Source organism: Anas platyrhynchos, chromosome 1 (genome assembly GCF_047663525.1).
Source record: "Anas platyrhynchos isolate ZD024472 breed Pekin duck chromosome 1, IASCAAS_PekinDuck_T2T, whole genome shotgun sequence".
Classification (NCBI taxonomy): Eukaryota; Metazoa; Chordata; class Aves; order Anseriformes; family Anatidae; genus Anas; species Anas platyrhynchos.
In genome coordinates, this window is record NC_092587.1 from 93,522,672 (window position 1) to 93,776,938 (window position 254,267).

At 40.8% G+C, this 254,267-nt stretch overlaps 11 protein-coding genes and 1 non-coding gene across 49 annotated transcripts; 9 read left to right on the forward strand and 3 right to left on the reverse strand.

The window, feature by feature from the left end:
- Positions 1-334: 334 nt before the first annotated feature.
- On the forward strand, positions 335-44,965 carry TMPRSS7 (transmembrane serine protease 7). 13 transcript variants are annotated; one of them, XR_005268252.2, is made up of 19 exons: positions 335-454; positions 14,437-14,519; positions 17,902-18,094; positions 18,851-18,981; positions 22,804-22,871; positions 23,037-23,230; positions 24,110-24,148; positions 26,634-26,862; positions 27,837-27,967; positions 29,385-29,497; positions 31,484-31,590; positions 35,438-35,574; positions 36,484-36,591; positions 37,207-37,317; positions 38,457-38,573; positions 40,124-40,301; positions 40,488-41,629; positions 42,209-42,257; positions 42,720-42,857. XR_005268252.2 is itself a non-coding variant. In XM_038184456.2 (19 exons), the coding sequence occupies exons 2-19, from the start codon at positions 14,469-14,471 to the stop codon at positions 44,892-44,894; spliced, it is 2,484 nt and encodes an 827-aa protein (XP_038040384.1). In that variant the 5' UTR covers positions 335-454; positions 14,437-14,468; the 3' UTR covers positions 44,895-44,965. The 13 variants fall into 13 exon arrangements, 12 of the variants coding, with proteins under 12 accessions (XP_038040384.1, XP_038040414.1, XP_038040430.1 ...); XM_038184456.2 differs by lacking the exon at positions 42,209-42,257 and adding an exon at positions 44,724-44,965 and having other exon boundaries at positions 40,488-40,756; positions 42,720-42,856; XM_038184486.2 differs by lacking the exon at positions 42,209-42,257 and adding an exon at positions 44,724-44,965 and having other exon boundaries at positions 24,113-24,148; positions 40,488-40,756; positions 42,720-42,856.
- Positions 44,966-46,520: 1,555 nt separating this feature from the next.
- Positions 46,521-73,484, forward strand: LOC139998555 (suppressor of tumorigenicity 14 protein-like). The gene is made up of 19 exons (XM_072024663.1): positions 46,521-46,857; positions 47,175-47,343; positions 48,019-48,143; positions 49,074-49,141; positions 50,170-50,351; positions 50,448-50,486; positions 51,241-51,460; positions 52,362-52,501; positions 54,619-54,716; positions 55,423-55,535; positions 56,455-56,588; positions 59,515-59,619; positions 61,582-61,701; positions 62,324-62,507; positions 64,609-64,880; positions 66,473-66,609; positions 68,952-72,192; positions 72,497-72,618; positions 73,469-73,484. Exons 1-17 carry the CDS (start codon positions 46,732-46,734, stop codon positions 69,108-69,110), a joined length of 2,391 nt encoding a protein of 796 aa, XP_071880764.1. The 5' UTR covers positions 46,521-46,731; the 3' UTR covers positions 69,111-72,192; positions 72,497-72,618; positions 73,469-73,484.
- On the forward strand, positions 72,627-82,548 carry C1H3orf52 (chromosome 1 C3orf52 homolog). Its single transcript, XM_038175915.2, has 6 exons — positions 72,627-73,685; positions 76,715-76,838; positions 77,407-77,540; positions 78,471-78,541; positions 80,319-80,518; positions 81,298-82,548. The coding sequence occupies exons 1-5, from the start codon at positions 73,509-73,511 to the stop codon at positions 80,512-80,514; spliced, it is 702 nt and encodes a 233-aa protein (XP_038031843.2). The 5' UTR covers positions 72,627-73,508; the 3' UTR covers positions 80,515-80,518; positions 81,298-82,548.
- Positions 82,549-88,420: 5,872 nt separating this feature from the next.
- On the forward strand, positions 88,421-107,004 carry LOC101798037 (OX-2 membrane glycoprotein). 3 transcript variants are annotated; one of them, XM_072024654.1, is made up of 7 exons: positions 88,424-88,754; positions 92,298-92,375; positions 94,632-94,916; positions 98,516-98,851; positions 102,985-103,296; positions 103,699-103,844; positions 104,458-107,003. In XM_072024654.1, the coding sequence occupies exons 3-7, from the start codon at positions 94,850-94,852 to the stop codon at positions 104,542-104,544; spliced, it is 948 nt and encodes a 315-aa protein (XP_071880755.1). In that variant the 5' UTR covers positions 88,424-88,754; positions 92,298-92,375; positions 94,632-94,849; the 3' UTR covers positions 104,545-107,003. The 3 variants fall into 3 exon arrangements, with proteins under 3 accessions (XP_071880750.1, XP_071880755.1, XP_071880752.1); XM_072024649.1 differs by lacking the exons at positions 92,298-92,375; positions 94,632-94,916 and having other exon boundaries at positions 88,421-88,754; positions 104,458-107,004; XM_072024651.1 differs by lacking the exons at positions 88,424-88,754; positions 92,298-92,375; positions 94,632-94,916 and adding an exon at positions 97,139-97,560 and having other exon boundaries at positions 104,458-107,002.
- A 4,248-nt stretch (positions 107,005-111,252) lies between these two features.
- On the forward strand, positions 111,253-116,327 carry LOC113842374 (nectin-4-like). Its single transcript, XM_072024647.1, has 6 exons — positions 111,253-111,458; positions 112,384-112,722; positions 112,993-113,268; positions 114,246-114,345; positions 114,562-114,682; positions 115,234-116,327. The coding sequence occupies exons 1-6, from the start codon at positions 111,362-111,364 to the stop codon at positions 115,528-115,530; spliced, it is 1,230 nt and encodes a 409-aa protein (XP_071880748.1). The 5' UTR covers positions 111,253-111,361; the 3' UTR covers positions 115,531-116,327.
- Positions 116,328-119,628: 3,301 nt separating this feature from the next.
- On the forward strand, positions 119,629-124,497 carry LOC101800605 (uncharacterized). Its single transcript, XM_038184531.2, has 6 exons — positions 119,629-119,860; positions 120,787-121,125; positions 121,396-121,671; positions 122,415-122,514; positions 122,731-122,851; positions 123,403-124,497. Exons 1-6 carry the CDS (start codon positions 119,629-119,631, stop codon positions 123,697-123,699), a joined length of 1,365 nt encoding a protein of 454 aa, XP_038040459.2. The 3' UTR covers positions 123,700-124,497.
- Positions 124,498-129,933: 5,436 nt separating this feature from the next.
- Positions 129,934-179,889, forward strand: LOC101789532 (OX-2 membrane glycoprotein). Of its 19 annotated transcripts, none has more exons than XM_072024775.1 (10): positions 129,934-130,146; positions 132,013-132,094; positions 132,839-133,165; positions 133,816-134,082; positions 136,009-136,125; positions 162,971-163,056; positions 163,387-163,448; positions 167,267-167,806; positions 169,102-169,241; positions 176,737-179,889. In XM_072024775.1, exons 2-6 carry the CDS (start codon positions 132,022-132,024, stop codon positions 162,994-162,996), a joined length of 810 nt encoding a protein of 269 aa, XP_071880876.1. In that variant the 5' UTR covers positions 129,934-130,146; positions 132,013-132,021; the 3' UTR covers positions 162,997-163,056; positions 163,387-163,448; positions 167,267-167,806; positions 169,102-169,241; positions 176,737-179,889. The 19 variants fall into 19 exon arrangements, with proteins under 19 accessions (XP_071880876.1, XP_021126816.4, XP_021126821.4 ...); XM_021271141.4 differs by lacking the exons at positions 162,971-163,056; positions 163,387-163,448 and adding an exon at positions 169,531-169,587 and having other exon boundaries at positions 176,737-176,851; positions 176,995-179,889; XM_021271146.4 differs by lacking the exons at positions 162,971-163,056; positions 163,387-163,448 and adding an exon at positions 169,531-169,587 and having other exon boundaries at positions 176,737-176,851; positions 178,805-179,889.
- BTLA (B and T lymphocyte associated) lies at positions 173,389-185,967 on the reverse strand. The gene is made up of 6 exons (XM_005017789.6): positions 185,771-185,967; positions 178,984-179,292; positions 177,767-177,802; positions 176,532-176,669; positions 175,593-175,639; positions 173,389-174,488 (listed from the first exon to the last, which is right to left on the reverse strand). Exons 1-6 carry the CDS (start codon positions 185,853-185,855, stop codon positions 174,162-174,164), a joined length of 942 nt encoding a protein of 313 aa, XP_005017846.4. The 5' UTR covers positions 185,856-185,967; the 3' UTR covers positions 173,389-174,161.
- Positions 185,968-186,607: 640 nt separating this feature from the next.
- On the reverse strand, positions 186,608-186,714 carry LOC113842464 (U6 spliceosomal RNA). The gene has a single exon (XR_003494999.1). It is a non-coding gene; the product is annotated as a U6 spliceosomal RNA (small nuclear RNA).
- Positions 186,715-191,661: 4,947 nt separating this feature from the next.
- Positions 191,662-199,181, reverse strand: CGGBP1 (CGG triplet repeat binding protein 1). Of its 4 annotated transcripts, none has more exons than XM_027449423.3 (3): positions 199,063-199,169; positions 198,556-198,656; positions 191,662-196,666 (listed from the first exon to the last, which is right to left on the reverse strand). In XM_027449423.3, exon 3 carries the CDS (start codon positions 196,634-196,636, stop codon positions 196,133-196,135), a length of 504 nt encoding a protein of 167 aa, XP_027305224.1. In that variant the 5' UTR covers positions 196,637-196,666; positions 198,556-198,656; positions 199,063-199,169; the 3' UTR covers positions 191,662-196,132. The 4 variants fall into 4 exon arrangements, with proteins under 4 accessions (XP_027305224.1, XP_027305225.1, XP_027305227.1 ...); XM_027449424.3 differs by having other exon boundaries at positions 199,023-199,157; XM_027449426.3 differs by lacking the exon at positions 198,556-198,656 and having other exon boundaries at positions 199,063-199,181.
- Positions 199,182-199,337: 156 nt separating this feature from the next.
- ZNF654 (zinc finger protein 654) lies at positions 199,338-233,618 on the forward strand. 2 transcript variants are annotated; one of them, XM_038183655.2, is made up of 9 exons: positions 199,338-199,532; positions 210,406-210,551; positions 214,876-214,957; positions 216,990-217,125; positions 221,022-221,224; positions 221,975-222,114; positions 226,532-226,673; positions 228,179-230,480; positions 230,915-233,618. In XM_038183655.2, exons 1-9 carry the CDS (start codon positions 199,413-199,415, stop codon positions 230,920-230,922), a joined length of 3,279 nt encoding a protein of 1,092 aa, XP_038039583.1. In that variant the 5' UTR covers positions 199,338-199,412; the 3' UTR covers positions 230,923-233,618. The 2 variants fall into 2 exon arrangements, with proteins under 2 accessions (XP_038039583.1, XP_038039587.1); XM_038183659.2 differs by lacking the exons at positions 199,338-199,532; positions 214,876-214,957 and having other exon boundaries at positions 210,414-210,551.
- A 1,525-nt stretch (positions 233,619-235,143) lies between these two features.
- On the forward strand, positions 235,144-243,149 carry C1H3orf38 (chromosome 1 C3orf38 homolog). 2 transcript variants are annotated; one of them, XM_072024848.1, is made up of 3 exons: positions 235,144-235,291; positions 237,992-238,212; positions 241,098-243,149. In XM_072024848.1, the coding sequence occupies exons 1-3, from the start codon at positions 235,240-235,242 to the stop codon at positions 241,671-241,673; spliced, it is 849 nt and encodes a 282-aa protein (XP_071880949.1). In that variant the 5' UTR covers positions 235,144-235,239; the 3' UTR covers positions 241,674-243,149. The 2 variants fall into 2 exon arrangements, with proteins under 2 accessions (XP_071880949.1, XP_027305223.1); XM_027449422.3 differs by lacking the exon at positions 235,144-235,291 and adding an exon at positions 236,692-236,833.
- The last annotated feature ends 11,118 nt before the right edge of the window (positions 243,150-254,267 follow it).

The window sequence follows — 254,267 nt, forward strand, 5'->3', positions numbered from 1 at the left end:
ATCCACACAGGTCTGGCATTAAAGTGCTTGGATGCTAGTTCAGCCTCTGTTTTGAGACAAATAGAAAATCAGTATTTCAGGTAGAGCCTTGGAAGGCATAAGAGGGATGTCAAAGGATGCCTGTGTGCTAGGAGTGAGTGTCATTTCCTGATAACCTCTGGAGAGACCTTTTCCCCTGAACTGCCACAACAGAACAGATAAATCAAACAGTATGCTACCATTGTGGTGGTAGTGTTAAATCAAAGCAGCATTTCTTGTATTCCCACCTGCCTCAGATGAGTATTTGGGAAGATTGGATACAGCTGGGCCCCCACATTGGTAGCAGCTGGAGAAGGTTTTGCTGGTGAAAAGTCAGAGTTTAAAAAAATCTGTAGTTCAGTAGAGTTGCTTGCTAGGTCATAAGAAGAAAATGCAGTGAAAGGTTTAGGACTCAGCTTAAGAAAGATAAGATAAGGTAAGGTAAGGGACATTTAGGCTCTTGTGCATCTCCTGAAGTATATTTCTTTTTCCTATAGTGTAAAGACAGTTTTCCTTGCATGGCAGAGCATGAGCAGGAGCTGCTGGGAATGCAGCAAAGCAGCTGTTAATCTTCCTTGACTGTTTGTTATTAAGTGCATTTTATTGCTGGATGTTGATGGAATAGCTATTAACCAGCAGCAGCATGGCTGCTGCTGAAAATGGAGCAAGTAGGAGTGAGGCTGTGTGCAGGCATCTGTCTCCTGAGTTTGCCTGGTCCTTGGGGGAGCTGCTGGTGGGAGAGGACAGCTGGTCTCTGGGCCAAGGCTCTCACCAGGGTGTGCTGACTGCTACTACCAAGGTCAGCTGAGTGATTTTTAAGGAACAGATTTGTGGTTCCTAAGTCACAGGAATTATTTTTCAGGCTCTTATGTGTTCAGTCTAGGTCCCTATCATTTGTTTCAAAGGGATCTATTTTGGGGGATTTTTTAATGTAACTAAGAAGTGTTTTTGCTTGCAACTGAAATCCTAGTGTGTGTTTTGGAAGTGATTTGTGTAGCTCTGGAGGTCTTACTTGAAAGCAAAAGTTATTTTCTGTATAAAACAAAAATTATTTTCTGGCTGTGAAATACATAGTTATTTTCATTGTTCCCCCAGACCTGTTACCATAGTCTGAGCTGTTTTGTGAGGTTCCAAGTACAATGAAAAGAGAGATTTTTTTTTTTTTTATATTAATAAGTCAACTTATTGCTATACTCTTTCTGCAAACAAAGAGAAGTAATATATGAAGGTGACTGTTGGAGTATTTTTCTGTGTCTTCTGGATACCCCCACACGTTACCAGTTGGTTAGAAGTCAGTAGAGGGGGGAAAAAAAAAAAAAAGTAATGCATTTGTAGTAAGTAGCTATTTTTCTTTTTATACTACTCTTTTTTTTTCCTAAAACGACAACACTAATGTTGACAATAAGATTTAGCAGCATCTGTGTACTATAAAATGAAGCCATGAATGATTAAACCATTTCTGTGTTGCTTGGTTTTTATGAAGTGGGAATTGTGAAATAAAAGCAAGCCATAGGACTGTAGTGTCACGGGAGCAGGCTGCACATGTGAACCTCACGTTAGCAGAAAATGTTCTGTATTTAAAATGTCTGCCTCTGTGTAACATGATGAGTCCCTCAAGAACTGCCTTCTGCAGTTGCTCTGTGAATTGCACTCCCACCAGAGTCAAGTACATCCAGCCAAATTGGATTACTACAAGGAGATAAATGGGTCCAGGGAGCACTTAATTGGAGGGATGATGATGTTTGTGTCCTTCAACAGAGTGCAAACACTGTCCTCTAGAAAACTGGGAGGTACGGAGGAAGGAGTTTTCAGTTCTGAATGTTTTCTGCTTTCTTTGACTGGCTGTGATGGGATGAATCACAAACCTTAGGGTTCATCTAGAATCAGTTTTTAGTTTTGAGGACAGTTTTGGCAAATGTTAACTACTTCACAGTAACTTTAAAATAAAAGCAGTGATTTGTTCTTGTATTTTAGGACAACTTCCTTAAAATGATATCGGTAGCTTCATCTGTACTCTAAGATTCACAGTTAAAGCAATCTGAGAACCATTAGCGTGCTTTAAGCTTAAAAACCTTTCCTTGCAGTGCTATTTTTGGAGTCTCAGAATCTGAAAATGGAGGATGGGAACAGCTGGATTTCTTTGCTTGAAGTGACAAAGTGAGCTGTGAGCCCTGAGAGAAACACTGTGGACAGCAGAGCATGGACAGAATTGAACCACAGTGGTTGTGACTCCCATGTATGAGGGGTGATGCATGCAACACCCCTTAATGGGCGAATAAAACCAAGATGTTATTTTGATTGCTAGACTCCTTTTAGATTTGAAAAGGGCAAGGGGGAGAATGGTCTGACAGGAAAGAAAAACCTAGAAGCAAACACTTCATACCTGCTATTGAAATGCCTGTTTTATAAGCATTGAGGCTTTTTTGGGAAGGAAAAAATAAAATAAAAACACCACTCAAAAATATCAAGTTAGAAAGTAAATTAATTAGAAGAACAGATGGATTTAAATTTACCTTTCCAATGAGGAGACTTGAAAGAGACTTTGAAACACAGGGAAAGATGCACAGAGGAAAACATGTTTCAGGGGAAATAAGGCTAGAGTGGAGAGGATTGCTAGGAGGGAGAACCAGATGCCTTTTATGAAAAAGGAGGATCCCCACCTTTGTGAGGAGGATATGAATGACTTCTGCAGATGGAAACATAAAACATTCAGATTTAACGTCATCAATAGCACTCCTTCTGTCATTGCAAATCATCAAGGATCTTGAATTTGATTGCCCCTTTGGCCAACACTTGTATATTTCCAGTTAATATTGTGCATTTAAACCTATGTTTAGCAAGTGAGGGTGAAGGTTTTCTCATCTTGGCTGGCAATGAGGGAGGGCGGATCTTGGTGTGCATTAGTGGGAAGCTGCTCATAGCAGAGTCCGGTAATGTACCTTGGTTGAAGAGAACTGGCACTCGTTTGTTTACTTGGCTGTCTAAAAATAAGACTGAATGCACAGCAAAATGAATGTGCTCTTTCCAGAGCCTCACCTCTGCACAGACAAAGCTGCTCTACTGTATGAGCTGTCCCCATGTCTGGTGGGAGCTACTGATGTGAAGAAACAGTGGACAGCAGCAAAAGCCCATCAGAGCCTCTTCATTCTGAGATTTACTCATGAATGAATATCTATCGATCAAAAGGAAAACAGAACCACCAAAAGAACAGTGTGGGGTTTTGTTTTTTTCTTCCCTGAAACCCTTTTGCTCTTTGAGGTGAGGAAAATGAACTCCGAAAATAGCTCGCCGTAGAATATTACTTATGAGCTGGGTGCTTGTAACTACACTTTGTCCTTTGAGGTAAAGGTTGTGGCTATTGCTTAGTGTTTTACAGAATGAATCATGTTTTCTCCTTTGGGATTCTTTAAAAATGCAAGTCACTTCTAAGATGCACTGTGGTGTCTGGCAGTCATTTAAAATCTTCAGGAGGAGAAAATAAATGCATTATCAAGAATTTTTGAAGGAAAAAAAAAAAAAAACTTTTCCAACCAACCAAAAATGTAGGAATTGCTATACATAGCTTCCCCAACCTCCCCCAAGAAACACAGGGAAACTGGAGTCTAAATCATTTCTTCTTAAAACACATGGATATGGAGCTTTTGTGGATATGAAGGGAAGCCTGAGATGTGATCAGTCTGGGTCAAATTGAGAAATACGGTCTCTTGAACATAAAACCAACAAAACAATCACTACAGCACAAGCGTGTGACTGTAGTGGGGCCCTTACAGCTGCCTCCTGGTGATGGTTCTGCAGGAGGAACACTGACAGCCCTGCATGTTACTTCTTACTGACAAGACTGAGAGACAAGGTGCCCTTAGGCTGTGCCAGGTCCCAAGCTATGCAAGGATGGGTCCAGGCTGTCCATGTAAAAGCATGGGCACTTCTTGCCTCACTTGGGTTGCTATGTGGCCGTGGCAGTAAAAGCTGTTAGGAGGATGGCGCTCTCAGTGTCTCAGATGATCATATTTGTTTTCTCCCTTTCTTTTGACTTCATAAAACACCATGAGGAATCCATCTTGCCTGTTAAAATAAATACCCTACAAATTTGGACAGACAAAAAGTAGGAAGATGACTAGTCAACCTGGGAGTGTGTATAGGATGCTCCCTGTGTCTGGAGGCCAAATCATGGAAGCTCAAATCTGTTTGGTAGCAAGTCAGAAACATCGGAGTCTTGTTGGGTTTGTATATTGTAGTACACAAAGGATTCAGCATGGGGACCTTTGCTTTTCAGACAGCAAAAAACACTGAAATTTTGCTACAGCAGGCAAATGGAGTTTGTGACCAGCTAGGCACTGTGCTCATAGACACATTACTTATGTCTGTTTCGTGTTTAACCTTTTGATCCTGAAGTACTGATCCTTAAATCTCAGGTGGCTCCCTCAATTTGGCGAACTGCTGATTAGACTTGTTTTCCTAATGGTCTTCAGTAGCTTCACTTTACCTTTTGCGATGTATCAGCTCTAATACTGAGAGGGCTGAACCTCAGGCTGTCCATCTGAAAAAAGGTGGAATATGGAGTAAGGATTGCTTCTGGAAAGGAAATATGGTGTTTTAACTTCTGGTAGACCTTCTGTCTACAGAGCTGTCTCAAGCAGTATTGCTGAGATATTGTGTTACACAGCTCCATCAATCAACAGTGCTGGAGGAAGGCACACAGCTATCTTGAGTTTAGGCTGTATGGAGGCCCAAGGCCTTCTCACTTGCAACTTCCACACAGCAGGCACAAAAGATTAAAAACAAAACAAAAAGCCCAGAGCTGTAATTCAAAACATGGTACCAGTTTTTAGTCAGGAATGTGATGGCATCTCAAACAGAGCCCACAGGGCTGTATCTCTCCCCTGTGCAAACAACTCTTCAGTTCTTGCAACTTTGTCATTCAGCCATGAGTACGTAAGGACACTGTCATAGGTAGGTCATGACCAAATCTGATGTTTTGAATCCCTTCTGCTGTAAGCAATGTACCAATGGCCTTTTCTGTAACCTAGAACCTAGAAGCGGACAGAGTAGAAACAAATACAGTTTATAGGGATCACAGTAACAAGTTTGGTATTTACACTTGCATTTTTATTTGTATTAGTCCAGATCCTCTTAATTTCTGCCTGTTATCATGCTGCACTTGGCCAAGCTGGTGAGTTTAAGAGTCCTTAATGAAGATTACTGCTCCTGCAGCTCAAAGCTGTTGCCTACAAGTACCCAAAGATGTCAAGGGTGGGGGGATTGCACTGATTTAGCTAGAATGTCAGGAGCATCTCTGGGGATAAAACAAGCTTGAACCTAGAATGTGTGATTTAGTGAATTGGAGTCAGTGCAATTCTTGGTTAGGTACAAATCAAATGCTAAAACCATCTTTGCTTAAACTTTTCCTAGCCAAATTGATGACCAACTTCGTGGTGTCCCTCCCTGTTAATTGAAGGACTGAAAAACACACTTAACCTCAGTAGGTCTTTTGGATAAGTAACAACAATTACCAAACCTCTGGTGAATGAGGGATGACATCAGCAGTGTCGGTGACCCCAATGTCACTTCTAGGGGGCGGTAAGTTGAGCTGCCCCATAATCCCGGAATGAGGGGGTTGAAACTGAATGAAATGGCTTGTTTAAAACTTGGAAGAAAAAAATCTGTTTAATAGCAGGTTAATTTGCGTTAGTTGCTTTAAAATCAAACAGCTTAAAATAGCAAGTGCTTGCTGTAGGCTGTAATTGTCTGGATAATAAGTGTCACAAGACACTGGGACCAGATAGAGTGGGGAGAAAAGCTGGTGTAGGTAACCTGAATACCATGCTGAAGTCTTTTAGGTGGGGAAAAAATGAGGTCAGAAAAAGTCCTGCCTCTCATCTTGTTCCATCCTTCTATTTGTAATATAATCAGAGAAATAGAAACAAGGTGAAAGGCCAAGACTGAAAGCAAGGGGCTTGGACATATTTCTGAAAGACAGAGGAAGACGAGGAGTTAAACTTCCCATGCTGTGTTTTTCTTCTGGGTCATTGAAGATATTCCCTGCCTAATTGCAAGGAAAACGCAACTTTGGAAAGGCACCACAGCAGGTTATATTGCCATTTAATGGCGAACTTGATTTGTGGTTAATGGGTAACTAGGCTGGCAGAAGCATGGTGGAGGCTTTGGGCCTAGTGCTCACTGGGGGAGATGCTGCAGTCCTAGATATGTAAGCGATGCATCTTTCATTCTCTTACACTAAATGGTGACCTGTTTGCAGCTGGGCATGCATTAAGACAACTGACTGCTACCTATAAAAGTCTGGGAAGAGTGGTACTTACCTTCTGTGTGGCACATAGGTTTTGATGATGGTAGTTTGACTTCACCAGTCAAATTCTCCTCAGTCCTGGCCTATACAAGAATGTGGGATTGAGCACTTGGATGGATAGGAGCTTGCACATCAGCACATACCATGACCTTGAAGCTACAGATGTTGCTTGTGCTTGGCTGAAGTGCTGGCACAACTTGACTTCTGTAGAGGGTGCTATCATTGGCTTCAGTTCTAGGTGAACCAGGTTAACCTCGGTATTGTAGAAATCCTGTGGCTTTATTTTTTATTTATTTTTTTTTTTTTTTAGAGGGGCAACATATCTAGTAGAATGATTTATGTGTTCTGCATCAGTGTTCCTTGTCTTGCTCCCTGCCACACTTAGCTGTCTAATCTCACACAAGAGAAAGAGAAATAGAGAGTAAAATTAGTTGGTGGCCACAGGAAGAGGCGAGTGGTGCAAGACCATTAACTGACAGGATAGCACGGCTTGTCAGTTCTTAAAATGCCACAGACTGATAAATGGATGCTGTGGCTGAAAGATATGCTCACTTAGCCTTTTTGCTTTAATTGAAATTGATGGAGATAGAAATAACTAAGCTGTTCTCAGTCTGCACAGGCGAGGCAAAATAGCTCTATTAGTGCTCAGGGAAGACTATATGCAAGGCAGTCAGCTGCTTCCTTTCCGATTATATGCTCTGTCAATGGCAGTTATGTATTGTGTATGGATCTTTGAAGAGTTCAATTGCCTCTGATTTCAAAGATGATTTTATCTGTTGGAGACTATTTTCGTTACATCAGAGGCCTCTAGTGCATAAGTGCTATGTCTTGTGTTGGTAAAAATTAGAAATTAAGGAAGAGTTCAAGGAGAACAAAAATATCTATGAGCATTATGATTTGAATGTACATGTCTGGATGGCCAAAATGTTACAAGTAAGCAGCATGGTTTTCATTTAGTGAAGGAGGTTCAAAGATGATGCTAAAACATACATGTAAGTTACTAGATGACTATTAATTGCTTAATATCTAGTAAGCGATTGTCATCCACTTCTGTACTTCTGTAAAAGCTTAATTTGCTCACAACTTCCTGGAATATTTGAGAGAGAGCTATTCTGTGTATGTTTCCCCCTCCTCTGAGGGAAGACGTATCCAAAATGTGAATGATTCACCTGTGTGTGTACAGATCTTTGGAGAGTACAAATACCATACTAGTTATTATCAGGACATGTTTATTGAAAGCATAGGTATTAGATATTCTTTAGGTTCAAGCCTAGCTGAATTTGTGATTCAACTTCAGTTATTTAAAAGGACAGTCAAACTGTTTTTTTTTTTTTTTTTCTCTCTTGGAGGTGATCTTGGCTGTAATTTGAAGGAATTATTCAGAGGACAAAATGTGCAATTTTACAGTATTAGTCCATGTCAGCTCTGATGAAAATGGATTCAAGAAGCTTTATGACTGCCTTCTCAAGCGTTACCATAAATCATTTAAACTGTTCTTTAATCTTTACAAATATATTAATACTTGTGTTTTGCATGGGTTTTGATTAAACAAAACTTGTTACAAGTACCTACAAGAGAACTCTTGTAGGTACCAAAACCAAGTTTTAGTAGAACTAATTCTGCTTTGTCTATGGGTTCTTCTTCCTTCTGTGTTTTTTGTGGTGTTTGTTAGTAGGGGAGATCCTGAAATAAGGGCAAATTCTGCCAGTTCTTATGCCTGGTGTCGGGGGGTGGGTATGCCGAGGTTTGTAGCTCTCTAGAACAACCTAATAAGTTAGTGGGCTGATACTTGCAAGTTGCATCTGGGATCCAATCAGTTAAAGAAGGAAGAGAGATTGGTTCTGAACTGATCATGGTCAGAAAGGAAAGATTTCTGTTTATAAAGAGGATTTTGTAGAAGAGTGTTCAAATCTTTTAAAAAAAAAAAAAAAAAAGCCTCTTTTCTATCTGTAGTCAAAGGTGACATTATGATTAATCTTCTGTCTTGAATGCTTTTCTTTCATTTTTGATTATAGTCTAAGTCTGGAAAATAAGGTTGGTTTTATGTGCCTAACTTTTAGGCAGCCTGAAGTAAGTAAGCTGTTTCTATCTCTCATCTAGCTTATCACTAGGTTTGTGCAGTACAACTTTTTTATTTTTTCCAGGAAGCTGAATTGCTGGTATCTTGTCTTTCTCCATGCTATCTTTGTAACAGAGGTAAGCAGCTCAGCTGTGGCTTGAGGCTGTTGTGTACATCTTCTGCAGCCTTTCCATTAATCTGAGACCCAGTGGGTTGGGGTAGGGGGGTAGGAGGGAGGTGTCACAGATAAGGTGATCTGGCTTCCCCTGGCTTTGTGAGGGTCTTGGAGAGAGGGGAAACAAAGTTAGGCTGTCAAACAAATGTTCAGGAGGAAGCCACAGCCCTGAGAGACAATGATGTGAGTAAAACCAAGTGTCACAGTCAGTATGTCAATAAATGGAGAAGTCTGTGATTTGTGACAGTGGTTTTTGTAGTAGTTGGAAGAAGAAGGTGGAGCTGGTCTGAAAGCCATGGCAAGGGCAAGAAAATAGATTGTCCTGAAACTAATTGATGTACATATCATGTTGACTCAGGTCAGAAAGAGGTAACATGCATGTTTTGATACATGTTACTTGCAGGAGATGAAATAAAACTGCTTAAAACCAGTTGATGCACGCACAGTGATGGCTCAGAGCCAATGGCTGCTTCTGGTAGCCATTGTGAAAGCCAATTGTACTTTCACTATGTGAAAGTACACTTCTCCACAGAGCTCAGATATGGAGTAATTGTCTCAACCTTTCACACTGACCTGGAATTTGGGGTGCCCCTCAAGGAAACCTGAAAGTAGACCTATCATTTGTGTTGTGATAAGATGTATTCTTTTTGTTAAAACTTATGAATTTCTTATATAGGGAACATGCATTTAATGGCTAATGAAACTGAAAAAGCATCAATACTGTTTCATAAAACAATTTTATTTCTCATGTGTTTTCTGTCTTGTATTTGCTAACGTCTGTTACTTGGAAATAGAATGCACTTATCTTGGGGGAGGGAACCCTGCTTTTGCTTTTTAAAAAGAGAGAAGGGGAAAGAAAATACCATGCAACACAGCAATGATTTGGGTTAGTCTTGGCTTGCAGGTGGATTACTACCCAGCCACTTGCTCACCCCCCTCCTCATCTGGAAGTGGAGAGAAACGGGAAGAATAGGAAAGAGGAGAAACTTTGTGGGTTGAGATGAAGACAATGAAATCGTTTTCAGGCAAAACAGATTCTACTTGGGGAAGAGTGATTTAAGTTGTTGAGAATTGGAAACACAGCTATGAATTTGGGTAGTGGGAAACAAAAACAAACTTGGAAACACCTTCCCCTCACCCCCTTCCTAGGTTCATCTTCACTCCTGACATACCTACTTGTTACTTCCCCCACAGCCCTGAGTAGTTCAGTGGGGATGGGGGGTTAGTTTACCTCTGCCACTCCTTCCTTTTCCAATGTAGGCTCTGCACAGGCCACAGTCCTTCAGGAAAATCCATCTGCATAGTCACCTCTGTGGGTTTTGTCATGGATATATGCTCCAGCCCCTGGAATATCTCTTTATCCTCTTCTGACTTTGTTTTTCCCTCAATTGTTTCTTGTTCCTTTCATTTCTTTGTCTTCTCTTCATTAGTTGTTTTTGCCCTTTCTTAAATATGTTTTCCAACATATTTACACACCGAGCCACTGGCTTGGCTGATGGGCTTGGTGCCACCAGTTTAGCTGATGGGCTCAGCTGTGTCCCATGTGGTTATGTTGGAGCCAGCTGGCACTGGCTTTATTCAGCATGGTGCAGTGCTTGTGTGTTTTTGTTTGTTTTTTTTTAGAGACCATCCCTGCAGCTCCCTACAGCCAACAACCTGCCTCTTACACCCAATACAAACATTCAGTTAGGTGGGGTTAGGGATAAATTCTATTTTCTGCTTCATTTATTTCATAGAGTTGGCTCAGATACAGCTTAGGTATGTGAAAGGTGTATTATGATGTTATTTACCTCACTGAAGGAAGGGGAGTAACTTTTACCTCAGCTTGTCTTTGTCATCTGGATAAAATAGCATCTAATTTTCTTGCCATATTTAAAGCATACATTTAGCACTACAACTTTTGATCAATTTTTATTGCTAACTTAATAACAACATCACAGTTATTTTTATATTTTTTCAGGGAAAAATATTTGAAGTTACTTCACATGAGGCAAAGTGAAATCTGGAGAGGATATTTGTGCTTCTCCAGAGTGTAAAAACTTACAGAATAATCATGCAGAAGACACTGATGCTGACAAAGGTAGAGGGTTTCCCTGTACAATGCTCTATTAATCTGTGGATCAGTTTCTGAAATAGTTTGTATGGTAGTAACTCCCTGTGCTCAGTTTAGTGGAAGGTTTTCAGCATTAGGAGAACACTCAGACATCACAGTAGCCACCTGTAGTAGTGGCAGTGGTGGCAGCAGCATTTGCTGTATGCTGAGAGGAGTGTGAGGCTTGTGAGGTGTCTGAGGGGGTCTTCTGAGTCCTGATGCCTTGTGTTGGTCTCATGACAGAGATTTCAGGGCCCTGGGGAGAAAACAAAAAGACTCGAGCCCAGATGATGTTCTCCTCAATCCTCTCCATACTGTGGAGAGACAATGACATAGATGAGCTATTCTGTAGGCAACTGGGGAAAATCCTGGCATTGGTTGCCCTTTTCATTATGGGAGACTTCAAATTCCTAGACATAAACTGGGATTATCATACTGCTGTGGCTGGGAAATTCCCAAAGCATGTTGAAGATGACTTCATGTCACAAGTACAGGAGTGAGCCAACAAGGGAAGGAGACCTCCTGGATCTGTTGTTAAAGAACAGCCTTGTGAGAGAGGTGACAGCAAGTGTCTCAGCTACAGTGATCATGAATAAGCTGAGTTCACGACTTTTGGTGTAAGGAAAGAAAAAAGGTCAGCAGAATTGCCACCCTGGCCTTTAAGACAGATTTTAAGCTTCTTGGGGAGCTAGTTAGCAGCACCCCCTGGGATCTGCTCTAGTGTGTTTAGGGGTCCATAAGAGCCAGTTTATTCTCAAGAGCCACCTGTTAAAAGCCCAAGAGCAGGCAACCCTGCTGTGCTGCAAGTTAGGCAAGCAGGGCGGAAGACGAGCCTGATTGAACGGGAACTCTGCCTGAAACTAGGGCTGAACAAGAGTATATATGACCTCTGGAAGCAAGGCCTTGCTTCGTGGGGAGAATACAGAGCTGTAGTCTGCATCTGCCTGGAGAAAAGCCAAAGCCTGACTTGCATTGACGCTGAACGCTGTGGTGTCAGACAATAAAAAAGGCTTTTTCAAGTACGCCAACAGCAAGATGTCAAATGAAAACATTGGGCTGATCAGGGGAGAAGGAAAAGACAGAGGCATTTAATGCCTCTTTTGTTTTTGTATTTAACAGTAATGACAGATCTTGGGCTACCAGGACTTCAGAACTGTAGGACTGCTGGGGAGCAGTGACTTCCTCTGTGTGGTTACTGAAATTGTAAGGGATCACTTCTATCAACTCAACATTTGTAAGTCCGTGGGACCTGATGGAGTTCACCAGCAAGTGCTGAAGGAATTATATCAGATGTTATAGCTGGACCCCTCTCAGCAATTTACTGAATATCATGGTAGTCTGGGGAGGTCCCTGCTGACCAGAATCTAGTCAATGTTATATCTGTCCACAAACAAGGCGTGAGAGGAGACCCAGGAAACTACAGGCCTATTAGTCTAACCTCAGTCCCTGGAAAAGTTGTGGAGAAGATTGTCCTGGAAGATGTTGGAAGGTATTTAAAGAACAAAGCTATTATCAGGCATAGTCAACACAGGCTCATGAAGGGTAACTCCTGCCTTAGTAATTTGTTCTCCTTCTATTATAAGATAGATGAAGAGAAGGCAGTGTGTGTAATATTTCTGGATTTCAGTAGGGATGTTAATACCATCCTTCATAGCATCTTTCTGGATACATTTTTCAGCTGTGAGATAAACAGGTTCACACTATGCTGGGTGATGAACTGGCTTCATGGTGGACCTCAAAGGGTTGCAGTAAATGGGCCTGCATGCAGTTGTCACTAGCAGTGTTCCTCAGGGCTCAGTTTTAGGGCTGGTTATGTTAAATGTTTTTTATCAGTGGTCTGGATGCATGAACGGAGTGCATCCTCAGGAAGTTTGCTGGTGATACTGAACTGGGAGGTGCTGTTCACACCCTTGGGGGGAGGAGAGGACTCGCAGAGAGATCTAGATAGATTGGAGCATTGTACAATCATTAGCAGGGTGAAGTTCAGTGAAGGAAAATACCCGATTCTGTGTTTGGGACAGAATAATGCTGGACATATGGATATACTGGGAGGTGAGTGGCTGGAGAGCAGCTCCGCAGAAAGGCATCTGGGGGTGCTGGTCAGCAGAAGGCTTAACATGAGCCAGCAGTGTACCCTGGCAGCCAAGAGGGCAAACCACACTTTAGGATTCATGAAAAGTAGTCAGATGGCCAAAATAGATGATACACTGTATGTAGTGTGTAGATACACTGTATGTAGGGTGTTGCAGTTGCACCTTGAATGCTGTGTGCTGTTATGGTCTCCAAAATATAAAAGGGATGTTAAGGTCCTTGGATGCCTCCAGAGGGCAACAGAGCTGGTAAGAGGAAGGCATGCCCTGCCAAGAGAGGCTGAGAAGCACTTGGGTTGTCCACCCTGGAGAAGAGAATCCTTCAAGGTGATGCCACTACTCTCTGTAACTACGTTCTGTTCTTCTATTTTAGTTCTGGCAAAAGGGTGTGCTTTTTTTTTCTTGTTGTTGTTGTTTTACTTTTAACTGGGAGATGAATTGTAGTAATGTAGGAGTGAGTACTGGTATTTTTTTCCTCTTTTAAAGTACTAAAGAGTTAAAAAGGCCCAGAGTTCATGGTATCATATGATATGGATAAAACAATTTGCAGTTCTAGCAGAAATAATAAAAAATGACTGAGGGCATAAATGTTGTGCTTCAGGGCATTAGCCAAAGACGGACATGCAGACAAGATGTATCTTAGTTTACAAGTACATTATGTAACTCTGGGATTTCTTTGCCCTATAGTAAAAAAAAAAAAAAAAAAAAAAAATTGCTTGTTTTGCCTATGGAGCGTAGGTCTTGCAGCCAGACCTGTAACAGGTGAGTTCCAAGCATCTTTTCTATTCTATACTTCTGCATTATTATGTTGCTAAATTTCTTAAGGTTTTTAGTCTAGGTTTGATATCTTTGAAGATAAACTCAGAATGTGCACATTTTTAATAATAAAAACTTGGCCTGTTGCCAGTGCCACTTTTGAACTTGTCCCAAGGAAGGAACTGAAATTGTTAATCACTTGAAAGTAAAGACAGCTCTATAGTTAGCATCCATTCAGGAAAGTACTGTTTTACATTGTCTATAAATATTTAATTACCCAAGAAAGTAGGATGGGACTGTTATGGTACAAGTTACTTCCTGCCTTTGGTTGCAGAAAGGAGTCTCAGTTGGACGACTGTTGTATTTTAACAACTCAAAATATGTGGTCTGGAGAAGCTTATTTCTAGGTTGCAATAAGCAAATTTGAGTTCTCAAAAGGCACCTCACAACATCCTGTAAGAGTCAAAATGCTATTTTTGTTTGAAATGGTCATTTGCTACTTGCAGCACTCTTGCTCAAGATGCTTACATTTATTTTCCTTTTTTATGGCTGCATAATTTTGCTCTAATTTCTTTTACTTGCTACTTTTTTCTTGTTCATGGCAACTAATTTGATTAGATTTTAATGATGCATAGATTTTAGCACTGTGATTTGATGTGTTAACAAGCTGGAGTCTATTTCAGCTTAAAAGAAAAGACTATGAAAAGCCTATTCTATTCAGACTGACTTTGATGTCTAAAGTTACTTGATAGCATCTTCTAATATTCACAAATGAGCAACAGGGCAGATGAGATTACAATTGGAAACTCATTAAAGTAAATTGATGCCTCTTTTGGTCCTGGTCTTTGCTGTTAGCTGTCTTCAGCTTCAGAAGCAAGAGCAGTGCCTAGGGGAAAAGTGCAAGGCTTCTAATATTTTTTTTTTACTTTTATTTTTTTTTAGCTGGGACAAGCAATCAAATTAATTCTTCTAGAATGGATGAAAAAAATGATCACCCAGCAGCTAAACCTGAAGATGAACTAAGTGTAAGTAGGCTGGCTTAAGCATTCTTGATTTCATACACTTCTTCACACTATTAGATCTGCTATGATCTAATTATCAAGTATTAACTTTGACATTCTGGTTGGATTTGTTATACCTTTATATTTTACAGCTCAATCTGAAAATGTCAATGCTTGTTAGTGTATCATCAGATTTCTAATAACATGTATTTTCAGGCTGAAATAATGGGATTGCTAGAGTGACAATATGAAAGGCTAATGTTGGTGTCATGGCAGCATGTTTTTCCAAAAAGAAATCGATTTCTAGGCAAGAAAATCAACAGTAGAGTAGGTGAAGTGCTTGTTTATCCCTGAAAAGATACAGAAGATGATTACTGCATGACTGTTAACCCATGACAACAAAGTGATTAAATAATTCAGTATATAGTGATAGTCAAACCGGAATTTTAGCTGGAAACCACTTCTAGAATATAGGAAATAAAAAAAAAAAAAAAATTGTGATTTTTATTCAGTGAAGGGAACAGCATAACTTTGCTATTTTCCTTAATACAAAGTGTTTATTTTACGCTATTTAACTTACGGAAATATTTATAATGTGGAGCACAACATTCAGTATTGCTCTGAATCCCATGTAACAGAAGTCTGCCTTGCAAGCTTTGATACATGAAGTGCATTTTTTAAAAAAGATTACAGTTGGAGTAGATGAAATGAAGACATTAACTGTTCCCAGCATACATTTATATTCCAATGGTGTCAATCCTGAGCAGTCTTTATTGATCCTTGACAGAGATCTATGTACCTAATTTTTAAGAATAAATCTGTCTGGTTAGCTCTACAGACATCAATGAGAATGACATAGAACAACTTAAATATGTTATTCTTGTGTGAGTCTTGATAAAAGCAGCAAGTGTCCCCACTGATCCATAAAGCAGCCCTAAGTTCAGGTGTCAGAGCTGAGAGCTCATCAAGCTGTCTCAAGATGTCCTAATGAACACCTGAGACTATAGAGGAACTTAACAGGACAGATCATAGCTTTAAACAAACAGGCAGTTTGGTTTTGATCTTTACACAGAATTGTACTTGAGGTTAAAAAACAAATACATTTGGAAGACAGGCAAACTTACTCCTTTTTGAGAGCACTTATGGAAAAATAAGTGCTGGTAGTTACTTTGTCTAGTTACCTAGACAGAAGGTATGAGTCAGGAATCTTTCAGTTGTGTATTTTCCCATTTAGCTTGAGGAAATTGTGAAGCATTCTACCGGGTCTCATTACTCATATTCAATTTATTCATTGTTCAACTCACCTTTGTACACTCTAAACACTGAAATGAAAGGTTGCTGTTATTTTTGACTATAGGCCTTGCAGGAGGATCTTTGTAATGATGGAGCTTATGTTCTTTCTCTCTGTGAGGATGTACAGAGCTCTCTTACCAACAGCATTACTAAGGCATAATATTACGGAATCATAGGAAAAGTTAGGCTCGTGGAAGCTTCTGAAGGGGATCTACTGAATGCTTCTGTTCCAAACAGAGCTAACATGAGGTCAGGCCAGATCTTTTGGGGCCTTGTCCCACTGAGTTTTGTGTATATGTAGGGATGCAGATTCCCTGACCTCGCTGGTATAGCCCAGGTGCCTGGCCCTCATGGTGAAATACTTTTATTTTCCATGTGTCCAGAAGGAATTTCCCTTGCTGCCACACGTGACTGTTGTGGCTCTCTTCACTGTGTATCACAGAGAAAATAGTGTTTTTGTGTTTTCTGTTAGCCACAGTAAGCAGGGAAATCTATGACTAGCTTTACTTGCATTGATTTTTGCCTTCTCATCTACAGCTAAATATCCCTGGAGCACTCAGCTTCTCACTGTGCAATACATGCCTTAGCCCCTCACTTCTCAGTGGTTGTTCCCTGGAATCGCTCCAGTTTATCAATGTATCTGTTGTACTGATGGGCTCAAAAGCAGACATAATACTTCACAAGTGGCTCTAATACCACTTGGAAGAAGGAAACAACTTATTTCAGTTGATTTCATGGCAATGCTTTGGCAAATGGCTAGTATTTATGCCTGGCATTTCCTTGGTGTTAAGCTCCAAAGGCATGTGTTTAGTTTTTATAGTCGCTGAATGAATGTAGCATCCCACATCGGTAATTTGGAGTGCAATTCTTAGCTAGGTGCTTCCTGACTTTGATAATGTTCTCCTTCCTCCAGTGAAAAATAGGGATGAAGAATGAGTTTTGTGCTCATATCTTTCATTCTACAGTAGGCCACAGGTTCTTGCTATGTACCTTCTGAGAGACTTTGAAGACAAGATGCTGTCAAACAGCCTGAGAACTTGTTGCAGTCACTCTCCTCAATGTCTACACCTTGTAGCTCTGTAGATGCTAAGGAGGACTACTCAGCTCAAAGAACAGCCAGGTCTGCCCTAGATGAGGCATGTGCTGTCATATGTGCATCTGTTCTCGTGTGGTTGTGAGCTCTTCCATGTGTTTGAGCACTGAAATGGAGGGATGATGGGGCAGGAGTCTGTCCCTCAGTAGAGTGAGTCCACCTGCACCTTGAACAAATAATGCACTGGCGATCACCAGACTGTGTCATAGACTTCTGGTTTGTGTTCATGGGAGATGACGTAGCTCTGAGTAGGTCCCAGCCACAGGTGAGATCCATCTTGAAAATGTCATTGAAATGATTTAAGCTGGCCAGAGAAGGAAGTGGTTTTATTTCTGGAACAGCAGTCATGTTTTGACCATGGGCTGGGAGGACATATGAATAGTGTGCGTACACGTGTTTCCTAGTTACTTAGCATGTAAAGGAAAAGTTAGTGTATATGGAAAAGGATTGATTACTTGAATACTGTAATACCACCTTCCTCCAGCTTCACACAAATGGAGGAATGACTGACTGGACATAAGTCTGCCTGTATGCAAAACTTGCATCAAAACAGCAAATGTTTGGGTAGTGAGAAGGCTTGCTAGGTCGTGTTAGCAAGCCACCAGTGAAAAGCTGCTGTTCTGCAGTACTTGTGTGTGTATATACATCTCAGCTGCAGCCAGTGCAAGGTATTTCAAGGCTACCTGTCCTTTAGACAAAATAGGGCTAATTTATGTTAATGAAAGATGCCCAAGGATATATGTATTTGTTCAGATGGTTAATGTTAGATGGCTGTTGCATGGTGAGCTGTTATCCTAGGGTATGCTGTGTTTTTACTTCTGTATGCCATTGGGTTGGACTGCTTTGTATCTGCAAGTGTCTGGACCTTACTTCTCTGCAGTTTTAAACTGCTACTGCATTAATAATAGTTTTGTATGTGAGTAACAGAAAAATGTGTGTGGGATTCTGTTCTAGCTGTTGGTCGGTCAGCTGCTGTTTGCAATGTTCCACATTAGTTTGTTGTCTTCCACCTTGTTTCAGGTAGCCAACATTTCAGTCCAAGTGGTATCTGCAGAAGACAAGTTGGCAAAGAGGATTCTGGCAAGGAAAAAACATGGCAAATTGAAGAAAAAAGAGAAGTTGCTGTGGAATTTTCAAAACAAAATAATTATTTTTACCCTCATTCTATTTATTTTAGGAGTTGTAACCTGGACTTTACTTTGGCTCTTCATTGGTGAGTTGCTGAAAGCTCACACTGATTTCAAATATCACTATTCCCAGTAGCACTTTTATTTTATATACCAGTTGCTTGTAGGATCTCACTTGTTCTGAAGGCTCCTTCTAAGATAAGCATAAAACCTGGAATACCTTTGTTACACTTCACAGGGTTCAATGAACAAGGAATTATAGCAGTAGGCACAACTGCTGTTTTAGGAAGCATGATTTCCAGCCCCCACACACCCCTCCCACCCCAAGACTTAGGCAAAGCTTTTGTGTATGTGCACTAGTTAATTGTGTAGACAATTCCCCTAACTTGATTCCACAAAGATTCTGACCTCCACTGCACTTGGCCTGCTAGAGGCTGGGTAAGATATCTGTGCCTTAGGCAGAATATATTTTAAAAGGCTAAAAAGGCAGTAAAATATGGAAGGCAAATACTTTATCTGTAATTGTTTTTTTGTTTGTTTGTTTTGTTTTAAAGAAGTGCTGCCTAAGATTCCTTAGGGATATTCTTGAACTTGGATGCTGACGTGACTTCTGCTACAGTTGGTTTGTACTATGGTATCTTAGGTTGTGTGTAGGAAGCAGGTGCTTGATGGACCTTCATATTGTGGTACTCATCTAGAAAAAAATGTCTTTGAATATATAAGGTTGATTTGGTAGTCTTTTCCACTTTAAGGTTGAATAGATTAATTTGGTTTAAAATTTGATCAGAAAAAGTTTCGTTGTTACTTGACAATAATTGGGGTCTGTCCTTTGTTTCTTGCAGTTCAGGCAGAAAGCAAAGATGTGTTGTACTTTGTTGGGCTATTTCGTGTTGCCAACATAGAATTTCTCCCAGAATATAGGCAGAAGGAATCGAAAGAATTTCTCTCTGTGGCGCAGAACGTACAACATGTGGTAAGATGAGTGGGCTGCTTGGTTAACAAAAAGTAGCAAAAAGACCAGAGCTGTGATCAATAATTGCAAATCTCAGGTGCCATCAAGTCTGCTGTGGCATTCTGCAGTTCTTATTTTCCTCCTTATGCCCTTTCAGAAGACAGTGCAGATGTGGCTAGCTGAAGGCAGGAAGGAACTGGGTGCTTTTAGCTTGTTAACCACAAACTAAATTTTGGAAAGGTCTGTTCGACATACACATTGACTAAAATTTTACACATTATTCCCCACAAACCAGTCTATGAATAGAGCTCTACAAAAAACCTTCAAAATTGCCACTTCTGAGACATTGATGAAATCTTTTGCATTCAAAGTGGTATCTGCTGCCAGTCTTCTGCCTTAGAGCATCTATAATTACACTACAGCTCTCATATGCTTTTACACTTAGTTTCCTTCTGATGCCAGTTATTCCAAAGAACATTATTCCTCCCAAACACCTTGCACCAGTCACAGCAGAAACAGCACTCAGTCGTAGGCAGTTACAGCTGCTCTACAGCAGGCAGAGGTGGCTGTCTCAATGCAACCAGAGATTCTTGAACAATTACCAAGTTTTGGTCATCTTATAGCATGAACTCATGCTCCTGCTTGCAAGCTCTTTGATCAGAGGGAAGATTTCTTGATGACCCGTAGTGCTTTCAGGCCAGTGCAGGTATTGTCCCTCCCAATTTACCAGAGAGCAGCTTCAACCTGCTGTGGGCCATTTGTCTTGTTCTTGTCCCAGAGCATCCTGCCATCTTCACACCCTGCAGAGAGAGGTGACAGACAAGAACATGTGAACTGCCAGTGCCACCATCTTCTACTTGGACATAACTTGGAAATGATTTTTTTCTCTAAACTCAACCAATACTCACCAATAGATTTTGCACTGCTAATAATGTACATCTCATTGCATGACAACATGACTATTGGCTAAAAAGGCTAGCAGGAATGTTGGGAATCTGAGTTTGTAAGGTTTTTGTCTTTTTTTTGTTGTTCTAATTGAAACCCTTTTGTTTATGACTTTTGTGTCAGAGGTCTCTAGAACAATGCCTGAAGAATCTCTCAAGTTACACTCATTCCCCTTTTGACAGTAAAAGCAATATATAGATAGAATCCCTCATAGCTTAATCTGGAGACAGATTGAGCTCTGCTCATTTTACTTAGGCCCTTAAACTGATTGTTCCAACTTGGTGTCAAATGATGAAGATTATGGACTAACATCCATATGACTTTGACAGCTGTCAAAGCCAAGGATTCAAAAGAATCCTAGTTACAGTCCTGTGGGCATTAATTAAGTAGCAGGAGGAGAGGCTGAACAGCTTGAGGTACGTGCCACCTGGTGGTGCTAGTGGCGTGCCTCCTTCAACAAGGATAAGGAAGGTTACTGTCGCGTGGTTATCTAAAGAACTGGTGAAAGCAGGAGTATGCTTTCCCAAAGGCTGTCCTGCATCAAGAAAGCGGTAGAGTTTTCCCCTGTTCACATATTTTACATTGTATTGGAAAGAAATATATTAATGCTAAGCTGGTAGTTGGGGAAAAAATAGACACAAATGGAATGAAAAGGCAGGAGGTTGCCCATAAACAATGGAAGGGGGGGGAAAAATAAAATACTTAAAACATAACTAGTCCCCTGTAAAAAAAAAAAAAAAAAAAAAAAAAAAAAACAAAAAAACAGCTCCCCCAAAACAAGTCAAAGAAAAAAAACAACCCACACCCCTTAAAACAAGCCTGAACTGTCTCCTTAAAAAAAGTGTGTACAAAACACACTCTTAAACCACAGACAGCTTCAAAAAAAAAAACAACAAAACAAAACAAAAAAAAACCACAAAAGCAAAAACCAAGCAAACAAAAATCCTCTGCCCCAAAACAAAAGAGAAGCAAGAAATAAACAACCCCCAAAACAAAAACATGGGGAAAAAAAAGGAAGAAAACAAAGCAAACCTCCCCAAAAGCAAGAACAAACAAACAAAAAAAAAAAAACACCAAAACAAAGATAAGCCTCACAAGAAAACAAAACAAAAAAAAAGAAAAAAAAAAAACACCAAAAAATGGAATAATAAAAAACATAAAAAAAAAGAAAAACAAAGTGACAAAAAGAACAAAAAATTCCCCCAAAAAACAGAAGCAATAAAAGCAAAAATAATAATAATAAAAAAATCATAAAACCAACAAATGAAAATCCAACTACAAAAAAGTAAAGAAATAATAATAAAAAGAAAAAGTAAAAACAAAATAAAAACAGAAAAAGGGGGAGAAGAACTGAGGAAAAAATAACCAAAGAACGCAGAAGAAAGAAAAAAAGCCAAAACACCCCTCAAAAGAAAACAAAATGAAAACAAATCCCAAACTATAGTGACAAAAAAACTAACAAAACTACTCATAAAACAATACAAAATGACAATACATAAAATGGAAAAAAAAAAAAAAAGGACAAAAAGCAATTAAAATCCCCTGTTCTCCACAAACAAGAGAAGGCAACAACTAGAACAAGTAAAAAGAAAATATTTAATCTTAAAAACATTTAAAACTCCCTTAGAAAACCAGGACAACCCCCTAAAAATCTCCACCCTATAAAAAGAAAATAACTAAATCAAAGAAAGCAAAAAGCAACAACAACAAAAAAATCCTAACGGTACTCCAACTTAAAATAAAATAAAAACACTGAAAATAAAAAAAAAAAAAGATAAAATACAAAACCCCGTAAAAATAGAACAAGAAAAAATGATCAATTCCACAAGCTAACAAAGAATAATAAAAATACATTAATAGAACTTCAAAAAAAAAACTGAAACAGGAAAAAAAAAGACAAAAGAACCCCTCATAGCCTCCCCAAGAAATAAGAAAATCCTAAAACAAACAAAAAAGAATCCCTCCAAAAGAGGAAAAAAACAAAACAACAACAATAAAACAAACAGAAAAATACTGTCAATTAATGAAAGATGCAAAGGAAAGACCATATAAGAAAGAAAAAGAGAAAAGAAAAACAAAGAAAAGCAGTAATGGGGAGGAAAAAAAAAAAGAGGATAAAAAACAACTCACCAATAAATAAAAAAGCATCCCCCAAAAGTAACACTCTCAAAAAGTTAAAAAACAACAAACACACACACACACAAAAACTACAGAAATACACTTAAAACAGAAATAAAAACAAAACCAAAACAAGAATAAAATTAGCAACAGAAGTAAATAATTTAAAAAAATAAAAAAAAGGCACAGCAAGCCCAACCCCATGTGACCACTTGGATTTGGCCCTCTCTGGGGGCTGTAGCTCTCCCTTGTCCCTGTGAGAGGAGGGGTCAGTGTTTTGCATTTCCAGAGGCCCCTTCCAGCCCCAGCCATACCATGGCTTTGCTGAAGAGCTTGGATGCACCCTTACCTGAACCTTAGTGGCAGTCACTGCATGGCACGTCAGAGGCTTGTTTTCTTTTCCAGATTACTGGCTCAGAAGGTTTGGCAGTGGGAGAGGGTGGGCCCCTGCCTTTGAGATTTTTCTGGAAGAAGAACGTGTACCCTTTCCAAAACTCATTTATTTTGGACCAGCGTTCACTGTATGTGTCAGCTGGCCCCATGCAGAAGGTTTGGTGTTTGCTGGGGGTGCTGGAGCTGGTAGGGGTGCGTGGCAGAGCTGGCCCAATCATGTTTGCTGCTCTGCCCAGCATGTCTGCTGTGTATTAGGACAGGTGGGTTCATGGCTTCCTCCTGGTGCAAGAGAGCATGTTCCTGGGACATCCCAGGCACAGGATATCTCAAGGTATGCCTGTTTTCAACAATGCTTAATCTTCACCGGCTTTATACTTTCTCTTTCAGATGAACTTGGTTTACAGAACCTCCTCTTTCTCCAAGTTTTATAAGCAGGCCACTGTTTCAGAAGTCAGGTAAAAAAACTGGTTAACGTGTCTGTGTTTTTGCTGGATAGCGTAACGAGCCCACAGGAGAAGCCTTTTTTTTTTTTTTTTTTTTTTTTTGTGGTCTTCAGAAAACTTTCAGTGTAATGGTAATCCATGTTTTTTTTATTATTATTATTACTATTATTATTTCAGTAACAACAATAACGGAGGGCTTCTTATCCACTTCTGGATTGTATTTGTGGTACCGCAGCCAAAAGGCCAAGTGCTGTGTGAGGACTGCGTGGCTGCCATTTTAAAGGACTCCATTCAGACAAGCATCCTTAACCGCACCTCAGTGGGAAGTCTTCAGGGTCTCGCAGTTGACATGGACTCCATTGTGCTAAGTGGTTAGTAAAAGCATGTGTCCCTACTGTTGAAGAAATGCTTATTAACAACAAGTATTTATCTCAGAGTAGCAGATTTTAGAAATATACTGAAGTCTTTATCTTGTGCCTCTTATGGTGGGGCTGGTGGGAAAAAAAGAAAAGAACAGACTGGAGGTCATATTAAGGTACAAAATGGTTTTGTCACTGCTGCAAAGCTTATGTTCTAACTCAGGAGCTAAGCCTGACAACTCGTAGCCAGCTCAGACTTGGGTTAGGCTGCAACCTAAAACATATTAAAAGATGAAGTGTTTTATTCTATACAGGGATCAAACTTTAGCATCACCATGGAAAATGGGATTGTTGTTACATTTCTGTTAGATTAAAAAAAATACAAACATAAAGCTGCTTATTCATTAATCAATTTCTATATCCTGTGCTGTTTTTGTCTGTGGAGGAAATTAGCAAGACAGGTCCAAGAACCTGTTTAATCTAACTAGTTACAAAGTAGCATAGGATTTTCAGCTCTACAAATAAAGGATGGAACAAGCTTCATTTGAACAGCTCTGCCCAGCTGAAAGCTGAAAAAGAGTTTGTGGCCAAGGGTGGGGAAGTAACTCCCTGGGTTTTTCTGCCTCAGGCCTTCAATTGAATTGGACTGCTCAAGTGACCAGCAATCCCCTCATCCCTCGGGCACTGAGAATGCCTGGGGACGTGACGGCTGCTTCCAAGGATGGTAGCAGAATTTGTGGAGATGGTGCGGGATTGAGCAGTCTCCCACATCGAGAGCTGTTTTATTCTGTGTGCTTAGTGATAAGATTACGGAAGCATGATTGAATCAAACACTGATTTCTGGATGTTCTGCATATTAGAAGACTCACAAAACCTTTTTTTTCTATGCAGCAGGTCTTCGGTCAGATTATTGGTCAACAACAGGAACAGGTAATTCACCACTTGGCAGTTTTGTGGCAGAAGAGTGGTTGGAGAACAAAGCTCCTCATTAATGTCTTCAGATGCAAAGATATTGCTTAGTGTTAATTTAAAAGGGTTAAATTCAGTCTTGGTATTTATGTCCTGACTTTGCTGTAAGAGGGTCCAAGAGTCCTGCATATGGCAAATACATAAACTATCTGCCTTTATTTTGAGTGGTAAAATTCAGCTGTGCCTGGTGGCAGGATGGGAAATAAATTCTGTCACTCATTTTTTTCTATTCACTCCAGCTTTTTTCTAACTTGGGCAGCACTGAATTTGAATCTATTTTTTGGCTTTCACTCTAAACAATAGTAATGCTTTTATCCACCCTTTATCATCATTTACTCCATTTGCTCCAAGATTAATGTTGTGTTTTTCTTTTGAATGAGATCCCTAGCAGAAGTGAGTCTAAGTAGTTCTACTTTTCCAGGGTAATGGGAGACACTATTCATATACCTCCTTGGTTTTGTGTTCTACATTTCCCAGTGGGGTTCTTTGGTGGTATGCAGAGACTTTACAAGACAACATGTACAGTCTAAAAGTACATCCCAGTTGTGTTCACTACTATGTGGAACAGATCACTGTGTTGTATTTTGAGGGCAATGGAGTAACTTTTTAATGAAGATGTACCTAGTAATTGGTTTAGACTCAGCACTGGGATGGACGTTTTTTAAAGGATGGGTTGGATAAAGGACTTGTGCAGATTCAGCTGGTGCAACTGACTTGCATTGCCACACTATATGGCTGAGCAGGGTCTCTTTGGATAATGATTGTACCTAGCTTCAGTTTCAAACTGGTATGCTTACATTGCTTCTAGATTTAGTGTTAGCTCTGACTTAGATACGCCATGCTTCACAAGCAGCGAGCTAGTCACACTGTTAATTGCATAATAGCAATAATGGCAGTCACTCTGTAATTCTACAGAGTCACTCTGTAATTCTAAATGTAATTCTACAGAGTTTCATATCAAAACTGGCTTTGTTAAGGCTGAGTAAATAAGCAGGGAAAAACAAAACAAAACAAAACTATTATTAAAAGAAAAAAAAATTGCTGGGAAGATACAAAAGAAGAAGGAAGAACAATGGGTCAACCAAAGCTTTAAATAGTTACAACCGTAACTGAACTTGAAGAGCATGTGACTTACAAATTGTTCATAAGCATTTATAACGTCTGTTTCAAGACTATAAATTAGAAGTGGAAGTCAGACAAAGCCTGCTATTTCCTGTCTGGTTGACTCAAAGTAAACGTTGGCCTTTTAACTGCTAGTTAACAATTGATGGCAAAATTCCACAGTGCTGTAACTGATGTTCCACTATGGTAACTATTTAAGATACTTGTTTCTGTAATAGGCAGAGTCATGCAAATATTCACTTTGGGTCTTATTTTCCCTAATTTGCTCTTTTGTTTCTTCTCACCTTTCAGAAGAGCTATGTTAAGAGCTCTAAGTATGACCAAACAAAAAAATCCCTAAGCTTTTGTTGGATGGGAACTGGAACATCAAACTGAAACAAAGATGTTAATATATTTGACTTGAAAGCCACAATTGTATTAGCTTAATTAGAAAATTGGATCGAAGTAGGGTAATTTTCTGGTGACTCTTTTCTAAGTTACGACACGAATGGAATTTTGATTTTGTTTTACTTTTTTTTTTTTTTTTTTTTTTTTTTTTTTTTTTTTTTAGTAAAACTAGGTTGTGTACGCTAGTCTGTACTGCGTATATTTCACAGTACTTCCATTTCTATCAGTGACTTCTAATGCTGCAAAAGCTTTCAGGACCTGACATGAGAAAATCCAGGTTCAAATTCCTTTTGACCTTGCTTTGAGCAGGAAGTTGAACAGCAAAGGTCCTAGCATCCCTTACAAACGGAATTAATAGGTGAATCTGTTGTAGCATGTCCAGCTCATTTCACATAAAACATTGAGTAGCTTGATTTTTGAGCAGTAATCTATAAAACCTAGAGTAGTATGAAAATGTGTGTATATGTATATATATATATATTTTTTTTTTGTCTTTTTTTTTTAAATAAATATCCAAATACTTGTAGGGGTGAGCAGCTGATTTCTATCCTGGCAGTAGATGAACGTTTCCCAGGTAACAACTGTTTCACTTAAGTCATTTATCCTCTGGAGGTTCCACAGAGATTTGTTAACAGCAAATATGTGTTGTACAAAATGGCAGTGCTTTGGCACTAGTACCCCTACACGTTTTTACAGTGCTGTTTGCCAAGCTCTGCAGCTTTATGAATAGACATTTCCTTGACCAGAGACTTGTAACTGAGATGAAAACAGTGAGCAGTATAGGCTACTTTGTTTTTCCTCTTTGGAGGAAAAATGTTTCGTATGTTTCATATGTTGCTTTACTTCATAATTATATATAGGATTTTTTTTTGTACTCCCATGCATAGATTTACCAGTTTCAGAGCATATGTTCAGTGTTGGAAATATGTTTCCACAGGAACAAATTGTATGTATGATCTGCATGCTGATCGTCTCCATGAACACTTTCCTTTGGATATCCATGCTACCTCAGGGGGAACGATCTGCTATCTTAAACTGATTGCGTTAGTGGGTCATCTTATTCGTCTTTCAATAGTATCGCTTCAGATTGGAGCAGATAACTGCATCACTGACTCGCTAACCATTTATGACTCTCTGATGCCAATCAAACATAAGATACTGTACCGGTGAGTATAAATTTTATTGAGAAGTCACTGGCATTCTTTTTTTCCTGAAGATTTGTCATCTGTTTTTTTTTCTTTGTTTAAAGTACTTTGATCTTCATGTTATATACAGAACACCAAAATTACTTCCCCCCAAAAAGTAGAAAAGTAATTAAAGAGAACTTAATATTCTTCAGATGCTTTGTTATTCTTCAGATAGACTGTATCCTCACCTACATATCAAAATATAAGAAGTTCATACGTTACTGGGTGGAATTTTTCTTGTCAGGAAACATGTTAACTAAAACAAATTGTCAAAATTCCATCCTATAAGTGAACTTTTCTTCCCTGTGAAGACTAGTGTTCCGAGGAAGACTGAAGTTGTAAAACTAAGTATCCTGATTCTTTTTATACTTCACTTTTTTCTTTAGTGCCTTTTTAAGCTGCTTTATTTGAGTTATTCAGACTTATTAAAATCTAGAGTTGAAACTGATGTGTCAAGGCATGTGAATTACTACTAATTTTTATCCTTTATGATCTAGAATTTTTGTCTGGAAATTTTTGAGTGAAATTCCTGGTTATTAATTCCATAGGACTCTGTCAGACTGAAAAGTGAGGGGAGCATCTCCATCAAGTGGATGAAGAGCTCAGTGTTCTGACCACTGAAAGCCCTTTCTCTGCCCTGTCAGTGTATATATAAGCCTCAAAAGAGAGCCTTCCAGTCATCTTAAAGATCTGTTCTCCAGTGACCTGGAACATTCACTGACTTCTCTGTAAAGCAGCAGATGATGTTCATTTACTAGTACCTGTAGAGGTTGCAGGTGTTTCTAACTGGCCTTTTAAGAAGTACACTTCCGTGCATAAGAGCATGCTTTTTTATTTTCCCCCCACTAGGCTTTGAAGTACGTGAGTACTGTAGCAGTGGAAAGCAAAGAATGAGAGCAATGCATTGTTGATACAAATGGCTTAGATATGTACTCTCCATTATTCCTCCTCAGAGCGTGCGAGCCAGCTGATTCATTGGTGTCACTTGTGTCCACAAATAATCTCATGCTGGTAATGTTTAAGGCAGCACAGATAAGTGAACGGAAGGAGTTCCATGGCTATTTTGAGATCATTACACAAGAAAGTAGGTTTGTAATGTATTTGGAAATGCATTTGTTGTATTGTTTCTATCTCAGAGCCCCATGTGGCTATGTTATGGATAAATGACTCCTTGCAAATCTGTATCTCTCTTTTTTTTTTTTTCTCCCACATCCCTGTCTCCCTTCTTCATGTCCTCTGCATTATTAAGTGGCTGCCTTCCTCTTGAGTAATTTCAGCTGTTTAGCTGTCTATATGAAATAAAAACATATAGAAGGCTGAAACCAACCCTGACTGAATTCAATTGGTCAGAACTGCAATGTGCCAGTAGATGGAGTTGTTATTCCAGGTGTGGCTGTGGACTTGCTCCTACATTGGGACTTTGTGATGATGTTAAAGGTGGAAATTGCTCATCACTGAAAATTACTTTCAGAGTACAAAGTGTCAGTAGCTCTGTCTGCCTTTTGCTATTGGTCTCTGCCTCATTAACACAAAGGATTCAGTGATGTTTGGTCATCAAGTCTTTTCTGCTTCTTATTGCTTTAAGAAGTGGTTTGGTCATAATCACAAATAGCACAAGGAATGTCACCCAAGCAGCACAAAGACAAAAGTATAACACATTCCAATACGAGGAAATTAGGCTGTAATTAAGCTGCTCAGAAAGGTGCTGCATATTTCCAATGGTGAGAGTAACTAAGCACGGAAATATGAAAGTATGTGATGAATTCTGCATCATAAGTAATTTTAAATTCAGGACTATGTTTTTACTGTTTGTGTTTTGTTTGCTTTAATGAGTTGTCTTAATCCCTTAATCAGTCACAAAAAGACACCTTGGCTTCTGTGAGGCTGATTAGATTAGCACGTTGTCCATTCTTGTTCTAACCAGTTGTATTTTAAGATGTACTCATCTACTACTCATGTACTACTGCGATGTGGATGCCTTGATGTGCAACACTGCTCACTAAGACTTGTTCACAGACCTGCCTTTAGTGAAATACCTGACAGAAAGGTTGACAATGTTTTCTCCTGGTCCTGCAGAGACAAAATAAAAGTCAATAGTCCTGTAAAGGCCTTTATTTAAAAAAAAAAAAAAAAAAAAAAATCACTTTATCGTTCCCAAGCCTTTGAGCTGAAATGAGAGGTTAGGGTAATTTCTGACAGTCTTAGAGCATCTAACAGACAATATGAACTATCTGTTTTGTGAGAGGCACGCTCAACAGAGCATCACAGCAAGCATTCCTAGACTTTTATGAGCCTTATCTGTCTGTAACATTGGATTTACAGTGAATTTATTACAACCTGAACCTAGATAAACATAACTCCATAGCTGTCCTGTTTTACAGTGAAACACTTGTGATAAAATTGAATGCCTAGCCCACTGAATAGCTTTGTTGGAAATAGATTAAGATTTACCAGCTCTTGCCTTCTCTCTCTCTCTTTTTTTTTTTTTTTTCTTCCCCTAGGGTGTGGAAAAGCAATAGCAACAAAAGAAAAGATTGGCTATGAAGGGAGAATCACAAGTCCCTATTACCCAAGCTATTACCCTCCAAAATGTCTTTGTGCATGGAACTTCCAGGTAATACAGATTTCTTTCTCTCTAAGCACTGATACTTTTTTGGGGGCATACAGTGCCTGTGTGCGTAGAAGGAACGATGGAATAGGGAGTAATCTGCATCCTCATAGATGTGGTAGTTTATAGAAATGGCACAGCTCAATAGCTGTTGTGCCCAGTTATTTTGATTTCTTTGTCCTTATTCTTAACAAAGAGAACATAATTCTTAAGCTGTCCTATTTATTACAAAGGTAAAGAGCTGAGATGAAATACATTTTGATGTTTGGCTTACAGAAGCACTTCACTGAAGAGAATTCAAGACTTAAATGTTTTTTCTTTCCCTCTTTCCAACTCCCAAAATTTGGGGGGGAGACCAAAAGTAAACTTTTGTCCTCTAACCTAGTTAGTGCTGTTGCTTCTCTGATAACTCCTATGTTACACATAATAAATCAAATTTTTGTATTCAAAGATGGTCTGACTTTTTTCTTGGTCTCTTTTTTTTTTTTCCAAGTATCCTTTTTCTGTGTCTTTTTCTGAAAACAAATAACCAGAAATTTAAATTCAAGATAATTTTTTCACACCTTGTCTTGATGGTATTAGACTCTTCAAGTTATTCCAGAAAATCTGATAGTAGGTTTTCTGCTATCAGAAATGTAGCACTTGATGATCTTTGATTTATGGTTTCCCCATCACAGTGAAGTTATGTTAGTGCATTACAGTCATCCTGTGATTGACTATGCAAAATCTCTGTCGTTCTTTACTGGTTTAAATTCCCAAGCTCATGATTTATTGTAGTAGCTCTTATTAGTCAGCTTTCAAATGCATAACCTTATGCACTGCCTTAGCTCTCTTTTGTTTTCTGGATGGCCTCAAGAGCTTGTTCTTTCTGTTAAGTGTTGCCATTTGTCCTTGTGTGGTGTCTCAAGTTATGAACAAAATTTATTAGTACATCCTCTTTTATAGCATGATCAGTCTCCAAAACAGCAAATAAAACAAACTGCGAGATGGATATTTTTGGGAACTTTTCTGGTACCTGTTTGGTATCCAAGGGTTTTTAATCTCTAAAGAACAAGGCAATGGATACGATACAGCCTACTCTTTGCCTGTCTTCCTTCTTAAGCTACTGGTTGCCCACGTAGAATTACAACAATATGAATGAAGCCTAGTTAACTAGGACCTACATCCTTTTCTCCCTCTAGAAAACTAAGTCAATGACCCTTTTGCTAAACTTTGTCCTCAATTCAGCCTGGACTTCTGAGGGAAAGGTTGCCCAGTTTAGCCTTGGGAGTTGCCCATGCTACTTCCTAAAACCATTTAATTTCCCCATAGTTCGATGTTGAAATTTCCCTCATTTCCTGTATTGTATATTTCCTGTGAGAAAGAAGAAGAATCTTCACTTCTGGATTCTTGCCCGAATCAGCCCTTGCTTTTGCAAGATGTGGCCATGTTTTTTTTTAGATGGTTCTGTTCCTTTTAATAAAGGAAGCTATAATTAGCTATGAATCTTCATGATACTTCCAGTTAAAAGATTCTATAAAACACTAGCAAGTATTTGGCTGAACACATGCTAGCAAAGACTACAGTATTCTGGTAGAAATAACTCCGTGCATTCCCAAGGCAGTACAGGTATTCGGTACAGTATCTTAGCTAACAATCTGCTGGGGCTGTCTGTCCCTGCACAAATAAATTTGGATATGTCTGAATGCTTTGATCTTGACACAAAAGCTGCCTTCTGTCTACAGCCAGTGGCTTTTTGAAGATGAAAGGGCTTTTGGCCAGAGGGGAAGAGAGCCTGTAGCTGTGGTGGCCTTTTACCAACGTTTCATTTTGCTGAGGACTGAATAGCTGGCAGGTGTCTCAGGTGCTGGCTGTTGAGCTGGGAAAGTCAGCACAGATCCCAGAGCTTGGCACTGCCAAGCACTATAATTGCTGAGATAAGCCTAAAGATTTTAATGTGCTATATCCACAAAAAGAAAAGGAAGCCTGCATGCACTGTCTTTCTTACAACAGACTCCACAGAAGAACCTTGGTATAGCTCTGAAGTTTCATAACTATACCATCAGTGAGAAGAATATTAAAGGCTGTGAACGAGGATGGTGGAAAATTAACGAACACATGTAAGTACTTCTGCATGAGTTATTAAACTAACATTACCAAAACAGACTTTCCCATCACTACTGCAGTTCACTCGGAAAGTTTACACAAAGACAGAGATACTTCATTGTTGCCTCTTATAATTCATGTTTCACTTTGGCTGATAATGTAACTGAATCTTCATAAATAGAATAAAAAAAATTCTAATGAAAAGTACCAAAAAGCTGAAAATAAGGGCCCTTGGTGCTCTATTAAAGGAAAGAAATGAGAAGAGTGGGTGAAAATGGATGTCCAGTAAACCCAACGTAGTTTTGGGCTTTCTGTGACGACTGAATAAGGTCTGTTTAAAAAAAAAAAAAAAAAAAGCAACAACAACAACAAAAAAAACACTTAAGTGTAACTTAATTCTATGATTGCTCATGATGACACTGAACCTAATTAACTTTTCAGTGAAATGGTATTACAGTGAGATTATTGGGAGTAGGAGAGTAACTGCTTCTGTGTTTCAGTCATGGGCTCTTGAAAGGGACGCCGCAGATTGATTGCCAAGACACACTATATTTAAGTGGTTTGTATTTAAATACTGCTGCTACTGCTGCTTTTTCATATACATTTTCTACCCATTTTTTTCTGCAATTTAAAAAATAGTCTTTCAGTCACTGGATGATGAGGTGAGGCTGGGTTTGGGAAGTTGGACTCTATTTTTAATTTTTTTTTTTCAAATGGAAACATCAATAAGATCAGACTTGAAACCGAATTTCTGAATTCACTACTGAAACTAAGCTATACTGTGCTTACATAGAGAGAAAAGTCAGTTTTCGTGATGTTACCAACATTATGTCTTGATAGCAATTGGTGGCTGGACAACATGTGCATGAAAAAAGCCAGTCAAAACAGGCAACACGGAGTGTTTGTGTGTTTCTTTTGGTCTTCTTTTTGTGGCATAGTTGGAAGGATTTGAGATATTAGAGATTGCTGAGAGATGCATCAAATAAAGGCAAAATCTGAAGCAAAAATTGATGATGGGTTCCTACTACAAAGATTCTCTCTGTGAAAGACCAGCTTTTAAATAAGCCTACTAATTAAACATTTCACAGAATCAAATGTTGCAGTATGATCTTATGAAATGCATTTGGGGCTAGTTTTGAAGTACTGCAAAAGAATGCATGCTTCTAATTTCTGTTGCTAGTTGCTGCTGATGTAAGTAGGCCAATATGAATTTTCTTTAGAAAATGTCTTTTTCATGAAAAATAAGGATTTTGAACTCAGTGATCTTCATTTCTGTGCTTACTTTCCATGGAAAATAATGACAAAGTATGAAACATTCTGATATTTGCATTTTTCCCTACAAAATTTAATGGTTAATGAAATTGGAATGTGGAGGGAAGCAAATGGCAAAACACACCGGTTTTTCAGGTCCCTGCAATTGCAACTTAGAGCAAGCACATTCTGCTGCCTCGTGTCAAAATGTTTAGGAAGATTCAGGAAGTTGATTTTTGTAAACTAAGACTGTGACCATGAAAATTCTGAAGATAAGGGTTTTTTTGACCCTCTAGGGTCAGCTTTATCTAACCAGAGGCACTGAACATGACCACTCAGTTTGTTCTTGTCGTTATTGCAGAGGATGTGTGTTTGTTGATCTGCCCAGTTGGAAGAGTTGCAGTTGAATAACTGCTTTAGCTAAAATTCTCATTGGCACAGAGATCAGCTAGTCCCTGTGAGCAGAACATTAGAGATGTACAGGAGCTAAGAAATGTTTTGTTTTGTTTTTAAATGCCTTGGTGCAATGTCCCACTGAACCTGCAACAGGATGTGCACATCTGTTCATCCCCTGAAAAGGCAACCCACTCCCTGCTTCAGTGTATGCGATAGGATCACCTTCATTAGTTTCTTTAGCACTGCTGCAGAGTTACAGATGGTGCTTGGCAAACTCTGTTGGCCCTGGAAAAAGGACTCATTAAGCACTAGTAGAAGGCTCACAAGGATATGCAGCTCTCGTACAAACCCCCAAAGCATATGACATTTCTTACTGTGTACAGGACACAGCTTCCTTTGTCTAGCTGTCTCAGCTCTTCCACAGATGGTCAGGAGCTTCCTCGATTGCTGGTGAGATGAGATTGAATTGACCACTTCTCACCCACATAAAGCAGTCTGTGATTTTTTTTTTTAATGTATTTTTTTGAGATGGTGTCAGGGTTTGTTGGAGGAAGTTGTGTCCTAGTAACTGACAGAAGGAGAAACAGAGAACATCTGTGGGTTAGTTAAGGAGAATCAGATGGCTTGCAAACTTTCTCTTTTACGCTTAGGTGGGGTGTTTTAGGCTGGGGACAGTGATGACATGACAGACACTAAAACGAGCGAGAAGACGACTTTCTATAGTAGGAAGATCTTTACTCTTAGCTTAGATAGATTTTGTTGTTGTTCCTTCGACAGTTAAATGTACTATATTAGAAAGCTGTAAAACATTTCGTGACACTGTTTCCAGGATGTGTGAGAATGGTCTCTTGTTATGTTCATTTATTTTTGACATTGTTGGAGTTACCTCCTAGACCTGTTAAAAGGATGTTTCATTTTCAGAGTGAAACAAAGCACATCAGGAAAATGTATGAGCAAGGGTGGCTGCTCCTGATGGCATGCTTCAGTAGGGTGCACAGGACATCAGAAAACATCCATCCTCATGGAAATCACTGCCCAATTTACCTGCATTCATTGATACAAAGAGCAGCACTGAAGCAATGCAATGGCTTCCCTTCATTATCATCTATCCTTTTGGTGTTGCCAAAATAAATGAGAAAAATATTTACCACAGGTTAATACTGCAGTAATACACTTAACAATAAAATAACTCATTTATTGCTCAAGATCACTTGAACTGCGCTGTGTTCCTTTGTGTTGCTGTCAAGGAAATGTATATGCTAAATGTGCCAAGAATCAATACAGCTGCTTCTGTTCTTATATCTATTTAGTCTAGTAAGTACTTCTCTTGACAGGAGTCTTGAAGCCACATGTCTTTCTTATAAGTGTTGAGTTTTTGTGTTGTTTTGGTGGGAAAGAGGAGACAGGCTTTTATTTCTACTTCTTGTGCAACCTAAACTGTCAGTCTTCAAAATTTTCCTACACTTAAAATGTTCTCTACTTTTCAAACCATCGTACAGCAACCTTACACTTTTAAAGGGGTTGGAGTTTGTTTATTGTTTTTCCTTAGCTAGAGTAGCATATAAATGCCAGTTGCAATGTCTTTGGTATCTCTGATGAAGGTTATCTTAGGTTTCTCCAAGTTAAGTGGCAACCAGGCAGAAGTTCAAGGAAGCTCTTTGCCAAAATGGCTGTTTAACATAGATGCACATTGAAAGAATCTTTTCATCTAGACTAGTTACTTGAAGACATGTCTTTCAAAGGTTAAACTTTGCGATCTTAATGGTATTAAGCTGGGTGGCTACCTAGAAATATTTCTAGTTTCCCCAAATCTTTTTCCCTCTGCCTCCAAAGCAGTCAGATCAGTGCCCTGTGCGCTCTTTTTTAGGAGTATTCCTCAAAATGAGAGCAGCTAAACTATGCTGATGTTTCCCTTCCCACCAAATTGCTTATGCCTTTGCCAAAATGCAAATCTTTGAAGGTAATTATCATCAGTGTTGACAAAAGTATCATGTTTGACAACCTTCTTAACTTTCTGGTGAAACATTCTGCTTGAAAGTGTGTGGGATATTGTACTGAGGAATGGTGGATCACGAGTAATGTTTTTCAGAACTTGGGTACTATTTTAGATGTTGGTTCTTAATTAAAGCATGCTAGCTGACTGTATTGTAACGTTGATGTTAAAATTGCATGTAAGGCAATCCTGATGTAAAGGCTGCTTTTGATTTCTTTTAGGTATTGTGGTTACTATGTTGATCACCAAACAGTCTTTCATATTGCAAGCTCTGCTGTTAATGTTGAGCTTCAGTGCAGTTCAAAGGTGTCAGAGAAGCCACTTCTGGTGGAGTACGGCAGCTATAACATCAGCCAACGTAAGATGGACCTTTATTTTTTTTCAACCCATCTTTGTATTTCAGCCCTGTAAAACTGAACATCTCAGGTTCAGTGGGACTTGACTATCTTTATGCAGGAAACTGTCATGTTGCGTTGTTTATTTGTTGATTTTACTTTTTTAGGTGACTAGCAAAGAGCCTTTTATAGCACATCAAGGCTATGTGGCAAAGGTTTGCGGGCATGTGCAGCATGCTCTGGTTTTCCTGTGCATACACAGTCTTTTCTCTTCTGCATAGCTCTTAAAGCTTCCTGTGTAGCGAGAACATGCATGGGTCTCGTGAACTCCTCAAGCCCCACATTAGCTTCTACCTGTGCCAATAGCTTTGCTAGCTATTTACTTCCTATTTAGTAAAACCTGAAGAAAAAAAAAAGTCATACACTGGAATCTGTCAGATGATGTGTGTCAGTCAACTGAAGTCAGTTAATCCTATTTACAAACAAAACTTTGGCAATGAAAACAATCTTCCTATTACCATGAAAAGCTCCAGGTAATGAACACAGTATTGAGCTGTACTGAATAACCAACTGCTTATTCCAGAACTTTTCCAACCATCAGATTTTTCAAATCCAGAAACAGACAACTATTTACTGAAACCATTTCTTATGTTAGTCTTATAAACATTGATGTTAAAGTAGTAGAGAAAAAATGCTTTTTAGTCACAGCTATGTACCACACCAGAGCTCTTTTTATGCATTGAGTATCTGTGGAGTATGTAAAAAGACACTAACTTCACGACTTTATGTTAAAAGGCTAATATTTCTGTAATTCACAAATCACCTTAATATAGTATACTAATTTAGTGGCTATTGAAAGCGAGAGTATCCTTTAGAAGAAGGCATTCTAAGCTGTGTTTGTTTGTTTGTTTGTTTTTTTGTTAAACCTCCAGCATGTCCACCTGGATATTTCAAGTGCTCCACTGGCTTATGCATCCAGCAGATACAGCGCTGTGATGGGATAAACAATTGCTTTGATGAAAGTGATGAACTCTTTTGTGGTTTGTATTTATTCACTAGAGATCTGGATGCAAACCCCCCTAAATGTATTCTTTAATCTGAGGTCTTAAAAGGTAGCTAAAAGAGGTGAAACTTTGGGGGGGGGGGGGGGGGGAGGAGGAAGAGAAGATGTTTCTAGGTTTCTTTGAGTTTCCACATTCAGGCTATCAGTTGGTATCTTGCATGTTTAATTCATAATTAATCAGCACAGGAAAGTACTAAGAATGAAGAAGGTATGACATGGAAAAGCAAGAGGAAGAGAATTAATGTGCAAGAATAATTGTAAGGGGTTGGAATTCAGGTTTTCCTTCTGTGATAAATGCTATTTTTGAGATAAATTATTTTCATGAGGAAATGACAAATTGCAGATAGAATAGATGAGAGTGATGATAAATGTCAGTGGTTGAAAGAGCATGAGCCACCCACTTGGGCCAATGTGTGAACTGGGATGGGTTACTGAAGTCTTTTTGCACTTCATTTTCTCTATGCATAATGCAACCCTCACCCTCATGCTTGTAAGTGCAATGAGCTATGCAAGTGATACCTGGACATGGTCAGAAGGATAGTGTTAGCATTACAAGTATGCTTCTGAAACTGATTTGACTCATGTTTTCAAGTTGTCCCTGAGTGGAACTGTAACTCCAGCTTTGCGATACAGGATAACTTGCTTGCCTGCAATGGAGTAAGTGATTGTGAGAATGGAAATGATGAGGAGAACTGTACCAACAGTAAGGCTACTCTTGTTGTTGTTGTTGTTTCTTCCTCCCCTTCTATCATTTATTCAATCTTGATTTAAATACTTGATGCAGGATTCAAAGAGTTAAGAGGCACTGTCAAATCTAACACAGGATATATAATTCTGTTCAGTTTTCTGATATGCTTGTAAACAGTTATTGATTTAAACTGTGGGTTTTTTTGTTGTTTGTTTGTTTTTTAATGAGATCATGAACATCTATTTCTGTTGAAATACTAGCACAAATGGGGATCTAGAAACCTGAAGTTTGATTCCGAAATTTTATCTCCCTAAAGCAAAATCTCTGCAAATGATTTCCTGGATCTGTTTTACCATCTGTAAAATAACTATAAAGAGGACTGTTTCTTTGGAACAGTTTTCAGGCTTATAAGGCTGATGTGTTTTAAAACGCAATGTAAGTGTAAGTCTGGCGGTAGGCACAGTAAAGTTTTCAATTTGCTGTTTCTTTAACTTAGAACCAATGGACACCATGACATGTGAGAGGGAGTCCAACTAAGAAATGCTGCATGTTTTTAAAGAAACATTTTAAAAGAAATGTCAATATGTATGAACTTTTTAACTTTGACAGTCTGTGTAAATGGTTACAGGATACTTGTTTATGTTAAGAAGAAAAACAGACTCCTTTTCAGTGGAATCCTTTATTGCAAGCCACAGAGAAATAGGAAAACACCAGGGTTGGGAATGCAGTTTAACTGGCTGTAATTACTAAGATGGCTTTCACTGCCATCTTTTGTTTCATAGGTAATGCTGAGATATAGAGGGTTTCTTTCCAGAGTACTGGATGTTCTTCTCTTTCTTGCCTAGCACTTACTCTATTGGCAAGTTTTTGATAGTATACCTATGCTTACTAGTGCTTTGAGAACAGATGAGGGGAAACGCATGTTCAAAAATACTGCCAGCTTGATACAGGCACTAGTTTAGATGCAGCTCTACTTTTGAATAGCTTGTTCAACTTAAAGGCTGGCTTAAGCCATCTCAGACCAAGTGCTTTCTTGCTACGTTCCCTACTGCCTGTTGATACATCTATGAATTTCATCTATGCAGATGTATAAACATGTAAACCTGGTCCAATATTCTTCCTTTTTTTTTTTTTTTTCCACACAATTATTTCAGGTATTCCTTGTACCAATCACACATTTAAGTGCAGGAATAATATATGCATTAAGAAACAAAATGCAAAATGCGATGGGACTGTGGACTGTACTGATGGAAGTGATGAAAGCAGCTGCAGTAAGTCCCTCCCACTTGTTTGAACTTCAAACCTTTCACGCTTGAAAGCCTTTTTATTTCTTTCTCTTTTGGAGTTTGTATAACTCATGTAGCAGCACATAATGAGTTTTTTATTGTGTCTGCTTAGTGGTAGTAGGATAACAGTCTGATATCAGCTTATGTTAGGTCTGGTTGCAGTGTTTGTGGGAGATTGGGCTTACCACTATGAGGAGTCTTAGTTATGATGTTTATTGCAGCTATGTTAAGGAACAGAGAACTTGGGGTAACTACAGAATTAACTTGGCCAGCTGGAAAGGCAGTGTTCTTAGAGCTTTCAGCAGAGCTGAGTACTTTTATTGGAGTCAGACAGTATTTATACTTCTGGAGTTCTGTATCTGCAGTGAGAAACGCGTTTCATTTCTGTCTCCTGATGGTGAAGATCTCAATATCTCATAGTATCAGTCTAGGTTATAATCTTAAACCTTCTGAAAGTAACCTCTGTACAAGTTCTTTTGGCTTATTTATATATATATATAATGTAATTAATAAAATAACACATTCAGATATTATATAATGCATTACATATAGTATGTAAAATAATATATATTATACAGTGTGTATACATATATATATATATAAAAATACAATTGTTACTGCAGTAGGAATTTAAAAAATGCGTTAGGATTCACTTGCTTAAACTGATAAAATATCCTAGGGTATTTTGTCTGGCCTTCAGCTGTTCCTGCAATGTTACATATATGTCAAACCTGCCACCATCTGCCTTGGATCAAGTATGACATTTTAAAAGATGAATTATATGCCTACTTCTGTTTGGAAGTGTTAATGCTGCTTTTGACTCTTTGTATGGGTGCTGGGAAGTGTTAGCACCTGTCTATGAGAGCATGGGACTAAAAGAAGGATACAAGGTCCTGTAGCACAGTCCTTCTCCCTTCTTCAAAATAGTGTGAAGGTTTTTGTGTTGAGGCATGACTTATTCACTTCTGAGTTAGCAATATACAATGCTTTCAGACTTCCAGTTTCTCCCATTGTAAATTAGTGATAGGATCACCTGGTTTCTGAAGTAATAAATGACCAAACTGTGCATACATAGCTGATGCTGTAAGTATCTTTCTCATACTCATGTTTTGGCTGGAAATAAGTATGCAGATGCTCCTGAACTTCCTTCCCTCCAGAAGCACTCCTTTCAGTTCAGGACTAACTGGACTGGGTAGTAAAAAGAGTTGAAGGATTGTATGTTTTTACATATTCATTGTGATGCTTGTGAAATCAATGGATCCTCTGAAATATCTGACACAAGAAAGATTTAGAGACCAATTTCTCTGGCAGAACTAGAATAGAAAGTTTTATTTCTAAGGCCAGTGCCCTTTTTTATGGTGTCATCTCTTGTTTCAGGAACAGACTAGGTGGATAGACAAGTTTTCCGATCAGGGCAAGGAAATGAACTTGAAAACATTTTAAAGAGCAAAATTCTTTCATACAACATGTGGGAAGCACTCTCATTAAAGGAAAGAACGCAGGACAGAGATAGTAACCTGAAATATCCCTTTCAGGTTGTGGCAGCAGCAAGAGCAGCAATCTCATCTCTCGGATTGTAGGTGGTACAAACACAAAGGAAGGTGAATGGCCATGGCAGGTCAGCCTCCATTTTGTGGGAGCTGCTTACTGTGGGGCATCAGTGATATCAAAAGAATGGCTTGTATCTGCAGCTCACTGCTTTCAAGGGAGCAAGTAAGCAGTCTTTTCCCCCCAAACCCTATCCCAAATATCACTAGTGTTCTGGAACACTTTTAGCTTCCAGAGTTTGAACTGTACTAAGGTGTGATGTGCCCTTCTTTCTTTGGCCCAGTGGTGGGAAAGGTGATGCATTGTGGAGTACTTTTTGAAGAGATGGTGTGTGTTTTTGCTCCCAACCAGGCTGGCTGACCCCAGAGCATGGCGTGCTCACTTGGGGATGCAAACACAAGGCCGTGCAAAGTTCGTATCTGCTGTGAGACGGATCATTGTCCACGAATACTATAATAGCAGGAACTACGACTATGACATTGCATTGCTACAGCTGAGCAAACCGTGGCCAGAAACAATGAGCCACGTCATTCAGCCAATCTGCGTACCTCCATTTTCACACAGAGTCCGCAGTGGTGACAAATGTTGGATAACAGGTTGGGGCCAAAAGCAGGAAGTGGGTGAGTTTAATACCATCAGTTGAGTTAACATTTCTTCCCCAGGTGATCAGCTGCAGGTTTGTGTGCAGGACGCCTGCTGTTCTTGCATGCGTGAAGCATGCAGAAAACTGTAATGTTTTGAATTTAGTCTCCTCTGGAAGTAGGTTCTTGCATGTATGTAACTTTATGCACTTAGGAAAATTAGCAGCCAATCCTGTGGATCTGCAAGTACTCTGTGCTTGTGTTGGGTAAGATTGGCAAGGAGCTGCACTTTTTCTTCAGTCATACAGTATTGTTTCTCCTCTTTGTTACTCTTAGAGTTTCATTAACCTGCCTAAATGGACTCTTCCTTGCCTGCTGCAGGGGAACGAACCTAATTTTCCCTACTCCTGCCTTCAACCTCTTCATGATGAGCTCTGAGGCATGGAGCTGCCTGCAAGGCACCACCACCTGTACCCTCAGGGTGTAGCTGAGAAAATGGACACCATATTGACAAAACGGCTGCCCCTGTAATGGTGGGCTGGCTCCCTCCCACACCTTGTCACATGCTGCCTCTTCTTTTGCACAAATGCTAGTACCTTTGGCCTTGTTGTAGCCATCCAGTAACAGAAAGCAGGGCTTAGGAAAGGACTAGGTAATGGTACGGTGGCTACTAGCACCTGTGTGCTGTTGGATGGACTTTCCCAGGTGAGGAAACACAGGTGTGAACAATTGCCACAGCATCAGTCACATCACCACCACCAAGCCAAACCTCCACTCTACTGGGATGCGCCTGACTTAGGTGGTTTGCCTACACCTCCAGGGCTGCCCTGCCCCAGCTTTGCCTGCCATCTCAGGGTGGCTGTCTCCATGCTGCTCCTCCACACTCAGATGAGAGTGGGAGAAGCAAACATGGTGAGGTGCAGCAGCATGTAGGCAGCCTCTAGTATTTTGACTTGATGCTCTCAGCCAGAATCACCATCTTCCAAATCACGTTTCTTCCAAATTACATACAGGCTCTGCAAGTAGCTGTGAGAAATGTATGGTTGTGAATGAAGTACAGCCATCCTACCAGGTCAAGTGTAGCATGACGTTTCCTTGACCTATTGATTAGTCATTTAGGAAATTTTAAAACATGGTGATTTGAAAGATAAACATGATACCTCAAAAAAGAGAGGGAGAAGTGTTCTTTTCCCTTTGCTCCTCTCTTCATTTCCCTCTTCTTCAATTTCCTCTCTTTCCCTCTTTTTCTTCATCAGTTTACATAATTTGTAAAATTATTCTTTTAAATATGTTATAAGTGTATTTTTTAGTATACACCACCTTTACCTAAACCCAAAACAAACCTGAAACTTGCACACTTGAATATGTTGGTGAAATTTCTTTGGCTATACCCTTTTTTGATAGGACCTCATGATATTATTACAGCTTTTATGCTGAAAGGACAGAACAGTTCAGTTTAATTCTGCTTTACTGAAAATGTATATTTTGCAGAAAAGATGTCTTTTAACAAAACATTTGGATAGAGAGGGCAGAATTTAAGGTAAGTCTGAACTTTTAAGCTGCCAAAAGAGAATTTTTTGATGTGTAACACTGATCTGTGATTTTAGTTCTGGATGTAGCTTCTTGAAAGACACCACCCTAACTGCAGATATGTCTTGTTAAAATCCAAATACTTTTATAAGATTCAATTTTTTCCCAAAATAGAATCTTCACAAATTAGTGAATCTTGAGACATTTTGCAAAAGACATTACAGAAGGCTTTTTGGCCGACCCTAATGATTAGGCCATTGTCTTTGCTGTGGCCAAGGGCCCATGATCATGTTATGCAAATGCCTGGTAGAAGAGGCTTTCTGTGCCTTTGGGATTTAGTTGTTTGCAATCTGGAACAGCTTAGAGTTCAAAAGTGTGTGGGGATATTTTCTGAAGACTTCTTGGTTGTGCCTTCACTAGACAAGTAATATGTTAAGCTCTGTTGAACCATCCCTTTCAATTTGTTTCCCAGGTGAGGAAGGTGCTGCGATTCTTCAGAAAGCAGAAGTAGAAATTATTGACCAATCATTATGTCATTCCACATATGGGATTATCACAGCTAGGATGTTTTGTGCAGGACTAATGTCTGGAAAAAGAGATGGGTGCAAAGTATGTATCTTATTACAACTCACATAGAGTTTATTTTGCCTTTCATTGTTGCATGATGAGATGTTAGAACTTGGTGGCAAACCACCATGTGGTACGTATGGTTTGGTTCTGAAACACAGCTGTGTAAAAGAGTCGTTTAATAGGTAGTCTGTCATTTGGGTATTCTCAGAGGGTTGCTGGTTTGTGTGAATGAATAGCTTCATGAAGGTTGAATTGCAGGCCGAGGTCCAATGGATTTGCATGATGAAGGTAGGCTATATCTGGCAAGAGGGTCTCTAAACTGAAAAAAGAAATTGAGAAGCTAGCTTGTTTCTTTTCAGGATTCCTTCCCCCTAGTGTTGAAATAGAGGGCTGTCTGATGAGGTGCAGACAACTAGACATAAAATTTCAAATGTGTAATATTTCTTCTGATCCGGCAATGCTGTGAAATAATACATGTGAAATTCTGAATTCTCATGGCAAGTAATATCTAAGTGTTTTCGAAGAGTATAATGCATTGGCTGTTTATTAGCAGCTCATGAGACTGACAGCAAGCATCATTTCCATTAACCAGGGAACCTTGTTTCTTCAGTTGTCTTTTTGGGCACTCAAGACAGTCAATGAAAGGCATAATTTGGAGGTTGTTTGGCTGCATTTCATTCAAGGAAAAATATTGTCTGACTATGTCTGGCAGTTATTAGAGCTGATAGATTTGTGGGATTTCTGTTTTGTGAAAAATGCTGCTGTTCCTGTTTCTTTTTGTCCCAGTAATTAAAGAATCAATTGAATGATTAACTCTCTAAATGAAAAATCTTAATTGTCAAGCATGGAAAAAGATCTTCTATGTGAAACCTTTAATAATTTTATGAGAATTCAGGATGATCATGGAGTGTCCTACAATCCTATAAAATTTAAAGCAAAATAGTTCACTGGCTGTAACAGAAACTATGTGTAGAAGGAAAACACTTCCTTTGCAAACATCAAAATTGTACCAGCTCAGACTTCGCTTTTGTAAATACTTTTTTACATTCAATGCTTTGGTAAAGCTCAGTTTACTAACAGCTGTTTCAGAGGAATTGTGTCTGCAACAGAGTCTTACAAGGAAGTAAAAGATTGATCCAAGAGACTTTCCGCAAATGGTGGCAATTTTTTTTTGCTTGAATTTCCGCCGATATTGTCCAGAAGAATTACCCTGTAAAGGAAGGGTACTGCTTGCATTGTTCTGTAGCATTATTATTCTATATAAAACTTGGAAGTCTATTACGAACTTTGTTTCAACTGCCTTAATTCCAAAAGCATTGTGGTACCCCTAAGCATTATCTGCTAGCTAGTGTCTATTATATATATAAAACACTTAGTGTTTTGTTTTGTTTTTTTTTTTTAAATGTTGATGGATCACACTCTATTTCCGTTTGCTTTTAATTTGAAGGAAGTTGTGTTGACTATTAAATATTCTAATTTAAAAAAAATATTAGAACAGTTTTGAATTCTTTATAAAAGCTTGTTTTTTGGAGTCGTCAGGTGTGTAGCCTCTAAATGAACATATGTATTAAGTAGCAGATTTGGGGTTTAACTGTTAGTTTGAGGTTAGGAAGTTATTTGTCAAATTGAAATACAGCTCACAAAAGGTAGTGTATTAATACATTAAAAGAATGACAGCTAGTCCTCTCTCATGTGAAAGAGTAAACTTTGGTACAACTGTGTGATCCCATCTGCTTCAATTAAACAAACAAAATACCATAAAACTGTTGACTCTGGTTTGAAGTCTGTGAGTGGGGAAAATGTAAGCATTGCTTCAATTATTTGTGCAAAATGACTCCCATTGAATTTTGTCCCAGTTTTTATTTTCTAGATTTTAAATTCGTACAACTTAATATATTCTTTTTAGGGTGATTCTGGTGGACCATTGTCATGTCAAAGCAATGGAGATGGAAAATGGTTTTTGACTGGCATTGTTAGCTGGGGTTACGGATGTGGAAGACCAAATTTCCCTGGTGTCTACACAAGAGTGTCAAATTTTGCACCGTGGATTCACAAATATGTGCCTTCAGTCATGTAACTTGAAAACTGTTTTACTGAAATAAAATATGTACTGAATATCTTCATTAAAACATGGTTGGTTAAAAACTATTCAGTGTTGGAATTTCTTTCCATGTCACAAGACACAATACTGCTGACACAATATTTAATTTTGGAGTACACATATAGCAGTAACAAGCACCCTTTGTTCAAACCTGGGTGAAATGAGTATCAGAAGAAGACTGATCTTGTGGTGGTGGTTCTGTACAGGTGTCTGTTGACACAGGAGAAGTGATAATGAATGTATGGCAATTTTCACTCTTACTGTTAGCACAAATTATACACACGTGCAATCGTCTGTCAGGAAATCAAAGAGTCAACTTTCCAGCTCGAGGCAGCTTAAGCCTCATTCACATATCTCTTCTGAGGTGTGCATGGTTCAATACAGTAGTAACAGTGAAATAGCAAATGACCATCAGTACTCCTGCTAATCCTACATTTCCTGCCTCCTAGGGTGACAGCTGACAGAGGAAGAGAAGGATTGGGCAAGTTAGCCCAATCCTCTCAAATCTGCAGGGCACTGGTTTTTGGAGATCAGAAGTTCTGCAGATAAGCGTGGAACACAAAGCATTAGCAGTATATCTTCTCCAGTTTCTGTTTGTAATTGACTGTATGGTTTAGAGCTGCTAACTCACTATTCTCTACCTTAATTTCTCCCTATTGAAGATCATTCATACTTCATCCTCCTCAGAATTTGAATTCTTTATCTGAGGCAACCTTGACAAGATGAATGAATGTGGTGATGTGTGTTATTGCAATGATCTTGCCCTTAACAAAATAAAACCAATGCTTCTACTCTCTGAGAGGTATCTTAACTATCTTAAACATCTATAAAATTGGGTTCTGTGAATATATGTCATTTTAAAAAGAATAAATCCTGATTTCATTTTCCGAGATGATCTGAAAGAGGTTTTATTTACTCTAGGCTTTTCCTGTAGGTCTCTTTTCCCTGAAGGAGAAGGCAAAGTATCAGTCAATCAGCAGGTTGTGTGTGTAGTGGAGACAGGGTATTGAAGAAAGAGGAGGACTTGAACAAAGCCGTCTGTCTACAGCTGTATTTTGCATTCCTTAGCTGTGAGGATTGACTTCCAGTAAATCCTTTCTGTAGTGACCTGTGTTTCCTTTGTTTCCATTTGTTTTCTGGAGCACAGGTTTTTTGGGCCAGTTCTGTGGTACCCCCCCCCCCATGCCTCTGGTTGCGTTCTTTGCTCTATGGACACGTGTGTGTGTGTGTGTGTATGTATATACACATACATAAATTCCCTGAAGTTGTTGGCTTGCTGACTTGATACTGTTATTAATTCCAGACATGTAATATGATCATTAATCGCTCTGCAGTTAATGTTTGTTCTGTGGTACAGGCTTGAGGCTATCACATTTGCAACTGAAAAATTCATGTGGTCTTTAAAATTGTGTGCTTTTTTTTTTCTTATAAATGTTTTTGTAGGTTATATTATGTGTTGTCTAGAAATCACATCATTTGCTTTGATCCGTGATTTTTTACATGTAAAGTATGTATTTTGCATTGTGACATAAATTACCTTACTCCATTATGTATCTAAAAGAAGAAGGGTGCAACCAGTTTGTTCCCAAATTATAGGATCCATGTCGTACCCTAGACAGTTAGGAAAACAAAGAGTTACAGTGATTGTGACTTTTCCTCCCCACCTTCTTTGATTGCAGATCGCCTGGCTCCAGCTTTGAGCAGGATGGCAAAGGTGAAATGAGAGAAGCCTGGTCTGTGTTGAGGGGAGAGCAGTATGCTCTTCTGGGTTACATTTAAGTTTTGGGTTATATTTAATAAATGAGGTTCATTTATGATTTTGTTATTAGGTTTGTTGAAAGGTGTTCGTCAAGGCATCATGATACGGGCTATCAGCTCTGGGCGGGTTTCTGTGTACAGCATACCAACTCCATACCACTCTGAGCAGACTGCTGGGCAGGTAAGAGATATCAGCTATGCTTTATAACAGAAACATGTTCTGTTATATGTTCTTCATATATGTAATTGTTAATAACTGAAGTGATAGTAATTTCCCTCCCCATTTATAATTTGAAATAACAATTGCAAGGTGACCTAGAAATATGTGGGTTTCATGTGTGACATAACTGATAACGTGAAAGGCATGGTCTTAATTTAAATCTCTCTTAAAAACTAAAACAGCAAATACAACAAAAAAAAAGAAAAAAAAAAAAAAGAGAGAGAGATACAGTGGCTCTTCTTGTAGAGCTCTTCTAACTGATGTGTGTCTATCTTTAGGAAAATCCATATATTCCCTACTACCTGTCCTACCAAGAGGGCTTGTGTCAGAAATACCATTTTTTCAAATGGAAGAGGCTGTGTTTCTGGAGAAGATGGTTTCTGGGAATACTGCCTTTGGTTTCTTTAATGGTTACAGTAATTGTGCTAGTCCTGCACTACTCATTCTGTAAGTGTTACTGCCTAGCATAGTGTGAATGGGATGGGTGTTTTGCACTGCGTGAATAGTTAGTGTAAAAAGCTCTGCTCTAAATAGCTAGACATGTAATGTGCGTGTAATTACTGACTTTCCTTTCTCCTTAACATCTTCGCGAAGGGAACAAAATGCACGATAATTAGTGGTTGATAGTTGCACAAGAGTAATGAAGGTATATGTTTTATTCCTAATTGTTTGTCTCTGTTTTTGAATACTATCATGATAATTACTATCATTTCTTCTAAGAACCTGTAGGAATTAACTGTCTAACTTCACTTTTACAAAACAGAATGGATAACTGATTTTTGTATGGTTCTTCCCAAATGTCAATTTATAGACATTAAAATCGTCTCTCTCCAGGAGGATTGCACTGTAAAATATGGAAGTTTAACAATTAGAGTTTTATTAGTAAATACTTATCTGAAAGCTTTGCAGGAGATGCTTTTATTTGGACCTATACCTCATTCCTCTTCTCTCTGTTATTCTACTGGTGGAACTGTCTCAGCACTCTGGTTGTTAGTATTTGCTTCTCTTAAGAACTAATGCCTGTTGATGCTAGGACAAATACATTTTTCCACAAGCTTCTTGTTCTGGAGTCTTTTCCGTAATGTTATTAGATGTGGTAATTTTTGATGCTTTTTTTCTCAGCTCCAGCTTTCTCTTTTATATATATTGGTGGAAGCGTAGAAATTCCTAATCTGACTTACACAAATGATCTCAGTGATCCAAAATCACAGAAATTCCTCCTGCAAGCAGAAGCAATCCAAAATTACGTAAGTTCCTATATAAGTATAGTAATTATTTAAAAATATTTGTTACAGAATCAAATTGAGATTGAGGAGAAGATTCCAGTTTGAGGCACATTTTTTTTCCTTTCAAAGTATATAAATTTAAAATAAACAAGTGGCTTGGAGGTGTACCATGTTAGGAATGCAGATAGACAGATATATCTGTCCCTCGCGTTAAAGAAAAAAAAAAAAAAAAAAAAGGCGTCTGAGAGTTTTAAGGTTATGGATGAATTATTCTTAAACAAGCCTAGGAGTCTGTTTTGTTTTGGTATAGTTGAACGCTTTTCCTTGCTACTTACTTTCTCTTTGATCTGTTATTTATTTATTATAGCTTGAATTTGATTCATGACCTTTTGTTTTGTTTTCCTTTAATCCCACAACAATGCTTGCTTTCTAAGGCTTCTCATGCAGGTTTCTATTTTTTTAGATCAATACTGTTTCTATGATACTTGCAAACAGAAGGCTTAAACACAAAGCAGTTCTCTGTTAACCTGTGTTTTCCAAAAGGGCTAATTGAGTGTCTCAGAGCTGCTTTGTGCATAGCCAATACAAGTTTTTATGTCCAGATTGCATGACAGAAATTTGCCACAAATTTTAGATAACTATGTAAACTCTTAAAAAAAAAAAAAAAAAAAAAAAAAAAGCTGTATTTATAAATGCTTCTTTTCCATGGGTAATTCTCAAGGGTTTTCTCAATGTTCTTGTAAATGTGATGGCTTATTTTTTAATGGAAAATAAATGCACATTTATGATCGTTATTTGACACATTTTGTGAAAATTACGAATGGTATCTGTCATATGTAGGGTGTTTGTTAAGGGAAGAAATAAGATAAATACTTTTTAACATAACAGATTATATTAACAGTAAAACATAACACTTCACATTTTCTTTTATAATTTTTTTTTAATTGTCAGTTTGCAGAATCCTATGAGTATTCCACCTTGGGAAAGTACTACTTGAAATCTGTAGTGGCTACATTCAGGTAGGTAGGTTTACATATGAGATACTTAATTATGTTACTCTAGTCTTTTTGGTTGATTTTAAATCAGTTATTTTGGGATAATATGCAGATCTTTATATCAGGGAATGAAAGACACGTAATAAAGACGTGAACTAAGCTAACAGTGTGATTCATGATCTCTGTAGAACTGGTGAGTGAAATGGAGCCACCCATAAACAATTAACCTACTGTTTTTTGAAATCATAGTTCGGCATGTTGTTTGTTTGTGTTTTTTTTTTTTTTTTTTTGTTTGTTGTTGTTGGTTTTTTTTTCTCTGCTACTTATTTTGGTTTTGTCTATTTAAATGAAGTTCCTTTTTAACCCCTCCAAACAAAATTTAAATGTGCAATTGTGGGCAGAGCACTCTATTTAAGCTCCTGCTGAGAAATGCAAATACATTGAGCAGATGTATTGCTGTCCCAAGTCTCTGAAAAAATCACTAAAAACTTCTGAAAGGTCAGTCTGTAAGCCATTTTGGAAGGAGGTTCATCACAATGAACAGTCTCTTTGAATCACTGGAACATTACTTTGCATTTGTACTTATGCAGATAATTTATTTTAACAAGAATTGTGTGCAGTGTTGTATCAAAGTATGGGCATAAAATTATATTGTTGTATAGTGTGTAGCCTCAGTTAAAATATATAAAGTAAAATGCATCTAGAACAATATGACCTTTAAGATATGACCTTTTAATTATACAGCAGGGACGGAAACATCCAATTCCATATAATTATTTCAAGGATTTTCTGTTAGGTGTAGTTTTCAGTCTCTGTGTTACTGTTTAAGCAGTATATTTTCCAAGTATTTCTAATGTATTTAAAAAAAAAATTTAAAATGTTGAATGAGAGAGCTTTTTGCCACCATGTGAAGCTGCAACCCTTTGCATGGTAGTTACAACTGACTATAAAACTATGTGAGCCAAAAATGCAGACTAGTAAAAAGCATGTCCAAAATACTAATTACAGTGTATTTATGATTTTTTTATTTATTTTTTTTTCCCCACACGCAGTGAAGGAGAGTATGGACTTCGAGCTTACTACTGGAATACATTCTGGGCACCACAAGATATTGTTGATTCTCTTAAAAAGTTAATCCCATTGGAACAAAAAGAAATCAGTAGTAAACATATCCCTCACATGTTCAGTACTTCTGGGGAGAAAGATTTTGATCTTGTTACAATGGAGCTTTTTGGTAACAATGTACTTGTCATTTAATATCTATTCTGCCTATTTTGCTTTCTTCAGTTTGTGTCTTTGGCTTGTGTAGCTGACAGTTATTAAATTTCAGTTTCAGATTCCACAGAATATGATGTGATGCTAAAATCAGGTAATTATTTTTCAGTTCAAAGCAGTATTGCTTTGGGGGAAAACATATATCCTGTAAAAGGAAAAAGACATTTTCCAAATTATTCTTATATGGGTGTAGGGCCTATGAAACAAGCCAGAGTAAGGATCTCCCTGGCCTATTTTTGCACTAAATAAGGGCTGGTTTGAAAATGCCTTACAGCTTTTAATCTGATATTCTAACTAGAGTGGTTGACGTTGAGTAGTCCCCACTGAATTGCAGTGAGCTGTGGCTCCTTGGCATCTTCAAAAAAGCTACTGCATAAAATTATACAGAATTTATTTACCTTATGACTAGATAATTTTGTTTATACATATTTAGTGTTCAGTCAAATACTGGAGAACTTTAGTTAGCTTTGCCTGAATTTTCTGTACCAAACAAGCCTCAAGATTAGCTTCCTATACTTAGTGTTTGCATTGCATGAAGATGGACGAAGAAATGTCAAAGGAAGCAGTAGATTTCCACCAGAGATAATAGCAGTTGCAGCCAGGTCCCCTTCTCCTTGTTGCGTGTGTGATGAACCAGTGGTGGTTGTGAAGCATTGTGCTTCCTTGCTGGGAGCAGGGAAGCAGCCTGGAAGGGAAAGGGGTAGATTTGTGGAAATAAGTGACGAAGAGATTAGAATAGTCAAGAAGTGCAGGTAGGTGATTGTTGCCACCTCTTCTGAAACTTTTGCCAATAACTTATCTTTCAACTTAACAGTTTTTCAGACACTAATCTAGATTCTTTTGTGTAGCGGTATCCTTTGACCTGTATGCCAAGCCAGGTAACAACCGAACTCTAACTCTGATGAATCCCAAGAAGTCTTTTTATCAATGGAGGTTGCGTGTTCCTTCTAACTATGTGGTGAGACTGGTAGTTACCACTTTGCATGGTGTCGCTCCAGAGAACTGTGCATCACACCACTTATCTGCATATGATTTCCTTCTTCCTCTGCAGAACAAGATCATTGCAAGGTATGGTAGTGCAGGACAAAGATGTTTTTTGAGCTGTACAGAAAATCTCTGAAACTGCAGAGTTTTAAATTGATAATTAAACAGGCTTCCAAAATGTAAAACCCTTCAATTAGATCTTAATTAAAAATCTTGAATAAGGTAATGAAAAGATCTTCCATATTATCCACCCCCAGTGATGTATAACTCCATCATTTTTTTTTTTGCATTCTATTTTTTCAGTGTTTGATTTCATACAATTATTGATACAGAGATAAAGGCTTTAATTTTTTATAGTACTGTATTCTGTTACTTAGAAAATATGTCCAGTCACAGGCAAACCTCTGTTGAAAACAGGCTTTTATCTAGAGAGGACTTCCTCCCCAAAGTCCCTTTGTAGTCCACTTGCATAAATGATATCAGATGATCTTGAAACAGCTCTTGGGACTAAATGTGAATAGGCTGAAAAGTTTTGGAGCTTGTTATCTGTTGCACAGGTGCTGCACAACACTTCTACCCTGAGCACTTGTGGCCTTTTCAGCACTACCCACTTCTCAGTACTATTGCTGCTACTGAAGTAACCTAATCCAGCACTGATTTTCTGATTCTTCTTTAGGTCTGAAAAATATAGGGTCCCTGTTAGGCAAGAATATCTGTGATGCTGAGCCTGAGTGACTCATCCTTGATGTGATGAAACTCTAGCATTTCATGTAGTACCAATGAAGTGGAAGAATGAAAGCAAAGTGGTAGGCAGGGGAACACTTCTGAAACACAGATGGCCAAATCAGTGTTGTTTTTGTCCAGCTTCTCAGCAAAGATGACAGGAATGTGAGGTTTGTTTTTTTTTTTTCCTTTCTTTTCTTTCATTTCATTTCATTTCCTTTTTTTTTTTTTTTTTTTTTTTAATGCAATCTTTGTAATCCAGGTGGTGTGGATCTGGGGCCTGGTCACCTCCTGTTATTCGTTTAACTTCATCAAAAAATGTAATGTTGCTTACCTTCTCACTGGACAAAAGAAAAGAAAGGAACATACTAAAAGCTCACTTTCAGGCAATCCCTAAAGTCAGTAAGTGACTAAATATAAACAAATGTCTTACGTAAGCAGATTTATTCCTCATTACCTCAAAAAAAAAAAAAAAAAAAAAAAAACAACAAAAAAACAAACAATATTGCCCGAATGTGTCTTGTATCTGGGGGAATGAATGTTGGTATATAAATCAGGCAATTGTGATTCTGACCCACTGACCCCCATTTATTAAAATAAATGTCTGAGAACTGAACAAGGAATAGAGACTATAATAGAATCACTGAATATCCAAAGCTGGAAGGGACCCACATGGATCATCAAGCCCAAGGCCACACTGGACCACCCAAAAATCAGACCCTGTATCTGAGAGCATTGTGCAAACACTTGTTGAGCTCCAGCAGGCTCGGTGCCCTGACCACAGCCCTGGGGATTCTGTCCCAGTGCCCGACCACCCTCTGGGTGCAGAACCTTTTTCTGACTCCCAGCCTGATCCTCCCCTGTCCCAACTCCATGCCATTCCCTTGGGTCCTGTCTCTGTCCCCAGAGAGCAGAGCTCAGCGCCTGCCCCTCCGTTCCCCTCGTGAGAGAGCTGCAGACTGCCATGAGGCCTCCCCTTAGCCTGCTCTGCTCGGGGCTGAACAAACCAAGGGCCCTCAGCTGCTCCTCATACATCTTGTCCTCTAGATCTTTGACCATCTTTGTAGGCCTCCTTTGGACACTGTCTCATAGTTTTCTGTGCTTCTTATATTGTCGTGCCCCATACTGCACATGGTACTTGAGATGAGTACCCAAACCAGTAAAGAGCAGAGTTGGGTAATCACTTAATCACTTTTCTTGATCAGCTAGCAATGCTGTGCCTGGTGAACCCCAGGATATGGTTGGCCCTTTTGGCTGCCAATGCGTACTGTTAACTTACATTCAACTTGCTGACAACCAGAGTGCCCAGATCTCTTTCCACTGGACTGCTCTCCAGCCTCTAGTCCCCCAGTCTGTACGTGTAGCCAAACGCCCCAGTGGCAGAGTAGCACTACTACCAGTTTTGCTAACTGCTCCCCAGCTCAGGGGAAGTGTGTTGATGAAAAATTGAAAACGAGAGCAAACACTTCTAATATTAATCTTTGATCCTTTTCTGAAAGCACTTTTCAATGTAGTTGACTGTATAAGAAAAGTGGATCCAAGTCCCAAGAAATACATTCCAAACCTTCTGGGTGATTAGTAAAATATTTTGGATGAGCCCTAATGCTTTACGGGAGATAGAAAAGATTCACAAGAGAAAGTTAACCCATGGTTATTTGGTACAGTCCAAATGAAAGTTTTTGACATTTAAGAACTCGGTTTTTTGTTTTTTTGTTTTTTTTGTTTTTTTTTTTTTAATGTGGAACAAATCATAGAGGATAGCATATCTGTAAGCTTCTGAGGAGGTTATCCATTTGAACTTATGCTTCTGTGGGTGTTGTTTAATCAAACACTCTTCCTATGGGCATTGCAAATTAGAAATACTTCGTTCTGAAGATGTGTGCTCAGAATTATGTAACACCCAGTCTGTGCATCAAAATTATGGTACTTTAAAAAATTTCTTCAGTTTCACTAACATACACATTTGCATTCCTTTGTTAGCTAAAGGAAAAGCAAAAACAATAGGGGATGGATATCTAGGAGAATTTATGGTAGAAACTGAAACCTCAGAGATATTGCTAAGAAGTGGTATGCATTTTCAGACTGAGAAATGACACATTCAAACTTCCTGGTTTACATTAAGATAATCAGAGTTTTCACTCATAGAAATTAAAAAGCATTCAATTCAAAAAATGTCCACAGAAAGGTCAGAAGGAAACTAGAAACAGGAGGAGGGATGTTCTATCGTGTACGCATTTGATTCGTTCTTCCATTTCATGTCAAAGAATATTTTCTTAAAAATCCAGTCAGAGGTGTTCTGTACGTATTCTCAATTGAAATTTGATTAAAAAAAAAAAAAGTCAGATGAGGAAGCTGGAAATTACACGATTCTCAGTTAATAGAGGCAAGAACTGAGTTTAATCATGTTACAAATCACTATTCCAACTCTGCATAGAGAAGGATCCTAGCAAGTGATGTGGGCTCACTAGTTTAGCGCATTTGAGCTAACTGTGTTTGTTTTTGATTTATTTCTCTCCCAGTGTGTGGTGGTCATTACATATCCTGGAATGGAACTTTGAGCTCTCCTTATTACCCGAGTTACTACCCTCCAAATATTGACTGCAGCTGGATCATCCGAGTAAGTGCTGGGAGCTTTTCTGAGTTGTGGTGACTTACTTCAAGCGATACAGACATAAAACTGGCTGAAATGTTTTTTGACGTGGGTGAAATGAAGGGAGAGCATGCTAAGACCACTGCACCTGACTTATTCTAGTGCACCCTGTTTTTTCTTTCTTAATGTACGTGTCATCTATGGGAGAGAGAAATTTCCAGCTTCCAAAAGGTTGTGTTACTAGTGACAGATGTTAAAATGGTGGATAGGATGGCAATTCCTAACAGCCAGAGTAAATGGCTAATAGTCTGTGTTTTGCTTCTATATTAGGAAAAGAAATTATGAGACATGATTTACATGACCTTGTAATACACAATACACTATTTCCCTGAATTGTGTAGAAGCAGGACCTTCTTAATTATTTTATTTGACCTACTGGAACCACATGATAATGCAAACATAGCATGAACCTCAAGATATAGTACTTCATGTTGGCTGCAGGAAGGTTTTATCTGGCGCGTTCTGGCCAAAGGTTGGCCTAAAAATATTTCTATATATATGTTTAAATTAGAAAGTATTTGGTTCTTCAAAGGTGCTGAAGTGCATCATAAAGAAGAAAAAAAGGCAATATTTTCTATTTGATAATAAGTAAACAAGACTTACTATCTTAGAAGCTTAGGCTTTTTATGGTTTGTGGTTGTGTATGTTGGGATACTTGTCCTTTTATTTTTAGGCACCATTGCCAGCCTACAAGCTCTCCTTAAAAATCCTTGTAATACAAATTCAAGAGAAGTCGCCAGGGTCCAGCAAATGTGACAAAGATTGGTTAGAAATTGAAGGAGTTAGGTGAGTAAATACACTATTTTCTGACATATTAATGTGTTCTTTAATGTTCTATGCAACATGAAACACCTTAAGGAAAAAACATCAGTGTAGAATGATACATTTCAAGAAATAAAGGCATACTTTCATTGAATTACAGTAGAATAATATTCTTAAACCTGCCCTAGTACTAAGCATTTGTCTTTATATTAATTTAAGCATCCTGCTTTTCCTGCAATGGTAAATATTTACTTAGCTGTGCTGCTTGAGAGCAACCACATGGAAAACTGTGGGATTTTATACAGCTGCAGTGAAACTGTGAATTCCTGGATGTGATACTGGTGTGGGTGAAGAGCTTTTGTTATCTGAAATTTCATTTTCTTTGCAAGTTACTCTTTACAGATTGTAACTGTTTTCAGTAAATAAAGCAAATCGGGAGGGGGAGGGGGGGTGTTGAGGAGGGAGAAGGAGGAATATTCAGAGTGATTTGTCTCTTGGAAGGAATGTACTGAAATGGCAACAGCTTTTGGGTTTGGTTGTATGATATCATTGTTGGATTTGTAACCTCTGGAGTTTGCTAACCTAAATGGGAAAACTGAAGGCAAACATACTAAGAAATGGTTGGTATTTATAAGGTAGATTCTGATGCTGATTATCTTGCTGTCCCAGGAAAGCTGTGGGTATGGTGGGTTGGAATGGAGTGGACAGCATTTGCTTTATAATATTTCTGCTTTATAATATTTCTGTTGTGCTGAAAAGTTTTTAACACTTAAACCACCACCCCCAAAAACAAACCAACAAACAAACAAACAAACAAAAAAACAATGACAACAAAAACTTATCTTTACTACTTTTTGGCATTTGTACCCTTCAACAGTAGAAGTAATTGGGTGGTAATGGTCATTTTGATTAGAAATTCATTGTTCTCTCTTTTGCCTGTCAGATACTGTAAAGATAATTCAGAAGACATCAGAAACAAAGAATATGGCTATTCTGTTGCAATCAACTTCCATTCTGATGAGCTGGTCACCCATAAAGGGTTTTATATTGAATACAAAGCCTTCAGTCACACAGACCGTAAGTGAATAAGCATACACTTGGATTCCTAAGGAGCTTTGACAGACAAACAACACACAAGAACTCCATGTGCCTTTTTTTCCTTAATTTATTTTCCAAGAGGAATGCTTGAAATGTTATTGTGCATTTTATTGAACAACTAGATGTAGAAAGTTGGGTACATTATGCTTTTAGTTTCTAACTATTCACAAAATTTCTGTAAAATGGAAAGTGGAAATACAATTTTTTGACTTTCTGTAGAACTAGTTATTTGGTATTTTACCAACACCTTAAAATAGCCAAGCTGCAAATAGTATGGCAGAGAGACTCTAAGCACAACTATTTTGCCAACATGAGTGTTTTTTTTATTTTTTGAGACATCCAGAGGGTGAAACAAGGATTTAAAGAAGATGGAAACATTTACTTGTGTTTTTAATTAGACAAGACATATATGCAGTATATTCTTTGTAAATGCTTACATTTTAATAATTTCTAGATACGTTCTTTCTCTTTGTATCTAAACAGACCAACTTCTTTTTCCCAGTTAACCTCTAGGGAGCTAAGTTCACTGTGACTTCAAAAGATCTGATTGTGAATCCTCAGATCCTTGGGTTGCTTTTACCAAGTGCACTTCTGTTTGTTGTTGTCTTAGAAGTATTTATGTCTGATATACATTTTTTTCTTGCGTCTCATCAGAAATAAGGGCAGAGTGACTCCTGCTTTGAGCTCATGCTGGCTGAATAGTGTGCATTTTCCTCCTGCCAGCATCATGTGCTAGGCAGTGAACAGGATTAAATGACTCCAGGTTGGAATTGATTATAAATAGATAAATGTGGGACAAATGTATTTTGCCCTTCAAACTGATTTAGCTGTTAATTTGCATTCAGTGCTAGAGGGGAAAACATTTAAGTCTCCTTGACCTGGAGAGAAGCAGGAACTTTTTGTATGCTTATTCTTCTACAGATATTTGTGTATCTGTGTGTAGAAGCCAAATCCTAAGACTTTTTTTTGTGTGTGTGTGTGATAAATCTGAAGTGGAAGAGAACAAACATTTCTGATATATTGCTGAGAAACACCTTTGCCTAGATATTAATAGTTAGTTTAAGTGAAAGTGAAAGAATTTCTAGTTGAAAGACTGTTTCATAATGAAATTTCTAGGCCTGAAAAGTGTTTCATAAAACGTTTACATCAAAAAATTTGGAGTGTAGTGGGACAGAGATGAATTGCTAAAACATTTTTATATTAGGAAACTTGTGATACTAAACCTACTTGTGACTTTTTTCCTTAGATCCTTGTGTGTCAAATGTATTATCTTAAAAAAAAAAAAAAAAAAAAAGGTGAAAAAACACAGATGCTTGCTATCAACTGTAATATGTACCTCTGCTGCATTGCTTTCAACCCTCAAAGTTGATCTTAATTTATGGAAGTTAATGTGAATTTAATTTTCTACATCCATTTAATAAATATTGATCCATTTAATTCAGACAGCTTAATAAAAATCTTTGACAGATTATGCCAAGTGACATAGCACTTAGTTTTTTAGCTTTCAGTTGAGTTTGTAAATGAATTAGCCTTGTTATTTAATAGCCATTTTAACATTTCTTCGTGACATAGTCCTGCCTTAATGAATTTAGTCTGTGACAACATGTTAGTGCCATCAATTTCTTGTTTTTTAGCTTGTCTTTGACAATTTAGATGTACAGATGGAACGTGCACTTCTTCAAGCAATCAGTCTGATGGTTGGAAAGGATGTTCAGATGGTAGTGATTAATTATTGGTAGGGCAATTATTTCTTGTTTGTGTCCTGTAATCAGTTTGTTGTAGGATATTTGGAAAGACTGAAGTCTATAAAGTACTGGCGGCTATCTTTAAGGTGACATGAAGGATATGGGTAAAAATTGAAAGGTCTGGAGGAGAGGCCATGTCATGTATCCCTATAAAGAGTGGGAGAACAGGAAAAAATGTAAATTTTATAACAGTCTTCACAAGTTAAGCTTTAAAAAAAAAAAAAAAAAAAAAAAGGAAACAAAGCAACAAGTAGTTGAACTAAACTACTTGTAAGTATTGAAAAAAATGTATCAACTTGTTAAGAGCAATCATGATGGAGTTTTTGATTTTGTTTTTCATCTATGCCTTGAGAAGGTAAATATAGAAGTTGTACTTTAACAATGTATTATGTCAGAAACTTAGGGGAACCAAGGTGAAAGCAAACTACAGAAAACTGTTTTCAGAGTGTGATTGCCAGTGGTTCATTGCCAAAATGGATATTTTCTTATATTGTTATTTTGACAGTATCCGCTGTCAGCTCATAATCTCTGATAGTGATCTATATGATGGGCAGATGATTACAAAATAAAAAAAGTGCCACACAGTGGGAAGACGGACAGATTTTTAAATATATCTGATGAACTGGAGAATGTGTAGAGAAAATTATATTAAATTCAAAAAATTATATTAAAAATTATATTAAATTCAAAAAAGTATAGGTTTGAAAATAGGTAATTAAATACTTAGGTGGCTCAAAATCTGGCTTGAGACTCACAAAGTCATACAGTTGTTTTTCTTTTTTCTTTTTTTTCTTTAAAACAAACAAAAACCAAAAAGCATCACACTAGGACGTAAGACAGAAGTTTTAAGAGGTCTTCCCAGCTGCCTGTGGGAAGGCCTTAGCTAGAGTACTATATCCAAATTGCACATCAAAGAAGATGGGAAGCAATGAAGAGGTTCCAGAAAGAGTGACTAGAAGGTAATCCAGTGTTAGAGAGCAGAGCACAGCACAAGTTAAATAATGCAGTGAATCTTCCCATCCCTTGAAGCTATCAAGGAGGTAGATTTATGTCTGACAGACATGGCACAGTATCATCAAGCTGACCTGTAGCAGGCAAGGCAGTACAGAGCCACTAGCCAGATATGAGAGAGAAAGAATTTACAGACCTTTCTTCTTCAGGTTGTGAGCCAGAACAGTTGAACTGTGGTGATGAGAACTGTAAGCATCAGTATAAGATCTGTGAAGGTGATGATAGCTGTGGGGAAGACAGCGATGAGAACTGCTGTAAGTATATATTTTTAGTTATTGTTTGAGAGATGGTGCAAGGCAGAAGCAGGGATATGCTCGTTTTCATTTTTTTTCACAGATAAACTGTATCTTTAAGTCTGTGAATCTTCCAGTAGACATGCTGATTAGAAATAGAGTTGAATTCTCTGTGTGTAAGAAACAAAGCCAAGCTTTTTTTTCCTTCTAAGAAGTACTTTTGTAGTAAATGTCCATTAACTTGCTGGAAAAGACTTTAAGCAGCTATTGCTAATTTTGATGGCCAGCCTATACCATCTTATTCCTCCTACAACAGAAAATATATATTTTTTAAAGGGCTCCCCCTTCCTTTTTGTGGGTTCTACTTGTCTGAGTAAGTATACAGTACAGGTTTACGTGAATTCTTCAGATTTTTCTGTCCATAGTTAAGAAAAGTTTGGAGAAGTGCAAGGAAAGCAGACGGCATCTCCAAATGCCTATCAATAATAGAATTAAATACACAAAATTGAGAAGCTATTTTTCTAACCTAATGAAATAATTTACCTTTAGCTACTCTCTGCTGTGGTTTAACTACTAAGTATTCCCTGCTCTGTTTTTGCAGCAGGAATGATTCATGCTGCTGTCACAAGTGGTTGTCACTGTTTAATACAAACGATATGCTCAGCCTCCTGATAAGGACCTATGACTGAAGTAAAAACCTGTTCTATTTTGATATTTCTTCAAATACTGATCCCTGTGCAAATGAAACATAAGGTATAGCCACAGAGATCCACTGGGGTTATAAATGAATACTTAGACATGTCCTCTGACCTACAAACTCAATGACTAAATGTAATAACAGTATTGTTATCTAAGAATCCTGCTCAATACTATCTAATTTGCAAAAGAACTTCAATTCTCTTCTGATGTGATCTTAGTGTTACAGTCATCCTACTTCACACTGCCTATTCATAGAATGTGAATGGAAATGATTCTGCATTATTACTGAATTTAGTAGTTCTGTGTATTTTGTCATAGCACTAAGTGCAAGTTTCATAATAAAGAAAATGTAACATGCAGAGTATAACTAGTTTTGGGGATATTTTAGACAAATTCTTGAAGCTAAATCCAGGATAACAAAGATTTATTTGGATGACCTAACCACAGCTTGATGGTGATCCTGTTAAAATAGCAATTTTTCCCTCAACTACTGCCGGATCAGTAACAAATAATGTAAGGGAGAGAAACATAAATTTGGGGAATTCTGCCCTTTTTTTGCCATGTGCATGTTCTTTATGCCACTGTTAATGATATTGCTGGTACTACTAATGCCTCCCTAAGGACTTGCTGCATTTTGCCTCTAATATTTGCCTTGCTTTGAATCTAAGGTCCTTGAAGTAGCCAGCAGTATGTCCTTGTTTGCTGGAAAAATCCCTGCCACTGTGTAGAGGTCACTATAAACAACTGATAATAAGAATGATAGCAACGGATGCCCACTGCTGAGATCTGTCAGGATTCCTGCAGTGTAAACTATGATAACTCTTAACCTAAATTTTCTTGGAGGAAGATATAAAGCTCTTCTATGATATGTGCTCAGCTTTCTCTTAAAAACAGAACTGACTTCTAGATGATATCTGCTACATAGATGTATAAATTGCAATGCCAGTACTGTTGGTGAAGATAAAACAGCAGATCTGATGAGCCTAGTTCACTCGGTTTAGAGTTAAATAAAATGGGAGTGAGGGCAGTTGAAGGCTCTGCTGTCTTTCCTCACAGATGGTGGAGACTTAAATTAGTGCAGTCGTTAATCTGAGTAGAAGACTCCCACTGTCCTAGTCGATACAGGGACCAGTTTACACCTGCACAGACTATGGCTTCAGGCACGTTGGAATGTGTGGCTTTGAACAACTTTCACAACAGATGAGTAGGTTGAATGTGCATCTTTTTTTAATCACTTGAAATCATGGCTTTAAACATGTGACATTGTCTTCTCTCTCATTTCAGCCTACAAAAGTTGCTTCCCTTATACATACAAATGCCTTAATGGTAAATGCTTGTTGAAACCAAATCCTGAGTGTGATGGGAAAAGAGACTGTGCAGATGGATCTGATGAAATGAACTGTGGTGTGGTAACATTTGTTTGAAGATTAGTTAATGACATGGGAAACTAAGTAAGAAATTGATGCTATGGTCAAGTAAAAGTTGACATCAGACTTGAATTTAAAAAAAAATGCTGGTAACATCTGTATGAAAATGTCTGTCTTGAATTTTGTACTTCCTGTTTTAAACTCACTGATCTGTCTGTGATGACTTTATACAAGTGAATGCACGTTTACAATTTATTAAATTAGTAGGTCTTAGTGTTCATTTGAGCTGAATGAAATAATTAAGGATCTGTGTAAGGAGAGAAGGAATAGAAGATCTTATTCAAGTAATGTTTTGGTAATAACCCAGTTTAGGATTGTCTTTCTGAGTTACTAACCTCCTAAGGGATCTGTAAGGGTGGATAGGCAATGTTTAGTGTATTCCTAATGTACCCATTGAGTGAAAATGGGCAAGTACCCTTACCTTTGTTCCAATTGCACACTAAGAAAATATGTTTTTGTTTTTGATTGGTTGGTTGTTTTTTATTTATTTTATTTTTCAGTGGCTTTGTGGCATGTAGGTAAGTGTTTATGTATTAAGCATGACAAAGTAAAATGACCTTGCATTTTCCTTTACTAATTTATTCTCTTATTTCTATTAGCTTGTGGAAGACACCTGCTTAAGAAAAATAGGATTGTTGGAGGTGAAGATGCAAAACCTGGAAAGTGGCCCTGGCAAGCAAGTTTGCAAATGGGAGCACATGGCCATGTTTGTGGTGCATCTGTTATTTCCAAGAGGTGGCTTGTGTCTGCTGCCCATTGCTTCTTGGATTCTGATTCTGTAAGGTATGGAGTGGTTATGCTGTCATAGAGTTTTGCAATGTGAAGTTTGATAACCTCAAAATGTTGCATTCAAAAGTTTGCAGTAGGTATTCCAGGTGTATATAAATCGAGTCAGCATATAACTCTGTGACGTATTGGTACACAAACCCTTGACATATTATGCTGGCTTTGAAAGTCTCAAATATTGGAAGCAATTATTCTGCTTCCATTGACAGTGAATCCTGCATGACAAAACACACTTTTGTTTTTGATTTAGGGTAAATGTTGTTGGTGTTTCTTTAGTTTTGTTTGGTTATTCCTCCCCTTTTGAGTCTACAGCCTTTCTCTCACAAGAAAAGAACTATTTCTTGATAAGGAGCAAATAAAGCTCACCAGTGTTCAGCTGAGGTAGTGTAAATTGAGAAGGCTTCTAAGTCATTTACGTTTCAAAATGCATAGAAAACCATGCATTTCAATTTCAGTGATTGGATGTATTCTGGACATAAATGGCAATTGCTGAGACTAAGACTGGATTCATGGTAGTACGCTGGACATCATTTACCATAAAGATTTTGTAGCCTTTGTCTAAGACAGTCTTTTACTCTAAATTATACAATATGTTTGCACATACTCAAACAGGATTGAGATCATATTTTTCCTTGTCAAGAACATTACAGTTCTTTTGTTGCAATGTGTACATGTACTATGATTGCACATACGTTTTTCAGTTGATGAAGAAAGCATCATATGCCTGTGTTTTACATTCAAGGTAAAACAAATGCCCTCATGATAATACTTGTTACTAATCCGCTAGCACTAGTGTTGCATACAGTAGGGGAATGTGCATTAGTGCATTAATGGGAGAGGAATTCTGCTGAATAAAGGTTGCTGATACATTGGAGACATAGCAATTCAGAGCATGTTTCCATGAAGTAGTCTAGCTTTTATTCAGCATAAAGGTGGTTGTACACAAAATTTTCCTGAGCTGTAAATGCATCCCATTAGTTAAATGACTAGATGTTCTCTCTTTTCTCCAAAGGACAGAAACATGTATGTGTACAAGGACAAAAAAGCTATTTTTTTCCAGTTCTGTATGTCCTGGTGCAACATGATTTAACTTGAACTCTAGTATCTGAGGCCTAACAGCTTTGCTCTGTTGCAAAGTGGCAGCATGACTGTTAGAGAATTCTCAGAATAACTGACCATTTGTACTTTGAGTAGGGTTTTGATGCTTGTGCTTTGGACCATAAATATTTGAAGACTGCATGACATGCTGAAATAGAATATAGTTATGTTTGAATAGCCACTTTCAAGTTTAATTATCCAATCTGCACAAAGTAATTTTATGATTGAAACAGTCATGTTACTTAGCACAAGTATGACCAAGACCCTGAAGAACCATTGCTAATGTGAAATGGCCATGCGCTTTTGAGGCTTGTGTGTCAGAACAGTTGACTTTGGAGTACTAAGACCAAGGTTTGACTTACGACCACTACTGGTTCTTACTTAAGTTAAATGATACATCAACTCTAGTTGAAAGTTTAAATGCAGTAATGACAGAGTATCAAGAAACCCACTGCTAATTGCTCGATCTGGTTCTGCTTTGGCTAGCACATGTGGGCCAAGGTCAAGAGAGATGATCTACCCATGCATCTGTACCTCTCTGTATTTTTTTTAACCTGACTAAGATTTGACCTTTGTACTCCAACGGGGTTGGATTCTGTGTCAACAGAAAACTATACAGTCGTGTTACAGAGTGAAACTGCATGGTTTACAACAACATAACATGTACCACTCTGTTTTCATTATCCCTGAATGAAAGCCAGCTTTGTAAGTATTGCAGAGTATATGGAATACTTTGCTTATGGTAAAGATGGGTGAAAAATCTGCATTGCAAGGAACTGATCTTATAGCTCCAGGAGGCTGTTATTTTCAAAATAGGATTTTATACTGTTAGTTAATGTTTCAGCAGACACAGACTATAGTATGTCTATCCTCCTAAGTGGTATTTTACTCCAGTCACTGTTTTGATGAATCTCAACAAATACCAAACTGTACATAAAGCAGAGTGAACTGATGCTGCATTACTTTGCAATGGGCTGTTCTAAAAACACTCTCTTTACAGATACTCGGCTCCTTCAGGGTGGAGAGCATATATGGGCTTACACACTATTAATGAAAAAAGCAATCATGTAGCTACGAGATCAATCAAAAGGATTATTGTTCACCCACAGTATGACCAATCTATCTCAGACTATGATATAGCCCTGTTGGAGATGGAGATGCCTGTATTCTTCAGCGAGCTGGTACAGCCCATTTGTTTACCAAGCACCTCTAGAGTATTTCTTTATGGAACTGTCTGCTATATAACTGGCTGGGGAGCCATAAAAGAAAATAGTATGTTCATTTCCTGGATATACTTCTTGCAAGCTTGGCTTAATTTTATACTCTAACAATGAAATATTTATTGTCCTAAGAGAAAAATGCCTGATTATTAACTTAGGTTAATAAGAAGCTTTAAATTGTTCCTGTGGCTAGTCTGTAAATTATGAATATTTGTATATTAGGTAATAACCCATACTCTGTAGGAGGGGGTCAAAGATGGCGTCACAAATTGTTGAAAAGCACATGATCATAGATTAACAAACACAAGCCCCCTTTCATTCTCATGGTTCAATTTATCTGGTGAACAGGTTATAAGCAACCTTCAGGTCAGGAAAACTGCAGAGGAGCAAGACCTTGTTTCTAAGACTGTGGTTGACAATATGGGGCCATGAACAGAAATAACTGCAAAAATAGTTTTGTTTTGTTTTGTTTTTGTCTTAACTAAAGGTAATTTCACATATGCCACATGAAGAGTTCTGCCTGCATAGCTCAGAGCAGAGCAGCATGCTGAAGAGGGGAGGCAGAAAAAAAGCAAGCAGAGTTGGAGGGGGGTAGTAGGGGAGCATGCAAGAACTTGGCCCTATCTCAGCATCAAACTGGAGCCAGCTCTGAGACCTGGGCAGCACCTCCTAGATAGCTCTTCAGCATTGCAATAGTCCCTAGTGTTGCATGGAGACCTAATCCTTCATTAATCCTTCATGTTTGATTAGAAGCCATCTAAATGGTAATACTGGAAGCTGCTAATACTTTCATAACGTGAATTTAAAAAAAAATAATTCTAAGATAACCACATAATAGCCTAATAAAATGCAAAGATTTTTTCAAATGATGCCTTCTTGTACTTTAACAACATAATGCAGGTAATATTTTAATTCAACCTAAAAGTATTGGGGGGGTGGGGGAGGGAACAAATTTTTTCTGATTTGCTTATTTGATTTCTATCCCACTCACAAATGAACAAACGAACCAAAACCCAGTACTTCTGATCATCCAGGTATTAAATAGGTTATTTTCAGTGTTGGGCCAAAACATGACTGAGCATATGTAGTTAACAATGACACCCTATGACAATGCTACAGTACAGAATCAAACTTATAGTATAAATTGTGGCTTACAGGCTCGATTTCCTCACCCCAACCCCTCAGCTTCATTCCTCAGCTCCTTATCTGGATGTGAAAAGATAGAAAAGAAAAAGTAAATTTCATTTACTAGGACTTAGACCATGTTTGGAGCACACCCATAATGCAAATAACAAAGCTTTGAGCATAGTTTGAGATGGCATTCAAAAGATACATTGTGTGGAATCTTGTATTATAATGTACATGGCTTTTTCTTTTTTATTACTTTCCAGCAGAAAAAGTTCATAAAAAAGGCTGAGGAAATGGAAAAGGTACAGAGGTGGTGCATAGGATTGTCCATGTCTAGAGTTGTCTACATAGAAAGCAGTGTTCAAAATCTGAGTGCAGACCACATTTGAAGGGAGAGGAATTAGTTTCCTGCTTCCAGTTGGGTAGATTTTGAATTTAGATCAATTCTCCTTTGTTTAGACAAGTGATCTCTGTGGTAGAGCTGCCATAACCTCTGCAACATTTCCATTTTTCTAGGTCATCTTGCCAGAACACTGCAGGAAGCTAGAGTGAGAATAATTAATCAAAGCATTTGCAACAAATTGTATGATGATCTCATTACGTCACGTATGCTGTGTGCTGGGAATCTTAATGGTGGCATTGATGCATGCCAGGTAACATGGGGCTTGGCAAGAAACTGCAAAGAAAGGTTTGCTTTCATTGGAAAACTATTCAGAATTTAGGGATAGCATTTTGTTGCTTTTTTTTTCTTCCCCTTACTAGTAGAGTGAAATGTCTTGGATGTACAGATAATTTAATACAGTAATTAAAGGCTCTAGAAAATTAGAAAGGAAATTTGGTACAGATAATATCTGAATCTCTTAAGAAAGAGATTTCTTTGCAAAGAAATACAAAACACATAGGTAAGATAAATTTGGTAAATGCAATTGCAAAGCTGCCTCTTAGTTTCATTTGCTCATTCATGTGTATAATGATGAGTTTTGATTACATCATGATCATGAGTTACATGACGTAGTTTATTTGCACGTGCACTCAGAAACTGCTCTTTGGACACACTTGAGCTGTCTTGGCTTTGCCTTCTTTTTTCTTCCTAGTTGTTAAACTAGTTATGCACTTTGTCATGATTTAAATGTTCTAAGATGAATATCCCCTTTCCAAATTACAATCATGGTCATTTTTACCAGATACTGTGTACAGGGAGAAAAATGTTACTGATTATAGACTGTGGTAATTTGATAGAACTTTTGTGTAATATATAAAGTTTAGTGCTTTACCATAATGGGAAAATTTTTGCAAGATCATAGCTCTTAATGGATCAAACTTCTTTATACACAATGGGCTATTTGTAGGATCCTCCTGTAGTCTGTAAATTCTAATTCAATGGAGTATTATTTTTGCTAGTTTTATGTGTGGTTTGTTTATAACCTTAGGCCTTGGAATTGTTCTGCTTAAAACATGTTGCAATATACCTAACACTTGTTGTTCCTCCAAAATACATGTTGCTTAAAAAGTACCGTTAAGTTTTTTTTAGATGGTCATTTTAACCAGTTTTGCTATATGCCATACTGGTCAGTCCAGTTTTCATCAGAACATGTTTGTGCACAAGTATGCTGGCCCTCTGGACCTTTAACTCCTTAGTCTGGGTAGCATGTTTAATTTTATTATTTTTCTGCCTCCAGTATATTTCCTGTGCAATGCTGGAGAATAATCACGTTGGCAGTTTAGGAAATCCTTTTACTACAGATCAAGCCTTGTAGGCACCTTTATTTCTTTCATTTCTTTATAGACATGTAACTTGTGCAGTACATTCCCAGTTTATGTGAATTTTCCAAACAGCTTTCATCTTTAGATGATGTGATACTTCAGTGAGAAATAGTGTGTGTTCTTTTAGACTTAGTCATCTTATCACTCTAGGCTGGGTTTTTGTGGTTCCTCTTTTCAGAATCCTTCCTCTTTCCACTGCATACAGTCCTTCAGTCTTTCAGAACCATCTGTGTAATTGGACAGAATGTTGGCCAGCCTCCTTTCTCAAATCACCTCAGGATCAGCCTCTTGGGATGATCAAAAATACCAGTATGACAGCAGCCTGAGAGAGAGAATAACTGTTCTGGCTTCTTTTTTTATCTCTGTTTTGGTGATAAAAACTCCGGTTATGTTGGATACTGATGGCTTTCTGTTGTTGCTCTTCTGAACACATGGCTTTCTTTTGCCCTCTTCCATGTTTTAGCTCCAACTGGGGGCACCAGACAAACTGCAGACTTGTGTATGGGTTTGCCTTGTATGCATGAAGAGAATCTGCAGAGATGAGCTGCATTTATAAGCTTTTCAAAGTGAACTGATCTGTTCACTGAAGGCATGGACAGTTAAAACACAGGTCACAAATCACTTTTGAGCCCAAATGCATTTTGATCCTGTGAACTGATCTAAATAGGATTTTTTACTTTTCTACATTGCTGTACAGGCCTGCATGTTCCCTTTGAGAAGCCAGTTCTTATTTGCATGTCCCTTCATTTCTTTTTTCTTCTCCTTCTTCTATGAATGTAGCTGCAGTCTTGAATTTGAAGCTGCTAATACCTAAACATGCCTTTCCATGGCATCTTTTTGCTCCCATTTAACCTCACAGAGAATTCTGCCTTCAGTCTGAACGGTTTATGGTCAAATGGTAGCAGCATTCCCCTTTTTCATCCCTGTCTTTACCACTGCCCATTCAATTTGTGATCACTTGTTTTATGAATTCTGTAATGGGACATTAGCAATGAGCAATTTTTCACTTTCTTGTCTTTCTGTTGTATTAATTGGTGTATTACTTCTGTAACTTAAAACAAAATGAGTAAATTTGCTATTTTCTCTGGGTGCACTCTATCCAGAAACTAGATGCCAATATTGAACTGTAATTTGAGAAAGAAGAGAGACAGGTATTTACTGTCCCTATGTAACTAACTTTTGATATAGTGGTCTGTGTTTGGTGCTAATGGCTCAACACCCTTCATTTTAGGGAGACTCTGGAGGTCCCTTGGCCTGCACAGGAAAGGGAAATAGATGGTACCTTGCTGGCATTGTGAGCTGGGGTGAAGGATGTGCTCGGCGCAATCGTCCTGGTGTATACACTAAGGTGACAGCACTTTATGACTGGATTCGTCAGAATACAAACTGATGTGCCAAGGAGAAAATGCAGATGATCTCCATTATGAAAGCTGATTCCTACAGTAGTCTGTCATGGACATGAAAATGCTGTTGGCTGTTTCATTGTGAAAGAATGCACTTTCTTAACACAGAAACTATCATTTGTTATTCATCTAGCAGGAATTGTTTGGATTCAGAGCAACTTCACATTCCTTATGGATTCATCTTCCTTATCCCCAGCAGAACAGCCTTAAAAAAAAAAATAATAATAATAAAATAAAAATAAAAAATGGGGGAGGGGGTAGAAACTGGAGGAGAAAAAAAATTTCGCCCCTCCTTCCATCTCTGAGATGCACATGTATCTCTCCTGCTATCTGTATAGCATAGACCTATGTGGATATATTTGGGATGTGGCCATGAATACTCACATTCGCTTAGTGATGTTACAGGATTCTAAACATGAATAATTATTTCATGTTTCTTCAAAATACAATTAGCATAGTAAGAATAGTAGACAAATCTGAGATCAATTCATTCTGTAGTTATGCTGCATTACTGTTGTTGTAACAGTAACAGGGCTGTAACTTTTTGTCTGTCTCCTGTGCCACTCAAACCACCAAAAGTTTAGCTCACAAACATTAAGATTAAAAAAAAAAAAGCAGTAAGAGCATAATTTATTTTATTGGCATAACATTTAAAGAAGAGGAAAAGAATACTGAATTCTAATGAAACAACAGGAAACTGCATGTCAAAATGCATTGAGAATTATGTTTCAATTAAGTTCCCAAGAAAAAATTCTACAAGACCTCACAAACTACCAGTTCCTTAGCAAAATGTCAGGAATTTAGAATACTGTCTGTTCTTATCACTTTTACAGGCTTTATTTGTATTTGTGCATGTAGCTGATCAAGATAATATTGTATGTTTGAGTTAATCGCCTTCTTTGATATTAGATTGTGGTGAAAGCACCAAAACCAGAATGATTTCCTTTATAAAAGGAGGTGGGAATCCGATCTCAACAGGACTCAGATCTGTACCCTAGAACGTGAGTGTGTATGTATCCAGACTTCAAGATGACTTTTTTTTTCTTCTCCCCCTCCAAACAGCTGAAGACTCAGCCATCTCTCATGTTGTAAGTGGCGCGTAGCAATTGTAGTGGCATTGTGTTATGGTATATTGGTCTTCAAACCAGCATGAGCACAGTGCCTTGGTGATAGAAAGCCAATGTCAGTGGCTTCACTGAGATTCTGGTACCAGAAACTGCACATACACCTGGCTAAAATAAGGGGGTACCTTGCTGCTGCTGTCTGAGGAGAGAAGGTACCACATATGCAGGATTGGGTGAAACACAGCACAGTGGCATTTCTCCTGGGGCACCTGCAAGCAGTCTGCATTAAGATTATTGCTCTGTCAGGAAGGCCTTCATGTTGAAACCAATCTTTTTGTAAACACAAGCAAAATTTTGCAGCTCTGAGACTTTCCTGATGTACCTGGACATCTCGCCCAGCATTTAGCACTTTCTTAAAGTCTCTTTACACTTAGTTTTATATAGCTGTAGGGCCTAATGTTTTCCATGTGTTACAAGGGAATTCCTCATGTCTGGTTGTAGAGTGCTCTCTGAACTTTGGCATGCTTCTTGTGGGTTCACACTGCTTTCCTTGATGTCCTTGGTCTGCAGTGATCAGAGTTTCGAGGTCAGGTTCTCTGTTTTGTCTCTCTTTCTGGCCAGAAGAAAGGGTTGTGCCCGTATGGGCACACTGCACTGAAAGAGACTTAAAAGGAAAATGGTCTTAGGTGGTTGGATGCATCTTTGGTCTCAAAGAAAGCAGAGGAGGAAATTACAGCTACGCTCCTGTCGTAAGGTCAATCCTTTATCCCTAGAAGTAAACCTAGCTTGGAAAATTATAGTCTGTTGATGAGCCCAAGTATAGCTGATTTAAAGTTTCCAAAGCTGTTTATGAGACTTAGGAATTCTGTTATTCAGTTGAATAAAAGGTCTGCCTGTACTTTCTAGATCGTCTTAAAATTGTGCTGACTACTTGAAAGTATTTAGCTTTCATCTTTAAGGTAAAAAAAAGAAAAAGATGAAGCAGGCAGCTTGAGTACCAGTCCTTGCTGTTCACAGCATGCTTTTTTCTACTGCACATAAGTATTTGATTCTTGTTTAGCTTTAGAACTTTGGGGAAAACATAGCAATGAGTTAGTACTGTAATTTTTAAATAGTAGGTTTCTGGTGTCTGACAGGCTTCCATCTCCTTTCTTGCGCTAGTGTTGGGCATTCCCCCCTGCTACCTGCCTGGCAATGTTTCCTACCTAAACTATGCTCAAATGGTATTCTGTAGGAGTTTTAGTATCTTTAAAGACTACTCAGCCATTCACTTCTTCCTTTCAAATAAACACATGATAAAAATGTAAGTGGCTATGTTTCATTTCATTTTCAGTGCCTCTGAAACTTCAAGCCCGTGATGTGATCAGAACTGCAACTGTACCTTGGAGTTCACACTTCTTATAAAACTGAGCCAGACCTGCCTGTTGTACTAAAGCACATGTTTAAGTTCATGTTTCTTTTCCTGATATTGAAACCAAAGATGTCTTCACAACAGAAGAAAGCAGTTTTCCTGCTGTTCAGTTTTAGATAAGAGCCTAGGCCACAAAGTTCAGATCAGTTCTCAATTTCTCTTTTTAAGAGTTCTGCAGCTCCATGAATCAGAAGGGTCAGTTGCTTCACAGGCAAGAAAAGCACCAAGTATGGAAATTAGATCACCCAGACGACAGAAATTCAAGAGTGTGTACAGAGATCATTAAGAAAGGTGAACAAGTGGACTTTGGCTTTTATGGAGTAAGATCCATAATCATTAACTTGTTTGACTTATACATATAAAAGAAAGTTTTGGTTTCAGACAATATATTAGGAAGGTAGGAAGGTAAGGTCTTTTATATGAGTGGAAATTAAATAACTTAATCTCCAGCAGGACTAGTGAGAACAAGCAGGTCAAGACTTTTCTAGTTGAGAAGTCCCACGAAAATCCTTGTGGATCCAGACACCGGTTTTGATCTTGATGACTGCTCAGCTTCATCCTCAGTCCTCCAGTCTTTTAAGGATTCACCAAAAGGTGGGGCATGGAATTTGTTTCTTTATTTGCTGAATGAAAACAAGCTCTGCACTCGGCCTGATGGATTGCGTTTGCTTGGATGACTACCACAGAACATCAACAATCGACCCCCTTGGGAATGCTCTAGGCATCCGTAACCAGAAGAATTGCACAATGAGGAAATCTGGGGGAAGGCATTCGTAGCATTTGGCAGGGAAAAGAAGGAGCAGTGCTGTGAGTGGGTGTTCATACAGCAGAGGAGAGAGTTGGAAAAGGGGCTTTGTTCCCTTCTTAATGCTTCTTTTTCCCTGTCCTCTCTTCTGAGGCAAGAGAATGAGCAGGAGTGCAGTTACTGGCCCAACCCTTTTGATCCAGAGGAGCAAAAGAAGTGCTATGTGAGGAGGAAGGAGAAACCTAAGGATGGAGTTAGAACAAGAGAAATGAGAGGTAGGATGAAGGATACTGGGAGGGAGGGGATCAGTCAGCCCCCGGCTGCAGTAAGCTGTTGTGTGACTGATGTAGCATGGGAGAGTTCATGTGGTAATCTAGTGCAGATCAGGTCTCAATTCACAGGATTGTTTGCTTTATAAAAGTATACCCTGGAGAACATGGGATAAAATTGAAGGTCACCCACCTCTCTCTTCAGATTTATTCTTTTTTACGTGGAAGTGACTGTTCAGATTTTTGCTTGATAGTGTGTGAATAGACATAAATGCTTCTTTAGCACTAGGCATGATTTCAGACTACAGAAGAGCTAGAGAGAGCAAATTGCCAGCACAAAGGTCAGCAGCATTCAGTTCTCAATAGACTCTACTGGGAGACTAAAATTAGAAGCACTGATGGAAATTATAAGTTCCCTTCGGATCCCAACTGAACCACAAGCGATGTGATCCTTTACTTGGTTTATACTGTCGTGAAACACATCTGTTTGTTTATCTGTGCCGATAGCAGCAAAATCATTTTACTGTTTCAGCTGAAAGCAGCAGGAATAGCAATCCAGTTACTCTCAAAACCACCTCAGCAAGTGGCAGCATTGCTGAAGGTTTAGTCACCTGCTTGTGCTTGTCAAAGGCTGGCAGGTAAACCAGATGAACTGGAAAGCCTGGTATTGCACAGCTAAGGGCTGTAGTTCAGGAGACAGGCGAATCAATCCTTCCTCACCCTCCCTTTCCTATGTGGCTTGTTCAGATGATATTTGCCTTTCCAAGGATTTCCCCTTACTTATCGATGTTTTGACATCATTCCTGTGAAAGCTGTCCCAGCTCTCTCACTGTTACCCTCTCCGGCTTCATACCAGAACTGCCGCTGGCTGTAACTGCAGCTGAAACCAGAAGGAAATGAGTTGGCTCCGTGCTTGCTTCATAGACAGAGGTTCTCGCACTGAGACAGAAGCTATGAAAAGGCAAAGCTCTAATCAGGAACATGAAGTTATTGAATTACAAGAACTTAATGGGGAAGAAAGCGAAGTTGATCACAAGAAGCCTCTACATTCTTCAGCAGCTGCGATGAGCAAGGTAGGAATTTCAGTTGCTCATTTGATGCCTGTGGAGCTCTTGGGGAAATACCACACAGTAAGAGAAGTGACACTTTGCAGGAACATCTTGTAGGGATGGATTTGTTTGAGGGAGGGGGAAAGAGCGCTCACGTAAAAGTAAAGGCTGAAAGCATGTGAAGTATATTTATTTTATCTTGTTTAATGAAGAGTTCTGATGCGGGAGTCAGATTTTCAGCACTGTTATTTTTTGGTGCTGGATGTTTGTGAACTTTAAGTTAACAAACAAAAGTTGTACTTGGTATTCTAAGTTTTGCTTTCTCTTTTCATGTGCTGCCAGTGGGATTAGGCTCAAAACTAGAAAGGAGAAAAGTTGAAATGCATATTATAATCAGTCTTTCTTTAAGAACAAATTAATCAGAAAATGGCACTGCCAAATCAAGAATAGGCAGCAAATTTTTTAAAGTGTGCTGGATTGTCCCTCTTTTTATCTTTGAGAAATTTGCAGTTGCTAACACCTAGGAATGTGTATGACTAAAGTGCCCCAAAGCCTCGGTTAAGACCAGCATGTAAATCCTGAGGTAGTCAGTACCTAGCATTTAGCTTAAAGCTATGGAATAGCGTAAAGCTGGCGGAAGAGAAGTATTTACTCATGGGTGGCTGTGGTACAAAGATTTTCATTACACACTAAGAGCAGAGGGAGAATCTGTGGTAGAAAAAGGAATATTCCCGATTTTATGTGGGGGCAGATCTTCCAGGATGGCCAAGCCCACCTGGGAGCCCAGCAGCATTAGTCATGCCATCTCTGCATTCCTCCTCCGGGTCAAACAACAGTGCCTGCTTCCTTGTGTGAGCCCCACTCATCATCTCAGTGAGCTGATCTATCCCATTAAACAGTCAAAAGCCTTATATCCTATACTATACTGGGGGCCAGTTACTTCTCTTCTGTGGTGAGTTGAATCAGCATGCTGCACGGTCAGACAAATTCTAGGGTGGTTCAAAGAGGAACAGGAGAAAGGGTGGAGGAGAGATAGAGGGGAGCTAGATCGACTGAGCTGCCTTTAGAAACTTTACCCTTGAGTTTCAGTTCAGCCTTCCCCTTCCCAGAACTGTGAATTATCATCTAGGCTCTGTTTCTGCTGATTCTGGCATTTGGCTTCTTATCCTACGAGGACTACTGAAAAATTATTATTCTCTGCTTCCTGCTTGGTCAGCAAATTAATCACAGCTGCTGTCCCCATCGGGGAGAGATTTTCTCTGTCGCTCCTTCCTGGTGCTCTCGTGACGTTATATGGGCGATGTCCAGAGGGTGTTGGCCCAACCAGCGATGAATAGTTGCAGAGCTGAACGTTTGCTCAAGATCAACCCAGTTTACTATGCTTGATTAGCCATTACACTTTTATGAAAGTCTGAAAACATGGGCTATTTATAACTGTGTATAATTAATATTTATAACAGATACAACGAAGCAAATTTCCTAATTGTACTCTAGACAGTAGTTACTGTTTCTTTGTTGTTGTTTATTTTTTTTCAGGTACAAAATGATATGCTAGTGTCAGGTATTAAACTGAAGATTCATTCTTCTGATGCATTATATGTGTGTGTGTGTGTGTGTGTGTATATATATGTATATGAAATAACGCCCCTGGTTGATGTGATGTCATGTCATACAAGTGATGACATGAATGCATGGTGTGAGGGCAAATATTTTAACCTTGCTGCCCTTCATTATCCACAAAGGAAGTTCTCCATGCAGGGATATCAGTAGAGGATACTTTCTGTTAGTTTGCCCCCTGCTCCTGGAGAAATGACTCACGTAAACTCTTTCTGTGGGTGTTTTTTCTCATTCCCTGTGCAACTGCTACTCCCCAGGAAGCTTTAAGCCAGCTGATGGATGTCAATTAAACTCAATGAAAAGCTCTCTATTATGCTAGGTTCTTGGAAAGTTCAAAAGGTAAAGGAAAGTAAAGTGGATTATTGCCTCCATCTAGCAGCTGGTTCCTGCCTACCTGCACGTGCATGTCCCAGACTACCCACAGAATGTGATTTTCCTTACCTGCTAGTACCGAAGTCAAAAAGGACATGGACTTTACACCTGGGTTTACAGTAGGTGGGGAGGAGGATGAATCTAAAAAGCAACATGGTCTACTTCCTTATGCATTCTTGTACTTCATTCAGGCTTCTGTCTATGGAAGAAATTACTTGGAGTTGTTCACTTGTTTTATTATGTCACCTAAATATTTTTTTTAAATATTAATAATACTGGGCTAACTAACAACCTCAAATCTTATATCATATTAAGAGTGAAATGAAAGGTGGGTATTTTTTCTCTCCTACATGAACATGCATGCATACACATATTTTTTGAAGATTATTTCCTTGTCATCTAGAACAGGTGAGGTTTGTAGTAAGCTTTGTTAAATTTACTCAATAGCCTTCCAGTATTCAGTCTTCTGAAGAAAAATGTAGTTAGCTGAAAAAGATTTAATTACTCTAGTGGTCTTCAATGCAACAATATCTAATAAATAGTGGCCCATTAGCTTTGGTTGCTGGCATCCAGGAGCTATACAGGCTGATATCATTAACATCACAGAGGTGAATGATTCTGGAAGTTGTTCCAGACACATTTCTGTCTGGGAGAGATGGCAGACTTTAATCAGATAGCTTGTGGTACATGCAAATCAAATTGATCAGGAAAAAAAAAAGGCAAAGAGAGCACCTTTGTAGCACCTCAGCTTTCTAGGCAATTAAAGAATTGTAGACTGTGCAAATGGGAAATGCTACATCTCTCGAATAATAGACTGCCTTTGAATGTCCTTTGCCTTCTGCCTGTTTACCTGCCCACTTGTGGCAGTACTCAAGGGTGGGAACTTTTGGAATAGAGCATTGCTTGTCAATGAGACATTGTCATTTATGTGGTTTTTGTTTGTTTGTTTGTTTTTGTTTTTTTTTTGTGTGTGTGTGTGTTTCTAAATGTGACAGTAGAGGTATTCTTAAATATTTTTCCCACCTTATTTTATTAATCAATATTCCCTTTCCTTTTGTATCTAGGAGAGAGATCAGTGGAAATCATGTAGAAAAGTCATTTTTTGGAAGTGTGAACTATGGATGGTTTTAACTACAATTTTTGTAGTATTGTTCCTGGTCATTCTCATCAGCCTAGTTCTATATTCTAGTAAGTATCTTACTCTTGGTTCATCTTCTAACAAGAATGTACAATATGTGCAATCTAACAAGAACACATATTGAACAGTAGCATCCTTTAAACTCTTTCTGTAAACTGCTGAGAAGACTGGGATGCTGACTGCAGAAGGTGGTGTGTTGAGTAGTGGATATGAAGGCTTTTAGTTTTGCGGGCAACCAGTAACCTGTATCATGATCAGACAACAATTCTTGTAGCTGAATGAGAAAATGTTCCTAGAAAAGGATGAGCGTGCAAATAAATGATGCTTGTAACACTGCAGCAAGTGCATTGGATCACTCACCTCTCCCTGCGTCGTGTCACTGTCTGCCAGGCTCCCAGAGCAGCAGACCCTCACTGAGAGGGTGGGTCACTGACCTCTGTGCGCTGTTGCTTTTCTTCAGGTGACTCCCACTTTTCTGTTGCTCCCAGACAATCCTTACCTAGGAAGTCTGTGAAAAAGCCATCCTGGAGAAAGCCAAAAGGTTATTTTGTTTTGCTTTCCCAATACTTCTGCTAACTGGAACTTTTCCTACTCTTTCCATTTTCTTTTGAATATTAGATGTTTACACAGATGAGGATGACTATTGGGATGCTGATGCACTACTACAGAGTGGAAATTATCACAATTTTTCTGGAAAGTTCAAATTAATGTGTAGTCTTCCACACCTTTTTATCGATGACATTACTAAGAAGGTATGTATTGACACTGTTCTTGGCGGAGTTGATTCATCTTGTTACATAGATTCAGTGTTTTCCTTTAAAGAAGTTTCTGTTGCTGTGTGTAGCAACTCAGTCATTTTCAAGTCCACATAATTCACTAAATTCTGAGATGTATTTTTTGTAGTACAATTTTAAGTCCTGATCCAAGCAAAGAAATCGATGATTTTAAGCACACAGGCAGTTGCATTGATCCAGGGAAGGATCAACAACAGTTTTATTAAAAACAAAAACAAACAAAAAAAAAACCTCTACATTTGAGTAATAACTGGGACATAGCCTTCAACTTTATCACTGAGCCATTGAACAATTTAGTTTAGGAGGGATCTGTGGAGGACTTCTAGCCCAATGCCAATTAAAAGGCTTTTGCTTTGTGTTCTCCTGTAAGTACATGATGTCAGTCCTGGTTTATAGCTGCCATTTCCATTGAGCCATCATTGCTTCTTGTTACAGATGAAGTAAGCTCAGCAGGCATGGCAGTACTGATTTAGACTTACTGTGTAAAGGAAGTCTCAGTAGAGACATCTTTTCCTCTACCAAGTAAGAGTAGAATGGCTTTTTGCCGCTAATAAAAACCCAAGCCAAACAACATAAATTGCACAGGGCAACCTGAGCACATACTTTTAGTTCACCCTGAATGCCTTCCAGTGTGTTAAGGTAATATAGTAATCACTCAAACACACAGATTAACTTGTCTGTCAAGCTTAAAGGAAATGTGTATTTTTTTTCCTGTGCTGATAAGTGACTTTCAGCACCCGTGTTTATGCCCCTTAAAACACCTTTTTAAGAATGATTCATTGTCCTTTCTTTTATGGGGAAGACAGAGAGTGAATGGAAGAAATATATCTTTCTTTCTTTTTTTTTCCTCCTTTTTTTTTTCTTTTTTTTTTTTTTTTTCTCTCCAAGTTAACGGATGTCTACAGTTCATCTCCTGCTCTAGGACGCTACTTTAGGTCAGCTCAAGTGGTTCATTTCAGGTAAGCAATTTCTATCACCAATATTATCAGAAATTTGCAAACTTTTGATAAGGCATACATGTGCCTATGTAAATACGCACAATGAAAAATTTGCACTGTGAAAAATAAAATGCTTAGGGGAGAGTAAAAAATATAGGTAGTGAAAACTGGTTGAAGGATTCTCTGATGTAAAGGACAAGTGCTGCTAATATACAATGACAATAGCATTTTGCTGCTGTTTAGTATCTCCTCTGTTATCTTTGGTCCCAAGTGATGGCCTTAATATGCTTATTCAATAAAATGTTTTAAGAAGAAAATGAGCTACTGGGACCACCTGAGAACAACGTGGGTTAAATAACCTTAAATAAATACAACAGGGCCTATGGAAAGGGAAGAACTTCTTTGTTCCTCCTAAAAGCTAAAGGCAACAAGAGCATCGGTGAGAGCTAAAACAATAATATTACATTCCTGCTTTGTTTGGACCATTTTCCCCCCGCATTTTATTTTGGGCAATGGGAGCAAATCTCAAGGCAGCAGCGTGTTAGAGAGGCTGGTGGAGCAGGAGCAAGAGGCAGAGCAGGCAGCATAACGGAGGTTAGGCTAGTCCCTGCAATGGCTGGGTACACACGAAGGAGAAACTCAGCCACCAAAGGCTGATGGACCCTGGGGAGTAGTGTGGGGGGAAGGAGGAGAAAAGCATCCAGACCTGTCTTGCAGAGGCAGAAAAAAGATTCAAGCTGGAATAGAGGGGAGATCTTACTGTCAGCAGAAACTGGCACTGAAGGAGGGCTAAGGAGTTCACTGTGTTTGAGACACAAATATTTTAAGCTACGGGAATACCACAGTCCTGAAACAGGAGTGACACTGAGAATCAGTAGGAAAAGTGGGCTGGAAAGATCAGCTATAGTGTGGTCCTGTCATGGAGACATAGCAGAGTGAAAATCTGAAAGGGCTTATGAAGCATTTCTGAAAAAGCAATGTTTCAAGTGGATTAAGACAACATGAGAAAAACTTGGGAAGTAGATAAGCAAAAGCCTAAGATCCTAGAGAGAAAGGGTGGAGGAAGAGCCTTCTGGAGCTGGGGCAAGAGACAGACCTGAGGGCACTCTGGGGAAGGAACACCATCGGCCTTGGGCACACTGGCTGCGCTCAAGGAGCGAGTTGCAACTCCTTAGCTTTTCAGGTATAAATCATGATTTAGACCAAGTATAAATCTGTTGCGTATGTACTGACTAGCTGATCTGTGTCTCTCTGCCTTTTTCCCCATCCAACTTATTTTTTGGTGCTTTGAATTCTGTTTGTATAAAATGTATCTGCCTCATTGTACATTGTGGGTTTCGTAGATCACAAATATTGAAATCTCCAGAGATGGACTCCGGTTCAGTGGTTTGGTTAATCCACTCCACAGCTTGGGTTAGGAGCACAGCTGGGTTGTGCCAGGTACTGTTATCAGGAGAGCAAATCTTTCTGCAGGTTCTCAGCTAAGCTATGTGCAAGATGTTGCAGCACCTGTACCCTTATGTACTTGTTAGGCGTGAGTGCTGAAAACCTCACCCTCACATGCCTAATTGCCCTTTGTGCATTTGAAAACATATCTCTGGTAATGTGCCTACTTTCTGTTAATGTCAAGAGCTGAGTTGAGAAGAGAGAGGAAAAATGAAACTAGAATTGTTGATGGCAGCCTCTCCCTCTCCCTTCTTCTCCTTAGAACAAATTAAAAAATAAATAATCCATGCCAACTTTGTGATAAGTCTATCTCAGAAAAAAGGAAAGATTCAGTGGTGACTTTGTTTTTCAGCAATGAAAGCTCCACTGTATTTTACCAGCTAGAGTTCTCTGTACCGCCATCAGCGGAGGGGTTTATGGAAAATTTAATGGACCCAGATTTTATAAGAAACATTCTACGTCAGAATATTTATGATGAAGAAGATACTTTTTATCCTGGGACGTCTGAATGTAACACGTTAAAGCTTGACCCAGATTCTCTCACATAAACATGTAAGTGGTATAAGTTACAGGAACTGTTTCTCTAGGAAAAGGAGGGAGGAAAAAAGGAAAATCTTTCTGGGAAGATGTTGAGATTTATTAGTTCATGTTTTGCACAACTCTATTGAAAAAAAAAAAAAAAGTTAAATATTTAGATTTCAAGAAAGTCTGGTTATACTTAACTTATAACCTGGAATTCTTTATTTGTTACTGTGATGAGTGATTGAGTAGTGATGATAATGCTGAGCTACAGGGTCCAACCAGGCTTTCCAGATCCCCAGATTTAATGCATACAGTTAAAAAGAAAATCTCCTCATGTATGTGTACCACAACAGGGAGCAAAATAACTAAAATTATTTTTCCTCACCAATTTAAATCCAAGTGAAAAGGCTGTGTAATTAGGGAGTGAGTTTCTGATGTTTTCACAGTCAAGGATGAAAAAGCCTCCTAATTTGTATCTTTTCAGAGTTTTTTGAGAAAATTTATTATGCACCAAGATACCTTTTAAATGAACCAAATGTTCACACTTGAATCCTATCCTATCATATCCTATGATCCTAGGCTAACACTTCACAGTACAATGTATATAAGTAAGATTTGTGCTTAATTTGTGTTTTACTTCCTTGGTACCCTTAACAAGGGACAAGAGATGAATGAGTCAAAAGTTCTAAATCTCAGTATTGTTTTGTTCCTTATATATTGGCAGCATTCATAGAAAAATACAAAAAGATCGGGAGAGTATTCTGAAATATTAAGATTTCATTTTAATAATGTACTGTTTTTACTTTCAGAGAAATAATGGACTCCTCATGTTTCTCACCTCCTAGAAGAGATGGGCTTCTACTGTCTGTTAGTAATCCCAGGTTAGGGAGCTATTTGTTAGGTTGAAACACTTTTAAAGATGGTTTTCTTCAAATGAAAATGTGGTGTATTGCTAACAGTATTGTACTCCTAGAACATTGCTACCTCCTTCTTCATTTCTGTCCTGACTTATGAATTACCCATTTCAGTCTTGTGAAAATCATATATCTTGCCTGATAAAGTGCTCTACTGACTTGGAAAACTCTAATTTGTCTTATGATGAAATCTAGATTCCCTGCTTGAGCTTTAAAAACAGTCCAACGTGTCTCCTCTCTTTTGCTCTTGGCTTATGCAAAATTATCTGTACAGCTTCATCCTTAATTTTCATGTTCACCCATGCTCATGTCTTATACTTTTTTTTCCCCACCAACTTCACCTGCCATATCCTCCCCAGTGTTCTTTTCTCTCAAAACAACCTGATAAGTTAAATATCCTTTCTGTTTTATTTAATTATATGAAAAACCTTTGCACTTCCTTCTGAAGTAAGCTGGAACTCTCATCATCCCCTTGTTCATCCTATACTCTTCCTAGAGAAGTTGTCATCAGCACTGTTTTTCCTCTTCTGTAATGTGAAATAAAAATGAAGAAGGAAGAAACATCGTGAAGAAATGTGACTTGTTCACTAATGCATCTGAACGCTGCAGGAATCTTCCAAGGGTCAAATTAGCTGTGTACTTCATTAATTAGCTACTGGTGCTTGTGAAAAGACATGTATTAGACCCACATCTCTAAATTCAAAGGAAAACGGGTCTACACCCTTCTGCCCTTGCCTGACAGTGGGGGGAAAAAAAGAAATGCAGAATTCTTGCCTTAATAAGGCAGCAAACAGCTGTTGACAATAAATCATATGGGACAGACTGATGCCAAGAAAAAGGTGCTGAAGCAGATCATGTAGGCCAGTGTAGCATGAACGTTATAGCCAGTAACTGGTTATAAGATCAAAACTAAAAATTAAGCATTAATTTTTTGAGGAATATGAAAGCTTCACTACCATGTTAGTGAAGTGTAGCTTCTCACTTAGAAACGTTTGTAGCCTGTATAAATGTTCATAATGTTGTATAGGAAAAAATATTTTTAGAAACTTTTTGTACTGTGAGAACTATGATGAATTGTGTTTTTTTTTTCTAATGTTTATTTAAAGAATCTGATGACTATATTGTACATTAAATTATTTATTTTTATTCTTAGAGTGATTGTTTTCATTCTTCAGCAGCTCCTGTCTTTCAGCAGTTTGACTTGAAAAACAACAATGGGAATTCTAAATGCTGAGAGTAGTATGAATTGCCTGTCTGGCAAAGACATACACTCAAAACCACATTTGTTGTTGCCTGAATTTTAAGAGAGCTTTTGAAACAGTCTAAACCAAATTACAGTATCACATGGCTGTCACTTGTGACTAATTCTGACCACATCTTAATTTGTAATATGTAGCAGTGACTATAAAAAACATAATTTCTCTTTTCATGCCTCAGTTCTCATTTGATGAAACACTATGATTATATAGTTAATGCTATTGTTTCTATATATTTATTTTAAGCAGAAAACATTTGACTTTACAGTCCATCTCCACCCATGCTTTGAAATCTAATTGAAGGAAATGTACAAAAAAGACAGTCACATCTGTTTTTATATCTTTGAGGTAAATTGATAATGGAAAAGAAGATAGCCAGATAAAATAATTATGACTTCATCCATTAGGGTCAGAGCAGTGTGAGAACATATTTTATCTGTTTAGGTAATTTGAGAATGCATAATGTTCACTTTAATAGGAGTGTGGATGACATGGAGATGACTGAGGAAACTGAGCTATGGTTCAAAAAGGAAAATAAAGATTTTTCTGGTAATTCAGCTTGTGGATTGTACAGCCAGCCCTTTACAAATCCCATGGTAGGCAGCCTGTGTAGCAAAGCATGAATTCTGGGCAGATTCATCTGCCTGTCACTGCAGCAGTGCCTACACCATGCTTGCAACATCTGTCTTCTGCTGTGTGCAGCCACGTGCTTTGTGGGACCCTCTGGCACAGAAACTGCAGGTGGGATGTGCAAAGGAATCATGCTATAAAGCTAGGACTGCAGCCACAGATCAGATACAAGGGGATATTTAAAATCAGGAAAATCACTCAATGTTTTCTTGCAAACTGTTTTAATATAAAAATACAGAAAAAAAATAATGCTTAGGGAAGCACATGGGCACATAATCATTTCATGAGTTCTGCTGAATAGTTCAATAACCAGCTTCAGTCCTATGGGTACATCCAAAAATTCTGTTTGCAGCAGGTTCACAGGCTGTGGCGAAGTTATATTCTGTCATTGTGGAGAGCCAAACTTGAGACTCCAGCAGAAGTGAGCTGGAAACATTGAGTGGTGAAGGCAAAACCTCCACTGAGAGCCGTGCAGTTACCACCTGTGCAGCACAGGGGTCTTTGTAGGTTTCATGGTCTTCTAAGTGGCAGTCGTTTGCAGTGAGTGGACTTTGTTGTTGTTTTGTATACAGTTTCTTGCCTTTTTTTTTTTTAATTGCATCCAACTTTGTTAAGACTTCACTCTGAGACAAGGAGTGTTATGTTAAGGAGTGGCAGGGGGAAAAATTTGAGAAATGAGTTCTTTGTCCAGATTGTATGCTGCATCGTGGTATATATATTGTTCTATATCAAGCTGGCCAGAAAAACTTTGGAAAAAAAAAAAGTAAGTACACCTAACACAAAGTTTATGCTTTTTATTTACTGGGAAAAAAAAAAAAAAAAAGAAAAGAAAAAAAAAAAAGAGCGGGAGTAATTATTATTATTATTATTGCTTTTTTGAGATTTCCATCATTAGTTCTGCTATAACCCCTTAAAAATACTGTAATTATCCAGAAAGATTGTGCAGTCTCAGTTTCTTCTAGTAAGGAAGCACCTGGTTTTCTGTAGAGGAACCTTCCTTTACAATGGTAGTTACTGCTGATTCCTCTTGTTTTACTTGTTGAGCCCTGTACCCTGTTCCTGTGATCACCTTTTCATGGACAGATTTGTCTCATTGGAACTGACTGGTAGACATGTCCTAAAGCTTTGTAACTTGAGAGATGTTCTCCAGTTTGTTTGAAGAGTTGACAGGTGAAGTGGCTAGGAAGGCTGGCTTAAATATTCAAGTGAATATTTGAGTAGGCCCTCTTGGGAGCAGAAAGAGTCACTCTCTAGTTCATGAGGACATAATCATATGCACTGTGATCTTCGGAGGAGGTGGTATTTCGCTTATTCGTAGGCACATTGACAATTGCATATTCTGTCTGATCATAGTCTGTCTGATTCTTGGTGTCAGTCACAAAGGACTCATGTTTGACGTTGTGGGTGACAGTGGAATACCAAAGCCCGCTGGCATTCATCGAGCCTCTTCTGGTGCAATGTTCCTAGTGGGGGGAGATAGAGAAAACGAGATCGATTAGCTCCAACACTGTTATACTCCCTTGCTGAAGAAGCTTGCAGCATGAACAGACCTGGCAGTCCACATAGCCTGTGTGCTGAGGCAGTGGTGTTAACCCACATAGTATGTGAAGGGTTGGTAAATCCTGCCATTTCCCTGGTTGTGTTGGCTCTAGCTGCATGCTTACACCTGTGCTGTGTGGCTGGAGGGCCAAGGCCTGACTCTTTTCCTGAGGCTGGTACTGCTACTGATAGGTTATGTGACAAAAAGTTCATCACCCCACACAGGTGCGGGGATCCCCAATCAGCCCCGTCCCCATCTGTTCCCAGGGCTGTCCCAGGAAAGCTGCCAGCCCTGTGGGCTGGGGATGGCACCCACACGGTGTGTCAAAGGGAGCGTCTCCAGCTTTCCTGGCTGGGTAGATTGCAGGGGGAGCTACTGCCTGAAGGAATTGGTGCACGAGGGGGAGAGCTTCTGGCGACCTGTGCTAGGCTTGTCATGGTGTATTCAGGGGAGGAACCAGATGGGGAGAGCAGGGGGATTTGTGGAGGAAAAAGCATGGGAATATGGGTGGATAGGGGGATAAATGGGGCCACTCACATGTAAACAGGTCAGTACCCTTGTCTGGCCTTACATGGCATCTGAATAACATGTTCTGCCCTGCCTTCTCCTTAAATTCAATCTCTAACCCTCTTTCTTGGGTGAGGGGCTCACTCTTCTGTGTACGCACAACGGCCTCTCCTCCATTTAGCTGCAGGATTTGGCAGCTCCCTACCACGTAAAGGAGACTTTTAACTCCTTTAGCCTGGATGATTTCTAGCTCCAGCATTTCTGTTCTTGACTTCTGAATTTAAATAGACATCAAAGCATCTGTTTTACCTCCCCTTGAGCCACTGTGCTGTGTCACCATGCGCAGAAGAGGAGGCAAGCTGTGCGTCGGAGCTGGCTGCATTTGAAGGCTATTCAAGCAGTGCTGTGGGCTGAGAGAGATGCGGACAGAGACAGCGAGCTTCCCCTTGGGAACTTGCCCTCTCCATCATCTCACGCTTCTAGACACCTTGTCATACATATGCAGATTGACTTACTGAAACCTAACACGTGTGAGGCCTTCATCCATCCCCCTGTCAGCCTGCCCTGGAGGGGATGGAAACCATGGCTCATACAGCCAGGAACCCGCTGAGCAGGAGGCAGGGCTCCTGGAAGGGGGCCCAGCGACATCAGAAATGCAGAGGTGGCTGCCCAAGCCCTGGTGGCCCTCATCTAACAAGCTCCTTGAAAACAGAAGGAGGAGAAGAAAGAACTGTTCATTAACAAAGAAGAAGGTAAGATTGCATGAGTAAATGCCTTCCCAGCTCTGTTTAGACTTGTCCCTCCTTTTGCCTCCTGATTTTGTTCACTAATGTGTTTTGTGTGACTGTGCACTTAAATAGGTGGTAGGATGGCTCATTAAGTCTAAAGGGATGATGTGAACTGGGGTATGTATTTGGGGTCAGAAGTTAAAATGTTTCTCGCTCTGATGCTCTTGATTTGAACTCGCTAATAAAGACAGTGAGTAAACACTGCCTTTATAGTGGCACCCGCTATAGTCTGGAGTAATAGCGGTACTTTTAAGTGGGGGTTGCTGAGTTCATGTTGACATTTGCGGCCACCTTTCGTGTTCTCTAAGTGGAACAGAGGTCTCCGCTCCATGGGCTAATAAACCCAAGGGTTATCTTTTGTCTTTCAAACATAGAAGTGAGAAATTGTTATTAGGACATCATTTCTGTGGAATTTCAGATTTTCTCAGCTTGTATGAATCATGTTGTCTATTTGTATTCAGTTTGGTGTGAAAGATTTCCTTCAGGACCTTCAGGAAACAGCATTTTGAAAATAATTCCTGAGTTTATTGTTGAGGCTTTATAGAATTCTTGAAATTCAGAAATTACAGATGTTTTAAAGAGTGGAGGAATCAGGAAAGACTTGCTTAAGAAAAGGCCCTATCTTCCCTATCTACCTGCAGAAGCCAGGCTCTCCCTTCTCCTAGCCATTATTACAAAGAACTGGGAGGGCAGCAGGCATTTCTCTTCATGTGCCTGCAAAATGAGAACAGGTAGGCTCTCTATTTTCATGACTAACTGGCTCCAAATCCACCAAGTGAAGGCTCGGGTGCCGCTTGTACTTTCCAACATACTGGGCTACCTAAGCCTTACTTGTAGCTACACTTTCCAGAGTGCTTCCAGCCTACACATTTTGACAGGCTGTTGTCATCCACCTCTTCTCAGTGGGGACTGAAGTGCAGAGGTGGGGTGATTTGTCCCACACGCTGACAGTGCAGGAGGAGTGAGCATGAAGACTCCTGGAATTTTGTTTGAGTCTTTCACTATCCACACACTGAGTTTAAAACAGGGAAGAAATGACTTTCATATTGTTCTGAAGACCCTACCGAGACTGTCTCCAAACCTTGCTCTGTGGCTTTCACTTGGGGCTGGAGTCTCAAAATGAGACAGCTCCTTGGAAGGTTCCCCATTAAAGTTCCACCCCTCCTCGTCTCTGCCCCCACAGCTCACCCCACACCCCGCACAAATGATGAGCTCATTTAATCACACTCTTTTCTGTCATCGTTCCCAACCACCTTCTTAAAATTTTCTGTTAAACACCCACATATCTTCAGGGCAACAACTTTTGCTTTACCGCTGTCATTTTTATTTTTATTTTTATTCTTATTTTTATTTTAATGTATGAAAATAGGGTGGGCTGCTAAATGGCAGCGCTTTGCTCTGCAGTACACAGGGCTTTTGGTGATTGGTCATGACTGGTGATTTAAGGCACAACATCAGTTACCTGCTGCTAAGATTGTTTTCTTAGCAGAGGTAGCAGACCATAGGTTCTCAAGTGCTGTGCTCAGAGCCTGGCATGTGAACCCCAAACCATGAGTGCATGAGACAGTCAAGTGCCTCAGCTGACAGGAGGCTGCTCTTCTGCCTTTCGCCTCCAGAAAGATGAATTTGGAGAGATGAGTAGGCATGCACCAAAGGATGGTTGCCTCTCAAACTACCTCAGGGTGCCTTACCACAACTCCTGAATCTGACCCAAGAATGGAGAAGCAGGATGGACTGAGCCATGTGGCATCATGCCAGTCCTCCTGCAGTGCAGCCATTTAATCCCTTCTGGTTTATAAGAAACTGAAACTGAACGGTCAGCTTAACAGTGCGTGCTTTGAGGCTTTTTTCCTAGAGGCAGGGAGATGTTGGCAAGAGGAACCTTATTCTGTTCCAGCAGTGATTTAGCCATTCATCACTGTTTTTTACAGTGGAAAGATTAACCAAAGCCTTTTAACTTTTCTAAGTATTAAATCTCCTTTAGTCTTTCAACCAAAGACTTCTTTTGTTACTAAATTGCGTTGGCAATAGTCCAGATAAACAGCTTTTTATTAAAAGATGTCATGCTGAAACCGAAACTATTTTTTTTTTTCTTCTGGAAAACATGCCAATTTTGGTGCAGCTGCAGGCAAGAGAGGTCACTCTGGCTAGCAGGCAGCCGAGGGGAGAAGGTCATGAGGGAGAGGTAGGAGGAATACCCCCCGGCCATGCATTGCCTCGTGGCTGGGGTGACTCACCGAGGGCAGAATGAGGAGGCACAAGCCCCCGAGCTGTGGGACTGGGGCCAGGCAGCATTATGCTCTCCAAAAGGGGCCCTAGAGTGGGGCTGAATCCCGCCCTTTCAGCATACATGTATTGGTTTACTTGGAGCAAAGACTTGAGCTGTTTTTCTGCCTCCCAGGGGAATGTCCCAATGGTGGGGTTACATCTCTAATGAGGGAAGGTGGTGGACACCTTGTTTTTCAGACAGGGGCATGTCTCGAGCCCAGCCCCCAGGAAGAGCAGCGAAAGCATCCACTTTGAGTCATTACCTGGGCAGGGCTCGGCGCGCAGCTGTCGGTCTGAGCTGGGGAGAGAGGAAGCAAACAGGTGACTGTGGGTCCTCGGCACAGCTGCAGGATGCCAGGCAAGGTGAGCAGTGAGGTGTGGGTGGCCAACATGCCCTGTGGGGGGATGGAGCGTGGTTTTCTGCAGCACGGGGCTTGCTCAGGCTTGGCTGCAGGCTGTGCAACATCATAAGCTTGTGGGACATGGGTTGTGGAAAGGGATCAACCTCCAAGGGCTAGAGACATCTGATGGCTGGTAAAGATTTATCTTTCCTCTGGTTTCACACATGCTTACAGTGCTGTACTACTCATCGACCATAATGAAACCTAGGTGAATAACCTCATTCATTCAGCAGCCTGGGTTTGTCGGGAAATTGGTCTCTCTGTCCTGTGGGCATCTAAGTGGCAAGGGGTTATTTGCATCACCCTTTTTCACAGCTTTATTTTTAGCTGCTTATCAGGTTCTTGCAAGGAAATTGGTTGAGCTACTGTTTGCTCCTACAAAGTTTCAGAGCTGAGCTTTCAATTCTGCCTAAGGTAGCAGGACTTAAAGTGTTCTTGCTTTGCAGTCTGGCTGGAGGGAAGGCATCAGCTTCTGAATGTCACATTAAACCTACCAAGTACAGATCTGGCAGTGGTGCCAAATAGCATCGTGCTGCCTTGATGCAGCCACAAGATCATTAATGTGTATGATTAACAAATGAGCAAGCACTCCGCTCCTGAAAGCAGCTGAGCATGTTAAACTACAGTGGTCAAATTATTACTGATCACTACATGGTCACATTACCCCTGACAGAAAGGGTAACAGTCCAAGACAAAACCAAGATGCTGTGGTTCATGTGAATGCGTGTGATTCCAGCCACTACATGAGTCTTCCCTATTCACGTTTAATAGGCCAAAGCTATTTTATTAGCAGAACACCTGGTTTCTACAGTCCCCAGCTTTCCTGTTTGTTTTTAATCTTTCAGCCGTAGTGAAGTGCAAGGAGGTGCAATTCTAGGTAGATGTTTTAGATATTAAACCTGGAGAAACTTGCTGCTCAAACTGAAGCACATATCTCTGCCCTGTGTTTCTGGGAGCAGCCCTAAGAGGGGCAGCACACTCGTGGTAGCACCCCATGGCTGGGGCTGCAGTGCTGCTGTGTGGCTGAGGGCACCTCACATCCCCTCCCTCTCCCTGCCACCTTCGGGGTGCTGGAGGAGCATCTTTACTTACTTTCCTTGTTGGAGTACCTCTTCCTCCTCCCAGGGATGCTCATCTCCCACCTGGAATGGGGACACGAGGGCAGGGGGTTAGGCCTGGTGCTGGCTGAACCTCACTCTCCACTGCAACCCCCCAGGTGCCCTTTGTATGGCATCTTAGACGTGCAGGGACCTGCTAGGGGAGCAGGGGTGGCTCATGGGAGGAGTGGCATGAATCACAGACCTGTGGCTGTGCAGCAGCACTGACAAACTAGGAGATGCGTGTCCCGGTACAAACCGAAAGGAACAAGAAGGCAGCAATTGTGCAACACAGGCTGCAGGCACAGCAAGGGCAGCAGCAGGCCAGTCCGTGAGAGACTGATCTGTGGCAGCTGAAGTAAGCTTTGCTGTTTTAATCAGATGGTTGAACTTGCATAAGTGTGGTCATTCATTTGAATTGTAAGTCACTCCCTAATTGAATATTTGTACTGTATTTTTCTTTCCTGATTTTTCTTTTTTTTTTTTTCCTGATTTTTCTTTTTCCTATTTTTCTTTACCTGAGGTAAAAAGGCAATGCCACCGTTCTCTGCTGCTGCTAATAGTTTTCCTTAATAAACATAGGTCCTAGGTCTAACTTATTAACTATGCTTCCTAAGCTCAGCAGCTAGCGTGACATAATTTCTTCCTGCACATAGAAGTGGTGTTCTTATCAGGGCAGCAGGAAGTTTCACAAATATTAGTGAGCATAACTTCCCACCTTCCCGTTCAGGGGGGAAATTTAGTTCTCATAATGCAGCTGGGAATAAAGATAAAGCTGATCTTATTTCATTTCTGATGGCCTACCTGTTTTCTTTGAATTTCATACAGCCTGCACTGAGCATGAACTTCTCTAATTTAGCAGTAGACATCAGCATGAAGGCTTCATGCAGTTTGGTCCTAGAAGTCCTACAAGGCACATTTTAAATAAAAATGTATGTGTATGTGTTAGGTATGTTTACAGTACACAAAATTCATAGCAGGAATATATTGTAACTGTGATTTGATATAAATTTGATGCAAGTGGCTGAGGGAGCTGGGCTTGTTCAGCCTGGAGAAAAGGAGGCTCGGGGCGACATTATTGCTCTCTACAGATACCTTAAAGGAGGCTGTAGAGAGGTGGGGGTTGGCCTGTTCTCCCACGTGCCTGGTGACAGGACGAGGGGGAATGGGCTTAAGTTGCACCAGGGGAGTTTTAGGTTGGATGTTAGGAAGAACTTCTTTACCGAAAGGATTGTTAGACACTGGAACAGGCTGCCCAGGGAAGTGGTGGAGTCACCATCCCTGGAAGTCTTTAAAAGACGTTTAGATGTAGAGCTTAGGGATATGGTTTAGTGGGGACTGTTAGCGTTAGGTCAGAGGTTGGACTCGATGATCTTGAGGTCTCTTCCAACCTAGAAATTCTGTGATTCTGTGATCTGTTTCTTGTTTATATTCAATTTGCTTCTGATTCTTCAGTTTCTTGCTCAGAGGAAGTGATACTGGCCACCAGGCTTGGATAGCTCTTGTCCTGGATGGTCAAACAATAAATACCATGTTTCTTTAGAGAATTAGACTTGCGAACTGCTGCACAACCCTTACATAAAGTGATCTTATTTAGTCAATAATGTAGAATACTGTGGGAAAATAAGTCAGTTGTGTAGTCTGAGAATTTAAAATGTTTTTCATCAGCCATGCTCATAATAGAGACGTGCTGTCTCCTTAGAGGGAGGTGCTGAGTTAGAGAACGAGACCCTGACTTGTCTGTTGTGGTTGGAGGGACTTGGGGCATTGCTTATTTTTTTTTTTTTATTTTTTAATTTGTTTGGTTTTGTAGGCAATTATAAATATTGCTTTATCAGTGAAAATGCTGAGAAATAGTCCTGGCCAGCAGTCTCAAAACAGAAGAAATGTGATTCAGTTATTGAAATAAAAACAGAATTAATTTTGGTTTTGTAGTTTTGCTTTGCACTGTGCAGAGAAGCTGTCTGAGCTCTTGTACAGGCTCCAGGGTCTGTCACACAGGGGAAGTGGTCAAGACAAATATAGAAGTGCCACTAAAAAGCAAGCTCTCTGAATAGATGGGATGAAGTGTCAGGCTTCGATATACATATGCTGCTGCTAAGGTTGCACACATATTTGAAAGGGGTGATGCCAGCCTCTTTTGCTGTCAGAAATATGATGTTCCTCTGGTCCTATGATGTGGTAGGGCATTACAGCATGAGCCTTCAGGAGAGAGAACTTCAGTGGAGAGCCACTGCAGCCCTTCTCTCCATTCAGCTTGCTCTCCCTCAACAAGAGGTAATGGTCCAGAAATAGTTTTCTTCCTACCTGGTTCCTTAAGCCACATCTGACATAAAACTGACAGATCCCCAAAAGCTAAACACTATCTGCTGATACCCCTCTGCTTTTTTTTTTTTTTTTCTTTCCAGACCTGTTTAAAGCTACTCAGCAGAGGTGCGGACAGCTGGGTGGCATGACTGCTTGCTCCTGGCTCCTTAGGAATTCAGGTTCGTGACAATAAAAGCTGTGAATGTGGAACAAAAGGCTTTGTGGAGGACTTTTTGAGGCCTAGCTCCCACCACAGGAGAGAACTTAGTGCTGTGCTATGGGTTCAGCCCTTCAGCAGTGCCACACGCTGCCAGAGAGGCAGGATTGGGGTGGCGTGGATGGGCAGACTGCCAGGAGGTGTGCACCAGCTCTGATAGGGCTGGGGTCGGGGGGCAGCCAGGGCTGGACCTGCACAGTGCAGCAGAGCTGTACCAGGATGCTGAGTCACCGCACGGGAAGGAGAGTTTTCTGAACAACGCGTAAAAATAACTACCCCTCTGAACTTCTGTGATTTTTCAGAAGGAGATAGATTTATCAGCAACCAGGCAGCTGTGACTGAGGGGTGAACTGCTAGGAGAAGCTGAGGGGAAGCGGGTGCCACTAACAAACTTTGCCTGATGCTCCCTGTCCCAGGAGGGCAACCTGTTAACACTTTGCCACCTACCTCTTCTGGCAGCAATTTGCCACAGAGGAGTTTCTGAAGGTGAGGTGCCACCCTTTGCTGTGGGGACCATCCTCTTGTCTCCTTCTGTGGGGGAAATGGACTTCGGAGCCCCACCGCCACCTAGTAGGAAAGATCTGCCTTAGGAACAGCTTGTTCAATGTGTCCTGGTTCCTGCTTCTGAAAAGAGTTGGGAATGTTTTCAAAAGCAGCAGGAGTCCTATCCACCTAAGTGATACAGGCACTTAAAACCCAGGGATTCAGCAAGTCTGGGAGACAGGAGCACGGGGCCGAGACTCTGCAGGCACAGGTTAGGACCCACCAGCTTCATGCGAGCTTAGTCATTCTCGACTCAAACTGCCGCTGACAGCAGGACTTCAAGGTTTGGGGACTTTATTTGTTTCCCCTCAAGACCAGTTAAAGCATTCATTCATTGGCCTCTGGCCACAGGGAAGTGAGAGATACCCTTGCTTTGGAAAAGAGCAGAAAGTTTAATTATGGCAACCTGAGTGCCTCATCTGAGCTCCTTAAGAATCATAGAATGGCCTGGGTTGAAAAGGACCTTAAAGGTCATCTAGTTTCAACCCCCTTAAGACTGAGCAAGCTCTCAGGGTACACTACTTAGAGACTGCACGATTTCTTCTTTAACCCATTCAGACCACAGTGGGACCGAGAGGGGATTTTCCTCTTCATGAGCCTTCAAGGAAATCGTCTGTCCACACAGTGGTTTTTTGGTTGTTCTTCCTGAGAGCCATGTTACCGGAGAGCCCTGGTGACTGTTCCTTGGAAGTGCAGTTCTCACAGGCTGAGAACTAAGGGAGTTTTTAGCAGCAGCAAGGCTGACACACGAATACCCGGCAAGGCAGTGGCGAGAGGGGCTGGACATCTGGGTTGAAGGGTCTTCCAAGCAGGGTTGCCTTTTCAGGCATCTTTGCCTATGCATGTGGGGATGGGCATCCTTGGAAATCCCACATTGCTCTAAGACAGCACATGAGCCACCACTTTCCCAGAGCAAATCTGCTGCTTGTGTTAGGCTGACAAAGGCTATCAGCTGCTTCCTGGGGGGTTTGAAGCAGCTGGTTTTATGGGGGTGGGTCCTCCTCTGTCTTCACAGCTCATTAGGAGACAATCTGGTCATACACACTGCTGCACGTAAATTCTGTGTATTTATGTACATTATACAAATAATTTATTTATATGCAGTGTATGTAAAAGGCTGTCTTTATGAGATGCAGTGCAATGGATGAAACTAAGGTGAGTTTCTAAATAGGATTTTCCAGCCAGGAAGGCCAGAGAAGATGACAAGGACTCTGCTCCTTGTGCTCCCCGCTTGTAATGTCCTTCCCTGCCTCAGCGGACTCCGTGCTGAGACCTATGGATGGGTTCACCTCTGTAAAGAAGAGCCCAAGGCAGTGCTCTTCGACATACTAAGAATTATGTCATTCGTTTTAACTTGCTTGCTAAATTACTTTTGTTTAATCAAGGGACTCTTTGTGGTACCTTCCCTGGTTCCTTAAGGTTGTTTCATCACAGGTATCTCCTAATTTCTCTCATTTTGAAATCACTCTCTTAGCCTTATTCTTTAGCAATTAAACACAAAATGGCATTGAACCTACCTTGTTTTTGGCTGGCAGTTTCCCATCCTCCCACTGGATCTCTGCACCCTTGGTAACCAGCTTTTGGCGTGGTTTCTCTGCTGTCTGAATTTTCTGTACTGGATATGTTACCAAAAGAGACTCAATGGCTGTACAGGCTCCTTATCTCTCCCACCCAGATACTGTACACGAAAAAAAAAAAAAAAGCCTCCACCACAGACAACCACTTGACGTGTGGAGGTGGGGAAAGGAGAAGGGGAGGATGAATGACTGACGTGGTTTCCTGAGAAGCCAAGGCCAGCTAGAGCATGCTGCTGCTGGTGGCTCCCACGAGGAGGCTGATGGGCTGCAGCATGGACTCCCTCTATGATCCCTGGACTGAAAGAGCAATGTGGGGATGTGGAGTGCTGTCAAGAAGAAATCAGAGTGCTTGGCCACTGAGAAAAGTCACGATGAAACAAAAGGTAAAAAACAAGCCCTTTGGACCCCCCAAAATCATAACATTTGCTGCTAGATTTTTCCAGTGTAAGCTAGCTTTACTTTCTCCTCTGTTTCTTTTTTTATTTAATCTTTTTTTCTTCCTCCAGAGCTACAAGGAGAAGTATAATTAAAGAACCAAAATGCAATTTGGAGGGCCGATGGTTCAGTAATCTTATAATTCACAACGCTTGACTGCCCCTTCCCCCTCCCCCCCCCCCCAAAAAAAAAAAAAAAATATCTCTAAAAAGGCATCAGGTGTCTGCAGCAATGTTGCCCAAAGCACAGAGGTACACAGCAGTGGGTGGTTAGCCAGACATTTTCATGTGTGCTGTCCCCCAGCAAGGTGCCGTTTTGCAGCGAGGCATACTTTGCCATGGGTCAGGTCTCAGCTAAGCAGCCCCTCTCTGGTGTTTCAGTACTGCATGGTCCCACACTGTCTCACATCTGCATTATTCATGGTGGTGGTAAGAAGCACCAGGCACATTCGATCTGGCAAGCTGTTTCCCATTAGTAGCAGCAGGTGCTGCTGCTCATACAGCTGTGCTACTTGTGGTGTACTGACCTCCAAAGTCACTAAAATTAATCAGTGAGCGAAGCCATGTCTCTCTGTTTTGCTCTATTTATAGGCAGCATCTTGAGAAGCTGCACTGAACCTGCTGACGAGGTAGATGACCTGGTTAATAACCTGTTTTTTACTGGTTATAAATAAAACAGCCATGGTTTGGTCTGATTGTGAGAGCTGAATCTCCAGTCATGTGTGAATGCCTGGCCAGCAGCGTTTTCCAGAAGTTCAGACTTGTGATTTATCAATGGCATTAGTCACTGGGGCTGTGTGGAAATGCTGTCACTGAGTGACTGCAATTAATTCCTGTATACCCTTTTTTTATTTACTTGGAACTGGAGAAACCATCCTAGTGCAGCAGGAAGGAAGGGAAGAACATGAATCAGTGTTTTTCAAGATGTGATTGCAGAACCATCTTCTGCCTGATCATTTCCAAATTCTCATTGTGTTTTGGAGAACGCTTTAAGCCCAGGAATTGGGTGCTGTTCTGAGAAATGCAGCTGCTGTGCAGCTGAAGCAGGAGAACATGGGGTTTGACTGGCAAACAGCTAAGTTTGGGAAATGTCTGAATAAGTGCACTTAAAAATATAAACTGATATCGGTGGTGGGGTTAAGGAGCGGGACCTGACGTTCCTGTTCCTGTGTGTTTAAAGTTGTGAGTCAGGTTCTGTTCCTATGAAGAGAAAGATGTGTAAACTGGGCTCGTGTTTGTCTTAATGCAAAGTGCAATTCCTTTTGTGATCGCTAAGTGGTGAGCGTTAGCTGGGTGTCTGCAGGCTTCTGGAAGTTCTTCTGTCCATGCTTTGTTTCAAAATCGTAATACATGTAGAGCTAGCTATACGCGAGTGTGCCACCAAATCCTGGAGGGGATCTTCGCATCACTGCTCAGATCACTCTCGCCCTGTCAGGAGGCTTTGGACATAGTTCCAGCAGATCCTCAGAGCTTTTCAGTTCTGAGGGTGAGTACCAGAAGTTAAACGTTTGCTTGGGAATCTGAGGTCTCCATTTCAAGGCTGGCAGTTTTCTGCTCTGCCTTATCTGGTAGAGCTCTTGGTTGTATAATAGCTGCAAAATGGTCTGGAAAACCTCACAGGAAGAATTTTTTGTAGATTTTGCATCCTTGCTTTTTGCCTGTTTTTGTATTTATTTATTTATTTTCCAGGTAATTAATTAACACTTGAAAGCTGATAGTAGGAACTGTGTGTGAGCATGCCTGATGATTTTTTGTCATGTTATGGCTTGAGCTTCCCCCAAATATTTACGCGATCCAAGGCTAGTACATACAGCGATTCAAAGAAACTAAAACATTTTTAATGCACTCTCAGTTTGGTGTCATCATCATTTACAAAAACACAAGACACCCAGCTAGGAAACAGAAACAGGAGGCTCGGCATGACAGTAAAAGTTTGATTAGTAAATGAGGTCCTGCTGGCTGCTTGCCCCACTGAAGGGTACATGAGAGACCCAGGGACAGAGACTTGTGGTGGTTTCGACAGCGTGATCCAGCTGGCAGAAAAAGAGAAATGCAGAGGCAGAGATGATGAAGCAAAAAAGGCACAAACACAGTGACTCAGGGGATCTGGGTCCAGCTGCCCCCATGCTCCCTGCCTGGCAGAGGTGCTGAGCTGATGGCAGTGGCAGTTCCTGGCCCTCAGCAGCACCTGCAGCCCTGATCCTCCTGCCCTGCGCCTGGTCCTGGCACCACCCGGCCCTCACCCAGGCACTTTTATTTCAGGTGTTTTAGTACAAACACCTCACAAGAAAAGTGCTTCCGAAAAACCCAGCCTTGTAAAGCCAGTGGCACAACTGGGAAATGTTCAGTTTCTGTCTGTGACACTCGTCCCCCCAAATTTTTGTTGTTCAGCTGGGTGCACGTGAGATGAGTTTATGAGGCACCTCTTACCGTACGAGCACATAGGGAATGTCCGTAAAGTAAAAGCGAGGCGTATAAAAAAGAGGAAGCCACATTGTGATGGATCAGTCGGTCGCTCGCTGGTCTCGGGGACGCACAGCTGAAACGATGGCCATCTGCCTGCTCCTCTGCAGCCTCTGGAGCCTCGCCTCAGGTAACCTCCCGGTCTCTATTTCCTTCTCCTTCAGCGCTGTGATGGATTGGCATACCTCAGGGCACAAAGACAGCATCCACTCCTTTATTTAACGTTGGTGAATTTGTAAGTTGCAGACCAGTGTTTGGCTCTGTTTACATTCTGCACATCATAAATCATCCTGACTCACAGGGCTGAAATTGACTTTCATCTTCTGACTTGGCTGAGATTTGTGCCAGAGCATGGCACTGATTTTCTGTCGCTATGATGGAATTATTTGTAATGATGGACAGGGTGCTTCTAGGTTCCGACCACTGGAAGCGTGAGCATGTTGCATTTGTTTTCATAATTAACAATCATGTAGAAAAGCCTGAGTTTGTTCCAAAATAGCTTCTATGGCAATAGCTTGAATTCTGCCTGTGGTGCACCTGAGGACTGAACAGCAAAATGCCTGGCTGGCTTCCGCATGTCCTGAACATGTCCTGGGTGGACAAGTGCACCTCTGGGCACTGCAGATAACCCCACTCCTCTTTAGAAACAATAATTTGCTTTCTTGCAAACTGAATGATATATTTTCAGTGCTGTAACTGTCCCTGCTGCTATCTCCCTTCCCGTGCAGCATCTACCCAGGTAAACTCTACAAGCTATTATCCTAAGAGCCAGAGCACTGTGGGGTTGAGCTATCAAACCTGCGAGCATCCGCTTCGCTTGCTGGTCCCTTAATAGTTTTCCCACCTGTGTCGGTGAACTGGAAGAGGCGAGTGATTAGTTTTTCCTTCTCCCTGGAGATCTCTAACCACAGAGCAGGTATCGGGCTGTAGGATGTGGTGTGACAGGTGTCGCCTCCAGACAGACTCCCAGGGCAACTCCTCTGAATCATGTTCCTGGCTTTTCCTTGGCAGCAGGGTGAGGGCTGAGGCATGGGGTGTCTGCTGGGGTGGTGAGAGGTGCTGAGCACAGTCCTGCTTCTCCCCAGGCTCCGTGCAGGTGACACACAGGAAGGTGCAGTCGGTCCAGGCAGGCGGGAACGTGACTTTCTCGTGCAAGCTGACCACAAATGAGGACGTGATACAAGTGACCTGGCAGAAGGAAATAGATGGGGCCGAAGGCAACATAGCAACTTACAGTACCATCAATGGCCAGAAGATAGCAAAGGACTATGACAGCCACGTGAGCTTCGCAGACAGCGGGCTGCAGACTTCGGCCATCTCCCTTCACAGGGTCACCTTGCAAGACGAAGGATGCTACAGGTGCATCTTCAACACCTTTCCCTCGGGGGCCATCACAGGCAGGATGTGCCTCAAGGTTTACGGTAAGGCACTGTAATCGCGGATGGGCTGTTGTGTCTTTGAGGACCAGGCTGTTCCCCCCGGAGAAAAGCCTTTCCTTATCACTGTTAGTTGCTAAATCTATGAGGGAAAGGTGGCTTGGTTTCCTCCCTGGCTCTGCATCCCTCGATGGCTTTACTTCTGATGGGGAGGTGCCGTTGAACACTTCTTCTATTTTTTCCCCTTTAAGCCAACAAAGCAGCTGGTGTGTGCCCTACAGCTTCCTCAGAGTTCCCCAGGCTCAATGCCAGGCTGGCAGCTGCTCTCACCACAGCCCCCAAAGCCCCACTGCTCTGTCAGGGCCACTCGGGGGCTCTTCCCCTTCTGTTTCTTGTGCAGATATCTGTTTCTTGTGCAGATAGCTAGCTTCAAGGAGAGAGTTAAATCTCATGCTAGGAGTCCTGGGAAAAAAAGACAGGCAACCCTGGTTTATAGGGGAATAACGACTTAAGCAAAAGGGGAAAGAGAGAAGGAAATGGGGGAAAACCTGGCCTGACGTAGAAGTCCTTTTTCCTCTCTCCTGGGAAAGATTCTAGAGCAGAAAGAAGAAATTAGTGGGAGAAATCCTCTTGATGCTTCAGATATGAAGGGGAAAGTGCAGTCGCACAACCCTGAGTCATTTGGACAGTAAATGCCGAGTTAGGCATTACAGGAAAATATACAAGTAACTAGTACAGAAATCCCTTTCTGTTTACCATGTGAATCTAAACACGGGGTTAAATTGGCTTTGGTTTATCTTGTCTGTTTTTGATCCAAGTGTGGTAAATTTTCCCCAAATCACCAGCCCTGGGGCTATAATTCACCCATTACAGAGATCTGAGCATGTAAGCAAAAGCTCTCATTATAGCTAATTTAGAACATGCTGTTTAAAAGCTGTAGGTGTATTCCCCTGTTCCCCAGCTGATAACAAGGGGATTAACTTCCCTGAGCATGCAGGCTGGGAAGGTGAAGCAGGCAGGGATGTGCCAGGGCACAGGGATGCTGGGCAAGGTGAGCAAGCCAGCTGACAATGCCATCAGCCACAGATGAGCCACTGGCATGCGTATGCCATCCAGCGGGGATGGCCAGGGAGTTTACAGGCTGGTTATTGCCTGATTACAACAGCCTTCACCAGAGGGTTCTTCCAGGACCTGCGCGGCATAGCACAGGGAATTGAAACCGCAGTCAGAACCAGAAACGGTGCTGAGAAAAGCTGCACAGGTACAGGCAGCGGGAATCTCAGATCTGTTTGGCTGAATGGGGCAAGGTGAAGAACCAGCAGCAGTTTTCTATCCCGTACCAAAAGCCATTTTGGCACAGAGTATTTTCAAGTGTGCTTGGTAGGTTTCTTTTGAACTGCCAGCTTCTCTTCCCTCTGCATTTTGCATTAGAAATGCTTTGCTGACCTTTGTTGACATAAAGGATCTAAACCCAGAAAGGGGCTAGAGTTACCAGGGATGGAGAGAGGTGATGTGTCGCTTGGGACTGGGCAAGACACCTTGCTGGGTCAGACACCTGCCTGCTGATAGATAGCCCCATCCACCTGGAGGGCTCCAGCACAGTGGAGAAATGCCATTGCCATTTCTTAGACAGGGAAACTGAGGCACGGAAATTGCTGCTGATTACCCATGAAGTCTTAATGTACTCACGAGGCATACTCAAATTCCTGAAAATGCCCATCATGTACCTGAGCACAATACGTCCTGTGGGTAGTTTTTCACTGGAAACAAATATTTTGTTAAAAGAGAAAAGCAGAAGTTAATTTAAGCACGTTCATCAAACCTCAACAGTGTGCACACGCTAACAAGCAGCACAGCAGGACTTCACTGCAAAACCAGGTCATTATGGGCTTTGTTTGTGCATCTGTTACAGACACAAGGGGAAGAGCGACCATGCAAGATTTTCCCATGTAATAAACATTCCCTAGGGTCCAACATGGGAAGGCAGAGGACTGCCTAGTGAGAAGAGTCCATTTGGGATGCATGTATGCCTGCCAAGATATGATGCTGAGCAATTTTTCTCACCCCATCTGTGTGCCTTTATAAGCCAAGGTTCACCTTAATCTTTAGGACTCAGTTAAGATTGGAGGTTGCCAGACGGCAGCAATGGTGCCAGTCTGCCTTCCTTGCTTTTTACCACCCGTGCTCCAGTAAAACCCTCTAAAGGGAAATATCTGTGACAATTTTCCTTTACTGCTTTTGGATGTCGCAACCTAATATGTAAAGTCAACTCTGTGGGTGGATATGTTATTTTTATGGATCCCGTGAGTGAAAGAAGAAGTTCAGAGATCATCTATTAATCAAAACATAAACTGTTTGTGACTATTTGTGTCGTTTCAAACACGGGAGATTTTGAGAAGTTCCAGCTGAAATCCCCCTAAATGCTCTGCTTGTTTCTCTCAGAGCACTGCAAGTGGGGTTTCATCAGTTCAGTAGGGTTTGAGTTTCTGTCTGTGGGTGATGCGAAAAAAAAATATAAAATATCCACATCATTCTTCTAAGCAGTCACAGACATAGTAAATAATGAGGCATAGCCACACACACACACAAGGTATAAAGATGGTATAAAGTGTCCTCCTGGCAGTTACGACTTGGACAATCCAGACAGCCTCATGACGTGCATATGAGATTTTACCAGGGGCCTATGGGTGCCATTATGCAGCTACCATGTATCTTTTCCCCCTTTAGCAGGATCATTTGATCTCATTCATATGCAAACCTTCATTTAGTGCTCAAATGGGAAAAAAAAAAAAAAAAAAGTATTTTTCATTGTAAGAGTAAACATAATCTTTTGGTTTAAGTCAGAATTGCTGAACAACAGTGATATGTTTTCTAGTGTTGTGGCAAAAGTCAATTTCAGCATAAATATTTTGCTGACTTGTTATTTTTGCTATGTAAATAATATATGCATACGGTACTACTAAATATACTAATAGACAAGTGTTAAATCACAGGGCATCCATATTAACTCAAACCTGAATGAAACTAAAGATACCACTGCACTTACATGATTTTAAAAAGTAGTGTTATCAGAAACAGGCAGGCAGAAGTAGAACATGATTTGGACCCCTATGCCATCAGCTTGTGCACTGAAGTAGAGGGCAGGCTGGTGAACTGCCACCTGGAACCCTTGTATTTGGGAAACGGCACTCCCAAATGGAGTTATGTGCCTTTATGAGTCTCGGCGTGAGCAGCCTGAGCTAGCTAGACTGGCTTTGAGCAGGAGCTTGGACTAGGTGGCCTCCAGATGTCCTTTCCAACCTCAGTTATGCTACGACTTTATGGCTGTGGAATAAATAGTTGATTTTGCTTGAAGTTCAACACACAAATTTTACTTTGATATTTCAAAAAAAAACAAAAACAAAAACGTAAGGTTTGGAGGTTTGGGCACCTTTTCCATTGTCCTGTTGCCTACTAAGGAGTTTGTACTGTCAGACTCCCACAGATTTCACTCCAACTCCAAACACCTTGTTTTCACTACTTTCTATGGTGGAGGAGCTCAGCCTCCCTGCATTTCTTTCTGCTTTCTTGGGAACAGATTGCCCTGATCTGGGGACGGATGTGTCCTCAGGTGTTCAGATCTTCCCTGGCATTTTACTCTTTAAGATGTGCCCAAGCCTGCACATCTTAAAGAGCAGTAAATCTAATCTCGCAGATGAGTTCAAGGGATAAGAACAAGCACCTTGACTCACTGAAGCTTTTCAAACCTTTCAGAGAGAGGAGGATGTGTGGTTTCACTACCTGTTGTTTTCATCAGTGCTTCTTGTCTGGGATGCTGCTGTGCTGCTCTTAATAGGGGATTTGAAACCTGTATGGTTCTACCCTCTAGCCCTGTTTTTGCCAAGTTCTTCATTTTCAGCATCGTTTTCTGATCACTGTCATGTTTATTTGTCTCTGCCACAGCTTTAGTGAGTGGGATGAAAGGTCAAGTATCAAGGTTGCCCTCCAAGACAATGCTCTCAGACATATAGGGTCTGATTTTTGGGTGGTCTGTGTGGAGCCAGGAGTTGGGCTTGGTGATCTTTGTGGGTCCTCCGCAGCTCAGGATTCTCAGTGATGCTAAAATAACAATAAATACAAGTGTTCTCGGCTTAAATGTAAGCAGAAATTAACAGACCTTGCTGCTTTGTGTTTTATAGCCATCTCAGACCCCAAAGTGGAAGCCAAGTTTATTCCCAGTCCAGACATAGCTGAAGACTCCAAGAAAGTGGTGGGGATGAGCTGCTCAGCAACAGGGAAGCCAGCTCCAAAAATCTACTGGCGCCTTCCCAGCATCCTGCTGCAGAAACCAAGGGAATACCACGTCAGGCTTGGAAACCAGACCGTCACTGTCATCAGCAACTTCACCCACACTGACTCCAAAATCATCCAGGAGTACCCCATCGCCTGTGTGATCCAGCACCCATCTCTGAATGTGACCCTGGACCTGCCCATGGACAGCCTGGCACAGGGTCAGTACTCAGCCCCGCTCCTGCCCTGGAGTGGGAGACATGGAAACATCTACTGGGGTAGATCAGAAGCTCCTCCAAGGGCTGGGGAGCACGTGGGGAAGCCCTGTGAAGAGCAGCTGGGATGGGGAGGGGCAGGCAGATGGGGAGCATCCAGATGTCCTGCTCCCCAGCAGTGATGCAGCACTTGGTGCCCATCAGAGAGAGGTGCTGTGGTGTTCCCCTGGGGCATCAGACCTGAGACACATGTGGTATTATTTGTATGTGTGCTTGCACATGCTCACATGGTACCTCATTAGATCCTTCTGAGCCTGGGGATCAGCTAAGGGGTGTCCAAAATGGGTTGGTTTGCTTTGGTTTTCTTCATGGAGAAGCCTGCCTGAGCACCCGCTGCTTTCCCCACAGGTCAGGACAGCTCCATGGCACCATCTGTGGCCATTGTCATGGGAGTGATGGTCCCTCTGATTTCCCTCCTTCTCCTCGCCTGCTTCCTTTGCTGCTGCCTGAGACACCTACATGACCCGGAGAGAAACCTGGCCCGGACTGGCTGGGTAGGTCTCTGTTCCCTTGCCGAGGAACAGCAAAGTTCAGATGGCAACCATAACCTTACACCACTCTTCTGCATCTCTTAAAATGACCCACCTATGTATGGCATGGCCAAGCCATGCCTTCAAGGAAGCGTCTTGAACAGAAGAGGGGCTCTTGAGGAAGAGCGTGCCAGTGTGTGGTGCTCAGGATGGGAAACGGCCACACATGAGCCTGTGGGGTGCTGTGAAGGATGCAAGTTCAAGGCGGGAGCAAACCCAGCGGGACACTGCAGCTTGACCAAGTCCCAGTCCTGTTTTGTGCTGAAGGCATCTCAGCCTCCTTGCAGGATGCACCTGAGTGTGCACCCTTGCTTTTAAATGCATGTTTTGGGGAGAAAAAAAAAAAAAAAAAAGGCAATGGCAAGAACTACAATGCATTTCTTCCACACATGCTATCCCTAAATCCAAGCTGAAGTCTGCTGGGGAGGTTGTGAGAAGCAAAACTTAATCTACCATTCTCTAGCACCAACAGGTGCAAAATTCCATTTGGTAATGCAGGCAGACCAAATCTGCTCCCCTGCACTTAAGACATTCATATATTTTTCAAAAAGTAAAATTAAAAAATCTCTTCTGCTAGGTCCTTCCTGTATGTTCCAAGGAGAAGGCATGTGGACAGTCCGTGCTTGTTGGCAAGCAGGGTGCCGCTGTGCTGCCCAACAGCTGAGATCCTGCACACCCAACACATGGACGCCTTGGACTGTCAAGTAAACCTGCTGTGAGATCACAACAAAGGAAATACAAGGAAAAAAAAAAAAAAAGAGAGAGACTTTTAATAATATATATTTATTTATTTTGTTATACAAACATTCCGTTTTTTTAGAAAAAAGCTGTGAAATATTTATTTGAGAAGCTAAGGCTCTTGGCTATGTGGAACTGCATAACGAAACCTTGTGATTTGCATTTTCTATGCTGCGTTTACTCCTTTCTCATACATTAATATTAGAGGTTCAAAGCTGGGTGGGGGCTGCCTGAGGCAGCGTGATGTTTTGTTGGTCCACTGACTTGGGGCGTGCTGCCTGTGGGTGGAGGGAGGCAGAGGGGACATGGAGAGAGGCTGCTGCTGTTGTGGTATTTTGGGATCTGAACCATCTCCCCAAAGGGCTCAGGAGAGCACGTCTGCAGCTGGACCAAATTTGTAACCCTGGTGCCAGGGGCTGTAATTTCTGAGCCATCAGGCACCAGCAAATTGCCAGCTCTCACCTCCACCAGCCTTTCCTAGAAAGGTATGTAAAAACAAAGGGCTTTGTGTCTTCCTTTCCTTCCCCTACACTCCCCATGGCCAACAAGCCAAGTCATCTGAAATGAAAGAGAGTGGGTGAGCTGAGAATGAACAAACCCAATTCTTGTCATAGAAAAAAAAGGTTTTTTAAACCTCATAGTGCTTAGAAATAGCTGATCTGGTGAGTGCGGGGAAAAGGGAACTGGCTGCAGCCCAGAAGCCTTCACAATTGGGGAATTTTTCTCCTTAATTGTCAAAGGAAGAAACCTCTTTTTTTTTTTTTTTTATTTTTTTCCAGACTTCCCCAGAACTGCAGTTTAGGTTTCCTCTTTGCCTGCATGGGAAAGGGCCATGGAGGGAGGCAGACCTTCCCTGGGGGTATTTTGTGCCCCATGGGATGCAGGCAAAGTGACTGCTGCTCCAGGCAGTGGGTCAGTTTTTGTTTGTTTGTTTGTTTGTTTTTGGTTTGAGGTTTTATTTGTTAGTTTGTTTGGTTTATTTCTGGAGAGTTTTTTAAATTGTTTGCTTCTAATGTTTAAATTAATGTTTTGTTTTGTTTTTTAAAAAAAAAAAAGAAATCAGTCTGGTTCTGAAATAGACTTGACATGGGAAGTAAAAGGATTTTCAGAGGGGAGATAAAAAGGCGCAAAGCTGGCAAGAAGCCCTTATGAAGCATGGGAAGATTGTAGAGATGACGTGTTTCTATTTTTTTTACAAGTTGTTCATCTGGAACAGAAGCTGGGTTTGGAGTCAATAAAATACTTATGTGTGTTTTTGTAATTCCTTCTACTTTTTAGTTGAATGTTGGATTGTGAAAGGCTTTTGTAGGTTTGTGCTTACCAGCACAACAGAACTAGTGACCAAATGAAAGGGGGGATCTGGCAGCGCACAAGCAAAATGTTGTACAGTAAGGAGCACATTATTGACCTATTTGTCTTTCTCAGTATAGATATGAGAACTGCAAATGACATCCAAATGCAGAACATGTAAAACTGATATGCGTATTTGTCTTCATAATGTACAAAATAGCCAGTGAAATACAGTGCCATAAAATGCTATATGTTACTGCTGTTGAGTTTGGCTTCACGTAGCAAAGGTCTGTTAGGTGGGGGAGAAGAGTACAAAACAGGTACAGACACGTTTCAAAGAACAACCAAGCACGTGACTGAGGGGATCAGAAGTTTATACCGTGGGTGAATAACATCCTAACTGTTGTTCTGAGGTTTCTTTATTATTATGTTGTGCTTGTCTGTCAGCTTATCTCTGTGAATAGTTTGACAGCAACTCTTTAAAGATGAAATTTAACATGGGCTTACTCATAGGTTTAGTATTTAACAAATAGTATCAGAGGTTATAAAATGTTGCCAGTTTTGAATAGGTCTGGAAAAGACAAACAAAAAAGAAAAAAGAACTTGAAGCACAATGGATGGCTCTATTCTCCTGCTGTCAATGCAAGCGATGCAAAGCAGGTTAACTTTGTAAGTATGTGGAAGAGGAGTGTATCTTCAAAGTTTACACTACAGGACTGTTCTGAGCTAGTGTCACCATCACCAAAAAACAAACACCAAAAGCCTAGGTAATAGTAGGCAATGGAGGCGATGTACTACAGCCCGAGGCTCCCAGCAGCCTTGTGTGAAGCCTGGGTACAGAGGAAATGACTGAGTGGGGAAAGAAAGTCAAGGACAACTCTAACAGGGAGTTTTGCTGGCACTGTAGGCTGAAGTGGGTGCTCCCTGTTGCACTTCGTCTTGCATTTCTCCCCGTGTTAAGTGGTTTTTGTTTTTCTTTTTCTTGCTTGCTTTGTTGAGCGATGGGAATGGGGTTAACTTTTTTCTCTGGGACTTCAGTTTTCCAGGAGGTGTTTGATGGGTTGTCTTTATTCACCTGGCAAACCTGAGCCAGGTCTAACCGAGGAAAAGGAAAACTCTGTGGCATAGTGGCAGTTCATTGGAATGCAAAAAAAAATGAGAATAAAATAAAATAGAAAAATAGTTTAAAAGTTGAGCAATAGCTACAAGAGCCCTGACAAGAGGTTGATGACCTCGTATGTGGCCATACCTCTGGCCAGGGACATGCTCAAGGCTGCTCATGGTGCATACTGGCACCTTTGCAGCAAGGTGGCTGTGGCCACATCTCCTGAGGAGGAAGCTTCATGTAGTCTGCACCTCTTGGCTTTGACTTTTGATCTTGTCAGTAGCCATCTGGTTATAGGACATTGAGAAAGTGTCCTTTAAAACTCAGTCAGGGTTCTCTTGTTTTCAGGATTTTCTTACACCTGGCTAGAGCAATAGGAGCAAGCAAGAGCTGTGAGAGGAAACAGCCCTGCCCCTGTGTTAAGGGTGAATACAGGGGACAACTTCCTTGAATTGCATTATCTTTCATTTTAAAAAGCTCTAAATCAAGGCAAATGGATCATATAGTGCAAAGCATTAGGAGAAAGAGTATGGAATATTCCACTCTGCATATCTCCATAGTGTAATATTTGTTTATATTTAGATACGGTAAATGAATCAGAGGCCAAACAGTGTTTTTTAATTTATCCATATCAGAATACATTGAAACATTATTCTAAGGCCGTGCAACACGTCTAGACTCATGTTTTGGCATGCCAGGCTGCTTCAGGGACTCCCCGTGCTGTTACTTCTCTCTCTCTGGGTGCCAGGTTCCTGGTTCACCAGAGCAGTAACATGTGAAGGATTTGCAGCAGCAGCTCTGGCTGAGGATGTGGTTTCCTCTCACTGAAGTGCTGCCCTCTAGACATTTTGCAAAACACAGTTGCAATTGGAAGAATATACTTTTTTCAAAAACCACTACTGGCAGATGCACGGGACTAAATCCCTGCAGTGAAAAGGAACTTTGTTATGGCAATAGAAGATTGAAAGCATAATTCATCATTTCTCTATTGTATGGTGCTGAGGAATGATTCAGCTACTAAATGCCACATCAGTGAGTTTTGTGATGAACTCATACTTGGGAGAAAATATAGCCTATTGTTTGCTCAGTTTTCGGCACTGACCATTGCAAATCAGCTGAAATTAGAGAGTTGCAGTAATTGAGCAGGTTTTCTCTTTCATAATGAGACTATCAAACCAGACAGATAAGTCAGGCATAGGAGAAAAAAGAGGGTTTTCTTAGGAGAAAAAAGAGGGTTTATAATCTTTGGAAAAGTGGACAGGCCACTAGGGAGGACTATAAGGATGTAGCGAGGCTGTGCAGGGACAAAATTAGGAAGGCCAAAGCTCATCTGGAGCTCAATCTGGCTACTGCCATTAAAGATAACAAAAAACGCTTTTATAAATACATCAACACAAAAAGGAGGACAAAGGAGAATCTCCATCCTTTACTGGATTCGGGGGGAAACTTAGTTACAAGAGATGAGGAAAAGGTGGAGGTACTCAATGCCTTCTTTGCCTCAGTCTTTAGCGGCAATACCGGTTGTTCTCTGGATACCCAGTACCCTGAGCTGGTGGAAGGGGATGGGGAGCAGGATGTGACCCTCACCATCCACAAAGAACTGGTTGGTGACCTGCTACGGCACTTGGATGTGCACAAGTCGATGGGGCCGGATGGGATCCACCCAAGGGTACTGAGAGAACTGGCAGAGGTGCTGGCCAAACCACTATCCATCATTTATCAGCAGTCCTGGCTATCGGGTGAGGTCCCAGCTGACTGGCGGCTAGCGAATGTGACGCCCATCTACAAGAAGGGCCGGAGGGCTGACCCAGGGAACTACAGGCCTGTCAGTTTGACCTCAGTGCCAGGGAAGCTCATGGAGCAGATCCTCTTGGGAGTCATCATGCGGCACTTGAAGGGCAAGCAGGCGATCAGGCCCAGTCAGCATGGGTTTATGGAAGGCAGATCCTGCTTGACGAACCTGATCTCCTTCTATGACAAAGTGACGCGCTGGGTGGACGAGGGAAAGGCTGTGGATGTGGTCTACCTTGACTTCAGCAAGGCTTTTGACACCGTCTCCCACAGCATTCTCCTCAAGAAACTGGCTGCTCTTGGCTTGGACTGGCGCACGCTTCGTTGGGTTAAAAACTGGCTGGATAGACGGGCCCAAAGAGTCGTGGTAAATGGAGTCAAGTCCAGTTGGAGGCCAGTCACTAGTGGCGTCCCCCAGGGCTCGGTGCTGGGGCCGGTCCTCTTCAACATCTTCATCAATGATCTGGACGAGGGCATTGAGTGTACCCTCAGTAAGTTTGCAGATGACACCAAGTTAGGTGCGTGTGTCGATCTGCTCGAGGGTATGAAGGCTCTGCAGGAGGATCTGGATAGGCTACACCGATGGGCTGAGGTCAACTGCATGAAGTTTAACAAGGCCAAGTGCTGGGTCCTGCACCTGGGGCGCAATAACCCCAAGCAGAGCTACAGGCTGGGAGATGAGTGGTTGGAGAGCTGCCAGGCAGAGAAGGACCTGGGAGTGATGGCGGACAGTCGGCTGAATATGAGCCAGCAGTGTGCTCAGGTGGCCAAGAAGGCCAACAGCATCCTGGCTTGTATCAGAAACAGCGTGACCAGCAGGGCTAGGGAGGTGATCGTCCCCCTGTACTCGGCTCTGGTGAGGCCGCACCTCGAGTACTGTGTTCAGTTTTGGGCCCCTCGCTACAAGAAGGACATCGAGGTGCTTGAGCGGGTCCAAAGAAGGGCGACGAAGCTGGTGAGGGGCCTGGAGAACAAGTCCTACGAGGAGCGGCTGAGGGAGCTGGGCTTGTTCAGCCTGGAGAAGAGGAGGCTCAGGGGCGACCTTATCGCTCTCTACAGATACCTTAAAGGAGGCTGTAGTGAGGTGGGGGTTGGCCTGTTCTCCCACGTGCCTGGTGACAGGACGAGGGGGAATGGGCTAAAGTTGCGCCAGGGGAGTTTTAGGTTAGATGTTAGGAAGAGCTTCTTTACTGAAAGGGTTGTTAGACATTGGAATGGGCTGCCCAGGGAGGTGGTGGAGTCACCATCCCTGGAAGTCTTCAAAAGACGTTTAGATGTAGAGCTTAGGGATATGGTTTAGTGGGGACTGTTAGTGTTAGGTTAGAGGTTGGACTCGATGATCTTGAGGTCTCTTCCAACCTAGAAATTCTGTGATTCTGTGATATTTTTGTTTCCACTCATAGTATACCAGAAATCACGCATACTTTGGAAGGCTTTCTCATGTCTTCACAGCTTTCGTCTTTGCTTATATAAAGATGTGTGTGAAAGAAGCACTGAACTCTTGTCCAAGATGTTTGTAGACAGGTGCTGTTGTAATCTTCTTAGCTTTGAGGGAGGGAACACCTGAAATTTCTGTGAAGCTTGAGGGAGTACACAGCCTAAGACCTGTACAAAATATAAACATCTTTTCTTGTGAAATATCCATCTCCTTTTAACACAGAAAACACTAGAAGAGTTGTATAGAGTGCAGAGGCTTTCCTTCTGTAGATACAACCAGAAACTTCATGCCATGCTTCATCTCACCACTGGATTACCACATGGCTAAGAGCTTTGCTGTGTGGTTTTGCAGTGTAACCCCTGGGCACCAGACCCCTCAGTGCAGGATCCCTGTTACACTGCTGGCTTTTGGTTTCTGGAGCTGCTTTAGACACAGACACGCCTGGGGAGGGTGGGGGTCTTAAGGCATACTTGCCCTCTGCAGACTCCTTTCATGATCCAGCTTGTGGTCTTGGCTTGTTGCAGGCTGGAGTGAAGCAATGGGACCTGTGGGTGTCTCTTTGCTCCTTTCGGTGGAGGAGCGTCTCTTGTGCTTGCTGGTGAGTCCCTTGCACTGGGTGAGGGGGAGCAGGGTGATATGTCCTGGTTTGCCTGGGATTGGCACCCAGAGCTGCCCTTCCTGCTGGCCATCAGCCACCCGCATGGATTGGGAACAGCTTGCAGTTACACCTGGCAAGCTGCAAGTCCTATGGTGCACCCATATCTGAGCTCACCAGGGTGGCTCTAACGGGTCAGTGAGGAAGAGTAAGTGTTCCTGCTCTTTTTTCTTTTAGGGGGTGTTGATTATTTCCAAGCCTGATAACCCTTGCAGTCTGGGGAACAAAGCCGTGCAGCTGCATCACAATGCCAGCACATTGTAGACATTGCTCGCAGGCATTAATGATTGACCAGCAGCAGCAGGAGGAGGAAATGACAACGACGGAAGATGTTTGCTGCGCTGTTTGTGGATTGGTTCCCCCAGCGGAGCTTTGAAAAACAGCGCGAAATCTTTCACTTTCTTCCCTGTGTGTGTGCCAGCCTCTTGCCGACAGAGGTGAGAGAAGTGGCAAGTTCTCAGCCCATGCGCAGCCCCACCATGCTTTTGCCCTGGGGCTACTGGGCTGGGATCTGCCTGCTGCTGCTTTGCAGGGGCTGCCGGCTGGAGGAGGCTGCCAGTGGTGAGTAGGGATGCTCTTTCCCCATGGAGGCTTTCTGGAGCATGACCAGCCTCTCTGGGCACATCCAGAGTCTCAGACACTGTGTCAGACTGAGCTCCTTAGCAGGAGGAGGCTTGTATTTCCCATTTGTGTCTCTGTGTCTCTCTCGTGTTTCTGTTGGGACAGGCAGAACAACTCTTCTGTTGTACAGGCGGGTCTTCTGGTGGTGGGGTGCCCTGGTCTGCCCCCCATGTCTCCGTAGATGCCAGTGTGAGGAGCAGGGGGATGCTCCCCAGAGTAGGAACAGTTTTTCTGGGACTTTCCAGGACAGCCTAGAGCTATCCAGGTCAAAGAGGGATCATTTTGGCAGTGGTGGGGTGCGGGCAGGCAGGTGGTTAACGGAGGAGGCACGTTGCCAATCAGTGGGGCAGAAAGGCACCTGTGGGGCTGCTGGAGAGCCCCTCTGATCCTGTCCCAGCTCCCAACCTCAGTGAGGGTGGTAGCACTGCATTTCCAGGGCCCCATGTGGGGACCACGCATGTGAATCAGGCAAATGACCCAAGTCTTGATTTGCTGTGCTAAGACACCTTGCCTCTGCATGAATGAGGAAATCCAAATGCATGGCAGCACCTGTGCTGCAGTCCTTCACTGGTGTATCGCACCATCAGTATGATCCTTTGCCTCCTTTCTCCCCACCACAGCACTGCCTCGTGGCTGGGAAATGCATTATGCAAGCTAACGAAGAGACAACCACATTCAATATCAGGGAGTCCACAGGTATCCAAACATCCCCCGTGGATTCATGGTGTCGTTTCCTGTTCCAGTGCTCTGTGAGATGGGAAGGCTGAGACTGGATGGGGACTTCAGGGGATTACATGTTTTCCCAAGTGAATTGTTGGGATTTTTTCCTCTCTCCCTCTGATCTTGAGGCCTGCTTTGTTCCTAGGTGTGAAGGAAGCAGTGAAGTCTGAGAGCTTTATTGCAGCAGCCCTCGGTGGAGAGGCTAATATCTATTGCAACTTCTCACTCTCCCTGGATGTCTTGCAAGTCACTTGGCAGAAGAGAAATGGGTCTTCTTTCCAGAACGTAGCCACCTACAGTAAAACCTATGGGCTGCGGCTGATAGAGTCATTTCACAAGAAGGCACGTTTCACTACAGCAGCCCTGAAAGCCTCAGCCATCACACTACAAAATCTCACTTTTGAGGATGAATCCTGCTACAGATGCATTTTCAATGCGTTCCCTGATGGCTCTTACAGTAAAGATACATGCCTCAATATTCAGAGTAAGTTTTCCAATTATTTTCACTTACATGTCTCCTGACTTCATCAGACCTGTGCTGCAGGCCTGATGTGTTATCCTTTCCATCATATGGAGCCTTTCCATGCAGCAGCATCTGCTCAGTGGATATTCTCCAGAATCACCATGTCTTTCCTTAGAGGTGGTGAAGGTAAATAAGCTGGGGGTGCATTTGGGTGAGAACCCAAGTTCAGAGAGCTCACTTACCCAGCTTTGACCACGGGGTGTAGTAACTATCTCCTCTCTTTGCTCTCAGCAATTTCTGAGCTAACAGTGGAATTTGAGTCCTACCCGGCCACCAAGGATCTTCTCACTGCAGTCTGCTCAGCAACAGGAAAGCCTGCTCCCAATATCACCTGGCTGATTGACGAAGACCTCTATGAGCCCCATGAGATACACTACATCCAAAATCCAAATGGAACAGTAACAGTGGCAAACAGATGCACCTTCTATGCTAGCAACCTCCACAATTTGGCTTGCCTCCTTGACCACCCACAGGGAAGGAAAGTGAAGACATTAAAAGGAAAAAAAGGTAAAAATAGTCTGTGTTTGCATGGAGGAGTGAAGCTTGTAGTAAGGGGTACTTTGGAAAGCGGTATCAGTAGCCAGCCTCATGGCAAAGAAAGCACAATCGTGGTCTGTGCAATTGCAAATTGTCTGGCTGGCATCCAGACAGTCATTGGTACGTGCAATTGTGGGAGTGCAGTTTGTCTTACGTAGGTCTCAGTAGAGATCTTTCCTGGGAGTGCAGACTTATGTGGGATGAAGACTTCTTGATTTGAAAACATCCAGAAGGCTTCTTCCTACAATACTTAAGTGGCTGCGTGGGGTGTGTGTGTGTACACGTGTGTATATATATAATGTTCATGTAGGTATGTTGCATGTATATACATATATCTCTGAATGTTTCTATTTGTACATTATCACCAGTTCAGAGCTGATGATCTCCAGCAGCATCCGCAGCTGGAGAGTACTAGCAGAGCTGGCCCCTGGCTGTCGAATGCTGGGGAGCAATCTCTTAGATAAAAGGTCTTACATCCCTCAAGAAAGGTGGGAGACTTCCCTCATGATAAAAATTCTTTGTACACAAAGCTTCTTTTTTGGATCTTAGGAAGAACTTCTTTACCGAAAGGGTTGTTAGGCATTGGAACAGGCTGCCCAGGGAAGTGGTGGAGTCACCATCCCTGCAAGTCTTTAAAAGACGTTTAGATGTAGAGCTTAGGGATATGGTTTAGTGGGGACTGTTAGCGTTAGGTCATAGGTTGGACTCGATGATCTTGAGGTCTCTTCCAACCTAGTAATTCTGTTATTATGTGATACAGAAGTAGAAACACAGAAACAAGTCAGGAGTAGGAATGCTGGGGTTTGGTTCCCCTGCTACCAGGGAAATGTGATATTTCTGGTATTTATTGAAAAATAAAATGGTTAATGTTTCAGTTCAGTCCCAACCTCTGGAAAAGGAACTGAGGAACATATTGATACCCTTCCGTGTTCTCTGTCTGTTTGTAGGTAAACAGAAGAGCATAGCCATTGCGGTGCCTTTCATAGGTGTGATCTTCACAGTATTGATACTTTTCATCATCAGGCTAATCTACAGAAAGAGGAAAAAGTAAGAGTGATTTTTGCTTTCTTGTAAATGACATGGCTTGCCTGTGTTCACATTGCAATTTTCCTTTCTGTTTCCTGTTGGTGTTTACATATGCCTGCACTGGAAACTTATCAGGACAGTAGCACTAGTTTTAAAATAGCAAGATTCACTCTAAATATTAGGAGCTTCCTGAGCACTATATGATGAGTTAATGTTTTTGTTTGTTTGTTTTACCAGTCTGAAGAGACCCAGAGCACCCAGCAATCCTGCAAGGGAGAAAGGTTTAGAGCAGGATGTAAGTGAGGAAATTGCAAACCTGCGCACACCAAAGGACCATCGCACTGCTTACCAAAATGAGGTAATGCCAAAGCCCAAGACTTCCAGGAATCCCTCAAGTCCTTCTGAAATCTTGGACAATGCTCACCACAAATGTGCCAAAACTCTTGCACTGGCTAGGTGACAGCACATGTGCCCCAGCTAAGCCCTAGCAATGCTGGGGAATGCCTGGAGCTTGAAGGAGGAAAGTTAAGCTACAGTTAAGTGGAAAGGCAGAGAAGAAGTACTGGAAATGCCCTGAAGGGTGGGTGGGATGTCCCTTCTGGAGAAAGGTGACACAGCACTGCAGAGTTTGGGCTCTGTAGCTGACAGCCTCACGTAGGCTTTTTCCTAGAAATGTTTGTCCTGCCCTGCTGGCTGCACAGGCGTGAAGGTGTGCTGGAGGGCTGGTGGCATACACAGACACAACCAGCAGCTTACCACAGCTGCTAGTCACTCCCGCCAGCTGCTCTCCTTTGACCTCCTACAGCTGTCCTCCATCCAAGCTCTTGCTAGTCCTGTGCTCTGAACAGGAGCCCTCTGTTTTCTGGTCTGCTTGATCATGGCCACACAGCTGTGCTGGCTCTTTTATAGGTACTGACACCAGGATCTCGGCTTCGCAGAAGGCCACAACACGAAAAGAGAAACCTGGAAGAGATCCCAAGGTCCAGCCTCTCAGTTACAGAGGAAGCAGAGAGCCCGGACATGCGTCAGAGGGAATTTGCTGAGACGTGCAATAAGGAGCTGGGCTGCATGCCCATGGCTGAGCACAGAGAAGCAACAGCAGATGGGGAGCCCGAATCAGGCCCTGACACTGCTGCTTCCCAGCCCAGCACCGGAGAGCCATCAGCCCACCAAAGCCCCATCTCCACAAGCCCGGAGACACAATGAGGCCTGCGGGCAATTGTGGAACCCAAGCTGAGGATGCAGGGGAAAGGACAATCTGCATGGGCCCTTCCAGGTCTGCCCCCAGGGGACTCTCAGCCCCAGTGTCCAGGCATGCAACCCATCACAGAATCACAGAATTTCTAGGTTGGAAGAGACCTCAAGATCATCGAGTCCAACCTCTGACCTAACACTAACAGTCCCCACTAAACCATATCCCTAAGCTCTACATCTAAACGTCTTTTAAAGACCTCCAGGGATGGTGACTCCACCACTTCCCTGGGCAGCCTGTTCCAGTGTCTAACAATCCTTTCGGTAAAGAAGCTCTTCCTAACATCTAACCTAAAACTCCCCTGGCACATCTTAAGCCCATTCTCCCTCATCCTGTCACCAGGCACGTGGGAGAACAGGCCAACCCCCACCTTACCACAGCCTCCTTTAAGGTATCTGTAAAGAGCAATAAGGTCGCCCCTGAGCCTCCTCTTCTCCAGGCTGAACAAGCCATTAAGATGAGCCACCACTGGAGCACCTTTGGGACCGAGAGGTCACTGCCTTCAGGGGTATGGGACATGCAATGGGGTGCAGGGGAAAAGCATTTGGGGTCTGTACAGGTTGTATATGAGATATTTAGGTGGGAGGAACTGAGGGTCGAAAAGAGAGGGATGGGGGGATTTGGGGAGGAAAAACATGGGAAAATGGAGGTAAAATGTGTAAACACACTTATCAAGGCCACTTATCTGGCCACGTTCTGTGCCTGAACAGCACTGTCTGTCCTTTTTTCTTATTAAATGCTTTTCTAGTTCTTTTCCTGGGTGAGGGGCTCTTTATTTGGTGTGCTTGTGTGTATGGGGGTCTGGTGCCAGCAGTTGGACAAGGACCATGGTGCCAGGGACTGGAGATACCCGAGGAATTAAAAACAGCCACCAGGAGGGAGCAGGGTCAGCACCCGTGTGTCCATGGCGCAGCCTGTGGAGCGAGTACAGGTGTAAAAGTAGGTGAGTGCCAGCAAGCATGGAGCTGGAAGAGCTGGAGAGCAGGGGCATGGTCTGGAAGCCAGGGGCGTGCTGGCTGAACCCAGGGGCTGTGGACAAGATGGCACTGACCTCCTCTCAGAGGTGCTTGGTGGCAGGCTAGAAGCAACAGGAACAAGAAGTTCCACATAATACATGTATAATTTATAATAAGTGTATAAATGTATAAGGTATAATAAATGTCTTTTTCCTTACCAAGCAGAAGGACAGATGCTGGAGTGGGTGCCCAGAAAGGCTGAGGAGGCCCCATCCCTGCAGACAGCCCAAACTCACCCAGACAAGACCTGGAGCAGCCTGATCTACCTGGCTCTGTTTTGTGCAGGGTCTTGCAGGAGGTGACCCCTCAGGTTCCCTCCAGTGAGAGCTACCCTGTGATGCCCCTCCTGACACTGTTGTTTTTTTTTTTTTTTTTTTAATCTGTATCTGAACTCTTTACTTTGTTCTCACTTTTTAAGTGAAAGAAGTTACAGGTGTAGAAGGTACAGGTGTGGAAGCCTATGAAGCAACTGTGCCTGAGCAACAGTTGCTGCCTCTTTACCTCTGCCGTTCCATGAGTGATCAGGCAGAAGGATCTGTGCTGTGGGTACAGCAAGACCTGTGGGAGCATACCAAGATAGTAGGTATTTGGGAAAAAGTAGTATGGTTAAGGACTCGAGCAGGAAAGCTTCCCCCATAGCTCTCTGTACCGTCATGCGGGGTGTTAGAAGTGACTCTCCCATGGATCTCTAACGGGTCTGTGAGGAAGAGTAAGTTGTTGAGGCATTTCTTGAAACAGCAAAAATCCCATGGCTTGCTGTAGCTGAGCAAACCAAGCTACCAAGGCAACTATGAGACGTTCCCATGACAGTGTTCCCACATCGCCCAATTGAGGAATTCAGAAAAACATTGTTACCCGTAGCTGGCTTCAAGGACAAGGTCTATGTGACTGCTAATCACAAGGGGGTTGTTTTCTTGCAGGTGGGCTTGTTTTCTTGTAGTTGTTTTTCTGAGTGCTTTTGACCAATAGTCTTGTGTGAAACACTGTCCACCCCTGTTAAGTTCATTATAAAAGTTAGGCTATTCGGGCAGTAAAATGAAGCTTGCTGATCACTCATATTGAGTGCTCTTGTCTTCCTTCCGTCGACAACAAATGGCGCCCCGAACAGGGACACTGCTGGCGGTGAACCTGCGAGCCACGGATCGACGGAATACGGGAACCAGTCCTGCAACGCAGCTCAGGAGGTGAAGGGGACGAAAACACTGAATCCCCGCACCCGGGAGCACCTATAGAGGGTCCCGCCGGCCACGCGTTGCCAAGGTCTTGCAAAGGCTGCAACAGCACTGATGTAAATAAAGGTATGGAGAGACAAGCGGCGTATGATTTGCTCAAGTGCTTTTTAGAAAAGCAGAGCACGCAGGGTATAGAGTGCAAAACGGAATCACGGAGGGACGCGGAAAAAGGAATCATGGAGAGATGCGGAAAAGGGAATCGCGGAGAGACGCGGGAAGTTGAAGCAATCGCGGGAAATTGAAGTAATTGCGGTGCGATGCGGGACATCCGAGATCGAGTTGCTACGGGAGACCAGAGGCGTCAGTGGACAACGGCAGCCGACCCTCAGCATGTGGCGAGTCGGCACAGAGCAGAGGGACGGACATCAGGACCCTGCAGCCTGTCTGACGGAACCATGGAAGCAGCGGCGGCTGTGCTGCTTCTCTCTGGCATTCTTTTTATAAAAGGTTTACCTTGCAATGCAAAAGGGATACTAACTGGAATGTTAATAATTGTATGTGTTATTCTTAAAGGTCCAGGTATTTTGTGTTGGAAGTATTTGTGTAAGGGTAAGGTTTTAAAACAAAGTGTTGCAAGTCACTTCACAAGGAACACAAAGAGAGACAATACTTGTTTGTTTGCTTATCATTCTAAATTATATTCTTGTGAATGAGATTGTGGTATGATTGAGATTGAGATGTGCCAGAGGCCTCTGGGTGTGCAATTGTGCTGTGTGGGTGCGAGTGTGCTGTGTACTGTGTTAGTGAGAGCGCGCTTATTGCCATAGTGCAGGCTGAAATCATAGGAAATTAGTGCCAGCAAAAAATCATAGGAAAATGAAGGACAAAGTAGCCCTAGATTTATTACAAGGCTTTTTAGAAAAATGGGGAGTCAATTGTAAGCAACTAGCAGGGCTAGTTGCGGTCGGTCAAGCAAAATCATGTTTCACAAGTACGGAGTCATTGTTTGAAGTAGCCACTTGGAGAAATTTAAGGGAATGTACTGTTTAAAACTTTTTGATCATAATGAGTCAATTCACAAATCCATTACTTTCCTGAAAGAGCACATGAGAAAGATTCAATATGGTATCAATCCTTGCAATGGTTCACTGATTTGTTTGAAACAATGCATAGATGGTTACTGGGATTAGTCAAAGAGGGATTAAGGATTCTGTTTGCTGTGATGTCAATCATCATTGCATGTGGTATTGTGATAAATGTGGTTAAAGGGTTACTTGCAAAAATGTTATATTGGGCATGGATTGCTCAAAAAAAAAAAAAGGGGGGGGAATTGTTGAGGGATTTCTTGAAACAGCAAAAATCCCATGGCTTGCTGTAGCTGAGCAAACCAAGCTACCAGGGCAACTATGAGAAGTTCTCATGACAGTGTTCCCACATCGCCCAACTGAGGAATTCAGAAAAATAGTGTTACCAGTAGCTGACTTCAAGGACAAGGTCTATGTGACTGCTAATCACAAGGGGGTTGTTTTCTTGTAGTTGTTTGAGTGCTTTTGACCAATAATCTTGTGTGAAACACTGTCCGCCCCTGTTAAGTTCACTATAAAAGTTAGGCTATTCGGGCAATAAAATGAAGCTTGCTGATCACTCATATTGAGTGCTCTTGTCTTCCTTCCATCAACAACAGTAAGTGTTCCTGCTCTTCTTTCTTTAAGGGGGTGTTGATTATTTCCAAGCCTGATAACCCTTGCAGTCTGGGGAACAAAGCCGTGCAGCTGCATCACAATGCCAGCACATTGTAGACATTGCTCGCAGGCATTAATGATTGACCAGCAGCAGCAGGAGGAGGAAATGACAACGACGGAAGATGTTTGCTGCGCTGTTTGTGGATTGGTTCCCCCAGCGGAGCTTTGAAAAACAGCGCGAAATCTTTCACTTTCTTCCCTGTGTGTGTGCCAGCCTCTTGCTGACAGAGGTGGGAGAAGTGGCAAGTTCTCAGCCCATGTGCAGCCCCACCATGCTTTTGCCCTGGGGCTACTGGGCTGGGATCTGCCTGCTGCTGCTTTGCAGGGGCTGCCGGCTGGAGGAGGCTGCCAGTGGTGAGTAGGAATGCTCTTTCCCCAAGGAGGCTTTCTGGAGCATGACCAGCCTCTCTGGGCACATCCAGAGTCTCAGACACTGTGTCAGACTGAGCTCCTTAGCAGGAGGAGGCTTGTATTTCCCATTTGTGTTTCTGTGTCTCTCTCATGTTTCTGTTGGGACAGGCAGAACAACTCTTCTGTTGTACAGGCGGGTCTTCTGGTGGTGGGGTGCCCTGGTCTGCCCCCCATGTCTCTGTAGATGCCAGTGTGAGGAGCAGGGGGATGCTCTCCAGAGTGGGAACAGTTTTTCTGGGACTTTCCAGGACAGCCTAGAGCTATCCAGGTCAAAGGAGGGATCATTTTGGCAGTGGTGGGGTGCGGGCAGGCAGGTGGCTAAGGGAGGAGGCACGTTGCCAATCAGTGGGGCAGAAAGGCACCTGTGGGGCTGCTGGAGAGCCCCTCTGATCCTGTCCCAGCTCCCAACCTCAGTGAGGGTGGCAGCACTGCATTTCCAGGGCCCCATGTGGGGACCACGCATGTGAATCAGGCAAATGACCCAAGTCTTGATTTGCTGTGCTAAGACACCTTGCCTCTGCATGAATGAGGAAATCCAAATGCATGGCAGCACCTGTGCTGCAGTCATTCACTGGTGTATCGCACCATCAGTATGATCCTTTGCCTCCTTTCTCCCCACCACAGCACTGCCTCGTGGCTGGGAAATGCATTATGCAGGCTAACGAAGTGACAACCACATGCAATATCAGGGAGTCCACAGGTATCCAAACATCCCCCGTGGATTCATGGTGTCGTTTCCTGTTCCAGTGCTCTGTGAGATGGGAAGGCTGAGACTGGATGGGGACTTCAGGGGATTACATGTTTTCCCAAGTGAATTGTTGGGATTTTTTCCTCTCTCCCTCTGATCTTGAGGCCTGCTTTGTTCCTAGGTGTGAAGGAAGCAGTGAAGTCTGAGAGCTTTATTGCAGCAGCCCTCGGTGGAGAGGCTAATATCTATTGCAACTTCTCACTCTCCCTGGATGTCTTGCAAGTCACTTGGCAGAAGAGAAATGGGTCTTCTTTCCAGAACGTAGCCACCTACAGTAAAACCTATGGGCTGCGGCTGATAGGGTCATTTCAGAAGAAGGCACGTTTCACTACAGCAGCCCTGAAAGCCTCAGCCATCACACTACAAAATCTCACTTTTGAGGATGAATCCTGCTACAGATGCATCTTCAATGCGTTCCCTGATGGTTCTTACAGTAAAGATACATGCCTCAATATTCAGAGTAAGTTTTCCAATTATTTTCACTTACATGTCTCCTGACTTCATCAGACCTGTGCTGCAGGCCTGATGTGTTATCCTTTCCATCATATGGAGCCTTTCCATGCAGCAGCATCTGCTCAGTGGATATTCTCCAGAATCACCATGTCTTTCCTTAGAGGTGGTGAAGGTAAATAAGCTGGGGGTGCATTTGGGTGAGAACCCAAGTTCAGAGAGCTCACTTACCCAGCTTTGACCACGGGGTGTAGTAACTATCTCCTCTCTTTGCTCTCAGCAATTTCTGAGCTAACAGTGGAATTTGAGTCCTACCCGGCCACCAAGGATCTTCTCACTGCAGTCTGCTCAGCAACAGGAAAGCCTGCTCCCAATATCACCTGGCTGATTGACAAAGACCTCTATGAGTCCCCTGAGATACACTACATCCAAAATCCAAATGGAACAGTAACAGTGGCAAACAGATGCACCTTCTCTGCTAGCCACCTCCACAATTTGGCTTGCCTCCTTGACCACCCACAGGGAAGGAAAGTGAAGACATTAAAAGGAAAAAAAGGTAAAAATAGTCTGTGTTTGCATGGAGGAGTGAAGCTTGTAGTAAGGGGTACTTTGGAAAGCGGTATCAGTAGCCAGCCTCATGGCAAAGAAAGCACAATCGTGGTCTGTGCAATTACAAATTGTCTGGCTGGCATCCAGACAGTCATTGGTATGTGCAATTGTGGGAGTGCAGTTTGTCTTACGTAGGTCTCAGTAGAGATCTTTCCTGGGAGTGCAGACTTATGTGGGATGAAGACTTCTTGATTTGAAAACATCCAGAAGGCTTCTTCCTACAATACTTAAGTGGCTGTGTGGGGTGTGTGTGTGTACACGTGTGTATATATATAATGTTCATGTAGGTATGTTGCATGTATATGCATATATCTCTGAATGTGTCTATTTGTACATTATCACCAGTTCAGAGCTGATGATCTCCAGCAGCATCCGCAGCTGGAGAGTACTAGCAGAGCTGGCCCCTGGCTGTCGAATGCTGGGGAGCAATCTCTTAGATAAAAGGTCTTACATCCCTCAAGAAAGGTGGGAGACTTCCCTCATGATAAAACTTCTTTGTACAGAAGCAGAAACACACAAACAAGTCAGGAGTAGGAATGCTGGGGTTTGGTTCCCCTGCTACCAGGGAAATGTGATATTTCTGGTATTTATTTAAAAATAAAACGGTTAATGTTTCAGTTCAGTCCCAACCTCTGGAAAAGGAACTGAGGAACATATTGATACCCTTCCATGTTCTCTGTCTCTTTGTAGGTAAACGGAAGAGCATAGCCATTGTGGTGGCTTTCATAAGTGTGATCTCCACAGTATTGATACTTTTCATCATCAGGCTAATCTACAGAAAGAGGAAAAAGTAAGAGTGATTTTTGCTTTCTTGTAAATGACATGGCTTGCCTGTGTTCACACTGCAATTTTCCTTTCTGTTTCCTGTTGGTGTTTACATATGCCTGCACTGGAAACTTATCAGGACAGTAGCACTAGTTTTAAAATAGCAAGATTCACTCTAAATATTAGGAGGTTCCTGAGCACTATATGATGAGTTCATGTTTTTGTTTGTTTGTTTTACCAGTATGCAGAAACCCAGAGCACCCAGCACACCTGCAAGGGAGAAAGGTTTAAAGCAGGATGTAAGTGAGGAAGCTGCAAACCTGTGCACACCAAAGGACCAGCACACTGCTTACCAAAATGAGGTAATGCCAAAGCCCAAGACTTCCAGTAATCCCTCAAGTCCTTTTGAAATCTTGGACAATGCTCACCATGAACGTGCCAAAACTCTTGCACTGGCTAGGTGACAGCACATGTGCCCCAGCTAAGCCCTGGCAATGCTGGGGAATGCCTGGAGCTTGAAGGAGGAAAGTTAAGCTACAGTTAAGTGGAAAGGCAGAGAAGAAGTACTGGAAATGCCCTGAAGGGTGGGTGGGATGTCCCTTCTGGAGAAAGGTGACACAGCACTGCAGAGTTTGGGCTCTGTAGCTGACAGCCTCACGTAGACTTTTTCCTAGAAATGTTTGTCCTGCCCTGCTGGCTGCACAGGCGTGAAGGTGTGCTGGAGGGCTGGTGGCATACACAGACACAACCAGCAGCTTACCACAGCTGCTAGTCACTCCCGCCAGCTGCTCTCCTTTGACCTCCTACAGCTGTCCTCCATCCAAGCTCTTGCTAGTCCTGTGCTCTGAACAGGAGCCCTCTGTTTTCTGGTCTGCTTGATCATGGCCACACAGCTGTGCTGGCTCTTTTATAGGTACTGACACCAGGATCTCAGCTTCGCAGAAGGCTACCACATGAAAAGAGAAACCTGGAAGAGACCCCAAGGTCCAGCCTCTCATTTACAGAGGAAGCAGAGAGCCCGGACATGTGTCAGAGGGAATTTGCTGAGATGTGCGATAAGGAGCTGGGCTGCATGCCCATGGCTGAGCACAGAGAAGCAACAGCAGATGGGGAGCCCGAATCAGGCCCTGACACTGCTGCTTCCCAGCCCAGCACCGGAGAGCCATCAGCCCATCAAAGCCCCATCTCCACAAGCCCAGAGACACAATGAGGCCTGCGGGCAATTGTGGAACCCAAGATGAGGATGCAGGGGAAAGGACAGTCTGCATGGGCCCTTCCAAGTCTGCCCCCAGGGGACTCTCAGCCCCAGTGTCCAGGCATGAAACTCATCACAGAATCACAGAATTTCTAGGTTGGAAGAGACCTCAAGATCATCAAGTCCAACCTCTGACCTAACACTAACAGTCCCCACTAAACCATATCCCTAAGCTCTACATCTAAACGTCTTTTAAAGACTTGCAGGGATGGTGACTCCACCACCTCCCTGGGCAGCCTGTTCCAGTGTCTAACAACTCTTTCGGTAAAGAAGTTCTTCCTAACATCTAACCTAAAACTCCCCTGGTGCAACTTAAGCCCATTCCCCCTCGTCCTGTCACCAGGCACGTGGGAGAACAGGCCAACCCCCACCTCACTACAGCCTCCTTTAAGGTATCTGTAAAGAGCAATCAGGTCGCCCCTGAGCCTCCTCTTCTCCAGGCTGAACAAGCCATCAAGATAAGCCACCACTGGAGCACCTTTGGGACCGAGGGGTCACTGCCTTCAGGTGTATGGGACATGCAATGGGGTGCAGGGGAAAAGCATTTGGGGTCTGTACAGGTTGTATATGAGATATTTAGGTGGGAGGAACTGAGGGTCGAAAAGAGAGGGATGGGGGATTTGGGGAGGAAAAACATGGGAAAATGGAGGTAAAATGTGTAAACACACTTATCAAGGCCACTTATCTGGCCACGTTCTGTGCCTGAACAGCACTGTCTGTCCTTTTTTCTTATTAAATGCTTTTCTAGTTCTTTTCCTGGGTGAGGGGCTCTTTATTTGGTGTGCTTGTGTGTATGGGGGTCTGGTGCCAGCAGTTGGACAAGGACCATGGTGCCAGGGACTGGAGATACCCAAGGAATTAAAATCAGCCATCAGGAGGGATGTCATGGTTTAACCCGGCCGGCAGCTAAACACCACACAGCCGTTCGCTCACCCTCCCCCCTCCCTCTCTGGGACGGGGGAGAGAAATGGAAAGTGAAGCCTGTGAGTTGAGATAAAGACAGTTTAATAAGACAGGAAAATAATAATAAAATAATAATAATAGTAATAATAATAGTAGTAGTAGTAATAATAATAATAATAATAATAATAATAATAATAATAATAATAATAATAATAATAATAATACAATGGTGATAATAGGTAAGTAATAATAGTATGTACAAACAAGTGATGCACAATGCAATTGCTCACCACCTGCTGACCAATGCCCAGCCTAAACCCGAGCAGTCCGGCCCCCTCCCCCCAGCTAGCCACCCCTATATATTGTTTAGCATGACGTCAGATGGTATGGAATACCCCTTTGGCTAGTTTGGGTCACCTGTCCTGGGTCTGTCCCCTCCCAGCTCTTACTGCACCCCCAGCCTGCCCGTTGGCAGGACAGAGCAAAAGGCTGAGATGTCCTTGGCTTGGTATAAGCACTGCTCTGCAACAATTAAAACATCCGGGTGTTATCAGCACTCTTCTCATCCTAAGCCAAAACACAGCATTCCACCAGCTTTCTTCCACTAGGAAGAAAATTAATTCTGTTCTAACTGAAACCAAGACAAGGGAGCAGGGTCAGCACCCGTGTGTCCATGGCGCAGCCTGTGGAGCGAGTACAGGTGTAAAAGTAGGTGAGTGCCAGCAAGCATGGAGCTGGAAGAGCTGGTGAGCAGGGGTATGGTCTGGAAGCCAGGGGCGTGCTGGCTGAACCCAGGGGCTGTGGACAAGATGGCACTGACCTCCTCTCAGAGGTGCTTGGTGGCAGGCTAGAAGCAACAGGAACAAGAAGTTCCACATAATACATGTATAATTTATAATAAGTGTATAAATGTATAAGGTATAATAAATGTCTTTTTCCTTACCAAGCAGAAGGACAGATGCTGGAGTGGGTGCCCAGAAAGGCTGAGGAGGCCCCATTCCTGGAGACAGCCCAAACTCACCCAGACAAGACCTGGAGCAGCCTGATCTACCTGGCTCTGTTTTGTGCAGGGTCTTGCAGGAGGTGACCTCTCAGGTTCCCTCCAGTGAGAGCTACCCTGTGATGCCCCTCCTGACACTGTTGTTTTTTGTTTTTTTTTTTTTTCTCTGTATCTGAACTCTTTACTTTGTTCTCACTTTTTAAGTGAAAGAAGTTACAGGTGTAGAAGGTACAGGTGTGGAAGCCTATGAAGTTACCATCCTGAGCAACACGTTGCTGCCTCTTTACCTCTGCCGTTCCATGAGTGATCAGGCAGAAGGATCTGTGCTGTGGGTACAGCAAGACCTGTGGGAGCATACCAAGATAGTAGGTATTTGGGAAAAAGTAGTATGGTTAAGGACTCGAGCAGGAAAGCTTCCCCCATAGCTCTCTGTACCGTCATGCGGGGTGTTAGAAGCGACTCTCCCATGGATTTGCAGACTCTGCAAACAGCTTGCACAGCCTCAAAGCAGAGCGGGTTCTTCTGTAATGGCAGAGTACCCTCTAGTGGGAGAGACCTGAATAGGCCTGTGGCTCTGGCAGTCAACCAGTAACTCGTGGGTGCTGATTTTCTTTTCTGTTTGGAATGTCGAATAGCCTTCTTGTTATTCATCAAAATCACAGATATTAAGAAAGTGTTATATTAAGCAAGTGCAGCTACTGCTTCCAAAAGGATGCAGGAATCACACCACGAAATGGCTTTACAGGAGTTGTCCTGCAGACACTCTGACCATGGTCACTGGAAGGAGAGGTACGGAAGGCAATGGAGCAGGAACTTGTTTTCAGTCCTGCCTTGTGCTCCTGGAGATCTTGCAAAGGACCAGGCAAGACGAGTGTTTACCCAGGGAAGGAATGGGGGAAATGTTTCTACAACCATCAGTTTGGGCTGTGATGGTTAAAAGAAGGTTTGCTAGGGCAAGCGTGGAGCCACAAGTAGAAGTGGTAACAGCAGGCATTTTGGTAGGAACTGTAAAGGCATCTAGGGTGCCAAAATCCCTCTGCCAAATTCTGCCAAGAGGTTGTCAGGCATCAACTGTTTCATGAGGGAGCTGGATTTTTCTGTAGCCTTCTCAGTCAGGGGAGCTTTAGCAGAATATTGAGTGATGTTTTAGCCGAGTCTAGTTCGGTGTTTAAAGGGCAGAAAATTCCCTGTGCGGTGAAAGATGTGCTGCTTCAGCTTCCTTGGAATCTGTTGTGCCACATGCATGTAAGTTACAATGGGTAGCTTCAGCTTTGCTTTTCCTGAAGGAGAGTACTCTGACATTAAGTCCTCTTTTAAAATTTTAAGAAGTCACTTGTCCTCCCCTAGGGAGTGTGAGCAACTTAGAGGGGCAAACAAGGCACAGCGCATCAGTCAGGGCAAGCACAGAGGGCGCCTCACTGCTCCTTTCCAATGGTCTTTCCCTCTGGTGCTTGTAACCTGCTCAGAAAGCCATGGCCAGCACATCGCTTGCAGCCTCTCCAGCCACAGCTAGTGATGTTGCTACCCAGACAGAGGTCTCAGGGAAACACGCAGCCATCCAGGCCTCGGGCTGCAGGGTGTGCCCGAGTCTTCTGTCAGTGTCCGACAGCAGCAGTGGTGGGAGGTGTGCCCAGGTTGTGCTCAGCCTGGTGGCAGAGCTTTGGGTGGACGTGAGTAGGCTGAGGAGCATCAGGGAGTCAGAGAGGAAAACTGACTGGTGGAAGCATACTCTACCCACCCTGAGACAGACTCAGGAGCACAAGAAACAGACACAAGAAACAAAGGTTCCCCTATCCCATCAGGCAGCCCCTGCACAAAAGACAAAGGTTCCCCCATCCCACCAGGCAGTAGGAGGGGACCTACGCCAAGGGGGGAATGGAAACAGGTTTTTGCTTGGGATGGTAGGTGAGCCCTCTCCCAGCCCACCTCACCTTTCCAACTACCCTTATATAAGTGGTATGAAGCTCTAGAACATGACGGTCAAAACAACGATGTAGATGAAAGCCCATCTTAAGGGACAAACAAATAAAGGGGATGTTGTCATGGGAGTCTATACAACACCGATGAATTATTCTTTGCAGAACTAAGAGATGCCTCGAGATCAACTGCCCTTGTCCTTATGGAGGACTTGAATTTGCTAGACGTCAACTGGCATTACCACATGACTGACACAAACAAGTCCAGGAGGTTCATAAAGCACCTAGATGACAACTTCTTGGCGCAGGTGCTCAGGGAGCCACTTAGGAAAGGTGCCCTCCTAGCTCTGTTGCTGGAGAACAGAGAGGGTCTTGTGGGGGACATGGCAACTTGGGACATGATGGTAGGCAGCAGGTGCTCCAAACCAGGCAGGACCTCCATGTGTAAGTGTCTGAGCATTTGTGACTTTTAATAGTGTTATTTGGATCTGATGATGAAGGGGGTTATCTTAACGGATATGAGTAGACCAAGAGGGGCATTCAGTCAGCAGGGTCTCACGGTCTTGATGCAGGTCCCCAGCAGCTGATATGTCCCACAAAATTTAGTGCTCTTGTCATTTACTGACGTCTTTGGCACTGCCTCCAGTCTTACTCTAACTCACTAATTTCCCCTCCTGTTAAATACCAGCAATGTGCATCAGCTGTATCCCATCCTTTTCTTCCAGCCTGTAAAAGTTTCACTGATTACTGGCCCAAATGGTTCTGCTTAGAAGAGATCATTAGTCCAGAAATCACAAGAAGAACCATTAAATGCATTCACAGCAGAGAGCACCTGCCCAGAAGGCAAAGGGAAGACTAAAGAATAGAACACATTCGTGACAGAAGGGATTTCAGATTTCCTCTTTCACTAGCACACAGGTAGCATTGCAGGTGAAAAAAATAAAAGGAGGGGCACAAAGAACTCTCCAGAATGTGAGACAAGAGCTTTCTACTCACTTTTGTTCACACTGAATTCAAAGGCTTTGGCATACCAGACAGTCAGTGTCAGCCCAGCCACCACCATGTACAAAGAACTCTGTGGAATTGGGCAGAAATTGTTGAGCTGAGCTGGGAGCTTGATAAAAGAAGCAATTGAAATGGGGGTGGAGAATGGGGCTGAAAGGGACTTTTGTGCCTTTTACTTCTATAACGAATATAAAAAGTTTTTATTTTCTGAAAATTCTGGTCTGCCTGGAGTACTTTCTGTTTGCCTCTGTCCGGAGGTTACCTCCAGTCTTCACTTATTACTTCAGAACTATCCTCTCTTTGCTCAGTTCTGGCTTCCTCCCTCTTTTCCAAAGAATAAGACCCTTTCATTGTGTCCTTCTTTCTTCTCTCAGTTCCCCCAGCCTATTGAGGGAAAATTTAGATAAATATAGAACCTTTCCACCTCAGAAGACAGGGGTTACTGGGTAAGCTAATAAAAAAAATACCATTCAAGTCCCTTGAATGTCCCCTTTATTATCATGAACTAAGTGCAGGAAGATGTCCCTGGGACTTCCCTGCTTTTGTTGCTTTGATGGCACAGAGCACTTCTTGATAAACTTATTTTAAGCTGTATAGTCTGCAGGTCTCTAAAGTTCCCTCAGAAATCCCCTCAACATCTATGAAGGCAGGTAAATACAGGAGATATATTTTTTTTTCCTCAAAAAAAAAAGGAAAACATGGCTGAGGATTATAGGTACATCAGTCTCAAGCAACAAGCAGTAGGACAGTAGAATAGCTGCTGGAGACCAGACTTACTTTGGAGGGCACCCATTCTCGACCCAAAACAAAAAAGGGAAGACTGGTGGACAGAAATCTGATGAACTCAAGACCTACTCATTGGTCTTAGGAGATGGAAGAAGATAATCAAAAAAGACAGTGACAGAGTTTGGGCTTTGGTTTGTTAGTTGTCAGAGGAAGGGCTCCTCTGGATCAAGCATGGTGGTGGAGTTGCTGTCTCCAAGAACAGTTGTGTCCAGCTGGAAGAGCCAGTGCCTGACCATACATATCTGTCTTAAAAAAGTACTTTCCATTTTATGTGGGCTCCTAACCACTCCATGGGCATCTCCGTCAAGATATTTTGGTGGGCAGGGTTTTTTTTATTTTTTTTTAATGCTGATTTCCTAATATCTGGATGGAGAACATCACTGCTCTTGGCCGTTCTTACAAATTATTATTGATCCGTTGTGTCCCTGCTGTTGGATTCTACTTTTAGCATTTCCTTGCCTTTAATGCAATCATAATAACGATAAATATTAAATTAATAATTAATGCTATTTATATTAATGTTAACGGATATTATTACCTAATGCTCGTTGTTTGGCGCTGTTCCGCTGTTTGTCCAGCTTGCTCCCGTCACAGCCAGCAGCGGCCCCAGAGGATTGGGAAGCAGGGGGCGAGCCCCTGGTAGGTCCAGAGGGCGCTGCCCGCCCCTGTTACGGGCGTTTTGGTGGGGGCGCCGCCCCGCACTGCTCTTTCTCGTTCTGCAGCGGGGCTCTGCGAGTGTCGCGACCGCTGACTCTTTGTCGCGGACACCGTCGGCGCCCGAGGGCGCGGAGCGTGAGTACCCTGGGCTTTCGTTGGGGGGAGGATCGGGTCGTGCCCGGGTCCTGCTGGCTGAGGGTTGGGGGCTCAGCCTCCGCCGAGGCCGGGGTTGGAGGCAGGACGGCGGGGGGCAGCGCGGCGCTGGGGCTCGGGAGACCTCTGGGGTGCCGCGGTGGAGAGCAGGGTGCGGCAAAGGGTTGCCCTATTACCTTACACCCTTCCCACCAGGAGACTAAAGTGGGCCTGGGACCCCATGGGACTTTTTTGGGTGATCAGAGTAGCTCCACGACCTACTGTTTGCTCGTGGCAAGGAGATCTTGTAGCTACGCTGGATGGGAGCAATGGTGTTACAGTCCTACCAGGTTATGGTCTTACCATGGGAAATAAATGCAACAAGACATGATTGCTATGAAAGGTATGCTTTCAAGGGGGTGTAGCACTTCTTTCTGTGGTCTATAAGTACTTTTGTAACGTAAAACTTTCCTCTGGCTTGCTGTGCTTGCTCCTACTTTTTGCATGTTTTTAGGAATGCTGTCTGAACACGGCAGAGCCACGATCAATTTGTTATTCATTGAGCTTATTGCTGATGCATTGAGCTTGTTGCTGAGATCTTGATTTTATGCACGAGATTTTCGTCTGTATTCACACTTGGTGTCTGTGGAGTTGTACCAAGAGTTACTTTAGCACAGTGAGCCTGAAATGTAAAGACAGGCTAGAAAGCGTACATGTTGTATGTGTGAGTTTGTTGGGAAGTTGTTTATTAAACAGAATTTTCTCTCCTCATTCACTTATTAATTCATTAGCTTTTTTTTTTTTTTTCTTTTTTTTTTTAAGGCAGATGGTAACAGAAAATGCTTTACAGTTTCTGTTTTCTGGCTTTTTCCACGTTGTGAAAATTTTACAGAAGTAGGGGTTTGCTTGTGTTCTTGGTAGAAGATGCTCCCAGAAAGCATCAGCTAGTTTTATAGTCATAGGCAAGAAGGTGTACATGATATGTGTTACAAATATTGTTATTACTATTATTTGATGAAATAATGTTTCCACTTAAATATGACAGCAGCTACAATTCCAGGCAGCTCAACAATTTGGTGGCATTGTGATAATATTAAGTGATGAAGTAAGTTGAAAGCAGCAATGCAATCTCAGTTTTGCCCCCTTTGCCTCACTGGAAATGTTTGTATGTATTAGGCATGTATGCCCCAAAGGTTCCCCAATTCATGCTTTTTTGTGTTGAGATGTTTTCAATTTATCCCTTGATCTCGTGAGCTGTGCTGTACACCAATGTTATGCTCCTGGTGGAAGCCACTGGGCACACAATGCAGGCTGTGTGTGAATGTGGAGGAAAATCATTGCCGGGAATGTCTGAAGGCAGATGCTGGCTCTTTTTTTCTGTTCACCTTCTTCCACTAGTGTTTGTGTAGATCTTTCTGCTATCAAAGTGCAATTTTGTAAAAGCTTATATCTGCTCATGTCTCTGTGGGTCTCTGAGCTGAAAGTGCTAGGCTTTCAAAAGCATGTCTAATAAAGAGTGTAATAACCCTTTGTTTCATGTGCACCAGTTCATCCATTCAGCAAAACCAGATCCACAAGCTCTATGAAATAATAAACTGCAGTTTGCAATTCTCCATGTAAATGTTTAATGAACATTATTATTTGAAGAACAATCCAGAAAGTTAATGCCTTTCTAGCTTTCATCATGCAACGTTCACACCTTGACCTCAGCTGTATCTCTGTTGTGTAATTGTACTACTTGTCACCTACCCAGATCAGTTTGTTTTACTTAAATGGGAAAACAATCATTAACGTTCACACTTTGGAGTCACGATATAACCAGAAGATGATCTGTTATTAAACCATGCATCTCTTCTCATCTTCCTTCAGGTGAAGCAGATGCTCCCTTCCAAAATGACTTTCCAAGCCCTGTTTCTGAGTCTACTTTGTGTTGTGCTTGGAGAGCCAAATGGTAAGTTCAATTTCCTTAAATCTGCTTACAAATGGCCGGTGAGATGATTTCTGATTCCCAAGCCTTCACCAGTCATACTAAGGGGCAAAAATTGGTGAAATTCAGATTGCTGGTGCCATTTGACATATATTAGATAGCTGGGGCTGGCAGATGTGACACCAGATCTCCTGGAGCAGCATTTGGAGATGGGGAGGACATGCAACATCCTGTATCTGTGACACTGGACACTTTTGTTTGCTGGAGTTCACAACTTCTTATCTGGAACAAATCTATCTTTTTCTCTCCATCCCTCTCAAATGCACCACAAACTCTGAAGCTATATAGTCCAGACATTTTCTTTAACCTGTTTTGCCCTTCAGTACTCTAAGAATGTTTTTGCATGCACTTCCCCTGTGTTCAATCTTCCTCTATCTTTTAGGAAGCAAAATTGTCTACATCTCTGCTAAGAATGGGAAACCACAAGATGATATAATAAAACTGAGGTGGAAGTCTGGGTACAGACATAGGATGTCTTTTTCTTGTAAATAGTTTAGAAGAAGCCAGATACTCAGCCGATATGAATCAGCAGAACGCCATTGATTTGTAGGACGATTCAGGAGAATCCTTGGTGGGGGAAGAACATAGAAATAGTGCTTAGTTGGTTGAATTGTTAAGTCCGTGAGTATGCCAGGGTTCAGAATAGTGTCAGGCTTCTAAATAAGTGTGATATTTGCCCATTTTACAAACTGTTTCATGTTGCTGCAGTGATTACTCACACTGAACACGTGAAGGTGAATGAGGGCAACGCTGCAACTCTCAGGTGTACCCTGACAGAGCCCGGTGATGTTCTGCAAGTGACCTGGCAGAAGGACTCTGAAAAAAAACACACTAATATAGCTACGTACAGCACCATGCTAGGATTTAAGATCCATGATCCCTACCAAGACCGGATGAATTTCACAAGTCTGGTACTCAATGACACAAGCATCACTTTCTGGTCTGCGAGCCTGGATGATACTGGGTGTTACATTTGCCTCTTCAACGTCTTTCCTTATGGCTCCATATCGGGACGGACCTGCCTGAGTGTCTTTGGTGAGGTTCTCTGCAGGGGTATGTCTCTAGTGGAAAGGGAGGGGTTTCTTCAAGTGGACTCAAACTGCAGTGGTAGGAGCAACCCTCAGTAGGACATGCTATAGAAATAGAGCTTTATTGCCGTTAGCAAGATTTCTTGGGGTCATATTCAAGCCTTTTGTGGTGCCTGCTCTGGGCTGTCTGTGTTTGTTAGTAGCAGCTAAAAAGCGAGAAGTGAGATCTTTGTAAGCCAAACTGGAAGCCAAGTCCTAGCTGGAACATGGTAGGGCCGATGTTGTCCACTGCAGTGTCCTTTTGGTGTCAGGTACCACCCCAGCACTGTGAGCTACCCTGCCAATCCCTAACATTGACCAGGGATTAGCAGATAGGAGAAAAGAATGGACAAAACAATTATTTTAATTTAGCAAACCACTGTAAAACCTGGGATTTTGGATAGAGGGAAACCTTTGGGGTATATCACTTCAGTATAAGGGAAGAAACATTAAATCTCAAGGGGGACTTAGCCCAATGAGCTTTCTCTGCATTCCTGTGCCATGGGGCTGTGTAAGAATCCAGTGAGCTTCTCTCTGACTGATAATGTTTAACCTGCCGTTACTGCTTCTGACCAATGCTCTTTGTGGTGATGGATTGTCTCTTTTGTGTTTTGGAAGGTCTCAGTGCGTCTGTCCACTATAACATTTCCAAAGGTCATTTGATAGCCATCTGTAATGCTGTTGGATTCCCAGAGCCCACCATCAGCTGGAACAACCTGTTCAATTACATCCCTACACAGGAGAAGGTCCGGCACACCAATGGGGTAATGTCCATCACCAGTAAACTGGAGATCTCTGACTCTCAGAGCATCAGGAAGCAGGACTTGACCTGCAGAGTAAGCAACAAGAATGAAGAAATGGAATTGCCCATAAAAATCAAGAATGGTAGGTGAATGATCAAGTCCTTGTAAGCATTCCCTTGGCCTCCATGTTTTACAATAACATGTTTGGATAGGAATCTGCTGGGAAAGAGAGGGAGTGAAATGTATGTGTGCCAAGTAAGGAGGAAAGAAACCCTGCTCTGCGTTTATTGTTGTCTTTGAGATGAGGATATACTGTCGCCTCCTCCAACAGGGGGAAAAAAAAAACACAAACAAAACAAAACAAAACAACAACAAAAAAACAACCAACCAAAGCCAGGGAGGTACAGGGTTTAGAGGCACCATGCACTCTGCAGCAAGCTGAATGTCACTTTTCAGGCAAGCCTTTCTGGTCTCTTTGACAGTCCAAAGATATCTAAATAGGTATAGATGTATGTATGAGGTGAAAAACATTTTTATGAAGTAAAAATGCTGTGGGTGGCTTAATAATTACTGAAGTGGAAGTTTTGAAATGAATAACAAGCTCTCTGTTAACAGTTAAGCAAATGTTTCAGATAAACTTATTTCATGCTTTGGTATTGTATTAAGTTAACCTGTGCAATATGCTTTAGTTTCTCTGACATTTTTGACAAGGGACACGTGTATTGAACTAATGGTCAGGGAGGAACGGTATTTTAGGGGAGATAGGAAGGTGATCAGCTGAAGACACTTAAATTGGTGTTATGGGAAATCTTAAATACAGGTTATTTAACTTCTGAATATCTGGTAGCGCTACTTTATTTCTTATTCCAGTGTTCTGTTCTGCTGAAAAGCTTTCGGCCCCAGTCCTATGGATGAGAAATAAAAATATGAAAAGCTGAAGTACCAACCTCAGTTCACACAGGAGTGTTGGCACAGGTGGTTTAAAATCCACTTAAACAAATCCAGAACCTTAAAAGGAAGATCACTTTGCTACTTCATAAATTAGAAAAACAAGAAAAGCAGATTGGGTTTGAGGGTTATTTCCCATATTACATGCTTGTGAAATTATTGTTATATGAAAAAGAATGAAATCTGACTTGTAAAATCCCTCTCGAACTTCAACAGCAAATTAGTCCTTAATTCTGAGTGACGCTAATTGCAGAATCGTAATAAATCTTTCCATCCTGTCTCAAATGCAGTATTGTTTTGTTTTGGCCTTTTAAGAAGGTAAGTGTGTATCTCTAAAAGCAGAAAATTGAGATTCCTGTTATTCTTTACTAGGAGAATGAAGAGTCCAGGAACAGCTTGTTCTTTTAGCAATCTTTTTATATTTTAGAGAGGGAGAAATTCAAATGAATTGCATTTCTAGTTCAACCTATCTGTGTTAAAAGACATAATAGCTTTGGCTCAGTTCGATTAGATTTCAGTTTGGTAAGCTTTCTCACTAATATCAGTGAGCATTGAACAGAACGTTCACATTATTATTTTGATTAATGTCAGTCATATCAAGCGGCTAACGCCCAACTAGAGAGGGACATTTACAATCAAATGTTGTTTATAGCTATTCGCATGAATCAAAACACACACTATCTTCTTTTTTGAAAGTTCATTTAGTCTTTGCAACAGTTTTATGTGCTTAACAATAATAGGAATAGCTTTTATTTTACAACCTAAAACGCAGATTCTGGGTGAACAAAAAGCTCTTCAGAAAGTGTTAGGGCATATAAAATTCTGCTTGTGTATGTATCACAATTACCGTATCAGGGTGGGAATAACAATTTTATGTGTTGGGGATGAACATCTTTTCTTTACAAAGCATTTTCCAGAAAGCAGTGGGCAAGTATGTTTGTTTTTGAAGATACAGACGCTGTTTCCTAAGCAATTCCTGCTTTTATGTAGCTTAGCAATAACTTTCACAAACTCTTGATTAGGAACAGTTGTCATTAAACAGATACTTCTCTTGGCTCTCTTTGCTATTTTTCATAGATAAATTTATCTTTGTTTGCTTTTTTTTTTTTTTCCTTCATAGAGCAGGGATTCTCATTCCTGGGTCTGGTGATTGCTCTGGGTATTTTACTAGTCATCGTGGTCCTGATTCTGATCACTCTGAGCTGGAGGAAGAGGATATGCAAGAGGACGCATGGCGGTGAGTCGCGGCCAATGTTTTGAGCCATAGAACCATAATAAGGTCGTGTCAACAGAGAAGATTGAAACTGCTGAGATACCATTAAGGAGTGTGGGCTGTCATATTGCCAAAATTTATAATGTTTTAATGGTTATTAGAAGTTGACTCAGTTGCATGCAATTTCAAGAGCTGTTTTCCCACTGCTACTGCTAAGGGACAATGCAAGACTGCAAGTCAAGAGGGCAGGATGCAAGCAGAGCAGGATACACTGCCTTGCTGTGCCGTCTTGTGGAAGTCTCAGCAGAAGTAATTTGCTGGTCTTTCTTATTTTCATGGAAGGACAACAAAGGATTAACTGTAGGTCTGCTCATAGAGTTTTTCGTATGAGAACTGGTACACTGGTGAGAAAATTCAAGGAAGGGCTTTCTTCTGGTCACAGCATGCGTACGCATTTTAAGACACAATGTGATGCGATGGAGAAGTTAGCTCAAACTTGTCATGTGAGCCTGGTTCCTAATGCTGAATGAAGGAGAAACTGCAGGCAGTGCAATGTCCTTGTATGTGTGGTGACCCTGTAATGGACCAGCTCAGCTCTCTTCGTTTTGCTATGAACAAAACGGAAAGGGAAAAATAATAGAGAGGAGGAGAAGACTTAAGTTTCAGATTTGATGGTCATTGCTAATTTTGTTTTTGCATGACAGGATAAGAATTATGTACCTGGCTTTAAATTCTACCATGATGTTTAGAAACACTGTCAGAAGCCAGTCCACATTGACTCAGTTCATTTCTGAATCTTCAGACACTTCATGATGATGTGATAATTTAAAGAGGTATTTCCAGAACATCAGACATGTCTAGACCTATGGCACTTAATATTAAGAGAGGGGAACCCAGTAGAGCTGCTTCTGCCAGGGACACAAAACTCTTCATTGAGAAGAAAGAGAAATTAATGCTTTTTAGACCCCAAATGTAACCAAATACTACTACTTCATAGTAGAAGGTGTTTGAGCTCTGCATCAGTCTTATAAAGAATTCAGAAGAGGAAATTCCATTTGAATTTTCAGACCAAACTGGAAGTTAAAGGACAAGGAGTTGGTTCTGTAATTTGGTTCTGTTCTTAGGAAAACCCCTTCCAAACACCATTGAGCTTATACAAAGCAGGAGAGACCCTGAGGCAGGGGTGGCCTAGCAGAGGTCCATGATCACCCTCTGTAGTGGATCAGAGAGTGACCGGACACGGAGACCGCTATGCAGTGCGGGTGCTGCCTTGCAGAATATGTTACCACTTTGTTGCACGCTAGATGAGGAGACACATGCTCACATTTTCTGGCTGCACTGGTGGCGCAAGCAGGAGCAAGGTCTGTCAGTGAAACATGGCTAGGTTGTGTTCAGACCAGGCTGAGGGTGTTAACATTCCTTCTGGCATGGTTTTAGTCCTTGGCTATTAACAGTTGTCCAGGCAGTTGCCTGCCTATGGTTCCAGTGATGACATGCCACGGGACCATCCCAGCAGTCAGGATGGCTAGCTTCACAGCAGGTTTCCTGTCCTCTGCACCATCCACTGTCTGTCAGACTTTGAACCGTCATGCCACTATATGCATCCTTGCACCACATAGCTGCCTGTGCAGGACACAACTTCTGGCTGCAGAGACACAAGATGTGATGTGCAACAGCTTGAGCCTACACGTTATTTTGGAAACTTTGAACAGAACCCCCTCCACCCATTGTAAATAAAGAATAAGGCATAGAAAAGCATAGTATGTGTAAAATGAAGGCACTGTGCTTTTTCCTTAACTGCTCGTGGTGGTTTTACTCAGGTGGGCAGCTGAGCTCCATCACAACCGCTCTCCCACTCCCCCTCTCCTCAAAGAGGAAGGGGGAGAAAATACAACACAGAGAACTCGAGGTTTGAGATGAGAAAGGTTTAATTAAAGGGAAAGGGAATGGGGAGGAAAAAAAGAAACAAAAGAAGCAATCAGTCCGTGCGGAAGCACAGAGAGAGAGGAAAAAAAAAATATTCTCTACTTCCCATCAACAAGCGGTGTTCGGCCACGTCCTGGGAAGCAGGGCCTCAAAACGCATAGTGGTTGTTCAGGAGGAACAGCCCCCTCCCCCACGAGATCCCCCCCTTTTATTGCTGTGTGTGACATCAGGTGTTACGGAATATCCCTTTGGTTGGTTTAGGTCAGCTGCCCTGGCAATGACCCTTCCCCATCACTTGCCCACCCCAGCCAGCTGGCTCCTGGGGGCTTGGAAGGAGTCCTGATGCTGTGCCAGCACTACGCAGCAACAGACACAACACTGGAGTGATATCAGTGCTGTTCCAGCTATGAGTGCACAGCACAGCACTGTGTGGGCTGCTGCAGGGAAAAGGTGACTCCAGCTCAGACAGACCCAACACACTGCTGGCTCCAAACTCTGAGCCATTAGAGAAGTGGATTCTCTCAGCCTGTGTAGCCAACAAGTCAGCATTAATGAGATTGTTAATACCTGGGGCAGAGGGGGAAAATTAGGTGAACAGAACTTAGCAATGGATGTAAGTTTGTTGTACTAGTGTTTATGAACAACAGCAAGATCTTAGGAACTTCAGTTGTTAAGTGTTCCTTCCCATTTACCATGGGTTTTGGTAATGCTGAGATGTGACTTCTATAGTAGGCTTTGTAGTCTTTGGGTGCCTGTTCTTTTAATGTACTGCACTGTATTCAGTGTCACCACTGCTAGCTGCCACACAGTAATGAGGAAGTCCCTTCCATATCCTTAACTCCCCTGTCAACAGTAAACTTTTGATCCTAGTCTGTTTTTGCAGTGACTTGTTTTTTTTCCTTGATCATCCTTGAAATCTGTTCTCTAAAGCGTAAAGATTCCCCCAGAAGAGAGTAACATCTTGGAGAAAGCTCGTGTCTTGTTTTATCCTCTGCTGTGCTCAGATTCTGTTAGAACAAGAAGCAGTGCCTACATGCACATACTTCTGCACGCACTTTTAAAAGCAGCCTAGCAGAGAGCTGATAGCACTCACTGGAGGATGCCAATGTCTCTCTGAGGCCATTGTCTGGGGTTTCAATACTTCTTTCATTCCGCACTAGAAAACAAAGCATTTCCAGTTTTGTCCTTTTTTTTTTTTTAATTAAAATACAATTTTATTTTATTTTTTTTTAAATCTGTGTGGCTGGGGAGCCTTCTCTGTCAAAGTTTCTCCTCCTCTGCTGCTAAGAATAGGGTTGTTGTTTTCTGCTTTGCTTTCATTTTTGTTTTCTCCCTTCTCCCTGTGGCAGACACTTGAGAATAGGATGAAGAGCTGAGGCTCCTTCCTTGGGCATTTGCTATAAGTACCAGTTACAGATCACATACATGTTTTAGTTCTCTACAAAAACAGCCCGAGTGTTGGGTTGGCTCTTGACAAAGCCTTTCAAGTTTGGCAAAAAGTCATTTATTTGGGGGCAAAAGGGGATGCAAAAACATTGGAAAGCTTGCATCTTCACCCTCTGCCAAGCACAGAGGCAAACCTGGCTGTGTTGTCACTTGATTAAGAGTGATGAGCAGGCTGTGGTGAATCACCTTTCTGCAGATGTAACTACACCTATGTTAGGAGTTTGTCGGTGATACTTTCTGGAAAAAGTTGCACCTTTTCCTAACTGGTTCAGCTAATAGTGCTTCACTGTAGAGCATGCCAACGTCAAGCAGTCCAGTTAACAAGCCAGCTGGTTGTACCCAAGCAAAATAAAGGCTCTTAGTCGCAACAGATTTCTGTGGCTCACCTACCGCATACATGTCTCAACCTATATGCTTTCCTCAGCATCTGCTCATTTTTCTAAGACTTGAAGGACGCTCATGTTTCAATCTGGCCATTTGAAGAGCTTTACAGTACACTCAAGAGCTAGCAACCTGCAGGGGGATTAAATTCCATGCAAAGTGTTCTCTGAAGGCTTGTGGTTTTCTGGAAGGAAAGTTTATTTCACAAATGGATACAGAGGCCAGCAACTTTTTTTTTTTCTTTTTCTTTTTTTTCCATCGGTATCCAAGTAAGAAACAAATTATCTACCTTGGGTGGCTTATGCATGTTTTGCTATGTGCAAAGCTTTAAAAACGGTCAAATAGTATATTTGTGTTTAAAACTTACAATATAGTGACAAAAAAAAAAAAGGACTGTTTCTTCTTGGTTGGACTTGATGATCTTCAACGTCTTTTCCAACCTAAATGATCCTATGATTCCCATGACAATTTCTTGGAGCTTGTTATTGAATAGATATGATGTGACCTAAGGAGGACGATCAGATTAAGTGAATCTGGAAGACAAAATCTTGAAAAGTCAGAGAAGAAAAGACTGATAAAAAAATCTGTTCTCTAGAAAACTCCAACATGGCAATATGTTTGTCCAGTTTGAAAATCAGAACATTCAAGTTTTCCTTCATGTGGAACTTCTCCATTAAATTACTTATTTTATTAAGCATTAAAATCCTTGTTTCAAAATGTTTGTCAGAATACAGACAATGAGCTTTGGAGCTGACAAGGAGCTGAACCTTGGTATACCTGGATTGTAACAAGAGTGCTATAAAACAATAAAAATCTCTGCATTTCCAGCTAGATATCACTTACTACTCTGAATAGGAATTTAAGGCTCCTTGATTATTATTTTTTTTTAATTCCTGAAGTTGCTGCAAATAATAGAGATCCAGCTCTCTTAAGCTGCAGATAACACTTCTGCTGATCAGCTGGAATATATAGGAAACAGAAAAAAAATAAATTTGGGGAGCACAAGATGTCCTGAAAGGCTAGAAAATATGGAAGTCACATGTGGTAGATTCCAGTTATTCAGGAAACTTTACAGGAACAAGAACCTGAACAAGCTTTCCATTGCCTTCTTCTTGTTTACAGTGAAGGTAAGGACTATTTCAGAAGAATCCTCTAGTGGTTATTCATTTTGAGGAAGGCTGTGTTTATCACTTTTGACTTATAAATTACACAAGTTCTTATTTGGTCTGTATAAGTGCTTGTTTCTTCAGTGGGCGTTCTTTGACACACGGCAAGCATCTGCTTTTCTTAATAGTAGGGGAAGAGTTGAGAACAACACCGTAATAGGTCGGTATTATGAGACTTTTCAAAATAGTTTTCCTGAAGTGACAGCTAAATGTCAGCCTTTCAGAGGCCCCCTGTGTCCGGAGCCAGTGGGGCACATCACACTGCTCCCGGGGGAATGGGTCTCTGTCAGGCACAGTGTTCCTGTGGGGGAGGCTCCTCCCAGAACCACCTTGGTTCTTGCTGCAATGTGGCTTTATTGTGAGTGAGAGATTCTAGTCCTTCTATTTTGAAATCCCCCAAAATAGCAAAAACATGCCATGGTGTAATTGAAAGTTGTTTTGCTTACAATAACCTCATTCCTTTACCCTACTTGACACTAAAAAAAACAACTCCCACCCTAAAAAAAGCAGCATAAAAAAATATTGTAGCCCAGAAGACCTAAACAGTGTAAAGAGAAAAACAAAAAGGACCTATGCGAACACTTTAGCAGTGGGGTGATTTTGATGCCATCAGGGTTTGACTGCCCATCTGGCATCCCACAGACACAAATATTTCACAACACGAGGGAAGCAAAAGATTCTTTCTGGGTTTCGTGACACACTTGCAGACTGCTTCTGCTTGCAGACAACTTCTGTTCCATAGTAAGTCGCTTAAGTTTGCTCTGTTTCCAAAGCCATGCCTGGTGGCAGTACTTTCCAGTCTTCATCACACACAGAGTAGGGTATGGGCGCTCTTTGAGAGCTTTCCATATGTTAATATTACCTGTTTTCATGGCTAACGGTGGGCAGAGCTTGTGCTCTGTGCATGTCCCCTTTGCTGGAGAGCTATACTCACCATCCTGCTTTCCATTTTGGAGATAAACAGGCAGGGAGAAGGCAGCGCTGGCTGGGGCAGGCACAGGGGTACCTCTCTGTGTCAGGAAGGTGCAAACACCCTTGTGAAGCATTGGCATGAGGGGCAGAGCAGCCCCTGATGTAGTTGCAGATGTGCCAGCAGGGCCTTCAGTGGCTCCTGCACGAGCATCTGGGGTTGCATTGCTTTGCTCAGAGGTGCTGCCAACCCTCTTGGCAGCATTTTGGGCTTGAGGTCCTGCACCACCGTGCAAGGCGGCCCTGCCTCTTTAGGGCTGTTTGCACTGCGGTGTGGCTTTTTTTGTCCAGAAGGATGAAACTAATCCTGCTCACCACCGACAAGATGAACGTACTGGCATAGGAAACCTCTCAGGTGTTAATTCTGTTTAGCAGCTTAAGTATGTGCTACTAAAAACAAAGCCCTTCCTCAGCAGACAGGGAGGCCTTGACTGTTTGTGATTAACACAATAAAAGACTTTCCCAGTCTGCCCTCTTTTATTTGAACAATAGTACTTTGTGTATAACCTGAAAAAAAGACCAATAGCTGAAAGGATGGTAAATTGCATTCCTATTGCGTATATGAAGTTGTCTGGCTGCTTCTATTTCTTGTTCATTCCTTGGTAGATATTATTTATCTGCTCAGTTATGAAAAAATACCTTAGTTGTAGACAGTGTTTTTAGACGAGGAAATGGAAGCTTTTATTACTCTCCTACACAAAGAGCAAGGATGCCAGGGGTTTTATTTTTCATACTTGAACTCAACTTGTTAGCTGTCAAATTTTAAGTAGGTTGCTATGTTGTCCTGTATATGGACCCCTTCTGGATAAATTACTTGTCACTGAAATGAGTGCAAATGGTACGTAGGGCAGATAAAAATGCAATACAAGAAACACTAACTAATTTTGGAAGTCTCTTCCATTGCTACTTTTTTCCGAGCATTTGTCATACTGCGTAGATTTAATAGTTATCTCCTAATTCCTGGTCATGCTATGCAAGAAGGATTTTTTTCAAAGACATAGAAAATAGCATTATAAATTGGATTTCAAACATCACCATTAAATTCTGAAATACCAAACATCCCTATTTGTGTATGTAGTAGTTTCCAAAACTAGGAAAGTTGGCTTACTTTTCACCGTTTATAAACAAAGCTAGTATTTGATATGTTCCCAATCACACTGTAATATCCTGAATTTTGCATTGTGCATTAGCCATAATTAAAATTCTGTGGTTACGTAGGTATGTAGTTTGTTTAAAATTCACATAATCTTGTCTTCAGATCAACAGTTTGCAAAATTTGAAATATCGTTTGAATGGGTGTCGGTAGTCATGGTTTAATGGAAACAAAGAACAGTGTAATAACGCAGCCTATTTCTTTGGAATTTTATTTTTAGGAAATGGAGGATGTTTTACTTTTTTTTTTCTTTCTTATTTTCAGTAAATTATTCCTATTATATGCAAATAGATTAACACTAATCCTGGAAATTTCTCATTCTGTATTCCCCATGACTTGTTTGGAAATACTTTTTTATTTCTGTTCTTCTCTTTAAACATGCAATAAGCCTTTCACTCAGCTGCCAATTTTGCCCGTTCAGAAAGGGACTGTTGTCCACTTACTTTCAAGGTATGTTTTTAAATTTCCAAATGATGCAAGCAGATGAACGTCACGGCATACTTGTTCTGAAGCCTTCTGCTTATTCTGCTTCAGAATAAGAATAACAGTGTACTCTAAGCTAGGCTTAGATGATCCTTAAGGTCCCTCTTGACCCAAATCGTTCTGTTGTTCTCTGACTGGTTTTAAAACTTTGGTGATCGAAATCACCAGGCTTTGATGCAAATTTCCCACTGGCATTATGTTTTCTGCTCCTCTCTTTTTCATTACTTTTTTAAATAAGAAAAGATTGCTGTCATCGTTGGACCATAGTAACTGCATGATTTCCTCCATCAGTCATTAACTAAAATGCACCTGCACATTGATACCTTGTGTAATGTAAATAATCTAGACTGGTTTATAAACCCCTTTTCCACTGCTGAGCTTCATTCTGTGCCAGAAAAGTCTCTTGGCAGCTGCTGCTGAGGTGGGGTGCCTGACTGCTCCCCAGGTGGAGCTGGTTGTGAATTTTAAGAGTATTGCTCCCTGGGGCATAACAAGGAGGGGACCTAACATGCCTGAGAGCACCCATCTGGGGCACGCTGGGGAGGACAGGAGCACAGATGCTATTAGTGCAGGGCAAGCTGGCAAAGAGCTGTGCCAGCGATGGCTCTGGCTGCACCTGGGGTCGCACCAGCATCCACATGGATGGGGCATCCACAGCTTCCCTGGGCAGCCTGTGCCAGGGCCTCACCACACTCTGAGTGAAGAATTTCTTCCTTAAGAAATTTGGTCATGGATTGCTTGATGTAATGACCCTGTGTGTGACAGGCATGTGACCCTCCTCTCTGAGGTAAGGTATCACCTGTAGAAAACAGAAGAAGCAAAGGGGAGCAGAGATTGAAGCCTTTGTCATGATGTTTTAAGAAGATGGGTAACTCACAACGTAGCAGGGAAGGTCCTATGGGAGTTCTCTGAAGGGCAGTTCGGACTGTTCCTCTCTGCGTTTTCCCAGAGTGTACTCCATCAGCAGCCACACTGCTCAGCAAGACCTGGGGCAGCAACACGATGGTCACAATTCATCCTTTTTCCTTTTTTCCTTTGTTTTCTAGGATACTAGAGGATTTCCATTCATCTTACCTGACCATTGTGGCCTGGCAGCCTGAAGTCAACATTAAAAGCAGTGACTTCCGTGGCTAGAAAGTAGCAGTGATAAAAGGAAAATACCTCAGGACCAGAGCACTGCACTGTCTAGATGGTGCGTTTATCACTGAAAGACTAGCACCATGCTTGTTATCCGTTAATCACAAGAAGCAGGACTAGAGGGAACGCGTAGTCCACCCATCTGCAGCCAGGCTACATCTGCTATGCTTGTACCAATCTTGGTACCTCCAGTCTCCAAACATATTTGCCTTCTTCCGATGGAAGTTTGAAGATGTCCAGGGATGGAGGCTCTGTGAGCTCTCCGGGGATCCTCTTCCAGCACTTAATTGATCTCTAAGTAGAGAGATAGGGGTGGGTTGGGGGGTATTTTTGCTAATAGCTGTCTGGAGTTTCATTTGGTGCAGATCCTCATTCATCTTCCTGACATCACCTTTTCTTGTATCTTATCCAGCTGATGCAACTCCTTTTCCTCAGTTAATGTGCAACAACTGTGTTTCTGAGTTGTCTCTAGAGATATCTCAAACTGTGTCAAATCTGCCAAAGATTGTTGATAAAAGGTCAATAGGGTCCAGAGCCAGTGACAGATTAGAAGCAGTAGCAAATACAGCTGAGAAAGTGTTTTAAGTAATTTATTTTTATTTGACTTTTTTTTTTTACTTTTCTTTTAAGCACAAACAAATTATTCTGCTGGCCTAAATAATTTTTCCCATACTTTGACTTTGTCATGTGGGATGTTACACCCTGAGATAACTACCCTGCATCACTACTGAGTATTTAATGGTATCAGTGGGAAGTTTTACAGAAGCTGAATTTACTACTTTGCCATGATTTTGGTAGGAGATAAAGACTCTGTGTTACTCATACAAGCTGCCCCAGGTAAGACTGGAACCCTTCTCTCCATTTTTTTCTATTTACTTTTTGGTCTTTTTTTTCCACCTAAACGCCTACCCATGTCTGCTGGTATGATCATTTCCAGGCTTACTTCTCTTGTTGCCTGTCCCACCTGCTCACTCTGCTGCAGCACGTGGTTGTGTGAGGGCAGGCTCCTGGGCATTGCATTTCAGCTCATCTTTTTTGTAGGAGGCCAATGCCTAAGCATGCCCACTCCCTCCTGAGTCCTCACTAGACCCCTGTGCCTATGTCACAGCATGAACCTTGCTAAAAACAAGCCTACCTCCGGGCGTGCCAACTTTGTGGCCCATTGTACTGACAGAACAGATAGACAGGGGGACTGCAGGGTTCCTTCAGTAAATTCTGTTATACTCCAAACGCTGATGTTTAAGGTGTTGCTCAGTCTTTGTTTCGTCTTAATATTTGCCAATATATTTGGATCACTGCCAGTCTTTTGGGTTTGATAACCCTTTGCTTGTGCACCTGAAGTACTCTATCGCATGAAGCATGTGGTGTTTTGGTTTCTGCCTTCTCCCAGATACGTGAAATAGCTGAGGTTGGAAGGAAGCTCTGGAGGCACGTGGCGGTAGTCTTAGCCAACTGTATAAATGGCCTATTTAAAAAATCAACAGAGAAGGTTTGACAGCTGTGAGACTTGTGGCCAATTCATTCAGAACAGAATTTTTGTTCTGAACTAGTCCAGTCAGAGTACTGCCATCCAGAGTGGCTGCCTTTCGAGAGGCAAAACTTTGTGCATGCTCATGTCCACGTGTACTATTGAGAGTGTGAGGGGTGATATTTTCTGTGCAGGTGCAATATGGGTTATTTATTTATTTCATTTTTTTCCTAGCAAAAAATATCTGATCCACTCCAAACACCAACTGCTTTGTATTTGTCTGCTTGCAGATTTGAGATACCAGAAACCCTTCCATGTTGGGCTTTTTTGTAGTCTCGATTTGCAGTTTCCTTCTTTTCTGTACAGAAAGCAGGGGAGTTTTAAGGTGTTTCTTTTTCTTTTTCTTTTTTTTCAGAAAAAAAAAAAAAATCAAGTGAAATAAGTTTTGAGATGAATTTACATAAGTATTTTTAACCACAGCACCTGCAGTTTGCTTCAGATTTGAAAATTTCTTTGGTTAATCAAATGTGTATTTTTAGTGGTGTCTCATGTTTGTTGCTTATTTGTTCTATATGTGACATTTTACCCTTTACTTATGTATTGACTGTCCTGCTTTGTGTATGTGCCTTTGCTGAAAAGAAGCCAAATAAAGTGACTTGTAAAGTAAGACCACATGATTCCTTTTATTTGTAAGTAGCACTCACAGCATGTGTGGGCTTCTGTAAATCAAGCAGAGTAGAATGACAGAAGCATCATGCACAAGCTCTAAGTACGTGAATAATTTCTCTGGAAAAGGCAGCAGTGGCCTGCTGCATTCTTAAAGACGTACGACCTTTTGTGAGTGAATTGTGAAGCAATGGTTTTTGTTTGCTTTTAAAAAAAAAAAACGTAGTGAGAAACTTGGTTATAGTTAAAAGCGTGTAGCAACACTCCCGTTTCCCTAAATGAGTTCATGGGACTAGGTCGTGGGTCTTGCAATACCAGTGAAAGGCAGCAACTTACAGTCTGCCTGAGCTCCAGCAGATGGTGGAATGGGTGATTTCCAGAGATTTTGAGAGCACAACATAAACTGCCACTTAGATTTTTCTTTTGCTACAGATGAGTTCTGAAGAACTTCTTAGTAGAGGCTGTCCAGAAGTACAAGTCTCACTGCTGACATATCTCATCTGGAGAGGTGGGAGTTGGTAGTTTCTCCTCTTGGCTCTCCGAGGCTGGACAGCAAAGGGAAGGGAGACAGCTGGCAGCACCACTTCCTGGAGCACAGTGCAGGGCAAACTTTGTGTTTCCCAGGGAGAAGAGCTGTTTTTCCTATGCAGACCAGCAGAAGGGCTGCTCGTTATGGCCTGGGAGTTGCTGGCAGAACTGGCCGGGTGTTGCTTGGCCCCACCACTTGAGGTGCATTGTGCTAGCAGAGTGGGGTAGGAATCAAGAAGCCAGGGCTTTGGGAGTTCAGGAGGGGGCTGATATTCATTAGCAGGGTTAAATCACCTTCAGGAAACTAGACTGGTCATCTGTAACTTTATAGAAGGTTAACAAATGCAGAATAACAACTTTCCTCGGGAAATGCCAAGGTTGTCTGACAATTGCTTTTTTTGTCTGGCTGCCTGCTCCTCAGAATCTATCAAGATGTTTGCTTTTCTTCTGAGGTCATAATGAATTTAGTTCCTACAGATGTTCTCTCTTTGTGTTCTTTTGTCCTGGGCATGCTCAAGGATGCTATTATTCTAAGTCTTGGATTGTGCTGACAGACGGGGCAGGAAGGTGAGTTCTCTGCTAGAGAGAACAATTTCTGTGCGCAGCTGCAATGATGGAAAGAGTGAAAAGCCAGTAGGCAGGGCTAGGCTTCAAGCAGAGATGGAGTTTGCAAAATGGAATTACCACTTTTGATGGCAATATCAGGATGTCTCTCATTCTTGCCTCAGCTGTTTTCTCCTCGTCTTGCTGCACTGACCACTCAGCTTGACATCAAGCCAGCTGCTCCAGCTGCTTCTGAACTGGTGAATGCATGCTTGGGCTTTTACCTGTATCCTTATGTCATCTTTCACTGATACGGGAATTTTCCTTCTGTACAACATAGCTCCAGTTTCCCAGTCTGAAAAAATAGATTTCCTGGATGCTTCCAGGGAACTTTTTCCCTTTTCTGTCATCCCATGTGGTAACTAAAATGCCTTTTCCTTTGTCAGTGTGGCAGAAACTGTTCTTAGTCTGCTGCATAACAAGATGTCAGGGAAGGAAGTGTGGGATAATTATAGAAGTTACAAGGCAGTACCTTTTTTTTTTTTTTTTCTGGATTTTTTTTCTTAAGATGGGCTGAAGTTAGCAACTGAGTTGATGCTGGGCGAGAATGTGCATGTTGATGTTTATTACTCAGAAAGGGTTAAAGAAGCTTTTAAGCTGAAAGAACATAAATGTGTATTTCTGAGATCATGTGTAGTGAGCAGCATTCACTTTCTGCACATGGGTGTCACATGCTGTCCTCTCTCAGGGACCTTGTGTGCTGTTTTTCATTCTGAATAGGGCATGTCTATGTCCCAGGCCCTAATCTCATGACATCCAGATGAAAACCAACAGTCTCCAAAATATCTTTCTGTATAGGCAACCAGCTAATGGTGCACAGATTGTCAGGTGTGCCAGAGGAAACTCACTTTGCTGGTTTTCTAGCACGCTGGGAAGCTCACCAGCACTAGTGCTTTAGTGGTGAGCGTCCTTTCTGACATCCAGCAACTTTGTCTTCACACAATCGGACTGGACAGAGTCCTAGGCTGCCTGTTGTGTCTCCGTAGGAAAACAAGCAGGCTGTGAGGTTTTTAGTCAGCACCCCCAAATGCTGAGGTCCTCGTGCTGAAGCAAGAGAGATGATCTGCAGCTTCCACGTGCATAATGAATAGGTATCTTCTCTGCAGATGAGGCTCCTTGTGCCATGTGAATGTAGAGGTGGCTGGAAAGAGAGAGGAATGACAGGCTTTCAGTGCTCTGGTTGGAGACCAGTAACGTGCCCTGCCTGTGGGAGGAAACACGGCCCCCTGGAGGGGCAGAATGGGGCAATAAAGAATAGGGTTAGAGCTGTGGCTTTGCTAATCAGGGTTTCCTTAAATAAACTAAGGAGTTGGACGTCCTTACTAATTTCAGCTTGGTAATTAATTTCCAGAAAACAATATAGCTGAGTGTCATAGGCTAACAAAAGAAGGAAGTGAGCTATTTCCCACAGCTGACCTAGAAGGGGGTGTTAAGCTGGTCACTTGGTAGGTAGACATTTCTCAGGCAGGTTGCCTGTTCTGCCAGTGACAGGTTAACAAACCTCTAGCGAAGTAGTGTCATATTTCAGTAGCTAAACATGCCATGAGAGAGTGAAGGATTACTGTTTGATTTCACCCACTAACATGCTTTTTCACCTAAAGCATTTCTGATTTCACTTCCTTTCATTCTGATTGTGTGCTTCCCTTTGTTCAGGCTTCCTTGCTCCCAGCCCTGGTCCCATCTGTTCCTTACTTATCTCTCTTTTGTTCTTTTTAAGTGATTTTGCCCAATGAATGTTATCTTCTGTTTATCTCTCCATTCAACTCGTCCCATTCTCTCTGATAGCCAACTATTTGCAGCAGTCCTGTGTGAAGCTGTTGCCCTCTCCTGGGGTCTCAGTAGCCAGCCATGTGGTGAAAGCTGCGCCAATTCTTGTCCATCTTTCTAAACACGAAGTCAGCCTCCCTAGGAGAGGAAAACAGCCTGGACACCATCACACAGACTAGGGGAAAATGGAAGTGACTGTCTGTCTGTCTGTCTGTCAGCCAGCAGCCGGAGCTCCACAGAGACCAGATCCTTCCTGGCACGCTGGGCATGCATTGTCCAGTGCTTAGGTCACCCGTTCGCATATCCTCTCCTCCTTAGCTGCCTGAATTTGGGCTTTTAGACACGTAGAAAGAGAAAACGTGCAACTGTGGGCCCTGCAGAGCAGCGTGCTCTGCATTTCATGGTGGAGAAAAAGGGAAGTATGAACTCTCTGTTCTTCTGCTAGTGTTAAGCTTGATTTACATTAAGCAGCTGGGGATTTCTGCTAATTGTTTACATAGAGGTGACAGTCACTGGCACAGTTCTACCTTCCTTGTTGGCAGAACAACCTGGGATAAGAAGATAAAAGGTAAGTACAAAGTTGTTTTCGTACAGCTTGTTTCCTTGATAAACCCACCAGCCAGCACTCCTTGTGACCCTGGGAGCAATGCTAGGAAAATGTGCAAGGCTTTGATGGATACATAGAAAATATCTTTTTGGACATCTTAGAGGGCATAGCCACGGGAATTGCCTGGGGGTTAAAGAAATGTGACGTGTTTCCTTGGCAGCCATGAGCATCCCAGAAGGAATCTGAGTGAGAGTGGTTGCACTGGGGGAGACTAGAGGGAGCTCACACGTCTTGCTCAGCCTCCAAATCACATGTCTGGAGTCAAGGAGGTGCTTGCATGTGCTCAGCTGTGCTTTCCCGTTGTCCCACTGACTTCTCTGGGTGCAAATGCACAGGTGTGTCTGCTGCACCAGGTGCTGCCCTTTCACCTCCAGGTAAACACAGTGCTCTACCCATCTGATTTGCTTCATATCAGTGGGAAACACATGTCAGTCTTGCTTAGCAACATTGTTCCTACTTGCTCTTTGCCCATGGCTGTAGCTCACTATAGTTGAGTAGGATGTGAAGTGATTCCTGTTTATTTTTACACAAAAACTCAGTTTAGCACAGGGCTCAGCTAGCTGAACCTGACTTCTCCCACACCAAACTTCAAAAGAAAGGAAATGAGTGTAAAGGGAAACTTACTTTTCTGAAAGTTATCTGTATAAATATATTTTTTTAAGTTATCAAATTTAACAGAAAAATTTCCTTTGCTCTCCAAAGAGTATTTGAGCATTAATCTTGGAGTCTCTGACGTGCCCCTGAACATGTGTTCTTAATGCTTCCTTAGACCAGTATTTCTCTATGTACAGGGCGATGTGAGGAGAGGTACATTAAGTGTTTTCTGGCAGAACTGAATTCAAAGCTAAATGAAGGTGAATTCATCTTTTTTGATCTGGAGTGATGGTAGGATCTCAGATGAGCCGTTCAGAAATATTTTCTCCCTGAACTGTGCGGTATTTATTGGAATCTGAGATTGAATTTGCTGGAATGTTATCACAGATAGAGCATGCATGCTGTTGGCCAGAGCTCTTCCACAGTGAGCTTCTCCTTCCCTCCCTTCTCCCACGCTGACCAGCCATGTTGTAGCTGGGCTGCCTAGCTGCAGTTTTTAAGTGGGAAGTGTTCTTGCATGGGCTGGCTTCCTCCTGAACAGTTTTTTCACTGGACAGGCAGAAATCCCAGTGCTGGGAGGAGTAGTGACCCGAGTTCATTGAATGCTTGTGGGAGCTGGTTGGCGGTCTACCAAGAGTAAGGGATGCAGAGGGGCAGACCCTCTCCTCTCCTCCTGTCCCCTTGAACCAGACAGGGAGCAAAGGCATTATGAAACCGTAGGAGTTACTCAGCACAGCCTTGCTGAAAACCCGAGGGTGAGCTTTTTGCCATAGCCTCCCAGTGTTGTTTACTATGAAGCATTTTTCGAGCTGTGATGAGTTTATTTTCTTGAGTGCACCACTGGCCTTAGCTGTTCTGCTTCACGTGAGGTCTGGGCTCTCAGAGTTTTCATACGCATTTCTGCTAGTGCTGTGCAGGCCAAATTTGGGTAAAAAAAAATGAATCTAATACTGAATTTGGGCAAGATAAAACTCTTTGCTAAGCATGGTGTCTAAAAGTCATTATAAAAGCATTGTTAAGCTTCTTTTTTTTGGCATGTAAACAACACTGTGCAGAAAGTCCTCCCATCTATGGAAAAAAATCCCACTCTTCCCACAGGAGTGGGAACTGTGCCTTTGCTAGCCAAAATAGATATTTTCCTTCTGACATAGTGTTCCATGTTAATCTATGTAATCTAAAGAGTCAAGGGGTACAACTAAGCACAGAAAACAACATGGGCAACCCAGCATCCAGAAAAATGGTCATGCTGAATGCAGGGTCACTGCAGAAGATTAGAAGTGGAAATCGCATATGGTACAGGCAGCTGACCTCACTGATTAGAGCAGACTTCTGGTGTCCTGGAAGCACTCTCCTTGGGATATTTTCCTGTTGTGTTCAAAAAGTGAAGTTTCTGCTGTAAAAGGTCTCTCTTCCTCGGTCTTTTCTGTATTATCTGAAAGCTTGGTATTTAGTATAAGAAAGGAGATATTCCTAGAAACTGCGTCTTTTTTTCTTTCTTTTTTTTTTCTCTCTCCCTCTTTTTTTTTTTTTTTTTTTTTTTTTAAGCGGTAAACAGTAAGCATGAATTTAATTGCTATTGTCCTACCTTGTATTATGCGGATGTTATGACAAATTATTCAACCAACTATAAAACTTCTGCTGAATGGATTTACACCACTCTTGGGACAGTGAAAGTAGACTTAGTTTAATGCCCTTGCTTCATTTGTTTGTACTATGTATAGTGAGGCTGTTTTAACCGTGTGTAAAATCTACTCCATTACAGAATGGATTTTGTCAGATACAGCTTTCATGTGGTTATTATTCATATGTGCTCCTGGTGTTACCAATATGCAGTTGTTAGTCATTCCTGCTGAAACCTTTGGGAGAGAGTTTTGGGCTGTATTTAGAATTGAGTGGAATTTATGCCCTCCTGAGAAAACATTTAGTGTGGGGTTGTTTCCCACGGAGGAAATGCCCCCGAACAGGCCTTCAGGAGAAGTGGGGTTGTTGATACAGCCATGTCCCAAAACACAGCTCTATCTTTGTCTGTCCGTCTGAAGTTGATATATGATTTAGATAGTTACAAATCATTCTTGCCTGCTGGCATGCACATATATGGGATGTATCAGAGTATTTATTTTCAAAACAAGGAATTTATATTCATCTTGTCATACTATAAATAAGTCAAAAAATAAAATAGTGTTTCACCATCTTTGCTGTCAAAAGTTCGCTTCCAAAAACAGTGTAAATATAAACAATTGTGTTTTTTCCTTTCCCACTGAAATGATGGAGGGAGTCTCCAGTGATATTAATGAGTATTTTGTGGGAGGTATTTCAAGGTTTGGTAGGTGTTCCATAATGTTTTATTCTACTTACATAAATTATGATGAAAATGTTTCATGGTAAGGAACAGACAGCTTGCAAACAACACTAAATAATGTAAAATTCTCCATCTGCAGGCTCTAATTTGCTGCTCTGGCTGGAGGTAAGTGATGACAGTGATTAGGACATAAAACAAACCAAATAAACTGTGCTGAGACTTCAGGTAAGGGGGTGGATTTTTTATTCATCTTCCTTTTCAGTGGCATTTCCAAACCTGTAACTATTTGGAAATGGAGTTGCCACAGTTTGTCTTTGCTTATAGGAAGTGGCATGGTCTCAAGGGATGAGCTGAGAACCTCTTCAAGGCGCTGAGAGACAGGCAGTGGTGGATCCAGTTGCCTCAGGAAGAGAAGAGGTATCGAGCCTGACCTGCTTGATGGGGGTGCTGAAAGCACTGGGCAAAGAGAAACCACAGGGAGTAGCAGGCTTGATTACAGGATTTATGAGGATTGCAGGGAAGAGTTTAGCTTTGTGAAGAGAAGCCTACAGGGTTGCTTCTTTGTGGGATTTGAGGAGAGGGCAGGTCTGAGGCCTGCTGTGCTTCCAGGTGCTGTAGGAGAGCCTCTCCCTATGGAGGCATAGGGCCTCCTCTGATTTTGTTGCATGTATGAAATCACCTATTTGGAGTTGTACCAGGGCAGCTTAGATTGGACATTAGGCGGAATTTCTTCATGGAGGCGTTTGTGAAGAACTGGAACAGGCTGCCCAGGGAAGCAGTGGAGTTCTCATCCCTGGAAGTGTTTAAGAGACGTGCGGATGTGGCCAGGGACATGGGTTAGTGATGGCACTCAGCAGATCAGGCTGACAGTTGGACGTGGTGATCTTGAAGGTGTTTTCCAACCTAGATGATTTAATGATAATTAAATGCTGATTTAATGATAATTAATGCTGATGTTTTGTTGATAGACTTTCAGAGAAAACTGACATGACAGAACAGAATTATCTGCTGCCACCTCACAGTGTCCTTGTAGGTAGGTCCTTGCTTCCAGGATTGACTTCAGACAACTTGGTGTTTTTCTGCATTTAAGCAAAGATGGCATTGTACCTTCTAGCACACGACAGTTCATCATCCTTCTGCTCCTTGTCTGCTCTCGGTTCCTTTTGGTGCTTTCTTCTGGGGTGGCGGGTCCCAGGCTCTTGGCTGGGACTCTTTCTACATAATAGTTTGAAGGCTGGAGCTTTCATTTCCAGAACAGATCTAGTTACTTTCAAGAAAAAGAAGACTTGTCTCCTCCTTCCCAGCTGCTAACTTGAACTAATCACCCCCTTACTAAAGACACAGGCTGCTCAAATGGTAAAAATGGAAAACCCAAACCACCAAAAGTCACATCAGGAGAAATTTCACTTCTTCTCTAAGAAGCAAAATATTTACACCTAGTAGAAGACATCTATCTAGCAAGAGACCATCTTAAAGGACCCCCAATAAGTAGCTACTGGGGTGCAACTACTGCTGTGCTGTACAGCAGGTCTCTGCAGAAGGTCAAGATTGTCCAGGCTATCTTGTCTTCTGTGGGGAACATGTGATTTTTCTAATTACCAGAGATTTTCATTTTTCCCCACCACCATTAGGGAAATCCTCAGTCCTCTGTTTCCCCTGGTAGGAGAGGATTTAGATGTAAAAGATGCAATACCAAAAGTACTGTTAGTCTCCCTATAAAGGAAGAGGAGGTGGCATGACCCAGGTGTGTAAACCTGGTTGGTTTAGGCTGGGAAAAATCTTTAGGTATTAGTGTGCAGAGCAGTCTCTTCTTTTTCATCTTGTGTTATGCGTGACTGAAGCAGTGTAGCGCAGAAGAGAAAAAGCACTAAGAATGATGTCTCCCAGCCCTAACTTGAAAAAAATTCTGGTTTGTCCTATGGGAGTAGGAATTCAAACTACTCACTGAATCCTAATTTTGAGTATGTGTTTTCTTTACATTTCACAATATCCAGACAGCAAGCTGTCAGCAACCTTTGAGCTTTAGCTCCACATCCTGAGAAAGTTCAGATTACTTTCTTCACTGCATGTCTTTTTTCCTTCCCAAGCAGGAAGAGGTGAAGACCCATCAGACCACATCTTGCCTTGCTCCCTGTGAGAAATGCTGTTGACATAATGACCAGGCTTAGGAAGGAAGGGTTAGGAATGAACTGTTCTATTCTTGTACCAAAACTGTTTCTAAACTGCCTGGTTGACTCCCATCCGTTGTTTTCCCTAAGTGGTTCTGGTGGCTACCACTTAATTACTACAAGCAGGACATTGTGGAAGGGAGTGTGAGAGGTGGAATAGATGGGGGCAAGTTGGTCAATGAATTGTTTTTTTTATATTGTAACCTTCACTGCCTGAGTGTCTGAAAATTGCCAGGGAGGAATAAAATGTGCAGCTGTGAGTTTTAGCTCACAAGAAAATGTTAGGAGAGAAGAGGAAGGAGGGCCACAGCTGTTGGTGTGGATGGGAATATGTAGTGACTTTAATGGTGCAGGTTCAAAGATTGTCAAAGGTTTTCTCTGTCTTCCCCTGCTTATCTTGTACCTCCTCTGTTCTTGTGTCATAACTTTGCTCACTACCCACAGGCTAATTCTTTTTAATTTTGTGTGTATGTCTTTTTCTTTTCCATCTCATATTTTGTTTGCCCTTTTGGCTGTGAATTTGCCGTTGCGCCTGTACCCTGCCATACTCAAAGTTGAAACACCAGCACTTTCCGGCTCCCAGTGAAATGCATTTTGGCAGTATTTTGCCAGTACTGCTGGGAGGCTCAGGGATCTTTATGGGCAGATTTCATACAGCTGTGATTGTGAATAGAAAGGTATGTTTTGAAGTGCTTTGAAAAGTATAGAGATGTGGGTCAGAGGAAGGCCTCATGCTGTCTATTTTCATCAGTGGACAGATGCTGTGAGGGTGTGGGATTAGTCTAATAAGCATCATTGATTTTGTTATCAGCTCACCCAGATGAGGACTGGGAGGGGGGCAGGGGATTGGGTGAAAAATAGTTTTACAATTAAAAGGTTCAAAAGTCTGAGAGTCCCATTCTTCTAGAACCTGCTACTGTGAACTTGATGAAAAGATAATTATAAAGGAAACTACTACAGACTTTACATCCTGATATTTAACAGTTGAGTTTTATCTGAGTGACTCACTCCCATGACAGAAAAAAGAAAACATGCCACCATTTATTCTTTCCACTGTCAATATCTTAAAGTATTCCACCTTCAGATCTGAGAAGCTATGATTAATTTGATAAGCTGTAACTTTCCATATTATTTTTTCCAGTGTTTTTGTGTGAGTCTGATATACAAGTATGTTTTGTCATTTTATTTTTGAATTAAGAGTAATTCAAAGGCTGTGAAGATAAGGAAACATTTTGTGCCAGTAATCACTGAGGTTAGTTCTGGAAAATAAGTAATTATAGAAAAACAAATGATTATTGGAAAGACTGAAATGTTATCAGAGATCGAGTATAGTGTGACGTTCTTACTTTGATTACATAAGTGCAGCTATTCCAAAGCCCTGGAGCAGTGGGGATGCAGTGCGTGCACTGCAACTTCTGCCACTGTAAATGCACCCTGGAGTGCTGGGGAGCTCTGATGATCATAAATCCCTTACCTGTCCTCACACAAAGCTCTTGCACAGAGGCAGGCTGACATATTAGACTTTCCAGAAGTCTTTTGACATCATTATGGCCCATGAGGAGTGAGAGAGACAGAAAAGGGAGGGTTGGGTATGTGGTGGCAACCTTCTACTGGCAGAAGAGGCTAGATGGTCATTCACCTCAGTGGGTGCCATCCTGGCATTTTTTTTTTTATGAGAGCTAGCATGGAATGAAGCATGCTGTTCTTTATTACGTGTTGGTATAGAATATGGGGTAATAATAATGGTTAATAATATTAAAATAGTCAATAATATTAACTGTTAATAATAACACCTCATGTTAGTTTTATGTTAACTGTTTAAATGAAACACTATTACTGGCTTCTTCAAGGTCACATTGCGAGCTTCGAGTCCTTCCTTGCCAGTCTGTAGGAAGTTCTTATTTCACAATAGTTGATGATATAGTCAGTTCCCAGGTTTTATGCTCCTGCAAACCAAACCACATTTTAAAATAATTATTATTGTTTTGTCCAGGAAGTTATTCAACATCGGTATTCTCAGAGTTGCTCAGCATCTAATCTGGACAGTGGCATTCAGTTCTCCTCCAGTAAAAATAACAGCCTATCAAACTGATATTCCAGGAAAGTCAAATGGATGGATTACAGGAAACCCCAGAGAGAGCCTGCATTGAAATAGATCCTAAGGAGATGACAGATACATGAATCCCAGTGTTTTGCCAAAGTTGGAGACAGGTACAACCCTGTAGATATAGGTGGTAGCTCTTTTACTGGCACTGTGCATTGTCATCAGATATTGATTTAGACAAGAAGTAGCTTTACTTCTTTTTACTGAGCTGGCAAACCAGCAGCTTCCAGGAGTACAGACCACTGAACAGTGGGACTGGCCCATGTTTGGAGTATGTGGTACCCTCCATAGGGTCTGCCTGCGAGCAGGTAAAACAGGATATTTGTTGGAGAGAGATCTACCTGTGGCAAAGCAAACCCCAGTATCTTTGCTCTGGCAAGAGAGTTCCAGGGTCCTCAGTTTAGCTCAGTATTTGCTATATTCCCTGTCTAATCAGCCACATCACAGAGAAAGAAGCACAGACTGTTTCTTCTCTTGCTGAAACGTGCTGTCTTACTCTGTAATTCAAGCTGTGGAGGCATCTCTAGCTCCTGTGCAAGTGAGAACATGTACATCACACACAACATCTTAGTTCAGAAAATAAAGGCCTACAGTGAGGATGTGAGGATTCATTCTTTAGTCTTTCCGATGGTTCATATTGTGTAGAGCTTGTGGTTTTAAGGTATTAAACTGCCTTTTTTTTTTCCCCTATTTCATTTCAGTGAGATTTCTGTTGTTTCAGTTTTGTTTCTTTAATTTATTTAGTTAGTTATTTTAAGGTGGGGCAAGATTATTTTTTTTTTTCTCTGTAAAGCAAACAGTAATTACTGGCATAAAACAGTCACATATTTTCCATGTTGTGGTCTTCAGTTACCTGGATTTATTGTTCAGCTCATACAAAGAGGGGTGGCAGGCATTGATTGATACTATATTGTAGTGTTGCTGAATGGGTGTCCAGTATGTTTTAGGCTGGGCTTCAGAGGTACTGAACTAGCCCTATGAGACCGGATTCTTGAATTTGTCTGAGATAAATGGTTTTGGATGACTTTTGCTATAACCCCTTGGAGGAACACACAGATAATAAACATCCTGGATGTTTATTGCAGCAAACACTGTAGCAGAAAGCCTTCCATCCAGAGGCTGAAGTTCAAACGTAGGAAGCTCAAACAGGATGAGTGTCAATTCTTGGTTATGTCTTCAGTCCAGTTTTTAGTTATGCAAAAATACTTGGTGTTGAAGTGTTATGGTGTTAAAATACTATTCATGGGATGCTCAGATAAAACTGTTAATATGCTCGGCCTTAAAGGACCACAAAGAACGTCTTTTTTTGGGAAGGGAATGTGTACTTGGGCTGCCCTGCACAGAACTCCATGTTGACCGGATAAGAGGCAATCTGTCCCATAGAGGTCACATCCGTTGTAACAGTGACCAACTGTGTTCGAGAACTGAGCTGCAGTTCTCCTCATTGAGATAGAAAAGCTTCATTAAAGCCAAATTAAACCAATGCATTAGCATTTTCTGAACTGTCCTGCAAGCCTCTATGAACTTTTATTTGATGAATTATTAGCCCAGAAAAAAACTGTTTGTTTCAATTTACTTTGACATATTAAATGGAAGGGGGACTTCCTGAAAGCTGTGCTTGAAATGTCCAAACCCAGGTGTTGGTTACCGAGTAACTGCATTTGCATTTGGCTGCTACTTGTTGAGTTTCCTGGGATTTGCTTAGACCACACTTTGGTGGCACCACAAAATACTGAGTGAGGCTGAGAATACATTTTGGGAAGCTGAAGGGAAGGGGCACTGCCCTCAGAGTGCTGATGGGAAGTTTTTCTCAGTTGGCAACATGACAGGGGGTGTTTGTCCTGTGAAGACAGTGTCTGTCCTGAACAGATTAGAGAGTACTGTGGAAACTAACAGGAATGGGCACTGAGGACCACCCTGGTGGAAGGGCAGTGAGCACTGCATAGGAAAAGGGTGTGTGAATTCCCACTGCGTGCTGAGGGTTTGAACGTAATTATATGGAGAAAGGAAAGAGCTGAGAGATTGCCAGTGAGAGCACTATTTGCCCTTGAAATTAAAAAGCGGAAAGGAGATCTCAAAAGAAGGAGGCTGGCCAGATAACACGATGAATAATAGGAAAAACAGCATTATGCCATTATGTGGATGGAAGCTAAGAAATGTTAGAACCAGATGGTAACACATCATCCATCTCTGGCCTCCTTGGGCGTGTGAGCGAAAGTCTTAGTCTACATTTTAACCCATGGGACTCTCCCTTGTTCAGTGATAAAAATAGATAGCACTCATACTTTCTGGTTGTTCGAGATGTCATTTCAGTGATCTTCAGTGCTTTGAGTGCTTCAAAGGCCTGTGTCTTCTTATCCCCTGCTGCTGCTCCTTCACCTCTGGGCTACTCCAGAGCACACAGCCTTTGGGACAACACTGTGAAACACTTTTTGTGCTTGTTCAGACAAAAATAGTTTTCATACTTCTAGAGGTCTTCCAAACTCTACCCCCGCCCCAAGAGGCTGGGTTGGCTTTGTCAGACTGTTATCAGACCAAGCCCTGGCATTCAATCACAGGCACAGGGTGACACCTCGCCGTGGCCCAGCAGTGGAGATATCAGTGGCACTCAGTTTTCCCATGCAGGTGACAGTGCCAGCTGCTCTTCTGCACCCCTCTCCTCTGCCCGTGGCTGTTGGCAGAGTCCAAGCCTGTCATTTCAAAGTAGTAAAGCAATTACTTTGAGGTGACACATTGCACGTGTTAGAATTGTAGGGCATTGCTCTGTGTACGCGTTGCCCTGAATATAGCTCTTTTATCAGCCACGTGGGAGTAAATACACATCTGTGGCAGATTTAGGGAAAACAAAGATGGGCTGACAAGAGAAAAATATTTTGTTTTTTAGAGGAGGTACATTAAAGCCTCTATTTTTGAACCTGAACGTCTGCATAGTGTCTGCTTGTTTTCCCGAAGACCTTTACGAGTTCTGGACAGTCCCAGAAAAAAAAAAAAAGATGTTTATTTCTCCTTATCCTAACTTTTCCTCTCTGGGAAGGGTCACAGTGCAGTGACGACTCCTAGAAGGAAAACCAGGACTTCATTATTCAGATCTGTTTGTCTTGGAAGAACTACAAAGAGAGTAGTGCTCCTATGACACATGATACAGGTCTGACTCCCTGTCTACTCTGCGTTGTTAATTTAGGCAGCTGTAGCTGTTGCCGTAGGTTTTATGGCTCCTGAGTAAGCCTGGAGTAAATGTAAAGTTGCACCAGAGGTGTGTGCTGGATCAGATAACCTAATGAGAGGTCTTGAGTCTTCCTGTGAGCCATGCCCACTGTTGGCCACGTTGGCTGGAGGAGGCCACACAGAGCCCTGCTGCCTTGGCCTTGCGGGCAGCAGGCCTCAGCCTCTGCAGTCCCAGTCTTGTACGTGTAAGTGGGGGCTGAGTATGTTTATCATGGCTCATTGCAAAACTCGCCTCTAAATGAAGCTTTCTCACTGGCCACAGTCATTTTCCTTCAGGAATGCAGATGTCTTGGTTGCCATCACCAGTGGCTGAAGCTCTATAGGAAAGAAAAATGGTTAAGGGGCATGGTGTCCTCTCTGCATGTGCAGTTTGCTCTAAGGCATTAAACGGCTTCAACAACATGGAAGTGTTGTAGTAGCAGTGTACAAGCAGCGGTTGGATTATCAGTAGGAATTTGTGTCCCATGTCAAAAATAGGAGCTTTGTCAAAACATTGCCTGCCATAATTTGTGTCCTACTTCAAAAATAGAAGCTTTGTCAAAACATAGCCTGTCATAACATACAGTTTTTCAACTGAGTTTAACTGCATTGAAGTTACAGACTAACCTGCTAGAAAGCATGTCTAGCATTTCAGAATGAAAAAACAGAGAAAGTAAGACCAGAAATTTAAAGATAACCTAATCCTGTGCAACTATTAATAAGAGATATATAAGCTGGTAATAGAGCCATCATTCTGGACGAATAGCTAACTATCTAAAGGACGTTTATTTATGGAAAAAGAACTAAGAGAATGCTAGGGAGATTAATTTTAGACATCATGTTAAAATTTTCAGGCTTAAATTTATAATCTTCCTCCTTTGTATTATATTGCAAATTACAGTTTTCTGGGGCTCTTTCATAGGGTATGTTTATTTTTCTATAAGTGATAGTTAAATGCAATAAGTGTGTTTTCTGATTATAGAAAGATGTACATTGCACGCCTTGCTGGCACAGTCCTTTGGGTAAGGCATTTTACAGGATCAGACTAGTAATTGCAGGGAGGCTTCTCTCACTTTGCAGTCCTGCTGCTGATCCCAAGGGCCCACTACAAACCATAGGCTCTGCTCCTCTTACGTGTGCTCGTGCTGATCTACTTGGTGGACCTTGAGTAAATCTTTTACTTTTTGCCTCCTTTTTTGCATCTTTCACCTCCACTTCTGTAATTTGTAAAAGAGGGTTAAGTGGCTGGCCTACTGATCCCCTGACTTCAAGGACATTGCTCTGATGGCTTTTCCAGGAGCTCTGTTTATGGGTAAGGAAGACGGGGAGAAGTCATAGACCAGGATTTAGTCCATGGTTTTCTTTCACTCTCTACATTGATACTTGCTGTGTGTTTCTAGTGGTTATCTTTCAGTGATTTTAATAGAGCTGCTCTAGCAGTAAATCATGCCAGGGAATTTTCCCTGCTTCCACATATTATATAGGAATAGTCCTTTTCCATGATGGGAAGGGGTTAACTGCAGTTGCTACAGCTAATATGGTATGTCTGCTCCACTAGCTCCAGCTACCTTGGCATGTTCTGTGTTTAGGCTAACACAAAACTATAAAAAATATTATTTTCTTTTATTATTAATTTTCTTCCTTCCCATTCGTCTGTGAATTCTTCTTCTATGAGTTCTTAGGAATTGTTTATGCCAGAATATCCTGGGGAACAGCTGTAACCAAACTATTTTTCTGTGTGACGGAAAGCTGGGATCCAAACTCTCACCACCACTAACCTTTGTAGTTGTTATTACCTGGTATGAAAACTATTATGTCAGATACATCCTACTTTTCCCTGTTTACCTAAAAGCCTGTGATCTTGATGTAGATGCTACAAGGATCAGAGAAACAGAAGCCTAAGGGCTGGACTGGAGCTTTTGTCTCATACAAATCTTTGACTTCTCTTTGCTGCCACCTTCATGTTCAGGGGGGAGAAGGTGACTCTGTTCTATGTTATGGAGGGATGTGCTCCAGCTCTCATGTTGGCACCTTCCTCGTGTTGTCTGTCACACTTGCTGCTGCCTCTGAACTCTTCGGAACAGTGCGATAGAGCAGTTTCTTTCACTCCTTTGTTTCTGACAGGCTGAGACAAGTACTTTATGCAGCAACTCATGGTACCTTTGCTTCCTGCTCAGTTTTTTATCTATTGCTGTAACAGGACGTCCACAAATTAACGTTAATTGAGGATCTTCAGTTCTGGATCTAGACTCAGTGCATCAAACTCAGACCCAACATATAGATCAGGTGAGCAGATACCCTTCTTAAACCTGCCTGAGATTATCCAGGTGGAGCACTTCACTACAGTGGGAAAGGAGGCTTGTGATTGATGGAAAACAGGCATAGAACAGCAGGATGAAGGAGGTTGTGTTCTCCTTGGTGAACATAGCCAAGTCGCTGGGTCCCACTGTGGGTGAGAAGGCTTTCTTCATAGTTGGGGCGTGAATCAGACATTTATGGTGTGATTCAGTGCCCACTTAAAGGTAACATGCATGAATTGTTATATGATTCATTTTCCTTCCATGAGTCTTAAGGGGGCCTGTTGATAGTTAACACAGATGCACTATTCTACTTCAGGTGTCTGCAACAGGTGGGATGAATCACACACCAGAGTCTGGGTCCAATGGGAAGATGACAAGGTCTGTTTGGAGATGTTTGATTTTGTCCTTTGTAACAGATAAGGTTTTATTTTGTTTTAGTTGGTTACTTTCTTAAGGAAAAAGAAACAGAGGAAAAATGAACATGTTTTGAAACCTTGCATTTGTCAGATATGAAGCTAGAAGGGAGCAGAGAATGCCCTGGACAGAAGTGTAGTCAGTATTCCTGACACATTCTTGTAAGAAAATCCAAAGAAAAGACCATTATTTTAGCAGTTAATTTGGGACAGCCAAGTAGAAGAAAGCCCTGCAGTTAAGGCAGCCTGTTAACAGGGTAGGGACTGGGAGCTCTGGCATTCAGAGAGTCACCAAAATGAAAGATGTGCAACTTCTTTCCTTGGCTTCATGTAGCCAGGCACAGGCAGGGCTCAGGGCAGAGATGGAACAACTTTCATCTTTGTAGCGGGCTCCTCTGGGTAAAGACAGGTAGGAGATGATGGGGGTATTGATAAAAGTCTTGTTCTTTTTCTATTTGGAACATAAATTTTTAGATGTCAAGGTTTTTCACTAACACCAGGGTGTTTAAAAAGCATAGACTTTGAGAAAAGACTTGAAAATGAATCCGTATTGTAAAATGGATTTGTCATCACTCACTGCACTTGGTGTTCTTTGGTTGAGAAAATTAGTGTTATCCTCAGCCAAAATTCAAATACTGTTAAAAAATGTGTGGAGTAAACGTGCCTAACGCTGAAATTTTAACATTTTTGTGGGATTTTCTTTTTAGACATATAGCAATTTAGGAGAATGAGGCACAAGAGGGTGAGAAATTGAGGATATAATTTAGGGAATATAAGTTTTGTCTCATTCTTAATCAATGAAAGCCACTTTTGTCTGGTGGCACACTGTCCTGTTTTCCAAAGAACTGCAGAAAAGCACCTGCTCTCTCCTACAAAGATCAGACTGCTCACACACAGCCACCATGCCACACTTCATTGCCATCTCAAAATAGGTGGCACATCTTCTTTGAGCACTGTGAGAATACAAGGGAAAACCAAAAAAACCCCAAAATCTCTCTCCCCACCCCACGCCCCCCCCCCTCCCAAAAATAAAGAAAAAAAAAAAAAAAGAGGAAATTAATTTGAGGTTTGCTGGGTGTAGCGCAGCACCTGTTGAATTTAGGAGCACAGAGCTCCTAAATTTAGGAGCCAGCTTTGGCTGGCAGCAGGGACACAGTGGCCTGAGGTAGCTGGGGGTCCTGCTGGACACAGCTGTGCCCGTGCTCAATCCCTGCTGCTTTCTGCCATCTAGTGGTTTAGTGGTTAGTGAAACTTTTCTGCCGAGCTAAACTAACATTTAAACTAACATTTAAAAAAAAAAAAAAAAATCAGAAGAGAGGCAGGATGCAGCATGCTCTGGGGGAAAGACAAGCGAGGCACGACGAGCATTCTGCCCTCTCTTAGCCAAGTGAAAACAACGCTCCTGCATCCTCGGGTCTGAGCTCTCTTTTCCAGAACATTGCTGGGTAGCACCGGTTTTTCTTCCTGATTTTGCTGATCCCAGCCTCATCTAGACTGAAAAGTACTTCAACATCTCACTTTTGGAATTAGCTAAACAACTAAGCTTCCAATTTTTTATTTTTATAATAATAATTATTATTTTATTTTTGGTGAGTCTTTACCCTCACTTAACTGTTTGGAAACAACTATTAGGTTAGTCTGGTGCCCAAGCAGCGGCATTGTGCCACTGAGTGCTGCCTACTCACCAGATGCTTTATATACAGAAAGAAATCCTGACCAGCTCCAATCTTCAGGGAAGGTTGCAAGCCTTGTCAGGTTATCAGGATTTTTATTACTGCACTGTAAGAACAGTTCCAAGAGGAAGTAGAGTGCTTTGACTCATTCATCCAAAATTTCCATCCGTATAGAAAATGAAAAACAATATTGTGTTTTAAAAGTCTGGTACTTTCCACCTTACCCTTTGTGGTAATGAGATAAAGTAAAAACAGGAGATTGATGTGTCTTTATTACTTATATCCTCTTCCTCTCCCACCTGCCCTCTTCCCCAGGAAAATCACCACATACCTCGCAGCAGAGGTGCGGAAAAGCAGATGATTTCCCCTGCCTGCCTCAGGGGCAGGGGGCAGGGGGCTCCCTGGGTGGTAGGGCAGGTCCTGGCTGCCCCGGGCATCAGGTGCCTTCCTAGGGCCAGGGCATCAGCCCCTGAGTGGGGTCAGCACCTAGGTGCTCAAGCTAGAGGTGGTTAGTGAATCCTCCAGGAGGTGGGGAAGATGTGGATTGCACAACCTGTTCTAGGGCCTCACCGCTCTCAGAGTAAAGAATTGCTTCCTAATGTCTAATCTAAATCTACCCTCTTTTAGTTTAAAGCTGTTACTCCTTTTCTTATCGCTGCTATATTTGCATGCAGACTCAGCACTGAAAGAGCTCACTTAAATATTTGGCCTAATCGGAATGTGTTTATCTGTTTTCCAAGATAAAAAGATATTATGTCACCTCTGCAGGGGAAGGAAGAAGGTATGGTGCTGGCTCCTCTTTCCAGTCTCTGCAGTAGGTATTAGCAGGCATGTCGAGGCTCAGGATTGTCATGACTCCTGCCAAAATCAATGTATAATTTGAAAATTAATTTTTATATGTGTAAAGAACCCATACTTCCCTTAATATTATGACCTTATAACTGACTTTATAATGCTATGGTCAAAACTTGCTAACCTGTCTGTTTTCTGGAGCAAGAATGCTGTTTCCAAATCAATGAACTCACAATCTTTTCTCTAGCACAGGGCACAACTTTATTGTTGTTGTTGTTCTTGTTATTATTATTATTACTATTATTATTTTCTCAAATAAGGAATTATTTGAAAACGGTGTTGCTGATTTAGAAAAATAGAATCCTCCAGGGTGTTGACTCTGCTTTTTCAATCATTGTGCCTCAAGAAAGATGTCAACCAATTCGAGAGAGCAGAGAGAACAAAAGCAAGACTGTTGGTGGGTCTGTTGAAAGATTTGAGGTCATTCAGTCTAGTGTGAGATGTGATGTCTTCAAATATACAAATGCACACCTGTAAAGAGGGTAGGAGAAAATGTTCTCCATTTCCACTTGAGACAGAGTAGGAAGTAATGGTTCTAGGTTCATGGAAGGATGTCTAGGCTAAATGATAGGAAAAGCTTCTATTTGTAGTCATTGTAAAATGCTGGAATAGAAATCAAGGTGCTGGAAATTGAGGCCCTTCCAGCCTGGACCATAAGTCCTATGAGGAGCGGCTGAGGGAATTGGGGTTGTTTAGTCTGGAGAAGGGGAGGCTCAGGGGAGACCTCATTGCTCTCTACAACTACCTGAAAGGAAGTTGTGGGGAGCTAGGGGTTGACCTCTTCTCGCAGGTAACGGCTTTCAGTATTGTGATCTTGCCTCAGGTTATGTTGTCCTTCCCAACCAGCTTTCTCTTTCCTTTTACTCTGCAAAAGTCATTTCTTTAATTTTCTAGACAGGAAAGGCAGAGGGCTGATAAGCACCCAGCATGTACTTATAAAGTTCACTCCCGATGAAGTGCAGACTGGACCTGTGGGGTGGCCAGAGGGCCATATCTAAGTGAGATCTGTGATCTTAAGTATAGCTCTGCGTGGCTTTGTCAAGAGTACACGTACCATATTAGAGCCAAACATGGGAGTGTATGGCTCTCAAGAAGGCAGTTCTGTTTCATTATTGGAACTGAGACAGAAATTGTCTGACTTCCAAGCAGTTAACACATTTCCTTTATAAGAAATGGGTGCATTTTTGTACAGCATGTTGGGAAATGTGTTCCAAAGGCTACTTCAGGGTTGACCTATGTTTCTTCTCTTTCTTACTAGGAAAAAAGTTCCCAGGGCCTTCTCTGCTAGTGACAGATGCTGAAGTGCTAATTCTGATACCGGGTATCCTCTTGCCAACAGACCAGTGCTGCAAAACTCTTCAAAAGAAGAAAAAATGAAGCCACCTGAACCAGTTAAAATCTCTCCCTGTGAATTTCTCAGCTTGTACAGTGCAGTGGAAATCTGCACTTCAGCATGGAAATCTGCACTTCAGCATGGAAATCTGCACTTCAGCAAGGGCTGCACCACTTGGAGATTTTTGCAAAGGAATGTGATGTCCCCAGGATTTCAGGGTTGAGTTTTTGCTCTGCTTTTGTTCACTTCCATTCTGAATTTGCTTTTTGGCACCCTATCCCTTAATTTAAGATCAGCCAATTACTTTCACAGTTTTGTCTTGTCTCTGTCTTGTCTTTTGTTTCACTTTCATGGGATTAGAGCTCTGAAGCCCTTACAAGAAAGAAGAAACACCACCCTGGAACATGAGGGCCTCGTGTGGGCACTGAGAGCTGTTTTTACTCAACCTTTGTTTCGTCAAGAAAAGTAGGTGTATAAAATCAAAGCACATGTTGCTTCCCATCACATGCTTACATGTGAGACCACTTAAAGCCTGTTGCCAGACAGGCAGAGAAGAGGAAGCCAGTAGATCACTGGGTTTTTCAGCCCCTGAGAGAGATAACCAACCACTGTGTGCAACCGTGAGGTCCCCGGCTGGGGAGCTCATCGTGATTCTGTAACCACAAATTATGTAAGGTGTGCTTTTGCCTCTTACTCTTGTACTGTGCTAGAGGCTGCTGCTGTAGTTATCTTTTAAATGCAAATTTCTTGAGAAAATAGGGGTCTACTGAAGTTAGTGCTTCCAGAAAACCACAGCTGTCAGTGATTAGGGCATAGACAAAGGGAGTAATTTATTTTTTATTTTTGTTTTATTAAATCTAGATGAGATGACATTTCCAAAAGATTCTGGGCCTCTGCAGAATTTGTGAAAATACAGCAAAGTGAGGCTAAATCCCTAATATGAATTTTAAGTAATATATTTCTTGGTATTAGCAGCTTGAAAAAGGAGAAAAAAATAGCAGAAGCCACCTCTGCTTCACCATCCTTCCCATAATCCAGAAATAGTAGAAAGTAGGTGAATTTCTCAGTACACATGAAGTTGACAAGCAGATCTCTCTTACCAAGGTAGAAATTGTTGTAGAATAGGTTACTTGAGAAAAAGCAAGCATAATCCATTAAACCTCTGAGACTGCATCCAGAAATCTGAGTAGTGACTTTATGGATTATCTTGGGCCCTATTTGAAGAATAGTTGTCTGTAAAACTTAAACATCTATTCACCATCTAGTGCCAGACGAAGTAGCTCCATAGCTTCTGGTCATGGTGAGTCCTTTTGTGTTAGGTATAGGTCTGGTTCTTTGTGAACAGAAAGTGAACGGTGCTGAGACCTGAAGAAATGTGGTCACAGTTGCAGGTCTCAGTCATCAGATACATGTTGGTGCATCTGGCTATGTGTAGAAATGCTACATAGGCAGTACGTGTGCCTTCCTACCGATACTGCCCCAACTGGGAGAGGGCAAGTAGTCTACAGAAGATATCATTAGCCACAGTTTCAGATGGAGAGATAGATAGAAGGTTGTTTACGAGGGCTGTATTAGCCAAGGCAGCTTGATTTTTAGGAAGTGTTGGGTCTTAGGGCATTCAACCACAATTTCTTGCTGGGATATACGGGAGAGTTTATGTGTTAGTTACTGTCAGTTTCTAACCACAGTATTATGAAGTTCCTTTTTGTAATGTATTTGTTGAACATGCCTGCCTCTGACTACTTTTCCCCCTTCCAAAGGTGCAGAGTGAAAGCTGAGCATGTGATTCACGATCAGAGGGAAGGCTTTTGTCTCAGCGGTGGTGGTGGCTGAGCTGCAGCAAATGGCACAGCACTGGTGTTGAGTGGAGTCCCAGAAACACTACGCACAGAGACATGTAGTAAGTAATGCATATGAATTGGCTCATCTAGGAAATCTCACCTTAAAAGAGAGTCTGTGAATAAAGGTCACTTGATGAAAACCTAGCTGCCACAGCACTAGCTCTAGGCAGCAAAGTGCTACTTTTGAGTTGATGCAAAATGATCAGTCTCAGGTTCTCAGCTGGCTGACATCTCATGCCAAGCATATTCTACATGTATACTCCGAACTTGGACAGTTGACCAAGCAAGTCTCCTCTCAACACAAAGACTAAAATTAATGACACAAAACTTGTATAATTAACTCTACAGGTTCATTATAACATGAAGTCCTCTGTCTCACAGGCCAAGATTCATAATAGTTAAAAGGTCAGTCTCTTAATGATGTTTCCAATATTGATTTTCCATTTCTTTATCTATGTTACAGTAACTATGGCAGCAGTATTCTATTTGTGGATCCCTGGAGATGTGTGTGCACATTGGGAAGGGAGAAAGCAGAATAGGACTTTGGGTTTCAGGCTAGGTAGTAAATTACAGTGGTTTGGAACTTAAAGGGCATAGTAAGATCACTTGTGTGAAACTGAAAGGGTATGAGTGCAGTAGATTCACACAGATGACATACCACTGGCCTGTGTGAATGGAAACCATCCAGCCTTACTTGGTTCCTAGGCATTTCCTTTTCATTATGTGAGCAGGAACTGCACATGAGCACACATGAGCAGGCCTGCCTCGGGTGTAGGGTTTTGTTTGTTTGTTTGTTTTTGAAAAATACTAGTCACCACTTAAAACTCACTCAAAAATGAGGGTTCTTAACCTCACAAATTCTTGCCTGTACTGAGGGACATGCAGTTGCTTACAGAATCACAGAATCACAGAATTTCTAGGTTGGAAGAGACCTCAAGATCATCGAGTCCAACCTCTGACCTAACACTAACAGTCCCCACTAAACCATATCCCTAAGCTCTACATCTAAACGTCTTTTAAAGACTTCCAGGGATGGTGACTCCACCACTTCCCTGGGCAGCCTTACATCTCAAGCTCAATAGAAAACTGCTGTCCGCTAGGTGCTGGTGGTTCTCCTTAGCGATCCTTTTTTGTGCATCCCTTCAGGTATGCTTTTCCTGCTCTGTTTTCCCCCGAGATCTGCTCCTGTCTCTCATCCCTCACCACTGCCTGTGGTTCCCATTTGCCTGGGCTGGTGTTTGTTGATCTGAAACAGAGTAGGGAAACAGATCTATGGAGGCTGTGGAATGGGGAACCCACTGCAGAGAGCAGGCTGGGGAACAGGCCAGGCGTGGAAATGGATGTTTGCCTCTCCCCTCAGCCTGGTTGTGCACCCAGCCTGGTGGTGTGGCCTGGTGCCAGGGCTCAGCCCTGTGCTTGTGTGCCCTGTTTCCCCTTAAGACACAGATTATAGGGAGACCCAGGGAATGTTAGCAGTGGATTTTGGGAAGATCCCATATGCAAGATTATGCCTTTTATGCAGAGATGCAAACTTCATCTTTCAAGTAGTTTTAGCTGTACCACTTCCTTCTGCACACTCCTCACTGCTTGTGCACCTTATTATACAAAATGGAGGGCAGAATATTGTGGAGGTGTAGGGGAGAAATATTTCAAAACAGGTAATTGGAGAAGCAAGGCTTGGCAAACTGTTGCTTGATCTAGCAGTATGGCAAAGTTTGTTGTTTGCCAGAAGCAGTCCCATCTCATAGATCCATAGATCTTTGGGGCCCAAGAGTAGGGAAGTGAATAAACCTGACACTGTTTTATATATATATATATATATATATATGTATTTTTTTCTTAGAAGCAAGAGTCTTTGAGGGAATAACTGGAGAAAATGAAACTAGAAGGGTCGGTGTGTGTTACAGTCTAAGAACCCATTTGTTCCATCTGTGCTTGTAAGAGACTTATGTACTGTGCAGCCTTGCTTGGGAGAGAGTAACCAGGCAGTGCAGCTGCATGTTCCTCCCCTGCAGGAAAAGGTCACTGGATCATGATGAAGAGCAGTAACATGCACTTACAGTCCTTCAGCTCCGCAGACTTTGCTATTTTCCTTCCATGCTTGTGTGTGGGTGTAACAGAGCAGAACAGCTTTGTGTTCTTTGGGCTTCCTGTGTGACTATACCTGCACCGTGTATTTGGTGCAAAAATAGAAAAGGGAAGTCAAGAAGTAGAAAATTATCTGGTGTAGGCTGGATGCCCTTGGGCTACATCTTAGGGAGGCTGCACAGGTGCTGTACATCCCCCACAGAATGCATCCCATGCCTGTTTGCTTTCTTCAACAGGTTATAGTGGTCATGTGGATGATTTAACACTGGTATTGGCTTCTTTCAGTCACACACTGAGCACATGCAACAAGTAGTGAGACTGCACTGCTTCCACTGGCGTCCTGCCCTGTCAGTAGGATGCTACTCCAGAAAATTCGAAGGCCATCCACTGACCCTTAGCACAACTGTTGTTAGGTGTCATGTCTCAAATGTAACCGTTGTGTTTCTGAGAGGTAGACTAGATGATTAAGGTGAACATGAAAATTCTTGACTGAAAGGGTACACAGAAATTCGTGACTGAAATGGTAGATGGTTTCAGTCAACACCTCTTGCTTCCCTCCTTCAAAAGACAGACTCTCGATGTATTTGCTTAAAAAAAAAAAAAAAGAACCTACCACAGACTCCTGTGCTTTGCTTTTCTATGCTAGCACATTTTATGGTAAGGTGGTAAGGTGCTTCCTGTTTATCTACAAAAATCTCATCTCCCAAATCAAACCTGACTCTCTGGGGACCTCTTCTTAAGCCATGCCTTGCTCTAAGGGTAAAACGTGTCACGTTCAGATCTCACTAGCATTGCAGCTGGGGGTTGTGCAGTACTTCTCATGCATGCACTCAGTCTCATTGTAGCTCTTGGTCACCAGGGCATCATCCTGGGGCTGCTCTGAGCAGAGCTGCTGATGCTTTTGGCTGGCTGGGGTGACAGAGGGAAAGCTGTGTGTGTCCGGGTGAATGCACCTCAGAGCTGGCTGGGAAGTCACACAGATAACCTGCCTGTAACCCAGCACCCCTTCATCTCTCAGAGGGACTTTGGACTCTTCTCTCTATGTACTATGGTATGAGCGGAGTATTTATATTGCAAAACATCCGTGAGAAACATATGGTTTCACTTGTACTTGTTCCTGAAAGGATGGCCTTTTCCCTTTCTGCCTTCAAGGCCAGTGTCCAGGTCATAGAAAGAAATTAGAGAAGTTTGATGCCTTTTGCTGAGGCTTTCTCTTCACTGAATGGCAGTCCGTGTTTTTCAGTTTAAGACCACTGACGTAGAAGCTCTTTCAGAGAGACAGTTTCTTTGTATTCTGAAATCTATAAAAAATATTGTTGCCTCTATCAGCTGAGAAATAAATGCAATTAACTATTTCATATGTAAGCTAATGAACTTTTCTAGGAGATAATTTTCCACACTTTTTTTTTTTTTTAATGAGGTTTATCAGTGATTTATTGGATTGATAAGTTATATATTAAAAAAAAAAAAAGTCAACATACCTTGTGGCCTGAACTAATTACCAGTGCAGAAATCCATTGATTTTTCTCCACACAGACACCATGATTGGGTTTGGAGGAGATGGAGGGGGATGAAGTACAAGTGAGTCATAAGCATAGTAAACCATCTAAATTATCCATATACCAGGGTTAATGTGTATCTGATAACAGCTTTGGTGTTAGCTGGAACTGTACCAAGGTAAATTATGAAGACAGAGGAGCCTGACTTTCTTCTACTAAGTTTAGCACAAATTATCTGGTGTGTTATGTGCACCCTGAGGACTGGTATATCCTTTTTTTTCAACTGTGGTCTAAATTTTTAACCAGTTTGAAGACTGCCCATTTGCTTCTGTAAACCTCTTGGTGCCAACATTGCTAAGAGTAATTTTTCAGAGCATTATTTTGCAGGAAGAGATGTGTGGTATCCAAGCTCTAGCTGCACAGTGCTGCAAAAGAAGGGTGTGAGCATTCTTCTCAAACTTCAAATGGTGCTTTGGCATTTATATCCTTTTTATCTTCTTTCCAATGAACCTGAGCATGAAATATAATGATATTCTTCTGCCAGTGCTGGGTGGCAAGCTAAGTGTGACACAGTTGCACACAGCTACTAGTGAACAGAAGTTTTTGATTTTGGCTGTAGTCGGTCACTGCTCATCATTTATTTACTTTGATTCATCACGGACAAAAGCAATATGCATTAACTTAACTAACCAATCATCGCACCAATAGCAAAAAAAAAGAGAACACTGCATTTTGACATTTTGTCGCACATCTTCTGACTTCTTTGTAAAAGGAAAACAACATTTTCCTCCTCCTGTTCCCCATGAGAAACAAGCAAACGAGTGTTAACAAGATTTTGGTTAATATGAAGATTAGACATTCATGGTGTTCAGAGAATTTTTCAGGGAGAAAAACTGGAATGAAGTTTCTAAGTATCTTAGTTTCTAAGATAATCATCTTGGGATGATTATCTTAGAAACTCAGGAAAAAAAAATGTCCCACACACATGCTTAGCATTTACTTGGGAGGAATTAATCTGTCTCAGTGTTGTCTTCCTCATGGATTCATTTTACATGTTTATATCCTAGGAAAAACCTCCTCTTCTCCTTTGTCTATTTTCAAACCACAACCAAATCAAGGTCACACTAGAAGCAGAGTCCTGAACAAAGGAAGAATGAAAAAGTTGACTGTTTCTTTTTATTCGCCCCTTTAAGAGACAAATACACAATGGAAATACCCACCTATTCACACAGCATGGACTGTATTTTGAATTCCGGTATGTAGCAGGGAGCATCCACAGGTTCTTCTAAACAAAAAGGAAGTTTTCCTGGGAGATAAAGGAACAGCATCCTGGAGGGAAGCTAGATCTGAGACAGCATGCAAAATGGTAGTCTGGAGAAGTCCTTGTTATATTTATTTATTTACATTAATGGAGGCATATTCTGTAAATTCATTTTCTACAGACAGTTCCCTTCTCTGGCATTTTTCTGCAGAAGCAGAATGATCTAGTGTAGCATATATGAGGACATCTGGGCTTTCAGGTGAAGCTGGGATGGAAGGATCATTAGGTGCATTAGGTACTGTCCTCTTAGCATTCCAGCGAGGAACATCATTGTCATAAATTGTGTTGGCATACAAGAGCTGCTGTGGGCTAGCCATGGAGCAGTAAAGCAAAGAGCTTTCATCTGAAGCTTGAGTTGTCCCAGCAGTGTGGGATGGAACAGCTGCTGGACTTCTGACCTGTGAAAAGCAGAACAGGGTATAGCTCTGTGCGTATCTGGTTATTGCTTGTGCTCCTGCTAAATAGGGGGCATATAAATTTTACTCTTTTTTTTTGTGTCCCTTTAAAACTGCTTTTGAACTCAGGTGCATTGGACTCATCTGATCATTGGATTTTCTGCTGATCTTTGAAATAAGTTATAAACCACATGTATCTCTAGCCTTTCTCCATTTCCCTTCCCAAATTCAGTCATGTCTTTCCTTGCCTGATTTCAACTTAAGGAAAAACTGGTTTATCCTTGTGAGAGCACTTCTGTACCACTCATCAAGGCTTTTCCTTCCAGTCCTATTAACTCTTATTTACTTTCACCTACAAATACCAAACTATCTTATCCTGATTACACCCATTCTCCCATTTCCTGATCTCTTGCCTCTTATCCTCTTTGTCTTGTTACTCTCCAAGTAAATCTTTCTCCTTCTCCCAAAATCTGCAAATTCCTCCATAAATTCATCTCTCTCTAAAGAAATCCTCTTTGACATCCATTTTTCTAACCACTTAGAATCTACTGCTTTTAATTTCCTTTCTCCCACCTCTCCCTTTGGGAGCTCTGCAATCTGTTTGGTGGCCTTCAATCCCTGCCAATACTTCCCTTGTGACTGATAGCTGTCAGCTCCTGTGGCATCTTTCATGTTCTGCCTTCTGCCCATTTAATTTCTCTAGAACTGTTTACAAGAGCTGAGTGAGTTGATGTTAGCAACACAGGAAATTCTTTTCAATCATTTTCCTTACTCTGTGCATCATTTGTCTTATGCAGACAGTCAAAACCAGGTCAACAGAGGTACATCAACAGATGTACATAAATTCTTACTGGAACGGGCCTACAAATTAATACATTTTAACAGGAGTTTAGATGCTTACAGTACTTTTGTGGATACAACTCTCAATTCCTTCCTTCAGCTCAACCAAGGGGATATCTCACACCAGGGAAGTCATTCTGTACAGGCACCAAGAGGGTCACTAAATCTGTCCCTCATCCTACTCCACATTTTATAGTACACAAAGATTTGTTCTCAGTATATGATTATGCAGTTTCAGGTTTCAGTAATGGCAAAATTTAAACATACCAGGCTCTCTAGTCTCTGCGGTGTCAATGGAGTTCTCTTTTGCTTTGCTAAGAAGAAGAAAAAAAGAAGGATGTTTCAATAAATAAGCATTGAGATGATGCCTTTCTGCTCATGGAAAGAGTATTAACTAGTAAAGCAGTCCTTCCCTTATTGAGTGCACCTCAAAGAATAAAAATCTATTTCCAAACTGGATTTAGGAATTGCTGTTCTGATAAAAACAAATCAAAATAAAACAATATGTTTTTAGAATGCATTTCTGTGCTCCTCAGAGCTTCTCTGAAGAGGAATAGAGAAATTTCCAGTGTACTTCTGGCTAGTTTTCTCTCTATTCAGTGAAAAGGCATGGAAAAATCACCAAGCCATCTTATAAGAAAACATGCTAATTTTTTTGCAAGAGGAAATAATTTCATTTTCCTAAAATAAAATAATCCATCGGATTATAATAGGCAAATAATTACTTAATTTAAGACGTGAAACTCCAAAATCGACTCTTGATTTAGAGTATGGAAGCTGTGTAAGAGTTCCCATAAAACAGGAGCGATTAATACTGTAACAAGTTCATACTTCAGAAAGAAAAGTAGAAATATAGAAAAGTAACTGGGTAGAACTTGATTGCATTTATATGGTTGACAGTCCTATTTATGTCTAAGTTGGTGTTCAAAAAATGGTAAAAAGAATTCCAATTATTATGAAGTCTGAGTATTTGATTTGTTCTCACTTTACTTCCATTCCTGGTCTCTCTGCAAGGGAACAATACTTAGGACAAATTATTTTTAAAAAAATTCAGTACCTTAACTGGTGCACTTGACAAAGACATCTCAGAAATTAAATGGGGTAATTACTAGGGGATTACAGTAGAGCTTTGAATGGAACTTTAAACTGTGAAAAAAAGTGTGATAAAATACAAACCAAAAAAAATTATATGGTAAAATTCCTCACCATGGTGCCTTCTGAGACATGAAAACATGCATATGAAGATGAATGGACAACATAGACCCACGGATACTGAAGAATAAATAATGTGCAATATCTTGTTTTTTCCAGGTTCTTGGGACTCTTCTGATATACTAGTGGTATCTAAAATTGCATTAACATGTATTAGCATAAAATAATAGAATAATATTTAACTTTTTTTTTTTTTCAGCATTTCTTCTTTCTGATGCAACTGACTTCTTAATATAACTAAAGCACTCTGTAGTTTGGAACAGCAATCAGTTCACAGGATAACCATCTTCGTTGGTATATTACCAAGCATGAAGGTACTGGAAGGAAAAGTGCATGGAAAGTGTCATTGAAAAATGATGCATAGCACAAGGCTGGCAGAAACAAAGGATCAGAATTAAAGCACTGCTCTAAACTTCCAATATATTTTAACGTTATGGTCTGTCTTCTTTTTCTGTAGTCTTTGCACTGTAAACAACAGCAAGAACAAAAATAAGAAGCTTTTTGACAAGTTTGTATCAGCTGTGATGAAAATATGTGATGATCAAGCCTGGAAATGAATGCTGTTATAGTATACACCCATGGCATCATTCAGCAAATAAATCTCTTTATCAGGGGAAATGCATTAGAATGTAGGAACTGTCCTTGTATCCTACATGTGGGAATGAAAACGGTGTGAGAAAGGTATTGATAGTCATATGCCTAATTTATGTTACTGCACTTTCTTACAAATAAGGATTCTTGATGCACAGTTTTGAGGTTTGCTGCCTTCTGATGCAGGAAATGCAGAAAGAGCATCACAGAACAGACAGAGCAGATGAACCCTATATGGGCTTGAGTTGCTGTTCACAGTAATTGTACTGGGAACAATAACCAACTGTGAGTAAAAAAACATACTTCAGGGTATGTTAAAGTGGTGGTGTACTGTGATTCCTAATGTTCTGTAAGTATAAGCCATATGTGTCACTGGGGTATTAAAGAGCATGTTGGAAGTATAGATTACCACAGCAGGAGGTAATTTAATTGTCTTTGTCACTGCTATCTGCTGGACAGTTGTGGGCTTGAAAACTGTGACACTTGAGACTGTATTTTGTTCAAGCAGGAAGAAAGCAATGGTTCTTCAGCAATGAGTTTTGATTTGTCTTGACTATGTAAAACAACCTACTTAGGAAATTTATAGCAACACAAATTGTTTCCCTCCTCTTGAAAAGGAAATAAGAATCAGAACTTACTTTCTGATGAAGTTGTGATAATGTTCTCAGACTTTTCTGAAAAAAAAAAAAAAAGAAAGACAGGGAAATGAAACAGCAACTTGATATTTTGCTCTGCAGTTGTGTACTCTGCACCACACACTGAAGTCTCGACAAACCTCTCCTTCAGCTTGATGGTGGAAGAGGGAACAAAATCCAGCAAAGGGCACAGTATTTTGGGAGAAGAGGAATGAAGTGCTGGTCTTCCACAGCTGACAGAGCAGTTCTGTGTTTCAGACCTCTGGCATTCAAATAAATAGAACAAGAGAAGAAATATTTCGCAAATGCTTGATTACATCACTTATTCATGGAATGGTATTTGTGAATATACCATTCTGTAGTCACTCAAGGATGTCTTCTGCTCTTCTCACATCCAAGGAAAACCTGTATCATGTTATTTGGGGAAATACTGTGTCTGCTACCACATTACAACCATAAATTTTGACATTGCTCCCTTTGCTACAGCATTTCCTGTGTCAATAAACAAGGTATTAAAGTCCATGAACTTACCAGGAGAGGAACTAGCAACAGAACAATTTCATAACTCAGCTACCTGGGGTCAATAGGACACCATAGCTGCACAGACCACTTTATAGCTGCAAAGCAATATTGAGGAGGGCATACATGGCTCACCATAATCTAGACTTGGCATCCCAACTGCCTAAATTCATAGGAATGTCTGTCTTGCCCTTAAATCCTTAAGAGCATTTAAAGGTATTGTGATCTTTCCCGCTCTTGAACTTCTTGGGTACAAAACTATACTTTATTACTCTGTGGCAAGATTATTCTAAGCAAGAGGCTTGAATTTCTATGTCCTCTTTGCTGTTGTGTGGCATTGCCAACTATGAATACATGACCATTTGTATCCTGTCTAGTCCTTATAACACATAACCAGTCTTTCTTTGCTCCAACTAATATTTTTAAATAATCAAATAGTTCACTAATGGCCATTAGCTGTCAGCAGCTTTGCTTTTCTCTTCCAGATCCTCCTTTTATTTCTTTATTTTGTTCTTTCCCCAGCACCGAGAAGCAAGATAGAAGCATGAAGAATGTGGTAAGTACCAGCACAACTGATCTTGTGCTATTCCTACGACACCAGACAAACTTGTTCGGAGAAGCCATCATGCAGCATGAGTGAACTTTCCTGTACATGGAATCCATTTGTTTAAAAGGGCTCTTTAGTAACACAGGGGCCTCACCTTCAACAATAACCTTTATTTCATTGCTCTCGCTGAAGAAGTTGCCTGTTACTGCTTGACAGCGATACATCCCGCTATCATTCTGGTGAATGGCGAAAAACTTCAGAATAAACACAGTGGAATTCCATTCTGCTTTGCTGTTATCCAGCGGCACACATTTATGCGCCTCTATCTTGCACCACTGGATGAAGGGTCTTTCCTTGCAGTAATGGACTGGACAGTATATGATCAAGGAGTTACCAATATTAGTTACGTATTCAGAGTTTCTTTGAACTTGAATTTCTACTGGACAGTCACTGGCATCAAATCCTATAAAAGAAGAAAAATATGAGAAAAATCATAGTGGTGGTGGGGTCTGTTATATGCTCTCCATGACACTGATCAGTTTCTTTTCTCTCTCAGTATGCAAGACTTCTCTTGTCCACTTTCAGATCTTATCTCTGTATGGGATGCTCATTGCAGATAAATCAAGACTTCTTGGTTCCTTCATTTTTAGGAAGATTGTTAAAATCCACTTTATTTGTCCAACATAAATATCAGTCTATATCTCAGCTAACTCTGAAATTGAAGTTTGGAGAGAAAAAATGTAACATATACCGAGAAGGTTTTCCTGTCATCCTTCTCAAAGATCTTTTCTGTTATTTTAGATTTATTTCAGGTTATTGTTTACTTCACAGTTCTTGATAATTTGCAAAAGTAAAGGGTTTTTTTTGTTTGGTTGGTTGGTTTTGGTAGTGATATGTCATAATTGAAATAATGAAAATAATTATAAATATATCCTCTCTCTGTTTCTTCACTTTTGTAAAAGTTTGTTAAACTCGGTGTTCAAACTCTGGTATGTCACCTTTACTCTGGGTCTTAGTATTGAAAGTCTGGAGCTTTTATTAAAGATTTATGTTTCTTGTAGTGCTTGATTTCTTTGGATAAGTAGAAGTAATAAAAACTATGTGATATCCAAGAGCTCCCTATCATCAGAGTGCTTGTGCACTGAAGAGAGTGGTTGCTAGCAACTCTAGAGCAAGAAATAGTAGGTGTGTCTGTATCTTCCAATTGGTAGAGGGGAGTGGAAAAAACAGTAAAGATTTTTAAGAAAAGTTTCGTAGGTAGGAGAAAGGCGTATGGGAGGAAATAGCAGTGTGGAGAAGGGAAGGATCTGTCTGTCAGCAGCCAGTGCTGTTTCAAGGGACGGAGCCTCTGGGCCCCAAGGTGGCATCTAACTGTGATGTCAAATGGCTCAGGAAGACTGTCTCACCTGCAATGCCAGAAAGGATTTTTATACAAGTGGTGCAGCAATTCTTGTGAATACCTGGATGGTATATTTAAGAACTTGGGAAAGTCATATTAAAAATCTTTGATCAGATGACCTCTACTTTGCGAGCCCTTTTGGTAAAAATCTCAGACTATTCCACACCAGAAATAAATTTTAGAGCATTCAATAATAGCGAGTTTTGAGCAGAAATGTATTAATAGCGTTCACAGTAGGATAGCTAGCACTTTGCTGCTGTTGGTCAGCATTTAGCAAATTCTCTGCATTCACTTACAACAGGGTACTTTATCCCATGAACTCAGATGAACATTAGTTTTGTGGATAACTGGAAAGCAACATGTCTTGTGGATGTTACCTATTGCTCTAAAGCATTCCAGTTTTCCCAAATATCTATACCAACATTTGCCACGATTTTATTCCTTCATCAGCTGGTCGTGATTATTCACCATGCTAGTGTAACTACAACATAACTACGTTTGCTAAAATTATGTTTCTGAAGCAAAATTTCCTGCCACCTAGTGGATCTGAGTCCAATGCTCTTGCTTTCTTCGCAAGGCCACTTGAGTAGCATGTCACTGAGGTTGGGGAAAACAATGCGGGAGATCTTCAGTTGTACTTGTCACTGACTGAGGTAGTTTTGCTGCCTGCCCATGATTTCTTGGCAGGAGTCCTCCCATCTCACTGACCAGCAGAGGCTCATTATGTGATATTGCTCTGTACACACCTGTAGATTTTTAGCCTTCATTTCCATCTGCTGATGCAGGTGAAAGAGTTTGGCAGCCTTCTGTCAATTAACCCCAGTAAATAAAGCCTCCTATTCTTTCAGGGTTTTACTTGGTCTTGCATTTCCTCTAGTTTGTACTTTTTTACCCCCCTTCTCAGTATAGCTGTACACTTTGGAGAAGAGATTTAATTTACTAAAAATTTATTTAATTTTTTAGTTATCATTTGTGAATCCCTTACAAGCAGCCTGTGGATGGTAGGTAAACACAATTATTTGATTTAGTGCTTTTTTTTTTTGGTAATGTTTTTTTTTTTTTTTTTTTCTTCTGTCAGTCAAGCAGAATCCTTTTGAACTTGCTAAACAGGAGCTATGCAAGCTACAGATTGCTTTTCAGTACATATTTGTACAGCATCCTCAGGACCTACAAAAAGACCTTTATTTTAAAGGTGTAAAATGATTGGGCTTTAGGTTGCCTTCAAGTAATTTTTTTTTTCTTTTCTTCCAATGACAAAACAATGATAGGAAGATGAAAAACGATTGTAATTGCTTTTTTTTTTTTTTTTTTTTATGTTCTGTGACTTTTTAATGAATAAGATTTAAGAAGTATTTATTTAGGCTTTAGGAAATTGTCAGCTAGAATTATTTTGAAGTTTAATAATAAAAAAAATAGATAATTTATTACTTTATTATTATTATTATTATTTATAGTATAGTGTCTTTAACAACCAAGTGTGGACATTCAGAAAGAACACACCCCATAATCTCTTGTTAAACTTTCTCATCTCCCAAGCCAAATCCCACGTAGCAAATAAACTTCATGTGAATAACAAACAGTGGGGAAAAAAAAATACTTGTAAAACTGAAATATTTTGGACTTTTTTGCTGAGTAAAATATTTGCTGAGACAAATTTTAAATTATCTTTCACAGATTGCTGGAAGGAACGTTCAGCAGCATTAGGTCTCAGTGAAGATTTGGGATTTAAATAACAATATAAACCGTAATCTCTGAGGCAAGAAGAGATGTATATTTCTTAAAAGGGAATAAAAAAATCAATAGCTGATAAGGAGAAAGAACCTTTTGCATTCTGTTTATTGATTGTCATTTGACGGAAACACTCAATAAGCCTTATTTAGTGAATAAGCATAAACATGGCTCGGAATACTTTTCCTCTTACAGCGTATCTTAATTTTTTTCTGTCCTGCTGTGGTTGCTGAGTAGTCAATGTTAGAGACATTATCTGCCAATTATATTGTACATGTGCAAGCACATTGCAAAATGTATTGAATTATGCTTTCATAGAATGCTGTTCTGAGTAGAGACCTGAAACCAGCTACAAGGTTTTATATCAAGCCTGAAGGTTTCAGTGTTTTATAAATATATGTATGTATGTATATGGGTGTTCATAGTAAATATTTGAATGGGCAGTTTTCAAGAGGATAAAAGAACCTGTAACATGAAAGATTTATATATCACCTTCAAATTTACAGTACATGGTGAGATTCAATTTTACCAAAAGCAAATTTTATTTTAGGTCACTTGAGCATGTTCCTGGATAGGCTGTGGCAAGCCAAGCTCTGCTGAACCTAGGATTAATTTTACAGGTAAGGAAAATCTGTACAGTGTACTGCTAGGTTAAGAATTTCAGGAGAAAGCATGTATAATAATGAAATACTCATGACATTTTTTTTTATTAAAATCATTTTTATTTTTTTCCTCGTTATCCTTATGCTCTAGAGAATAGCATAGTCATGACATGATCTGTTGAGCAAAGATTATGGGAGACAGCTTTCTACTTATCTAAGTCAACCCATTAGAAGAAAAATATAGCTAAAATTTGAGCTTTCTAATCTTTGTATTCTAAAAGGTGTCATTCTCAGATTGTCATCTAAGAACTCCAGTAAACTAAGACTTACTGATTGGAATTTCAGAGACATTTAGTTTTAAAGGATTTATCTTTTTTGTTTGTTTGTTTTTGTTTTTCTCTGCTGTTTTGAAGAGAACTAAGGGGTGAGATAAAATGTCATATGCATGATTTCTGAAGGCAGATAGTGGCTGAAGTATAAAATGTCAATCATTCATGAGAAATAAATGGCTATATTTAGGCTCAAATCCGACTTTTGGGTCTATCTGTGACCACAGTGAAGCACTAGCAACAGTTACAGCTCAAGTCTAACTCTCTGGGAAAATTCTAATTCCGATCAGATTATAGCAAAAAACTATAGCAGAAAGTGCATTGATGTGTAGGGTTTTTCAGGTTTAATATGAAGTTCTTCATTACTTTTAGCAAAATTCCTTTAGAATTTAACCAAATAGGAAATAGGGTATGAGGAGGAATCATGGAAAAATATACTCCCTCCTTGAATTGAGAAAAGATGTACTAAGGAAGAGAAACAATACAGAAGACTTTGTAAGTGACTCCTGGCTATAGGTCTTTGTCAGATTTCCCCCAGTTTCAGAGAAAGCTTTCCAAAGAATGATTTAAAAACATTTTAGAAAAAAATAAATTGTGATATATGTAAAATGACTAAGAATGTTATTTAGCTAACAGAAATTTCATTTTGATCCTTTTCAGTTATTTTGCCCCGTGCCTTAAAAATACAGCTGTGTAATATTTTATTTTATTTTTTTAAATAACAATTCCTTGATGAAAGCTATGTAAGTGCAGAAAACACACTGTTATATTTTAATGACTGGAACTTGGGGATGTAAATCTTTGACTTAGCTGAATGTTAGGATGTGCAGACTGTGCTGCACAGCAGGCCAATAGCGAAGGTGGTGTTTGCGGAACTGTCTACCAATAGTGGACACGTGCACATACATAGTTATTGGCTGGGGCTTCTTGGGATGACAGGCGACTTTCTGGGTTTTGTTTCTGTCATTATAAAATGCTGCGTCGACTTCATGTATGCTGTCTAGGCTACAACCACCACTTTCAGTGAAACTGGGTGGGAACAACCTATGTTGTCGTCTTTCAAAAGAGACAGTGTTTATCTGGACTAAAATTATTGGGTGTGGGAGGAAGGGAAGGTCCATCTGTTTGTAAATTATCAAAACTTGTTTAGCTCTCCTTCTCTAATATAAAGATCTCAAAGATTGGCTTGGCATTAACTTGGTATATGAAATCTGCCACTGTCAACTTGGTTTCTGTTAGGAGTTCAGGAAACTTTAGGTAGATTTGCAACAAGCGAAGCTTAAATAACTTGGCTTTAACTTTCAGTTTACTTTTTAAAAATAATAAAAGTAAAAAAAAAAAAGTTTGGAAACCTGTGGCTAAAATGTAAATACAGAACATTGATTTAAATGTGTATATATGTATTTCTAGAGAGAGAGAGACTGGCTTGCAAAGTTTTTTTGTTTTGTTTTGGTTTTGTTTTTCTTCTGTAATTCATCTATAAACACAATTCTGATATTTGTAGTAAAGTAAAACAGCAGAAGGAATTAGTATTGCTCTCAGAGGACCTCAAATCATTTTGATGTAGATCAGAAAGTAAAACCTTGTGGAGTAGATTGTATGTAAACAAGATTCATGCAGTAAGCAGCATAATACAAATAGTATTCTGTTTTAAAAACTGTATCTAGGATCCTGGCAGATGAATATGGGAGTTCACTGATTATGTTAATAAACTGAACTGGACAATGCGGAGAGGTGACTGTGAGGAGCTGATACCACAGGCGGGCATTCTGAAGTGAATAGAAACAGTAGTTAACTTTTACAAGACAAGAAGGCTTTGATTGAAGTAGAAAAGAGATGATAAGCACTGGATGCACCACCTTCAGAAGGATGTTAGTTTAGCCACTTGGAAATGAACTGTAAAGCAATTCAGTAGTGTCCCTGAGCTCAGACCACACTCTGATTTAAGAAACAGCTGCATCTAACTGACCTAGTAATTTGTGTCTTTAAAGCCAAATATTTGGGTTTCCCTTCCTAGGCAGATGCTCCAGATGTTCATTTAACCTTTCCTGCAAGTATTTATGATGTATTTTATTCATAAAAATGCTATTTGATGCTATAGGTTTGCACAGTCAGTCATGCATGTCAACTAAGCTTCACATAGCTTGTTCAGTTTGTTTATGTAATTTTAACATTGCCTTATAACAGATGTTATTTTGATAACTGTATTGTTTGATACACCTGAAATGTACCAAGAGCAGCTGAGTGCATCCATACCAGCAGCTATTATCATATGTATATGGCTCCCTTTCTTTCTATAGTATCATTTATGTCTCCTGTATGAGAATAGCATGGAAGAACTTGAACCAAAATAACCTCTGCAATAAAAATAAAACTGGGAGTAAATTGGGCCCAGTGTAGTCCTCACATCAGTCTGAATTAGGAGAACCTTTCTATTTTAAAACTATGAAGGTCTGAACTTGAAAACAGGATCAAAATTAAGACTGAGCTAAGCTAAACAACCAAAGGTATTCTTACTTATCTGGTAAGGACAATTTGACTGTGAACTGCGTCTGGTTTGGAGCTAGTTGAAATCCTGGATTTCAAGTAAATGTTTGAATGCTGTGGCCCCCCTTGCAAGCAGAGCCTCTGATCATGAAACAAGATGCATTCAGTCCTCAAGTACAAGAGTTCTGGTCTATCCAGGTACCTAATATTTCAATTGCTGTCATAATCATCTCTAATCACATTAGACGTCTCAGACATAGCAAAAAAAATAAGACAGAGATCATCTCCAAGGTACGTTAAGCATTGCTTTGGTTTCTGTTTTTTTTTTTTTTTTTTTTTTTTTTCCCTCAATGTTTAGTACCTACAAATACGTTAAATTATAAGACCTCATCTTACCGTAAACTTGATAGTTGCTTTGAGCCAGCATTACTAGAAGGATATAGGGTAAGATACTTTTTATCAGCGTGACTGGAGACTTCATTCTCTGGGCATGGTAGATGAGAGGTTCCTGTAGGTTTAAAAAATGCAGTTCAGATGGCCCCCTTGCATCCTGTTAGGTTTGAGCTGATTCCCTTTTCTAGCTCTTCTGTCAAGACAGTGCAGAAGAAAGGGGTGGGGAAGCAATATAGTATGCAAAAATCTGATGGGTTAGGCGGTAGGGTTTTTTTTGTGGCTGACACGTGAACTGCTTGATCATTTCACAACATATCAGGAGTGATCTGCAATTCAAGGCAAAGCATCTTAGACTGTATGCAGAGCCAGAGAAGGGCGAAACAAATAGAGCCAGTGATTTTTAGTTTTAAAAGATACTCTGCACTGGAGACTTCGATTTTGCAAGCAACAATATACCAGAAGTAGAGTATGCATGGTAGTATATTAAACTCGTTCAGTCTTTGTGTATTACTCTAATTCAATCTTAGTTTGATAAAAGATCATCAAATGAGGAAGCTGAGCTGTTAGATGTCAGAACCAGATGTCTGAATGGTTTTAATTTATATAAATTTATGATAGCCTACACTATGAGAGATTGAGTCAACTATTTCCAAGCCTTAGCATGCTCATGATGTTAAAGCCAAGTAATGGGGGTTTGGATTTTGTGTGCTCTTTTTCAGCACTCCACACTTTTCTCTCTAAATATTTATAAAACATCTGAAACTTCTCAAAAATTTTACGTAATGCGGAGGTTCTTCATAATGTTAGAAGCAAACAAAGGTTGAACAGGAATGTCACATACAGCAATTGGAATGCTTCGTGAATTTGTGTGTCATCCTTGTGCAGGGGCCATGCTAATCTTCTCTGTATCATTCCAGTTTTAGTGTATGTGCTGCCAAAGCGAGAACCACTTCTGCTTATAATGCAAATACAACCACAAATAGAAACCAGGGAAGAAAATACTGCAGTTTTAAAATCCTACGTTAACATAAATGTTTGTTAGAACATAGTATATGTATTTATGTGATATTTTGGAGGAAATAATCTCCAAAATTTCCAAGTTATAAGTGCCTGGTCCAGTCCATGATGTTCATGAGAATCATACTGATGACCGTGAGGAAATAGCCTTACAAATATTGCAAACAGGTGTAACTGAAAAATCTTTACGAAAAAAAAAAATGGAGTGTAACTCCGCCCACACAGCAGGAGTCCACTGAAGAGAAAAACACTAGTAACGCAGATCACAGTTCTGAATAGTGAAGACATCTAGTGGCTGAATCCATAGCCAGCTTGGACAGCAGAATTGGTCATTAAGGGATGTGTTTCTGTCAGCGTAATTTCTGGTTGTCTTAATGCTGAGTTAGGGCAAATGTTTGCCAGGAATTTCATGTCAGTAGTTGATATCTAATATTTGCTTTCTCATTAGAAAGATTAAATTTTAATCAGGGAGCAAAACAATCAGGTAAAATAATCACTCAGAAATAGGCAAATAATGCTTAAATTTAAAGTTTGTTTCTCCTGTTTTGATGAGAACCAGGAAAGACCTTGAGGGACGGGGAAGGAGATTCATTACTATGGTTCAGATCCTTATCTTGATAAATAGCCCTAGGACATTTCTAATTTTATTTTATTTATTTATTTTTTGACCCTTGTAATCTTTTTGGAGTTTTAACCCTAGCTTTAGGTAACTCATGCTTGTGGTTTGATCCCTATTTATGCTATTAAATGTTTGAGGGGCTTCCTCAACTTCCTGCAGAAAGTGGGAGGGTAATGTGAAGGGAAAATTGGTAACTGGCTTGGGCTGAGACTTTTGCTACTGACTTGTTTTTCAAAAAGGCAAGGCTTTGTCTGTTCTCTAGGGTGTTTTGAGATTAGATCTCGATATGGATAATTCCTTGTTTGTTCAGAAATGTAAGATGCACGCTCCTGTAGAATATCCCATGTTGGAAGGGACACCCACAAGGACCTTTGAGTCCCACAACTTGGTCTCCAAAGGACCACCCAAAAATCAGACCATGTGTCTGGGAACATTGCCCAAACCTCGCAGGAGAGGTGAAGATGGTCTCAACTGCAGAAAGGAGCACGTGTTTCCTGTACCATATGTAGGTAATTTATGAGAATTTGTCACTTTGTATTATTAATAGTAAATATCTTAGGCACTCATCTATGTTTTTGGAGCCCTTTTCTTGAAAATACTTTGGCAAACGTGACTTCTATTATCGCTGCTTACATTGCATTATTATTTTTTATTTCCTTTCTGTTGAACAGTAGGGTTTGTTTTTTTTTTTTTTTTTTTTTGGTGTTGTTATTGAGATTCTGCCGAAAGATGTCAAAGAACTTGATTTTTATCATATTTCTTGTTAAGACTTTCTTACCTCCTTGAGACATTCCTGGAAGCTTTTTTTTTTTTTTTTTTTTTTAATGGCAACAAGTTAGAAATAATATTTTTAAAATATATATTTAAAAAGTAATTTGTATTCAAATTTTTAAAATAGTCCCTTAATTTGAGGCACTACAGTACCAAGTTCTGCTCTAAGCACATTTCAGAGATTTTGCTGTATGTAAAACACTTTGCTAAGCAAATATAACTGTAACTTAAACATAAAAAATTATATAAAAAAAATATATATATACTATAGATATAAAAATGTAAGGTAACTATTTACAAAAGAAAGCAAGGACAGTCCTAATCTGACACTGTAACAAGGAGAGGGAGGTGCTTATGTGTTTAATTTAAGACACGATTGTTTGAAGATGGATGAAAAAAATGTCACTAGATGGCACTGACTTCCACTGTGTGGTAACTTTGCTATATGCAAATCAGACCTCAGCTGAATCCTAGCAGATACCACGTCTTTCAAGAAGGAATATATTTCAGTGCAATACAAATGCAACAATTGGCACAGTTGTGTGTGCGCTGAACACTTTTGTCAGAAGGGTTTCCAAGAATACAGAGTCAAGTTTGGACAGTCTTAACATCTGAGGATTGCTGTTAATAGCAACTTTATTCACCTGATTCAGTCCACTTGGTTGTGTCTGTTTCTTCTTTACTGTACATAAACGGGGGGAAAATACCTCAGTTTTCTTTCTGACAATACAGTTTGTGTTCTGGGTTTGTTTTCTCCCTTTTTCCAGGTAGTTAGGCATTGGCCTCTGATCACCCACATGGCATTTAGATAGTAGCCTCCAGGAAGTCTGCTGAAAATTACCTTCATAACACTATATGAAGAAGTTTTAGTATCTTCAAGAAATGAAATAATTTAGTCTCTCAGCAAACTTTTTCCATCCAGCTACTTGTTTGTTGCTAATGATATGCAGCTCGCAGTACATGTCTCTGCAGCCTGTTCCCATCTCGTATTACTGCAACTCACTGCTAAACGAGGGATCGGTTACTTCTTTTCTTTACCAGCTTCTCCCTTTATCATAGTGAGGCTTTCTGCATCTCCCTGCTCTTCCTGAGCAATTTCAGTTTAAGCAGATGAGCTAGGTTTCAATAAATTGGCATGTGTGTATCTTGGGTCAGGTTCTACAGTGCAGGCTGAGCAAGGGCCTGTTGGCTTTTGGCAAGGGGTGTCAGCTCTTTGTTCAATAAAGTGAAGGTTAAGAAACTGCTCAAGGTTTTGTTGTATGTAAAACGCCTCAATAAGGGTAAGCGTGGGTATTCCAGCTATTGGATGCATTTTATGGTAATGACAGGTTTCAGAAATAAGGGGAGAGAGGAAGCAATTTAAGGCTAATTATGAAAGAATTAAAGTAAGGAGGTCTCATTTACTGAAATATTTACTGTAGTGAAATCTAATACTGAATATGGGAGCTGTTTTGTACACTGAAGGACAGATTAAAAAAACCTCTTGAGGCAAGCAGTATATAAAGAAACCCTAACAGCCTCTAAAGGTCCCAATTATTTTTTTCTCCGGCTTTGAACAGAAATGCTGAACGACACTCTCTCTCCCCTGCATCGGTATAAGATACTTATTGGTTAACTGAAAAACAAAATTCCTTATTTTCCTCAGGAACATAGTGGTTCTTATGGAAGGGAAAGATCAGATCAAGTATCCACTGAGTGATGGTAGGAACTGCCTAATGAATGTGTGCTGTTATTTTAGTGCATGGAGCACATGATAATACAAGAGTACTGGTTGCTTCACTGCACTTAATTAGCCCTCTGATCTTACATCCTGTCCCTACCTGTGCAGTACTGAGCTGGAGAAGACACAGTGAGTACCGATATACATCTAAATTAGGAATTTAAATTGCTTGGGTCATTTGGCTCAGCTGATGACAGGCTTTATGGACCAGCTGAAACCAGTAGTCTTCCTTATGGCCTCCTCCAGCTCTAGCTGAGATCTTCTATTAAGATGGATGTTCTTTTGCAAGACTAAATCTTTTTTTTTTTTTTTTTCTGAAACTGAAAGTGAGCATTGAGTTGGGACACTCAAAAGCTCATCTCAAAGGTAGAAGAGGCCAAAATGGGTATTTGGTAATTGTTTATAATTTCTATTTTATACTGAGTTTTCTATTTTGTACTTAATACAATTCTATTTTGTACTTGATCTGTAACACTTAGGATTGGTCTTGAGGCTGCCCTCTGACAAGCCTGAGTGACAGCTGCAGCTCTCTATCCCATCTGAGTCTGCACCTTGTGCTTGTGAGATGTGGTAGCCCCTGCTTTTGAATACGAAAGTAGTGTCCTTACCACTGGAGGACCCATAAATTCCAAACCAGTTGTAGACAGAGAGAAGTTGTGAGATGGGCAGAAAAAAATCCTTACCTGACTTAAGCAGAACTTCCATAGACTGTCTATCCTCTAGTCTCTGCTGTCCAGTCTATGTAAATGACAAATGCCCAACCTAATTAACAGTAGAAATGTGGCCTGAAAGCAATTATTGTTTATGTAGTCCTACTGCATCTTGGATATGGGTTAAACCATGTGATTCACTTAGGAAAGTAAACTGTCATCATAAGAATTTAGCAAGGCTGAGTTAGCAAACTCTAGATGCATGCCTCACCTGATTCTGCAGCAGCTTCCACACGCGTTGTTACCGATGCATTGATTCAGCAACTATACGTAACCTTCTTTCAAAGAGGAATTACCCATGCAAGAAAACTTTACGAAAGGGTATGTTTACTTCTCTTGTGCTTTTCCATGTGGTATAAGGGTAAGAAAAAGTAGCCTGATCTAAAGGGGCTGACATCTGAACATGATTGAGAGTGGGAAATTAATGATTAATAAACTCATGAACCAAGAGGCTGCAAAAGTTTCTCACTGGTCTATCATGAGATTTCAAGCCAATCAAGAATTCAGGAAAAGAAACTTGAAAATAAACAACCCCCCACTTGATTAGTTTGACAGGCTGAAGTTTTTGCTCTTTTTCTTTTCTTGAAGTCTGTAAGGGAGTCAGAGATCAAATGCTGACCTTCTTGCAGGTAGTTTGGAAGGACCTGATTCTTCCATGTTGCAGAAGCCCTTACTGAAAAGATCTGAAGCATTAGGCAGCTACAGGATGCTATACCTACAGATCGCTTACTGTAATTTCAAAATGCGTAGCAATTATTGCACTCAGCATTCACTTGCCACCGGAGGTGTGATTAGGGAATTTCTGTCACAAGAAAAAGTCACATACGTGACTGGCAACAGGGATTCTGTACATTCAGTCCTGAAACATACTTCAGTGTGATTGTATAGATGCATCAACAGTCAACCTGCATCAAAACAGAGTAAAAGCTAAAACAATGGCATGGGTGCATCTTTCCCTTGCAATGTCACCAACCATTTCCACTGCCTTGCATTACTGTTATATTTGAACTGCCACAGTTTCTTTATCTGCTTTCTTGTTGAAATAAGAGATCATGCATAAATTCTATGAAAAAGGAATTCCTTTATTTTTAAAAAAGGACCATTTTTCCATTACCAAATGAAAACTTTACAAAGTAAAGTATTTCTCTTCCAATAGTATTTTAATATAAAAACTTAAATCACTTTCTCTGGTCTTTCTGCTCTAATAGGAAGCCCGGTGGCACTGCAGGAGACTGAACCCAGATAGTTTCAGCCCCACTCTAGTACCTGATCACAGGTTCCTCACTTGTTTCAGTAAAACCAGTTCTGCAGCCACTTACCAGAAGCAAAACATCCTTTAACATCAAAACAAAAATACAGCATCTTCACTAGCCCAGAAGAGACTAAACTCTAATAGCATTATTACAATGAGAAGCTTTTGTTAAAAAAAATTTATTTTGAAAGTTAGACACAACCTTAAAATTGTACAAAGACAACAAGCACTCAAATTACACAAAAAATTAGCAGTGAGTACAATGCGAACACAATAACAGTGAGTCTTGCCTCTCTTTATATGCAAATATAAATAGAGTTAATCCTTGCCAAACTTCCAGCTTTTTTTTTTTTTTTTTTTTTTTTTTTTTTTCCCCTCCTGAAAACCAGCTCATTATGCTGCAAAACCTAGCAGGGAGCATTTCACTGTTCAGTTCAACAGAATTGTTAAAAGGGGCTCTGGCTAAAAATAGTCCTTCTATCATGAGAATATCCCATACTTTGTAGAACCAAGTTTCTCTCTCAATTGAACAACAGCTTTCCCTTTCATTATGTCCAATGTGTCACCTCCTATAAGGACCTGCCAAATTACAGGCTTCAAATGTTTAAATATACTAGAACTCACGTTTGTTTGTTTTTCAAGAACATGCATGCTGAAACTAACATGGTGCATACACATAAGTAGTCACAAAACAGAGAATGTTCCTTTTGTCTGGTATTTTACTCTTTGAAAGTATTGTTCTGAGAAAAGCACTTCAGAGACATTTTAGCTGTGAGTTGGCTAAAATAATGTAAGTACATGGTCAGAGTAGTTTTTTTGTTGTTGTTGTTTTTTAAATTACACTTAGTTTCAAATATATTAATAAAATCACCGGGGGAAAAAAAAGTATCCCTTATAGCCTGTCCCTTTCAAATGCACATATGACAAAAAGTAGAAGCTGCTAACATCCTCCCTTTACTTTTGAGAGTATTCTTTATAGGAAATAAATGGAAAAATAACACAATGTTCTTGCAGAAAAAAGCAAAACCCCATAGAGACTGTTAAACAACGTAACCACAGCCTCTGTGGTAGGAATTTGTTATTACTTAGTTTTAGACATACCAGAAAACCTCAGCTGTAAATCTTCCCTAAGATCAATACTAATTAAATCAAGGTTATGCTTTATCCAACCACGGCCACAGCAGCAAAATTATGGTATGAACTTGACTATTTGCAGGACTCAGTTCCAAGACTGAGTGGAACCATTTTTACTTTAAAAGAAAACAACCGTAACTGTCTTGTTTATGATTCGGGCTACGTCCATGAATATAAACTCACTTATTATTCTTTCTAGCTTACCTAGAACTAATTTATCTTCAGTTGTTTTACCTCATTATATATTGCATATAATCTGGTAATCTTGACTTTCACGAGGCTTCACAATTTTTTTTAACGTAAATATTCCACTAGTAAGACATCACTGTCCTACAGACTGCTGTGCATTGCAATTCATTCAGTTCCATTCAAAATCCTGATGATTTATTTCCAAGCTCTTATAAGTTGGTAGCCTATGGCTACAGTGATAAGGTTCCTTACCAGGCTCATATCCTCTCCAGTAATTCTGCATTAAAAATACATTGAAGCTAGAATAATTTCTCAAAATACTTACAGAATTGTATTCTGCATGCAGAACCTAAATTTACAGACTACTTTGTAAGTTGGGAATAAGCTTTTGATAAACTAGGTGGTCAAATACTACTTTGCCTTATTGAGGATGACTTTTTTTTTTTTTATCAAAAGCTGTCGATACCACTACCTTTTATTTTCTATTTATTTATTTATTTTTAATGTAATGGGAGGAGTATAGGTAATGTTATCATTAGGTTTTTCAAAATACCTGTCAGTTTGCGGGTCCAAGGAAAAACATATGTTCAATTCTGCCCGAAATGGTTATGGGGTATAGCCTGGAAAGTCCCATGTTCACAAAGACTGAGCTAACTAGCTCAAATCTGTATCTTTTAATCACACCGTTCTCTCAAAACTTTTTAGTGGAAGGCTGTTTTCTCTACGCTTCTTTGTTTCTTGTTTGCTTCAATTCTAAGATGGCATTCATAAGGTGAAAAAAAAATTAAAGCAAGGATATTGTTTCACTGTAATGAGACAGCAGCTGTAAAAGAACACGTTAAATTATTGTCAGGACAGAAAAGGCTATTGGCAGTGTACCTTTCACTTGGCTTAAGAAAATTTATAACAGTTCTAGCCCAAGGCAGTTCATGATCTTAAGCAAAACTCAAGCTTGTGCAATAGCAAATGATATTTGGGAAGGCATAGTTTAATACCTACGATTAGAGAAAAAAATCACTACTGTTATTTGCCAGAAGTTCTAAACCAGCAACCAGTATCACTGACAGGATTTCTGTGACCACATCAAGTCCCACTACTTTCAACAGGGACAAAAGGTGCACTGGGGTACTGAATACCTGCGTGGTGGTACACGTGGATAGGCAGCCTTCTGCTTTTTACTTTTGTCCATTTGTTCAAACTCTTCACAAAGCAGGAGACCTGGTTATAACCTAACACCATCTGCATTTCTTCAGGAGCTAATTGCATAAAACCCAGCTGTTACTAAGTATTATAAGTCTCTTTTAATCCAGCAAAGGAGACTCTGCTCTAGAAACAGCCAAGGAAACAAAATGAGCAGGTCATTTTGTCTCTTTTAGCAAATACTTAGTGTTGCTGTAAATATCCTGAATAAAAGAAATAATGAAAAACAGATGCTGTGAAACTGTACCAGAGAAAGGAAGCTGACCAGTACTACTGGCTCCGCTTGAGGGAGTTAGAAGCATGCTTACACCGCTATACCCACTGAGTGGACGATTTCTATGCTAATTAGAAGATGCTTGGCACCTCCCTGAATCCAGAGCATTTAAACAAAATCTAGGAGAGGCAGAAGTTGGTCATAATCCAACACTTTGCACAATGCTCCCTCCTTCCATTCAAAAACTTCATAGCGTACTTATGTGGAGTGGACTATTTGGCATAATCACTTGGAATAGCTTAGTAATAGCTTACTAGATTTGGGAAAGAGTATTATTGAAAATTTTCAATTCACAACTGTACTTTTTGCCAGTTCAATAGCTGTGATCTTGGCACAGAGTAAGAAATATAGTCCAGGTGTACAATTCCAGTATAGCTTCAAAGTATATATGCATTCCTATTTGCTTGTACAGCTATTGGATAGCCTTCCTTTGTGGTTAACTATTCTGAAAACTATTTTAATAATTTTTACCTCCTTTTTTTGAGGTCAAGGCCAAAGAAGTAGAGTACCTTCACAGAGAGCTGGAGGAGCCTCTTCTCCTGTGCACCCTAAAAAGCTCACTCAACTCCGCTGTTTAGTGCCTCTCCCACCCCCAATTTAGGTTCGGCATCTTTTGTTCTGCTGGTAAGAAAAAGGCATTTTTCCCCTCTACTGAGATCTTGGTCCAGTGTGAGATTCATTTGACAGCAGCTGCACTGTAAACCACTCTGTTACTGGTTTGTCCATTCAACTTCCAAAGATTGGCACTGGAACCGAAGGGAACGTGTTGAAGAGAGAAAAGGAAACATTGATTTAAAAGAGCAGGCATGGTAAACCTTCAAAACTCCTGGCTTTACGAGAATAGTGGAGTTCAAAGGTCAGTACACAAGAACAGCTATGTAAGCTAGATAATGAACGCATCCACAGTTCCATCAAATAGGGTAAGAATATTCTAGAAGAAAAACATTTCCTGGTTTATATTATAAGCCAACTTGATTAGGAATTTGCAATAATCCTCCCCTGAAAGACCAGTTATATTTAACTAAACATTCTTAGAGCTTCTTGCATTTCAAATGCGCAGCACTTCTTGGTCACTCACGGACAGGATACTGGACAAAGCAATCCACTGACATGATTAACAATTCCTACTGCGTCTTCTTCCTTGCATGCCAAGATGCACGGTTTAGGTAAGTGACGTCCTCCATCCAAGTGCCTTTTTCTCAGCATCAGTTACAGCTGGGCTGAGCGTAGACAGGACGTATGCCAGGCACCTTCCCCACGTTCAACACGAGTTCTACGTCAGCGTAGCTCTGAAGCCTACTGCAGGGTTAGCAACAGCCTGCGGCATACCGCTCAGTTCACAAATAGATTGTCATTTCTACAATAATACAAAATAGCTTGTAAAACCAATATGTAACACTGTATATATGCATGAATATAAAAATAAACCACACCATCAATATGTAAAACTTCACAACGATGATGAAAACAGTCTTCTTCTCAACGATCTTCGGTGTTGATGAGTTGGTTCTCATTGTCATACCCGTCAGGCAGGTATGCCTTCCTTAGCTGGTCTGACTTAGGTATCGAGCTACCATTCTTGACGTAGCGAGACAGGAAGGCTCGCACAGAAGGATGATCAGCCTTCTCGAGCGGAATATTCGCTTCCAGGCACATTTTCACAAAGTCCTGGATGACGCTGGTTTTCTCTGTTTGGGCAGTACTGTTGCACTGAAGGGAGGCCGTCAGAGTCCTTTGCTTCTTCCTGATGTTCTGTTCCTCAAACTCCGCCTTCCGCTTTGTATGCGTTTTTGACTTGAGGTGGTCGTTGATTGCAGACTTGCGAACGTGATTCAGAACCACGTTGCAGGAAGTACAAAAGAGTTTTCCTCCATCCTCATGAAGCTCGCTGCCAAACTCAGTTACGCGATCCTGAGGAGTTACATAGAGAGCAGTCTTCGAGCGGTTACGTGATGGAGCGGACTTCACGCCAAACCGTTCCATTGCTGCCTTCAGTGAGCTCTACCCAAAAAGCTGAAAAGAATAACATAAAAGGCTGTTAAAGCATGCTAGTGATTTCAATCAAATAGTATTAAGTGCAGTCTAGTCAATATCCAGCATAGTGCTTGTTGCCATCTAAAAGCCAATTACATGTAAGCCATTTGTGAAACTATCATTGAACAGTTCTACAGCTCTCCAAATAACTTTGGAGAGGGAAGTTCGTCAGGGGTCAGTGTAAAATATTTTTTAGTTTCTACAGGTACAGAGCTCAATGGAATCCTTAAACTTCATTTGTTCCTCACTAAAAGTCACACATTTAATTTTTTTTTCATCAAGGTGGTTTTATCCTTTATTTTTTTGAGAAAAATGGTGCTTTCTCAATGTTTAAACAAATTTAACAGCTTACTAGTTATGCTGAGTCACTATTTTCCATTGACTTCCTGAAAATCTATATTACTTCTGTTCAAAAAAACCTCAGGTGTCCAAGAATCAGGCAAGAAGTCCACTCTGTCCCTTACAAAGACCAGTAAAAAGACCTAAGCTTTGACGGCACTCATTTGGGAGTACCCTTCAATTTTGCCCCTGCCTTAACCCCTAACTAAGACTCAAAGACTAACTTAGAGGCCTAACTTAGAGTCAAAAGCAAATCTTCTTGTCACTGCAACCAGAGACTGCAAAGAAACTGCAACAAAAGCAGCCTACTGTGAACAGAAACTTGCATGTGCACATTTCAATTCCAAAGCAAAACCATTTTTTTCCAAAGAAGACAACAACTTCTCTATGAAAGGTAACTGATGCATAGACGAGACAGCTGGACTGTTTTGAACATCACTTTAAATTATGTTATTATCAAAGCAAGCAGTAACCTAGACTAATGTACTAAAATCAACCAGGACCTATTTCTTTTCTTTGTTGTTGGAAAACGTAGGAGCAGGTATAAATCTCATCTAGGATAATGTAAGTCTTTTTTCAAAGTAAAGCCCTGTTCAGGTTTGATTTTTTTTTAAGCAAAATAATAATTGACTTAATTATCTACCTGCTTTCTATTTAAAAAAAAAGGGTTTCTTAAAAATTCCATGGCAAATATTTTGAGGAAACATAACATGATGGCCAACATTTATTTACGGGTATGAATGACTTCAAGGAACTTAGTATTATCTGTGTTGATTACAAGAAGAAATGAGCATCTGAATGAGCAGAGATGTACTACTCGCTGCATTTACTTTGTTACACACAGGCTCTGTTGCAACGTTTTAAAAATCCGCCTTTAAAAGACTGAATTTGCCGACTAACTTGTTGACTAACAAGTTGAGCTTGTCCAACTTTAAGGACTGAATAGTTTTTGCTGTCCAGAAGGCCATTCGCTTGCTCTGGGAAAAGGGTAAACAAACAGAGAATTCAGTCCTCAAGACAACAAGGACACGCATCGCTCCACTAAGAGATGACAGCCTTTTGAAAATGGGAGCCAAACATCTTGCTCTTAGGTATTTTCTTAACCAGTTTTTTGAAGTAATTTGCAACTTTCCAGAACCATCAGCCTTGAGTGACACCGCATAATGAATCACAGAATCACAGAATTTCTAGGTTGGAAGAGACCTCAAGATCATCGAGTCCAACCTCTGACCTAACACTAACAGTCCCCACTAAACCATATCCCTAAGCTCTACATCTAAACGACTTTTGAAGACTTCCAGGGATGGTGACTCCACCACCTCCCTGGGCAGCCTGTTCCAAGGTCTAACAACCTTCTCGGTAAGGAAGTTTTTCCTAACATCTAACCTAAAACTCCCCTGGCGCAACTTTAGCCCATTCCCCCTCGTCCTGTCACCAGACACGTGGGAGAACAGGCCAACCCCCATCAAGATAAGTTTTTACATTCTTACAACCTAGTTTCCTGGAATCAAAGTTTCAACAAGCCTTACCCCAAAATAACGCTGCCACTCAGGAGCTTGACATGTCAGAGCGAATGATCTCCGAAACCGGCTGCCTGCAGTTAGGCTACATCCAAATTAAGACCGGCATTCTACGAATAGTTCAAATAGTGAAAAATGCGAGATTTTTTTCCAGCTCTCAAGGCTTGGCGTGGATTCTCAGATATGACCGGGTTCCTGCGCGGGGGGGGGAGGCGTGCCCGCAGCCGGCCTATTCCCCACCTATTCCCCGGTGCATTGGGAACCGCGCCGAGGCTGCCGGCAGCAGCAGGAGCCCCGCGGGGAGCCGCGGACCCCGCTCCCCCGGCCCCACTCGCGGCTGCGGAGGCTGCGGGCTGTGAGGCGGCGCCGGCTGCACCCCGGGCACCCCCCGGGGGACGGGGGCGCCTCCTCAGCGCCGCGCCCACACCACACACACACACACACACACACACACGCCCGGATCTCTGTGTCCGTACCCCGTAACCGCACGCCCAGCGCCCCCGGCCCGTCCGTTACCCGCCGTTAGCGGCCGTTCCCGCCGCGGCCTGCCCGGCGCCGCGCAGGCAGCCGGCCCTACCCAGGCTGGCGGCCGCGGTAGGCGGGCCCTAGCAACCCGCCTAGCAACCGCCGCCGGGGAGGGCGGGGCGAGGAGGGAGGCGGGCGCCGATTGGCTGGCGGCGGCGGGGCGGCGGGGAGACGGGCGGCCGGGCGGACCAATAGCGAGCCGGGAGCGAGGAGGCGGGGCCAGGAGGCGGGCGCGGCCGGACGTGAGCTGCGCGGCGGGGAGGGCGGGGCGGGGTTGGGGGCGGCCCTTCCGGCGGGGCAGGGAGGGGGCCGCTGGGTACGCGCAGGGCGGCGGGGGCAGCATGGCGGAAGACGAGAGCGACCAGGAGGCGGAGCGCCTCAGCGAGGAGCTGGAGGCCCTGGCGCCGCCCGGCCCGCCGCCGCCGCTGGGCAGCCAGGCCTACTGCCGCCGCTTCTGCCAGGTGCGCGGCAGCGCTCGCCTCGGGGGCTCACGGGGCCGGGGGGGAGCCCGCACGGCCCGGCCCCGGGGTGTGTGTGTGTGGGGGGGTGCTGGGCCCTGGGGTGCGGGGAGGGGCCTGAGGTGGTGGGGAGGGGGGGGGGGCGCCAACAGGTTGTGCTCCCGGGCCGGGTCGCCGCCAGGTGCTGGTGGCACCCGGGTGGCACCCGCCGTGTCCCGGCCGCGGAGCCTGCCCTTCGGCGAAGCACCCGGCCTGGGCGGTGTGGGATGGAAGCGCCTCGTTGCCTCAACTCCTCGGCCGCGTACCGCTGCGCCTGTGTTCTTCCATTTCAGCAAAGGGGCTTCTCCGTTACTGCTTTCTGTTCTTAACCCGCAGTGGAACGCTTAACTGACAATTTGCTTATTGCGGTTGGCAGCTGGAACTCTCGGTGTGCTGCTCAGTAAGTCTCCAGGTTGCTTTTTGGTTCCATCTTAGTCCTCTTAAACAAATCTTTGAACAGAAACTAATACCCGTTCTGTACAGACTCAACATACCTATTTTGAGATCTGTAAGGCCAGGAAAAAGAGAAGCAGAGGTTTCTGGAAGTATGGGGTAAGTCACAGAGTCACACTGTGGTTCTGTAAGTCACAACTGCATTCCATGAAGTTGGCAGGTTGGAGGGATACGCAGGCTTCTGTCAAGATTACAAGTTCTATATTAGATTTTTCAAGCCATGCTTGCTGCATGTTGAACTCATGCTGACGAGGTAGTGGAGGCAGGGTAGTAGTTTCATATATAATGCCAATCCCATGTCATGGACAAAGCTAGGACTTAGTTGGGAGGAGGACAAGACCGGGGGTTAAATTTCCCCAGGAAGTGCTTGTATCACAGTTATTGATGGTAGAGTATCCAAGTCATTTGACCTTGACTTCTGCAGTTTCTTCAGTATAGCAAAAGCGCCAGGCCCTCTCCCCTACTTTGTTTTGCTTCAGGCAGCCAATGCTCAGAGTTCATAAAGGGGTCTCTTTCTTTTCTTTTAAATTTCTTCTAAACAATATGTAGTTGAAATAATCCTGTTGGAAGTGAGATAATACCCTAATGCTTTGTCGTCAGGGTGTTTTCATGTTGGAATTTGGCCTGGTGATCAGCAGTCATGTGCTCACTCAAAATATGGTCTTCCATGTTTTGTTTAAGCATGTTTTGTAAGAATATATTCCTCTAGTGATTTAACTATGTAAATGCAGGGTCTCAACTAGTGTGCTAGCATAAAAAGCCTCTATCTGCTTGTAACTTCTCATGGTTTTATACCCAGTGAAGTTCTGAGTCTTCTATGTGAGCTCATTTACCCTGAGGTTGGCAGTGGGATATTTGTGTCTATCCATACCTGGACATACAGAGGGCTTTAGGCCCTCAGTGTATTCAGGAAGTGATGGAATGTGTTTGTGTTCACTTTTTGAGAAAGTATTGGAAATGTATGTCAAGTTTAGGTCACCTCTCCCTTTTAACATTTCTTATAAAGGATGATTTCTTATTTAAATCATGTAATTTGATTAGGTGTGGCTTTCATTTTTCCAGGTATGTCTCTTAGTTCTTTCTCTCTGCCTCTATAGTGTGTTGGAGCATGTTGCTTTGTACTTTTCTATACGGGTCTTCTGAAATCAGATCTTCTGACTATTGTGCAGATCAAGCCTCTCCACTTCATTCCACCCCACACTGATAACACAATTTTGCTTGTCTTAATGTGTTTTTGGTGCTAATGCAAGTCCCAGTTTGCATAGTGTGTTCCTCTTGTTTTGTGTCAAAAGTTGAGCAACAGTTATAGAGAGTTACTTCGCAATAATACATGTGCTCACACTACCTGAAAGAAACACTTTTATTGTTGGTGTTAACTGTTGGTGTTAGTAGCCAGTAGTCACATGTATATAGTTCCATTACCTGTAGTTACATTGTTGTCTTAAATGTGCCTGCATCCATGCTTCTCAGAGCTGCAGCAAAAGCAGAACAAGGTGTCTGTCATTTAATGAAGGTGGAAGCAAAGACCTTTTGAGTGATCTTAGAGTGAGAGATTGACCTTGATAAGCGTTAATGTGCACGTCTTTTGTTTCAGGAGTCTGTTAAAAAGGTGAAAAAAGTCTGTGAACAGCCAGTTGAGTGCTCTGGAGGCCTGGAGTATTGCAGCTGAACTTCTCTTTCAGATAGTTGATGAAGTAAAAGTTGCCAAAAGTGACTCTGGATTATCAAGGCATTTTCCAAAATGTGCTCCTCATCGCAGTTCAGCGATACAAGAACAAGTCAGAATGTGGTGACTCTAGAGCCATGTCTGTTTTCTGGGGTCTGTTTCTGTGTTGTAGGTGGGCATGGCTGCACAGTGCCATTACGCCCTGACCCTTCCAAGGCAAATGGAACAAAATGTTTTCTTAGGTTACTTGACGTTGATAGCGTGGGAGAGACAAAATCAAGATTCCTGTGGCTGGGAATGAAGAGAGACAATTGGAAGATAAGTGCCCAGTTGATGCATCTGTGTTTCCTTCTAAAAATCGGTGATTTGGCATTTCTTCATGTTTGTAAAGTTCACTGTGTATTGAAACAGTGATGGCGAAAAACAAGGTTAGTGTTCCCAGCTTTGGCAAGTAAAAGAATGAGGCCTCTGTGACTAGTTTGATAGAAATTTGAAAGGTGGCACCTTAAGGAGAAACCCCTTAGTCCAGACATGTGCAAGAGTTTCCTGAGCTCAGCTGGTTCTGTCACATGCAGAATTTGTAATTCTGTTCAGATTTTTTAGTGACTCCTGCCCTGCCTCTGTGACCCGAGCCCCTGGGAGCTTCCTGCATGAGGGAAAAGAAATAAAGAGGGGCAGATGAAGTAGTGTAGGCAGTTTGTCTTGCTGTGAGGGTGGAGGGAGTGCTTCTATAGTTAGAAGGATGAATTTGACTTGAGAACAAACCTTAACAGGCAGATGGGAAGGGAACATAGCTTGTTTTGTTGCACTTGAGGTGGCTGTAGCTTTATCAACTAGATTATTCTCTACAGAGACTTTTCTCATAACATCAAGATCTATCAAAATGTTACAACTTACACCCAGCATTTCTGTAGTTGTCCACATGGCTGCATAACTGTACCAGGTGTTGTTTTCATGTTGTTCAGTACTGACTCAAACACAAGGTGATTCTGGTGTAAAGTAATGCTGCGAGGGCTAAATGCTACTTGATCTTCTTTAACTGGGGCATCAGCTTACTGCTTTCCAGTACGCGCTGACCTCCTGAAATAAAGGTTGCCTGGTTTGCTTACGTGAATTAGTGGTATCTTGAGTCACAGCTAGAATAGCAATTTTTGGGTTTTTATGTTCAGAAGCTAAGAAGTAAAATGTAATAAGTAGACAGTAGAGAAGATGGTGGTTCCTGGATTTATTTTAGTACACACACACAGAAAGAAACGAAATAAGTGGTATATGGCTTAACCACCATCTATATCGATACCACTGTCTATGTCTGTTTTGGTGTCTGCATTACATTGTGTGGACAAAGGTAGTAAAATAGACAGATCTTTGAATGTACTTCCAACTTTGGGAGTAATACACTTCCACACTTGTTGCCATGTGCTTAAATTTGATGATATTTGTGCTTGATACTTACTTTGATCTTCAAGACAATAGTTGTTAAATTGCTCTTGTATTTTATACAGAAAAGGCTTCAGGTTTTGCCAGACTTCAGCCATCATTAATTTTGGACTGTTGGTTTTTGGGATACATTTGATATCCATACACTGTTTTGAAGAAGTCTTGCTGAGCGGAGTGCTAGTAATGGCAAGTGATCTCTTAAATTTGTTTGAAACTTTTTCTTCTTTGAAAAGGAAAAATTTGAGCCAGTTGTTTCCTCTTGCAATGAGGTGTGGTGTTTTTGTTTTTTTTTTTTCTGTAGCTTTTTGAATTAAAAAAAACTTTATAGTTAGTGGGTCAAGTTTTGAGAGCACCATTTCAAGTCACATTTCTTATTTGACAGACATTTTTAGTTTTCATAATGTGTGATATTGCTAATTAAATTAAAGAGCAAATCATACAGTCTGTAATAACTAAATTTAAAAAGCATCCAAGAATACCATATTGATTTGAAACATTTAAATTTGAAAGTTTGTGTGTTTTTTTTTGTTTTTTTTTTTTTACTGTGTCTTTCTCCTTTTGGCTGGGGAAAAAAACAAATGTCTTCAATTGTCTTCCAGATAGCTGCTTAATATTGTGCTGTTTGAGATGCAGGATGAAAAAGAAATCCTTACAAATTACAAGTGGTGAGCACCATCTACTCCAAAGTTGAATGCCAGATGTAAGCTTCAGTTCTGTTAATGATGACATGTCTGCAAAGAATGGTGTTGGTGATGGCACTGCTTCCTTTCTCACTTGATGAGAAACCTGATAAGCCACGTGTAGCATACCTGGTTGTTTTCAGTCAACTTTTAGGGAGAATTCAGTAAGAGGAGCAGTTGACTTGCAGCCTCTTTATTTGCAGATTGATTGATTTGTATGCTGAAGGAGGCAGTCCTTAGTGCTGTGGCCTTTCCACTAACATTATGAAGTCCTTTCTTATTCACATACTGATTCCCTCTTCATAGTCTCCTCAACCTCCTGTCTGCTTTATCTTGAGAAATCACCTCCTGTGCTGTAAATATTAACCCCCTTCTTTCAGCTTTTAGAAAAAGGATAGGTTTCTGGGATTTTAGCGTTAGTTTGTTTTCATTCCTTTGTGCCTGTATACTTTTCAGTATCATGGTAATGTTTCTCTCCTCCAGTTCTCTGGAACTTTTTATGATTCAGTCAGCAGCTTCTTTGTACTGCTTCTTTTCCAGTTTATAACACCTTCTCTCAAAGTTTAGCTTTTGTATGAAAAATAAGCTTGCCAGTTTTGTGTGAAAAATGTACCAAGATTCTTGTAATGTAGAAGTTGCAGGTTTTTACACCTAAAAAGAAACATGTCTGTTGAATGATGCTTCTGCAGCATAGTCTGGCAGATTACAGATGGTTTCTTGCTCAAATTTCTTCAAATAATAAAAGGCAGATTTATTTTAATTAGGTAGCATAGAGATAAACAAAAGGTAGCACAGAAATTAGAAAAAGCTGTTTTAGATGGCAGTTGTTCAGATGAGAATAAATCCTTGTATTTTCTAACTTGAAACTCACCTTAAGTTGTGTCTTACTAGTATCACTTGTGATCTGAACTTGTGTGTTGATGCATCAGTTCACATGTCGACCGTCTATCTATATAATCATAACAATTCCACAAACTGGTTGATTTTTCACTTCAGGAGGGGCTAATTGAAAGGTGAGGAGAAATATTACACCTTTTTGTTTCATGACTGAAAGAAATATTTTTATTGAAATCTTAAACGTGTACATTAACTCTGTGCTACAGGGAGTCAAATCTACTTTTCTAGGGTTAACGTATAATTTCACTGCTGTTCAAATGACAGATTGTAAATATGGATGGAAGCTTGCTCTTGAGTAGTGTTCGTATTTAAAGCAAGCTGCGCCAAATCCATGAGCTTTCAGTGGCTGCGGGTGGGGGGAAGCATTTAGCTTTGAGGGTAGAGCCTTGGCAGAAACTTGCCTTTATAGAATGTGTCATACTGTTGCTGGGTGATCTTTTTTCTTTTGCCAGAAGTATGGTTATGTTTGGTTATTCCTTATGTAATACTCACATGTGAATTGCAGTAAAGCAATTACTTGCATCCATCTTTTAGTTAGTGATTCAGAATGGTTTTGTGTGATGTATCGATTAAATAATGTTTTATGCAGCCTGAAAGTTTTTAAGTTTATTTCCTACTCCTATTTGGCCGATGAATCCCTTTCTGTAAGGATACAGTTAGCTTTACTGTATGTCAAAATGTAACAAAATTATGGTGATTGACTAAATAAGATTAAAAAAAGTAAAAGTTTTTTTTTTTTTCTGATGGTTCCAGGTAGTATACTCCAGGTAGAACATATCTGGTATTACTCGCAGTTTACTTGTACTCTTCTAGAACTGAACTTTTATATCTGAGCTGCACTGGTACTTCTGGGATAGTCTGCCAGCGTTAGCTATTGCTTTTAATGATGATCTTTAATTTTCAGGAAAGTGATATTTAAACAAACCTTTTTTTAAATTTTTTTTCTTAATGCTTTAAATCCTTTTTGGCTGATTTTATTTTTTTTCTGTACCAAGCACCATATTTGTTACTTCATTTTTTGTGCCAGCTAGCTTTCTTGATAACTGTAAACAGCAGTGCTCACAGAGCTGTTGTGGCTTTAATCCCACGGTGATATCCTTCACTGTTAAATCTCACAGGAAAGAAAAAAACAAGTAACTTCATTTCAAATGATAGTCATGACAAAACTTTGCTGTTTCTTTTTGTTGTTGCAGAGAGGGACAGGAAAAGCTGTAGCAACCTCACGCCTAGAGTTGCAAAAAACCTTTGCTTCATGTGTCTTACAGATTTGCAAATAATACAGTTACTCATAATATTTAAATTTCTTTACATGTTTGGAGCATATTCCAATTGCTACGCACTTAGTCACTTATACACAAGGATATAGGAAAAATTGCACAACGCAATTTTTCTCCAAACAGAGCTCAGGAAGGGAATTTGTGCAGAAATTCATGAAAAACAAACCGACTACCTTCTTCTGTCTTCCTGCACTGTATATTGGACAAAGACCATGCCACTCTTCTGGCAGTATTATGTACTTCTTGCTTGGCTGACTTCATTAAATCAGAATTATTTTTCTTGTTAAAAATGTGCTCATGAACATGAACTTTAAATACTTAGGCATTTAGCATTCAAACAGTGTAGTTATTGGATTTTTCTGAGGTGCTAATAATACAACTTCTCAAGATAAGGGTGACCATGTGCATGTCCCTTAGAGTTTTGTTTTCCTTGAAGGATATCAGAAGTGATAAAGTTAAGGATTTTGTTTTCATTTGGGGAATTCTCTTGGTTGTTTGTTTTAAACCTTGACTTATTTGGGTTACAGTCTCATTTCAAAGCATGGCACCAAAAAAAGTGTTCTTGTTAAAGAAAAAGCTATTGCATGAGGGTGCTTAAAAGCAGACATTGACATATGTATGGAATTGCTAAACAAACCTTTTTTTCCTTACAAATAGAATGTGTATGCAGGGTGGCTTGGAATTTATTTCATGCATAGTTTAACACTTCTTTTCACTGTTTTATTGATGATAGTTTTAAGTCTTGAGAATTTGACTAATTTTAGATGTATGTAACTTTTTTTCCTGGGACTGACAGATTGCATGTTTTCAGGTATCCATACTCTGAAAATAAGTGTGCCATTCATATTCATAGAACCACAGAATGGTTTGGGTTGGAAGGGACCATGAAGACCACCCAGTTCCAACCCCCTGCCATGGGCAGCGACACCTCCCACTACACCAGGTTGCCCGAAGCCCCATCCAACGTGGCCTTGAGCACCTCCAGGGAATGGAGCATCCATGACTTCTCTGGGCACCCTGTGCCAGTGCCTCACCGCCCTCTGAGTGAAGAATTTCTTCCTAGTGTATAATCTGAACCTACCTTCTTTCCATATAAAGCCATTCCTCCTTGTCCCTACACTCCTTGACAAAGAGTCCTTTACCAGCTTTCTTGTAGCCAGGTAATGGAAGGCCCCCATAACGTCTCCCCCAGAGCCTTCTTTTCTCCAGCGTGAACAACCCCAACTCCCGCAGCCTGTCCCATAGGAGAGGTGCTCCGGCTCTCTGAGCATCCTTGTGGCCATCCACTGGGCCCATTCCAACAGATCCATGTTACTCCTCACAAGTTTCAGGTGTGTCTGTGAATTTCTGTGGATATATTTGAGTTGCAGGCTGATTGCCTACTCCAAAGCAGTGTTGCTGTTGACTAGGTTCTTCTCTATGCTACCTGTGGTACTTCATGGTCGGGTGGTCAGCCAGTTAACAAAGCCAATGCCAGTGACTGATGGCTTTGGGGAGAGCAGGCTGTTTGCTGGTGAGCTAGCCCCTGAGCTAGCTTGCTTTGGGGTCAGGGGAGTCTGTTGGTGCAGCACAGGCAACTAATAGGACTGCACAGGCTTTTGTAAGGTAGGACCATGCCTGTCAGAGACTGCTGTGTCTAACGTGGTTCTCAGCATGACTTTCTGTTGCATTCGTTCTGAGCTCTAATTATCTGCAGAAGCAGTAACCCTGACATTAGTACCAGAATCTTACCGGAAGTTCATATATGCCTAATTAAGGAATGAAATGAGCAAATGCAGTAACTTTGATCACTCTATATGCTTTCATAAGCATCAGATAGAGCCTTCTATTTATGTAGTTAGTACCTTTCAGAGGATATCTTTTTCAGCTCGTGTGGTCTATCATCCGCAGTATCCCTTCACTGAAGAGATCCATAGCTCGATTTCAGTGTGAAAAACTACCTCTTGTAATTCCTTTTGTTCCTGTTTACCAACCTCATTGCTCCTTATGTGAAATTTATTTTGCTACATAGCGTTTGTTGCCTCCCTTCACATCTGTTCCAGTCCTACTGTGTTGTCTTTTAAAATCCGAATGGGTAGGTACCAGAATAGCGTGTGACTTGAAACGTGTGGGGATGTGCTGTGGTTTTGAGTAGGTAGCGCTCTGCTTTGCTGCCTTAACTCCTCTCCTCGTGTTCAGTTTGCATTCTTGAGCACTGCGATGCACATTGAAGTGACGTTTTCATGAAAACATCTAGTATAATAACAGTCTTGCTCCAAGGCAGTAATTGCTAATTTGAAGGCCATCATATTAAATGTTTTGGCTGTTTGTTTTTTTTTTTTTCCTCAAGTATCATTGCGTGCTTGTCTGTGTGGAATTTCATCACTTGCTGTCATAAATCTTTTCTACGGTTATTTACAGTTAGCACCTTATGCTACCAAGAAAAAATTAGTATCATAAGAAACTGTTGTTGTCTCACTGGTTGAAATTATTTACGACCATATCAGTACTGTAGCTGTCAAGCCTAACTGTTGTAGAATACCACAGTGGGAATGGAAACTTCCTCTACCTTTTTGTTAGACCACTGAGAGGCTAAAGCCACCCAAAGCTGTTCTGTGCTGCTGTGTTTTTCCTAAGACTTCTGTAGCTCCCTGTTCAAGGCACCTTGTTAGAAATATTTGAGAGCTCACAATAGACGGTGTCAGTGTAATTTTATTAAGTGCTTGTTCTTCCTTGAAGAGGAAGAGGATTTATTTATGAGTCTGCTAATTCTCATCCAATTGACCTCGATATTTGCTGAATTAAACTAACTGATTTTCAAACAGGAATTATTGCAATAAATTTGGCAGAAATACATTTTCAAAACAGAAATCAGCCTTGGTTGTTTTTTGTGATGATAAAAGATTACTGGTCCCATTACGAATAGCTGCTTTGCGTTAGAGCAGCTCTAACCAATCTGTCAGGAATGGGGCACTGGCCTGTTTGTGTTGCAGAGCCCCAACTTAACTTAGCTAAAGCTTTTAGCTTTTTAGCTTTGGAGCTAAAAATACTGGCTGTTCAACTTGACTTTTAAATCCTTTATTTAGCTGATGGGCAACAGGACAAATCTGAGAGGGATTCACAGACTTGAAGTCAAAAAGAAATCCTGAAGGAAAATATATCTAATTTTTGTTTCAATTTATTCCTTGAGTCACTCACTGGTTCCTTGTGTATGCTTTAGCTTTTTCTTTGTAACATGACTGATGGTGTTGTGTTCCCTCAGCTTCTCACATCCTAAGGGTGTAGGAGATCTCAGTGAAGTTTCCTCAGCAGGAGTGGAGCGCCCCAAGCCCTAGCGCCCAGCTCGGTCTCTCTCTTCTGCTTCTACTGAAGCTGTGCCATTGCGATGGAGAAAAATGAGAGAACAATAAATGAGCAAAGGAGGCCTGAGCAGTAGTGCAGTGGGAAAGGCAATGTGCCAAAGCATGAAGGAAACTGGCCCTGTCAGTCTTTGCCGGGTGCTGCCTGTGACCTGCATCTTGGCTGTTGGTTAAAAGAGTGGACAAGACCCAAAGCCCTTGGCCTCCTTATTGCTGTGGGACAGCAGCGTAATAACAGTCTGCTGCAGAGTTGGTGTGTGCTTTTACCTATGGGAGTTTTAGTGCTGAGCTCAACTCGGTGCTGTGTACTCATGGAGCACTCTGAGCAGACTGGGCCTCCCAGAGGAATTCAGTGTGGTGATACCGAATGGTGCTGGCTTAGTGAGCCTCTGTGTGGGCACGGGTAGCCCAGAAGCATGGGTATTCCTGCACTTAATAATATAAGTAAAATCAACTAGATGACCAGGCAAGGATTTAATCAGTGTCTCTATTAAAACACTTATTTTTCACCTTCGTGTTGCTTTATAAATAGCGGTACAGTTCCATAACTGTAGATCAGGGCACAATTTGCTTTAAGTTCTGTCATGCACATAAAAAAGGCCAAACTAAGTTATTTTTTCAAATAGGAAGGAGTGACTCTACCCTTTTCTGCTGACATGAAGACTAGAAGAGTGCAGGCTAGTCATTTTCCTCTCTGAATGTTTGTTTAGAAAAGGCTGTCTGGGTATTGTTACAGACACTCTAATTGGTATTCTGTTGCAAAATAAAAACTTAAGTTTAAATGCAGAATGTAATAACTACTGTGATACTATATTAGAATAAAGTATTTCCTGGACTTACCCTCTGAAAGGACTCAGTTGAAGATTCTTTATGGTACATCTTTTATAATGTAAGTCATAAAGTTTCTATTTTTTAAAATCTGGCACAGAAAATGGTTGGTGTTCCGTTTTTGTGGAATGAGACTTTGGGGTGATGAAACCCTGTTTCTGAGGAAGGAGGGGAAACAAAGGAGGTACAGTATTAACTTTTTTTCTAATTAAAGAGGATGGTTTTGGTTTGTAATATAGGTTTCAATGCTTTTGTCATTAGGTTGTTGAAGACTATGCTGGAAGATGGCAGGTTCCTTTGCCTCAGCTTCAGGTGCTTCAAACGGCGCTCTGTTGTTTCACGTCTGCCTGCGTATCATTTCCAGCTGAATGTGAGCACGTACAATATGTCTTGAGTAGCCTAGCTTTGTAAGTACATCTTATTTTTTTATTATTATTTTCCAGAAAATGTGGAATGTCAGTGTTGTACTTCTATAATAGCGACAGGTTTTCAGAGGTCCTCAGAGCTTTTTTAAGAGCAGGTTTGCCAGTTTACTTAGCTGTGTGGAACCAAGTCACACGTGGTAAGAAAAGAACAGCTAACTGTGGATACGAAAACTATAATTTAGTTAAGTCATTTTATGTAATTAAGTATTGAAGCTGCATATTCCAGAATTGTGTTATAAGGGTTTTCTGATGAAACAAATTATCTGAAGAAAGAAGTTAATTGATCACCTTACAGATGGCTATCGTAGGAAAAAATAATTTTTGGAGTGTTTGAAGACCAACCTTTGGCAGCACACAACTGTAAATATGTTACCAAAAGTATTTATTGTTCTACTCCAGCGATGTAATAAGCTAAGTGTTTGCTGAGATAAATTTCTTACATGGGTTAGGAAATTAATGCATTTTAAAATGGATTTTTTTTTTTACACTCAAGTCAAAACTACACTCAAATGCATATGGAAACGACTTGTTACGACTTTTGGTTAGTTAACTGTATATTCAATTTGACGGAGAACTGCAGAGTGTATAGTCCTGATTTTCTTGTGGTGGTTTTCCCACATGAAGGCTGAAAGCATCAGGGTGATGATCAATACATAGTGAAGTCCAATTTTTTCTGCTGTAAGAACCTGCTTTTAATATTTCAGAAACTTAAGTGATCAACAGAAGAAAACAACAAAATCTTTGAGTTAGTTAGCCAAGACACAGTGTACTTGATCTTTCTCATGAACAGATGGAGATAAAAACCCAAAAGCTTAGCTTTATTGCTAGTTCAGTTAGAGTACAGCAGATGTATCTGTCCAGCTTTCTTGTTGAGTACTGTTTTCAAATACAGCCTAGTGTCCCAGTTCAGAGTTTATTTGGACATTTCTCATCATGCTTCATCAAGTCTTTTGAGGTTAATGTTCTCATAGGCTTTACTTTGTCTGGAGGAACTCTTTCTATTCTTCTAGAGCTATTAGTAATAATTATATACAAATTAAAGTTTTATAGGGTATACTTGTCCAAATATCTGCTATCTTTAAATGTTGGTGAAACTTTACCAATGAGACTTACTGGGGAAAGGGAGGGGGATGCTATTTGACACGAGACTATTTATGGAATCAGAAGATAATGATTTTTAAAACTGGAATGCTTAGGTATCATTTGCTAACAACTAGCAAATGAATGAAAAGATGGTGACCTCGCTTTTTCACTAGTTTTCAGAAAAAAATCGTTTCATGAAGGTCAAACCGCACCTGTAAACACTTCAAATTATCAGAGTAGTGCAGATGTGGGGTGTGAATTAGAAACTCAGATGTTTCTTGTATTTAGGATGGTCACCATTCCTGCTAACTTAGAACTGAACTGATTGCTGACTTAATGGCCTTGTCTGTCTTGGTTTTTGAAGCTGAATTTATTTGCTGACATTTCTTCCTGTTCTAGAATTGCTGAATGAGATTTTTTCTTTTGAATCAGCTTGATTGGCGATACCATAAAGGCATTCTAGGACCTAGCAGTCCAAGTTACCTAGGAAACCTTCCTCAAATCTTTCGAAAATTTCATGTGTATTAAGTCCTAGTTCTTAGACAACAAAAATCTGCTCATGTTGTCACACTTGAGTAAGGCTTCCTGGGTAACTAGGTGATGAAGTATTTACAGCAGTGACTTGTGCGTTTCCTGTATGTACTAGCCATGCTCATCATCACAAATGAGACAGCATCTGTACCACGTTAATAGCATTTTCTATCAATGCTGTCAGTGTTCTTAGACAGTGCCGGTAATACTGAAGAAGCGATGTCAGGGAAAGTCAGAAGCACCGTTATTGTGGACAGACAGATATAAATGTGGGTGTGCAATATTGCAGACGGTTTTAAGATAGCAAGGCCAAGCTGGAATTGGCTTTAGTAATTTTAACGGATTGTACATTGGTGACTAGGAAATGAAAATGCTTCAATAGCTTCATTGATTAGTCTCAAAAGATTGTGAAGCAGGTGTGTTGATCCAGAAGAAAACTGCGGTTCACGCTTGATCACTGTTAGTTACATTTTTTTAGTCAGGATCTTACTGTCTTTAAGCAAATGAGAACAAATAAAAGCTGATGATTATATAAGTTGCTATAAACAGCTTTGTCTTAGCCAATTATTAAGTTCCAGTGTGGCTGCTCTCCAGATCATGACATGACTCAAGCATGACCTTTACTGAGAGTCAATAGGCTGCAGTTTTTTTTATCAACATGAAGATGAGATAATGTGTTTCTGCATGAAGTACTTATTTGGTACTGATTTTTTTAATTACATATTTGAGTTAAGATTCAAAGACCTAATCTGTAGAAAGATTCTGTCATGGAACTTGATGAATGTGTATCTTAAATTTTCTAGCTAGGAATTGTCTAAGAGAAAGCTTACTGCAGCATAATCTAAAGGAAACTTAATTTTATGATACTCTTGCATTAGTTCCATAACAGTTCCCATAGCAAAGTTTTGAAATTTTTGGACTTCTAAAGAAAATTTTAGAAAATTGTTTATGTGAATATTTAGTTTTTTTATCAACAATATTTCTGAAAATTAGAGGAAAAATGTTTTATAACTGCTCTTTAAATTTTTCTGTATCTGCTTTATTGAAAATGAAGTATTTTGTTTTGTAGGGATACTTTGGTTTAATTTTAAATGTAATGAGGATACGAGAGTGACTTTGAATTTGGAGATAATTACAATGAATTTAATTGTTATGCAGAATAGTACCTTGTCCAGAAGTTTGTGAAAACCTGCCTTTTATTTTAAGAGATGTTGCAACAAAGGACTAAATGTGATTGTCAGGAAGGAAATTGCTGTCAGTAAGATCTTGAGTCAAAGAACAGCAAGTGGAAGAGTGCTGGAACTTCACTCAGTTATTGTCTTCTACTTCATCTTTTTTCCTAAAGAAAATGATCCATGTGTTCTCATGTTATGAGACCAAAAGCCTTTGCTGTTCTGTTCTTTAAAACACACTGGATGCGCACCGTTGGGTTTTCCACACTGTTTCCATTCAACTTTTGAATTTTCATCTTAATCTGTCAGAGTCACTCAGATACTGCCAAGTAAGTCATACTTCATGACTTATGCAGCCAGCAGTTGCAGGTTATGTTAATAAAATACTTGATAGTTATTTTTCCTAATATAAATAATAAAATATAATAAATAATAAATAATTAATAAATAATAAAAAAAAATGGGAAAAAAAAGCTAGAACATAATTTTAATACGATGGAAAACATGAAAGGCATTGTTAACATCTGAGTCAGTTGGAATCTAGTCTGCTTTTCCAAGGACCAGTCCTGCCTTCTCTTTTATCTGCCACCTCTTTTGAGGTAACACTTGACAGTTTGCATTACTACACTGGGATCTGTTTTGCCTGAAACTTTGTTTGTGGTAAAATCAAAGTTTAATCAACTCATTTGAATGCCAAGCAGGAGGTGGATGTAGTTCCGTTTACACATTTGCACAAAAGCTACTTCTGGAAGTAATCTTTAAAGGCTTTTGTTTGGAAATATGAAATTAATAGCACCTTTAAACCTGCATCTCTTCAGAGAGATTTCAGTGGGTGTTAAAATAAGGCAGGTTGAAAACGAATAAAATGTGTTAGTACAAGTTGCTCATCATACTTGAAAATATGAATTGCTGGGAATCCGCACTTACATAAAGTCAGTATGCATTGTGTAATGTGCACTCTTCAGTAATTGTATAGCTATTCTCTTCCTCAAAATTGCTGCATGTCTGATAAATGTTTTGGTGGAAGATCACTTTTTTTTAATGGTGAGTGGGGACCAGCAGTATGGTGGATGTTACAGTCCTTGAGAGAAAAGGACAGGCAGGTACTGTATGTAAGTCTATATGACCTGAACTTACAAAAATGGTGTAGCCGTGGGTATTTTAACTTTTTCTGTAGTACTCTGTTTTATTGCTAATTTGGATTCGTTAGATACCATATTAACAGCTATAGATGAGTTACTTGTGACCCGATGATTGGTGAAAAATGTGTTTCAGGGTGTGGGGGAAGTCTAACTGCTAAAGTCCTGCACAGAGTATAAGACCAATGTTAAGTTATAGAACTGAGTAGTGTTGAGAGTGTCTAGGTATTAGCCAAAACTTTTACATTGGCTGTTCAGTGCTGGCAAGGACCCAAAACTTATGAAAATGCTATTTTGTTTTAGCGCAGTAGATTTACAGTAGTTTCATTTCTTGAATGAACGTTTGAGTTTGGTTGACTTGTCACTACTTCTGTTTTTTAGGAGTTTTTTTGAATTGCTGCTGTTCTTTGGAAAGGATGAGTTCTATGAAGATCCTTTGAAAGATATATTAGGTTCAATCCAGGTAGTGTTGCCTACTTTCATATAAACCTTTGATAATACTATTTTAGTACATGTGAAGACAAGCTTTTTTGTGGATATGTAACCTAGAGGAAATATGTCATTATAATAAGAGATTAGTTGCTTTACTTGCAATTATACCAATAAATTAATAAAAAGGATATTTTTAAGGGAAAGCCATTTATTCTTATATTGATCATCAGTATTTCTATTGGAATTTTTCTGGACTAGGTAAAACGTAAATCTTTTTCTTTTTAAAACCATTTTTTGGTTTAAGACATAATATGTGGTTTTCCTACATAGAAGAAAGAAGCTTTGCTTTTTTGTGCCTAATTAGAGCTTAATGTCATCTGCCATCCAGCGTGGTGTTTGTTTTTTTTTTTTTTTTTTTTTTTTTTTTTTACTGCCTCAAGACATGAAAGGTCAAGTTTACCTCTGTGGTTTTAAACAGTAAATTTGGAATTGGATATTTCATTGAACTCTTCAGGTCAGCATGAACTGGTTGTTTAAAACTATTTTACTCTTGGCTAGGCTGGGACAATTTTTTGGTATGTCCGTATAGCACCATATAAGAGAAATGTTCCCAGATTTAACATAGAGCCTCTTTTTCCACCATATAAAGCTAGAGTTTTCATGTTTTTTTGTCCTTTTTTTGGACCAGGGCCAGTTTTGAGAATTGAGTTCAGTGCATGTGAAAAAAAGCACTTGAGCCAAGCATGAGAGAATAAACTTGATGTGGAAACAAAGGGTGAAAAACAAGGCTGCTTATTCTGTTAAGACTGACCATGAAACCGCAGTTGGAGGAATAGCTATCCTGTGATTTTTACATTGACACCTCTGTTATCCCTGCTGCAAAGTCAGCACCGCTTACCTTAATTATCTAAACAGCAGCAATTATATTCTTACTGAGAATTAGTGGAAGAATAGGGTCAAGGAGTGGCTTAGCGGCCCCATGAATGGGTACGGTCTCTTGCAGAAGAGTAGTGGGGTGTTTCAGTAGTCCTTTGGTAAGTGCTTTTCAAAAAAAGTCTATGAACAAGAAAGAATTTTACCAAGTGTGATGCATAGCAATTTATTCTGTGTGCTTTTGTATTACAATTCCCAATTGCCTTGACTTTTAAACGATGAATATATTAAAATGTATCTTTACATAATTTTCTTGATAAAGAACATCTGAATCTGTTGTATAATCAAACTGGTAGTGAAAACCATTGTTTCATTTATTTAACTGTTCTCTACCATTGAGCATATTCATCTGAATATGAAAGGAAACATTGAGGAATTGAAAACAAAGGAATTTACAGAAAAAGAACATGTGAAGAAGTTAATTGTGTATGGATAGAAGCTATTTTTCAATTGCGTTGTTAGTCATCTCAGCTTACTTTATAAACAACCCACAAGAAAGCGAAGATATCATTTTAGTTCAATTTCAAAATTAGATACTTTTTTATTGTGACTGTTAATCGACAGTAGAATTCTTATGTTGATACTTTCACCAGCAAGTGAAAATTGGGGAAGGGAGGTATGGAACTTCGCATATATGAAAATTCTGGGTGGCTAAAAACATTACATATTGTTGTAGGCAACCGTGATTTCGGTTAGATAGAAATTTGGATTGAAATGATTGCTTGAGGGATGGTGATTCATATGGCTTAGTTCAATTTTTCCCTTAAGCTTGGAAGAGTTTAGACTTCATCACTGCATCACAATTCTAGTGTCAACATGCCTGAATCTGTGCAGACTAGCATCAGGTGAAGACTTTTCCCAAAGAGTTGTGCTGCCATTGTTATGCAAATGGAAGAGCCTTGCTGAGTGTCAATAGAAAATATTCTGGCTTCCGCAGTTCTGTGTTACAGAAAGAGTTGTTGCTTTAGGACTTTATGTAGGCAGTCAAGACTTCATAGGTTCAATTGTTGACTAAGGAAATATTGAACACGAATGGGTTTTCTAGTTCAATATCTTCTTGGGTGGTCTAAATATATTTTTAGGCAACACTTATTTTCATCTTTCTAACTGTGTTTTCTTTTTACTTGTAGGAATGTCAGAACCTTCTAAATAGATACAGAAATATGAACTTGGAACTAGTGACTCGAATCATTCGAGATGGTGGACCTTGGGAGGATCCCGTATTACAAGCAATTCTGAAAGCAAAGCCTGTATCACAGGAATTAGGTACTTAATTTACCTTGTAATTGTTCTTTTTAGAGTGCTGGAAAATGTGCTGTTAGGCCTTTTTGATATTGGGATCAAATGTTGTCAGCTGGTATTGAACACAATTTTTTTCAGTCCTTCTTTTGAAACAAAACTAGATCTCTGTGCTAATAGCTTCAGTCTACTTTTATAATACAGGGATCAAGTTACTTGGATAAAAGAAGCTACTGAGCATTCACTTATAAAATGTGTTTACAACATCCATGTGTTCTAACTCAGGAAGAGCATATAGAGAAAGCTGACTTCCGTTAGGCTACTAACGTATCATTATCAGAGAGGTCCTGATACGTAGTTTTTTTTCCTCATGGTACTGTGACTAATTCAATTTTTTTTTTAATTTTATATGCTTGGGATTGGGGCTTTTCTTGGCTCTGTTTAGAACTAAGCCTAATTAAGCAGCTACATCTGTTAGCTACTTTGTGTTTATGTTAGTATATATAGTATAGTTGGGTTTTAAAGAAGGATTATTTTTTTCAAACCATGCATGCAGACAAATGTAACTTGGCAGTTAATGAATGTTTGCAAAGGTAAAAATGGCATATCCAATCTACAGTGAAGTCGCCTCTAGCTTCTTCTGTATTTGCTAGCAATGTTAATGGAGGACCTCTTGAGAACTGTTTCCATTTGATAGTGATAAAAATACTAGTTCTTCTCCAGTTACTATGGTGCAGTGAATGATTCAGATTGATGACTTTATGGAATAACCACATTGTTATAAACGGAAGAGGAAGAACCACGAGAAGTGGTTTGATAGCAAATTAATCTGATTCAGTGGGCAGTCTTTGATTGTTGCTTGTCTCTCTTGTGAAGTAAGTAGTTGAACATCAGTTTACCTTTGATTTTTATTACATATCTGATAAACTTCTAGGCACATACATACAGAAACAAAATGAAAACAAACATTATCCTTGTTTTATTCTGCATTGCATGACTCAACTGGGAGTTTTGGTAGTTATCATCTGGAGCTAGGTGTCAAATGGAAGAGATAGTTGTAATCCAGTAAGATGAATAATATATAGTAGAACATGTAAGGAAAGAATGGAAGCATGTATTACTCAGGAGGAATTTGAAATGTTTTGTTCAGTCTTTATCTCTCCAGCAAAGATTTAGTTAATCCTTTTCCTTACTGATTTCCGTGGTCAGCATGAAGCCATTTGATTATGACGAGTAACAGTTCAAGAACTCTTCTTCAGTATTACCTGGCAGAGGAGAATGAGACTGCCTGTTGTCATTAGCTGATCAGTTTGTTTCTTTTAATGGCAGGCTACATCTCCTTCCCCTCTGCCTATGTTTTCTTCCGCTTCAAATCTGCTGATTATCTCCCCTCCACACATCTCATCTGTGATCACAAACACTGTATTTTAGATAACGCCTTTTGGAAGTGTTTTCTTTTTTTGTTTCACTTCATCTAAAATCTGTTTCTTATGAAATCTTAAAGCAAACATTCTGTGCTGCTTTATAGGCTGGCAATATTTGGTGTATGTTTTGAAATTTGGCCATAGAGATCCCTCAGGGATCATTCTTTCAAATGAGGGAAAACTGCTTATTATTGCTGAGTCATCAAGCATTACTCATGAAAGTCAGATAGATGAATAAATACGTACTGTGTGAACTACATAATCTTGTCCTGGATTCATCAGTTACACAGAAGGTTAGGCCAAGACAAACTTCGTTGTGCCTGTTCTTACTTGAATTGTAGTGTACTTTGGGATGTTGCAGTGCACATTGAGATGGCTGGAAAGGAAGGTAGTCTGGGGTTTTAAGGAAAAATAGCAGGGTTTGATATACGGGTTGGAATTTTTTGCAGCATAGATGCAATAAACAGGTGATGAAGAGTAGGGCAGCCTAATTTGAATGTCCAAAAGAGTATTGTAGACAGGGGAACATTCAGTTGAAAATAGTTAATTATTTTTGAAACTGATGGTTGGCATCTCTCTCTCCAAAGCAAAGCACTGCATATGCTGCCTGAACAAGAATAGACGTTTTCCCCAAGCTGTTTCTAATATATTGCAGACTTGTGTAAATGCTACTATAGTTAGTGGTTGTCTTCTGCTTTGGAGACGGAGAAGCCTTGTAAATGCCTTCTTGGAAAAAGAGGGCATTCCATGACAGGGAGGGAGCAGAGCCCTGCATGTTGTTTAGCTGGAACTCACAGCCTGTTTAAAAACAGAGGCATACTGAGCTAAGAATTTACAGCACCAAGTGGGAATGTACCAGAAGCAGTATTGTGGACTACAGTCTTTCCTTGTTGGAAGGAAGAGAATGCTCTAGTCAGTATACACGCATACAACATTTTCTTGAAATTAGGAGAGAATAACAGGTAAATCTTTTTGGCCCGAGATTTTTGACATTATTGTTCAATAATCTGTTTTGTACTATTTGCTTAAGGAACCGATGATGGGATTTATTACCTGAAGTATATTAACTCAAATGTAAGGAGAGGCGTTTACATGGCCTTAAGGATTATTCTATATCATTACTGTTTACTGCAGTTCAGTGACCATTGTTAGACACAGTTTTTTCTTTTCCATCTTCACCTTTACTATGCTTGTACCCCAAAATGCTAATGGATGGTGGGAATTAAATCTTCAATTAAGTTAGAACTTATCTACTAATGAATCTGATCTAAAACCTTGTATCACTTCCAGTAATGCATTTGAAATGTTCACTTTCTTTCATGAAATACAGTTGGCAGAGAAAATGCTGTTTCTGAACATAAAGAATGACTTTCACATGGGAACTTATAAAAAAAAAAAAGTCTAAATGAAAGCTTGTCACACAAGTAATACTTGATTTCAGGAAAACAGTAGTACTACATAGCTTATAGTACTACAAGCTATGCACTAAAATTGTCTTTTTGGAATACTTCTCTGTCTCACAGGAGTTGTGGAGAATACAAGAGGCATATTGGGCAATAGTGTCCAAGATAGTACATAAACATTAATGCACTATTAAGACCTCAAAGTGCATTTACTTGAAAAGATACAAACAGTTCTCAAAATAAAAGCAGCTTTATAGCATTTTGTAGATTCAAGTGACACTTCAACTTGCAATGATAAAAGATGCTAGAATCTGTGTAATCTTTTAGAATCTCTATTTGTCATCTGTAATATATGTCATCTGAAAGATGACGTATTTCATTATTTTTGAATGGCTAATATGTGTAGTATTGACTATTTCTATTAAGCTGAAATTATTTCATTTAAATACTTAGCTTCTAGATAGGAAAAAATGAACTTCCAGCAAGCTAGGCTAATATTTAAGGGTATCTAGGCGTTTAGGTGTGGGGGAAATGCCCAGCATTATTTTTAGAGGAAGGAACAGTGTATATATTCCACTTCTCCAAGCAAAAACAGAAGTGTTAAAAGATATTTAAAGCAACAGCTTGTGAATTGCAGGTAACTTTTTCCCCACTCCAAGCTCTTCCATTTTAATGTGTAAGAATATCCTGATTGTTTTAAATATTTATAGTTACAGTATTGGAAGTGATGTAGGTCCTGTAGTTCAGACAATCATCTAGATTCCAGTGCTGAGAAAGGAAGGATTTTTTTTTTTCTTGGAAATGTTCATATTTGCTTCTGAGTTGTATGTATTTTCACTAATCCTTTGCAGCACCTTGTGTTGATCAACAAACAAACAAATTACTGACATAAACTACTGTTATAAGAAAAATGATTTTGGAGTAAAAGGACAGATTCTTGATGATGGCATTTACTTAAATATTTGATAGCTTCTTTAGCAGAGCCTTTTTATATTATTTGTTGACATAGCACTGTTAAAAACAACATTAAATTTAAATATATTTGGTGTTTGGACTTCATATTCTAATTGCCTTTAAATCTTTCTTTTCTGTACAGTTAACAAATATTTAAGCTCTGAAAATCCACTGTTCTTTGAACTACGTGCCAGATACCTTATTGCCTGTGAACGCATCCCTGAGGCAATGGCTCTTATCAAATCTTGCATAAATCATCCAGATATCAGTAAAGATCTGTATTTCCATCAAGCTCTTTTCACCTGTCTTTATATGTCACCATTAGAAGATCAGCTATTCCAGGAGGTATTGTCAGTATACATTTTTTTAATGAAGTGGTACTTGTTGTGTACAAATTGTTGAGAGGAGCATATTGAACTCTTTATTTTTGTAGAAGCAAATGTCGTCATAAAATCAGGCAACTACATTGGTATTGCTTAATCTAGTGTGGGCTTAAGCTCTGAAAAGATAAATGTAAGTGCCTATAAATCTTGTTGACCTAAATGCAATTATTTTGGTCAGGTTTACTTACAGATATTCCCAAAGTAACTTAAGTCATTAACATTTTGTAACTAGAGTTTACTGACTGTTATTTTGCAGTTGACTACTATTGCATCAAAACCACCTGAGCCTACTTGATGTTGGTCCAGCGTTTTATAGATGATAGTTCTGTCAGTTTTAAAATATCATTAATGTTGCCACAGTATGTAAAATGACACCCTCTGTCTAAATGTGGTCCTACTGTAACCACTGATAGCACTTACCGGAAAAAATACTTTTCCTAACTTTGTTATAAGAATGAAGTATCATAATTCAAGAAAAGGCTTTTGTGTAGTTTTTTAATTACTCAGGCAATTATTCTGACTCATTATTCTAAGAATCTAAAAGAGCTTTAAATCTTTCCAAAGTCTCTATTTGCAGACCTACACAAAAGCTGTTCTAAAGAAATAATAAGTTCCTGAAGTTTGCAGTGGTTTCTTTAATATAGTGAGGTCTGATAGGTTTTTTATTTGTATTAGCAAATTTATCTAAATTGATTTTATTTTAATTGTATAGCACTTGTTGAGGACTGATTGCAAGAGTGGAATTGAGATCATCTGCAACACTGAAAAAGAAGGGAAGACTACCTTAGCCTTACAACTATGTGAATCGTTCCTAGTCCCACAGCTCCAAAATGGGGACATGTATTGTATATGGTAAATACTTTATTTATGGTGAAGCTTAGCAGCTTAGCAGATAATAAATGCTTAATGCCAAAATGAAATTCATCTGACTTTGAGGTGTAGTTGAAGTTTAAAAAACAGATTATACATGACTTGTAAACGTTCCTAGTACATCTGTTTTGCCTGTTGCCTTTTCGCACAGTCCTGTACAGTGGTGTTCTACGTAGTACCTAACCCTAGTTAATTGCTTCCAAGTAACGGAAGAGTGAGCCTTTAGATACACTAGGCTGTGAATAAATACCTGTAAATACGGCATTTATTATTAGCAAAGTGTAACAGTATGCAGTATGTAGGCTCTTGCAATGCAAGTATTTCCTTGTCCACCTAATTAGATCACTGCTTATAATAACCGAACTGTATTATGTCACAAGTGTGTCTAAAAAGAACATATATTTCTGAAATTATGCAATCTTTAATACTGTGACTCTGTTTATGAAGTAATTCAGAGTCTTCTAGGAAAGGATTAAGAATAAAAAGGTTTAACATTGTCTTTGTATACGCTGAATCAGCTTGATAGTTGGACACTTTTGTGGCTAATAAGCATTTTCTGAAGAGGTGTCAAAACAAATTTAATGATTGCCAGAACTGAAGAATGTCCGTGGAAAGTAATGCTTACATTTAGCCTGTATAATTTCTTTACCTGAAGTAACGTCTGCATATCTTGATTAAAGTATGATTAATTTGTCTGATTATGTAGTTGAAGCAGAAAGGCTTAGCAAAGATCTGAAGTTTTTAAATCAAGTGAGATCAAATGATTGATCTGTATAGCTAGTTTTAACATGGAGTCTTGAATCTATAAAAGTATTTCACTGTTTACAGATTTAAGGAAACCGTAGTGAGACATCTCCTCTCTTTTTCTAGAGAAAGTAATGAAGATCGGACATGCTGAAACAAAGTTTTATTAATGAAATAACATTTACTTTAACTATTGGACAAGTAGTTGATTGCATTGAATCAACCTTCAGAAATCTCAATTATAGCAATCTAAATTTTAACATGATTTATTAAAACCTAGTTATTCTGTGGCATTTTTCATTGAATTGTTCCAAAAAAGAAAAGGTGGTCACTACTATCCCCATGAGACAAAGTTCAACCAAAACAGATACATAGCTTTTCTGAGCCTATTGACAAGTGTTATAATGTAATCCAATTTTGCTGATTCCTTCCCAAATGCTATGTCTCTGGAGTTCTTGCTTGTTAGGAAATTTGTGAATGTAACCTGTTAGTTACATTTAGTGGTAGTTATGGTTAATGTTTTCAGTTTCAGGGGTTCAGTCTTTTAAGAAATGCACTGTAAATATTGGTTGCTTTTCACCTTTTGTTGTAATAAGATACATGTTAACCTTGTTCGTGCCCAGTTGATTTCCAGCCATTTTGAAACAGAATGTCTGCCCTTATGTTCTGGTAAAGCAGGCATCAACAGTGAAATTGCTAACCAGAAGAGACTAAAGTACTGTTCAGTACCTGTTTATCAAGAGAAGAATTTCCATATCTTATAGTATTTTAATCTTCAAAGTATAAAACTTGTTGATCTTTTTTTTTAAAGAGTTTAGAGCAGTTATGTCTAAGTAGCTAGAATAGCACTTGAGTTCTTTACATATGTTGAGCCATGTTGATTATATAGCCTACAAGAGAAGTATGGATTATCTTTAATAGGTAACGTAAGCTAGGACAAAGCTTGTGTAGCAATTAAATATGACTGTACCACTGTTCCTGCTTTGTAAAAAGTAGGAGTGAAGTTAACCCACAACGTGTTGTCCCTAGAGAAGATTTTTATGTCCTCAGCACAGCATAAATCGTGTTGCCTTGTTTGGAACTGATGACCTTACAGTTCCAGTAGCAGCCACTACTAGCAAAGATAAGATAACCAAAATAGATTAGAAAGCTGTAAAGGGCAGGTATTTCTGTGAAGAAGCCTGTATGAGTTAGGTCTTCAAGCTGAAACCATTAGCTCTCGTACGATTTCTGAGGAAGATGGACTTCAAGCAGATATGTCATAAAACTCTGCAGTTTTCCAGATTCAGATGATCTGAATTATTTTTCTGAAGTGAAAGCCTGCTGATAGATAAACTGCTCACAAAAAAAAAAGTTGTACTTGGTCTTGTTAGAAATATTTGTGTACAAGGTTACTGGTCAGAAATAAGTCCTTAATGACATGATTGAAGACTTTGTAGTATCAAGAAGTGATCTCTCCCCAGGAAGACAGAATTTTGATGGAACAGCCGTAGCAGAATGGCTTGCCTTCTCTGTCAGGCAATCTTTAAATGATGTTTTGGCTGTTTTCAAGCTATTATTGTTCATTAAGTCAAGGAATTCCTTTGGACACGTTCAATCGGTCTTTGGCCTTTAGGTAGTTTTAGTGATTTGGGTAACAGCGTTCAGCAAGTACATTTCAGTAAAGTTTATACTTTTTACAATGCTCAAGGAAATGGCTATCAAACTATCTGAGTCAATCCTGAATCTCATTTGTAGTGTGGTCAGACATAGAAATGGAGTCCAATCAACAGTTTAGGAATGCTTTACATAACAATTTATAAATATGAAAGTGAGAAATGTGCCTGAGAAGGCGGCTTCATGTCTATGTGGAGGAATAGACCTAAAATATATGACATCAGGGTCTAGTTGAACTGATGTAATGGCTTGCTCTTCACCCATGGAGCTGCTCCTTCTTTCAGTTTGCTCCATTCCTTTTTCAGCTCTTTCTTTGTGCCAGCCCTCACACTTGTCTGAGCAAATCGCATGCCACTTAAACCACTAATCTATCATAAAAGTAATTTGGAGTTTTCCCCAGGATTAGTGTTGAGATGGCTTGTCTAAAATGTTATGAGACAACGCAGAGGAAAGAAGAGCAGCATCTGCTATTCAGTTTAATGTTAATAACCAGTGAGTTTGGGTTGCATTACTAAACAGCATCCTTAACAGAAGTGTTGTTTTCTTTCTTTTTGTACACTAAATTGTGACTTTAACTGAATTTTTATGAATGGTTTGGTCCACAAAGACTCTAACTTTTAAAACTTATGTGGAAAACTTGCGAAGAGATTTCAAGATTATCAGCCTGGTAAAGGAAGAGGTGAGCAGTTTGTATCCCTAGCAAGCCTGTAGGACTATTTTTGTGGGTAGAACTTGTTTTGCATTGTTTACCCTGTTTAAGCATGATCTTTCTTTCAAATTCAGTTTTCTTGGGTTCTGAATGGAAGAAAACCATTGAGATTTCATGTCTGGCTCAATTAGCACTTAAAATGTCAAGCAGAATATGGAGCTGTCCTAAATATAAAAGTGAGGTTGGTGTTCTGTCATAGTCAGTTCTGTCACTTCTCTTCATGCAGGCGTTGACCACGCTAGGACAAGCTTAATTTCAAAAAGTGTGTAAGATTTATATTTGGCACAGACTAGGGGCTCTTGAATATCAGCCAAGTATTTTGTCAGTATCTATTTGCTTTTCCTGAGGGAGGAGGCTGGTGGAAGGAAAACAATTGTCTTCCGTCAGAAGATGGAAGTTAGTTAGTCTCTGGTTTTCATTGTCATGATATAATGGGATTTTTGCCTGGTCTTAACCTCATTGACTCCTGTGTAAAATCTTTGATGGGGTGGCAAATAACTAAAGATTAGATCTGTTGCCTGGTAAAGTCTCTGAATTTAAGAGCATAGAGCTTTTTACAGACGGTAGATTTCAATCAGCAGTATTTTATAGACTAAACACATTGTCTGTGTACAAGCTCTGCTGCAGGAGTCTAGCAATCTATTCTTAAATTCCTTTATGTCAGTTTGAAAAGTTACTTGAGTGATACAGATGTATGAAGATCAGTAGAACCTGATACTTTGATACAACTGCTGTGGGCTAGAAAGTTTGATGATGACAGTAGTCAGAAAATAAAATTATGTTGTAGTATGTATAACTGGATAAAAATACTTCCTGTCAGCAGACCATACTGGAGACTAGGTTTTTACAATGCTCCTGTATTCCACATCTAGCACATATTTTCCAGAAGGATTCCTCACTGTTAAAGTTACTTAATCCCAAAACAGATTTGGAGTGTGTCTAGAGCTTGCTCTTCAGCCTGATGTTTGCTGCCGGTGGTATGAAGAGCGGCATGGTGTAGCATCTGATTTTATTATGCAGTTCTCTGATACTAAACAGAGTACATTAATATGTTGTTGCATATTTAATTGGCTCAGTGATAGAAGATACCCTGAATGCTTTAACAAAGTGATTAAGTTGCATTTTCCATTGTGCACGTTGTGTACAATTATTTTGTTAATTAGATTGCTTATAAGCCCTCAAATATGAGTTTAGTTGCAGAATACGCATTGTTCTTTGTAGTACAACATGCTTAGTGATGGAGTTCTTTAAAACTCAACTTAATCAAAATATTTTGTTCTGTACTTATAGGGACCTGATCTTCATTTGGAGTAAACTGCAGCTTAAATCTAACCCCTCAAAACAAGTATTTGTCGACCAGTGCTACCAGCTTTTAAGAATTGCTACAAATGTCAGAGTAATTTTTCCTTTCATGAAAGTCATTAAGGATGAAGTAAGTTTTGTTCTGTTTTCTTTTTTTTTTTACCTCTTCCCTTCCATCTTTTTGTTACTAATAAAAGTGAAGAGAAATGTTTTTATTGTGTAATGGCCGCTTCTTGTAGAAAGTCAAGGGAGCAGGGAAAGACATAAAATTAAAAAGCTTTGTCAGGTTCTAGAATATGTGTTGATATTATGGTTGTCCTTGAACTGTAGTGCATTTCTATGACTTATTTGACTGAATTCTTGTTGAGTAAGTTTTTTCTTCTAGCTGCAGAAAATTTGGGCAATGTCATCCTGCAGGGAAACAAGTAGGGAAATGAGTAAATGTGAAAGATTTCTTGTCTGTTTGTTAAGCCAGGCTCCTTATGGAACTAGGAATTTTTTAATATCTGTGTTTTCCATCTGCCTCTCACTCTTGTTAAGTTCTGAATCTTTCCACCAGTTGTAACCAGATGTGAAAAAGTGCTTAATGTAACATGAAGGAAGAGCTAGTCTAAGATGACAGTTTGCTTCAAATCAATGTGCTATATTTCAATGTAACGTGTTAGTTTTACTTCATGAGCAACTATGGATAATGTAAAATGTGATCCTTTGCATTCAGGAATGCTGGCTGATTGCAAGCAAATGTTGCTTTTTATCATTGGCCTGGCTGAACAGAGCTTTTCCCTATTCTGCACCCTAAATATTTGGGTAAACTAATCAGAAATTATTTTGTTAAGGGTGCTGTTCTGCAGTTCTGATCTGCTGTTGTTCAAGGTTTTAATCTCAGTATGTATTCTAAAATGCTCCTGGTAACATGAATAACTTGATGTAGTAGCTTTAGGAAAAGTTGCATGTTGTATTTGCATCTCAGTGATAGAATTCTATTTAATAACCCACTCTAACACACATTTAAATGTAGGTAGATTCTAATTATTCGTACACTTCCCTGAAACTCTTCTTTCTTTAATCTGCCTTATGTTGGGCAGCATGTTTCTGAACATCCCTCCCAAATGTAAGTTCAAGAACTTAAAAATGTAAGTTCAAGAGAGGGAAATGGAGCTCGTCAATTCTGAAAATTGAGGCTTGTTAGAATGCTTGGCCATGGGTTGTTACGGTTTTCTTGGTGGTCGTTGTTGAATATCAAGGGCAATATTTTGCGGCTTGTGTTTTTCTCCAATGCAAGTTAAATAAATTAAAGCAGGGACAGAATGGAGAGTAACTGTAGAATTATAGTATGAAACAACCTAGTTAATGTGCAGATAAGAAGATATTGTCATTCATTGTTTAAGCATTGTTTTAAAATGCATGTGACTTCAAATAATGTTTACATGTACCATGCTTTCTGAACTCCTAAGTATTTTGTAAGTAGACAAATATAAATACATAAGATATTGATGTTGGGGCACTGTTTATATTAGCTTGTCAGCCCCCCTTCCCACCCTCAGATTTTTTTTGACTTTCAAGCTGTAGACTTCTGTAATCCTGTAAGGAAAGGAACTTTATACAGTACTGCATACTATGATTTCCTTTCTGCAGGTCGGTGAGGATGGTCTTCAGATATGCGTTGAGATATGTGGATGTGCCCTGCAGTTGGACCTCCGTGAAGATCCCAGTATGAAAAGTCTTATTTACAAAGCAATTGCTCACTTTCTGCCAAATGACTTGGAGATCCTCAGGATCTGTGCGCTTTCGATCTTTTTTCTTGAACGCACCTTGGAATCTTACTACACTGTTGAACATTTATATAAATGTGCAGATGAAGAATACAATGAATGCACTAGTTCTGTTCAAAACCGTGTACGTTTTGAATTGCTTCCAATTTTGAAAAAAGGTCTGTTTTTTGATCCTGAGTTTTGGAATTTCTTGATGATCAAGCAGAATTGTTTAGCATTATTGGGGGATAAAGCCTTTGTTGGCTTAAGTGAAAGTACACTGGAAAACTCTACTGCAAATGTAGAGAAGCTAACGGAGTACAGGGCTCTGAGTGAGGAGCAGGTTTGTCCAGCAGATGTAAGCAATGGGGAGCTTGACTCTGAAGACCTCTCTGAAGCCCACTCCAAAGGTAATGCCAAAAAGAACCATGAAGCTCTTGAGGCATCTAAAACGTTGGATAATACTGTACCAAGCCACCGCTGTGTGATATGCAACAAGGAGTTCCTTGGCGATCACATTGTGAGACATGCACAAGCTCACCAAAAAAAGGGCAGTTTTTCCTGTGTACTTTGCACCAGAAAGTTCAGGCAAAAGGGACTCATGCTGAAACACTTAAAGAATCATGTCAGAAAGATAGAAAGGCAACATCTTGCTGCAGTTCTTGAGGCTGATCAGCAGGCCCCTGTTTTAAACGAACTAGAATGTTCTGATGTTTCTCTTTCTCTTGAAAATGGGAGTTCTGGTGGTTCTAAAGAAGAGGAACCAGAGATCGCAGTAGCTCCAAGTGCAGTTGCAGAAGAGGAGAATGCTGAACAAGTATTTGATGCAGTAGAAAACCATCTAAGTGACCAGGATGATGTTACTGAAAACAGTAGTTGTGACAGCTGCTTTAATAATATTCCTGATGCTTTAAGTACAGAAAGTTTGCCTGAAGATGATGAGAGCTCCAGTAAAGAGTCACCTATTCTACATAAAGTGAATGGAGCTTTTTGTCCTCAAAAAGACATTGATGCTATGGATCAAGAAGGAAGCTTTAAGTGCCCTGCTAATGGTTGTGCTAGAGTGTTTAAAAAGATAAGATTCCTCAATAAACACGCAAGAAAAGCTCATCCAACTGATTTGAAGGTGCAGCAACATATAATGAAATGGAATAAAGGAAAATGTCGGTTCTGTCAGAGAAAATTTGCAGATTCCCAACATTTTATAGACCACCTGAAGAGACATGTGTATCCAAATGTTTACTTTTGTTTACACTTTAACTGTAATCAGAGATTTAAGCTGTCAACTGAGCTTGCAGAGCATACAAAAAGTCATAATGTTTTTAAAGCTCAGTGTAACTTCGCAGAGTGCTGTGAGCTGTTTGAGGAGCTCCCTTTGCTGTATGAACATGAGGCTCAGCATTATTTAAATAAAACTCCAGAATGCTCAGAAGATGCAAGTGAAAAAGATTCTTCAGATGACCCTTCAGAACTTTGTAGTTACCAAGATGATGACGAATCCACTAATGAAAAAGAAACCGTGGATTTACCAATTCCAACTTGGAAGTCAAGGAAGGATTCGACAGAACCAAAGACATACATTCAAAGTGTAGAGAAAAAAGCAAACAATGTAATTCAGAATGGAAATGAAAGTTCATCTGAGGGGAGTGCTACAGTTTCGATAGACCAAAAGACACCTGTGTTACAGCCAAATCCGGAGAACTGCAATGCTGTCAGTGACCAACTAGTCAATGGGCACAGCGACCCGGATCAGACATCATCAAAGTCATCAGAAACACCTTTGGACAGAGTGGCAGATGAAACAAGGACAGAGAATGGGTTGGTGTTACCTGTTTTACAGAACTGTCACGATATACCACAGAATAATGCTGCTGCCTCACAATTACCTTCTAAACCAAATCAGACGACAGAGAATACTTCATATGGTGTCATCTTAACAAAACCATATGTTAGACCCTTGCCTCCAAGTTACCTTGATGAACGATACATTAGTATGCCAAAACGTAGAAAAATTTTGACTGATAAAGTAGATGCTCACTCTGAACAAGACAAATTTTGTAGCAAATCAACAGAAAGATTTAGATGTGGCAACTGCTTGACCATCTACTGTAATTCAGAAGCACTTGAGGCTCACCTTGCACAAAAGAAGTGTCAGACGCTCTTTGGATTCGATTCAGATGATGAAAGTAAGTCTTACAGTCCTTTTGGGTGGATGGGTGGGTTGGTTGGTTTGTTTGGAGGCAAATACTGACTAGGTAGTGGTCCTTGAAAACAGACAAACTGATAGGACACACAAAACTTCTGAGCAATTGCAGTATGCTAGAGTTTAAAGAGAGGAACGTCACTGAAATCAATAGGGACCTAAGCACTGGAACACAATATTACACCAACTTGGAAGTTCAAAGTAGACATGCTGTTGAGAATAAGCAAGAGGTGGTGAAAATTGGTGGGTGGCTCTAAGGGGGGAAAAAAAATCTTATAAAACAGAGAGGAGTATTTCAGCATGTCTGTCTTTGTGTGTTAGAAACTACATGTTGGAACATGTGAGCCATGTTCCATAAGGAAGAAGGATTTATATGGGGAATCAAATGAAGACTAACTTATGCATTTTATTTCACAGGTGCCTGATTCACATTGTGGGAAAATGTATCAAACAAGGAGTGGTGTAAGAACACTACATGGAGAAGCAGCAGTTCGTTTCCCAGTTGGCCTTAAATCATAAAGCAGTCTCAAATTACTAAAGAAAAACCTGACCTTGATAAAGACAAAGCACATTTTCTAGACAGAACTCACAGAGGTATAATAGGAGCTCTGCAATTTTTGAGTCCAGAAAGGTTGCTACGGAATCCCCAAAGTACCAGTTATCCAAAAAGCCACGTCCATTTCAAATGCATAATTGGAGCTTCGCGGCACAGTCTTTCTAGCACAAAGGTGTCAAGAAAACAATGCATACAGCTGAGCAGGCAGAGAAAGCAGAGGTATTAATTACCTTATGGAAATCAAAACAGCTGGTTCTTTAAGCTGTTATAGTTTAAAAAAAAAAAAAAAGTTTGATTAAAGGCAGTCCATCCACACAGTGTGGAAGAAGTCTTTCAAGATGGTGTCACTTTATGATGAAACCTATAAGAAATTTATATGGAAACCAAATGCTGTTTTTTTTTTTTTCAGAGTTTGAGTATGTGATTCCATCATATGCTAAAATCAGTGGAACTTTATTAAATAAACTTGTACTCAGAATCCAAAGGAGGAATGTAGAAAGAAATCTAAGGTGGATGGAAAGCTCTCATATCAAAACCAACAACAATAAATAACAAAAAATCAAAAAATCTTGAAGTACAGAGCATGCAAAGAAAAAGTGCATTGATGTGTTACTGGGTGAGTTCTGCACAGTGGAAATCAGATGCGTGTCAGAGAAGCCCCTTTTCAGGGCTATGGTTACAGTATACATTGAATGTAAAATATCGGTTTTAGGTGCAGGAAGACTAATACAAGCAGTACCTGCAAAAGTTGTGTGGATATTACCAGAAGCAGACAAAAATGCATAATGTGCAGGCGGGGTAGATGTGCACTACAGGACAGAGTTAAATTGATTTTATACAAATGCAGAGGTCCTTTCAGCTTTTGGTATGATTGAAAGGAACTTCAGAAGGCTTCTTTTATAATAAAGGGGAGGTAATGAAGACAGACAAAATCAGAGCGTGCATGTCAAGTTAGGATAGACCTGGAAGAGCCTGTTTCCACGTGTGGTATTACATAATGTTGGCTGGTCACAGCTCAGTGCTGTAACAAATTATTTACTGTCTAAAGGGAGGGAGAAAACCTATCAACTGAGCCTTAAGACATAGTACAACCCTATCTGGCAGCATCTCTTGAAAAGATAAGCTTTCCCAGAAGTTAGTGAAGGACTTACTTCAATGTTAAGCACTTTATCCAACAACTGACTGTTCATAAAAACAATCAGAAAGATGTTGTGAAGATAACAAATTTGAGTCTTTCAATGAGATCTATAGAAGGGACAGACAGGATGGTTGGAAACCAAAAAGATGCTGTTGTAGTTTTTGATTTTCATGCCCCAGAGTTGTGGCAAACATGCACATTGTTTAATTACTGTAGTAGTTTATCCTCTAATAACTGTCTTATTCTGCCTTGACACCATAAAAAGTTTGAGATCCTGTTATGTGTCATTAGGAGAAAATTTTCATGTGATTGTAGCCACAAAGTCTAATGATGAAAAATGGTATGTACGGATGGAGTCATCGCAGAAATGTAGGACAGCAAAGACCAACTGTTCCTGCTCAGCTGGTTTGCTTACTGACTAGTTCATCTCAATGTATGGATGGCGTAGTAGGATGATCAACTTGCTTAAATCAACAAAATCAACAGATACAAAAATTCAAAATAAAAATAAAAAAAATCAAGGCGTAAACAAGATCTGTTCATTGTAGCAATGGCTCACATTTGTAAACCTAAGGGTTTCATTGTAAAATAGGCTGTTAAATAGTTCTGGAACTTAATAGTTCAGTAATGCCTCTGGTAATAATTCTCTGTGAAATTGCAGATATTTGCATTAATTCTGCTTCCCTTTCCTCTCCTGAGACATAAAAATGCAAATTAAAAATCACACTTTTTCTAAATTCTAGAAATTTTTTGCCTTAATTTTGAGTTGGATTAACATAAAAGGTTATAAAATTATGATCACAGGTATGTGTACATTACATTAATACCAATGGCTGGCCCACTTTGGGAGATCTTTATGACATTTGAGGCACCAAAGAATTTTTTTCGCAGTTGCAGAAAAGTGATTTAAATGCATCATTCATATGTATTACATACACACTATATATAAATATTTACATATATAAATACATTAAAAATTTTTCAATGTAAGGGGGACTGTCTCAGCCAAATGCACTTTCACATTTTTCTTGCTTCAAATTACCAATTAGTTTTTAAGGACCCAATTACCATCTTGAATGTTCCTAGGTTCCCCTTTCTTTGCTTAACATTGCTAATCAGTTAAATTCGCTTAGGTATATTTGGAAAAAAAATAAGACAATTATAAAGTATTATGGCTTTAAAAATCTGAGAACTCATTGAATAAGATATGACAAATGTTTGTGTAAAGTCTTTTAAGTGTACCTTTAATCTTTGGTGCTTTTTACCTTTTCCTGGAGCTCCATGTATTTGAAGATGCTTTAAAAACATGATTAAGACTTGTGTTTTTTTCTTTTGGTTTAAAGTGTATAGATAAATGCATCTATGTACGTGCATAAACTGTGACCATAATTTTTTGTACCTGTATTAAACTCATTTTTGTTCGAAAATGCTTTTCTTGGACACCACCATTTGTTTATACCACATGTTCAGAATACACACTTGAGAGATCTGAAAGACTGAGTTCTAACGTAGGTGAATATTAGGTCACCTAACACCTATCAGAAGAAATATGTTAAATTGATTTGAAGTAGGAAATGGGTTGTAACACTTTTATTTTCAGTACTGATTTTACTTCAAAAAAACACTGTGTTTTCTTTAAACTGTTCTTGAATACCTGTTGGTATTCTCAGATACTTTTGATATAAAGCAACTTTAATTAGGAGCAGAAAGATACTTTAAATGTGTGTGGGATAATTCTACATGCTTTTTTAGCATTCTTTAGGATGTTGAGTATCCTATTACTAAGCCTGCAAGTTTTAGGGCTGAAAAAAGGTTCCAAGTCCAGAATTGAAAGGTTTTGCCCCTGCATTAAGCATTGTGATATAATGGGAAATAATTCATCAGGCTATATCACTTTGATTCAATGAACACTGAAGTACGTGTGTAATGTAAGCATGCAAATTCCTTAAAGTCACCTGAAGTTACACATGAACATGGGAGCTTTGCTGGATCAAAGTTTGTGCATTTCATTGCTGATAATTATGTTTTAATAATGTGCCTTCAGGTGGCTTTAACTTGGATTTAAACTTTCCTTTTAAGATTGTCTATTCTAACATGATTAGTTCATTGCAGAGATCATGCCAGTTCAAATTTTCAAAGAGTTGCCGCATTGTAGGCACCTTTCATGGAAAAAAATAAAAATTGAAAGTGGTCATATCTGTGGGGGAAAGGTCACTGGTACTTTGGTTATTTAGCCATATTCATTGAAACTATATAAATTGTATAGTTTGGATAATTTATAACATTAAACTTTGTGATTTTTAATATCACATTGAAGGTTCAGCTGTACTCATTTCTTTTGTTGTTTAACACCAGTGGTATGGACAAAAGACTCAAAGAGGGTGGTAGTGTTACTATTTTCTTAATTTATTTGGTACTGTATAACACCTTTCTGATTAAATGCAGCATATGCATTTTGGGACTCTGTTAATTTGTAAAAGCTGTTACAGGTTCAGCAAGAAAGGAGATTTGTGCTTCCTTGTTGAATGTTAAATTATTTTACTTTGCATTTTATATAAGAGTACAAATTAAAACTGAGCCATCAAACTGCAATAAATCAACAGTAGTGTTTCATTTTAAAAACTTTTTTGTACTGTACATAGGTTTGTTCAATAAAACATTGTCTTTGTTGTTGATAGAAATTGATCTTGTCCTTTGGGGAATCACTCTGAAAATACTGCTGCAATGTTTTGAAGTTGTTGTGTAATGTGTGTGTATTTGCGTATCACCTGTTTGAAGCTGCCAAGTCTCAATGTTCCAAGTGTGCAGGCATTGAGATTTTAAGAGACTGAAGTCTGTTCAAGAATATCCAACAATATCAAAGATGACAAAGGAAATTAAAATAGACTATTGGTTCTAGGAAGATTGGAACCTCTAAGTCACTATTTATTCAAATAAGTCTTCAAGAAGTCACAATATTAGAAGTTCTTTAGAACCGGTAGTTGCTGAAGAGAGAAGCGCGTCTGTGAGGGAGAGGATGAGGTGATTTTGGTCATCAGTCTGAAATGCATGTTGCTGCAGAAAAAGCTTCAATCAGTGGTTGAACCTTATGAGACTCTAGGTAACCCACTTCTTGTAATTGACTGGGCCTGATCACCTTCAAAAAGGTTTGCTTATTTAGTCACCAAGTGCATTAGGAACAGGATTTAACTCGTGCATATAAGTAATTTGCAGGCATTGTGCATTGTCTGCATGATGTACTCCGACAGAGGGAATCAATCAGACTGCGTAGGCAAATGGGAGCCTGTTGAGTAATTGGCCTATGAGCTCGGGGAAGGAGGGGTGGTTTTTGGTTTCTGACCTGGTGGGAGAGGGGTCACCCACTTAGTGTGTGTTCATGTGCATGTAGAGAATAGTGTAAGGTTGGCATGACAGATGGAAGTAGTAAAGTATGGAAGGAATATATTAAAGCTTGCAAGGGAAATTGGTGGTGGTCAAAGAAAGCTGTGGACCAGTGTTCATTTTATTTTTTTTTATTTTATTTTTTTATGGTGTTGAGGGGAGAACATTCTCTCTTGGTGGACAGTGGTTTCAGAATGCTGCTGGGGAGGGTTCCCCCCTCAGCTGTTGTGCCAGTGCAAAGATCTCTCTGCTTCTAGTTGTCTGTTTTTCTCCAGCATCAAATGCTTAAAATCCTTCAGCAACTCTGCTACGTGCACCAAGTGCCTCTTGGGAAGGCTGCTCGCTGTGAGTGTGGAGAGCTGAGCCTCAGCTGCTGCTGTTCTGAGCTTGTTTGCGTCTGGTAACACTGCTGCTAACGGGGATGGTAACTTCTGGTGTGATGCACACCTTCCTGTTGCTCTGTTGTCTCCTTCACTGAATGCTGTGGTCCAAAGATAAAGGCAGCCTAATCACTTTTTCTTCAGCTTCAGCAGTGTTCAGAACTGTCCTCTGGAAGCGCTGGCTTGTTTATTATTCACTGTCCCGTAAATTCCTCGTGGGTTTTGGTCTCAGATTATGTCTGTCCTCTGCAAAATGGTGACTTCTGTGTAACCTTGACTGTAAACTTGCTTTAATTTTCTATGTTGTCTAATCTTGACACGGTCCTTGCCAAGAAAAACAAACAAACAAACAAACAAAAAAAAGCAAAGTTTGACATAAGGGCGAGGGTTCTCTAACCCAGTGGCATGTGCACATTGCAGGCGAAACGTTTATCGAAATGGGAACGTATATACCATGTACACAAATTCCTTGCCGCGTCTGTTAGCGTACCAGCTGTTACTGGATTTTGTTTTAATGCCTTGGGCACGGTGCTATTTGGGCAGGAAGGAGTTACCGGGTACCGCCGGGCGGAACTCAAGCGCCAGCCGTCGTTTCCCCCCGGCGCCTTGCGGCCGACGGCCGGGGCGGTGCTGGGGGACCGCGTGTGGCGCCGTACCGGAAGCGGCCGTTGCTAGGGCCCGCCGTCGCTAAGGGCCCGAGCCGGGCGGCGGCGGCTGGGCCTGGGCCTGGTGCGGGCCGGGCCGAGCCATGGCCGCGGCGGGGCTGAGCGAGCGGGAGCAGGCCGGGTGCCGCCAGCTGCTCGAGCTGCTCGGCACCGAGGAGCTGCTGGCGCTGACGGACACCATCACCAACCGCCTGGTCCACCCGGAGAGCCGCCAAGGTGCCGCAGCCCCTCCCCGGGCCGGGGGCGGTGGGGGGGGGGGGGGAGCTGGGTGGCGGCGGTTGGCGGCCCCCAGCCCCCAGCCCCCAGCCCCCCTCCGGCCGGCCGCTTCGGGTCCGGCCCCGCCTGGTCTGGGTGCGCCTCGGAGCCTGGTGTTCAGGTCTCGTTCGTGAAAGTGAAACCTCTGTGTGCTGGGCTGAGGGCTGCGCAGTCTGTTGGTTTCCATCAGTCCTCAGGAGCCCAGAGGGAACCTCCTTTTCACAAACAATGCTGTCTTATCTAAAAAAAAACCGTGAACTTACGGTACTGGAATTGTTGTGCAGTGTGTGAGAAATCAGAGGTTACCTCTCTGCATTTCTGACAAATTTCTGTTCTCAGGGAACGTTTGAATACTGGCACATTCTTCAAAATAGCAATGTTTTCTGGCCGGATCACCCAACTACCCATTTGATGCAGAAATTAAGATTCAAATTCCATATGCAGAAGGGCAACAAAAGATTTGTCTGTTTCTTCTTTCTTAGTGTAGTCGTGCCTTCAAGAAGACAGGTAGATGGCTTATTGTAAAATATTCCAGAGCTCTTCAAATGGAGAAGGAAATTAAACTTAGCTTCCGCTAGTGAAGTTGCTGTATGGCAGCTGGAAGCCTGAAATAGCTTCATGTTACAATCAGATCAATTACATTTGGAAGGAGGACTAGTTGTGTCTGTGGAATTATGGGTGAAATGCATTGTGTGCAAGAATCCTTATACTTCTGGAGGCACTTGGAGTTTCTACAGAGCTTGAAAATGTCAACCTACTTGAGGAATATTCATAATTTCATTTGGAAGAAAAAGCTGCATCCTTCTCATCAAACTCAGATAACGTGGGGTTCCAAACAATCCTTGCTTCTGGTAATAGAGATTATAAGGTAGCTAGCTCTTCAGTAAAAACACCACTCGTTCTTAAACATGTTCTGAAGGCTTCAGGCGTTTACTGTGTCTAATGTGATTTACATCTAGTTATTCCAGATTTCAGTTTACAAATGAGTTTATAACTATTTGCATTTCACTTAGGGTTGTGTTTTGTTAGGAGGTGCTGGTCAGGAGCATAAGAAATAGCAGATGTTTGTAGTTTATTGGTGAAAAAAGTAACCGTTAACTTTGTTTTCTTCACTTGCAGAAGCCATTAGTGCCATTTTGGTTTACAGCCAAAGCGTAGAAGAACTTTTGAAACGAAGAAAAGTCTATCGAGAAACAATTTTTAAGTATTTGGCAGTACAGGGAATTGCAGTGCCTCCTTCCTCTGAGAAACATCAACTCATTGCTTATGTAAAGCAGTACTGGGATGGGAAGCTCCCGTCAAACGGCTCAGAGTCAGGGGAGAGAAAAACACACGCAGAGGTGAGTGATACTTGCTGAAAGACCCGTGGATGCTCAGCTTGGCTTTTGCAGAATAACTAGTGTAAATGTTCTAACCTGTGTCCAGAAGGAGGCTCTTCACATGTGTTTTATGAAGGTGCTGAATCTCTTTTCTTGTTTATTTTTAATTATACTATTTAATGGTGTCTGTGCAAGCACATAGCTTGCAGAGCAGAGTCTTCTGCTCCATCTTGCAAAGTGTAAATTTGAACTCTATGTGAAGTCTTCACACTTTTAATTTTTAAATTGTACTGGAATAGGGAGTATTGACAGGTAATTCTGTGGATTTGAGGACCACTGAAAACAATGTAAATGGTATGGAAGCCCTGCTAGTTTTCAGTGTGGTGGATGTTGTCAGAAATTTGATGATGGGCCTAGGGTTTTCAGTCTTCACCAGCCACACCGGGTATTGGCAGTACTATCAGTGAGGCGCATCCCAGTGCGGAGCAAAGAGGCGCTAGAGTAGATTGTTGGGTGAAAGGTCTGTCAGTGGGGTCTAAAATGCTGTGGGGAAGGGAACAGAGAGAAAACGGCGTTTTTGGAAGGGCCCTTGGTTTGTTTCTAGAGACAGTGCAATCAAAATAGCTCTGTCTGTAAGCTGTGCTCCTGATGTCTTGCAGTTAATAGGGTGCAGAATAAATTTTTGAGGATTTTCATGTCATTGAAATGTGAAGCCTGTAGTAGCACCAGTTCCATGTCATTTTTTACTTGATCTTTGTAACACTTAATGTTGTGAAACTAAGTATGTTTGGGCTATTACAGGTTATTTCGAAGCTCAAAATAATGACATGCAGCAAAATTGCTGCGGTGTAATGAACTTTGAGCGTTCTATTATTCCTGGATCTTTACCATAAAGTTCTAAATAGCCTTGCTCTTTCAGCTATTGTATACCAGAGACATAATGGGCAACAGCCCCACCATCTGGACTGCTGGAGCTCTGTAGCTGCTGATAATTTAATGCAGCTCTCTCTTTCTCAGGGATTAACTGATTAAAATTATGTTTTAGCTGAGAATTGTTTTTAAAACAATATTTTGTGGGCATGTTTGGAAAAAAAATGCTCTTGCAAGAACACTTTCCAATTACTCACCAATGGTGAAGTTTTGTGATTGAAGGTAAGCAAATTAAATTCTTCTAAGTAAGTACTTATAGACAGCTGTTTTAAATTCTTTTTAATTTACTAAATTAAATTAAATGTTTAAATTCAGCTGTTTTACTTATCATATACATCTTACTTTGTCTTTGTTTTCTCTTAATTCATGCGGTCTTCACCATTTTGAAGACACAGGTAGCAGGAACCTGCACAACAGAATTAGGAATTAATTAAAGTTTGCTTTTTAACAATTACAGAATTTCTGTAGAGAAGTCTCCAAACTTTTCATACTTAATTCTAGGAACAGGTTTTGATCAGAACAACTGTACATTTAGTTTTTGTTCAAAAATCTTTTCACCTTAAAATTCGAGGCCATGTGTCTTTACACTGGAAAGTTTCAGTGATTTTTCTTAAGTAAAAAAGGATTGCTATTGTAAACAAACAAACAAGCAAAAAACAGAGGATAGGTGAACTACTTATATGTAGGAATTAAATGGACCAAGAAGACTGTACTTGAGCACCTGATTCCTGCCTTTGTTACAGTGACGCTTCCTTTGGAGAGAAGTATCTTCTCAACCAAATATGTTTTTATAACTGACTTAAAAACCTTTCTTAAATATTTAATTGCAAAGCGATTAGTTTCCTGACAGTTTATGCCTAATTTTTGCTGTTCCTCTACATGGGGCTGTAGAAATACCAGGAAGGACTGCAACTTGTTTTAGCTTGATCCATAATAGTGTTTAAAAAATACATCATGCAGTGCATATTTATTGATATAACTCTTGGACTGATTTGCCACCCTCTTTTATATGGATTTAATAACATGATCATTGGTTGCTAACGGATACTTGTTTATGATACTTGCCATGCATTAGGCTTTAAAATTTTTTACCCATCACTCTTGGTTGAGTTCTGGTCTTCTTGTATATGCTGAAGGCTACAAATGTCATCTTTTGGATGATTACGGTAGTTTTACTGCCATACAGTAAATGCTAAATTCAGGCACATGATCTGGTGAGAAAGTTCTGGAATGCATCGATTGTATCGATTGCATATTTTCTTAGCGTATTGTGCTGTCATGGTTGAAATACCCCACGAATCAGAAGTATTCTGTCAGTTTCAGGTGTTAGGTGGCTGATTCAAAAGGTGATTTCCATGTAAGTACTTTTTGTTCTTATCAGCTGTAGGAAGGTGCAGAGAAGGCCACAATTTGCAAGCTTAAGAGGTAGGAAAAAAGAAGAGACTGAAGGCAAGATAAAAGAGGGAAAAAAAAAAAAAGCGTATTTGCTAATTTACGGGCACTTTATATTGAATTGGTATCCTTTAATATGAGATTAACTTTTAAGCATGGCTCTGTATCCTTCTTTTTCTGTAACTTCTTTTGGAACCATGAAGGCCAGTGTACTTTTTAGCCAGAAGATTTTTCTCGCGGTGTGAGAATTCGCGTCTCACAGAAATTGTTTAAAAATACTTTTCCTGCCAAAGGGGGAGAACCAGGATTTCCTTCTTAGATTATAAATTGCAGACCAAGACAAAACTGAAGGACTGTTCTAACTGAATTTCAAAGAACCTACCCCGATTCTCTAGTTGTTAGGTAATTATGATCTTTAAAATACAATGAGATTTTACTGCATTTTTTTCTCCTTTCCATCTCAGAACATTTGAAGGAGACATAGAATGTTTAAAAGAAGAATTAAATGAATTTTAGGCTATTCTAACTGATGAACTCACACGTTAAGACTAAATATTCTAAGAAAAAAATGTTCTTGATTGCAGAGTCAAGAAAAGAGGTCGAAGTCACCACAAGATGATGTTCATCATCTAGGAGAAGAATTCTGCCAATGGTTCTTTGAACTCCTGAATTCTCAACATCCTTTGGGAGTTAAATCTGAAGAAAAATGGGGACCACAGCATTTCTGGGAGGATGCCAAACTGAAGTTCTGTTACAACACGTTAGAAAAAAACATGGAAGAATATGTTGGTGCAGAAATGGTGAGCCTTCGTCTGCTCTCATTAGTGAAAGAAGAATATATTCTGTTCAACCCCAATTTGAATGCTAATGGACTGAAATGTGTCATGTCTCGGCATGGCTTAGTACTGGTAGCAGTGGCTGGTACAGTACATAGAGGCAACGTTTGTTTGGGCATCTTTGAACAAATTTTTGGACTCATTAGCTGTCCAATCCAGGGGAATACCTGGAAAATAAAAATTGTAAATCTTAAAATCGTTGGACAGAATGCTCTGGAGCCTGGAGTGCAGATTGAAAAACCCTCCATAAAATATGAGTCAAACCAACTGCAGGAGCTGTATGATGGGAAAGAACTGGCTGTGTTTGAACCTCATAAATTCTGAGCAGCTCTTCCACAACTGAGGGACTGGTGGGAAGGGGGGGAAGTGAACAGCACTTGTTGTGCATGGTTGAATATTGAAATGATTGCAGCCATGCGATGTTGTCTCTTTCTTGAGTCAGATTTGCCAAATGACAAACAGAGATAAAGAGTCTGAAGTACTTATACAGGTTCTGCTTTCGGGCACCTTTCCAACAGCCAACAAACTTTTCAAAACATTACTTGAGATTACTTTAGATTACTACTCACTAAAGTTAGGAGTGAAATTACTTTGGTTATTCTTGCTTACAGAACATGGGTTACATTTGAATATGGGAAGGCTGCGGTGTATAATGAACTGGATGACCTGGAGCTCACAAGCTGTAGGTTGCTTCTTCTCAGGAAACAAGTTTAAACTCCTCCTGAGTTGTAACAGAAAGTCATTGCTGCTGGCTTTTTGAAATTGGACCCGGTGAATGTCTAAATGGACTTCTGAAAGTCCCGAGAAAACCATCTGCTCTTTTGGAAGTTTTTGAAGGGAACAGGCAAAATAATGTGAATGAACATTTCTGCCTTTTATGTTCTGAATGTGGTTTCTTCACTAACCAGTAGTAGTAATTTAATGGGATGATGCAGGGAAGTTAGCATTGTTTAATTCTGTTCTGTTTAGGTTAATAGCTTTCCTTTCTCGTACTTTACAATTCCAACTTGGAGATGGTTTTCTAGGAATCCATTTCTAGCACTGACTCTCTTGGATCAAATAGTTGATTCCGTGACTTAAAACAACACTGTCTGAACCAAATGCTGTGATAATTATTTTGTATATGCATATAACAGAGATTCTAATATAATAATAGTGATTTTTGTATATTTTCTCAAAATAGGAGCTTTGTCTACTCCTGGATGCTTTATTACCTTGACTAGAAGTCAGTCTGTTAACAGTGGGAATTTACAACAAGAGGTGATATAAAATAAATAAATAATCCAGATACCACTTCCTAGCATTAATAATTAGCATTGTGGAACTTCACTGCTTTTTACAGGTTGTTTTTTTTTTATTTATTATTATTATAAGTTATTACTGTTGAAACCAGATAAAACATCCTTCTCTAACATTTCGCTTGGATTGTTTGGGAATTTTGTTTTAATTTTGTAGCTTCACCTGTACAAGTAGTGAAAAGGGAAATGTTCCCCATAACATGGGAAGAGTTCTTTGTTTTTTTCTGACAAACACATCAAGACAAATGGTAAAATTCTTTGTGGATGAGGAGGGAAACAAAAAGGTTCAGGTACGTGATATACCAAGAAGTACCCCAAACTGATTTTTACAAACAGTCTGATTCTAAAACTCTCTTCAGCAAACACACAAACAAAAACTAAAATGATTTCTAAGCAAAGGTTCAAATACTCTGTTGGAATGTGCATTCTCTAAATACGGTTGTGGTATGACTTCTTTAGCTACTAATTAATAATAAATAAACAACAACCTACATTTAAAATATCAGAAGAAGCAGTTGCCTCGTGTGTTAAGAATTACATTCCTTTTAAGATGAGGACAGAAGCCTGCCTAAGGGCTTAACTGGGCACTTTTTCAACATTTAGCATGCAGATCTGTGATTAAACAACGTTTTGCCTTTTGCAGAAGTGCCATTTGTAACTGGCACTGTAACCACTACTCAATGTAGTTGCGTTAAATACGAACACAATTAAGGGTGTAGTATTCATTATTCCTGCAAGCTGATGTGGTGTGAACTGTCCCCTTCCTCTGTTCAGCTGTGTCCTTGCATCCTTGTATCAGCATTAACGACAGTGCTAACTGAACAAGAGGGAGTGGGGACTGATCCCAGGGAACACTAACATCCTCAGAAACTCTTCCAGCTGATCAGCTCCGTAACAAGGCTGGCCACGTGAGTGCTAGTGCCAGCACAAGGAACAGAGATGAGAATTTCCTTTTGTGGTGCCACCCTGAACTTCTCTGGAATTAAACAAGTGATCAAACACCAGTCTTAGTTGATTCTTACATTCAAAATGTTCATTCTTGGTTACTTTGAAGTAATGAATGTGAGGAGAATTGTGCTCAAACAGCTTTTTACTAAAGGTTGTTGCTAATGAATTTTTTCTTACTCTTTCAGTTCTCCTACCCAAAGGATGCAAAAAATTTTTGTTATGCTGTTACCGTCATGTGACCACTGTCTATAAATTCCTGTTGTGTTATGGAGTGGAGTAGGTGCTGTGTAATTCACTGATGAGACCTCTTGGTGCTATTGCTGCTCTTCTGGTGTTGATCAGGCTGCTAAGAACCCACGTAAGTGACAACTAGACAGCAGCGGTTATACCAGGTTGCTGCCCTAAAATGCTTAGACCAGTTCAGTGTCTGCCCTTCTCAGCCTCACCACCTCAGGTCATAGGGCAGATGGAGAGGTGATGCTGCATTTACTCCTTCAGGTTTTGTGTGTGTAGAAGCATGTTTGTTTCATGCCCCAGGAGACTTCTCAGGTCATGGTTGTGCTGCTGCACAGCAGGATGTTTCAGGTACTTTTCTGTTCTGATTATTACTTACATTTGTGTCCTTAGTGAGAGTTCAGAATTCTTTTTAAGCGTAGAATACCGCTAACTGCAGGGTAAATTTGAGCAGCTACTTTTACTTTAACCTGGACTTAAAGGAAAAAGTTAGGACTTGTGTAAATGAAGTACAGCTGAAAAAATGTACTTGAAATATTTAACTAGGTGATTTTGTCTCGTGCTCTAGATGCTGTTGTTCAGTGAAGAAGTAACCTTTACAGCTGGTTTGCCTTTGGGAGCCAGTGACCATTTTAATTGCATTTAGAAGAATCAGAAAAACATAAATGAAGCTTCTTTAAAATTGTATTCATCAGTTTTCCCGGTTATCACTATTTAGTCAAGGCTTGAGAAATGTTTTGTAACATTTTCTTACGTCTATCACTATGACTTAAGCTGAAATGCTGTTGAATTTACATTTTCTAGATCTGTCTCTGAACAGTGATGTGATAGTAGGCAAAACACTGACTTGCAACAAAGCATGCAAAACTTGCTGGATTATATAATTGTTCAACAGTGGAAATCATAGCTGTCTGTTGTGATCAGCCACACCTGACTGATCTAGTATTTTTGTCTCTAAAGTAGGAAGCTTGCTTGTTAAACCTGTGTATGAGCAGAACCTCTGTGGTTATGCAGACCTGACTGCAGGTTATGCTGTATAGGTTTGGCTGTGTTTACTCTCCTTATACAGAAAGAAGAAAGGTAAAACACAAGGAGACCTTATGCAGAGTATCAAACAAGTTTTGACTTCTGTCGGTGATCTAAATACCATGGGCAGGAACACTTCCCACTAGACCAGGTTGCCCAAGGGACCATAAAACCTGGCCATAAAAAGATAAGAAGTTCAAATATAGCCCTGCTATAGGTGGTGAGGGGAAGCAGGTGTTTGAAGGACAACTCAGCTGCTGAGTTGTTTGACCAGATTATCTGTTGGTTTTTTTTTTTTTCAGAAAAGGCTGTAGGAACCTATCTTAATGTAGTACATCTTGTAGGCATGGATTTAATGCTTTTCAAATAATATGAATTTGACTTTATTAGTAACCTTTTCAGTAACATTTTTGGCAGTTGGACCACTTAATAAAATCAAGTGCTGAGTTTTATGGTCTATAGTTGAAAACTGATTTAGGACAAATTATATAATTGTCTAGTGAGACCAACAGATCTAAAGATGGTGATGGAGTGGTAGGTCAAATGTGTATCCTACTGAGTGATGTGCTGCTCTAACTGGTGGCAGAAGAAATTTTAACGTAAATTTAAATTTTAATTTAAAGAAAAAGTGAAAGAAGATTGCAGCCGCAAAACGATATGGTTGCCGAGTGCTATAGGCTTACCCTGTCTGTATGTTTTATTAGATGCGGAGGTCTAACATTTCATATGATGTGCAAATGCAGCTGCCTTGCCAGCATGACATTGCTGGGAACTGCAGTGTTTACCTGTACCAGTCTTCAGGCATCACCTGCTGCAATTTTTTTTTAGCTTGTGACTGATTTCTTGATCTTGTCAAACTGAACTGAGGCAGACAGGTTTGACTGTTATGTATGAAGAACGAGAGGAGAAGAATGCTTGCTTGAAATACGTATTTTTCTCTGCTTCCCAATTATTTTGGACAAATTGCACACACTTTTGACAAATCGGGTTTAAAAAGTCAGGTATATTTATTAGAGTGGAATCTACAGATGGGGAAGTAATGCCATGTTCTTGTTAGTTATTTCCTCTAATGCATGCTCATATTTGAAATTCAGTGTTGAGTACTGCAGGAATACGAGTGGCCTGAGTAGCTAAATAAAGCATTCCAGGTGAGGAGCTTTAGTATTTCTTTATTCTGCTTTTACTTTATTTTATTCTATTCTAATTGTCTTCATTCTGGACACAAATTTTCCATGTTTCTCTGTCACAACACCCTTCTGATTCTTTTTTGCATCACTTGCTGTTTCTTGCAGTCCCTTATCTATCTTGATAGTTGGTGCCTTATCCCGTGTTTGAGAAGGGTGAATTCTGCAGGGCAGTCAGGCTCTCTAAAAAGAAAAATTAAGGCCTTCAGTAAAGAGGGAACAAATATTGTAGGACTTCAGTTCATGCTATATACTTAAGTATTGAAAAGATTTTTTTAGTGACTTACTGCAGCTTGAAAGTTTCTTTTTCAGAAAACCAAGCAGAAATCCCAAGTTAAACATATTGTTTCTCACACAGCTTGAAATCAACAGGAGCTGCTATAAACAAATATTTTCTCAAAATAAATTTAATTCTGAAGTGCCAGGCTCTAGCTTTGAGTCTGATGTACTCAGCAACCCAGAACATATGGATATCCTACATTCATGTTGACTTTCAGCTTGTGACGGACATACGTTAAAGGCTCTCTCTGCAAAGGTTAATTAGCATGTGTTACCTAAGTAAACCTGTTTTGGGCAGTGTTGCCAGTCAATTGCAAAGAATCCTTTTTATCTTATTCGTTCTCAGCTGTTGGTACTAGGAAGGAGTGACTTCTTGTAACCAAGTGTAGGGTTAAACAGTGCTCTGATCATCCCTGACCTAGCTCCGGGAAATCCAGAGGCGTGATTTAGTCGGGCTCCTCTCAGCAGGCATAATAGCATTTTGGTGACATCTGGTGGCAGATTCCTTGTTTGCCCGTAGTTACTACACTTCCTTAAATCCGTGCAGCGATGCAGGCACAGCCACCTACGGCTCGCTGTGGCGAAAGCAGAGGAGCTTCTTCCCTGAACGCAATGCCTATTTTATCCCTTCCCTTTGGGGGTGATTTAGTTGCCCAACATTTCCTGTGGCTCCCTTGCCTTGATCAAAGGGAAGGCTTGAAGGCAATTCTTTAGCCCTTGATAAGGATCTTAAGGTTTGTTTTGAAGTTAGCAGCCCATCAGCGATGCCAAGCTGTGATACTCAGGAAACCTGTTGTTCTAGGGTTATAGGGGGAAGCATTATGGCCAATAGAAGGATTCCCTGCAAGATTTCGGTTGCCTTGTCTGGTATCTGCTCCCCTGGATTTATTTTGTTTTTATTGTTGTTTTTCAGACTGCCTTCCTCAAGTGCCTGTGATTCCAAAGGCAGCACAGCTGCAGTTCGGTAATATTGCCTGTGACTGAAAATCTTAATCACCTCTCAGATCCGAGGGGAAGAAGATGGCCCGCAATCAGCGATAGTCTGTAGCCCGCTGTGTTCAGTGCTCGTTCTGTTTTTTTTTTTTTGTTTTTTTTTTTCCAGATTTCTCAGTCCTTACTGAACATGCTAAGAAAACAGATCCAATGTGCTGGAAATTATATGTGAGCAGACAAGTTAGACAAGCCCAGCCCACCGCATTTTGCAGAGCAGAATGAGAAGAAACTTCCAACCTCCTGTGATAAATTTAGGGAGAGAATGAAAATACAAAATTTATTGGGATTGTTGCCGACAATAATTGTCCTGTGAATGTCTCTTTAGAGACATGGATTTGAGCAAAGTGGAGTTTTTGGTGTGGAAAACTCTTATTTGTGTGGAGAGGTGATGGGTCAAGCTGCATTGGCTTCAGTTGTACAATTGCAGTAAGAAGCATCCAGAAGTCCACTGTCATTAGTTAAAGCAGCTGTAGTTGTTTTTCATGTAGGCAGTTGCTGAGCTTGCCAGGCAGGTTTATGTCGTTTCAAAAGAGAAAGGAGGCTGGAGTACAGCCTGAAGATGGATCCTGCGATCCTGCACTTTGGTCTGGTTGGCCTCTGCTCCGGGAGAGGCAGGCATCTGGTGGAAAGAGCAAGGGACATGTAATTCGTGGATAGCCGCCTGCTCTCTGCACTGTGAGAGTGTGCTTGTGAGGGAATAACAGCGTGGTGTATGTGCAGCAGTAAATCACTCACTTTAAAACCAGTAAAAGCCCAAGCTTGTCATCTAAACGAGGGTTTGGTGCCCTGCCAGTGTTTTCCCACATGAGACTAGCGAGAGAAAGGAAATGGTGATTTTTAATAACAACCATGATTTAACAAAACAAAAGAAAGGCTCATCTTTTATCTCAGAGCTTTCTCCCTCTGCTGCGAGCCCAGTGGATTGTCTGAGAAACTCAAAAAGGAAAAGAAAAAAAAAAAAAGCGCAGTTACATCTTTAAAACTGGGCAGGAGCAGCTTTCATGTGAGGAATGAGTGAGTAGACGGGGCTCCTCAGCTGGGAGAGGTGATGGCAGAAATGGGAAGGTGATAAACCCATGGGCAGCAGGGAATAATAACTCTCCCCTCCTCTGATGTAAGACCTGAGGAACTGAGAAAACCTCGCATGCAGCAGATAGAGAACAATGAGGAGATGCTTCTTCCCATTTAGTTAAGTATTGGAGAAGAGTGATCAATGTGTGTATTTTTTTCTTTTAATATGTCTTCTACGCTTTTCCCACTTGTTTTCTTTACCTCTCGTATCTGGTCAGATCGCAGTGTCTCAGCCCTCAGGACAGGCAGTTTTGGTCTTCGGGAGTGTTGTGACTTGTTTGAGGAGTTGCTGTAGATGCTGTACACCCGTTCAGCTACAGAAAAAGGGGGAGGGAGGTGCTTCTGGGGTAAAAATAATAATAGATCATTGGCCTATTTATGACAGCCATCTTTTGCACGTTGGCATTTCCAACTCCTTCCTCTTTCTCAAGTTACTCCTCAAAGATAATAGGATGTGACCATGTCTTCCTATCCTGTTGTACAGAAAGCTTTAATCTTCTGTGGAGAAGTGTGTCCTGTGGCTAAGTGCAGATCCCATCAGGTTGTGAATCTGCTCTTTGTATCGCAACCGAGGCACCACGAATTCCTTCTGTGAAATGCTGGTTGTAATTAAGGAATGGTGAACATATGGATATTGGTGGAATTTGATTCAGTTTGCACTGGAAGTCTATAAAAAAAAAATAAATCACAAGCTTCATTTAAGCAGCCTGGCTAACTGCAAGAGCCATTAAAATAGCCATAGAAGTAATTTCAAAATAACAGGCCAAATGTTTGATCTTTCATCTTAGCAAATTGCTGAATGGGTATGGAAAAACATCTTCTTACAAACTGTCTTGACAGCTATCACAGCCCGTTGGTACCTAGAAAGCTATTTCAGCTACCCTTCGTTGTCCAGCTCTGATCTGGCTAATGTGGGTGAGTGGTGTGTTTAAATTTCTGCTGCCCCTTGCAGTTCTTGTCCTAGAGCAAACCATTTATGGTGCTCTGAGTGCCTGCAGTGGAGGAAACATTTTAGTTCAAGTCATGTGGCTGCTTTGGAAGCAAATCTCATGACTGCAGCCACGCACACAATCACTGTGTTTTCATTCATGTTACAGAGCACTCCTGGAGCATGTATTCGGATCCCTTTTGGATGAAACCAGTGTAGAGACATGCTCCAGCACTGCCCCTAAGCTGTGCTGCTCACTGCGAGGCATTCAGTTCACAGGACCAGCCTGGAGCTAGCTGGCAGCAAGCCCCCCAAATATACGTGTAATTTGTGTGCTGGCGGCACCTCAGCAACAGCTGTTTCATGCTCCTGTTGCACAGCACTGTTTGCGAATATAAACACAGCTTATCGTGTTGAAAATGGTATTACAACCTTCTTAGGGCTAAATTAAATTAGTTTTCATCGTATTTCATTTTTAAAATGTGCGTGTGTGTGCGTATGTACGTTTAATACATCTTTCTTTCACTTTCTAGCATTTCCCTCCCCAGAATTAGATTTCAAATGCAGTAATTGTCAGTTCTTCTCTAACAGCAATAAGCATAAGACATCATGTCAGTTCTTGTTCATCTATTCCCTTTTCTCAGTTCATTAGTATTATTTATTGCATGGCCAGATTCTGAGTGTTAATGAATTCTTTTCAAATTTTGCGTTTTTTATTGAAATAAATTGATCCTTTTAATATCTTTTCAGTAATTACGGGTTTAGATGTATTTGCACAGTGCCATAGCTCTAACAAGATTAGTGGTGAGAAAATCCCATTCTGCAGATTAGTGTGATGCATTGAGTTGAACTTTAGGATTTTACTCTGGTGTTTTCCTTATGGAGGCTTATTACGAGAAAACACTTTGAAAACACTTTGTCTTCAATTACTTGCTAGGTGACATGCATCTGAAAAGCTCAGCTGAATAGCCCTTTTTTTTTTTTTTCTTAATTAGAAACTTCAGATCATGACATGCAAACACTTTAAATGCTTGTCTGTGGCACATGTTGTCACAGCTGGGATAGGTTGATGCTGACCGAACCACAAGGTCTCCCAGTCCTCCTTACTGGTAGTTGCATGGATCCTTGTCAGCTCCAGTTTCATCAAGGGCTGTGCTGTGTGCACCCTTTGTCACAGCTGTAGGGGCTGTGAAGACTGATTTTGCCTGTTTCACCTCATGCACTGACTACAAAGGTAATGTAAAGGAACCTGAAATGGGAACACGGTGCAAACCTGCCTGCTCAGCACCTGACATTGTGCAGTGCTGCGTCTGTTAGTTTTGCACCTCTGTAAACGATGCACATGAAATAGGAGAAAATAAGCTGGAAATCTTTTAAGGTAAGGGCAAGTGTAGTTTGGGGTTGTGGGCAAAAATGTCTCAACTTGAGGAATTTTTTATGGAACTGAATTTACTGCCAATTAACACAAAGTTCTAATCACTGACTTGGGTGTTGAGAAGAAAAAAATTAAAAAAAAAATAGGTAAGGAGAAGCCCCTTTCCTGCTCTGTCTTCCCCAGGGTCAATGCAGTCAAACACCTTGTCTGCCCCCTTCCTCGTCTCCACATCCCTTGCTTTGGCCGCACGTCACCCTCAGTCCCTCAGGGTGTCCCTGCCCTGGTGTGGTTCACCCGTGTGCCACAGTCCCTCAGCTGTGCCCCCCTTCATCATGGAGCACCTACAAGGTCTCCTTCCACCTTTCCTGTGGCACCCCCTGGGCCACCTCCAGCCCCCGGCAGCTGCCTCTGCCTTAAATATGCCTGGGCTGGCTCCTCATGGTGGGTTGCCCTCACCTCCCGCAGCCCTGACTCCACGCCACGAATGCTGGGGATGCTGCTGAGCCCATGACACAACCTGGTAGGTACCCACAGTGGCTGTGGGGCACCTGACTTCACAGGTAACGTAATAACCAGAATAATGTAATAACCAGAAAAGGCTGTTTACAGCTGCCTTCAGCTACTGCTTTCCCTGGACCTAAAGGCAAAGTATTCTGCCAGGGATTTAGTACTTGTTGGGCTTCCATGCTCTTGGCCCAAAGCAGGGTTTTCTGTCAGGTTTTGCAGCTGGAAGCCAGCACACCGTGCTCACCGCTCGCTTCAGCCCAGCCTGCCACCAGTTTGCAGCTGGATGGTAAACGGGGACTTGTGCACACAAGCGGTGTCTGTCACTAGTGCACTGAGCAGTTACAACAAAGCAGTTCATAAAAAATATTCCATTAGAACACTTTAATTGAAGCACAGATGGAGGTTTTTGCACTAGGGAAAAGCAAGTACAAGCGGTTTTGCACTGGGAACACGAACGTGTTTGTGCTTTTACATATATAACAAGGCTTAGATTCAAGGGGAAAGAAAGTTGGATGTGCTCAGTTCTAGCTGACAAATGTTGGCAGTCACATTGTCCTTAGCTGCATCAACCATGTAATTTTTTAAACCCTGTGATGGGAAATACTGGCAGTAATCAAAGGCTCCAAAGGGAGAAACTGGTTTGGAAAAGACTCCTTCTGGTGCTCCTGTGAGAGAAGAGACGGCGTTGTAGCTCCTTTGAAAAGCCCACTGACCCTTACCCCACCAGCCCTAGGCAGAGGTGAGTGTGTCTGGTTATCCTGGAATGCTTTTTGGATGTGACTCCACAAGTAGAAAGCTTGCTCCCGAACAGCAGGAGCAAGCTGCACACCTGGAGGTTTAATTAGCGAGTGCCATGTTGCAGTCGCGTGGAGATGGTGCAGTTACCTATAGGTAGTGTTTTGGGACAGCAACGTGTGTCTAATGCACAGAGCACCCTAAATCAGCACTGTTTCTGAAAGCGCTTGTCATGTCCCTTGGCCTCATGCACCCTATGGAAGGCCACAGAGGATTAAACTGCTTGTTTTCTCCTGTCTGCTTACAGTAACTAAAGCACTCAAAGTTAGGGTTTTCCCTTTTTAGCCTAAAAATACGTGGCTTAGAAATTTAGTTTTACTTCCATAGTTTTCTAATTCTCCTCCCTTTAACTTTCATGCTGGATACATTTCCAAGTTTTCTCCCCATACTATATATATTTTCTCCTCAATACAAGAGAAAGCTTCAGCTACCCTTTCATCTTGAAATCCTGAGCTCCCTGCTTCACTTACAGGTTGCTTCTGCTCCCAGTGTCACCACAAGCTAGTAATACATTCCCTTGTTGACAAAACCCTAACACTTCCAGTATGTTAGAGGGAAACGGTAATCCAGAGAGGCTGTTCCTCTTTTCCCATGCCCAGTAAGGTAGCCTGTCTGAAGAAGAAAAAAAAAAAATCTGCCTCTGTGAGCTAAATTTGCATTACCTACAAAGGGAACATGACTCTCCCCCTCCTGCTGATGAGCACTGGGTGCTTGGGTCATCATCGGTAGCATGGAAGGATCTCTGTTGCACCATGGGCCATAGATCAACCCAGCAAGAAAATGGCTTGGATGTCCATCATGGATGTGTCTGGGGAAAAAAAAAAATCCCCTCACCTATAAGGAGTATTCTTTTGTGCAAGAGGCAATGGTTGCTGAAGTCACCTGCTGTGCTTCAGTCTTCGATGTCTATTTTTAATCTTGCAAATCCTAACTAGGTTAGGTGGACTTGCCAGGTACAAAGGTGAGCACTGCATGTACTACTGTCTGTAGAGAGATGCTTTTTGCAGTGCTTCTGTTTTTGAACAAAAGTAAAATTGGGCCAGAAAGGTACAGTTTCAGATCCCAAAATGTGAAGGGCTGCTAGGTTGGACTTCTATTTGTAACTGTTTTTTACAGGGTGTAGTTTGATCTCTACAGGTACAAGTTACCATGTGAACTGTGTGCTCCCTAATGTATGGTATTTAATATATTTTAATTTTGAATTCTTGTTTTCTTGATTTCTTTTACTTCTGTATATGCTGCCTGCTGCTATATTTGTCTTTGGTTTTCTTACTGACTTGCATATTGTCCACTTTCCTATTCTCTAGCTTCTATGCTCCGTGGAGTATCTCAGCTGCTGAATACACACCAGGCAATGTCCTCAACAAAGAGGGTAGAACTGGATACTGCAAGCTCATTTTTGTTGCTGTTGTTTGTTTGTTTGCTTGTAAATCTGGAGGCGTATCACAAAGCCTGAGGTGGGTAGGTGAGTAGAAGAGGAAATGAGATGGCTTTCACAGTAACACTGGTGACTGCTGTCTTGTTTGCTACGACAAATGTAGTGCCTGAAAGCATTTGTTTTGATAGTTAACATACGATGAGAAGTGACCCTTTTTCTTCTCAACTAAGAGAAGAGGCATTGATCGAGTCACTTTCCTCTTCCAATTTCCCTCCTACCCCTGAGCAGTCAGTCACACAGCTCTTTGCCTGACCTTTTTCTCAGGGCTGCTGATGCATCTCTGACAGCACTGCTGCCTCTGCATGTCAGGATGGGTGGGCTTGGTGGCAACAGAGCTCTCTGCTCTGTTCCTCCAGCGGGACAGGAGCTACGAATGTTTTCTGGATGCACACCGGGCAGCTGGGTGCGCTTTCGTAATGCTCGCCAGGATCCTGCAAGGTCTTTCGCTGCAGTGAAGCTGCTTTGAGGAGGAGTCTGTCAACCCCCAAAACACCGCTTTGAATACTGAGTAGAGAGAAGTTTGTGAGCAAACAGTGCATCTTTCCTGTATGACCACATCCTAAATCCTCAAGGGCAGTGGATGTGGATGTGGCTGTGTGTGTGGACAGTGCTGTAATCCAGAGGGCTTTCCTGAGCTGCCACGGCTGTCGCAAAAGTGTCAGTGGGCTTTGACATGCAAGCAGTGAATCCTTTCAGTAGTGTGTTTATGTTGGGGGAGATGTCTTTTTATTATTATTATTATTTTTATTTCTTGTCCTCTTTTAGGTATTGTTTCAGGTCAGGATGCGGAGCACTCTGCCTCATGCAGCTGAAAACTGGTGAGTGCTGGCAATTTTGGCTGC

Bases quoted from the DNA above. Each gene is read 5' to 3' on its own strand.
- LOC139998555 (XM_072024663.1), top strand. From the start codon at position 46,732: ATGATTTTGTTATTAGGTTTGTTGAAAGGTGTTCGTCAAGGCATCATG. The intron at 50,487-51,240 runs GTAATTATTTTT...TCTTTTGTGTAG, and splicing joins TGATGTGATGCTAAAATCAG to CGGTATCCTTTGACCTGTAT. The intron at 64,881-66,472 runs GTATGTTCATTT...CCATTTTTCTAG, and splicing joins GGGAGCCATAAAAGAAAATA to GTCATCTTGCCAGAACACTG.
- C1H3orf52 (XM_038175915.2), top strand. From the start codon at position 73,509: ATGAGTTGGCTCCGTGCTTGCTTCATAGACAGAGGTTCTCGCACTGAG. The intron at 73,686-76,714 runs GTAGGAATTTCA...TTTTGTATCTAG, and splicing joins CAGCAGCTGCGATGAGCAAG to GAGAGAGATCAGTGGAAATC. The intron at 78,542-80,318 runs GTAAGCAATTTC...TTTGTTTTTCAG, and splicing joins GCTCAAGTGGTTCATTTCAG to CAATGAAAGCTCCACTGTAT.
- ZNF654 (XM_038183655.2), top strand. From the start codon at position 199,413: ATGGCGGAAGACGAGAGCGACCAGGAGGCGGAGCGCCTCAGCGAGGAG. The intron at 210,552-214,875 runs GTAAGTACATCT...TCTGTTTTTTAG, and splicing joins GTCTTGAGTAGCCTAGCTTT to GAGTTTTTTTGAATTGCTGC. The intron at 222,115-226,531 runs GTAAATACTTTA...CTGTACTTATAG, and splicing joins GGGGACATGTATTGTATATG to GGACCTGATCTTCATTTGGA.
- C1H3orf38 (XM_027449422.3), top strand. From the start codon at position 236,701: ATGGCCGCGGCGGGGCTGAGCGAGCGGGAGCAGGCCGGGTGCCGCCAG. The intron at 236,834-237,991 runs GTGCCGCAGCCC...CTTCACTTGCAG, and splicing joins CCACCCGGAGAGCCGCCAAG to AAGCCATTAGTGCCATTTTG. The intron at 238,213-241,097 runs GTGAGTGATACT...TCTTGATTGCAG, and splicing joins AGAGAAAAACACACGCAGAG to AGTCAAGAAAAGAGGTCGAA.
- CGGBP1 (XM_027449426.3), bottom strand. From the start codon at position 196,636: ATGGAACGGTTTGGCGTGAAGTCCGCTCCATCACGTAACCGCTCGAAG.
- LOC101800605 (XM_038184531.2), top strand. From the start codon at position 119,629: ATGTTTGCTGCGCTGTTTGTGGATTGGTTCCCCCAGCGGAGCTTTGAA. The intron at 121,126-121,395 runs GTAAGTTTTCCA...CTTTGCTCTCAG, and splicing joins TACATGCCTCAATATTCAGA to CAATTTCTGAGCTAACAGTG. The intron at 122,852-123,402 runs GTAATGCCAAAG...GCTCTTTTATAG, and splicing joins ACACTGCTTACCAAAATGAG to GTACTGACACCAGGATCTCA.
- BTLA (XM_005017789.6), bottom strand. From the start codon at position 185,855: ATGAAGTCTCCAGTCACGCTGATAAAAAGTATCTTACCCTATATCCTT. The intron at 179,293-185,770 runs GTAAGATGAGGT...CTTCTTTTATAG, and splicing joins AAGCAACTATCAAGTTTACG to GATTTGATGCCAGTGACTGT. The intron at 174,489-175,592 runs GTATGTTTAAAT...TGCTTTTCACAG, and splicing joins CGCAGAGACTAGAGAGCCTG to GTCAGAAGTCCAGCAGCTGT.
- LOC101798037 (XM_072024649.1), top strand. From the start codon at position 88,529: ATGTCCCAATGGTGGGGTTACATCTCTAATGAGGGAAGGTGGTGGACA. The intron at 98,852-102,984 runs GTAAGGCACTGT...TGTGTTTTATAG, and splicing joins GATGTGCCTCAAGGTTTACG to CCATCTCAGACCCCAAAGTG. The intron at 103,845-104,457 runs GTAGGTCTCTGT...CTCTTCTGCTAG, and splicing joins ACCTGGCCCGGACTGGCTGG to GTCCTTCCTGTATGTTCCAA.
- LOC101789532 (XM_013097797.5), top strand. From the start codon at position 132,022: ATGCTCCCTTCCAAAATGACTTTCCAAGCCCTGTTTCTGAGTCTACTT. The intron at 134,083-136,008 runs GTAGGTGAATGA...TTTCCTTCATAG, and splicing joins GCCCATAAAAATCAAGAATG to AGCAGGGATTCTCATTCCTG. The intron at 136,126-167,266 runs GTGAGTCGCGGC...CTTTCTTACTAG, and splicing joins ATGCAAGAGGACGCATGGCG to GAAAAAAGTTCCCAGGGCCT.
- TMPRSS7 (XM_038184456.2), top strand. From the start codon at position 14,469: ATGGATGAAAAAAATGATCACCCAGCAGCTAAACCTGAAGATGAACTA. The intron at 29,498-31,483 runs GTAATACAGATT...TTCTTACAACAG, and splicing joins TTTGTGCATGGAACTTCCAG to ACTCCACAGAAGAACCTTGG. The intron at 37,318-38,456 runs GTAAGGCTACTC...CAATTATTTCAG, and splicing joins TGAGGAGAACTGTACCAACA to GTATTCCTTGTACCAATCAC.
- LOC113842374 (XM_072024647.1), top strand. From the start codon at position 111,362: ATGCGCAGCCCCACCATGCTTTTGCCCTGGGGCTACTGGGCTGGGATC. The intron at 111,459-112,383 runs GTGAGTAGGGAT...CTTTGTTCCTAG, and splicing joins GCTGGAGGAGGCTGCCAGTG to GTGTGAAGGAAGCAGTGAAG. The intron at 113,269-114,245 runs GTAAAAATAGTC...GTCTGTTTGTAG, and splicing joins GACATTAAAAGGAAAAAAAG to GTAAACAGAAGAGCATAGCC.